Source organism: Semicossyphus pulcher, unplaced genomic scaffold (genome assembly GCF_022749685.1).
Source record: "Semicossyphus pulcher isolate SPU_LCO1_2020_fin unplaced genomic scaffold, fSemPul1.0.p SCAF_3, whole genome shotgun sequence".
Lineage (NCBI taxonomy): Eukaryota > Metazoa > Chordata > Actinopteri > Labriformes > Labridae > Semicossyphus > Semicossyphus pulcher.
The window spans coordinates 7219180-7489068 of record NW_027211704.1 but is presented as its reverse complement, the minus strand read 5'-3'; the positions used below and the strand labels follow the sequence as shown (position 1 = coordinate 7489068).

Below are 269889 nucleotides of genomic sequence, written 5' to 3'. Positions count from 1 at the left end.
AATTGCATGAGGGAGGCACAGGTGTGAGAGCTAACGAGTAACAGGTGATGGAGTTAGCGAGGTCATGGTCCTGATCCTGAATGTTATAATAACTCCATTAATAAGCTTTAGAGACCGAGACCATTTTTGTACGAAGCTGTAATCATGTTTTTTCCTGATGTAAAGGTTGAATCTTTGACTTACTTTCAGAGCCGGCCTCAAGTGGACGTTTGTGGAACTGCAGTTTTGGCGCTTCAGCTTTATCTTTCAGATCAGGATGTTGCTGCACCTACTAAGACCACTTTAACACCTAGGACTACCCTTTACTAAGATGAATGCTTTTTTAACTATTAAATTAATCGTGAACTGATTTAATATTCAACTAAATCATACTCTGATGTTCATCCCAACCAGACTCCTACCAACACGAACCCTGCTGCTTTCTTTGTGTAGACACACTCGCTGATTTGGTGACAGCTCCCAAATCTCCCCCGAGCTCGCTGTTGTTGTAACAAAACACACTTTTTAGAAACAAAGAGGCTGTCAGAAAGACACTCAGACACACCAACGGCAGCTGATGGACACAGCGGCCCTGAGTGTTTCCCTCCTGGGAGCTGTTTCCTCTCTACACCACAAATCAATGTGGATTACAGGAGCTCAGCCCTGACACATGCAGCAGCATGCAGCGCTGATCGCATGACCGTGTGCTCTAACAAGGGACTCTGTGTGTGTTTGTGTGTGTGTTTTGGGAAGGGTGGGCTAAAAAGTGACTGCGGCACTTTCCTGTAGCTAGATGCCGCAATGGACACATAAATAAGTACTGCACCAGTGGCTTTGTAGCACACAAACACAAACACACAGAGGCAGGCAGGAATCCCCTCTTTGCAACACGTGAACACTCTGTAGCTCAGATCAATGAACCCATAACAGGACGTCTGTCAGTGTTACATGGTGGTGTTTTGGGCGACAACAGAAAGGATGAATGTTGCTCTGTTGACATAAAACACAACAATGGCAAACATGCATTTTAAGGCTGCACTTCAAAGTAAAATAAAGGCGATATACCAAATTTGAACACAACCGATACACTGTAGCCCAATCCTAAACTATACTGTAAGTAACTGACTAATGTCACTGTAAGACAGTCGTGTTATATAGTGTCAGGACGACAGGAAGTCAAACCTATTTCAAACCCAAGGGAAAACTAAGAGTCCCGAATCTTTCCATTCCAAGGGATGAGTAGCAGCAGGGTACAAAATGTGTAACATCCAGGCCCTCTGACTGGGTTAGGTTCAACCACAGGCTGTATACAAAGATGGCCGACATGACAGCTCCCTAAAAGTGAAGCCAAACCCCCTCTATCGCCCCCTGCTGACTGGCTGCAGTATAGGTCATAAAGCCTGCCTCCTCCATGTTAACAGATGGGACACGAGTCAAACTATAAAATCAAAATACACGTCAAATACATTTTTCTCAAACATGGTTTCTGTCATTATAGTTAGTTCTTATCATGCTGATTTATGTCCAAGTGTTCATTTTTCTGACAAGTTTACTTTTAATTAGTTATTTGATGCTATAAAAAGGGGGTGTGACCTCATGATTGACAGCTCTGTTGACAAATCGGGCTCCTGCAGCGTTCTGTTCCTGAGTAGCAGAGTAGAGGAGGAAAGGCGAGAGGAGAAGTAACTAACACCAACACTACAGTCAGTGAACTTTCCATAAGTGTGAATATCTGCTTCAGACCAACACAAGAAGCTGTTCTGCTGCAGACTGAGCCCACCTGAGGGCTCCAACACGTCCACAAGGTCGATGTGTGTTTTGGGTAGAGGAACGGACGGGAGGTCAATACTGCGGCTCCACCAGCCGATCTCTACTGCACTCTGGATACAAATGTGCAAGATGGCAGCGTTGGAGACGCGACGGCCATCTTTATATACAGTCATTGGTTTCTGTTGCAAATTTGCCTTCTCGTTAGTGTTCCAGCATTTTAGTTTCCTCGTAAATTGCAAGATTTTTAATCAACAATTTACATCTCCAAACTGAAAAGCGTAAAAGTAAAGCTGCCACTACTTTAAATTATGCACACGATATTAACTATGACAGTAAAAAAATTAGAAGGATAATAAACAGCAGCACTTGCATAACTTCCTCTGGGACACAACACGACTTCACTTTTATTGTTTCACATGGATTTTCTTCCTAAAGTCTCTCTGAACATCGTCATATTTCTGCCCGGGCACCGTAATCCTGCAGATCTGAGGTGATAAAAATGTTGATATTTTCATCTGAGTTATTCAGCCTTCAGTTATTACTGTGTGCTCAGAGAGCAATAAGCTTATCGAGCAGCAGCGAGCGGAGCCGACCGGGCTTAGCAGACTTTTTTGTTTTGCTCTGAGTTTTCCTCTAAGGCTCAAACACGCTGCTGTAACTCACCTCTGAAGGGTTTTATGTCTCGTGTGCAGCCTGAAATCAGGGTCCGCAGACACTTTTCAGGGCAGATAAAAGAAAGGTCAATTTATTTTTGGGATGTTTTAAACAGTTTTTATTTGGCTAAAAGCCAAAAGTGCTTTCTGTAGTGAAGATTCAAATCTGCAGGTTGGTTTAGAGCACTAACGATGCAGATTGTACAGTTAAATCTGAAACCAATCCTTCCTACAGATGATAACAAAGCCTGCACACACTGACGTCTATCAGGCAGCTGTGGTCTCCTCACTGAGCGTGAGGCCTGCAAATGTTGAGTATTAAACTAACTACTTCTTTCACACCTGTCTGAATCAAAGACCAGATAGTTTCGTTTTACCTCGAGTTTGTTTTGTGTTCACACGGCAGCTTTTACCAGCGGACCAAAAGCTTTGATGCGCGAGGAAACTGCTCTCTGATTGGTCGGTGGGAAAACTCCCTGAAGTAAACAGAGAAAGAGCAAACTCCTGTTCATCTATCGATCAGATCCACTCTCCTTTAGTTTCTCACTGAACAGTTTGAATGCTTCCGTGTTCTTGTGCGTTTCCACAAACATTTGTGAAATTGTTTGGTCAGCCCATATTTCTATTTCCTTGTCGCGCCCCCTCGTCTGTCCTCTACTCATCCTGCAGCCTGGCTGCGTGTCTCTATAAATGTCAACATCCGTTAACCACTCACAATGCACAGCGTTTTGTTTTGCTTCCTGTATAAGGTCCTACTGTAGGTCGGAATCGAACTGGACTGTGGTTGGTTTGGAAACAGACCGAGTCCCGTCTTATCTGGATTCTTTTCTTTTCGATCAGGTCTGAATGCACAATAAGATATTACTCCAGATTTAATATTTATTTTTAGTCGAAACTCAAGTTTAATCTTTGAGTAAGAAGTGACAACTTTAAGTGTTCACATTATTCTACTTTTAGGGTTCCATCTGCAATATTACAGGCTCTCCAACTGTTAAAGGAATCATTCATTATTTAAGGAGCCTCTGTCCCTTATTCTCTTTCATAGAGCGAGATGTCCACATTGGTTTTCATTTTCTACTTAGTACTTAAAGCTCCTGTTAGGAACTTTCATTTGTGTTGGTTTTGGTGCCCCCTGTGGACAAAGTGGTACGTCTTATCTCTATGCTGACTTTGTCGTGAACATGCGTAGGTATTATTCTTAAAAGGACCAAAAATTCTCCTGCTGTCTTTTCACTCTCAGTCACATCACTCAGCCGGAAGTTTGATCCATTGAAAATGTAAAAAAAGCCACCTCCTGTCTGCGTGCTGTAAATCTGACCTGGTGGCAGCGATGTCGTCTTCTTCCTGATGTTGTTTCTTTTTAAGGTCAAATAAGGGCATCAGTATAAATGTCACTTTATTTCATAACCAGCTAAAAACTCCTCACGGTGCGTTTAACTCCAGTTCAGAGTCAGGATCTAATTAGCCTAGCTTAGCATAAAGAATGGAAGCAGATGGAAACAGCTAGCCTTACTTGGCTTAAAGTTGGAAATAAAACACTGCTTAAAGTCAGAAATTCATCCCAGAATGAACTTGAAACCAAAGCATAAAAAGGGTGATTAATATAATCAAATGTACACAGAGTTATTTAAAGGGGGAGGTCCACAGGCCCACAGATGCTAGCAGGTTAATCACTTCCTGTGTGGTCCTGTCTCCTCAATTTGGTAACAGTTAAATGCACATGCGTGTGAGAGGAGCAACGAACAGCGCGTCAAACCCCCGGTGTTTCCCCCGATGTGGATATGAATTTGTAATGAAGGGAGAGAGAGAGCAGAGAGAGGGTGATGGAGAGAGGTGACACGAGGGGGGAGGGACAAATGAAATGTGTCCTTCTGCTGAAGAGTTATGGCTGCCAGTCAATGAGCGCAGAGGGGAAAAACGCATTAACACACACACACACACACACACACAAACACACACTGTACACACACATACACGGCTAAGAAACTAATATAAAGGCTTCTCTAAGCGCTGAGTTCCTCCCTCATCGTCTGCTTTTACACAACATGTTCATCAGTCAGTGAAATGTTTCTGCAGAATTATGCTTCGTTTGCATTATCGCTCCCCCGTGGATTCTGTCATCACGGCTGCCGGAGCGTTACCAATTCAGCCGGTGACCTCGCATCTGTTCCATAAAACTCCTCCCCCGGTGGCTGTAAAGACGACCGGCAGCTCATCCGTCTCACTGTGGTCGAATTAGACGTGAACGTAATGATTTCTTCTTCTTCTTCGGCTGCTTCTCACATATGAAGCTTCTGTTGTTTCTGGAAACATCTCTCATGTCTGCTTGCGGTCGTGTACGTTTTAAATCACTCTGTATGCTTCATATTTGCTTTTATTTAAGGAAATCTAACAAAGAAAACATAAAAGCGATGGAAAGGAATCGTCTCCTGCCGTCGCTTCTCCTCCGCCATTGTTGTTGAGAAAAGTTATCGTTAGTCCCGCCCCTTCTTGATTTTGATTGGTCGGTCAGGGAGAAGTAAATGATAAGTTGACTGTATTAATATCGTGCTTTTTTTTAGTCTTGCGACCACTCAAACGTGTCACATTCACCCATTCACACTCACATTCACACACTGATGGCAGAGGCCTAACTGTCATACCCGATGGCTATGTCACCGGGAGCGATTTGGGGTTCAGTGTCTTGCCCAATGACGCTTCAACATGTGACTGTAACAGTCAGGGATTGAACCCCCAACCTTCCGACTGAGAGACGACCCACTCTACCGCTGAGACACAGCTGCTCACTGAGACTCAAGTGACGTTGAGAAGCGCGGCGGTGATCCAAAAGTTTAACTACTTTCAACTGAGAGTGTCGGAGACAAAACACAGCTGATGTTGAAGGCGTTTTTACGCTGAGGACGCTGAACTGCTTTGGGTTTGTGTCGAAAATCGCCGCAGCCAACGCAAAAAACGCCGTTAGTGGACACAGGCCCTTATAGATTGATAGAAATAGAGGGCAGAGTGATGTCGGATAGCCAGATATCTGTGTCTGTTGGCTGCTCCGATGCTCTCTGCTCCCATGATGACAGTCTGCTGAACCACGTTTAAACCAGATGATAGCTACGTTAGATTATTTTAAAACCTGCTCAGATGCCGTCCACTATGATGGACAGTTAGCTGACAGTGCTCGCAGGCTAATCCAGGTGGAAAGGTGGACACACTGATGGAAAAATGTTGGTAATGTTCAAATATATCTTCAGGTAGATTACACACGTCTCTAAAATGTCAAACTTTCACTTGAGAGAAAAAAGAGCTGCAGACAAAAACATCAGATCTTTGTGAAGTGCAATTTTTTCTTGTTAAAATGTGTTCATTTGTTTATATTTGGACTGAAATCTGAACAAAGAAGACAAAACAAGGAAACTGTGAACTTGTAAAGCTACAAAGGTTGTTTGATGATGTTCAAGCACTTTAAATCAAACAAAGTGACGTCTTTAGACATGTAGATGTTTGAGGTCAAAGGGCAGCAAGGCTAATAGAGGAGTCATGTCGACAACTTGCGATGAATTAATCATTTCAGAATAAGAGTTCCGATATATTATCTCAGTTTAAAGATGCTCCTGAGGTCGGAGGCTGAAACAAACAGCTGCCAATTCGACCTGAACGTGATGAGTTTGAGCATCTCTCAGGTTGTACTCTTCATGTATCCTCTCCCTCGCTCCTCTGCTCGTCTCTCTCTCTGTATTTTGTCGCAGGAAAAACATTCATCGCCGGTCATCTATTATTGAAGAGCCTCAGCATTTAATTATAAATGACTGTGTCCCTCTGAGAGTGCTAATGAATCTCTTCTCTCACAGCATACTCCCTGTTGGCTAACTACGTTTCCCTGTCGCTCAAACTGTGAGCCCGCCCATCCGAGGAGGGATAAATGAGTTAAAACAGAGGCCTCTTTTTCATTGATGAAATATTAAACAAACCAGACTAGATCGAAACCTTGTATATGACTGGACTGAGCGCGGCCAGTGAGATAAATTGAGGCCAATCTGTTACACGGATAGAAAGAGGTTGTGTCGATATCCGCTGTAAGAGTCTTGTGAAGATGTATTGAGGAGTGTTGGTGCTGATTCATTTAGAAGGAGCAAAGTACGGTGACCCAGAGAGGCCAAAACAATTGACAAAAGAAGCGAAGTCAATTTGACGACATGAGCACATCATTTAGAAAAACAGGCTGCAGACACGACAACCAAAGACAGCTGAAGAGACAACAAGTAGAGGAAAAGAAAATGAGCTAAAATGTGCAGATTATTTTAGACGTATGGAGCGGGACATCTCTGCAGACTACACGCTTTGAAAGGTTGATGTTACTGTCAATCATTTTTTAATTAGCCAAATCAGTCAATTGAAAACTAATTTCACCAGTTAGCAGCCCGAACCAGGTGTCAATCACTTCTTAATTCAGCTAATCGTCGTTCTCTTAGGAGAGGGGGAGGCTGGACTCAGAGACAGGTAGAAAAAAATCATGTGGTGTGATAAAGAAGATTCACCGTGTTCAGGGAGAAACCAGCAGGAAAGCTGGCTGGCTAAGAGTTGGATCAGACAGACGGAGGCTGTAACAGTGACTGTCGTGGTGATTATAGAGCGGGTTCAGCCTGAACAGCAGCTGTGTCTCAAGTCAGGGGCTGCGTCCTTCGAAGGACGCGGTCTACGGAGGTCATTCGTAGCCTGTGTAGACGCTAAAGCCGAACTGAAATGAGACGCTCTGGTCTACGGAGGATTTCCTGTTTGCACGCCTTGCGTCACCAAACGCGGCTCCTGTCGCCTAGCAACAGGTAGCTAGTGGGCTAACTAGCTATCATAACTAACGTCATGTAAGTTAACCTTTTACTTTAAAAATGAGACACTGGATATAAATGTAGTGATGCCAAATTGTTAATAAAATGCATATCTCCTTGCATGCTTTGTTGCTTTGCTAACATTTTTTAGCTATGGTTTATATGCAACACTTTCACAGGAAGGATCGCCTCTAACAAGCCAGCTGTCAGCTTTTATTATGAAACCTTTGCAGGGAGTGTTCAAGTCATTAAGGTATTAGAATTGTTTTAATTTAAACTTTTTAATTGTTTGAAAACTGTGAGTTTGATTTCACCTCACATCTTTTTCTAAAGTCGAAGCGCTCAGATTAAATTGAAGCTCAGTTCCGGCCGCAGGATGCTGCTCAGATTAAGAATGAATAAGTATGTCTGGAAGGGCACTCGTGTCTTTTCTCATGCTGTTTTACTGCTCTTTCTTTCCTCCCTCCCCCCTCCTCCCCCCTCCTCACCCCCTCAGCCGCCTTGATCTCTCTTTAGTCTCTCTTTCCTTCATCCAGAGAGAATCATTAAAGCTCAGATATGATAGTTGGGAAACATCAGAGGGGAGCTGTAGCCCCTCGTTCTGCTCCCTCACCTCCTCTTTTCAACTTCTCCTCTGCCTTTTCTAATCTCATTAACATTTGACATTTACATTCCCTCTTCATCCTCCTCATCGCTTTGACTCCGCACCGTCCCGTCGCACTCTCTTAAGATTTGTGTGGAGGGCCACGAATCCAACAAAAACCTGGAGAAACTTTTCAATCCAACAGGAAGAGCCGGCTTAATTTACTGCAGCTTTCAAACGGATGTTTTGCTTCTTTTAACAGGCCGAGGGGAGAGTGAAATATCTGAGCTTGGACGGTTCATGAAGATATTTTGCACCGCTTCTAGCTCATTTTATATAACAATGAATCTTAAGTGCATTCTCTGAATAATGTGAGCAAGACAGCACAAATTATGAAAACAATCCAGCCCAGTGAAAGTGTTAGACTGCAGACGGCACAAATGAATCTTTCTGGACTCTCATTCACACATTTTTCTTCCAGCAACACGCTCTTATTTTGAAACTGTCTCCTCCAGCCATCCATTGTGTGTCCCTCCACCAGCTCTTGTTCAGCTCCACCAGCGACGTCCTGAGGGTTTATTAAAGATGTATTTTATTTTTCAACCGTGATTTAAAGATTCTGGTTCGGATTAATCAAAGAGTCCTGCAAAATATTCCGTGTGTCCATCCTCTGAAGAACAAAACACAGAAGAGTTTTCTGATCTTATACCAAGATCAGCAGGATGATGAAAAATGATGATGTCAGAACACACTCATCACAGTTTGTTGAGTATGGGGCTGCGTAGCCGCAGACCGGTCAGGGTGACTGCTGTACACCGCTGAAAGCGCCTATAATGGGCAATGAGCATCAGAACTGGACCACGGAGCAATGGAAGAAGGCGGCCTGGTCTGATGAAACACGTTTTCTTTTACATCGCGTGTTCGGCCGGGTGCGAATGCGTTGCTTACCTGGGGAAGACATGGCACCAGGATGCATTATGGGAAGAAGGCGAGCCGGCGGAGGCAGTGTGATGCTTTGGGCAATGTTCTGCTGGGAAACCTTAGGTCCTGCCGTTCATGTGGATGTTACATGGAAACGATATTCCCTAATGGCAGTGTCCTCTTTCAGCAGGATAATGCGCCCTGCCACTCTGCAAACATGGTTGATGAATGGTTTGAGGAGCACGGCGACGACTTCAAGGTGTTGACTCGGCCTCCAGATTCCCCAGATCTCGATCCAATCGAGCATCTGTGGGATGTGCTGGACAAACAAGTCCGATCCATGGAGGCTCCACCTCGCAACTTACAAAACTTAAAGTAATCATCTCGAAAATGTTCATGTAAAAGTCTGTTAAGTCACTATCTATCGTCAATGAGGTAACACAATAGTGATTGAGCCTATAGCCCTTTACATTTGCAGTATTAGGGACTGGGTGTCCTTAAAATCACAAGCGGCGCCCAGTTAGTGACGCGTTTTCCATCAGCCAGCAGTGGTTGGTCTGCCAGAGAGGGTAGGCGGAGCTAAGCGGCTGCTTTTCTGCTATCTGCAAGTGTTGCGAGTAAACAGTAATCTACTATGGCTGAACAAACAAAGACAAGATGGATGACTACAGATACAACTTCAATAATAAGAGAAAATCCAAAGAAAAAGGAACAAATTCAACACTCAGATGAAGCAAACAGTCTAAAAAGGAAAGCGACCGTCAGCGAGGAAAATCAAGAGTTACAACCGGAGCCAACCGTGGACGTCTGGTAAGAAGTGTCCTCCCGCAATTAATGTATATCACCATTAGGGGGCGCCCAAGAGAAGGAAACTGAAATCTTTGAGATTGTCAGTTTGAAGGACGTCTTGGTGTCAGATACCTCAGCACACCTTCACAGATCGAGTGGAGTCCTTGCCTCGACGGGTCAGGGCTGGTTTGGTGGTGAAAGGGGAACCTTCATAATATTAGGCAGGTGGTTATAATGTTATGGCTGATGGGTAAAGTAAAGGGAAATCATTCTGATTAAAGAACAAGGAGCATGCATGACACACACACTTCTTTGATTTTAAACAGGTTTGATGCAACAGAACTAAAAAGGAAGTCAAGTCATGAAACTGGAGCACATTCAGACACAGAAACTTTCCAGACATCATCCGGGAGAGCACAAATGTACAGGTCCGTTCGTCCGACATTAAGTGGACTTTTTCCTGCAGCTCTCGAGTAAATAATCTGCATGAAGGCGAGGTGAGTCGATGTGTGAACGCAGCAGGTAAAAGTCTGGAACATTCACACAGTGAGTGGGCGGCGTGATGACGCCGCCGAGCGGAGTTTCTCTGCTTCATACCCTTCGCTGCTCGCCTCAGGTGTCTGAATCATGTTTCCTGCTGTTGTGTTTGTGTGTGGAAACATCCTGATGTCGTGATTTAAATCCTGAAACAGCCATCGTCACAGAAAACCTCCTCCTCCTCCTGCGTGCTCGACTTAGGAGGAGCTGAATGTCCTGAAGTCTTTGGGAGCTTGTGTATGAAGGGAGTACAGTGAGAGATGTGGCCTGCATGTGTGAGAGGTGCTGCTTTGGTTCTGATTCAGCCTCTCTCTGTTGGCTTTCGTCCTCTCTTCACTTCCTCCCGTCATTCACACCGTCTCTTAGTTTCACTCTGAAGAACTCTCCCTCTTCTCCCTCATTCTCATTCTGCTTCATCCAGTCAGCTCTCTCTCTCTCTCTCTGTTTCACTGTTTCTCTCTGTCTCTCGCCCTCTCTCTCTCTCTGACAGGTAATCAATGAGCAGGCAGCCGTGGGGGAAGAGGCTTCGGCCGCATGGATTTCCAATGGGACTGTTGACCCCATGGTGGTGGGGGTATCACTGGAGCGTGCCACAGAGTACAAAATGTACCACTCTGAGTGTGCACACACACACTCTGACATCTGCAGTGTGTTAGGCCCGCTGACTGACGTCGAATCCCAGTGTGATATTTAATGTGTTTAAATCTTAGATTCAGTGATCACCTGCACGTTGGTCGTCTTTCTGAAGTCCTAAATATCTTTAAAACCACAAACCTGTTGGTGGTCATCGGGGGAGGTGGTTACAAGAAGCTGGAGCCATATTTATAAAAATAATACTTAAAACTTCTCTAGAGATCGATGAGGTAAAACAACGAGTAAGAGCCAGTTTTGCATTCACAATCTGGACCTTTACATTCACTTTTCCTCTCTGTGTGGCCTTTTGATGGCCATCACACGGTGCACAGGTGGAAGAGGAAATGCAAACAGGTTGCAGGTTCACTGAAATCAACGAAAATTGAGTTGTTTTGTTGGAAATAGTGTCTTCGTTTCCAGCCTCAAAACAAATGACTTCTGACGTGATTTCACAGCGGTTACAATTTTTATTTCGGAATAATATCACGAGAGTTTTGCAAAAGCTGTGCAGCGTTTCTGTCATCTCGATCGTTTGGTGTAATATGCTTGTAAAACTTGTTCTTCCCTTGACATTCCGAATAAAAAGTCAGACTTGTTACAATTCTATTTAGCAGCTTATGTCCAAAGCGACGTACATCTGAGAGTTAATACAACACAAGTAGGGCGGTATCGGAGCTTAAGTACTTGTACTCGTACTCTACGAGGAGTACTGCACCCAAATACCACTTTATGGCTTGACGTTAGCCTTACACAAAAGGAAAAATGTGTGGCAGTGTCATGTTTATTTAAGTTAAACAAAGCTGAGTGTTAAAATGTCAGTAACAGTTGCATCATTATGTCGATTTACTTTGTTACAGTCAGAAAGTGAGGAACATCTGATGAAAATGTTTTTAAAGTCATTATGAGAACTGTAATGATATTAAGTACTCGTATCGGTACTCGATACCGGCAAGTACCCAAATGTAAGTACTTGTACTTGGTCTGAAAACAAGTGGTATCGGTGCATCCCTAACTACAAGCAAAGATCAGGACAGGAGGGAACAAAGTCAGTAAGTGCGATCGGACACTGGTGCAGACAGGCAGACAGGTAGTGCACACGGCGTTGGTTTGTTTGTTTGTTTGTTTGTTTCAATCAGCAGCAGCAGCAACATCAACAAGATCAATATAGTCATCATCATCATGGAAATCCTAATCAACATCAACAACATCCTCAATGTCATCATCATCAATAGCTTCAATATCATTAAGGTCTCGTTCTACCACCTGGGCACTACAGAGGAGAAGAGTCTAGTTAGAGACTTAGAGCCCTGTCGTGATGGGAGTACCAGGCGCCTTTCATTGGTGGAGCGCAGTGGGCGAGAGGGAGTGTAGACCTGGATGAGGGCGTTCAAGTAGGCAGGAGACATTTTTATTGCTGTTTTGTAAGCGAGCAACTGGGTGAATTTGATGCGAGCAGCAACTGGGAGTCAGTGGAGGGATATGAGCACGTGTGCTGTTCTGGGTTGGTTGTTGACCAGTCGCGCTGCTGCATTCTGGATCATCTGCAGAGGTTTGTATGTGCATGCAGGAAGTGATAGGGAAGGGATGCGAACATTGAGACAACCGTCATTTGTGCTCTCTCCAACACAGAACAGGATGCAGCAAAACAAGTAGAGCGTAAACACCAAGGGGAGGAAAGGGTGGAGGCGCTAACCATCGCAAACACATGGGCTGCTGTCACCGTGTCCGAACCGAATTAAACGCAGTAGCTGAATGCTCGAGTGCTTTAGGATAGGGAGCTAGTGTTGCTAACCCAGCTTATGTAATAATGCAGGAAATGACCAGAGCTCACTAATCCTGAGCTTCACCGCCTCTTTACCAACGACAAAGATAAAAGTGGTTTGTGTTATATTCTTGAGACGCATTATGAAGCGAAGGCTGTTCAGTCAGCAGAGTTATGACTGAATGAATCAATGCTACTCTACACACCTCATCAGAATTTTGTTGACGAAGATATTTTAGTTCATCTTTCTGGATGTTGTTTGAAACTCTGCAGGGAAGTCTAATCTTGTAAACAGTCTGAACACATACAGTAAAGTTCTGGAAAGAACAAACAACATACTAATGATACAAACACTCAGAAATGTGGCCCTAATTATGTTTCCTGTTACTGCGCTTCACTTTTATTTGAATATTGTTATAAAAGGGTCTGGCAGGGATTCAGTGAGGCTGTGTCAGTTTCACCTGCTGGACATTGAAACCGACAGAGCTGCAGCAGCTGCAGTCAATTCAGACCAATTAGAGAGCAGAGTGAGGAGAGAGCTGATGTTCCTGCAGCTTCTGGACTTTTCTTCATCTTTTATACTCGCTCTGAAAGGTCAGAGCGCTGTCCATGCAGCTGCTGGTGAGGAAGTGACATTCAGTGACAGGTCTGACTTATTTTTATACAGATGAACTGTGATGTTTGTGTTCATTTGTAGGGATCTTCTGCTTTGGATGCAAAACGTTCATTTACAAGTTTGGAACATGAGAAATTGGCGACTTGACCCCATCGTGATGTCTTCATGTACTCGAAGGGGTAGTGAGAGCAGGATAGGAAACCCCCCCGATGGAGTCTAGACACTGGTGAAGGAATGCGTTAAATGACGTTTTTAATGCTGAACCCGAGTGATAAGACGATTGATGGAACCATTAAGTGATGATAAGCAACATGAATGAACCACGTCGCTTTCATGCTGTGAGATGAAACGGCTGAAGCTTTGCCTGGAGGCGGCTGGAGAGCTCTGGAGGACGGTCAGTATGGATCCACTGAACGCAAGCAACTAGCCCACCTTTCAGTACTGCATGCATTATAATGGAGATCTACACAGGTCTAATTTAAGTCTTCGTTGAGACTGATCCGTCCTTGCAAGCAAGCTGATAACGTCTGTCCATCCATCCATCCATCCATCCATTATCTTCCGCTTATCTGGGGCCGGGTCGCGGTGGCAGCCTACTCAGCAAGGTGACCCAAGCGTCCCTTTCCCCTGCCACATTTTCCAGCTCCTCCTGGGAGATTCCGAGGCGTTCCCAGGCCAGACAGGATATATAATCCCTCCAGCAAGCTCTGGGTCTGCCCCGGGGTCTCCTCCCAATTGGACGTGCTCGGAAAACCCCGGAGGCATCCTTACAAGATGCCCGAACCACCTCAACTGGCTCCTTTCGATGCGAAGGAGAAGCGGCTCTACTCCGAGCTCCCCCCGGATCTCCGAGCTCCTGACCCCATCTCTAAGGCTGAGCCCAGACACCCTCCGAAGGAAACTCATTTCGGCCGCTTGTATCCACGATCTCATTCTTTCGGTCACTAACCAAAGCTTGTGACCATAGGTGAGGGTTTGAACGTAGATCGACTGGTTAATTTGAAAGCTTTGCTTTCAGGCTCAGCTCCCTCTTCACCACCACAGTCCGGTACAACGTCTGCATTACTGCTGATGCTGCACCGATTCGCCTGTCAATCTCACGATCCATTTTACACTCACTCATGAACAAGACCCCGAGATACTTGAACTCCTTCGCTTGAGGCAAAGACTCACTCCCCACCCGGAGGGGGCAATCCACCGGTTTCCGGCAGAGAACCATGGCCTCAGACTTGGAGTCTGATAACGTCTGTATAGTTGCTAAATTGACAAACATTGAAATCACCACAAGGGATGTGAGGCAGTCTTTCCCAAACTCAAGAACAGCTAGGCTCTGTTTAATGTCGAAAAATACTCCGAGGCCCGCCAGAACCTTTAACCACACAACTCTGAACACCTGAGACTAGACGACGTAACTCCCAATATATTTATTTTTCTTAAACAGAAACATTGTTTATAAAATTGGGCCAAAGTGGGCCAATGGCAGTGCAACAACACAATCCATCCACAGACATTTTTTAAACCAACAAAATATGTGCAAATAGTAAGAAAAAAAATTGAATGATTATATTTTATTTATTTAGTGTAAAGGACTTGCTGTGGCACGCCTGCAGTACCTTTGTGGCTCACCGGGGGGCTATAGCCCACGCTTTGGGAATCGCTCAACCTTGGAGTTAGGATTGATAAAATTGCAACTCGAGTTTTGATTTGTTCTAATAGCAGCTTTTCTGTAAGAAATGACTAGTATTAGTAGAATTTGATTTGCTGTTATTGGGCCGTCTGTTTTACACATCCAATAGCACATATGTAATTTTCTTTCAGTAGATAATATTAATGTTTTGGGTTTTCAATGTGGCATAAACTAATCAAAAAGGTGGAGTAGAGCCAGCTTCATTGGGACCATGTAGGGCAGGAACAGTTGTGTGTTGAAGGCTGTAATGACATGATTGTAATTTGTTGTGGCACACAGATTAAACAGGCGTGTTACCGGGCAGATGTGACAGGATGTGGATCAGCTTCCCCTTTGAGACCTAAACAGAAAGAGGTTTACATGAGGTCAACCTTCAGTGCGTGTCAGTCCTCTACATGACGTGTTGCTGTTTCAAGTCTCTGAATGTAAGAAGATGCTCACTCAGCTCCTGTTCAAAGCTTTAATGTGCAGCTCCGGCCCGCAGAGCCTGATGGAGGTCGACGGCTGTCTGATGTCCAACATGTTAACACCTTTGTCATATTTATAAAAGTGTGATGAGGCGGCTCACAGCTCTGCCGCACCGCTGACGGGGTTCTCTGAAATTTTTAGAAGCACAACATCAAAGAAGAGCAGGATTAGCTTTTGTAGAAGCAGCAGAAAGTGAAAAAATGTCTGCAGTTTGTAGGATTCCTCTCTTGTAAAACTCTTGACCAGTCAAAAATGACAAAAACACAACTGAAGGGCAGCTTGACCAAACGTCTCGTCGCTCCTAGAGAAAGCGTCAGGTGCTTATTAACACAATGTTTGCTACAGAGGCTGCAGCCACAAATGAGGACACTGAGGTCATGTCCTCAGCAGTTTGGGTGAGGTATACGTTTCAGCAACCAACTATGCTATCAGTTTTTGGTGGTTAAAAAGAGCTTTTAGCACAGCGTGACTTCAGAGACTGATGTGAATGCAATAATAAGGTGTTCAATTTTGACTGTAAGTTAACTCAAAGTAACTCGTGATGTAGACAAGTTGGATGTTCTTTGATCCCGGATTAAAACTAAAGGAGATTTTTGACATTATGGTTTATTTGCACCTTGCTCCCACCTAAACTTTTGATCAGTTGTCATTATAAACATTTTTATAAGAGAAGCTCAAATACTTGATGGTTCAGACTGGCTTTTCTGAATTTTCAACTATTTGAAAATACTTCAGTTGTCGTATGTGCCACTTTTAGTGCATTTGTGCATTGGGCTGTGACGTGGTATTTGGCTGTGTTTGCAGTATTTGGTTGATTGCAATATTTGGTTGATTGCAGTATTTGGTTATGCTTGCAGTATTTGGTTGATTGCAATATTTGGTTGATTGCAGTATTTGGTTGTGCTTGCAGTATTTGGTTGATTGCAGTATTTGGTTGTGCTTGCAGTATTTGGTTGTGTTTGCAGTAGTTGGTTGATTGCAGTATTTAGTTCTGTTTGCAATATTTGGTTGATTGCAGTATTTGGTTGTGTTTGCAGTATTTGGTTGATTGCAATATTTGGTTGTGTTTGCAGTATTTGGTTGATTGCAATATTTGGTTGATTGCAGTATTTGGTTGTGTTTGCAGTATTTGGTTGATTGCAGTATTTGGTTGTGTTTGCAGTATTTGGTTGATTGCAATATTTGGTTGATTGCAGTATTTGGTTGTGCTTGCAGTATTTGGTTGATTGCAGTATTTGGTTGATTGCAGTATTTGGTTGTGTTTGCAGTATTTGGTTGATTGCAGTATTTGGTTGATTGCAGTATTTGGTTATGCTTGCAGTATTTGGTTGATTGCAATATTTGGTTGTGCTTGCAGTATTTGGTTGATTGCAATATTTGGTTGATTGCAGTATTTGGTTGTGTTTGCAGTATTTGGTTGATTGCAGTATTTGGTTGTGTTTGCAGTATTTGGTTGATTGCAATATTTGGTTGATTGCAGTATTTGGTTGTGTTTGCAACATTGATTGATTGCAGTATTTAGTTGTGTTTGCAATATTTGGTTGCGTTGTGGTATTTAGCTGTGTTGTGGTATTTGGTTGTTTTGTGATGTTCGGTTATGTTGCAGTATTTGGTTGTGTTTGCAATATTTGGTTGTGTTGGCGTTATTTGGTCGTGCTATGGTATTAGGTTGTTGCATGCCATTTGGTTGTGTTGGTGTTTGGTTAAGTTTTGGTATTTGTGTTGCAGTATTTGGTTGTGTTTGCAGTATTTGGTTGTGTTGTGATGTTTGGTTGTGTTATTTGGTTGCTGCCTGATATTTGGTTGATGCATGGTATTTGGTTAAGCTTATGTAATTGTTTTTTGCGGGGTATATCTGTGCGTTCCTGAACTTGTGTTTGTATTTGCAGCGTTTTTTCTAAATACTTCAGATGTGTTGTCAAATTGCTGCAGATGTTTTCTTAATTCCTGTGTTTTGTCTAAATGCATATGTGTCATTACATTACAGTGTGTTGATCTCTCAGGGCCCCCGTAACTAACATCAGTATGCTGTTTGTTATTTTCCACCCACCCATATTGTGGCTTAATGAGCGCTTCCTCCTCCAGGGGGCAGTAGCAGGACTTTTATACTGATGGTGTTTTTTAACCTGACTCACACCCTGGAGGAGAAGTTTGTGTGAATGAGACCATGTAAAGTGGAAACTGAATGATATCCAGTCTGAAAAGCTTACACACACACACACACACACACACACACACACACACACACACACACTCTTGACAAACTTCCTGGTTGCTGCTGGGAGCAGATATGATTTCTCTCAGCCTCTCTCTCTCCCCTCAGCTCCTCCGGCTGGAGATGAGTCTGGTGGGCGTTATCGATCGGAGGAGCATCATCACCCACACTCGGCAACATGTTCACCAAAGGTCAACAAAGGTCACAGAGTCAGCTGTGAACCCTGAATACTTTCGGTTTTTATTGACTTCAACTCTTCTCTGTCACTCTGTGTTTCCACGGGTCAGGTCATGTTCGGATTATAAAATGTTCGACTCGGCAGCATCGCAGTCAGACAGGAAACACTCCTGGCAGCCTTACACACAGTATTGATGGATTAATGATGACGACACACACACTCATTTGACTTTATAACAGGGCTGCAGTACTGCTCCGTCTCTGGGTTAAATTCAGTCTGAAGACATTGAAGACTAAACTTTCTGTATGGCAAGGGAAATTTTTATGCAGTGTTTTCAGCACGGAATAGGAAAGAGTGCAAATATAAAACCTTCACACAACATCAATATAAAGATTCTCTGTCATTGCACCTTGCACATTCGTGTATATATACAGCTTGTTTCTCGTTGTTTCTCGTCTAACTGTTGTTTCACTTTCACGTCCACCATAATGCAACAATAACACAAAGACAAAAGCAATATATGTGTTGCCAATAAACCCGGAGTCTGTATTTTTTTCAGTCAGTCTCGTCTCAATCTCAGGTTTGTTGGAAGTGAGTTCTTGACTCGGAAGTCTCTGTACCTTTAGTATTTTACTTCCGACTTGTCTTGGTCAGGTAGTTTCTCTCACTTGTTCCAGTCTCATGAGTGGACAAGTGGATAAGTCTTGGGGGGGATGTGCAACAGAGCGAGGTGAATGCGTTAGCAAGATGTTGAGCCTAAAGCCAGAGTCACAATGGTGGCTCTCTTTTAACTTGGCTAGATCCAAATGGTGACTCCAAACTCATGCCAGTGGTGCAATGGATCAGAAAAACTTCACCCCTCGCTAGCTGTCACTAATACCTTTACTGCACTCCACTTCAACAATGCTTTAACGCCATGAGTAGCACCGCTGTGAAGTAAGTGTAAGTTGAACATTCGACAGATTGGAGTGACGTCAATCGGATATCCAACCTTAAACTAACTTCTCTACTTAGAGCTGCAGCAGCCCAGACATTAATGTATCTGTGACTGGAGTTTGAGGTTTTGTCGAACCGGTTTACGCAAAGAAAGCCGGGCTGTGGTTTTACTTGCTTCGTTGTACGCTACCTTGTTCTCACAGGTGCGTTGACTCAAACTTGTTGACTCGAATGTTTCGTTTGTCTTGTTAGTATTTTGGCTCTGACCTGTCTTCCTCTGCGCTTGTCTTTGTCTCGCCACATGAATGAGAATGTAAATCTTTTTAGAAGGTCCGATTCAAGCTGCAAACACATTTCAGGATATCCGAGACATCTTGTCAGACACACCTCGACTGTGAATTTAAATGAAACAACTGTCAAAGCGTGGGAGTTTGAGCTCAGACTCTGTATTGATTAAAGTGTTCTTGACTGGAACGCTGCTTTCATCAACATCCTATAAAGTTTAAACACACTGAACAGTTATTTCCTCCGACTGTCACTGTATGAATGCATGTTAGAAGAAGAGGAAAGGCTTATGCAGATGCATGTGCTATTATACAGCTGGAGTTAAATCCCAGAGGCAAAACAGTGAATACATTTTATTTATTTATTTTCATTTTGAAGCCTGTCTTTGATAAGTTCTCCTCGCAGCAGCAATGAACTCTGCTGGAGAATAGAGACGTCTGTTTTAGCTCCGGGGGATGAAGAAGCAGCGTGATCCGGACGCCTTCGGACCCCTGAGACGGTAAAAAGCGAGCGGCTGCAGAAACTGCCGGGCAAAATGTTGTGCGTAAACAAGCAAACAGCATAATCAGGCCAGCTCCCAGGGCCTGTGCACAGCTAAAGTGTTTGAGAGTTTGCAAAGTGTGGAAATATTATTCATGAGTTCTTCCCTGGAAGCAGGTGAGTGTTTCTACGCACACTCGAAACACAGACGCTAAATGCTGTGACACCTGGTAAAATACATACGTAAGCAATGAAGCTTGGAGGCACAATGAATACTGTATGTGGTATAAACATGAGATGAGCTCATGCACCACAGAGTTTCACAGCAGGAGTGTGAAGTGAAATCAAAGGACGTAACTTTTAACTAAGCACTCCGGATGAAGAGCGACTGTGAATGTTTCCCTTCTGTTCAATTCAAAGCTCACTTTCTTGTCAGTAGAAGTACCAAAGTACTTCCTCCCTCTTTAAAAAGTAAGTACACCACTAAACATCTTCTCAGCAGTCGAGCACCTGTCTGCTGATCACAGTAATTTACCTAAAACACTCAGGCTCAGTGGATTTGAGGAGCTGAGGCTGTTTTGAAACATTTTCAAGTGTGCGAGGATGATTGCGGTAAAACAGCATCTGGAGGAAAAGTTATCTGCTTAGTATACGAGCAGACTGGTGAAGGTTTAACCAAAGACTGCGAGATTTCACACTGAATCAGCTCTAAAGCTCTGGAAAAACAAGTCATACTCACAATGCAACATCATCCAAAAATACAAGCATTGCTCCTTCACACGTCCTGAATTCACAAAGCAACATCCTCAGTAATTGAATGTCCCGTTTGTTGATGCCCGGAAAAAGCTAAGAGCAATATTGAATCTGTTGTAGTTCTATTTTTGGTCTCCACAAACTCCAATGTCTTTATTTTTAGCCAGCTCCGCTTTGTTACTCGCTGGTCTCTACCTGTGTGTTGGGGGTAACGCGCTACAAAGTGCTCTCTCTACGACTTTTTGTTGTAACGAGTAGCGTAAGGCGTTAGTTCTGTAAAAGTAATCCGTTATTTAATTACTTTTTCATCAAATGTTATCCGTTACTGGAAAAATAAATGCCGTATTTCTGTTTTCCATTTGTCGCCACCAAAACAGAAACTCCCTATAGCTCTGTTTCTGTTTCTCTCCTCCTTCTTGGCAGGTAGCTGTGTACCAGCAGAAGGTAAACACAGCTGTGTCAGTTCGCATGTGTAGCTAGCTAACTCAGCTAGCGAGATGTCAGAGAAGACGGTGTTTACTTTGTGGAAATATTCACATTAGTTTGAATGTTTGGGTGAAAAGGACGAGAACAACATGATGGTGAAAAGTAAGTTGTGTCTGGAGGATAAGTGCTCGTCAGCTGTGAAGAGCTCGACTTCAAATGTGAAGAAGCCTCTGCGGCTAAACACAGCTCCGCAACACTGGTGGGACTAAGAGCCCCTGTTGTATTGTTGTCATAAAAACAGCTGTGCCTAATACTGAATGCCTCTGCCCGGTTCACTGTCAGATTGTTAGCATAATAAAGAGCTGTAAAGATTATTTTGTTATTAGGCTGCAGAGTTACAGATTATGGGCCGTAAACGAGGCTATGCAATGACGGTAGAGTCGATACATTCATAGGTAGACGTACAGTAGGCTACATGCCGTCTGACAATATAACCCACATGTGTAACGAGTCGCAAAGAGGGTTTAATTTTTGGTAACGCAAAACGTTACTAAAGTTACTTTTAAAAGTAACGTTACCAACACTGCTGTTTGTCTGCTCTCTGGTGCGTTTCACTTTGCGTACAGCTCATTTTAAAGCTTCTCTACAGCCGTTACTGCGACTGAAAAATGCTTTGAGAGCAGTGAGAGTGAACATGTTGGGCACAAAGCTCTGCAAAGCTGAAGAGAGTTTCAGATCGCAGCTGACGGTTCAACAGACTTCATGTAGTGATCTTTTTTTCATGTAATTTGATACATCGCTCTCGTACTGTAATAGCAGCTTTAATTGAAGAGGGAGGAGACATTAGTTGTTTGTTTGGGTCACAGCCCAGTTGCACGTCGCTGGGTCAGATTTTTGGCTGTTTCCTAACATTTAATTAAATTTTCAGCAGTGGTTAAGTCCCGTCACTGTTTATGTGTACGACTCATTACACTGAAGGGCTTCATTTAATTTGTGAATGAGAGGCTGACAAAGATAGATCTAAAGATAGAGAGGAGTTTAAGTGATTGAGGCGTGTTTGGATGAAACCAGCTAAGTGTCGAGGCGTCGCCAGGGGATGTGCGTGAAGCGGGATAAAAATGTGATCTAATTTAAATGTGTTGCCAGTCTTCATTCATTTATATGAAATGCTTATTGAAGTATTTCAACATAAACTGTTTAAAATCATTCAGTATGTGTCCATCTGCAGGCAGCGCAGGCTCACTGTCCTGCACTTTAAGAGCCCAATGTCCCATCATATGCTTGAAGTGGGTGTTCTTCTTTGGCGATTAGATTCCATCGTGATGTCTTCATGTACTCGAAAGAGTGAGGTCGAGGGCAGGACAGGATACCCCCGGATGGAGTCTAGACACTGGCGGTGGTGGTAAAGACAGGAACAGCTTTAAAGTTTGACAGCAGCAGGATGATTGGTGGACAGACGTCGAGGCTAACTCTGGTTGGTTTAGAACGTAAATTAGTAGACGCCCATAATCAGCTGATCACCAGACAGGAAGGACAGAGGGGGAGAGAGAGAGCGTGACATGAATGAACGATGACTTAATGAATAAATGAGTATGAAACAATCTCTCTGCTTGAACTGACGCTGATTGACATTAGACACCAAAACACTGCACACTTAAGACTCTAAATTTAGAACTAACGATTATTTCATCTTGAGTTTTGACCATAGACCGTATATAAGACTGTAGGGTGAATGTAGCCACAGTGACCACCGATTTGAAGTGTTAAGTTTCAGCATTTTGCTCATTACCATCTTGTTGTTTTTAGAGCCAGAAGTGACCATATATGGACGATAGGGGGGACACGCATTATCACACCTCCATCAGAGTAATGGACTGCTCTCATATAGCACTGTGTGATGTGTATCTGCTTCGACAGTGTTGGTGTTAATACAACAGCCACGTTTTTAACGGTGTCTTCGTCATATTGTATACCTAGCTCCTTCAGTTGCCGTGGTTACCAGCTTGCGCACGCATGACAGCCACCTCTTTTTTTTTTTTTTTTTTTTTTTTTAAGATTATTTTTTTGGGCCTTTTGGCTTTATTTTTATAGGACAGCTGAAGATAGACAGGAAATGTTGGGAGTAGAGAGTGGGGGATGACATGCACAAATGATCGGCAGACCGGGAGTCGAACCTGCGATCAGTGCGACGAGGACTGTAGCCTCTGTACATGGGGCGCCTGCTCTACCGACTGAGCTAAACAGCGCCCCATGACAGCCACCTCTGCGGGGAGGGCTTTGGAGGCAGGACTTGGCGCCTACTGCAGCTTTAATCAAGATTGTCATCATGATTTTGGCGTCTCACTATTAGATAAACATGATCGACAGCGATATTGAAGTTTAATATTTGTGCTCCACCCATAGAAAACTGCCACATATCAAATCAAGCGCTCCCTAAACTAACAGCCACTCCTCCAGGGGCGATCGAGGGGAAGTGGGCATGTCATGTCACGAGCGTCTACCTTGCAGCGGCAGTTTAGATTGGAAGAGTAAACAACAGGGACGGTCGGGAGAAACAAAAGTCAAATTTCTGGAACAGAAGACGAAGAGCTGGTCCCCCGAAACGCCTCGACAGCAGTTGTTTGGAGATGTTTCGGGCTTAGGGCAGGTGATGTTAAAAAAAAAGAAAAAATAATATGCAAAGGTCTGTGAGATGTTTAAAACATCTGGTTAGAACATCCTTTTTAATCTGATGCTTTTGGGATGCCTTTCCTCCTGATTATTTGAATATGGCTCTTTGCATGAAGGGGGTAAATGAAGGGGGTAAATGGGGTCTGAGATCAGATCAGATGAGGGCAGCAGCTCCTCTGGTGAGTCTGTTTCTGATCAGTTTGTCTTTTCACTCTGAAACTCTGATCGTCTTTATGTAACCACACAGCTTTGTGTTGTTGCCATGGCGTCGATATCTGACACTCTGCTGCAGCGCCTACATGATTTAGGTGGCACAGTCACATCTGAATCAAACACACACACACACGCACACACGCACACACACAACGACAGAAGAGTGTGTGTCACACTGAGGGAGGAAAGACAGAAAACAGTGTTTAGTCTCTGCTGCTTGTGTGAGCTGCTTTAAATGGTTCCACCTCCACCACATATGCATACATCTATATGTGCAGAGAGAAGAGACATACAGTTAATATGAATATGTATATTTGCTGTATGTAAACATCTCATATTTTTCTTTGTTTCAAACCGTCGTGCTGTTGTTTTGATTAAATTTAAACATGGATTTGGCTTTTAAAGAAGCTTGTTACTTTTTAACCTTGTGTTCACAACCGGCTGCGTCATGAACGTAATTGTTCACATACTTGGCTACGCGCGTTACTGGAGGATACCTCTAGAGGGCACACCAGAGAGCTCAGGCTGTATGCAACTACCGTATGTGCGGGATGTAAACAACAGACATGGTGACACTCGAGGAGGTTAATGTTGTGTTAATTCTGAGATCACGGCAGCTTTTGTGTGTTCACTGGTGAGAACACACCGTCGGCACCGCCCCCACTTTCTCCAACATGTTCCTCCGTGCACGGACGTGACGACGGTCCCGGACTTGTTTCCATTTAGTTTTGCAGGTTTCCACGTCGACTTCTAAAACAGAACGTACTGTCTCCAGCTGCTTTGACGGGCATGTTTGTCTCTGTGCAGCGGCAGTGACACATCGTACAGATGTGGATGATTGCAGACTTGGACTATCAGAACTTTCTGCCATTGTTGTTCCTGCTGCTGTGTTGACCCTGTCAAATCCCCTCTGCCTCTACACGGCCCCTACTGTTCATGTGCACACTGCATCTAGAGTCTGTGTAGAGTTGATTCTTTAGGACATGACGCTCCAAACCAATGACTGTATATGTAGATGGACAACACGTCTCCATCTGCTACCATTGTACATAATTGATGCCAAAACAGCCCCTGTTATAGGCGCTGACATCTTGCGATGGTGATGCCAGAGACTGCGCAGTAGAGATCGGCGAGTGAAGCGGCGGTAGCCACTTCCGCTAACCCAAACACACACTTAACTTACTGAAAAAACAGCAAGGATCCCGCACGCCGGCGTCTTTAACAGCAGAACAGCTTCTCTCTGTTGGTCTGAGGTTTACATTCACAGGTATGGAAACTTCAATGACTGTAGTGATTGTTTTTGTAACGTTTCTAGTTGTGGATCGTCCTCCGCTCTGCTCACCCGGAACTGATCGGCTGCAGGAGCCTAATTTGTCAACAGAGCTGTCAATCATCCTTTTTACAGCATCAAATAACGAATTAAAAATAAACTTGTCCGAAAAATGAACACTTGGACGTAAATCAGCATGATAAGAACTAACTATAATGACAGAAACCATGTTTGACGTGTATTTTGATTTTATAGTTTGACTCATGTCCCATCTGTTAACATGGAGGAGGCGGGCTTTATGACCTATACTGCAGCCAGTCAACAGGGGGCGATAGAGAGGGTTTGGCTTCACTTTTAGGGAGCTGTCATGTCGTCCATCTTTTTATACAGTCTATGCTCCAAACAGACGCCACGGTGCAGCCATTATGCACATGCGAACATGTAATTAAAAGCAAGTATATCTCCGGCCTTACAGGTTGGATTTCTTTTGTTTTTCTTAAAGTCTTAAAGTTTCCCTTAGCGTCTCTATATCTACATCCATTGTCTGAGCTCGGCTGCTACAAACACCAGGTCACATTACACATCACCGTGTCACCATCGTCTCTTTTCAGTCACAGCGGAAAATAAATCAAACACCTTCTGCTGTGGATTAACGTTTCCTAAAGACAAGACAAACAAACAGAGTGAAGAAGAGATTGTCATTTCTGAGATGTCAGTGAGGAGAATCTATGACCGTGCCCTCACAAAGATGACAAACACATTGAGTCAGACTCATCAACAACAATCCAATCTGCAGCTCTGGATCTTGTTTCATTAAAAGATCAGCTTCCATCTGAACATGTCTGCTAATTAATGCACTCTGCTCTCGTTGCCACCAGCCCCCCAAATGTTGGGAGTGTGTAATTAGAAAGTGCCATCTGTGTTGAAGCAGAGATCAGTCCGGAGGTCACTCGCGCATGAATCCAGGGGTTTTACATGATAATCAGCAAACTGCAGACTAATTTATGCTGCACTGGTTCCCATCATGGTGCTGATTAATACCAGTCCTTTCCCATTACTATTCAGTCTGAGTGTGATAGCTCAGGAGATTGTCAGTGCCTGCAACAGGAAGTTAACAACGCGTGACTTAGCGTGTAGCAATTATCACAGGTTCTGATTATGTTTATACAGTACTCAGTGTTACTGAGGTCCATCCGTCAATCCATCCATCCATCCATCCATCCATCCATCCAACAAACTGGTCCAGACGTCCCTCTCTTCAGCTCCTTTCGGGCATTTCCAAGGTGTTCCAAGGCAAGGTAAGATATGTAATCCCTCAAGCATGTTCTGGATCTTCCCGGTGTTTTCTTAAAGTCAGACGTGCCCCGGAATCCTTCAGTGAAGGGCCCCAAGAAGGCATCCTAATCAGATACCCAAACTTCCCAAACCGACTATTTTCACTGCAAGGATCAGCAGCTGTACTTCGTACTCACTCCAGATGTCTAAACCCATCTGACCCTATCTCGTTGGCGAGGCCCAGTCACCTTCAGGGGGAACCTTATTTCAGCAGCTTGTATCTGCAACCTCATTCTTTCTCTACCTCAAGCGCGGGTTGGAACGTAGATCGAGCGGCACATCAAAATCCTTGCCTTCCGTCCCAGCTCCCTCTTTACCACAACGGTTCGACTCCGCACCAAGACGCCTGTCGATCGATCTAGCAGTCCATTTTACCCACATTTATGAACAATACCACTTGACTTGAACTCCTTGGCTGAGGCAGCAACTTATTCGCCATCCACAGGGAGATATCCACCTTTTTCAAGCAGAGAAACATATTCCCAGACTTGGACGTGCTGACTCTCATCCCAACCACTTCACACTCAAACGCAAACGCAAACCGCCCAAGTGCTTGTTGGAGGTCACAGTTTGATAAAGTTAATGGTAACATCATCTGCATAAAGCAGTGATGTAATTCTTAAGTCTTCAAAACCAGACACTCTCCTCCAATTGCTGCATCTGGAGATCGTGACCATGAATCAGCTCTCCCTTTGGTTAAATTAGAGCTTCTTGGCTCATAGTAAAGTGTTCCTCAAGTGTTCTTTCCACAGATCAACAATATCCCCTGCCCTGGTCAGCATGTCTCCTCCCCTGATGAGAACAGCCTCAGCCAAGCCCAGCTTTCCCCATCTGGGTCGTCCAATGGTTTGCCAGAGTTCCCTGGTAGCTGACCAACAGTCCTCCAGAGCTTTCCTGAATTCCTCCCACACCTGGGTTGTTGCTGCCATAACCAGCAAAGACACTGAATTTCTGGCCTCCCAATACCTGTCTGCTGCTTCAGGAGACCCTTCTGCCAACCAAGCCTAAAAGGCCTCCTTCCTTTACTACTTGTGTCCACCTCTTGAGTTCAGACCACACCTCATAACAGCCATCTGTTACTATCTCTGCTCTTCTCTTCAACTGAGTCTTTGCAGATCTGATGATATGACCTCAAAGTCAACCATCTATCTTGGGCTTAGAGCGTTCTGGTTGGCCCTTCAGAGCTTCTTCTTTCCCTGAAGTTTACTCAAAAACATATCCAGTCTTCCTTCATTTCTCTTTGTGGAGGATTTCTCATCTTCATCATCACCAGCCTCTTCTGTCTCATCTTGGTCGTCAGGCAAGGCATATGCTCACCTTCAGCATTACTATGGACAGCATCATCCTCAGGCTCTTGGATCTCTTCAGGTGCAGGATGTTTCACAATTTAAGGGACAAATGAAGAGGAAACGTTTATTCATTGCAGCCTGTCAGAACCCCCATGTTTTCATTGTCCCTGCCTCAGAGTCCTGGCTGGGGCCGCTGAAAATCGCGACAGTGCTCTATGTCCTGTTCACAAACTGGCCTCCATCGGCAAGACAACAATAAAGATGTCTGCAAATTAGAGAGACGAGAGGATTCGGGAGCTTCTGGCTGTGAGGGTTGGCGCCGGAATTGTTCGCCAGTTGCGAGGAACGGAAGCATACTTTTTACATCACGTCCCGCCTCATGAGACCCTCCCCTCCGACAGGGAAAATCTCTCTCTGTGTGTGAAAGAGGCTTTGACAAATAGATTGTGTTGTTTCTTTAATTACATGTAGAATTTGTTTGAAATGTTTTCACTGACATGTTTTGTTTGAGGCATATCTGCGGGATATCTGCACACATGTCTGCTTTCAAGGACGTGGCTATTTCCTGGAAGGCGTATGTGTCCAGCAGAGCAGGAACACACTGTATAAAACCAGTTCATTCATTTTTTGCTCGTACCCACACCCCGAGTGTGAAGCTAGAATTTTAAGGAGGTGCAGTCAGCTGTGGTGGAGGAGGTGGTGTAGTTACAGAGGCTCCTGAGGCTCTGCTGTTCTGTAACCTCCTGATGCTCGAGTTTAAGCCCGGCTCAGACTGAAGCTGACAGCAAAGTGAAGAAGCAAGGAAACATCCTGAACAGATGAACAGTTCTGGAGAGCAACAGACTGAGTGCAGGTTAGCAGTGTGTGTGTGTGTACAGGTGTGTGTGTGTGTAGTGCTTTTACTGTGTGGGCTGTTAACTGTGTGTGTGTGTGTGTGTGTGTGTGTGTGTCACTTGCTGCGTGGGCTGAATGTCAAATGAATGCATCTCATTGACATGTACAAAGTGCTTTTTCTTACTGTTGTGATATATGAACTGTACTACATGGCCATAGTGTGTGTGTGTGTGTGTGTGTGTGTGTGTGTGTGTGTGTGTGTGTGTGGGAGCTGAGGTTGTGCTGCTGTTTGAAGTGAGCAATGGGGTGCAGCGCTGCAGCTGCTGTTTGCATGCTAATGCTGCGGCAGAGCTGGAGGAGACGTGGGAGAGGAGGGGAAAAGGCCAGAGCCCGCCTACACACACACACACACACACACACACACACACAATCACAACCTGCCATTTCACACTTCTCCTGGTGGAGAATCAGAGAACAGGCGGGATGTGTTGATGTGTTGCTGCCTCTCTGCAGAGCATCAGATCAAACCCACCAACACATCCACATTAAATCCAGACAAACCAAAAAACCTCCATCAGCCGACGTTTGACAAATGTTGAGCGTCTGCAGCAGAGCAGAAAACCTGCTCAGCGTTTACAGGTCTGTCTGGATTCTTGCTCCTGATCGGCGACCATTTAAGGGGGTCTGACTGTAGATATTCTTCCTGGGGAAACGGTGGTCTCTGAGCTGAGAGAGGGAGTTTTAATATATAGTCAAAGTAGTGACAATATTTGTTCTTTCTGAACTCCCAGTGAGCGCCAACCGGGATTTCAACGCTAACATTTGGTTGATTCGAGCCATTTTTTACCAGTTACATCAAGGTGGCAGAAAACACATTTGTTCATTATAGCGTTGAAACTGTGACGACTGTGATGATTGTAGCGATGTTTCTTGTAAGTAATTTTGCAGCAGTGGGTACAACACCTCAAAAACACGGCGCTTTATGGGCCGTGCGATGTCAACAAGAAGGTTAAGAGACATCGTAAAGGGAGCAGTTTCAAACATTCTCCGCAGAAGATAAAAGAAGACGGTGCCGGTACTTGTGCTGCGCAGCTCTGACTATGAAGGCAGAGCGACCCCTGGATGCTGACGTAGGTGATTAATACCTCATGATGGATGGTGGTGATGGACTTGAATGACCCACTAAGCAAAAAAAGCCAGGTGTTTTTGACCAGTGGGAAAGCGGCTTTACATTAAATAAACTTGTCTATGACAGGGTGAAATAATTCTTGTAATGCATCGACAGAATTTAATAGAATGTTTTTTGTTGATGCTCATTGTACAAAAACATCTCCTAAAAGAGGGGTGCAGTGGCTAGTGCTGTCGCCTCACAGTTAGAAGGTTCCTGGTTCAAATCCCAGTTGGACAAAGTGGGCCTTTCTGCGTAGAGTTTGCATGTTCTCCTCGTGCATGCGTAGGTTCCCTCTGGGTACTCCGGCTTCCTCCCACAGTCCAAAGACATGCTCGCTAGCTTCATAGGTGTGAATGTGAGCGTGAAAGGTTGTCTGTCTCTGTGTGTCAGCCCTGTGATTGACTGGCGATCAGTCCAGGTGTAACCCTGCCTGCCTCCAGCCACCCGCGACCCTGAACAGGATAGGTGGTATAGATAATGGATGGATGGATCACCTAAAACAAATGTAACATTCCAGTTACACTTATACACACACACATATAATATCAATAATAAAATGTATAATAATAAAGCTGGATAAAAAGGGAGTGCATTCAGGCTGATGTTGAACGTGTTTTATGATATTCTTGCACATTTGAAGTGTGTGTCCTGCTCCTTTCTGATTCACTCTCAGCACAACAGTGTGATTTAAAAGGGTTGATGGAATGAGGAAGAACAGGATGTCGAGGACGGATGAATGGATGTGAGGAAGAGGATGGATGTGGGGGAGGAAGCTGTCCGTTTAGGCAGATATATTGAAGGTCACAGAGCAGGAGACTCAGTGTGTGGGGAGTCCGTCTGTGGAGTTGAGTCACCTGAGCAGATTACAGGCCCCAGACGGTACTTAAATGGAGCGATCGGAGAGGTATGCACAGGATTGAATAAGAGAGGAGGAAGGGAGAGAGACGAGAGGGTGAATGGATGTGGAGAGAGATGAGGTGTGGAGGTAAATGGATGAGGGGGCGGGTAAAGCAGGACGGGATGAGAAATCGGAGGCAAACAGGGAATGCATACCAAGTGAGAGTAGACAGGTGATTATAGGTGTTGTGGAGGCTCCGGCTCTGATTCTGAAAGTGTGTTTAGGTAACAATCTTTATGATCTAAGCTTGGTTTTCTTTGGCCCCACCTGTGGTGGTGGTAAGTGGTAATTGCAGGTGTGTGATCCTCAGAGATTCGAAGAACGTCCAGAAGGTTTTAGATGTTTGTCTTCAAGTGAAAGTCAGATTTGTTCTTTTTCTTTGCATTTTGAATCGTTTCGTATCTTTAATATTTTCTTCGTCCATTCAAAGAAAACAACCATTAACTGGCAATTCAGCAGAGACTGGACCAAAAAGTAAACACGCTTTCGCCTACTCTCCCTCGCACCATCTTCTGCCGGATGATGCTGCTTCTGAGTTTTATCAGCTCATGTCCACTCAACACTAAATGCAAGAGCTTTCATCTACGGAAGCCCTAAGCGGACATGCCTCCATACATTATTCTGTTTACCCAGTTGTTTTCTCAAGATCTTTTCTCTCTTACTTTTCTCGTTATCTCGAGATAACAGCGCTGCACCACCGTAACATCAGATGATCAAAACATGTAACTCCAGAGATGCAAAAGCACAAAACAAACATAGAAACAGGCTTAACTTACTTCATTAGTGTGGGCGATGGCAGCATGGCCTGCTCTGTAATATCGCAGTGACCAGTCTGTTTTCTAGAGCAACAGAAAATTACCAGGAGAAAACCAGCTTTGTTGTTAACAATAAATTAGTCGAGATCTCAAGAAAACAACTGAAATTATTCGTTAAAATGGAGTAAATAAAATGTATGGATGCATGTCCGCTTAGGGCTCCCATATTCATCAGACTTTAAGACATTGAAGTGCTAAAAATCTTGAAGACTGTATTTGTAACTCGCTAAAGGTCCAGTGTTTAACATCAGGGAACGGTGTGTAATTTGTAGAAAGTCTGCAGAAGTGAGTCAGACACAGAGTTTGCCAAGTTGCATCATGATATTTGTACATTTGTACAGTAGCCTAGAATGGACAAACCAAACATTGACTCTAGAGCGGCCTTGAGCAATATTCTTGAAGGTTCTCCTCTACGCTTGGAAAGGGAGGGTGATTGAAAAGAGAGCAAACAAGCTACAGTGGATGGAGCAGCAAAAACGTAACATATATACTACGAGCGATGTTGCTGTCCGTCCAAGGGATGGATTACAATTAATTACTATCTGGTGTTCCCTCTGTGCTTGTTGCATCACTTCCAGTTGGAATCTGTGTGCGGGAGTGATGATTCAGTTGGTTACAGTTTTCATTTCTTAATGCCCAGGCCTTCTAAACATTATCTTGTCCATTTTGCCTTTATTATAGGACAGCTGAAGAGAGACACGAACTATTGGGAGCAGAGAGTGGGGGATGGCATTCAGGAAAGGGCACCATTTCTATGCTTTTAAGCTAACGTTAGCCAACGATAGCATCCTCCGGTTAAGGCCAAATGTTGTTTAGCTGTGATAATGCACGTCAGAGACACGTTACATATGATCAATAAAAAGACAACTGAAGGTTAAAGAACGGTTCTAACAGTGATGAGAACAGCACTGCAGCACATTGTAAATAGGAGACGTTGTAGCGGTTTGGACCTGGAAACAGTTTAATGCTACGTCACCACTTAACACCTGGATGAGGGTCAGTGATAGAGGAGTATACTTACAGCTGTGAATGTATATATGTCTTTTATCACATGTTGGACAGTTGAAGTGAAAGCAGCTCCTCTGACTTGACACCAGGAGCTGCTGATGAAAAGTTAATGGTATCAGCGAGCGGCCCCTCCCCCCCGGGCGGCGGTAATGACAGGGTTGGACTCATGTCAGGGACCACCGACGGAGCTCAAGACCAGGAGGGAAGCCTCCCCCTGCTGCCCAGGGCGGAGACTCCTCTGCCCGGGTATCCATCAGCTGACAGCTGGCTGCAGGAGCCGCAGCCCCGGAGATGATGGGAAAGTCCCCGAGCAGGTGACAGGGATTAATGTTTCGATCTGCAGCGACGTCGCCTCGTAGTGATTCTTCCCTGACCTTTGACCTCGGCTGTCCAAGGCGGTATTTCTTCTTCGTCAAGCCTGGAAACAGCTGAGGTCGGGATTAAACCGCATATGTTTGAATTTATTATGGTGACATTTACATAATTTAAAAGCTGCGTTTATGCAGAGCTAGAATCTGAATCTGTGAAATGAACCTGGAAAGAAACTGTTGGAGCAGAGCTGCAGCAAGGACACTTTTAATCAGGTTGAGTGTTTGTTTTGTAAATCATGACTTATAAAACTCCCACTTCATATGATGATAATAAGATTTAAACAAAACCTAGAAAAAGGCTGTTTAATTTGGGATGTGACAAAGTTCCTTCTGCAGAAAAGCTTAAGATGCTCTTATTTTGAAAGAATCTGGGTGTTTTCCAAACGCATGAAAGGCCCTGGTTTGATTTAAACTGTATTCCACAAACTGGGATGTTTCAGATTTATATAATAATAAAAACAGGACATCCAAAACATTTTTTGTTTGACGGAGAGTGAAGTAAGTTGCTGCGGGACAGACAAGAACAGTTGAAGCCGAGCTCTTGTTGTTGTTATTGATTTCCTCTCGAGACGCGCCGTAGCCGCTGGAGCTGCCGGAGCACGATCCGGTCGGTTGCTCAAAACACGTCCAGCGAGACAAATCAGTGTGAAGCTTTTTGGTTTGCTGCGTTGCTGCTCTGTGATCGTTTATTTTCCCTTAATCTTCTTTAATCCTATAAATTTCTCCTGCTCTGATGGAGTGTGTGCTTCAGTGCTGAGAAGTCTTCCTGTCCTCCTCTCAGGGATGATAATGACACCTGAGCATGTTTGTCCAACAAGTGTCCTCCACTCTTCTTCTGTTTAGTAATGGCGCAGCGTGTCTCTGTTGATCACAGTGTTTCACCACTTTGTTTGTGGCTACAATTACTCCACAGCTAATTGCCGAACTGCTGTAAAACTTTGTAAAGACTTTCATGGTCCTTAGAGGATGAATCTTAATGACCTTTAACCTTAGCACTATCATCAGGTTGATATTTATGATTCAGTAACTATCGGAGGGATTACCATGAAATGTGGCGACTCTGGTCATGTTCCCCTGAGGATGTATCCTAATAACTTAAGTAATTCTCTCACTTTTGCACCAACCACAGGGCAAATTTAAAATCACCTGAACCCATCAGCTACCGTCTGACCTCTCAGAGCAACCACCAATTTTTGATGGCTTCCGGGACTACGAGGGACTTCCAGCCAAGACGTCCTTTTCCGTGCTCTGCATTGTTAACAGTCCGGTGAGCAACATGAGAAGTGAGAGTGAAGCTGGAGTTGACGTCTCAGAGCAGATTGTTAGCTCCTCTAAAATGCAGATATCAATTAAAAGATTAATAAAAACAAAGATGGCCGCCGATAGGTCCTGAGGTTGTGAGTATATGCGCTCTGCTTGTTTTGCTCTCACACAGACCGGTTTTCCTGCATACAGCCGATGTCTGCAGAAACGGTAGAAGACTATACTTCTCAGACTCATTTTTTTAAGATGATTTTTTTGCCTGTTAGGCCTTTATTGACAGAGAGAGGACCGTGGATTGTGTTGGGAACAGAGGAAGAGAGAGTGGGGGATGACGCGCATCGAGGACTGTGGCCTCTGTATTTGGGCCGCCGGTTTAACCATTAAGCTAAACCAGCGCTGTACTTCTTGGAGTTATCACAGAAACCCGAACACTTCCGCCTCTTTCCTGCCTACAGATTGTGTGTTCTTATACAGAGTCTGTAAGGAGAGATTAAATATCACTAAATACTTACAGGTGACAAAACACCTGCAAACATAATGACATCAGCTTCAGGTTACCTTTGGTTTGTGTTTAAGATTATTAATGAGCTAAACAAGGTGAACCTTCTGCATTTCACCATTGTCATTGTTTGCATGAAGCTTAATGCATTTCTGTGCAGCCTGTTTCGTGGATTGTTTAAGCTCCTTCACACAGATGTAAGAGTGAAAGGATGCTCACCGACGACAATCACAACCTACAGCACTGTAGCCAACTCCTGAAAGCTGTGTTGTATCCAGGACAATTTGACCTGGGCCAAAGACTGTACACAGAGCTGGTGTGGGGGTGGCCATGGCAGAGCAAAACTTGAGCTGATAATGCCGAAATGTGTAAATCTTGATGTTTAATGCCTCACATTTCTCTAAGCTATGCACAGATAAATCTTAAATTACATTCTTATTCTTTGTGTTCAAAACCTGGTTGTTGTTTTATACATTTTATAATTCTGCATTAAACTAAAGGTGTCACATTGACCACCCACAACAAGTAAAGCTAATGTAACAAGCAAGAACAGCACTGTTCAGCACTATTTCACTTGCACTTGTCTTGGGGTTCAGAGCTTGCATTTAGCATCACCTGTCAGCAGAGCACAAGTTTAGTTTAAGGAAAAAGAAGAAGAAGAACTCGGGGTAGAGCCACTACTTCTTCGCATCGAAAGGAGCCAGTTAAGGTGATTCAGGCATCTGATTAGGATGTCTCCTGGGCGCCTCCCTTTGGAGGTTTTCTGGGCACGTACAACTGGGAGGAGACCCCGGGGCAGACCCAGAGCTCACTGGAGGGATGTTACATGAAAATGGCTGTAAGAGAACCGTCTCTATGACAGTCTGCCTTCAACACGTATGCTCAGACCTGCAGCCAAACAGGAACAAACAGAGATCAAATCTCTGCGGTAGATTTGAACGTCAGGTCTGGTTTTGCTTCCTTCACATATAGGACTGAATCTGTGTACATCATGTTAGCAGAAAGCTCTGGAGGAAAAAACAGCAAAGTCTTTGTGATAAAAATAATTCAGATTACGTGGTGAGAGGGTAGCCATGGATACAACATCCAGTCACCCTTGTCAGTGCATATATGGAGAGATTTATGTGTTTCCACCTCAAGTAGTTGTCTAAATGCTGTGTGTTGTCAGAACGCTGCAGTGTAGGTGGATCCTGACCCCGGGAAGTCACAGCGTTACATAAGCCTGATGGATTTGAATCACAGCCTCCATTTCATAATTAACGTTAAAGCTGAGAAAGTTTATCTGGAAAAAGTGTGAAGATTTCCTGCAGGACGGCGGATGCATGATCTCAGGATTAACTGGCTGGTTTCGATCTCTTTCCCTCCCACACACAAGACCTTTAAAGTGTTAACATGATGGTTTGAAAGCCTGGAAACCTCACTTTGAAACATGAATGAATAATTCAGTTTTTTTTTTTTACAACCTTTTTCAGAAGTTCGGCCATCGTTTTCATCCTCTGAAAATATTCTACTCGCAGGAAGCGGTCTGAAATCTCCCCCATGCCGGCTGATTCACTTCTCCCTGCATAATGAACACTCAGTGGTTCTTTAGTGAGCGGTAAGCTGAAATTTAGGACACTGAATCATCCTCATAATAACATCATCACTGAGAGAGCGAGAGAGAGAGAGAGGAGAGAGAGAGTGCATGCCAAGGACACCGCTTTTTGTTCCATTCAGGGATTTTTTTAGGGCACGAAATAGTGCAGAAATTTGTCTTTCACAGTCACAAACTCAAATAAAACCATCAGTGAATTTAGTGCAGGGAGAGATACAGGACACGTGTTGTGTTCATTTCTGAGGACAAAGTTTTCTATGACCAAAATGTTTAATAACTTTGCTGATTCTACTTTTTCTGTTCAGTTTTGTTGAAAATCACTGCAGTACAAACATCTGTGTATAAAGATTGCTGACTCGTCTCCTTCTGCTCTCATTGTACAGAATTGAAACCCGCAAGGTGGGCACTGGCATCTTGCACTGGTGACGTCATTTGGAGCCAGAGACTGCGCAGTAGAGATCTGCTGGTGGAGCGGTCGTAGCCACTTCTGCTAACAAAAACATACATTTAACTTACAAAAGATCCGGCACGTCGGCGTATTCAGTCTGTGAAACCACCCTCACTTTCAAATATATCCTGATCGAGACACATCATTTACTAGGGTTTACACTATTTTTGCTAGCACACTGTACATTAGCCTTCTAGCTAACGTTACGTTACCACTCAGAGACTGCGCCCACTCTCTCTTCAGAATCAGAAATAACTGTAACAGGCTGCACGCGAGCACAAAATTGTCCAGTAGGTGGAGTTATGGTCAGTTACACTTTAACTTGACTGCACATAGCACACCCTGTGCATGCCATCATAGTTTTTGCACCATGTTTATATATTTAGAAATGCTGTGTAAGAGCACCCTGCATGCCGAACATTTCCAGGTTCAACAGACAGAAGCCAGAAGATTGATCCTCTGAGGACACTGACCGTTTGAACCAAATTTCATTACAATCCATCCAACAGTTGTCTCCATGTTTCACTGTGAACCAAAGTGCCCGCAGCCACACAGACATAAATAAAAGAGGAAATATAAAGTCCTGTTTCTATAGAATTCAGCCACCTGCTCAGTGCTGCAGAGACTCGGAGCTGCAGGTGGAATCAGTCTTTCGTATCTGTGAAACTGCAGGGCAGAAGCACCAATAACACATCACACAGTGATGTATGACGCTATTACGCTGCAGACAACCAGATCAGTCAGCAGCTGGCTCCGGCCCGTGCCGCACCGAGCTTTAACAATCACAGCTCACAGACCTCAACCATCAACTCTTTGACTTAATGAAATCATTCATACATGTCTAATGATGCTCTGCTGATATTGTTGGTGTTAAAAGATGAGTTCAAGTTAAGTTTCATTTCCTCGATTTAGAGGCAGTTTGATGAAGGAAACGGAGTCATGCATGAGTGGTGGGACTGGTCACATGTACTGGCTGAACGGAAATCCATTCAGTGACAAGTGGTGGAACTAAACGGGTCCGCAGTCTGTCGCAGAGCTTTGTCTCAGGACTTCAATATGAGGCTCAGAGATGCTTTGGCTGCTGGTTTCAGTGTGTGTGTGTGTGTGTGTGTGTGTTTGAGCTCCTGCTGCCTTTGAAGCCATGAACAGATGGAGAGGTGACTTTTTTGCCATGAACCGAGCCTCTCAGGACGCTCTCTCCCAGCCTCTGGAACGCCTCCAGCTACTAAATAAAAGCTCCAGATTGTTTAGGTTGTGGATCAGAGTCCCATCCATTACACATGTTTGGGCTCAAAGTCAGGAGGGATAAGTAAGGACAACTCCCAAACACAGTGACATTGCGGTCTACGTCAGACTGTGAGTCATGCTAACTTTGCTTGTTACTCACCTCTTTTTGCAATCAAAGGACAAAGTGCAGAATGTTTTTAGTAGCATTAGCAGCTGCTCACTTTGAGTGTTTCTCAGGTTCAAATGACAAACTGGTCATCTGAGGATGCTCTCCATCAATGTGTGTTCCTCCTCATTGTCTTTGTTAATGCTCCAACAACTGAAGAGTCAGCTGGAAAACTTTAGAAGGTGTGACCAGTTGTAAAGCAGAAGACTGAGGGGTAAAGTGGCACCAGTACGGTTCCCTGAGGTGCTCCGCAGGCCCTGGTATTAACATTTGTCCTGGGTAATTCAATCACAAGTGGACAGCTCCAAGTACAGATGTTCCTACCCTGATTTAAAATGCATCTCTAGTGATTACTGGATCTCTCTTCCCCTACCTATATGCAAATAACAGTGCGTCAGTCATCGTATACCTTACACCTCGTGTTAAACCTTATCTGCAGCCTAATATTCCTCTACATCTGTCACCCACATCTAGGTGCTTTTTCGCGGCTTCTCTCAACTATACAGGATGGTTCTGCATTAAAAAATATAATGCACTGAATTGGTACAGGGTTCAGTCTGGCCCATATTTTCTACAGTCCAATAAAATGCATGAATTCATACCAAGATAGCCCAAGTTTCACAATCTGCATCTCAGTTCCTGTTTCCAGCGCATGCTTTAATTCTGCCAATCCATTTTTTCCCTTCCTCCTCCTGCAGTTCTCCACCTCTCCACCAGATGTCAATGGACTTTCCCTCCTTTTCCTGTCACACACCTGGTCCCAATTATACCCAGCCCTGCTGTTACCTGACGGTCTCTGCCCTAGCTGTTCACCTGTCTCCAAATCTCAGCCTCAATATAAAACCCGACCATTTCCATTGTTTTGCTGAGCTTCCCTCCTTGTGTTTCTTTGCTTCTTGTGCTCTTGTTACTTGAACTTACCTGTCTGTTCCTTGTTACCTGTTTGCTTGCCTGCCTTCCTGCTAAAACCTGCCAGAGAGCTGTCTAAAGAAAAACACATCTTTGTACCGCAGTGGTCTGCTGTCACCATGTATGTTTGGGTCTTTTCCTCCAGCATGTGAAGCCCTGACACCACGGTATAAGCATAAAACTCACAGATAAAAAAAATTAACATCAGTGTTGTGACACTGGCTGGAAGATGGAGAATCTTAGTTGTCTTTGCTCGTCCAACCAGAGAAACCACTTTTCAACAGGCCATTACGTTTCCATTAAAATGATCACCAACGACTCAATAAAGCTGTCTTTGTGGCCGTCACATTTACAAATTAGTCTCAATGATGAGACAAACCAAACATCAAACCTCTTTCACCCTTTTTTCAGCAGCTTATTAGGGTGGATGTCCTCCTCTTCCTGTCTCTTTATGTCTGTTCTATTTTAAGAAGGGAATTGGAGATCTTTTTAATCTGGCTTTTAATTTGAATTAATTTTATAGCCTCAGTCAAAGTTTTTACAAGAGCTTTATCTCTGGTATTTTAGTGACCCCCTCCAGTGACAATCAAGTGTTTAACCTTAGACTTAGACTTAGACTTAGACTCAACTTTATTGATCCCTTTGGGATGACTCCCTCTGGGAAATTCAGTCTCCAGCAGCTTATACAGTACAATACAATAGGAAAGAATCAGCACACAGAGGGTAAAAAATAAAGATCAAAATATATATATCTATCGATATATATATATATATATATATATATATATATATATATATATATATATATATATATATATATATATATATATAAAAAGTACAAAATTAGATAACAAAATATATAAAATATACACTCTTAGAAAATGTACAAGTAAACAGTGGGTAATAGTTCGATTAAACTAAATTAGGTTATTGCACTGTGGTGAGAGATTATTGCACATTGACAGATTTTTATTGCACATATGACCCTTTGAGAAATAAATAAATATTGTTATTGAATAAAGGAGGATAACTACTATTAACTTTGTGAGGTGAATCAGTGGCTACCGCTTGTGAGAGAGTCTGTCCCTGTTACCTCCTCCCCCTAAGTAACCTTGTAAACATCTCCATGTGGTGTTCTTCCTGTGCTACAAGACATATCAGGGACAACATCAGCAGTCATCTCCACGGCTGGGCCTGTCTGCTTTCAAACTGCAGTGTACCAAGGACAGGCTGAACAACAAGTTTTCAGATTGGCAGGAGCCAATCCCGTTAATGGACGGGGTGATGCTATGCATATCATTATGTGTAACCTATGGCAACCACTTTGGTGATGCACGAGCCAGCTGTGACCGTCATCTTCATTTTTGCAAACTCACTACTGACTACTAACGTTAACGTTACTACTACTACTTACTACATTTCAAGCTAGCTAAGTTTCAAAAAGTTGCAGCTAAATGATGGCAGAGACGTGTTTTGTTTTCAGCTGTAATTTTACAAAAGGAGAAACGTACCGCATAGTGGGCGGGGAATGTGCAGATTCAGGAATTTTTAATGAGGCAGAAGGAGGCGATGCCTTGGGAGGATTTTTATAAGGTTATTAAACGTATTTTGCTTTATATCACACACAAATTATTATTTCAAGCAGAGCATTTTATATGTCTTAAAACATGACTGGCATGACAGGAGCTGGTCTTAAAAAAACTTAAAAGTTTTTACCATTTGAGGCTTTTATTAGAGACTAACCTTACCAACACCTTTACCTTTACCAACTTTTAAATCACGTCTTAAAAGTTATTTATATTCCCTGGCTTTTAACCCAGCATGAGAGTTGTGTGGTGTTGGTCATTCTGTGTTGTTTTATTGTGTTATTACTGTATTTTTATATGTTTTATGTGTTTTTATTTCTTCTTTTTAATTCACTGTGCAGCACTTTGGTAAACTTGCTTTGTAAATAAAGTGGATTGGATTGTTTTCAAGTGGTGCAGTGTTGTTATCTCGATATCATGAGATTAATATGTCGAGATCTCAAGAAAACGACCAGAAATAACTTGCGTTACTCAGTTTTCCTGTGATAATAGTCAATAAAATGTATGAATGCATGTCCACGTAGGGTTTCCGTAGATTTCTATTTCTTAACTTCTAAAGCTTTAATTGTTTTTGCTGATGTATTTTTTTGTCTTTTAGAGTTTTATCCTTTGTTGTCATTTTGTGTTGTGTCTTTTAGTTCCTTTGTGAAGCACTTTAAGCTGCATGAAAGCTGCTATAGAAATAAAGTTAGAAAAAATCGACATCTTTTCATGGGTCAGAAATGGGTGGAGTCAGAGAAGTCGTGACAGACTCTGCAGGATGTATTGACATTAGATACACGGGTGTGTTGTGTCAACAGTGTGCTCAGGATGGGAGGTGAAACACTGCAGTGAATCAGGCAGGTGAGTCCTGACATGGCACATTCCACTGATCTGACCCGCAGCGGGGGGTAGAGCAGGCGGAGGGGACCGACACCGACAAAGAAATGTAACTTATTACAGGTAGCCGAATCTAGACGCACATCAAAGCAGCAGAGAAGCTGAAAACAACATTATGAGGTAATTTTGAATTGAAAGTCTTTTGATTTCATGACTTATAGTTAAACGTAAACAAGGACCGGAAGGAGAGCCTGCTTAATCATCTATTTTACTCTAAATGGCACCATAATCTACAAAATGACACTAATTCTGTGATGAATAAGACCTGAAACTTCCAATTGAGACCATAAACTCATCAGGGTTACGTTTACTGATGAGCATAAGGGTCTCATGCACTTCTATACAATCAAACTTCTTTTTGCAACCTGTAGAGTCGCCCCCTGCTGGTCATTAGAAAGACTGCAGGTTTGAAGTTCGTTAAATTCACAACCTACAATTAAACATGAACAAATGAGAAGCATCTCAATAAAAACTGTGCGCTAACTATTCGCTGTATTTATACACGAGCAGGTTCCCATTATGAACCGCTTGACCTAAAGCATCAATAACAGGGCTGTGCTGCATTGAGCTAACAGTCTGCAGGTTTATAATCAACAAACAAGAAACACTCCACCCACTAATAAGCACTCATTAAGGTGGAGAAGATAAACTCAGCAGTGAAACGACCTGTTGAGGTGATTCAGATGGAAACCTGCAGACCGGCTGGCTCTGCAGGGATCACTCGTGGATATGATCTTATCTTACCGCCAGAGATCCTCCTGAATGATGCTAACGCTAAGGTCAAAGGTAAAAGCTCACAGGTCCAGATACAGAGCTGACTCAACTTTTCCTATGACGACATCCATCCATGAAAAACCTGTGAACACACACTGCAGGTAGATGTTACGTGAGCAGTGTAATTCTAGTGTTTAACAGGTGATTGTAGAGATGGAGGACAAAATGACACCTTTCAGCCCTCTGTCCTAGAATTGACGTTTATACACTTACAGCAAATATGCTTTTGGAGAAATGTAATGTCACCTGAATGATATCACAAATCTCACTGTCGGCTACATGCCCAGTGCCAACCTGGAGACACAGTTAGAGACATGCTGATGAAGAAAGAGGAACATTGAGTCAATAAAGAGTCAGATGTTACCATCAGAAGATGGAGGAGACCAAAAACAGAGCTTAAAGGAGAGGGAATTATATGTTGTATCACACAGAAACACTACACTGTATGAATTATAGTGATCCATATCTGCAGAATGTGTAAATAAGTGGTCCATCACTACAACTCTACATGGTAATAGTATTTTAGTATTGTGTTATACTTTGTTTTGGCTGCCACCGTGTGACCAAAGGATCTACTGATGCAAGTTAAAATATAATTTCTCTGTCAATGTAACTAAAGACGATTTAAAAAGTTATTTTTGTGGAAAGGTGGATTCCACCACTGTAACGTCACCAATTGATTGATTTGTAGGCTACTGTTTTGTGTTTTTGTGACGTCTTGGTTTGTAGAGCCATGAGTGAACATATTTGGATGAGAGGGTGGAGCTAAAGAGGAGCTAGGGTTAACAACGATGAATGACCAGCTAATGCTAGCAACAGGCCGGAGATATACTTGCTTTTTAACCTAGCGTTCGCGTACACAACCGACTGCGTCATGAACGTAATTGTTTGCATTCTTGGCTGTGCACTACGCGTGTTACTGGAGGATACCTCTAGAGGGCACACCAGAGAGCTCAGGCTGTATGCAACTACCGTATGTGCGGGATGTAAACAACACACATGGTGACACTCGAGGAGGTTACTGTTATGTTAATGCTGAGATCACAGCTGAAAAGTGTCCCCACTCCGTTTCTCCAACTCCTCCGTGCACAGACGTGACGGTCCCAGACTTGTTTCCATTTAGTTTTACAGGTTTCCACGTGGACTTCTAAAATGGAACTTACCTGTCTCCAGCTGTTTTGATGGGCATGTTTGTCTCTGTGCAGTGGTAATGACACATCGTACAGATGTGAATTATTGCGGACTTGGTCTATCAGCTTGTCTTCAGAACTTTCTGCCAGTGTTGTTCCTGCTGCTGTGTTGACCCTGTCAGATCCCCTCTGCCTCTACCATGCCCCTACTGTTCATGTGCACACTGCATCTTGCGTACGCGTACCGTTAACTTTTGAGGACGTGCACAGCCTACGCGCCAAACTGACGCAGGTAACGCGTGGCAGCCAGCATGCACACACGAATGCATAGTTGAAAGCAGGTATATCTCCGGCTTTACTCATGTTAATATATCAATAAGGTGTCTAATTTCTTAACTCAAACTCTTTAGACCATCGTTTAGTACAACCAAGCACCGAACAAGACATTGTTCAGGCCGCCATATTAGCAACTTGTTAGTGTCAAGGTAGCCACACTCTCTCCTTAATCTTACATTTAACTCTTAATTGTTTACTGAGGTCATAAATCAAGAGAGAAAGAAACCCATTCTCTTAGTGATTCTAGATTGAGTCGCCCCCTGCTGGCTATTAGAAGGAATGCAGGTTTAAGGCCCTACTGTACTGGCTTCACTTCTTAGCTGCTATGTCTTCTTCTCTTATGGTACACATAACATCTATTGCATGTTTGTCCGTTGTGGGAGAGGGATTCTCTGATATCTAAACCGAGGAACGAATGATGGATGACGCCTTGAGGAATATTTGTTGTATGTGATACTGGGTTGTATATGTAGATAAGCCTGAATAAAAAATGCACAGTTCTGGTATCTGTACACAGCACTGACACACAGAAAGATGTGAATCTGTGGTTGTTGGTGACTGATGGAGACTTGGGGAACAGATATGAGAATCAGTCGCTCTCCTTCATCTTGCAGTCAGGCAGTGTTGGAAGTGAAGCTGTGTACTGTGCTGTTAAATGGCAGCTTTAACCACCTCTCTGCCTCCCTGTCATTAGCATAGCGTAGGAGGCAGAGCTGATTGAGTGGCCAGTTGGCAGTCAGAGAGAAATTTCTTTTCAGATTCTTGGTTCATGTTCAGTGTTTGGATCAGAAAATATTCACGACAAACATGAAGACAGGATCATCAGTGTACCTCTACATTTCTTATTTGTAAGGATGTGATTTCTCCTTTTCATGGCTACATATTAAACAGATGTGGAACGAAGCTCAGAGGCTTTATAGGAGCCGTTTTATAGATTTCCACCAAAATAACTCAATGTTCCGGTTGACAATATTAAACATAACCACTAATCCCATTAACAGGACCAGTGTCTGCTCCCCTGCAAAGGTTTAATACATGTCAAACTTATCTGCCATTCAACAGAGACTCATTGTTATCTGACCCGGCTGAGATTCAATTCAATTCAGCTCAGATTCAATTTGGGACTAAATCAACATTTCCCCCTTTTTTATTTAAAACATTAAACACAAAAAGACCTCCAAAAAGTATTCATTCTTCTAATATGTCTGTTCTAAAACGTAAGAAAACATGGGTTTTTACTGACCCATGTTGGTGAACGTTGTACGCTCGCACCTCCTGGTTGATCAGCAGCATCTGCATTTCCTATTAAGACCCAATGACTGTACATAAAGATGGACGACGCGTCTCCACCTCCTCATGTATGTGGCTGACCGCATCAGGTCAATGTGCGCTTTTGTGGGCAATGTGTTACAAGGACTGTCCTTATGAGGACGATGACAACGTGTTTGAAAGCAGGTGCGCGCTGCTGACGTAGGTGAGGACAGCGGACTAGCAGCGGAGGAGCAGCCCCGCCTACTACCCGAACAAAGTATCCAGGGCCATATAGACAGAGAGTCGCTGTGTAGTCACAAAGTCTGCAAAATAACCTTGATCTTAAGTTGTATTATCAACGAAAGTTGTATATTCATTCACGGTGTGAAAAACCTTTAAAAGGAGATGAGTGAAGGGGAGGCACTGTCATTATGAGGCCGATGACAACGTGTTTAAAAGCAGGTGCACGCTGCTGACGTAGGCGAGGACAGCGGAGGAGCAGCCCCGCCTACTCACTGAACAAAGTATCCAGAGCCGTATAGACAGAGAGTCACTGTGTAGTCACGAAGTCTGCAGCTGTAGGCAACAAAATAACCTTGATATTAAGTTGAATTATCAACGAAAGTTGTATATCCATTCATGGCGTGAAAAACCTTTAAAAGGAGATGAATGAAGTGGAGGCACTGTCCTTATGAGGCCGATGACGACGTGTTTGAAAGCAGGCGTACGCTGCGGACGTAGATGAGGACAGCGGAGGAGCAGCGGAGGAGCAGCCCCGCCTACTCCCTGGACAAAGTATCCAGAGAAGTATAGACAGAGAGTCATGCCATTGCAATGTTGCAACTCTCTCTTTCTATGGCTCTGAAAGTACCGTCAATGACTCACTTACTCACTCACTCAGTTACTCAGTCAGACACAGACCCATGCGTAGGGCTGACCCCAGCGGTCAGCCAAAAATGATGTCAGAATACCACGGGAGCGAGCGCTGCCATCTTGTGTATTAGAATTCAGAATATGTGTGTGGTAGAGATTGGCTGGTGTAGCTGCAGTATTGATGTCCCACCCCTTCCTCTACCCAAAACATGCATTTAACTTCTGGACTTGACGTGTTGGAGCCCTCAGGTGGGCTCAGTCTGCAGCAGAACAGCTTCTTGTTTTTGGTCTGAAGCAGATATTCACGCTTATGGAAAATTTCAATGACTGAAGTGTTAGTGTTAGTTACGCCTCCTCTCGCCTTTCCTCCTCTACTCTGCCACTCAGGAACAGAACGCTGCAGGAGCCTGATATGTCAACAGAGCTGTCAATCATGAGGTCACACCCCCTTTTGACAACATCAAATAACTAATTAAAAGTAAACTTGTCAGAAAAATGAACACTTGGACATAAATCAGCATGATAAGAACTAACTATAATGACAGAAACCATGTTTGACAAAAATGTATTTGATGTGTATTTTGATTTTATAGTTTGACTCATGTCCCATCTGTTAACATGGAGGAGGCGGGCTTTATGACCTATGCTGCAGTAAGTCAGCAGGGGGCGATACAAAATTACTGTGGAGCACCCAAAATTAAAGTAACTAATTCAGGATTGTTCCATGGTTAAAAAATAGTCATATTTTTATTTGTCGTTTATACTTTAAGCATTGATTAACTTTTCATCTGTTTTATTTTTTGGCATAAATGGGCCGCCTTACATTGGTGGCGAGTTCACCGTTAAGTGTCACATAAAGCACAATTAATGTCTAAATAATTTTAGTTTTTATCTAAAAATATAAAAACTTTATAACTACTTTTTTTTTACCTTAAAAGTTGACTTAATCTGGAGAATGAAAACACTTCGACCTTATTGTCAACTTTGTTCTTAAGATGTTATGACTTTTTCTCAATTAAATTTCTTTAATTATTGCGATTAAGATTTTTTCTTCTAATGATTAATCTTCAAATATCAGTACTTGTTTTACAAAATAATACGCTGACATTTCTTTAAGACATAGGCACTTCTTTTCATAATATATTCTAACTTTTTCTTATGTTGACTTAATCTAGAAATGTTTAATTTAAATCACTTTTCTGTGAATGCTGCGACCTTTTCCTGGAAAAGGATAGCATTATTTTTCTAATATGACTTTTTTGTATTATTAAACTTATCAAAGTCTCAGTGGCAGCCCTGGATATATTGACATGTTTAGAACTTTCTTTAGTTTTTTTAATTGTTCAAATATGTAAACTAAAAATAATAATAATACAGTCTAAAATCTTTAATTATTATTGATTTTTTGTGAAATAATACACTATAACTTACTAGAAAATATATAGTAATTCCCCCCTCTTGCAGTGGCAAACTTCCCTTTCCATTGTATCTTAGAAAAATAAGATACTGAAATAATAAATGAGATAATATCTCATCATTAGATTTTCTGCTATGGGCGGAAATGAGCCTCCATACTTCGCTCCAGAACAGATCCAGATGTGGATTTGCTTTCTCTCCTCATATGTTGCTTCCTCTCAAGTTTCCAGGACTGCAGCAGCCTGGATCTTCACCCCGAGGCTGATGTTCTCGATAGCAGGGTTCTGTTTCTGCCTGATTACCTCATTAATTCATAGATCCACCTTAAATACAGGGTAATCCCGGGCTGGTCCCTCCCTCTCTCGCGGTCTCCACCAGCACCAGTTCACCTCCCTCTCTCTCTCAGTTCCCCCAGCTCGCCAGGAAAAAGACGCTGATCCGGACGTTGGGTCTTTTCTGTGGTCCTGTTTGAATGTGTCGGACCCCCACCTCCCCCTCTACCCCCTCCCCAGTCCCACCCACCGCTCTCCAACACAAACACACCACCAGTCCTCATTTACTGGATCTGCGCTTTGTTATCAGAGAGCCTTCCCCTCCTCTGCCTCTTTTATTCCAGGAGAGAGAAAGGGAGTTTATTTCTTCCTTTTTTTGACGGATTGATTTCTGACTGAATCTGGATCTGGTTTCTCCTCCTTCCTCTGCTGCAGGACCAGAGCTTGGTGCATCCACGAATGTAGGCTAATTACTGTCAAAGAAACTGGTTTAAACGCTGGAAGAAAAGGGACGTTGAAGATATTTTTCTCCACCCGGTGTGTCAATCATTTTCCCACCACTGCAGTTGTCAAGTTGGAGCCCTGTTGGGAAATGGACAAACCCCTCTGAAGTCAAGACGCTGCTCTTCCTCACCAACATAACCACAGGACGTGATTTGGACGAGGATCCCCGAGTGGAGGTAACGTCTATTTTCTGGGTTATTCAAACTTTATGCGCCACAAGTCTGAATATTTTCGATTCACTTGTAGCTGATAAACAAGAAGCTAACCGTCGTTTGTCTGCCTGTTTCCATTAAAGTGATTTTAACGTGTTTTAAGGAGTCTATCGTGTCCCCAGTTGTCCGCACTGCTTAGCATCCGGGTAACGTTCACAACTGCTGTTTCTTTACCTTGACACCCACTTATTAGCAACAACAGGCGATTTAAGGATTTTCCACAGGTGTGAACGCAACACTAGTCCGTTCAGGGACATTTTAACCTCTATTTTAACGTATTTTCAGTGAGACGAATCTAGATAATGTAACACAAACTCCCAAGACACGTTTTCTATCCCCTTTTCACGCCCGATAACGTTACGTGCCTTTCCCTCGTCTGCAGTCAACGCTGTCAAGTCTCCATTCAAAAATGTGGACGTTAAACGCCAACTTACATCGCCTCGCGACGGATGAAAACGACCGTTAAAACATACACAGTCGAGTTATACAATCAATTGGGGATACATTCCCGTATAAAACATCGAATAGCATGTCATTTTGATCAAATATCAACTTTTACACTCGGTACGCAGTGCTGTCTAGTTGCTGTCGCCCACTGCTGTGTGTTTTCCAGGCAGGGACCGTGGGTACGTATCAGGTGGTTAAAGTTATGATTTTAGTTAATTAAGAAATTGTACCTGTACTAAAGGTATGCCGAATTAAAGAAGTGCTTCCAGTGATCCGAAATATGCTTTTTCATGTATGAAAAAGCTTGACATTCCGTATCTGACAAGAAAATTATCTTCAATTGTGAGATTGTGTATGGCGCTGTTGTGAGGGGTCTCCCCGGGCGACAGAACGGCACGTATCGACTGTTGCAGAGGCTGAGAGGCAGGACTCAGACCGCCTGCGAGTGTCTGGAAACAGTTTGCTCATAGTCTCTGCCTGCTATGTTTTGTTTTCCGAGTGATATTTCCCCTGGTAACCAAAGGAAACCCCCTTTGTCGTCAGGAAAATTACATGGTGTCATGAAACTTGATTAAAAAACTGTCTTTTTTCCCAGCGAACACTGGTTGCTGCGGTTTGATATTAAAACGCGTGTATTTCTGGTATCTCTGTGGTGTCCTCACACTGTTGTCATGAATGCAGCGCCTTCAGGCTGAGCTTGTTCAGCTTGTTGGAGTGGTTTGCCCACATTTAGCACTCACATTGTAAACAGCACTTCTGCTTTTCAGGCTGTCATAATGATGGTCGGCAGGGAACGAGGGTGGAAAAAAATCTTTAGCGAGCCCGTTTTATTTTAATTAACGGGCGTTCAGCTCGCGATCAACCGTCCTTACGTCATCTGCAGAGATGGGCGGATGAGCACCAGTAGCTGCTCTTGCTTCTTTTTCCTCCTCTCCTCTCATTTCATCCATCTCCTCCTCCTCCTTCTCCTCCTCCTCCCCTCTCTATCTGGGTGTGTCCTGCCTTATTGCGTTAGAAAGGAGGGGGGATCCCGCATCTTGGCTCATGGTGACTCCTCCTCAGCTTGTGACCTCCAAACGAGGGCATTGCTCCTTCTGCCTTCTTTTGCTAGTAAATTCACCCTACAGAGACTTTGTTTGCAAGGGAAACCAGTTGCAAGGAAAACTTTAATGTCCTTTTATAGAAATAGGTTTAATTTTAGGTGATTCTTAGTGGAGCGATGCCAAAGCGATTCTGTTGTTTACTGCATCCTCAGGGAATAATGGCTAGTGTTATAAAATGTGCATGTTTTCATCGTGTTTGCTGCATGTCTGCATGTTTCGCATTTTCAACCATACCCTTTTCATATTTATCTGAATTTAACAGAGAGGGCAGATCATGAGTCTTATTCACAGTGGATCAAATACCTTCACTTTATTATTTATCAGTCTTCAGATTTTCATCTGATATTTAAAGATAGATCAGCACAGAAGTTATTAACAGTGTGGGGGGGTTATGCAGTTAGCTTTGCAGGTCGATATACATGTATCAAAATATGCACCATAATGACTGTCCAGCGTTCCCTCTTAAAATGGTTCAGCTGAGGTGGTCTGACGCCTCCTGATGCATCTTGTCTTGTAATGTTTTTAGCTAATAGACTAAAGTACGTACACTACATATATTGACATTTGCTGTGAGAAATGGTACCTCCGGTCTTTCTCTTTGAAGGTTAACTTGTTATTTTTCATACAATTGTTTTTAATGGAGATCCTAGAGGTGATCTTTGTTTCAGGCAGGGCGGCCTAAATCTGCTAATTAGAGGTCAATTACTTGTTGAATTGATTGACAGATTCATATTTGGCAACTTGCTAATTCCAGTCTCTCCAATGTGAGGATTTGCTACATTTCTCTGTTTTATATCACTGTAACTTCACTATTTTGTGAAATGAGATTTCACAATGAAAAAGTGAATTGGGGAAATATTAATCACATTAAATGATTAAAAAATGAGTTATTAGTTAGTGCAGTTCTAGCTATAAAGTCTAAATTATGCTTCTGCAGAGATAAACATACAGATAAGCACAACTACTACATCTTAATGATACTCAGTGCAGCACTATGTGTCGAGGAAGATGATTGGTTGATCTAACACACTGATGGGAAGTTGGGTGCATACATTTATAGAGCCACAAGTGGTCTAGCAGAGTGCAGTGATGAAAGTGATGCAGTGATTCCTCTTCAGGCCACAAAATATTGATGGCCATCGGATTTATGTTGATAAATCCACATTATTCTTCACTGACGTCATGGTTTGTTTTGTTGTTAGTTTCTCGTACTTTTTTTAGATAAACGTGACACTGCTTCTTTCCCTTAATCTGTACAAGTATAAAGGAAACGCACATTGAACTGAGTCTGAATGACGCCCAGGTCTGTTTGCTTACCTGCAGCCGGGCTTAGCTTAATTCCAGATAAACACACAGTGGTAGAACCCTGATGTTAGCATAATATGAACGTCTACAGTTACACTTAATATGTAATGAGCGGGTTTTCTCCTGAACCAACATAAGACTGGCACAGCATCAGTTTTTGCCAGATAGGTGTTATTTCCACCTCTTGTCTTTAGTTAGCTTTTAATCATAACAAAAAGTTGAAACGGCAAACTGCAAAGACTTATCAAACACATTTCTTTACATGCTGCTGAAATGATCCACATAAATACAATTGAAAAAATGCAGTGTTCCCTCCATTATCCCTCCAGCCTCTACATCGTATACGCTCCTCTCAGTCTCAGGTATGCAGGCCGGTCTACCTGCAGACAGACGAGTGCTCTGTTTGTGTCTGAAGCTGCTGCGAGCTCCTGATGAGCACAGGAAGTGATGGATGCTGACTCAGTGTGTAGCTCCTCCTTATGTCCTGCAGGAGGCTCGGACTCCTCTAGCAGCAACGAGAAGAACAGATTCAGTATTTCTCTGTGATTAATGTCACAGTCCGAGTTTTCTTAAAAAACATCCTGTTTGTCATTTTACTCTGTTACCTGTTGCAGAGGCTTCAGGTGCTCTTACTGAAGGCAGAAAATAGTTGAATTTCAGGTAAACTACTAGAAGGTAATGTTGCAATATAGGAATGCTATTATTAACATGTTTTGTCTCTTATTTTGTTACTCAAACAGTCTGATATGTTTTCCTGTACCGGACAAACTGCTCTCTCCAGTGAGCATCAGCCTTGTGCTGTTTGTTGAAAAAGCAGCGACTTTCCTACATTTCCCAGAAGGCCTTTTGATAAACAGATAAAAATAGCAGATGTTAATGTCTAGTTTTTAATTTTGTGTCTCACTGGTTGTTGTAATGTTCAACCAGCAGCACATTGTGGATGGTACTAGGCTGCAGATGATGCGATGTTAACGCCGCAGTGCATTGTGGTTAACTGAGGCTGTTGTCTTAGAAGTAATGGGTCGGATCGTTAACTGTGGTTTCAAAATGCTAGAACTATAAAATAAACCTTACTATGTGATTCTTAATTTCCTGTTCTGAGATATTAAATGATCTCCACAGGATACTTAATGTACCCCCAGTTTGTAGTTTTTATTATAACAGCAGTTTCTTATTTTTTCTTTCCTCTAAAGGGAAGAAGATACATGTGAAATGTATCGTAGTCCAAGTCCCTTAAGTACACAGCAGAGTATCGTTCAGGGGGTAATCTTAAGCAGTAACACGGACATAAAACAAATGTTATGTATGTAACCACAGTTCTATGAATCCTGAATGACTCTCAGATGTGTATCTAGACAGTATAAAAGCTGTCTTTATGCATTATGTGGTTTTCAGTTGAAGTGGTTTTAAAGTGTCCACACCTCCGACCGACCTGCTACACTGACAATGAAGCTGCAAACAAGTGTCACTGTGATCTCAGAGATCCAGACTGAGAGCCCACATGGAGTCTGATCCGTCTGGGACTTGATTCACAGATCTGATCTTTGTCACCCAGAGAAAAACCAGTTTCCTCTTCTCTGCTGAACTCTGAACTGTTGGGACTGAGTCTCCTGACAGTTTATGACTGCTGAATGATTGTTCTCGTAACACTCGGACACACGGTTATGAATGCTGTCTGTAAAACTGTGAAGTGAAATAGTAGTTTTTTCTTACATGCAGTTATCAGAAACCAGCTGGAATACTTTCAGTGGATTTTGATGTTTTAATAGTTTTATGTCTGCTATAAATACTTGATTTAAACACTCTCAGATATTTTATTGCCCTAACCTTTCGTTTTTGCCCTTTTAGATTTTGCCAGACATTTTTTACACTCTGCCTGATAAAACAATATTTTATTTAAACTGAACTTTCACAGTTGAATTCTAAACTTGAACTTGGAACGTGATAACTGTAGTCTGTTGACACTTTCTGTCACTGACTGCTGCGTTTTTTCAGAAGAATCCCATAAACCCCCGTCCCATATTAAGAACTGGTTTCATGGATGTGATTTGACACGGATATAACTGTCTTTAATTTATGTAGATAATTGCAGCATCATCTGTTTGAGGGGAGGGCACATTTTGATAAAATCTTCTATTTACATGATTTATATTTAATTTTTTATTATAATATTGAATTAAGTTGAAACAAGAAGACATAATTCAGTCAACGTAACATTTCTCTCTGAATATATTTTCATATTAGTTGTATATTTAAAGGTATAATTAGTAGGATTTTCCTAGAAAAATAAAATATAGACTTTTACAAATATAATATAATATAAATCATCACTTATGGGCCTCTATACATGTGTGTTGGTGAGTGTGTGTGCAGACCCTTGTGAGACCCTTCCCTCTGCATCTGTTCTGTTGTTTTGCTTCGAACGGGACGTTTTCAGGAGGGGCGCTGTTGTGGTTCTCTGAGCCAATCACAGCGTATAGGTGAGTGTGGGAGTGGTTCAGATTATCAACTGGGCCCCATTCAGACCGGCGAACATGGCGAAAGAGGGATGCAGAGTTGGCCTTCTTTTGGTTGGACAGCTAGGTGCCTCGAACCGGGCAGGACAAGCTAACCGGCTGTTAGCATGCTAGTGCAAAGGTAACTGTGATGCTGTCTGTGTTAACTTGGCGGGTTGGGCATGTTCTCTTCTGGTGATGAAGAACCCTGGAGGAGGGGTCCAGTTTGAATGTGTTGTGGAAAAATCCTACTTATTATACCTCTAAGTAATTTAAGGAGATAGGGTTGATTTATTGATAAAATACAGTACTATTTTTGATGAAATAGTATATTTTTAAGAGTACTTAATCACATGGCTGCAAAACTCAAGTTAATTTCAGTTTGATCTTTTGGACCGTTACATCAGAGACATTAAAGGGAAACCTCTGTATGACATTATGGAAAAAACCAAGCTGACACATTTATAAATCATGCAACACCTTCATCTGTGTGATGGATTCCATATAGTGACATTTATATGTTTGTGTGTATTATCGTCATAACAGAAGCAGAGTCCAACACTTTCCACTGATTGCTCTGAGTTGATAAAAATGTTCTAGAAGCTTCTTTGGTCTGATCAGGATGAAAGTGAAAGATATGAATAATAACCTCCATCACTGTGTGTCTGCACTGTACCGTCGTCCTGCTCCTGAAGCAGCCCGAGCACAGTATCACACATCAGCTGTAACACCTGTGTGAACAGAGGTTTGTAAAACTCGGTGAAATGTGGATCCCCTCGGCTGAAGGAATCCCTGTCTGTGAGGCCGATCCTGCGGCGCTCACTTTGTCTCTTATGTAAGTCACATCAATAATTAATGTGTCCGTCCTATATTTAAGATATGGAGGCTCTCTGCTCAGCAGGCTCTCTGCGTTTATAGTTATAATAGAGCTTTTGGCCTTTATCATTATTTTATGACCCCGCTGGCAGGAAGACGCAAACCCCACTGTAATAGAGACCTCCCGGAAAATGACCCTGTGTCATTATTAATGAATCTATCAGGGAATTTAACCTTTAATTAACGTGTTGCAGGTGTTTTTAACTCTACATAAGGGGACGGAATTTAACCAGAGTCTTTAATAATGACTCAGTTTGTCTGCAGAGCTTGATCGTTCTGTCACATTCACAACAAGTTTGGACACAATTTCAGTCCCACTCTGCAGATTTAGGCTGTTTTTTCTCTCTTAAATCAATGTAGGATTGATGTAAATATTTGAATTTCATTAATACACATATTAAAGTGTTTATTGATGTTTTTTATTTGTTCTGCCCAGACTCATTTGCACCAGAAAACAGGCGACACATTCAGGCTCCTTTAGCAGCATTGAACCATCGATTAAACCATCTGCAAACACTTTATAGACATTAATGTGGATTCAAACACAATCACTACTCTGCTCAGTTTACAGGGTAGAAGTGACAGTAATGGATCACACGTATGTCTTTCTATAGAGCTCATAGCAGACCTCATCATGGTGCTGTGTAACCCCTCTGTAGACTGCATGGTGCTTTCTGCGTGTTCACTCTGCACCTGCGTTCTGGAAATATCCAAACAGATGACGAGGAGGCGTCAGCAGGATTGAAAGTGTGGACCATCCGAGTGTCCTCCAGACACACACTTACATAACGCCTGTGTGTGTGTGTGTGTGTGGCAGGTGTTTAGTGGGTGTGTTTGTAGGAGTTTGTGTGTGACGGACAGGATGGTTTGAGCAGCAGGAGTGAATCAAAGAGTCTGTCTCCTCCTGCACGAGGGATCTGTGAAGGTGTTAATCGTTGGGGGTTTAGTATTGTTGGGGCAGCTGTGGCTCAGAGGTAGAGTGGGTTGTCTCTAGATCAGAAGGTTGGCGGTTTGATCCCCAGCTCCTACAGACTTCATGTCAGAGGTAGTGTTCAAAAGTTCAAAGTAGTAGTAACCCAAATTGCTCCTGAAGGCATCGGTATGTGAGAGTGTGTGAATTTAATGAGTGAGATAAAAAACACTTTGAACACTTGGGAGACGTGCAGTCCATTTATCGAACCTAATCAGGTCCAGCTTTTATTATTTGTGAGTCACAAAAGTTATAAATAACTATGACTCAGATTGAATCTTCTTAATCGCCTCTGTTGGCTGAGAAATCAGGTTCATTAGTTTCTATCGGGGGGCTTATTAACGGTGACAACCTGTAGCTCCTACCTGAAAATGAGACGAGCACTGAGGCGCTAATTAAATCCGAAGCTGTTCAGGAGTTTAAAAGGTGCTTTAAAGTTCACCTGAGAGATTCTCCTGCTCCGGTCATAGAGTTCAAACACCGGCTGCACAGAGTGCGATAACTGGACAACAGCCAGAAATGTCATTTAAACCGTTATGGAATTAACATAATGTAATTATCTATAACTGATTTAATCTGCTGGCAGTGTGAGGTCAGCAGACAGCTGTTTCCTGTTTTATTCATAGCTCTTAGACTGCTTTTGACTTGTTTGCAAATCAATCAGAGAAAGTGACCTACCTGTGCAGCTGCAAACATACGGTCCACGCCTGGAGACAGACATTGTTCAGGTCGACTATCATATGCAAAACTCTAAAAATGTGTTAAGAAATCTCTTGTGCATGACGGTTAAACACACACACGTTTTCCTTTTTTAAAATTTTTTTTTTTTTTGTATTGTGCAAGATGAGAGCATGAAGAGCATGACAATAAGAGGAATAAGGGAGACGGTGAAGGCGGCGTATCATTTTGTCGTGATTCAGAGGTTAAAGCAGTCTGGTCTTTGCCCTGCTTTAGGCCTGTGTTGTTCTCTTATCATGAATGTAGGTCGACACAAGCAACACGTGCTGTTTTGTTTGCAACATTCAAATGAAATGGAAACTTGCTCGTCTGACACAAACCGGTCAGGTTCTGGGGCGGGAGTGAAGCACAAAAAGTATTTCATTTTGCAGGAGAGGTTAAATTTCAGGAAGCGACGATTCATCTTCAATAACAAACCATTTTTTAAAACCAGCTGTGATGATGAAATTTGACTCTTGAATATTTTATTAGGACGCTCTGTCTTCCTGGTTTCATGCTTCCTCCCATCTGCAATATGTAAGCACGGTACACACATACTGAGATCATACAAATACAGTAAACTTGCAACACAATATAATCTTAACAAGCACTACGGCAGCGGAGAAAGGAGGGAAATAAACCTAAGAGTCAACAGTCTCATTAAGCACAAGGTTAAAAATAAACTCCAGATTACAAACTAGATATACAAAAAGATGATGCAGTGCAGTATCAGTGAGTTAAGGCCTCTATTGTCTTATCTATTCATTGTCTGTTTCCGATGATTTCTCCTCTCTGTGCTCTAACTTTAACTCCTCTCACCCCCTGAAGGTGAAGCTGCTGCTGTGACACGTTCACGCATGTGTTCATCTGTGTGTGTGTGTGTGTTTTAATCCTGATGAAGCCATTGGTGCAAAGAGGTGTTGACGCTTGTTGTGAATGCGATGAGCTCCAGTGAGCAGAGCCGTGAGTGTGTGTGGGGGAATGTTACGTGTGCGTCTCTTTGCTGCTCCGTGGATCGTGACAGTGCTGATGTGCGTCAACAGTTGCTATGAGGATCAATAACTATCAGTTAGTTGAGGTTTTATCAGCTGATATTCATTCTATTCTGTCTGTTATTGATCTGCTGAGCGAACCCTGTAATCCTTTAGTTCCTTATGTGCAGTCCCGCCCACAGAAATGGCTGAGCCGCTGAAAGGTCCATCGAATGTGTCGTTCCCAAATCTGATTAAGATTCATTCGCTGCCTCACTGACCCAGGCTGTAAAGGCACAGGTACAATTAACACATGGTTGTTATCCACAGGGGTTGCAGTGGGTTCAAATTGTGTCGGGGTTAAATTAAGAAAGTCTTTACTTTTATTCACATGAGTCTTCTTCTCATAGATGTGCAGCGGTAGGGGTTGTGTCTTCACTGGTTCTAGCTGTCTCCTGGTTCGTTACAGGCTAGCTATCGTTAGCCCCTTGGCTGTTGCTTGTCTTTGTAGTCTGGCTCGTTTTTATGCTGACTAAAAAATGTGGTCACCAAATACGTGTTGGGGTCATAAGCCCTTGCCTAGGAGCGCTGGTTTTGCTCAGTTGGTAGAACAAGCGCCTAAAGTACAGAGGCAAAGTACTCTGCCACAGGTTCGACTCCAACTTAGTCCTCTTTGCTGCATGTCTTGCCCCACTCTCTCCTCCTGTCCTCCATTCCCTGTCCGTCTACACTGCCCTTTCTAAAGCTGCTTTCCCACTAGTCAAAAAACCCGCTAACACCCGGCTTTTTTGCTTAATGGGGATGGCTACAATCGGCATTCAGACCAGGGTCACATGACTCTGCAGTAGACAAAATTTCGGTGGGAAATAAAGGCAACAGGCCAAAAAATAATCTTTAAAAATACACCCTTGTTGCCACCTTCCTTGTATTCTTCACCTTCCTTTTTGGTGAGTTATGCTTCGGTCCTGGTGTGGTGTGTTGACTTCAACATAGCTAGCCTGGCAGTAGATGTCATGTGTGGCCCGCCTAAGGTCCTGAGATTTTGACGTAACTTCCAAAAATTAAGAAAAGACTCATGCCATCTTTAGGAAAGGGGGTTAACGCTTTGAAACAGGCAACATTTTCATCACTTAATTGACACCAGTTAATCTGAGGGAAGCTTTTAGCTCGCTCCAGCTTCATCTGATGGCATCAAAATGGTGTGAAAGCATGGCTGTTATACCCGAGGCTCCATGCAATAGCTGAGTGAGAGATACGGCTTGTTTACATAATTTCCTTATTCAGTGTGATATATTCAGACTTTTGCTGTTTTTTAAATGTTCACATTGCGATAACAATGAAATTGAGACTTACTGTGCAGCGCCATTTTCCTCTGTGTGGTTTGTGTTAGTGTAACGGGCACCTAACTATTAAAAAATGTTGTTAAATCAGCAACAAATACCCGTTTTCGTTTACCCGTCTGCTGTCATGTTTACATCAGAGAAAGTGACCGCTCACTGTCTGAAAACTGTAATATTAGACTTTATATAAGATATATTACAGCCTGCAGTTAACTCAGGTCCAGCACTGTGCAGCTGTGTAATTTAGACTGCTGTTGGTAGAGATTCTGTAGTCCATTGTGTGCCTGTGTGTGTGTCTCTGTGTGCTTGTGCGTGTGTGTTTAACACTGGCAGCTTACTTGGCATCCCTCTGCAGCATGTTAACAACTGATAAAGATGAGAGAATAGAGAGAGGAATGCTGCAGCAGAGGGAGAGAGAGAGAGAGAGAGAGAGAGTATCACAGAGCTTTTTACAAACAGGCTGCCAGAAGTGAAACACACACAGTTCAGAGCTGCAAGTGAAGCGACTCAGTTAGAGGCTCATTATTTCATCACTGTCTAAACTCACAGCTCTATAAAGGCCGGCAGCGACCTCAATCTGTTCTTGTCTAATCCAAATCTAATTCTGCGTGTTTTTGTTGGGTGGTTTTTAATGTTGGACTTTATTGGTGTTTCCTGTCGGTTTGTGAGATCATTCCTGAGCTTTAAAGGCTGACAGTGTTAGTTTATGAATGATTAAATCAGAGGATGATTGTGTGATAAAGAGTATATAAACTGTTTTACTTTTGGGCTAAGAAGAAAAAAGGTTGTATACAAACAAGAAGGGTTGGGCATTTCTTGGGTTTGATAACAAATAAAGGCTGTTATATGTCGGGGGTGTTGCGTAAGGTATAATGTACAGGGAGCAGGTCGTTATAGCAGCTATAATGACCTGCTCGCTGTACATTATACTGTTTATCACACGGCTACTTATTAAAGCTCCTCTGGGAGTTTTTAGCTGGTTATGAGACTGAAACTAATACCGATGCTTCTATATGAGCTACTAAAGACCATCAGGAAGAAGATTGATTATTGCTATATAGCACACCGCTAAAACAGTTTTTACATTTCCCACATAGAGGTTAACAGTGAGATATACATTTGACCGAAGGCAGGATGAGACTTATTGTCTCATCATGACAGCACGACTTTCACATGTACAGGACAAGATCAGAGAAGAGATAAGACGTAGCGTTTTGTCGTCACCAAGATTGACACAAACTGAAAGTTCCTCACAGGAGCTTTAAAGATATCAGTTATTTAACACAGAATATCGACATGAGAGGGATTTTATTCATTTATTTATCTTCATTATAAGGATTTTGCTTCTTCTATTCCTTTTCTAATATTCTGTTTCATTCTACTTTTTGAACTACTTCCATTGCCTTTTTCAAATTACCCTACTATGTAATGATCCACACAAGGGCCTACTAAATGTGTCCACTAAAGGTGTTTTTTGCGCTGGCAGCACCTGTTTTCTCTTCAAATGCAGTTCAATGTGTTCAGCGCTCAGCGTCCTCAGTGAAAGAAGGCCCTCGACGTCAGCTGTTTTTTTTTTGCTCTCTGTTGCAAATAGTTAAACTTTTGGAACACTGCCACTCGTCAGTGTCACTTCTTCCTCATCGACCAATCAAAATCAAGAAGGGGCGGGACTTCTGATATCAACTCTGCCAACAACAATGGTGGAGGAGAAGCCAATCCTTTCATTTTTTCGAGGGTACAATTTCCAGGAGCTGCTGCTGATGACACAACTCCTTTACATTGTTTTAATGTTTTCTTTGTTCAATGTCATTTAATAAAAACAAATATTAAGCATATAAACAATTTTCAGACAACTTTCGTAACCTAGCAACAGTAAACGCCTGTAAGAAGTGCTCTGAAAATGAGGTCGTGGGCGCTGCCAGCTCAGAAAACGCTGTTAATGGACACAGGGCCTTTAAACTGGGTATTTCCACAGATGGTGAAGTGAGACACGTAAAGGCTGATTCAGGTTTCCTGACTGGCATGTTTTCTTTTCCATGAACTAGTCTTTAAACTCTGCTATAGTCCAAACTGTGTTCGTTTTAGTGTTTACTTATAATCTGTCTTTTTATTTTTGGTGATTATAACTGTCGTAGAGATCTTTCAGTCCTGAAACTTGTCTCAGTTTTGCTGCCGTGTTATCGTCTCTTTTTCTGTTATTTTTTGACACAGTTTTAACAGGCTGACGTTTAATGTACTGGAGTTCTTTCTGCAGATTAACAAAATTGGACGTTGTGAGATTAGATTAGAGCAGCATCCCCAGCAAGGATCTCTTATTTATAGGAGTCTGCTATTTAGAAATAACAAACCATGAACAAAGAACAAAGTATTGTTATAATACATCACTTAGGAAATATCCTGGAAAATCAATACAGGAAGTGACAGAAATGTGTTAACTGGCAAGTTAAATGTTTTCACATTGATGCTTAAATTATATAGAATTCAATTATCACATTATGTCCTGATACAGGCAGAGATAGTTAAAGATTCCGCACTTTAAAATTAATACCACCATGTCGCTTAGCCCTACTGCGTCATCATAAACGTGTCAAACTGCTGACAGTGTGTTTTATACTGAAGAAGGATTGAAAACATGAAAGGCTTTCGAATACGTGAAGAACTCTGCACTCTGGTCCGACAGCAGGACGAGATTCCACTCAGACTCTGGAGTCTCTTCAGTCTGAAGGGTACTTATAGACTATAGGGCGGAGGTGTGTGTGCGTATGTGTGTGTGTGTGTATTAGGCGGTGTATCCCCTCAGAGATATTCAGAAAAAGGCGTCGCTCGGAGGAGGAAGTGAGCAGATGGAGGGCGGATGGAGAGCCAACAGGAAGTGAAGGCTCGATGGTTTCCTCATGTTGGGTTGGCAACAGTCGAGATTTCACTTCCCTGTATAGTTAACAGGTGCTGAGTGTGTGTGTGTGTGTGTGTGTGTGTGTGTGTGTGTGTGTGTGTGTGTGTCATGTTTTAGTCCAGCTCTCTATCCACACCCTAAATCAACAGTGACTTCACCCATATGAAAGGAAATTATGACATCTTTAAGACAAAAAGTATCAGGCTTATTGAACAACAGACAACAGGCAGTGGAGGAACGGCCATTTAACAAGTGGTTGGTAAAACCATCATCTAGTAGCTACATTTCCAGAGAGATGAATCAGATCAGGAGGTGTTTGTCCATTTGCCAGTAACTAATCGGAGCATGTTTTAATGTCAGGAATCACGTAGGTGTTCAAGAATCTGACACAAGAGTGAGCAAATTGACTACAGCAGGGATTGGCTGCAAGCAAATTGATTAAAAATCAGTCACATTTTTGGGTTACAGTTAGGACTGCACAATGTGTAGCATGTGTAAATCAGACCTATTGGATGGAGCCCTAGGTATAAGGCTGTGCTTTCACAACAGGTTGATGTGATCAGATGAAGAACAAGCAGCTTTCAGCTACCCTCAGATTAACTGGTGATCATGCAGAACATGAGATACACATAATCCCCTTTCAGACATACGCTAAAGTCCTGAAAATTTCCCGACCTTGTCCGAAACAGCCGAGCTTTTGCACCTCGACTTTATGCAGACCTTTTCCTTCGAGCCTCCTGGTAACAGTCAGGAACATTCATCGCGAGCGAGTGGGCGGGGTGATGACGTTTATATCATGTGACCGGTGCGATGAGTTTTCTCATATCGTGCAGGCCTTGATGCAGATTTGTTTGACTGAAGCAGTTTCAACACTACTTCATACTGGCTTAATATCGACACCAAACGTATAAGCACTGATATCCATCCCTGGGCATGAACAAGTGGCCATTATGCTAACTGACAGTGAAGCCATAGACCGAAACAGTCATAAGACACAAGTCTAGCGTTAGCCGGTAACGCTACGTCTATCTGGTGTTCGAGGCCATAATTATTTTACATTTACGAGGACATTGCATTCATACATTGCGGTTGAAAAAAAAACACATTTAGATGCATGATACTGATACAATGAGCTTTTTAGTGAACACATGCTCCTCAGTAGAGGAGTGCCCATGCATCACTGCCTGTGTAAGTGCTGATAGTGCAGCAGAAATGATGTCTGATGGTGTCTCTGATGAAATGCGGTCATTAGAGAATATCCGGTTACTTTGAAGTAGTATAGTTTAATTTATGAACAAAAAAACCTATAAAATCCTGTTTAATCTGAACTTAATCTTAAGTAATAGCACACACTACAACTCACAGTCAATTTAATAATATTGTATCATGTTATTACATCTTTATATGTGTTGTTTTTGCAGGGAATAATGGATCATCTTGATATTAGATTCATCATTTGAAATCATTTTTGAAGCAAAAATGTCAAATATTTTCTGCTTTTAGACGATAAAATGTAACGATTTCCTGTAATATGAAGGCGTCACTTTGGTGTCTTAGAGATTGTGATGACCATTTTCTATATTTGACATTCTTTAGATAATTTATTGTCAGCAGGTTAGTCAGTAAAGGTCATCTTTAGTTGCAGCTCTGGTGAAACATGTTGTCTAGTTACACATCAAAGACACACTGATACATCAAGAGACTTTTGACTGTTTGGAAATGTTACATGTTATTCAGGGAGTCCCCGAAACATTGTGACATCATAAGAGTAAACACCATCTGTTTATTGAGGGTAAATGTTGTCGAGGCGGTGCAGCCGGCCACATTTTCCTACATGTCTTTAAAACGTCACTGAACTCGGTCATGAGTGGAGGTGAGTCAGGGTCCGTGTGACTGAATGGTTGTGTGGGGAAACCCTGCTGACGCTCTGTCCTGGTTCCTGTTCAGAGTCCCCGCTGTGGTTTATTTTCTGCCCTCCTGTCAGTGTGATGTGGAGCTGACTGGGAGCGCTGCCAGCACGCGCACTCACACGCACACTCTTACTACCTCTGTCCTGCTCGTGTCCTCCTGTTCGTCGTTTTCTGGCGTGTTTGAGGACCCGGAGGAATGCAGTGTTTGTGTTGCAGAGCTGGGCGTGGTTCCACGTTTGACCGCGGCGACTGAACACAATCAGCACGCAGCCATTCATCACAGCCTGCACACGCACATAAATCGGAAAACACACTCTGCAGTCACAGCCAAGACACGGTGAACTGGGACGAGATGAAAAGTGTTAAAACATGAGACAGAACAGGGACCTGCTCGCTCCTCGTTGTTTGGGAACTTTTCGACAAAGACACTTAACTTACTTTCGGCTGCTCTGCCCGAGTTTCTTGAACTCTACGTGTCGTTTTAACTCAACGACATCTGACTCGGGGGACTAGAGTCAGACCTGGGGGTTTTGTCCCTCTGACCTGTGATTGTGTTTGTCACAGTGCAGTCAGCACTCCTCTGGCCTTGGCTCTGCGAGATCATGTGCTCAATGAAACTGAGAGTGGCTTTTCATTTCAAAGTTCAACAGAAAAAACAAGCAGGAGAGGAAGCACATGAGAGTGTGTGCGTCTATTCAGAATAGTTTCACATACAGTTTTCATGTTTAGAAAGTTTTGTACTTCTGTGTTCTGCATGTTCAAAAGCATGCGGGAGTTTGAGAAGTGGAAACATTTGCTTTATTCAAAATTAAAACACGGAAAATGTTCAGTAAATGACGGCTGTAGCTCAGGTGGTAGGTCAGATTATCAGGTGACGTTGCAGGGTTGAATGTTGGATTCCCACCTCCTATATCTCCATGTTTTAAAGTGTACTTCAGCAAGACACTCGGCCTTAAAAATGCTCCTGGTGTGTGTGTTTGAAGTGAAAGAAATACAAGTCGCCGTGGTTCCAAGCGGAAGATAATGGATGGATGGATGGATGTGGTTCTAAATGTCTGGACATTTATTTCTGTTACTTGAAGCTAGTTGAATTTGAAGCTAGTTTTGGATCCGGAGGTAGAGAGGATGTTGTTACTGCTGTTGTTGCTGCTGCTGCTCAACAACTGGGGTTGTGTGCAGGCTTAGCCAAGCTGCCGCTAACTTCAGCTTATAGCTTGTTTGTTGGTTAGGATTAGTTTTGTTTGGTGTTTGGTTTGGACGATGGAAGAAGGAGAAGAATTCTGTGGATGATTTCAGCTACAAGTAAAAGTCTTGCAAACAATTAAAATAGGTGTGATTCTGGCGTTTTTTATACTGGAAGCGTGTCCTGCTGTATCTTCAGGTCGAGTACGGTTCATGAACAATGACACAGAGGCACACTTCCTCCTCACATCACCACATTCCTCCTCTGAATACGACCTTGTCACACTCCGCTGCTCCCTGATTGGACGGTCAGATACACCCCTCCCACCCGCTGACATGAATGGCAGCTTGTGTTTCAGACTCCATTCTCTGCAGCACTGAACAGTTATTTCTCCATAAAAACCCAGGAATGTGTGGTGTCACATTGTCCGACTGCTTCTTAGGCCAATAAACAGCAGACTGTGAAGCTTTTTTTTCCACTCGGTCACAAGATGCTCCACCAGCAGTCATCTGAGGCTGAGTAATGTGTCGCTTCTGAGGACTGCAAGAGGCTGACGGGTGACTCCTCTGCACAATAGGAGAAAAAATGTCCTCTCAAATGCAATTCGATCAACTTTATTAATCTCATCACGGCTGATTGGTTTGGAGCAGCTTGGACGTAATAAAAGACAATGACATACAGACGACTTATGTTAAGCTAAATATGTAGTAGACCGATAAATAAGAGAGGATGAACGGTCGTTTTACAAGCAGGTAAAATTCACTTGTACAGGTCCAGAAGAAGGTTGCAACCTGAGCTGTTCGTAGAGTTAAACTATGTAATCTGTTGTAACTCAAACATTTACTGTATCTCTACTGCAGTACTAAACCTGCCACTGTCTTTATGCCTCTGTGCTGGATGATAGCAGTGGACGCAGGTGTCGTCCGTCCTTATGTCCGTCCCATTCTTGTAACCGCAATATCTCAGGACTGCCTCGAGAAAATTATTTCAAATTTGGCACAAATGTCCACAAGGAGTCTAGGATATACTGATAAGAGTTTGGTGGTCAAAGGTCAAAGGTCACTGTGATTTTTTAAAAACATTTTTGGCCATATGTCTGTGAAGGTTCTCGGTCAAAGTTGAGTCGGAAAGGAAACTGGGCGCTGCTGAAGCTGTTGAAGATGTTTCCCCCTCAACCTTTGAATTTTTGGCATAACTTAACAAATCATGTGTACTGTAGAATTCAGTTTTAAGGACCTAAAGAGAAGCTATCAGCTGATTCACTGACGCTTTTTTCATAATTTAATTAAATTCTTTTTTAGAATGTGTGCATCACGACAGACCCAGAAGTTGTAATTACACTGACTGGCCACTATGTCAAATCTGCTCTAAAACCTTCAAGATACAGACATCCCGAACACAGGCTTTCTGTTCTGCAACCACTGCGACACGCTGCTCTAAATAATACTTACATCACTGACTGTCCGATGATGATGACTCATTTCGTATCGTTATCAATTTAGCATCATATGACTCGGTTTACTGTTCCTCATTAAAATAGAAACTTTGCCGTGTGATGACGTTGATGTTGTGCCGGCTCGGCAGCTGTCTGCATCACACTGCTGTTATAAACACAAACAGCAGGAGCAGATGGACAGGTGAGCTGACTTTTCTGCTCTACCTGAGCTCAAATTGATTATTAAACAGGACGTCCACGCTCTGCTTAGCTGTAGCATCTGTTTCTGACAGGCTAAAGCTGTATGTGATTAAATATGTGTCTGAGTATGCATAACAATGACGGGCAGATCTTTTGTTATTCTTGACCAGCTCTCTTGTAATTAAATTGTTTTCAGTATGTTGGAGTCGCCCGTTCCAAAGTGATTACAAACCGGAAAACATGCTCACAGCAAAGGAAGTGAGTGTTTATTTGGGTGGGGCGAAAAAAATCTTTGTGTCTGTGAGAAAAGTTTGTTGCTGTTGTAAATCTGACCTCTGAAAGTACCTGACACTCACTATTTAGTTAAATATCCCGTGAGTTCTGCTTTCTCTCCTTTTTGTATAGTGAGATTTTTTATATACTCAGTATCCCACAATGCACTGCAAAAAGTAGCATGCATCAGATTGTAACTAAATAATTTCTACGTACCGTCATGCATCCTTACAGAAAAAAATAGCATTTCCCATTTGCACCACTGCCTCGCGGCTAACTTACCAAAGCCTTAGCTAGGTTTAGCTTTAGCTTTAGTTGACAAGCATCAACGTAAATGTACATATATTGATTTAAAACCAGGTTTCACAATGTGTTCCATAAACTAAATAGACATTTCACTTCACTGTTGAGGAGGAACATTTCAAGATCAGCTCTGAATCCTTTCACGTCCCAAAGCAAGCGGCTGCAAGGAACTTATTTTTATGTTGCTTTTGGCGACCCCTGGGGACAAAAGTGGTGGTGCTTCCTCCGATGAAGACTGCATTTCCCATGAGCACCACTGCCTCGTTTCATAAAGATCATGATCTGCCCAGCGCTTAACTGAGTTTTAGTTTTATTGAAAAGTAGATGCCACTTGTTTTTGTAACGCTACTCTTCTATTCTAAGCTAACTTACCAAAGCCATAGCTAGCTTTAGCTTTAGCTTAACTTAACTAGCATCAAGGTAGATTCATATAGTGATTGAAAACTATGTCTCACAATATATTCCATAAACTAAATATACCTCTTTCTTCACTGTTAAGGAGGAAAAGTTCAGGATCAGTTCAGAATCCTTTCACATCCCACAATTCTCTGCAGCTGTTTAATGACCGACCACAGCTAACTCGTGGTGTCACCCGTTTCCTTTTTAGTTTCTGATTGGTCAAAAATCAAAAATCAACAGGGAGCATTTGCAGAAGCATTTTTCTTTCGTCTCAAAGTAACCCTAGAGACAGCAGAGTTTGCAGTCTTTGGAAACAGGAACTGATAAGAGCTAATTCCGCATATTTCTAGTGTCACCAATTTACCAAAAATATACACACATGCTGACAGGACGAGTTCCCACAGCTGAGCCGAGCTGATCAAGATAACTGGTGTGTCTGTGTCGGAGTCTCGCAGGTCGACTCTCGGTCTGTAAAGCCATTAACCTGAAGGATGTCTGAGTCGACGGTGTGAGGCTGCAGCAGAATCAATCAGTCAGACAGGTGGGCTCTCTCCTGAGACACATCAGCCTGAACCACATGAGCGATGGTCATCATAACGACTGCTGATCTGTGATGCACACCTGACCTCTTCAGCTGACAGTCACATTGATTTTCTTACAGGCTCTCTCATTTATTCCCGTGATCGACATGAAAAATGTTGCTTTGAATATTTTTCTCACTGCATGTGCTCTATATGTCCCACATCTCCGGTGATGCACAAGAGGCAGCACGTCATTCATTGAATCCATTCCCTCTGAAGAATAACTTGCAACCAAATGACTTCAAAGTGTCCTTCAGTCAGCTTTTACTTCCACAAATCCGCCTGATTGTGACTGACGTTTGTCGTGTCATTTCCTTTCTTTCATTTTACCTGGAAAAAGTCCAATAATTTACTTTAGTGTTACCAGAGGAATCCTTTATTTCCTGTGAGGCTGCATGCTTCTGCTTTGATACGAAATGGGAAACCCTGTGCTTCTAAGTTTCGAAGTGATTTCGTTCCTGCTTTTCCTGCTCCTAAGTCATGCACACGGCCGGAGAGTGCAGCATGATAGCTAATCTTTAACTTTCAAATATTTCACTTTTGAACCCTGACTTTATGCAGACTTTTTCCTGCCAGCCTCCTGGTTAAATGTCTGCAAGAAGTCGGGGTGAGAATCAGGAGCTTCTGGCTGTGAGGGCCGACCCTGAAATTGTTCGACCAGTTGTGAGGACCGCAGTGATGCAAAATCCCCCGCTGTGAGGGACATGTGTGAAAGAGCAACTCTGGAAAATTGCAGGGACAGGCTGTCTCGAATTATTCTGGAAATTGTCAGGATTGCGCGTGTGAAATGAGCTTCTGTGACTGCATCCATTCAGTCGCATTATAAGCAACTGCATGCAGCTCTTGTCTCACAAATCTCCTGATCAGCAGGTCGAGGTGCTCCTGCAGCCATGAGTCCTCCAAGAAGCATGCTGGCTTTTGCTCCTTCCCGATATGAAGTATTAATCTCTTTACTGAGATCTTCCCCTGCGTGCATTTTGGGCCATAAGTCGGATAATGAAAGTAGCACCATTGTTACTCACCTTTGGGCTTTAGGGTGTGTCTCCGTTGAAAGAATTTTCCCAACTTGTAAAAACGCTGACGGTTTATTTTTCCAAACACTGCTACGTCATTTATTCACTCACTCTTCAAATAGTGTCTCTCATAGCACGTCTGCCAGATTTATCTAAAGATAAAAATAGTTTATTAAAATGTTACTGGAGACGGTCTTTATTTTTGGCGAGGTTGCATGCTTCCGCTTTAACACGACAGGGGGAGACCCCGGTGCTTTTACATATGTGGTGATGTTCCTTGTTGTCTTACTCTTCAGTCGAGCACATTGCAGGAGAGTGCAACATGATAGCTCGTCCTGAGTTCTAAGATCATTATGAGGAGTCATTTTCCAGAAATTGCTCTGTAGAAAGATCGTTAGCTGTAAATCATGAAGCGTGGGCATTCAGTGTAGAGGCTCAGGATTTCCTCATTGCTTCTCTTTCCAACCCACTTTCTCTTGCAGATATAAAGTGTCACTTTGATAGATTATAATGAGAAAAACCTGAACATACATTATGTATTGCCTGGCTGGGTGTTTTTATGTATTCAGTTTTCCTTTAAGTCTCAGAAAGCTAAAAAACTGGCGTGATAGGCGTTTAATTTAAGACACCCTGCGGTTTGAAGAGTGGTCTGTTTGTTTAATAGCTGAAGAATGCGGATGAAACAATGCTGTCAATAACGTTTAGTGAATATCCTCCTACATGCTGACAGTGCAGCAGTTAAACGTCCAACCTGCAGCCTGTAGTTAGTGGTGACTCCTATGACTCAGGTTCTGCTGTTTCCATGTGTTCAAACAGCTGAGCACTAAGTGACAGATTCAGAGGGAGGGACTGGATGTGAGAGTGATGGCTTTTTGTGAAACATGAAACAAAGCAAAGCAGGAAGGAAAGAGACTACTGATCCCATTTCCCTCTTGATAAGCAGCAGCAACATGGATACATTAAATCAGCGCTGCAGGAAGCTGCTGAATGCTCCCAGTGCTCCCAGTACACTGTTCTAGGGGCTTCTGGTCTTGAGTGTGTTTACAGGAAGTGAAAATGCTAACACGAACACAGGGTAGCTTTTTTGAAGAAGCTGCATGGAGCTTTCGTTTTGTGCTGATTTTGGTGCCCCCAGAGGCCAAAAGTGGAACTGTTTCCCAGATTTTGAACTGCATTTCCCATGAGCACCACTACCTTGTAGCATAAAAAAAAGCATGATCTGGTTTGCTTATACATTTGTCTTCTGTTTTCTATACAAAACATAACTTACCAAAGCCTTAGCTAGCTTTAACTTGAGCGTTAGTTGGCTAAATGTTATTTATGTGTTGATTCTGGCAACACCTGTGGACAAAATAGGTAGTGCTTCCTATAATGAAAACATCATTTCCCATGAGCACCCCTGCCTCGTGCCTTAAAGATCATGATCTGGCCAACTTGCACATTTGTTTTGGAAGTAGGTGAGCTAACTTACCAAAGCCTCAGCTAGCTTTGGATGGCTAGCATCAACGTAAATTTTGCAGTGTAGTTCACAGACTGAATAAACATTTCTTCACTGTTTAGGAGGAAGAGAAAATCCTTTCACATCCAACAACTGCATCTGTTTAATGATCGACCAAAGCTGACCTGTATGTTATCACTGTCCCTTGTTTTTGCTCTTCTTTACTTCCTGCCTCAGTTCGAGCCAGAAGCACAAAATTGAACTTAAAAAAAAACTCTCTATAGAAATCTCTCCTCCTGCTTCTATTTAACCAGTAAATGTTCTTCTCATTACAAACTTTTCCTGGGAAACTATAAACAAAAGCTTTTCTGGTCAGAGTGCTGTAATGGGTCGAGTCTGATTGCTTTGGGAATCGCTTCAGGGGACGAGCGTTAAGAACAAGTAAGAACAACGAAGCTTAAACATGTAGATAACATTAATTAGGCCTTGAACCACAGCACGCTGATGGAAATGTCAGATTTCAGGAAGTATGTAACTCCATGCTCGCTTGCAATGCCCTGAGATTTAAAACGGTGGCAAACAAACTCATAATTGTACAAAGGACATGCTGGCAATGACTCTGAATTCTCCTCCAGGTTGCTGAGTGACCTGTTAGCTGTAGAAAGACTATGTAAATGCAGGCTGAAAAGTACAGCTGCTTCTTTTCAGGAGAGGTTTGAAGAACTGGGAAAGGTGGCCTCATATGAAAAACGTTTCCAGTGAAAGACAGACAAGCAGATCGCTCTCTCTTAGGATAAAAAATGCTGCATTTAAGCCATATCACAGGAGAGGGAGTGATGTTTAACTGAATATCATCACCATCATATATATCATACTCATTTACTGATGCAGCACGTTTGATGTTAATGCATTTGTTTCAGTTTTGTGCAGCAGGTTTTTTTCATGCTGTGCTTTTCTGTCGTTGCATTCGTTTTGGACTTTGCACGTGTTTTTGAATTTGCATCACTTCTAGCTTTGCAGCCTGTTTCTTCTAATGGATATTGTTCGGGCCGTAGCAGCGTGATTGCTCCTGCCTGCCTCCGTAAACACCAGAAATCTTGATTCAGGAAAAAAAGTGTCTGCAGCTGCTCAGAAATGCAAAGTAAAGAGAAACTATTCAGTCTCAGAAACAGGATATTGAGAGGTCATTGCACGGCACCTGACACCATCATGTTCAGAGATTACATGTAGAGGTGTAGCTGTAGTGTTGTGAATAGACCCGATTCTGATACCTGCCTTATTGTAATGTCACACACCTGAGGGACCCAAAGTCTGCAGACAAAGTGACGCCTGTGTTCACACTTTGTCCTCCTCATCTCTCACATGCCGTTCTGATATGGATGGTATGTAAGAGTGATGAACTCCAGGATGTCATCAGAAAGGGGCGTGGCCTATCGCCTTTTGTAGGACGTGTTGTGTGTTATCTTGTCGGGATGTCTGCAGCGCGGCGCTCGCATATTTTTAGCTTTGTCTTCTTCTTCATTTACCTCATGAGGAAAATGTCCCGCTCGGTGTGCCCTGCTTATCACCGAGCTGCAGACAGTCGCTGTTATCTAACGTGTTAGAGACACTCTCCATGACACACACACACACACGCGCGCCTGTAAATCTACTGTGTGATGTTCTTAAAGGGGAACCGGTATTTTCTCCGTGGTTGTCATGACAAGTCATTTCAGGCTCATTTTCCGTCTTCATTTCTGTCCTCAATTCAAAGCTCATGTTTAGAGAAGACGCCCAAAATGTCCCACATCACATTACATTGTTATATAATGACATCAGCTCTATGCAGCTGCACGAAGACAGCGCCATAAGAAGGTCCGTATTTAACAGGAGACGTCGCACCTCAATCAGTACATTCACTTTTGGAGTTTATGTCAACTTGAGGGGCGGTTAACATGAATTTTCCAAGGCAGGGCAAAATCCTTTGCAGTGGTGGCGTGCTAACTGTATCGCTCGTTAGCTTTCAAACAGCAGGTCACAGCTCGTTAATCATTTGGTTGTTTCATTTCCTCTTTAAGCGGTTTGCTAACAGTTAGTGTAAAAACAAGACGAGTCATATGAAAGTCAAACTCAGAATTTCCAGTAAGAATTGATGGCCCGTGAAAACCTTCTGCTCCTGTCTGTCAGAGCAGCAGCATCCGTGTTTGATTGAAGCCTCAGAGGTTTTCTGGTTCGGGGCTCCACCTGTTAGTGAGCAGCTCAGGGGAGGTCAGCTGCTCCGACCCCAGCTGCAGGTACCTTCACCTGAGCCTCATCAAAGCAGCGACGCCCCGCCCTCGCAGCCCTGCGGAGCTCGTTAGCTGTCGGAGATGATTCGGGAGGGTCTCTGCTGCACAGCTGCTGACGCACTTCAAACGAGTTCCCCTTCAAAGAGCATGCGGGTCAGAGAGGAGGAGGAGGAGGAGGAGCATGAATGTATGCATGAACTCATGTTAAACAGTTTGACTCTGAGGGCTCCTTATAGAACAGGTGAAGGGCGGATTAACCTGGAGAGAAGTAGCTTTACACCGCTTCCTTTCTGCAGAGCACTGAATCATCCGTGTAAGTTCATAGTTAATATAATCACATATCAGTTCTTCCACAAACTGGGCAAACTATTTCTCTTTGTGCACAGAGGGCGCATAAAGATGGCCGCTCAATACTGTAGAATAAAACTGATTAAAGTCACAGTGAAACAGCAGTTGGAGCGTCTTCATCTTCTCTAATGTGACGTTTATCTGAATCAAACAGAATATGTATGTGCAGTACAGTTACGAGACGCATTTGATCAAACTCCGATTTGATTGGCTGGCTTGGCACATCAAATATGTTGTCCACCAAAAGCTGCAGAAAGATACGTAGCTGTAACAGACTGATAGCCTCCACCCAAACCTTCATCAGCCTGTTTTTAGAGCTGCAACAGGAGAAGGAGGGAGAAATAAGAAAGTTAGACCTCAGTCACAATTTTCAAAACCAAATCTTTAACTATGATAAACTTCTGAAAGCTACTACGGCTGTTTGGTTTTATTAGGTGGACAGAGTCTCTCCAAATCCCATGTATCAAAAGTCTTTTGGCCACATGGTGATAGCTTGACTCTTCATGTTCCTCGGCCTTTAAAGTAGGGCTGCACAATTAATCGAATATTAATCCAAACCACGGTTTTGTCTTCTCACGTTTAAATAAACATGATCGACGGCGATATTGACATTTAAAATGCTCCGCCCGTAGAAAACTCTGCTGCATATCAAATCAAGCGCTCCCTGAACTAACAGCCACTCCCCCAGGGGGCGATGGAGAGGGTTTGGGCTTCACTTTTTGGGGGAGCCAGCATGTCACGAGCGTCTACCTTACAGCGGCAGTTTAGAGTGGAAGAGTAAACAACAGAGAACGGTGTTTCGGTTTAACGAGTGACCATGTTATCTGGTGACTTTCAGCCAAATGCATCTGTGGTTGGCGTGGTTACAGATACACTGAACCTAAAGAAGCTAATTTTAAGTCTGTGACTGTGAAAGTACAATAACAAAACCCCCCAAAATCAATAAATAATCCTGTTCTCAATATTGATCAAAATAATCGTGATTATCATTTTGACCATAATCCTGCAGCCCTTCTTCAAAGTGCACCGATGTCTCTCCAGCAGTGTTTACAGTTGAACATAACCACACACTCACACACCACACCCACCATACATTCGGCCTACCTCAGACCAGGTCTAACAGGTCGACTCCATCAGCTTTCACAGTATAATACCCTCATGTTTACGGAGGATCAGGTGTGTTGGGAAGGGATCGACTGTTCCCAGGTCTCATAAAGTTGGTGCTGTTTGTTGGTGTAAAGTTGAGCAGCATTTACAGTAAACAGGCTCCTTCAGTCTTGAGGTCAGAGCAGAAAACACCTGAGACCTGCCGACTCAGCTGCTCATCAGTAAAAGCAGACCGAAACTCTGTTTGTGCTGCAGACGCTTTTCACTCATCAATTTGTTTTTGTCTTCTGTACGCTCAGACTTCATCTCCACGTCTTTCCTCGTCAGTTTAGATGTATTCTGTTGGTGAAGTTAGTTCAGCAGTTTAGTTTCGACTGTCATTTTCACTTGACACGGCAGCTTTATAAGTTTAATGCCAGTGAGAGAAACATGTTGATTGATTAAAGAGGTGAGGAGGTTTTCTGTAAGTTGACCACAACAACCTGTGAAGCTGAAACGTCTCATCCAGACCTGAAATCATTTTTGTGATTGCTGTTCGTCTCCTACAGAGCTCTGACCGGCTTAAATACTTCTCCTGCCGTCAATGAGAATTATCTTAGAGCGTCTAACTGGATCTGTTTTTTACAGTGGTCTTAAGCTTATCTCGAGTTGTACCACTGTAATGTCAGATGATCATGACTCATATCTCCAGAGCACAAAACAAACATAGAAACAGGCTTAACTTACCTCATTAGTGTGGCAGATGCCAGCACGGCATGTCCTGCTCTGTTCTATCACAGTGACCAGCCTGTTGTTCTGTTTTCTACATCGACAGAAAATGATCCCGTTATCACGAGAAACCCGGCGTTGTTATCTCGAGATAACGAGATACATCAGTCGAGATCTCAAGAAAACAACCAGAGATGACTCATTATCGCGCTATCGAGTAAAAAAAATGTATGGATGCATGTCTGCTTAGGGCTTCCGTAGTTTTTCATCCCGCTTTGCCACTCCTTTTGAATATAGTTATTTTAAAATCTGTGAAACATTTTAATCCACTAAGTCCACTAAGTGCTAAAGATGCATTGTGGGATATTTCTGCAGTTGTAGCGTCCAGTGATTACTGTGTACCATACTGTTACATTTCCATGGTGCAGCGAGTCCATAACAGAAGTGTTCGGACGTACAAATCTCACAAAGTTTTAGCCGGCTAACCAGCGTGTTCATGTGGCTGAAAATTATTAACGTTGGGGCAACATCATCAAATCTGTCTGCTGATAAAGGCCACAAATAAAAGTCCTTCCATCTTGTTCTATAATTATTCTATCACAGGTAAGACCCACCTAAACCCCTCAATAATATCAGGTAAAAGAGATGAACGTATTCTGCAGGATTTGGCGAGCGCATCAGACCGTGCACTGACTCCCTCCCTGCTGCGTGAGAAAGCCTAATGGACGACATTGTTTCATGAAAAGCAGAGACATTAAAGCGACAGAGCTCTAAATCCTGCAGCCCGCTGTGTGGTTTGATTTCTGCAGCCTGTTGTCCTTCATCTGCTGCAACAATGGAGCCTTTTATGTGACTGCTCTGCGCACGTTCACACCTGGGGACGGATCGGTACCACCAGTGTCTGATGTCCACACACACACACACACAGGCTGCAGGTCTGTCTCAGTGTACGTACAGTCGGTGATGAAGAGGCCGAGCTTCAGGCTGTAAACAGGATTATTGGATCTCTGGACGCTCTCCAGATGATGCTGCGTTGTTTGCTTCAGATCCGTCTCCGCTGTGGTGCCGCCTTCTTTCATGAAGGACGCGTCCTCTGAGCTAACGTCTCCCGAGCCCCTCTGAGTTCATCAGCAGTGTTTCGCATCACCTCTTTGTCTCTCTGCCGTCAGCCTCGTGCTTCATGTAATAACAGGAAATCAATCAGGCAGCATCACACGACTTGATTGTGTAGTTTCATGTGCATTTCACTGCTATTATTGATAGATACAAAAATTGATGCTACAGAGGCTTCAGGGGTAAAAAGGTTTGCTCGGCTCAGTTATTGACCAAAGAGCTCTTTAAATGGCTGAAAGGATGAGGATAAACCTTCAGCAGGAGGAAGTGAGTTTAAGAATTTCCAGTCAGTTATTGAAAACGCTCTGAGTCCAAAGATTATGGCCTGGTAGTTCAGGCCAATAGCATGCAAACTTTTAGGACTCAGTATAATCCCAATCTGACTCAGACAGAGCTCTTCATTAATTCTCTGCGTAGGCGAATGTGTTCACACTTGTTTTTTGGCTCATTTCACGTCAGAAGCTTCCAACTTTAACCTGCTAAGAAGCAGAAAACCGGCATGTGAGAACATAAAAACTGTGGGCGCAAACCAATGAATGTATGAAAAGATAGACGGCAGGTCTCCACCTCCTCTCGTCGTACAAAAGCGGGCGCTGCCATCTTGCACATGTGGATCCAGAGTGTGTGCAGTAGAGATCGGCTGGTGGAGCCGCAGTATTGACGTCCCGCCCTTCCTCTACCCAAAACACACCTTGACCTTGTGGACGTGTTGGAGCCCTCAGGTGGGCTCAGTCTGCAGCAGAACAGCTTCTTGTGTCTCAAGCAGATATTCACGCTTATGGAAAGTTCAATGGCTGCTGTGTTAGTGTTAGTTACGTCTCCTCTCGCCGTTCCTCCTCCAGTCTGCTACTCGGATTTGTCAACAGAGCTGTCAATCATGAGGTCACACCCCTTTTTTATAGCATCAAATAACTAATGAAAAGTAAACTTGGACATCAATCAGCTAGGGATACACGATATTATCGGCACGTTATTGGTATCTGCGGATAATGGCTTGAAAATGATATATCGGCATTGGCAGAGATCACGTCCACAGACGTCTTGGTCTCAATATGAATTATGAGTTAACACGGTCTCATACTGTCATTCTGCTCGCTCCGTTTAAAGTGATTTTTATTCTGGTTTATTTTTTCTCACGCTGTGCCTCCCCTGAAGTCCTCTGGCACCCCCCAGAGGCCTCGCGCCTCGCGTTTTGAAAACCGCTGGTCTGTGGTTTATATAAATCTCTTTACTCTGCTTCCTGATTGGTTGAAAGATCAGTTCAGGAGTTCGTGTCTAATCAAAGTTCAGTCGGTGACATGATCAACGTCTCATCACACACTCTCACTGAAGGACCTGATATTGACTGTGTGTGTTGTTGTAATAAAGGTGAGATAACACACAGCTGTTTACATACACTGAGGTTGTAAACACATGTGAGGAGCTGTTTGCATTTTCAGCAGAACAAATACAAGCTGATATTTGTACATATGGATGTTAAAGCACAGACGTGTTTGAGCTCAGATTAATCTTACTACAACAAACAACTTTGGATGAACATTCGTGCAGTAATTTGAGCTACAAGAAGGGTTTCAGGTTTGCAAACAAAGAGCAAGACTGCAAATGACACTTCACCACCTCTCTTATTAAACTGATGCGATCTGCAGCAGCACACACTGCACACAACGTGAACTCACTCCACACTCCAGAGTCTTTAGCTTCATGTAGGAATCTCATTCCTGGGATTCCTGCCACACTGGCTGGATGAGTGGACAGTTTGGACAACCTGAGGCCCTCACTGTCTGTTATACTGCAGTGTGTGTGTGTGTGTGTGTGTGTGTGTGTGTGGGATGACTTGACTGTTTTGCTGAATCGCCTCCCGTCTTTAGTTTCACTTCTCGGCAGAAAAGCGTTAAACTACCTGCAAACTAGGTGGCCAAGAAATGTACTTTCCAGAGGATGTTTGCAGCAAAGACTGTATAAAAAGACGGAGGACATGACAGCTCCCCAAAAATGAAGCCAGAACCTCTCTATCGCCCCCTGCTGACTGGCTGCAGTATAGCTCATAAAGCCCGCCTCCTCCATGTTAACAGATGGGACATGAGTCAAACTATAAAATCAAAATACACATCAAATACATTTTTGTCAAACATGGTTTTCTGTCATTATAGATAGTTCTTATCATGCTGATTTACGTCCAAGTGTTCATTTTTCTGACAAGTTTACTATTCATTAGTTATTTGATGCTATAAAAAGGGGGTGGGACCAAATGATTGACAGCTCTGTTGACAAATCCGGCTCCTGCAGCGTTCTGTTCCCGAGTAGCAGAGTAGAGGAGGAAAGGCGAGAGGAGACGTAACTAACACTAACACTACAGCTATTGAACTTTCCATAAGTGTGAATATCTGCTTCAGACCAACACAAGAAGCTGTTCTGCTGCAGACTGAGCCCACCTGAGGGCTCCAACACGTCAAGGCCACAAGGTCAATGTGTGTTTTGGGTAGAGGAAGGGGCGGGAGGTCAATACTGCAGCTCCACCAGCCGATCTCTACTGCACACACTCTGAATCCACATGTGGAAGACGGCAGCGCCCGCTTCTGGAGAGGTTTCAGCTTCATTTCTGAAGAAGACAACGAGAGGAAGTAAAGACGTGTCGTCCATCTTTATATACAGTCATTGATATGTTAAACAAAACTGGTTGCAGGCTGAACATCTGTTCATAACAGAAAAATGCACTCCAACCCAGTGTCCACCCATTTATGTAACATCGCCAATATCAGTGCTGTTAACAGTTAACCCCTCCTACATGCTGTCAGAACATCCAGGATTGATTAGTGCAATGCACTTTCCTCTGACCAGCCCATGATGCCAACAAAGAGCTCTTTATTCTGTTCAAAACATCCCAACAAGATGGAAGTTTGACCATGTTTTATAAGTCGTATTTGCATCGTCTCATCCCAGTTTCATACAAGTGTGTAGTTGGTTTGGTTTTGGTTCCTGCTAGTTTTACCAGCAAGGTAGAAATGACACTTCTAAGTGGGAATGCTGTTTCTCTCTCTCTCTTTTCCTTATTTCTTTCTCTCTTTCAGCTTCATTTTCCTCACTTTCAACTTTCCACTCTCTCTTTCTCTCTCTTCCTCACCTTCAGCTTCTCTTCTTTACTCCCTTATTTCAGTGAGTCATGTTATGCAAACATTCTGGGCAAGTTTGCCCCTTTTCTATGCCTCGTGGCAAAAAGCACCTCGTTCACATGGTAGCGCTAACAGCAGGTGGTGGGAGCTGTGGGGCAGTAGGGCTGTCAGGCTCAGAGTTTCCAGTGATCATGACAACAATTCCACCTTTAGTGTAAAAAGAAAAATGTATTTGTCTGTAAAAACAATCTGTTAATAATATTTTGTCATTATTATTATAATCAGGAGACCAATCACTCCGCGGCTATGCGAGGCCCTACCTCGGCACACGGGCGCACTTTGTCCACATGTCCGGAGCCTTTACGCAGAAAGGGGATTGTTATATGGACGAGCTGCTGTTTTGCGCTCGTTTAAAAAACATAAAGCTGCATTACAGAGAGTAATAGTAGTAAACACCTGTCGAGTCTGGACTTCACAGTAAGCTGTTCAAAGATCTGCCCCCTCCTCTCCCGTCTTCTCATCGATCTGTGCATGCAGTTGAGGTCCGTCAGTTTGCGCGCAGCACCGCACAGCAGAGAGTGGAGCCGCAGACAGCTTCTCTCCACAATCAGACACAGCAACAGCAAACTGCACGGATCTGCAAAACTTTATGGGCGGACCTTGAGACGAGTGAATTACCCCCACCATCTGTTCTGGTCTAAAGAACAAACATAACAAACAGGCAAACTTCTCGTGCAGACCGATATCGTCCCTATGTAACCACGCCCTTACTGGGCCGTTCCTTTCAGAGAGAGTGCCGCAATGCACGCTGGGTGTTGTAGGAATGTAGAATGTTTGTACATCTTTCTCCACAGCTAAGGCCAATTTAAAATATTATTGCTTCTATTGATCGCAGAGAACACCAGCTTTGACTGACAGCTTTTTCCAGGGGTGAATTCTTCCTTTAATACCAAAATATCCCCCGTGGTAGGCGCTGCCATCTTGCTATGGTGATTTCATCTGGAGCCAGAGATGCACAGTAGAGATCGGCGGGTGGAGCAGCAGTAGCCCCTGCACTAACCAAAAGACAAAGAAACGTAACTAAAACATTCACTACAGTCATTGAAGTTTCCATACCTGTGAACGTTAACCTCAGACCAAGACAGAGAAGCTGTTCTGCTGTTAAACACGCCGGTGTGTGTTTTTGGGTTAGCGAGGTGGCTACCGCTGCTTCACTCGCCAATCTCTACTGCGCAGACTCTGGCTCCGTACGACGTCACCATCGCAAGATGGCAGCGCCTATCGCAGGGGCTATTTTGGCATCAATTACGTACAATGGGAGCAGATGGAGACGCGTTGTACATCTATATATACAGTCATTGGTGTGAACAAATGTCAGACAAACAGTGCTGAGTGTGCTCTTACTGCCCTGTGAGGTTTAAAGGGTTAAAAAAAGGCAGGTTAAAAAGAACAGAGACAAACAGGAAACTGGCAGCGAGTCCACATCTGCACTGTTTCCTGTGATGAGTCATGCAACTAGTGTGTGTGTGTGTCTGTGTATGTGTGTGTGAAGAATTGAAAGATGATCCTTGATAACATTCTGTACAGTGTCACCATCATTCACACAAACTAAACTGACAGAAAGAGCTGTGTGCGTGTGTTTGAGTGTGTGTGTGTGTGTGTGTGTGTGTGTGTGTGTGTGTGTGTGTGTGTGTGTGTGTGTGTGTGTGTGTGTGTGTGTGTGTGTGTGTGTGTGTGTGTGTGTGTGTGTGTGTGTGTGTGAGTGGCTGGTGTGTGTGCGTGCCTCCGCCTCGTCTCTCTGCAGTGTGGGGATTTCCTTTTTCCACTCTGGTCACATGACTGCAGATATGGGTGTGGTCTCCTGCATTCCTGGCCTCTCTCTCTCTCTCTCTCTCTCTCTCTCTCTCTTTCTCGCTCGCTCGCTCTCTTGTTGCTCTGTCTGCCGTGCTGCGACACTCTCTCTCTCTCTTACACATACACACTCACACAAATTGTAGTCTAGACCAAACACACACATGCGCGGCTCGGTGTCGGCTGTTTGACGTGCCCTGCATGTAAAATGTCTGTGTGAAGCCAGTGTGACATGATTCAATGGGATTGTGTGTGCTTAAGTGTGTGTGTGTGTGTGTGTGTATCTCTATATAGAAATAAAGATGTGTATGTGTGTCTGTGTGTGTGTGTGTATCTCTTTATATAAATAAAGATGTGTGTGTGTGGGTGTGTGTGTGTGTGTGTGTGTGTGTGTGTGTGTTTGCGTGAGTGTGTGATCTGTTGCTGGCTGCAACAAGGAGAAAGTTCCTCTCTCTGTGGAGGGTGTGGCCTGCAGGGAGTTTGCATAGTGGGATTGTGTTTGTGTGTGCATGTGTAAGAGAGTGTATGTGTGTGTGTGTGTGTGTGTGTGTGTGTGTGTGTGTAGGAGGGCGGCGCAGGCTGCTGGTTTAGTATGCAGAGCAGGTGTGTCTGCAGAGGCAGAGAGCAGAGAGGAGGAAGAGGAAGGAGGAGAGCAGCAGCTGAATAGAGGGATGGTCTGAGTGAATACAATGAAGAAGAATCAAACCTTTTCATGAACTGAAACTGGAGCTGTGTGTGTGTGTGTGTGTGTGTGTGTGTGTTTAGATTTGTGCAGCCTCATAACAGAAATAGAAAACATGTCGGTGCAGCAGCTGTACTCATATTTTTATTTTTAAATGTAAGAGACCACAGAGAGTGTTTAGAGTGATCGGTTCTGCTAGTTGCAGCCCTTCAGCTAAATAAACAAGCCACAATGATCTAGATCATTTTATAACTTTCTTATCTTGTAAGATTATTTATTTTTGCCCCCAAATTGCTCCTGAAGGCAGAGGCGGAGTATGTATGTGCATAGGTCATTGCCATCAGTGTGTGAATGTGAGTGTGAATGGGTGAATGTGACATGGCGCTTTGAGAGGACTAGAAATGTGCTAATTAAGTACAATCCATTAACCATTACCTTCTCTCTTTGCATGGGGCGCCAGCTCCACCCACTCAGTGCCCCGGTCTATATCTTTTTCACCAAAATATTTGAACTCTTCATCCACTTAATAGCTTTTTTCCAGTGCTTTTAACCATATTCCACAGCCTCATTATAAAATGGAACTGACTGAATCATCAAACAAATAATAAAGTGACAAAGTGGCAACCCACAGGGCTGAAAAAGTTAAGCCATTCCTGAAGTGTCAAAAACTGCAGTTCGTCAAGTGGCCACTTGAGGCTGGTTCCAAAAGCGAGTCAATCCCCATTAGGTCCCATGTTAAACTTTACAGCAGATTTAAACATGTTTACAGCCTGGTACAAAAAACTATTTTGGTCTCTATAGCTTATTTATCCATTCATGACAACTGCTCTATTAAAAGTTATACATAATTAGGGGCGTGGCCTCTTTGAGTGACAGGTGGATGATGCGACATATTAGTTATATTATTTATAGGTTAGCACTCATTTGCAGGTATCAATGTCTGTGCTCACCGTACCTGACTTTTGTTGTCATAGTGATTTTTTTATGTGGTCGTTCACGGGAGTCGGGATTGTTGTTTGCTTTCCCTGCAGAGGTGACGGCACATTTTTTCATAATCCTGCAGAGATGTTGTCGACTTCTCTTCACATGTTGGCGTTTTATCCATATTCATGTGATTTACTTGAAGAGCATTGACCTCTCAGAGCCACCATAGATAACTAAATAGATTTTTGGCATCTTAAACAAAAGCAAATATTTTCAATTAAATTCCCAGCATGTAAACTCTGCTGTGTTCATTTACATTCCTCATAACAACAACATGGTGGATGTGATGTCAGCATGTGAGTCAGTCCGCTTCTTTGTTCTGTTTAGTTTAACCCAAGGAAATCTTGACAAGTGCGCCGTTTTCTCTGCCAAAACACACATGCGGTTCTGGCTGAGCTGGATTATATCTGGAGAAGTGTTTACATGTGAAAAGATGTGCGAACGTTTGAATGTTTTCAGGTGTTTTTGCAGAAGATTCCACTGAAACGTCAAAACAATAGAAATATATCTCTTCCTCCTCGTCTCTCTGCTCCTCGGCGGCTTTATGAAAATCATTTATATTAAAATATGGAAAAAGCAGTGACACAATCATAAACACGGGAGTCTCTTTATGATGAGAGCGCAGCATGAGGCAGGATGCTCGTGGGCTCTGTTGTGTAACATATTATGAAATGTTCAAACGACACAAATAATTTCTGCATAAATTAACAATTCTTTCAAGACACAAAGGGAGGAAGCGTTACAGGCCGTCCCCCCTGCTGCTTCACCTACACACATGCATTAGCTTCTTCTGCCTCGCATTCACACACACACACACACACACACACACACACACACAGGCTTATTGTATCTCACACACACACTCGTGTATATAAGCTGAGCGGCTGGCAACATGGAGGCTGCAGCATAATTTCATCTGGACTCAATAACGAACTGATAAGATGGACAGAGAACAGACACACAGTCTCTCTCTCTCTCGCTCTCTCTCTTACACTTACACACACACACACACACACACACACACACACACACACACACACACACACACACACAGCCGAAAACAAAACGTGTCTCTGCCATCGTTTAGTGGCAACTTGAAGCTTAGCGAGCTTGAAATGTAGTAATTAGTAGTAGTAACGTTAACGTTAGTCAGTCGTGAGTTTGCAAAACATTACGTTGACGGTTACAGCTGGCTCGCATATCACTGAAGTGGTTGCCGTAGGTACATTATGATATGCATAGCATCACCCCATCGATTAACGGGAGTGGATCTTTAGATTTGTGAAATCCCTGCCAATCTGAAAACGTGTTGTTCAGCCTGTCCTTGGTACACTGCAGTTTAAAAGCAGACGGGCCCAGCCATGGAGATGACTGCTGATGTTGTCCCTGATGTCTTGTAGCACATGAAGAACACCACATGGAGATGTTTACAAGGTTAAACACTTGATTTTCACTGGAGGGGCTCTTTAACCCAATGAAATCTCATTGAGGCTTTTTTCTGTGTAGAAAAGTGAAAACATTACAGCTCTGCTTCACTAATAAACCACAGATGACTTCCTAATTGCTCAACTAGCCTGTTTCAAACTGGTGTCTACTTAATCAGGCTCTAGCATTACAATGTGAAGGCCAGTTCAGATCAGTGATTTGCAACGAGACTGGATGCAACTGCCAAAAGAATCCCTTGACTTATGATTGTAAGCGTTCTAAAACTGGGCCGTTCACATCAACAGCTGACTACTAATACTATAACTTTAATTAATACTATAATGTTAGTATTAGGCCTAGGTTACATGAATTAACTAGCTGGATTTCTGTTATCGTTATAAAAGAAATGGATGACATTGGCAGTGACATGCTCGCAATGTTAGCTGTAACATTGATAAATAACGTTAAAGACAGAGTTTGGAAAGAAGAGCTGCCTTTGGCTACTGCAGAGACAGGGTGCCTACGCTGTTTATGCTGTTTCCTGATTGGCTGAAGTGAAATAGCTACATCATTCCGTTCAGAAACTGCATTTGGGGATTTGACAAGCCAAATCTTTTGCAACTCCAGGCTAAGGCTTCAAACACTCTGCGACTAACCAGCTCACACCGCTGCAATTTTCTCTGCAACATTCTTAAACTGTTTAGTTGCGAATCATTGATCTGGGCTTAAGACTTGTAAAATGTTTAAATCCATTGCCCTAGCCGATCAAATGTCTGTAAACAGGAAGCAAACTACCAGTACTGTGGTAACGTAATTGTGTAATACTTACTTAACTTACCGTAATACTATTCCTTGTTGGCAGTTAGAACCAGAAACAGTTTTTTAAAGTTCTCTTGATTTAGAACAGAGCTGGTTTGACAGGAGACACAGCAGCTGGTTTGTTGCTGTGATCATAGTTTACAGATCGACTCATCATCACTCCCGTGCTGTACCTGCCCAGTCTGACTCACCTGTCTCAAGTTTCCACTCATTTCTTTTGTGTCCTCATTTTTCGGAAAATTCACAAGTTTGAGGACGATTTCACTTCCTTGTTCAGACATTTACTTTGTTGACTTGTACATGTTGGTTAATCTAAGGTGTCAGGCCTGGAGAGGACGATTGATGTCCCAACTAAAGACCCTCATTAATAAGAGGACCGGCTGAATGCATTCAATTTGACACCAAAACAGCGTGGTGACATGTTTACATAGACTTGGGCGCTGCTACGCTACATACATTTCAATATTTTCCGATGTGTTTTTTTTTTGGCCTTTTATGCCTTTTTTTAGAGACAAGACAGAGGAAAGTGAGAATTGAGGATGACACGTGGCTAGGGTCCGAGGGTGGGAGTCGACCTTGGGGCCTACGCATCGAGAATGTATTTTGTACTGGACCACCAACTTGACCATTAACCTAAACCAACGCCCCCCCCGATATAAGTCAAATTCCATTTTAAATGGCGGCATCTTTGGACAATGTTACCCGATGGTGCCAATCCATCAATGTTTCTGTTAAAACACACACTCCAGTATCTTTTATGTTCTCATGGTCATTTTATTTAACCACCAAGGAGGATAAAAATCAAGCCTTCATCTTTAGCATCACCCAGATTACCAAACGGCAGATAGATAGTTCAGATAGTCACCTTCAGCTTCCTCTTCCTCACTTTAAGCTTCATCTTCCACACCTTCTACTTCATCTTCCTCACTTTGAGCTTCATCTTCCACACCTTCTGCTTCCTCTTCCTCACTTTAAGCTTCATTTTCCTCACATTCAGCCTAATCTTCCTCATCTTTTTAATCTTTTCAGCAGCTTTTTAGCCGCTTATTTCACATTTCTGTGTTTTTAGCAGTGTTTTGCAATTTCATTTCAGCCTTCAGCGCTCAGCATTCCCACGCTTTTACTGCAAGGAAATGCAATTTTTCCTAGTTGGATGCAGTAGCCTTCTTAAGCCCCACCCACAAAGAGTCTGATTGGCTGGTTTACAACTCCGGAAGCATACAGCAGAATCTCTGAATCAGTGGAAAGAGACTGCAGGTGTTCAGGTGTTCAGCCACCCTGACTCTGACAGGAAAAGGAACGTAGGATTAAAAATGGAAAATAAAAGCATGAAAACAGGAAGCAGCGTCGTCAGCGGGAGTTGACCAGCTGTCAGAGCTCGTCTGTACACAACGCTTGTCTCTGTGCGTATCATTCTCTCCTCTAAACACGTCTAATGCTACCTGTCAGGCAGAGTGAACAGTGTGTGTCTGTAATCTCTGCGTGTGTGTGTGTGTGTGTGTGTGTGTGTGTGTGAGAGAGAAAGAACATGTGCTATATATTAGCTTTCGTTGATCACACACTTGCTCTTTAAAACCACAAAGTCAGTCACATGAGGGGCAGGAGAAGGTGAGTGTGTGTGTTAGCAGGTGTGTCATTAAAGTCTATAGATAGGAATGCTCACCTTTGGACCTCAGTGGGTGTGGTGGTGAAGCTAACAAGCAAAAAAAGGTGTGTGTGTGTGTTATGTGAGAAACTACACCCAAAATCACTCAAAAGTTGTGTCATTTTTACTTTAATAATTGTTTGACACCTTGTTTGACTCTTCTCACACACCACTGTCGGGCTGTATCATAAAACATTCAGTGAATACTATACTGGTACTGATATTGTAGTAAAGTCCTTCACACCATGTACTCTGTAACCCTCTGTAACCCTTGAGTACTCTGCAAATGACCTTGTTCACCTACAGTGTAAACACCATAAACTGAAGAGGGTTGTTTGTTAAAACTTTAAGACTGTAAATTAATTTAAATGTGGTTTAAAATCTGATTCTATCTATTTGATTTATTTTTAGTTATTTTCTTCCTGTAGTTGGTTTGCTCTTGTTCAAATCTGAGGAGTGTGTAAACTTGGTGAATGACCCGCTCGGTTCGGTTTCACACAGAGAAGCCAGAGAGCCTTGTGAAAACTCAGATGTGGCTTTGGCGATACGGTTTATACCATATCTACCATATTGGAACATGGCAATGTTCAGAGTGAAACAAGGAAAAGGACAAGGATATTGTGAGTGTGTTGAGTGTCGCGGGAACGGCAAGCTCAGTGTGATGTGAGCTGAAAAGGGTGAGGGAAATGGAGAGCAGTAGTAGTGCAACAGCCTGAGGGCTGCTGTGATGCTCTCTGCTCAGGTGATTACTGTCAGTGAAGGTGATAGATTGTTTCTATGAAGTTTCTTTGAAACCTTCTTCGGGTTGTCTGAGACATTAGTGTTGTGACGTTCGCGAACTGTCCAATTCTTTTGAACGGCTCTTGGGTGCGAACGACGGGAACCGAGTCGTAGGTGAGAGATGTTCTTTTTATAGTTGTTTCACCGCCCACCTTAGATCCCCCCCCCCCCCCCCCCCGTTTATGCCGAATTACCACAGGCAGCTTTTTTCAACTGCAACTCAGCTATACAAGGTCACGTGCAGCGGAATCATGTCACCACAACAAAGTGCCGACAGTGAGCAAATTATAAGCCTCCACCAAGTTTGTGGTTTTTTTGTTTGCAGTCAAACAGAGTTGTGTCATAAATTATTGGCAGATCAATGACGTTGATTAATTGTTCCTATATTACTCTGCTGTTTCCTTTTTAAATAAAAAAAAAATATGTGTGTGTTGACACGGAAGAATAAAGTGCAGACACGTTCGTGAGTCTGACCACTCTCTACCTCTTCGTGTTGTGATGTTCGAGAACAATCGGAAAGGAACGGAGCCATAAAATCCGTCTCCCTTCAAAGAGCCGTGACGTTGTGCATTTCATTTTCCCTTGTGAATGGAAGGGGAAGGTTTTCACAATACAAGTGACGAAGAAAGGCATTACAGCGTCAGTGAGAGGTAACAAACATGTAGGCTGCTATGAGTCAATCAAAGGAAGTGGTGCAAGGGTGGTATTTCAATCATGTAACAACGGGGGCTCTGAGCCAATAACCGTCAACCAACAGTGATGGACAACGGCATTTACAATTAGCCCAACACTTAGCCGTGATGCAATTGAGCTTAAAGGGACAGCAAACTCTGCAACTGCTCATTACTGGGGTAATTATCCAAGAAGTACATCAGCATCTTTGGAGAACTGACTTTGAGGAAATCCAGTCCTCACGTCTATAAGACCTCCTGGAGTAGAACTTTGTATTAAGTGTTTTTTGATGTGTATTAATCGTCTAAAGCCACATTGATGGAGTGTTATTGCGAAGCACCACAGGGCAGTTATACTGGGCTCTTACAAACCATCAGCAGCACTCAGCTGTCTGAACACCGTCTCCACATGACCACCAACGAGAACCAGGGCTGGAGTCGAAGCTGACCTGTGGAGAGGGATGTCTTTTAATGTCACTTATGAAAGAAATCATGCCCTCTCTCACTTAACGTGACAACTCAACGCCCATAAACCAGATGCCTTTCAGAAGGTCCACCAGCTCGTATCAAGATAGGAAATAATTCCACATAAAGAAAACAAACCACAGTTTAAAATAAAAGTAATTTATAAAAGCAACTTCACATTAATCATTATTATTTATGATGTTTATCCTCGTTAGTTCCATTAATGGTGAGAGCAGATTCAGCTGTTTAATGTGAATCCTTCATGCAGAATTATGTACCTATTTGATCTGCTCTAATGAAATACTTGTGTGTTTCCTCTTGTTAGCGCCCGTATAATTAAGTAATCTCATAATCTGTAATTAACACGTTCCATCACCGTGACATCACCGACACTTTGTGTAATAATGAACAACAAACATGCGTGAGCTGCTGAGGTCTGCAGGCGCTGCGTTTCACTTCTCTGTCGTCTCGTTGGTTCAATGACTCGACTTCTGGTCAACGAACAGACGGATAATTACTGAACACAGAGAGAGGACGTTTGTCCCGCTCTAGTCATGATGACACACACACACACATGCACACAAACATACTCAGATAAAACGGTCTGAAACCTGGTAAATGGTCAATTTTTAATACTTAAAGTCGAGCTGTATCGACTGTATGAGTTCGAGAGTATCTAGCTTCCATATCGTGACGTATGTCCGAGTGAAACAGGACGTGCAGGCGGGACATATCATTAGAGGGATTTGATTTGATCGTTGAGAAGTGGGCGTAGACAGACGTTCCCCACAGCGCAGTAGCTAGCTAACTTACCGAGCGTTCTTGGTGCTCTGCGGCTAAATGTTGCAGATTGATTGGTTGAAATTGGTTGGTTCTAGCTTACGTAAGCACACGGGATATTTTTTTCTTACAGGAAGAAAAGATGATCAGATTTTGATGTAAGAATACGAAGAAATGGATTTTCTGTATTTTTTTTGGCCTATATTGTGAAATAGATGCACAATATTACCGGGGATGTGATCTAAAAGGATTAAAATGACATTTTTCAGTTCACCTCGACTTTAAGCAACAGGAGGAGTTGTGTTAAACATGCAGAACAGCAGATAAACATAGAAACTGAGAGTTAAAACAAATTTGCACTCTTTAATATCTGCTTAATCATCACACTTTATATCATTATGGCAGTATTGAACAATGCAATCGCAGAATTCCTCATATCTTGCAGGCCAACTTGCTTTTGTCTAATTATTTTCAAAATATTGTGATCATTTTGGGAATAATGCTGTCTGAAATTAAAAAAACATCAAGTACCCCCTGCAGTTCTCCTAATTACCCCTCGTGGCTACTATACCTAATTGAAAAACACTGGATTAGACGCTGGGTTACAGTTTCAGTCGGTTTCCACCTTAAAGTTCCTCCTCTCAATCATCCAAACAACACGAGACAACAGGAGACGCAGGGCCCCAAAACTCACCTGGTTATCTTTGTTTCTTAGGACAAACAGAAACGTGTCTGAGTCTCATCTTTTCCCTGAGTTTGTATCTTGTTTATTGAATGTATTTAATGAATAGTTAATGAGCCCTGACTTTTCTTCCTGTCTTCGTTCCTGAGGGGTCGTCAGAGTCTCACAGAGGCTCAGAGGTACAAACTGGTGCCGGGGAACGCACCAGCAGACCCCTGCTGAGTTCACAGAGACGGTCTCTGGTGTTCTGGTGCTCTCGGTGAAGTCTCACTCGGAGCTGCGCTGAATTAATCGTGCTTCTCAGAAATGCAACAAATTTGCATTTGCAGTTTTTATCTGAAAAAGTTTCATACAGTTTTATTCGTCTTTAAACTCCGCCGTGTCCCGTACTGTGTTCTGTTTAATGTTAACTTCATGTGCCGACTTCAGTTTTGTAGATCTCTCTGACGTAGCCTGCAGTTTTTGCATCGTTTAACCTTTATTGCTATCTCTCCTCTATTGTCTCTTTGTTTTCCCTCTGTAAACAGTCTGATGTCATATTTACCAGACTTCTTTCGGCGGATTGATGTGATTGCAGTTAGTCCTCCAGAATCTGCGATTAGAGCTGTGTCCCTAGCAACGGTCTGTTCTCTGTCTGAAATCGAGAAATAACAGACCTCAGAAGGCCGTCATTAACTAATCAGAATCAAGTATTTAACACAGCCGATATAAATATAATCAAAAACTTAACATGGATAGATTGTGTGGGATGGTATAGCAGAGCACCTCGTAAAGTGTAGAGCTGCTAGTCGATTATTCTCTACGTGGATTCAAAGTACTGACTGTTTTAATCACCAATTAATTGTTGAAGTCAATTTTCAGGCCAAATTTGTTCGATTGATTGATATCTTCATTCAGACATGATAATAAAATAGAAGTAGATAAATAATTAGAACAGGAATGCAAAATAAAATGTAAACTTAAACAACAATATCAACTGCCATATTCGACACAAAGCAAACAGCAAAGGAAAAGGAGTTTACACTTATTTCTTTCTGCCTCGTATCTACTTTAAACATCTAACATAAATATCCTCCCAGTGTCAATAGTAGAGAAAAATAAATGCATAACAAAAAAGGTCTTAAATGTGATCATTTGCTGCTTATATTAGAGTGAATAAAGAGTCTGATTTCTTAATACTGGTCAAGCGATTTGAAGACGTCCCTTTGGTCTCTGGGAAATAAAGATGAGACGTTCTTTAGATGAAGCACTTAATCGATTTATCATAAAATTAATCGTCCATTATAAAGCAGTGAAAGCCCCCTCTGACGATCACACACAGCATGAACATCCCTTCAGGTCTGAATGAAGCACTACATTACACTGAGCCGCCCCCAGTTTGAGAACCAGTGACCTCTGTCAGCGACCGCAAACCCTGACTCCAGCTCCTAACAGCTCCTAACAGGCTCTGTGTGTGTGTGAGAGAGTGTGTGTGAGTGTGTGTGTGAGTGTGAGAGAGAGAGTGTGTGTGAGTGTGTGTGTGTGTGTGAGAGAGAGTGTGTGTGTGTGAGTGTGTGTGAGTGTGTGTGTGTGAGTGACCATGACAGAACACTAAACAGTGAAAAATGGAGGACAGCCTTTGATGTGCACTTACATAATCGGTGTTGATGGGCTGGAATGCCACACTTTGGCCACACACTTTCACACTCGGAAACACACACACACAGACCACAGAGACACACACACACACACACACACACACACACACACACATTCACACATACAGTGATTTAGTTCTCGCTTTCACTGTTGTATCGTCAGAGCTGCAGTTCGTTCTGTCCTGGTTCTGCATCAGCATCCATTTTCCTTTACGCTTTTATTTTGAAAACCCTTTTGATCTTGGTTTTTATATCTTATCTTTTTCTGATATGTGCACACTTTAATTAGCAATAATGACTGATTCCAGTAATGAATTTAAAGGCCAAAGTTCCTGTTTGTATCCTGCATTGGACCTGTGTGTTCAGCTGGCTGTGTTTCTGTGCACACAAAGAGAGCAGAGGGAGGATTTATAGATTTATTCCAGGGGTTGCTGAACGGTCAGGCAGCTGTAACTCTGGCGAACAAGAGGTTGTTAATGTGCTGCTTTGTTGATCTCTCATTTCCATGTTACAATCGAAGATATATTATTTTCTTTCATGGTTTATTTTATCACTGACAGTTTTTTGTCATTGTTTTTGTCTAGTATAAGTACTTCTTATTCTGATTCTGAAGGGTTATTTATCTTTTAAACTTGAATTTAATACATTGGAGTTGATGTACTGATGTCATTTTCAGTGATGCACTCTAGTCGGATGTTGCAAAGGAGGAGAAAAGACAAGATGATACATAATATACCTTTAATTGTCAATTTTCACTATTTATTTCTGTCATTTGTTGAAATGTTTTTGGGGGTTTTATTTTAAAGGCAGGTTTTCAACTTACCTGCCACCAAACCGAATAAGTCAAAAAATGTCAGAAGGAAAGTGTTTACGATACGTTTGGAAAAGCATCATCATCCTCTCTCTGAACCATTTAGCAACCGGCTGGAGGGTGAACGAGCTCTTGGAAAAGAAGGCACTGCATAACGCGAAACAAAAGAGTCGACCGTCACTCTCGCTGGGGATGCTACAGACAGTTCATGGAGAGCAGATATTTACCAACCTATTATGAGCCTCTGAGGTGCAGCGCTGACCGATAATCAGTTTATATCATAATGAGTTCGGTGGTTCAGCTTACATCTTTGATAATCCGGGATCAGAAACGCTCCTCTAATTGGCCCAATTTACCTCTGTGCTTTGAACAAGAAGGACTCCAACAGTCCTAGACTGCTTCCTGTTTGAACCTGCATAACAACCTGCTTCTTGTTTCTGTTTCCTCTGCAGCATGTTTACACCCCAGAGGAGCATCCACGTCCGGGTCAGGAGTTAACCTCAGCGCTCACCTCCTCCGCCTGCCTCCTGTGAGAACTACACTACCCACAATTCCCGTGAACTGACAACCCAGTCTGACATTTAGATCACTTTAGCAAAAGCATACTCAGAGGAACAAAAACTACAACTGAAACTACTAAAGCACTGCTGTGAATAGGACCGACATGGCCAACAACACGGCGGATCACCCTCCGGGGAATTCGGTTGCTGAGGGCAACCATGACGGGGACTTTGGGATGACCGTGATGGACCTGAGGGGACTGATGGAGCTGCGGAGCGCCGAGGCCGTCAACAAGATACAGGACTCATACACAGACGTGCAGGGCATCTGCCGCCGCCTGAAAACATCCCCCATAGAAGGTAAGACACGTCCAGCACCTCAGACTGAATCAACATGTTTCGTTATTGGTTTATAAAGAGTTAAAGATGCAGTAAATATAAAGGAAAGACACATTTAGTTTAAGACTTAGTTTAATTTTGTTGCCAAAGAACACAGAAAGATCAAAACGGAAGCATGAAGGCTTTTTACAAAGGTCAGACTGTCATCATTTCTACTCTTTTGTTTAATGATGTTATCCTGCTGTTGCTCATAAGCAACGTCCTGTTGTTGTGTCACAGTGAGCAGTGATGAGTTCAACATTATAACCCCAAAACACAGGCTGTAATAGCAGCATAATAACTTTAATTATTAACCTCCTCCTTGTAGAGTCATGATGTTCTTGGATCTCTAAATAATGATCTGTAGCCTGTCATGATTCGCACACCAGGGGTTCGAAAGCATTTATGAAGCTGGAATCACACACAAAAAGTCTTCCCAGACCCAAACTTAAAAATCCAACGATTATGTATATCGCTTATCCTGTTCAGGGTCACGGGGGGGCTGGAGCCTATCCCAGCTGTCATTGAGCAAGAGGTGGAGTTACAACAGGACTGGTCACCTGTCAATCACAGGGCTGACACACAGAGACAGACAATCTACCACGCTCACATCCGCAGCGCGCACCTGCTTTCAAACACGTTGTCCTCAGCCTCATAAGGACAGTCCTTGTAACACATGTCCTTGTAATACCCACAAAAGCACACATTGACTTGATGCGGTCAGCCACATGCTAGGTTTAGACCTAGTCTTGTTTTTTTACAATTTGGTTATAACTCAGCCCAAACTCTTTATGCTATTTAGAGAGGAAGAACATGGCCAAGGTGGCAAAACTTCCTTTTAACAGGCAGAAACCTCGAGCAGAACCAGGCTCATGTTGAACAGCTATCTGTGGGAAGTGGGATAGAGAGAGATACAGGATAGAGACAAACAGAGCAACAGCAACAACATGTTATAAACATGCTTGTTAGGTTAATTGGAGACTCTAAACCAAAAAAAAATCTGTCTGTGTAACTTTGTGTTAAAAAATCGAATTGGAGTTGAATTGACTTAAGTCTGACAGTCCAAACACACACACACACACACACACACACACACACACCAGGAGGTGACAGAGTGAGACACAAAGAGACGAACAACATTTCTGGTAAAACACAGTTGAGTTGATATTTAGTGTTGACTGATGATCAGTTTGGATTTCCATCAGAGATTCATGCGAGGCCAGAAAATGGCCGACCGGCTGCTGTTTGTTGTTTCTGTCTGCCTCCCTCATCTTTTGATCCTTCTCGGAGTGTGTGTGTGTGTGTGTTTATGATGTGTGTGTGTGTGTGTGAGTGTTTGCTGCCATCAGTCCATTCCAGGATTGAAATTAGTTCCAGCCCGCTCCCCTAATGGCTCCATAGATCATTGCTCTGTTCCATTTAGTAATCAGAGGACAGCTGTAGTCGCGTCCTCCACGCAAGAAATTACTCACTTTAATGAAGAAACTGTAATTATATTTTCACTGCAGAGAGGGAGGAGGGAGGAGGGAGGGGATGTGGGGGGAGGGAATGTGGGGGAGGGAAGCCCTGATGTAAGATTGAGGGCAGACACACACACACACACACAGTGATTGACTGTTACAGTGAACTAGTGTGATGCAGTAAAGTGTGTCAGCCCAGGTTCTGTTCTCTTCGGTAACACCCTGTCCTCCTCTACAGCTGCTGACATATTGCAAAATGCTGAAATAATCACCTTTCAAGTCTGTGCTGGTATCAGAGCAGGTTTAAGACTGATTTTGTTTCGTTTTGGTCCCTTGAAGTCATCTTTAAAGAGCTCGATATTTAATGTTCAACAGCTGGTTGAAGCATCCTGTCATTGAGGCGGATCTCAGAACTTGGATTTCTTAAATTGCAGTATAAGTTGTTTTTTTTTACCGACAGTCCAAAGAGATCTTTAGGAAATTACACATCAACCACTGGGGACAGCAAACACAGCTTTAGAGCAGCATCTCTGTCGGGAATGCAACAGAAGAAGAAGAAGTGATGAATCTATTTACAGTGCATCCAAACAATGCACCGATAAGGAATAGGGACGGGTCATGCATTTTGAATATTCGAACAGTCGATATAAATTGAAGATTTCATGTGAATATTATAGTGACCAGTAGAAGTCAGTAATAACCTGGTAAAAAGCACTGCATATACTTTAGCTGCTCCACAATCAGAGCCAGCCGACGGTTTACAAGAACCATTCTGACTTAAAGCAAAATCACCAAGATGCTGTGACAGGTATATTTATTTAAACATAAACATGTCTTTTAAAAAAAACCACACCTATACCTGTCCGTTCTGGGGGGTGAGAATCTCGCTCTCTCCAGCCGGGCTGGGATTAGAATTCTCCGCCATCATTACCACACGGTTGATGTACATTCAAAGATGTTCCGTAACCAAGAGAGTGCGTGTAGGACATACAAGAACATGCGGGAGCTCACGGCAGGGCTAGCTTGCTAGCTTTAGCTTGTGGAGGACGCCGCAGATGTGCCCGGGTCGGCACGAGTGCAGGCAGGGAGGCTGGTAGACCATCCAATCACTTCATTCAGGCTGAATTAGATTATTGGACAGACTTACTATAGTCCTGCATTTTTTTTTGTCACAGCGTTTCATTTGAGATTGCTGTCAAATACAAATACACAAAAAAATGCCTCCAAAACAAATTGCATACCTTTCTTTAACAACGTTTCTGAACAGCAGGTAAAGGACGTTTGAATCAGGTGCAGAAAAGGCCGACTCCAGTTGGACTTGGTTTTGGGAAAGTAAAAACTAGTATAAGGAAAAGTTCTCAGAGGATATAAAGACATTAAATGGCTGTTGAGGACAAAATGGAGACCATAAATAGGAAATGAATGAAAATGTTGAGGATTACATATTTTAAAAAGGTGTTCTCATTATAACCAGGAGAAGTCGGTATGTCTTTGTGACAGAAGGGGAACCTGCATGACACCTGAGTCCCACACAGATGTACCTGTTTCTCACCTTCACCTGCTCCCTCACATTGATCTGGTTTCTGCTGCTTGCGTAAACACAGTTTGTGAGGTGAAGCATCCTCCTCTCATCCTGAAGCACAACAGAATAAAGTTGTTCTACTTAATAACAGCCAGTTGAACGTTATCTAACCTGTTCAGCTCAGACTCTGCCGCGTCGTGTTAACAGACTTCACACAGTTTATATTTAACTGTGTCTCTGTATCAGCTCTGTGTGCCGGCTGTGATAATGAGATGTTTATTCTCCAGCTGCTTCACTTTCAGTCGGAAAAATCAGCTTCTGATTGGACACAGAGCTGACAGTCACCTACCCCGAGTCTAACCTGACCACACACACACACACACGCACACACACACACACACACGTCACTCAGCTGCAGCTCTGCATCCCGCCGGTAAATGTGTATTGATGAATCAGTCTGCTGCCTCTTTGAAAGTCATCGATCGTCAACATTTTACAAAATCTGAGTGTGTTTCATGTTGAGAGGACGCGCTGCCTCCTGGCACGAGACGATCAGACAGATGTAAACTTTATTTAAACAAAGAGTGTCACAAAGAGACACATACGGAGCTAAAAATACAGGATTATTTTAGGAAAAATGCAAATGAATGTCAGCGTGAAGGAGACAGGTGTTGATTTATGTTAGATGATCTGTTCTATTCTTCATGTGAGGAGTCAGTTTCTTCAGACGAACATCCAGCACTGAGGGTTTAAACTGGCAGATAAAAATGGATTCAAACTGTCACTGACTGAATCATCAGATGTTCAGTTTAAATGCAGATTTATGCAAAAACACTGCTGGAGTTTTTGTGCCGTTTCTCTCATGTGCAGATGATTTTTCCTCTGATCAGGAGCTGATTGGACAAGAGCAGGACAGAAGTGCATTTTTCTGTGTTGGATGTGACCGACAAGTCTGTAAATTGGGCCACAACTAAAAATTATTCTCTTTATCTTAATTATTCTGATGACACGATTAATAGTTCATTCTTCTGCAGTTACCAGGGGATAATGAAACATGTAAACTAGTCCTGATGATATGAGAAAATAGGATATGAAGTGCGATACATCCAACCATCCATGGGTTTTGGGTCATGGGGAGCTCGGGCCAATCTCTGCTGTCATTGGCTGAGAAGCAGGATTATACCCTGGACTGATCAGCAGTCAATCACAGAGCTGACACACAGAGACAGACAACCTTTCATGCTCACATTCAGAACTACGGGAAATTTAGAGTGACCCTAACAAGCATGTCTTTGGACTGTGGGAGGGAGCCCACGCATGCACGGGGAGAACATGCAAACTCCACACAGAAAGGCCCACTAGTGTCCGAACCGGGGTTCGAACCAGCAACCTTTCAATTTCAATAACGATGATAATGCGATTTACTGTGCAACCGTAAAGTCTACCCACATAGTTTTTGTTTTTTGGCAATGAAAATAAAATTGACTCGATTTCACTAAGAGGAGAAGAAACCATAAATAGACTTGTAGACACTTACAGACCTAGGATGAGTCATTCGCTGGTCTACGGAGGATTTCCTGTTTTCCTGCGTTACCAGACGTGACATCTGTTGCCTAGCAACAGGTAGCTAGCAGGCTAACTAGCTATCATAACTAACGTTGCGTAACTTAACCTCTTATTTTAAATTTATATTTAAACTTTAAAGTTTCCACTTTAATTATTTTTAACATCTCTACCTCTAGCTATTCGATTTTTACATTTAGAGTGTTTTCCTCGACTGTTTAAAAGACCACCGTCTGGTTTGAATTGGCACACAATCAATCTTGGGATACGTTGGGCCATTAAGCTGTGAGGTAATCGACCTTCAAATATGTCCTTCCAAGGATCCAACCCCTGAATTGGGACACAGCTATAGTCAGCATTGCTTACTAGCATGCTAGTTAGTAGCATGTTAGCTCTTTATTAGTCACTATAAAGTACTCATTAATGCCCTTTCGTTTCATGACTTTATTCTACATCTACTTGGCCTTCAAATTAAGAGTTTTCCCTCAATGGCAATTTAATTTCTGCTTCATGAACATAAGTGAGGAACGTTGTTTACATGAATTATGATCTGAATATGCCACCAATTGTGTGCTGAAAAAAATAAACCCTCAATGACGTTTTTATCGGACAAAAATGAATGAAATATTCAGCTGAAATTAATGAAATTAAAATGAGACCCAACCCTACTAAAGACCTTTTAAATGTTGTTTTGTCAAGAAGCGAATCATCAGTCAGGTTAATCTGAGCCTGCCCACTCTCTCAGTATTCATGTGTGAAGGTTCAGAGGTTCCTCGGCCTGCTGCTGGCGTGTCAGATCTTGGAGAGCTCCGTGGTGTGAGAAGTCAGCCACCAATCTGAGATTGCACTCGAGCTGCGTGACCCGAGTCTCATTCACTGTAACACACACACACACACACACACACATATACACACACACACACACACAGCCTCAGGTCATCCATGCCTCTGCCAGTTGAAGCAGAATGCTCCTCTGAGCAATCAGCGAGAGGGATAAAGACACCAAGACATGCAACGCTCTTCATGTCTTTCTTTTTTCTTTCTGTGTGTCAGATTTTTTCTATCCGTCACATCTCTTAGACTAAACTACGATTATAAACTACAATAAAATCTTAATCTGCTCTACTTCACCCTCTGAAAGTCTTCTCTGGACTTTCTGAAAGGCCAGGAAAAGCTGAGTAACTCAAATCCATCCCTCCATCCATCTACTAAATTTGCAAACAGATGAATGTTTCATTCTTAGCTCTCTGGCAATGCAATGCTAATATATGAAAGGCAAAGCAGGACTTGGTGTATGCATGACTTTTGTGCATAATTATTGATGCATGAGGCCTTTAAAGGAAACATGATGTGGAGCAAAAGGAACATTTAGTAATACACATCTGAAAGCTGTGGTTATATTGTGTTATGGGCTTCTTTTTTATTTGCCAGAGGGTGTTTGAAGCCCTGTCGTGGCATCGTTGTGCAGCAGAGGATGCGAGTGTTTCTATTAAAAGGCAGGTTTATGTCCTGTAGTCAGCAGTCTGAGGATACCGAAGATTGAACAACAGTTTTTAATCTCACCTCTCTGCCGGCCTGTATATTGAATCCTTCTATTAGATCCAGTGTTCTTTCATCAGCTGAGATGCTTCTTCTCTGTTCCTACATCCACAACAAGAAGAGTTTATCAGAATTGTGACCAGACACGACTGGCAGGGAGAGCGATTACACAGACGCCGTAGACGCCTCTTCTCTCAGCCCTCTCCAACAAGGAAACAGTGCATTGAGCTCTCTCTTTGGGATTGAATCCGTCCTCTCAACAGCAGGTTTCTTTTTATCTGGAGCATTATCTGTCTTTGGTTCTCTGCAGTGGATTCTTTCAAAAGAGAATTGGATACAGTGTTCAACACAGCGTCAAGTCCTATCAAAGTTGCTTTGTAATACATGAAGCAAAAAACAAGTAGCTTCCTTTGGGCCTTCAGAGCAAGAACACTAGCTTTTCCTTTAACCTCATCTTCCAAACCCCATCACTCTGATGATTATCCTGAGGAAAACAACTCTTGATCTCGCTATAAGTCATTTTTACAACTTTAAAGCTTACTTATATTTACTATAAGGGCTATTTAGGTGTTACTATGTCCCTTAAACAAAATGATCCGTGTATTTACAGACCCCTCTTTCCCAATGTAGGTAGAATAGACTGTATTTAGTGGATGTCCTCTTGGTTCAAAATGAAAGTGAAAGTGACGATAAAGCTGTTGTTTGCTTACAAAACTGTAACAAAAGCACGCTCTGCCAATGAAAGGCACCTGGTGCTCCCATCACAACAGGGCCCTAAGTCACTAACTAGACTCCTCTCCTCTGTCGTCTTCCCGGTGGTGGAATGTGTTACCAAACTCCATTCGGTCCACAGAGTCCCTTTCACCTTTAAGAAGAAGCTAAAGAGCCAGCTGTTTCTTGAACACCTCTGCACTTTAAAGACCGTGCATTTGATGATGTTTTTGTTTGTTGGCACTTCCTGACTTTGTTCCCTCCTGTCTTGATCGTTGCTTGTGTTGTGTTAACTCTCAGATGTACGTTGCTTTGGACAAAAGCTAAATGAAACATTGTAAAGCAGATTATGCTTTAGGGCAGTGGTTCTCAGCTGGTCTCACCTCAGGACCCACCACCGCTTTAAGGTGTGGGCACCTGTGATTGACAAGTTGCTACCATAAAACCCATCAACCAGTCTAAGCAAAGTGTCCCCTCGTCCTAATAGAATCACTTCTGGTTGCAAAAAACCAAGATGGCGACCTCTAAAGTGCCAAAGTCAAGGCTTCACAAAGGTAGTCCACAAACTAATGACTGACTGACTGGTCAACTTCTTCTATAAAGTCGATGATAATCTTGAGACCTGTGTGCATCACTTAACAGTTGTGTTTGCATCGTTTGGCCAATATGGCTTCCAAGCTTCACCTCCTGGAGACGTGTTTTTCTGCTCCGATCATCAGCTCTCGGAAAACCGATCTCTGTTGATTTCAAGCCTCTATTTACTGAAAACACAGCGAGATTTATCGGGCGATGATGGCGGCAGCAGAGCTTGAATGTAAATGACATTAATTTATACGTTAAAGTCACGCACGGCAGCTTTTGGATGATGTCTTCAGTTAATGTAATGATGTCCCAAGATGCACCTCTTCTCCCTCGAGATGTTAGCAGGAAATGACAAATCCCCTCGCTGCACACCATGAACATTCAGATATCTAATTGTGTCTGTGTGTGCGTGTGTGTGTGTGCAGATTCATATGCGTGACCTGAGTGTCACCACATACCATCGCATGATACTGTGCCACATAACTTCATGCATTTTTAAGCAGAGTGAAAGGCCTCTTTCATCCCAGAAGGACTGAAGGAACAATCTGAAGGATGCCGTGTGACACAAACAGACTCGAACAGAGCAGAGAGTGTGTTTAAAGGAGCAGTGACGGGAATAATTCTGCTCGGTTTAATGTGTGTAGCAGATCAGATTAAAGACAGTTACCGTGGACATGGGTAAAAATATACTGGTATAATAACAAGTGTCAAATTGTTACTTTAAAACTACTCAGATCCCTTTTAAATTGTATTAAATTTAAACAAAGTTCTTGATCAGCTGTTTTTGTCAAGACCTCTTCAGCAAGACGGGGTATCATCTTTGGGCTCCAGATCTGATATCTAACAGTGACTCTGGTTCTGTCTGTGCAAACGTTTTTATATAAGACAATTTAGTGTACAGGTCTTTCTGTAATTTCTAGCAAGAATGACTTTTTCTTTAGTGCGTACAGCCCCGGCCAAACTTGCCTTGCCTTATTTTTGCCTTGACACCAGTTTTTAAATTTCATTAACGGGAGTTATGAAGATAATCGCCTGTGTCCACTAACTGTGTGCTTCTCGCCAGCGCTTACTGTTGCTAGGTTACAAAAGTTGTCTGACTGCACTTCCGCTTCCCTTGGTAGTGATAGTTAAGTCTGTTTGAAATCGCTCTGTATGCTAAATATTTGCTTTTTATTCATGGAAATTTTACAAAGAAAACCTAAAAACAGTGAAAGGAGTCTGTCCTGGCGTTAGCAGCAGCTCTACACCTGGAAAATGAAAGGGTTAGCATCTCTGATGTTGGTGACAAAGTTGATTTCGGTAGTCCCGCCCACTGTTGATTTGGATTGTTCTGTGAGGGAGACGTGACATTGCCGATCGCGGCGGTGTTCCCAAACTATTTACAACCGAGAGCGCTGTGAACACAGCAATACAAACTAAGGATGCACGATATTGGATTTTTTGCCGCTATCCGATATGCCGATATTTTACAACTCATTTAGTCGATTACCGATACTGATATTTTTTCCCTGCACACCTAATTGCAGAGATCATCAACTCTCTTCTGTATTGGAATTAGCATACAGTATAATGGTGATACTCTTATCACATTGGTACAACGGTCGGGGTGACGGGTCTTGAGATGGTTAATCAAGTTTGTAGTGTTGAAAGACTTTGCCTTGGCTCCTCCGCAGCTTGACAATGACATGACAGCATCCACGCAAAACAACTGATAGACACGCTTTATTTATTTAACACACTTTACTGCAGCAGCGGGAGACGGAGAGACGCCCTGTGGCTACAAATTAGGCTGAAGAAACGCTGGGAGAGTCGAGGGTAGATTATTCAAGGAAAATTCAAGGACGTAAGAGTTTAGAGAGTGAAATGGTGCTTTACAGATTGGTACAACTTGTCACCCTGATACCAGTTTCTGATACCTGTATGAGGGTAATTTAATTAGTTTAAAGAGAGAAAACGTTTTGAATAAAAGTAATGGTTTTATTTCTCTCATTTTCCTCGGAAGACTAAGACTGACGCTTGATGCACCTCAGTAGATGATGATGCTCTTGTGGGAATTTAAATTGGTCAGACACTAAAGCTAAAGCTGAAAATTAAGTCCCACGTCTCCGTCTCTTCTCTTTGTCACATACTGTTGGTCCAGTTTAGGATCAAAGTGAAAGGATGGTAGAAAAGATGGAGGCTGGTGGATGAGTCACAGAGAGGATAAAGCAAACAGGAAGCACTTCTGACAACATGGAGGACAGAGAGGAAGAAACAGGCCTGTGTGTTTGTAGTGGACTCTAATGTCCACTCTCATTGTTCAGAGGGAGAATGAGAGACAGTGAGACAGCGTGTCGGCTGATGAAGCTGGAACTGGATCAGATAATTTGGTGGACCAATAAAGTCCGTTTCTCCGGGAAGCTGAGGCTCATAAACATGTGTGACGGCCAAGCGCTGCTGTTACTGGAACATCATTGCACATCTTTAATCTGCGTCTCCACAGGGACGCTCACCAATACAACGGGCCGACGCCAGGCTCCAGATGAAACCCGCCGTCACAATCACGCGACACACCGGGATAAATCAGACTTGTATCGATCAAACGGGCTGTAAAAGTGATCTGTGGTTCTGTTTCTCTTTATTTTAGAGAGATAGGAGCTTTCAGCATCAATCACCGGCATCAAAGTGATCAAACCAAACTTAGAATGAAGCCACAGAGTGATGAAACATTTCTCATGACAGCAGGTGTATTTTTAAAGTCAGTGTTTGTGCAGCTCTTCTGCTTTAAACCGACTCCGTCAGGCGTGTTAGAAAGCTGCTTTAAACGCTGTATACTTAATCTTTATTTTGGAAAGTTCTCTGACATTGTTTCCTCTAAATTCAAATCAATTCATCTAAATTCATGTCACATCAGATCGAATCACCTGAGGTCTGTTAACCCTCTCTTATCTTCCCCACACGTCCTCTCACTTCATCTCCTCTCATCGTATCTCATCTCTCAGCGTCTCAATCTTACATCTCTTATCTCATGTCAGTCATCTTAATCATTTAATTAATTCCACATTTGAAGTCATACAATTAAGGTAACATGACATGAGCAATGGGGAAATGAGAACCTCTGTGTGTCTATAATGCTCTCAAAGTAGACAAAGTACTTTTTTTGTTGGTACATATAACGGATAATCATCTACTTTTCATGGCCGATCGATAAGATAATTTAGATTATTTTATATTTAAAAAAGAGGGTCTGTAGTTTTTTAAAAGGGTAAGAAATACGCATAAGCTGCAAAATGTTTTAAAAGTGTTCCTATAAGTTTCTCTCCAATAAAATACAAGCCTAGTTTATTTTTGAGTCGGGCAGGAAGTCAGACACAGGAACAGCAGAGAGAAACCTGTCAATTTTCAAACTAAAACAACCTGAGAAGACTTTGGGTTTCATCTAACAATAATAACATGGAGTTTATGTAGCACTTATTGAAACCTCAGACTTCTTCTCTGGTCCAGAACCGATACTGAACAGTAACTCTGGTTCTGACTGTGCCTGTACTTTTATATTTGACAAATGAGTTTTTATATCTTTCTGTCATGAGAAAATATTCATGCAAAGTTTGTCATGTGCTGTTATAGTTCAGAAAGATCCTAATGGTTGCGAATTTGTGACTGATTGAACTCACCAGAATTTGGTGAGAACATTTATGAAGTTCAAACATTTTCAAATCGTGAGGATGACTTTTTCTTTGATGCATACAGCCCCGGGAAAACTTGCAACTGTTCGCTTCCGCGTATATATTTGCATTTATCCAATATGTAATTGTATTGCCTCACAAATATATATTTTTGCCTTGACACCAGTGTTAATTTCGTTAACGAAAATTAAGACGTTAAGCGCCTGTGTCCACTAACTGTGTTTTTTTGCACTGGCAATGCCCACGACCTCAATGTCAGAGCGCTTCTCACCAGCGCTTACTGTTGCTAGGTTACGAAAGTTGTCTTACGGCACTTCCGCTTCCCTTGGTAGTAACTGTTAAGTCTGTTTTAAGTTGCTCTGTATGCTATAGGCTTAACAATGTAAAGGAATCCTGTCCTGCATTAGCTGCAGCTCTACACCTGGAAAATTTACCCAAGAAAAAACTGAAGGATTAGCTTCTCCTCCGCCATTATTGTTGACAAAGTTGATATGATAAGTCCAGCCCCCTCTTGATTTTGATTGTGTTACAAAAGTGTGTTACCTAGCATAAAAGCCCGACAATAAAATACACAACGATGGAGGAAGAAAACAGGAAGACATGCAGAATAAAAGAGGAAGACCGTAAAACAAAAGTTGACTAAAAGAGACAAACAAATTAAATAATTAATTAATTAATTAATAAACACTATCGAGTCTTTAAAAATGATTTAAAAAAAGATGCTGATGAAGCAAGTCGGAGTTCTTCAGGCAGGGTGTTTTCACAGCCGAGGAGCCCAAACAGCAGACGTCTCCTTTAGTCTTTAAGTGTGAATGTTACACAACATCAACTTTAGACACTGATCCTGTGGTAAAAGCAATATTCACACTCATAAGACCAAATCAACAGGAGTTAAGGACAGTAATATAATCCTGCAGGCAAAAGGCTCCCCTTCTGAGACACTCACTGTGGGGTTTAAAGATATGTAGAGAGGATGCAGCTTTAAACAAGAAGTTATCACATAAGTGCAATTAGACAACATGCACGCCGATACCATAGACTGTATAAAAAGGAGGACATAACGGCTCCCTAAAAGTGAAGCCAAACCCTCTCTATCGCCCCCTGCTGACTGGCTGCAGTATATCTCATAAAGCCCACCTCCTCCATGTTAACAGATGGGACATGAGTCAAACTATAAAATCAAAATACATGTCAAATACATTTTTCTCAAACATGGTTTCTGTCATTATAGTTAGTTCTTATCATGCTGTTTTATGTCCAAGTTTTCGTTATTTGATGCTATAAAAAGGGGGTGTGGCCTCATGATTGACAGCGCTGTTGACAAATCAGCGTTCAGCATTCTATTCCCGAGCAGCAGAGTAGAGGAGGGCCGGCGAGAGGAGACGTAACTAACACCAACACTACTGTCATTGAACTTTCCATAAGCGTGAATATCTGCTTCAGACCGACACATGAAGCTGTTCTGCTGCAGACTGAGCCCACCTGAGGGCTCCAACACGTCAAGGACACAAGGTCAATGTGTGTTTTGGGTAGAGGAAGGGGCAGGACGTCAATACTGCGGCTCCACCAGCCGATCTCTACTGCACACACTCGCGATACAAATGTGCAAGATGGCAGCGCCCCCTCCAGGGGTATTTTAGCTTCATTTTTGTAACGAGAAAAGGTGGAGATGCGTCGTCCATCTTTATATACATATCATTGGCCGATACCAATACATGAGATATAACTTAGATAGGCTATTTCAACCGAAAATGTATCAGGCATTGATGTATGAAGTGCCTCCTTACTCAGTATTTTAACTAATTAATCGTCCAAAGAAAAGAGAGACAGATGGAGAGAAGTTAAGAGGAGGAGGAGGAGAACTCTTCGTCCCATGTGTCCAGAGAGAATCATCAGAGAAGAAGAGGAGGCCATTATTAAAGCATGAACACAGAAACATGCCTGAGCTCATGTCCTGCTTCATGAGGAATCCTGGCAGTGCAGCCTGTTGAAATTCAGATCACGTTCCACTGCACATCTACCAATTCCACCCAGAATCCACAGCAGCCATGTTGCTGCCCTCGCAGCCGCGCAGAGGAAGTCACGGATTTCACAGAAAAATACCCAGATTTAATAAAAGAAGAAGATCAGTGAGTCTGGCTTTCACTCAGAATCATCCTTGTGCACACAGGAGCTGCTGCAAATAAACACAGTTTGCTGAAGTTACGGTTAATGAGGTCCTGTGGTGACGAGCTCAGCTCCGAAAATCCTCCGGAATTAGAAAGTGAAGATAAACACGAGCTCCTGATTACGCTTCATTAATTAACAAAGAATAAAAAATAAACTGCAGAAATCAGCTTCTCTCCCAGATTTAATAAAACACAAGTATAAGGAGCTTTAAAGACGAAGCATCCGGCTCGACTGAGACATCTTTTATTGTCTTTATGTGGAGAATGAATGAGTTAGAGACGAGTCACTGCTGGAACATGACAGTCAAACCTCTGGAATCAGGAAATCACAGATATTATTCTGTCTGCAGTTTACAGAGGAGTGTAACACATCTTTCTGCAGAGGGAGAGAAAAGACTCGTCAATCAGCTGAAGAAATCTGGTGATGGATATTAGGGATGGGCATTTTAAGCATAACTACTACTCACAGACATGGATCATTTCTCTTGTGTCATACTGAGCTTAGTTGTTGTAGACTTGTGATATGCTAGTCTTACCTGGCACAGTTTGCACTTGACCTAATTTTCATCCATTTTTTCGTCGAGTTTCACTCAGAACTCTTAAGTCTCTGCATTTTTCTCTGGTTCCAAATTTACCGGCACCTGGCACTCGCGCTTTCTTTTTCTTTTGTTATTTGATGGAGGCCAGCAAACAGCTTTCACATTTGTTGCAGCCACTGTCTGGTAGTGCCGCATTACAACCAGACGCCGGTTAAAACAATGGAACAAATATATATATATTTTTAAACATTATTTTTTGGACTTTTTGCCTTTAATTGATAGGACAGACTTAGACTTAGACTTAGACTCAACTTTATTGATCCCTTTGGGATGACTCCCTCTGGGAAATTCAGTCTCCAGCAGCTTATACAGTACAATACAATAGGAAAGAATCAGCACACAGAGGGTAAAAAATAAAGATCAAAATATATATATCTATCGATATATATATATATATATATAAAAAAAAAGTACAAAATTAGATAACAAAATATATAAAATATACACTCTTAGAAAATGTACAAGTAAACAGTGGGTAATAGTTCAATTAAACTAAATTAGGTTATTGCACTGTGGTATTAGGTTATTGCACTGTGGTGAGAGATTATTGCACATTGACAGATTTTTATTGCACATATGACCCTTTGAGAAATAAATAAATATTACTATTGAATAGAAGAAGTTAACTACTATTAACTTTGTGAGCTGAATTAGTGGCTACCGCTTGTGAGAGAGTCTGTCCCTGTTACCTCCTCCCCCTAAGTGAGGAGTTGTACAGCCTGATGGCATGAGGGACAAAGGAGTAGAGCTAAATAACTGAAGAGCTACTGGAGAGGCAGCCGTCTCCCACAGCGCTCAACAACTAATACAGCTGAAGATAGACAGGAAATGTTGGGAGAAGAGAGCGGGGGATGACATGCACCAAATGATCGGCAGACCGGGAGTCGAACCTGCGATTTGTGCGATGAGGTCTGTAACCTCTGTATGTGGAGCGCCTGCTCTACCAACTGAGCTAAACCAGTGCCCCAAACAAATATATTTTTAAGATGAGATAATATTCGCATTAACTCTTCGATTGTTTTATAAATGAAAGACTATTCGAATAATCGAAATTCATGACCCATCCCTACTAGGTACTAAGATACATTTCTAGGCTAGGATAGTGCCTTACAGTGCATGTTGCATTTCATGTATATACCTTTTTTAAATTTCACTTTCATTGTATATTTGCTTATTTTTATTGAGGTGTACACAAGCACGGCATTTATTTTATTCACAGTTTGCAGTAAAACACTTAAAAATGTAAAGTAAATTAACAAGACTAGGTCAAAACTTACGTAGTATGCGTCTGACCGCATTAGATCAATGTGCGCGTTTGTGGGCAATGTGTTACAAGAGCCTTTTTTACACTGCTGTTCCACCTCAGCACTGTAACAAAGCTCATCTCATGTCATTCTACATTGGACCACGCAACGCCTGCGTAAAGCCGCCCCCAGTGTGTGTTTTTAAATAGTGGAAGAAAGACACGCGTTTACACAGACGCCGTTATGCCTCTGTCACACCTCTGATGCCGGCTCAGAGGCGGAACGACTTCGCCCAACCATTCCGCCTCTGTGCGTTCTAAATAGAAGACGTAACGTAACAGAGGAGTAATAATCCCGCCTTGAACTGGCAGTGTAAAAAGGGCTAAGAACTTTCCTTATGAGGCCGATGTGTGTTTGAAAGCCAGTGCGCGCTGCAGACGTAGGTGAGAACAGCGGGTGGGCAGTGAAGGAGCAGCCCCGCCTACTCCCCGAACAAAGTATCCAGAGCCGTATCGACAGAGTCGCGTCAGTGGAGGTCCAATATTAATCCTTATATTTAAATGAATTTATCCATCTTTAACACTTCACTTCCAAATCATTGTATAACGAAGGTGTTTGGTGTTTTCCTGTGACGCAGCAGATCCTCGGTCTCATCAGGTGGAGTTTCAGCTTTTTGGCTCTGGTGGAGCAGCAGATTGTGTGTACAGCGGGGTTGTTGGGAGGGTTCAGGTCAGCTCAGGCTGCTATAGATTCAGCACTAACATGGACAACACACACAAGTGGTATGCTGAATCATTTTGGCCTCTAAATAAATTATATAAATAAGACAAAAATGTCTTCTTTTTTTGTTTAACTGAACACAAGCGGGAGAGAAATGGAGCAGGTGAGGAGGGGTCGGTATAATGTTTGTGAACGTCTACTGAATGATTCAAACAGGGAGAGGATGAACTGTTTAGAATTCACTCCTAATTATAGAATTTATTTTTCCAATTTCTGTTGCTGCCCCTGAACACACCATTCGTCTGACCTTTGAGTCTGTTTCTGAGTCTCCCGACAGAAAGAGGAAATAATGAATACAAAGTGCATCATTTCTCTGGTGGAACGTTTGTGTTGGTGATTCTCCCAAACAAACACGATGGAAGGAAACACTGCAGCAACTAAAGTGGGTCATGTTGCAAAACTACTGTTTATAGAAACGTGTAAAATCTTGACGTTTCATAACTACAGAGCATCTTCTGCCCTCACAGTGTGGGAGCTCAGCTATGCTGCGAGCTAATCCTACGTCTGGTCATGTTTGGAGACGAGACATGTTCAGGTTTTACTGCAAACGACTGCAGCAAAAGTGTTTTCAATGAAAAGATTAGATCTGAGGAAACGGATAAGAATGAATTAACAGAAACACAGCCTTTCTCTAACATGTTTTGTGGGTTGCTTGATATGTTGACATAAGCACAGTAGTTTTTTGGATGATAAATGTGTAATATAGTTGTTTATCTTTAGCCCCTATCTAATCAAACTTATATTCTGCAGCATCTTTTCTGCAGAATTGCTGCAGGTGCTTTAAGTAATAATCTTAAAGATTTTCATTTAAATAAATGTCTGTTAAGTCACTATCTATCGCTGAATGAGGTAACACAATGGTGATCGAGCCTATGGCCCACTGATGAAAGCCTTTGCATTTGCAGTATTACGGACTGGGTGAACTTTAGTGGAAAACATCAGTGGCGCCCAGTTAGTGACGCGTTTTCCATCAGCCAGCAGTGGTTGGTCTGCCAGAGAGGGTAGGCGGAGCTAAGCGGCTGCTTTTCAGCTCTCTGCAAGTGTTGCGAGTAAACAGTAATCTACTATGGCTGAACAAACAAAGAAAAGATGGATGACTACAGATACAACTTCAACAATAAGTGAAAATCCAAAGAAAAAGAAACAAACTCGACGCTCAGATGAAGGCAAACAGTCTGAAAAGGAAAGCGACCGTCAGCGAGGAAAATCAAGAGTTACAACTGGAGCCAACCGCGGACGTCACACATGCAACACTGTCCGGATATGTGGGAAGTGCGCTCCTGCAATTACCGTTTATCACCATAGGTGCCGCCAAAGAGAACAAAACTGAGATCTTTGAACTTTAACACTTCAATAAAATACAACAATACCATACAAAAATAACACCAGAGAAAATAAACGGTATTGGGAGATAATAAAAAACATGGTAGAATAGAGTGAACAGTGTATCACAGGTGTAAAATACACCAATTCCCATAAGTCCAAGATGTTCTGGGGCTAAACTTCGAATCTGAAAGGTAGAGGCAAGCCATTTTCACACATGCACTCCTGACAATTTCCAGAAAATTCTGGCAAACAATTTGGTGTCGGCCCTCACTGCCAAGCTCCTGAATCTCTTCCTCTCTCCAGTCTGCAGATATCTTTGCTGTCTTCTTGTAAACGGTCCTTCTTCTTCAACCTCGGGTGTTTTAATCACCATGTTATGTGTCACTCTTGTGGTTTCACACCGGTCACATGATATAAACGTCATCACCCCGCCCACGCGCTCTCGGTGAATGTTCCTGACTGTTACCTGCTGCGTTCACACATTGGCTCATCCCGACTTCTTGTGGACATAGATTTTATTTGTTTAAATCATCGCAGCTGTGGTGCATTCTTGAAAAAAGGCTGAAATAAAAGATTTCCTTCAGTTACACATCAGTGAAACAGAGGTCATGACTTTAACACCGTCTCTCTCCATTCAGCACGAACATCCATTTGAACCAGTAATAAAAGGGGGACAAAGTTACATCATGTATCTTTACAGTTGCAGCTGCTGCGATGTGATGATGTTATGATGTTATGATATCTTGAGACACAAGATAAAAGAATTTAGTTTGTCTCAGGGGCTGAAATGATTCATGGGTTCATAAGAAGAGCAGCGACTGTAAAGATGTCTACAAAGAGAAATGTTTTGGATTACAACATTTACAGTTTCAGCAGAGGTTAATGAATCCAGTGATTGTCCTTTTTATATACGTTTCTTCTAATACGTTTTTTAGTTTTTGGAGAGGTCTTTCATCCTGTATTTGTCAGTAAGTTTATTGTGTTATCTTTTAGTTTTGGTCTGTCAAACGTGATCGACAAAAGCATCTCTGACTTCTTTATCTGCACACCTGAAACTCATTTGTGTCGTGTATTGTGTTGAGATTTGTTAAAGAAAGCGGGATGAGATTTTTAGTTAAAAACCACCGCTTAAGCATGAACAGGACAAAATCAGCAAAAGATAAGAGGTACGGCCTCGTCCACAGGGGGCGCCAAAATCAACACAAACCGTTCCTCAGTTCCTCACAGGAGCTCTAACACCCTAAACAAGACTTCTAGTCCAGTATTACATGTCTGTGAAGGTTCTCAGTCATCCAGGTCGTGGTAATTCTAAGCTTAATCCAAAAGGCAACTGGACCGAGCTAAAAATATAGACTTATATTTCTTGCTCTGTCCACCAATCAAGTTAGAACCGAAGAAGCCTTTTAGATGAGATGTGAATCGTCTTTAAGAACTTCAACCAAGTCCAGTTGCCTTTTGGATTAAGCTTAGAATCCAATATTACTTGGACTTGGACTTTCTCAACTCCAAACATCAATTGTTTTGTAAAGCGGGGGCGGCTGTGGCTCAGTGGTAGAGTCGGTCGTCTTTCAATCAGAAGGTCGGAGGTTCGATCCCCAGCTCCGTCAGGCTACATGTCCTTGGGCAAGACACCGAACCCCAAATTGCTCCCGGTGGCATAGCCAACGGGCATGAATGTGCTATCTGATTGACAGTTGGGCACTTTACGTAGCAGCCTCTGCCATCAGTGTGTGAATGGGTGAATGTGATATGTAGTGTAAAAGCAGCTTTGAGTGGTCGCAAAGACTAGAAAAGCGCTATATAAGTAAAGTCCATTTACCATTTACCAAAGCAAAGACACACTCCCAGCTCTTTCCTGCTTTTAGCAAAGGTTTTCTGTATTGATGTGAATGTTAATGTCTTGTGTTCTTCCGCAGGTCTGTCCGGTAACCCCGTTGATTTGGAAAAACGTCACACGGCGTTCGGCCAGAATTTCATCCCCCCTAAGAAGGCCAAGACGTTCCTGCAGCTGGTGTGGGAGGCTCTGCAGGACGTCACGCTTATTATCCTGGAAATCGCCGCCATCATCTCACTGGGACTGTCCTTTTACCATCCACCAGGGGGTGACAGTGAAGGTCGGTACAGTCAATGTCTCTCTAGTTTTCAATGGCAAAATGAATGCGAGCAGGGCTGTAGATGCCGCCTGAAGACACTGAGGTCAAGTTCTCTGTATTTTTTTATGTTGTGTGTAAAGCTTTTAGCCGCTTTTTCTTCATTCATTCTTTAATCGTGTGATTTATTTTATCTCATTTATTCAAATATAGCGTATTTATTTATTGTTTGGCCAATCAGAAATATGATTTGACCTCAGTATTTATAAAGATCCTGGTTACGGCCCTGTACGAAGGTGTTCAAAAAAGAAAGAAATGATAAAACAGGTGTAATGCTTATTCTACAAATGGTAAAGATAGTGATAACCTTTACGTTTAATGTACAAAACAGAAGGAAAAACTTTATAATATCATCGGACATATTTATTTGGTTAAAGATATTTAAATTCCACCTGTCCCCATCTTCTCGCAGCTTGTGGCCAGGTCGCAGGAGGCGTCGAGGACGAGGGAGAGTCCCAGGCTGGCTGGATCGAGGGCGCCGCCATTTTGTTCTCTGTCATCATCGTGGTCCTGGTGACGGCCTTCAATGATTGGTCCAAGGAGAAGCAGTTCCGCGGGCTGCAGAGTCGCATCGAGCAGGAACAGAAGTTCACCGTCATCCGCAAAGGCCAGGTCATCCAGATCCCCGTGGCCGAGATCGTGGTGGGAGACATCGCTCAGATCAAATATGGTACGAGATCAGACTTTAAGACAGAGTCTGATGTTCATTCTGACTGTTTCTACATTCATGAACTTTTATGAAATACGTTTTTACATGTTTTAGTTTTACAAAACATCTCAGGCTTATTTACTCTAGTTCAGGTTGAGAAAAAAACTCACTACCATCTCTTTATAAAGCCTGCTTTGTAAACAGGGAAACAGTCTTGTTGAAACAGGAAAGGTCCTTCCCCAAACTCTGGAAGCAAACTATGGTTGAAATTATCATTGTATACCAGATCATCAAGATTTCCTTTAAGAGGAAGTCAAGGTCATTGACCGAAAAGGGAAATGTGGCCATACAGTGTAGACCTGAAGGGAAATCTTCACATACACAGAAAGTTGTTATATAATGAACATTTAAATACAAGCTAAAGAGTTACCTCTACAAAATGCATTTTATATGTGCTGCCTCCTTTGTTTGTATGCATGTTTGTATGTACACTAACACATACAAACATGCGTCTTAGTGTTAATTGTTATTATGAAGGGAGGACTGAAACAAAGAGCAACAATCTGTTTACACTGAAGCTGTTCTGAAAAATAAATAAAATGCGCTCTCTGTGCCTCTGTGCCTGCAGGAGACCTACTGCCTGCTGACGGGATCCTCATCCAAGGCAACGACCTCAAAATCGACGAGAGCTCCCTTACTGGAGAATCCGATCAGGTCCGCAAGTCTCTGGAGAAGGACCCCATGCTGCTGTCCGGTGAGCGAGAGATTCCGATATGTTAGACCCTTAAACAAAAAACGAATGTTCTGTCTGGAACGAAAATCCGATCTTTTTAAAGATTATTTTTTTGGCCATTTGTCTTTATTGTATAGGACAGTGGATTGAGTTGGAAATACAGAAAGAGAGAGTGGAAATGACATGCAGCAAAGGGCCAAGGTTAGGAGTTGAACCCGCATGCCACTGTGGGCTGTGCCTTGATACATGGGGCACTTGCTTTAAACGTTGAGCTAAAGTGGCACACCCGAAATCCAGTCTTGTAATAAATTAGTTAGCATTATATCCATGTCCCAACAGACCAGATAAATGATAAATCAGTCAGTGTAGTTTGTATAGCACCTTTCATATAGGTAAGTACAACTCAGAATGACACGTCAAAGGCCTTAATAGGACAGTAGGAATATAAAACAGTAAACGAGTTAGAGACTAATGCACATGAAAAACAAAGATATCAAAGCATCTAAAGGTATAATCACCGTCAGTACATTTCATGTAGGTGTAAAATCAGTAAGTGCCTCATTGCACAACAAGGGCAAATCAGTTTGGGTCTGTTGGAGTTACATTTTATTCCCGTCGATGTTCATGGTTCTAAAAGGCATTTAAAGTCCCTTTTATTTGACTGTGCCAAAGATGTATTATGATGAACATTTCAATCTCTAGTATAGTTTCAAAATTATATTGCCAAGTGAAAGGGTCAAAATTCAGCATACATGAAAAGCATCTTTGGGACTATGAGGCAACATCATGCTAAGATACAGTAAAATTTTAACATTTTGGCATTGGATACAACCTTTTTAAGTTTTCCATTCTAATATCTTTATTGTAAATCAAAGAGCTGCCCCCTAATATGTGGTATGTTGTTTGGAAAGCATGAACAGAAAGCAGGGGTCTCCCAGCAAAAGCATGACAAGTGACCAGAGCCTCCCAAACTATTAACATGTATTTCTGGTTTATCTTACTTGTTTTGTGACTCAGATTCAGTTAAACTGAATCAGCATGTGTGTCATCAGCATAGAAAGGTATGCCATGTCTACAGCGAGAGGTGACATACTGTAAAATTAAAAAGTAGGGGCACTGAGATTGATCCTTGGGGAATGCCATAGTTCCATAAAACTGCTGCAAGGAGAAAATCCCTATCTCAGTGCTTCAATAAAGGCAGAGTAAAACTCCCTGTAGCTTTGAAAAAGTAGTATGTAGGAAGGATTTCTTACTCACTGATCCAGTTGAAAGTGTGCCAAAAGACCAAGAGCTCCACATTTAACTTGTTTTACTTCAGTTTTTAAATCTCTCCCTCTTCTTGCTTCTCTCCTCTTCTGCCTTCTTGCCTCCTCTATCACCAATGGTCTTTTTCTTTACTCTTAACTGTTGAACTCCACCATTTCTACTGGTGCAATGAAAGCAACACTTATAGGGAAAAAATGAAATGCACATGGTTTCATTTAGGGATGCACGATATTATCGGCACGTTATCAGTGTCGGCCGATATTGGCTTAAAAATTAATCAGCCAACACGACGATATCCGCAGATATAATCAACCGATAAAATAATGGGCTACTGCATACTTGATTAAATGCCCGACCTCGGCGCAATGTCCCCGGCGCGAAGAAGACCTGCGCGGCTCAGCGTGATGACGTCACGTGTGTCTACCTGCAGCATGAGAGAGTTTTTCAAAGTGTCCGAAATAGATAGCAAAACTGCTATTTGCAATGACTGCTCAGCTTCGGTGATGCGAAGAGGAGCCAAGGCAAAGTCTTTCAACACTAGATTAACACACTTGATTAACCATCTCAAGACCCGTCACCCCGACCGTTGTAACAAATGTGATAAGAGTATCACCATTATACTGTACGCTAATTCCAATACAGAAGAGAGTTGATGATCTCTGCAATTAGGTGTGCGGGGGAAAAAAATATCGGTATTGGTATCGGCAATCGGCTAAATGAGTTGTAAAATATCGGCATATCGGATATCGGCAAAAAATCCAAAATCGAGAATCCCTAGTTTCATTAATCTATAGCCATTTCGTTGGGCAATCAAAGTTTACCTCATAATGATAACTTAAAGCAAAAAATCGTATCTGTTGTCACTTGAAAAACCAAGTTCCAGGTGTGACTCCAAACTTGAATCTTTCCTCAGGGACCCACGTCATGGAGGGATCAGGCAGGATGGTGGTGTCAGCCGTCGGCCTCAACTCTCAGACTGGCATCATCTTCACTCTGCTGGGTGCCAGTGAGAACGACGAGGAGAAGAAGGTCAAGAAAAGTAAGACCCGAGCCAAAGACTGTCACACTCATCTCAAGAAACCCAGATCATGTTGAAGTGTTGAAGGTCATATGAGGACAATAAGTGTGTGAAGTGTTTTTGGGAGGAAGGTTTGGCTAGAAAGATGGCTACCCTCGTGTCAGCTACTGAATATTTCTACTCTACTGTATTAACAGTGCAGAATGGAAATATTTGCACATTTTGCACATATCAGCTGGTGTTGATTTGAAGTTTCCCCTGTTGTACTAGCCACCTCTGTCAGGAGGTGGAGTTCATCAAGTCTGAGCTGATTACAGCGGAGCTGTTTGAAGGGTTTAAATATAAACGTTATGAGTGCCTTAATCTGATCACAAAAGCATCATCAGTGAATAAATGAGACCACGGCTGAGTTCAGCAGTAGTGATCAAATCAGCTAAACTCCACTGTCCTGAGATTTAAGCAAGTTCACAAGTAAACTCCTAATTGACTGTTCATGAAACCTTTCCCCTAAGCAGTGATTATCCAGGTACAAGTTTGCGACCAAAACGAGGCACGGCATGTTTCGTGTTAGGATTTCTCCGTATATAGGTATACATGTATTTGGAGTAAGATACAGTAGATCATTCAGTCTGCTGCAACTAGCTAACTACCTACAGCGACTGAACATGGCATAAATATCTCTCTCTAAACAATGTCTTTCATGGATCATTAACTGGTTCATTTTTACTAGGGACCTGCTGGGTTCAGCTACAGTCTGATGTGTATCATAAAAGGATGCTGAAATATATTCTATATATTTGCGACAAGTAAATACAAATTTCTGAGCCTGTAACAGGGTTCTGATTTTTTAAGAATAAGTTAAATTCTAAACCATAGACTGAGACAGATAACTCAGATGAGTAAAAGAGATTCTTCCAAAATGTTCAGCCTTATCTCCATCTGTCCATCGGAGGTATAAGGTATGAAGAAATGCCTGCACTTGTTACCAAAGCTGGTGCTGCTCACGTGCAATGAATCCTGGTGCATGTTGGCTCTATCAGCACTTTCCGCGAGCATTCTCAGTCAGTATAGCATCGACTGAGAAATTAAGTGCTTTAATTAACTACATTTACCATCAACACTAATTTGACATCCACAAATACGTAATTCCCTTAACTTTACCTAAAACTACTTCTATCGGAAATTCGGGAGCAATTGTTTCAAACATTACTGATAATTGTAACGATTAATCTTCCACTGTTGTGAACTAAATAACCAGTAGATGGGAAGCTTGTCAAATGTAGCAATTGTTATATATGATTGGAAGTATTACACTCTTACGACAGCCTTAAAATGGACAAAATAATCAATGCATCATCCTGAATAAACTACATTGTGGTCTCACTTATTCATGGTATTTTTTAGCCACTCTACTTGGGCATTGAGTTGAAAAATGATGCGATGTTGGATAAAATGCCAAACGTACTTTCCTCTGTTTGCTTCTTGAAGTGGAACCCTTCAAAAGCCAATGTCCAGATGATCCTCGTACTATCACAGAGCAGTTTGATGTAAACCAACAGGCTTGTGCAGTCGGTCTCTATTGCTTTTGATTTGCTTGTGATCATGCTAACCCCCTTTTACCCATGTCTTATTTTCTTTAGTTTGTTTTTGTCTCATTGTTTGTTTTATTGGCTAAAGTTTGAGTTTGTCAGGCATTCATTGTGAACTGGCTGAATGTACCAGCTCAGCGGAGAGAGACGCTCAGGTTTGCATTCGAACTCAAGTCAATTATTTTAAACTCATATTGAATTCCTAATGAGAGCCACAAGACAAGATTTCAGATAACAATAAAATAAAACTCTAAATAGGTAAAAGCAGCAGAAGCTTTTATATTAGACAAGCATCTCATACACGTGTCTGTACTCATTGACATAATGGATTCCCTTGCCCCTAAAGTAACCTCAATCGAAACTAAATCTAACCATAATATTAAAAACAAGTGGAGTGGAGATTAAACACAAGTCCCCACCTATCACGTCTAAAATCCTAAGGGTCCTCACAACAATAGAAAAACAAGAACATCATGAAACGCTGTTTTTTTTGTCTCTTGTGTGTCGACAACAAAAGACACAAAGCAGCCTTCACTGTCACACATGGCTGCATCAACCAAATGTACACACACTAATGCATACAAACATGCTAATTCGTACACACACGCACAAACACACACTTGCAATGCGTACGTGTGGAGTCACACCTATTGGTTATCTTATGAGAATAAGAGCCAGTAAGTGCAAACACACACACACACACACACACACACACACTTTCAGCGGTTCTGTCATCAATCACAAACCACCATCTGAATAACAAATAGACGTGTGTTTGTTCACGCTGGCTTTGACCTTGACGCAACCTAATTTCACAATACAAGCAGATAGTTCCATATAAGGGCAACAGGAAGTTAATGTCCATGACAAGAAAAATGCACCTGCTACCGATACGTACGTGTATCTGATCATTCATGCATGAAAGCTGACATGGGTCAATAAACATTAAGATCCTTACATACAGCACATGTGCATGCAGTTTTTGAGCTTTTAGCATTGTGCGGTATTTTTTACTGTGTTTAAGTTAAAATAATGATTACAAGGTCGACCAGTCAGAAATTAATAACAGTCCATATAAGCATGATTTTTTTTAAATTTGGTCTAAATTTTGGCCTAATGAAAAGCCTAACGCAAAAGTTATGACAATTTATGGTCTGGAAGTTGTGAATGGCGTTTTAAAATGTAATGGTAATCCTTCCAGTAATTGTTGAAATATTTTACACCAATCCAGCTAATATATACATCTCTAGAAAAAAGGTTTTGATTAAACTGTCATTGCTCAGCTGAAGCACCAGGACAGTGATGTGCAGAAAAATATTAATAGTATTCATGTGCATGTAGATTAATAATGAGGATGAATGAACAGACAAATAGAAATATGGTTGTACCTCGCTTAAACAACATCATGTCAGATGTGTATTTATGATGTTCCTCTAAATTGGAAAAAAAATACATACTCAATATTCCCTTTTTAAAAGCAGAACACACTGTACATACAGTATGTACCAATTACAGATGCAGAAAATATAAACATGTATGTGGGTGTGGTAAAAAAAAAAGACATACAAAAGGCTCTACAAACATAGAAAATTACCTGAATAACCTTATTATCGGTGTGAGCGTTTTGGCTAAATAAAAAAATGGAAAGAAGAAAGCAATGTTTCCAGACCATGGTATGACCAACAATGACTTATAGTGGTTGTTAGTCTTCAAAATTATTATTGGTTGTTGTCAGGAGATCATATGTAAGTCGCAGAAGATAACTCCCCAATATTTGATCGTGAAGTGACCAAGGAATGTTTTATACAAATGAAAATTGAGATTTTTCGCCTCTCTAGTTGGATAATTATGTAATTTTAGATTAACAAAAAAATATCTAAAACAAACAGGTAACTCTGTTTGTCGTGTCCACCATTTTATTTTATTTTCACGAGTCGAATTCAACAAACTTTTATTGGCTTCTTCTTTGGCCCATGACACATCCTTCCACCGCGTTTCATTAAAATCAGTTTTTCCATAATTCCTGCTGACATACTTGATCTCCATAGAAACAGCAAGCTAGTATATATGAAATTGATTTACCCGGAGCATTATAGTGTCGCAAGCCAATACTTTTTTAATACATTTTTGTTTGACATTTAAAAGATTTCTTAATTGAGAGAAACTGATTATAGATCTGCTGTCAAACTTTGTAGCTATTGGTTCTCCGCAGCAGGAAGTCTTGTGTCTCTCTCCTCTGATTGGTCCATTCCTGCCCACAACACACACACGACACACACACACCTGTGGGTTTCTATCAGTTTGAACTTTGTGTTCTCCCTCAGTTTGATTTGATCTTATTTTTCCTTTGAGCCATCTTATCAGCATTCCGCCCTCTCTCTCTGTCCGAACAGGTAAAAAACAAGGACCCCCCGAAAATCGCAACAAAGGTAACCCCTCCATTCATCCATCTGTCCCTCTCTGTCCCTCCATCCTCCCTGTTACTCACCCCCTCCTCACCCTTCACCCAGCGGCAGGAGGGGGGTGTCCAGTCCATCTCTCTCTCTTTGCTGTATAAAGGGGGACGTTCTCTCGCCTTGCTTTACCTGTGACAGGGTGCAACTCTCAACCTTCAGGTCTTTGACAGCCAATCAGAGCATCTTCGGTGATGGTAACGGCCATGGGGTGACTATGGGATTATATTTGTCCCCTTGAGAGCATCTTGGGGCATTTTGAGCATCGGAAAAGAGTTTTTGAAACAACATAAATCATATTTTGTATAAAAATTCTCTTAAAGAATAACTTTATGTGAGATAAGAAAGCTATATTAATGCGCTCAACAAATGTATGCTTGCTGCTATCCAAATTGGGACATAAAAATGGCCGCTTTTTCTCAGTCTTTTACTCTATAACTTGAGGAGTTGAGGTGCATTTGCTGGTGTGAAGTAATGTCTGTTCACATATATCTGCATATGAATGCAAATCTGTATTCAAGGATTAAGATTTTTGGTGTTGGAAGTGTTCTGGTTACCATTACTAGTCCGAGTTTTACAGCAGGCTTCGGTTTGATGCAGGAAAATGGAGACCAAATGAGGCGGGAAAAAACATCAGCCGTAACACAATCCAGAAACGTATCAGCTGCCATCTAACGATGATTTTAGCTTTTTAAGAATCTCTGAAAGGTATCTGACAAAATCAGTGCAGAAAACAATCTGTTAGCAGATCTCTCAACTCCACCTCCGTTTGTGTCTTAAGTTACAAGTCAAACTGAAAATAATGACTGGCGCACAAAGAGGGAAGTCTTAGTCAGGATATCCTCTAACGCTGACCTGAAAAGTGGTACACTGGCAGCCTTTGTCTGTACTCAATGACATAATGGATTCCCTTGCCCCTAACTGTAACCTCAATCAAAACCTAAATCTAACTATAATCCTAAAAACAAGGAATGAGGATGAGACGAAATGTCCTCACTTTGCCGAAAAGTCCACACCTGTCCCGTCTAAAATATTTAAAGGTCCTCGCAATGATGGAAAAACAAGAACATCACACTCATCACATTCTGGTTTCCTTTTGTATTTAGATTAGTGTCGCCCAATTGCAGTTCAGCATGCTTTGATTATATGAAGGAAAACAGTACATGTGGAGAGCCAGAAAAGAGACAGAACACATCGCAAAATGTCACACACCTATACCGTCTAAAATATTAAAGGGTCCTCACAGTGATAGAAAAACTAGTACGTCACAAAGCACTGTTTTGTGTCTCTTGTGTTTTCGAGAAAATCACACTCGTTTCCATTTATAGTCTGAAGAAGTATCATCCAATTGTGTTTCAGCATACTTTGGTTAAGCATGAAATCAGTCCACGTGGCGAGCAAAAGCAGCGGAACACATCAGCCTTTTAACTCCACTTGATTTCTTGCATTCTTAAGTTACTAGTCGAACTGTAAACAATGAGGAGCATAACTATAAAGTAGTCCTGGCCCTGACATACTTCCATAGCTTGTCTGAAAAACCACTGGCTACACCAGAAGTCTCGGAAATTTGCCATCGCTCCCACAGGCTATTTCGTCGTTAGACTATAGCCATAGGTTTTCGAGGTTGAGTGTAACATGATCATATAACTCAGTCTAAGCTGCCTTATGTCAATCTTTACCTCGTCTCAACATTACCATAACACTATTTTACATGTATTAGATTATCGAGAAGTAATGCCTCGCCAGTGGCCCATTAGCTCCTAATGCTAACCCAGCTGACGTGACAGCCGCAATCACTGCAGATAATGCAAACAACTGTACATATAAGGGCAGCTGTGGCCAAAAGCTGCGTTTTCTCCACTGTTTGTGTGTTTACTTGTAAATTTCCACCAGGAGCATGATGGGAAATAATCTCAACAACAACAGGAAGTTGTATTCTTAAAAAAAAATTACCCTTAATCTTTGCTAAATCTTATAGTCTGTGCCTAAAATACTTTTAGATGTGATAGGGCATCTTCCACAAAATAAGATTGTGTTTGTTTGAATCAAATGAATCTTTAATGATTCAAAACTTCTCTACAAATTTAAATTCATGCACTAAGAAAAACTCTGATTGCCCTCCAAATGTCCTGTTACACTCTGACAAATATAACTCCCGCTGCGAGGGTCACTCCGACACACTAGTCCGACCTTTAAGGTTAACCTTCAGGGGTGTCCCTGTGGTGAAATCAAACACTCCCTCAGTGGCTTTAAATATTTAATTTGATGACTGTGTGTTTATGTTGATGACATCATCGCTCCAACCAGCCAACCGTCGTCAGTGTCCCGTGTGATCCAACACATGTCCAACTTCCTCTGCAAGCTGTCTCGGCGCACATACACACAAATGCTGTCACACACGCAAACGCACACGGCTCCCCTTCTCACGACCCCCCATGGTTCGAGCATCTGCTGCAGACAGAATGCTTCTTGATGTACACAGAAACACACACACACACTTCTTGCTCTTGGACGCTCATCACACTTTTGCACACAGAGATAATTCACAGAGCTGAAGTCACGGATGACCTCCTGTCATAACACAAAGAGAACAAAATCTGCTGAAACACCTTCCAGGAGTTTTAACTTTAGAGTTCTCACTCTCAAGTCTGCATTATTGGCCTCTGTAAGACCTTCAGCTTTAATTTATCATTCAGTTTTAGCGTTGTCATCGATGTGCCAACTTTTTCAGTCCCGTAATGATACTGATACCTGGGCTTTAGGGATCTGCCAAGATCCGTATGGATCTGATTCAAGTATTTGAATTTAATTAACTTTATGAACTCTGCAATAGAAACGGTACGCCAGTGCCAGTGGTATTTTCATTTTAGAACATTTAAAACAGATCACTACCCTTTGTGTTTTGGTTTAACTTTATAGAACATTTGTAGTCCGAGTTGTACCGACCAATCATGTATCAACGGGCTGTGTCGTATGCAGGAAAAACAGTCCGTGTGGAGAGCAAAAGCGGGCGGATCGTCAGCAGTCATCCAATAGTGATTTAGATATCTGCAAGTTAAGCTAACAATCTTTGACTTGAGACAAATTCCCTTGACTCTGCGTCACAAAAGCCGTTCAGCGTTTAGATTTCCTGACTTCCTTGAATGCATCAAAAAGGATGGATACGACCTCCGTTCAACAAACTCCTCATTTTAAAGTAGTTATCTTCTCCTCTTGAGGACAGACCTGACAAAGCTTCATTTTGACCTGTTACTAATCTGCATCATGATGTTGTTATTTCAGCAAACTTAAGAGCCGTTAATTAAAGTTAATCACAAGTTTCTTTTTCGGTTCATCCAGCTGAAGTAAGCCAGAGTGCAGCCTCTGTGTAACTTACTATTTACAGTGAAACTGAGACTCGGCACAAACAGATGAACGGGCGCTCCTCCGGGGGATGGAATGAACCAAGAGATGATGCCGTTTATTTTGCAGACATATCTGGAGGGGAGAATTTCACTTTGATTTGAACACACGGTCGCTTCTCAAGTTGCGAACTGGACTGTAAACGATGCAGCGCACAGGAAAGGAAGTCTTGGCTGGATGTCCTTATCGCTAAACGCTGGCTACACCGAGTTTCCTGAAAAGTTTACTATCACTCCGATGGGTTAAGAGATTGCACCGTATGAAACCGATGTAATGACATCATGGACAAAGGTACAACATAATGAAGCGAAAGATTGAAACTTTGGCTTTCTGTAGTGAAAATAATGAATCCAAACCACACTCTCAACCTATGCATTGTGCCACCATTAAACACAATATGACATAGATTAATTAGGATGTGATGACGTCTTCAGCAAATGTCTTGGCGCCCCGATAGATGGAAGTCTAGGCTTTCAGCTACAAAATAATAAGGGCTCAAGCTATCGTCGTTTTTATTTTAGATCGATTTAAACATAATAAATAAGCTAATAAGTGAATCAGCTGTATGCCTCACTGTGTTGCAGAGACTGGGATCATTCCTGTTGTCTCAGGCAGCATCAGGCTTCACTTAAACTCTGCAATTCTTGCAGATGTTTCACAATAAAAGCCTCCGAGGAAGGATTTGTCCTGCTATGAGGCATTCAATGTGAAGTGACTGTGTAGGACGTGTTACATTTTTAAAATTCTATATGTCCAGTTTCTTGTCACACACGTCAACACATTTATTATACCCTGATGATAAATGTGACTCTCTGTTGACACTGTAAAGAAACACCCACTGATCCAAACAGTGCAGTGCTGTGTTTTGGCTGAAGCGAGCTGTCGGTGTGTGTGGGAGTTGCACCCTTGCAGTATTAGTGGGCTGTGGGCTGTCGTCTGTTCTGTTTGTGTATCTTCAGTTTCTTTTCTTTTTTTCGCCTTTGACTCCTCTCATTTCTCTCACTGTTGCCTCCTTGCAGGGTGTTGCTCAGGACTTCATGTCGTCTTGTAATCACTGTTTGACTCTCTCCCTCTTCTCTGTTATTTTTATGTCTTGCTGAAGTCTCCTGCAGCCTCCACAGCTCTGCAGCCTCCTCTTCCTCCTCTGTTCCTCTCTGTTGTTGTTCTGCATCGCTGTCGTTTTTCAGTTCTTTGGGGTGATCCTTTGAGTTCGTCTTCTGTTTGTTGACTTGCTTTCTTTTTTGATTGTCAGACACCCCCCTCCCTCTGCCCGCCGTGCGCTCTCCCATGGTTCAATGCTGCGCCTGTTTACAGTTCTGTGATTGGTCAGTGGGTCTCAGTCCTGTTCATGTGAAGCTGTGTCAGTTAGTTCTATGTTGTGGCTTGTCTTCAGAGTGGACCATGTGCATAAAGCTCCACAGCTTCCTGGTTTGACACCCACATTCAGAGCGTCTAAATGTCATGTTGAGTCATGAAATAATGACTTCCCTTTTAGAGAAATATTCTGTGTGGGAGCTTTTAAAGAGCCTGAAGAAACTCAGAGTGAGGCAGAGACGATGACGCTGAAGGAGTTTAAGGATAATAATGTCAGAAAAACACATTTCTACATGTTAAAGAGACACTTCTTGCTTCTCTGCTACCATAGCAAGTAGTCTTTGAAGGTCCCAAAGCTCGCTGTGGATGTTTTCTGCAGAATATGACTCGTCAGGTGGGAGGACATGTGCGTCATCTGAGCACATCTCTCTTTTAGAGTGATTGAGCTCCATGCAGGAACCACTTAGTATTTTCAGATTTTCTTTTATGTGTGTTTGAACAAGTGTGCAAACATCCCTGGCTGTAAACCCCCCCTTTTAACTAAATGGATACCACCTGTTCAAAAGGAGGTGTAGAGATGTGCAGAAATGTAACCCAAGAGTGTCAAATTGCTGCTTAAAGTCCTGGTGTCTGAAATCAAGTCTCAAAAGTCTATTTGTTCTGTCTTAGAGGTGTTCATTAAATGATATGCTTCAGTATTGAGGCCATTGTTAGTTTTGATGTTGTACTGAGCTGCATTAAATGGCCCCCTCGTGGAAAATTACGGAGGACTTAAGAATATTTAATGCAGTCCAGTACAACACCTTAACCGTGACCTTAGTGCTGAAACATTTATTTTGGAAACAGCTCTATGACCGTAAGTAGAAAAATCAAGCCTTTTTTAATCACTATTTTATTATTATACAATGTACAATGAAAGTAGGAAGCGCTTCACCTTAGATGGCATTAAGGCATCCACATCAACAAGTAGGGGTGGGACAAAATATCAGTACGGCAAAATATTGTCGTCTGATTCAGGCGATACAATTGTCGTCAGACTGGCGCCAAATACGGAGACTGTCATTTACAAATAAACAGATTGGCTGTAGAAGAAGTTAATCAGATATCGTGATGTATCATTTGTCTTGCAATATCAATTATAGAGGAATCGCTGTATCGTGATATTAACGTGGGCCACATATCGCGTATCGTATCATGAGTTACCTTGCGATTCCCACCCCTAGTAACAAGCAAACATGCATTTAAGTAACATTGTATATTGCACAGTAAATATATGTAATGTTTATTGCACTAGAAAAATATATTGAGTAAAGCTTATGCCAGAGTATTTTAGATTATATTGACGGTCGTCTCAAGTTTTCTTCCCCACTCGTGTAAATGTTGAGGACAAAAATGATGCTGTGCATTCGACCACTTTTATTTTGACTCAAGTGATGAAACATATCATTTCATTCATGTATCACAGTGTCAAAAACCTGAACATTAAATGCATCCAGATGCACATCCAGTCGAGGCAGATGGCTGTTCAACATGAGTCTGGTTCTGCTCGAGGTTTCGGCCACTGCAGCCAAATGTTGCTGCTCACGGTGGATTCATGTTGGGTCTCTCTCTAAATAACATAAAAAAGAGAGCGGTCTAGACCTGTTCTTTTTGTAAAGTGTCTTGAGATAACTTTAGTTTCGCCACAGTATAATTTTGTATATATATTTATATTGGATTATATTGCATAAGATTACACTGCTTGGGCATTGCAAGGCACCTTCCAAAAACAATGTAAGTCAAAGAGCGTAACATAAGACATGAAAACACAATGTAAAGACACAGAATGAAGTATAATAAGACAATATCAAAGGCCACATGTAGATAGCATTAAAAGGATTTTTAAGTGGTGTCCAAGTCTGCTTCAGAACCTTAGTTAAAACCTCCTCACACATTGGCTGAATAATAACAAACATACATCTACACATACAATATAAACTGCACACCTTAATACCATAAAACCAGCAGCAGACGGCGAGCCTTTAAGCCTCACAGCGTTGTCTTCAGGCTGTGAACATATCGCATGTGCAAAACAACACAACACACTTCTTCTTCTACGACTGTCTTATCTTTATATGTGAATCCAAAGACACGCCTCATCCTTGTATTTTCTCCTCAGTAAACCTTCTGCAGAAATGGTTCTTGCATGAGGTCCAATGTTTTCATTATTACAAATTCAACTTACTGCTAATTGCATGTTAAATTTGTTAAAATTATTTTACTGCTTCCAGTTTAGGTTGATGTAGTACTTGATACCTCAGCAGGTAATAAAAACAGGACAATAGGAGCAGATAATCTCAAACATTTGCCTCTTTGCTTTAGATTTAGGATTAAACAGGCAGAATTTTATATTATTATCCCGAAGTTTCTTTTTTAATCTGAAACTTCTTATTGCTCATCCAGGAATCTAAAGCTGCTTTATGTCCATGATCTGTCGGTATTGTTGGTTACAGAAGTGATGTTGGCATTGCAGTGACTCTCCAATAGGGCTTTAGGGACTACGTTTTAGGTTTAAAGTCTAATTTAAGCCCCAATCAGAACATTTCCAGTGTCAAACGTTAACAACCTGACAAGCAATTAACAGGACTCTGAGATAAATCCTCCAGTTTCAGTCGGTGTTGTTTGCTCAGGTGTTCACGAGGACAAACAGCATACAAACTCAGTGTGTCAGATTAGTTTTGTCTCCGCTCATCACCTGCTCACATTTCTTTGGTATGGAAATATGACAAACAGCCGTGGAAGCTGGATTCAGTGTAAGCTCGAGCAGATCAAACAGCTCCACGTAGAGTGTTACAGTCCAAACAGGATCCCAGCTGATGAAGTGAAATGCAAATACACAGTTTGTTTATGCAAATGAGGAGCAGAGCCGGCAAAACCAGACGCCATGTCAGGCTTCAGAACTCCAAACTCTGAGCTCTGATGTGATTTAAAGAAAGTGTGTGTGTGTGTGTGTGTATTGAGTGTGTGTGTGCGCGTGTGTATGTGTGTGTGTGTGTCAGGGTTATATCCTCTCTGTTGTTTCTGCTGTTCTCTGTTCTGTCTGCTGCTCTGCTACCAGCTCGTCTGTGACTCTCTGAAAGCTACCTGGACCTTTTCATGAATGTTCTGTGATCATTAAATGATGAAATGCTGCTTTGTGCATTCAGCTAACGGGTCACCGTGTTAATGATAAACATCAGAGGTCTGTTTTCTGAGCTCTGAGAAACTCATCCGGTCGTTTTCAGCTCTGCCTCCTGACTGCATCTCTAACGATTCCTCTGCTTCTCTACCCTTCATCCCCAAACCTCCCCTGAACCCTGCCCCCTGCCCCCTCCTTTCTTTTTGTTTATTTATGTATTATTATTTATTGATTAAATTCATTCACCTTTTGTCAACCTGCCGAAACCTGCCTTTTCTTATCCCCCCTTTTAAAACCGTCCTCTCTTCCATCCTTATTCTTGGAAATCCAATCTTTCCCATCCCATTCTTCGCTCTTTCCTATCTCTCCCTCCTTCTCCTCCTTTTACCCCCCGAACACCACCTTATTCCCCCCTTCCACCTTCCAGCCAAAACCCAGGACGGCATCGCCCTAGAGATCCAGCCGCTGAAGAGCGAGGACGCCGCAGAGTCGGAGGAGAAGGAGGAGAAAGAGGAGGCCAAGCCGGTGAAGAAGGTTAACGTGACCAAGAAGGAGAAGTCGGTGCTGCAGGGCAAACTGACCAGACTGGCTGTGCAGATCGGGAAGGCCGGTGAGAAGCAGCACGCACACGCACACACACTTGAACACATCATATCAGTTTGATCTCTGTGTTTGAAGGACAGTTTTAGGTCCTTTAGCCTAGCTTAGCACAAAGACTTGAAACAGGGGGAAAGTGCTAGCCTAGCATGCATCAACAGAGAAAAAATTCACTTTCCAACAAAAGAGCACATCTGAAAAATGCTTAATAAAGGCGTTAATAGGTGTAATAGACGATATCAAAGCAACCATGTAGTCATATTATAATTAAGGGGAGTCAAACACATTGGTCTTAAAACAGACATTAAACAGTAAGCAGCTCTGTGAGGATGTAACAGCAGCATCAAAGACTGTCTATAACAAAGATGAGCCACTACAGGCCAAGCCAATAATAATAAAAGGCAAACACTCCGAAGTACACTCCTTACTCCTAAGTAGCCGTGGTCTAATCTTTTCAAAATGTAAGCATTTTTAAGCAAATAAATTCAACTTTTTATTTTGGTTTTGGTTGTCACTCTTTTTACATTTAATTTAGCTGGTTGGAAAACGACATGTAGTGCGAACGGGTCAGCACCAACAAAGACGAGATTCAAAGAGTTCTCCAGATTTGTCCGTCTAAAAAATAACATTTTAGTGTCAGCAGACCGTGTATGTCTACACTGATCGAGCTGGTACCTCTGAATCACACAGCAGACTCTTATTTCACTGGTTGATGATAAATTAAAACAAACAGATAAATGTACATGATAACCTGTAGACACAGAGTGCAGGAGAATGTTTGGGTTGCTTAGCAACAGTCCAGTCCAGCAAAAGTCCAGTCTCAGTTAAGATGTGGAACTAGTTGAGTTGGCGGAGCAAAAAATAATCTGTTGTTGATTGTTCCTGTTTACTACTATTTGACGCTTGTGTACAGGTTGTATAAAAGCAATATCACATGAGAGGTTGTGATGTTGTACTGAATATCAGCACCGCTGTGATTATCTGAGCGGTGCTGATATTCAGTACAACATCACTCCCTCTCATGTGATGTTGCTTAAATCTGGCTTGTAAAATATATATGCCAAATATTAACTTCTTGTAACTTTATTTATGTAACACATTAAAAAACACCGGGAGTCGACCCAAAGTGCTTTACAGTAGATGAAGACGGTTTAGAATCTGCCTCAGTGCAGGTCGCCATGATTAAAGGAGTAGTACATTATAAAGCAGTAATACATAACGTAATAAAATGGCAAAACAATTACAACAACTATAATCACAGCATCTGAATAAAGGTTATGAAATGGGAAGTAAGAAGCAATTACTAAGAAGCTAGGTCCTTGCTGCATTGGTCTCATTGTTGCCATGGCGCCGGTGGAGCGGCAGCCTGTTACTTGCAGGTTGGACTCCGACCTTACGCCCTTTGGTACCTGTCAACCCCGCTCTCTCGTCCTCATAATTCCTGTCTCTCTCTCTTGTTTGTTCTGTCCAATTAAGGCAAAAACCCAACCAAAATAAGTATTTCACTTCTCCCATATAAGTGATTAGTCTCTGGGTCTGGTGCCATTATGTATATGTAGTATGGGTGGGGCAGTGGTTTAACTCAAATGACACGGATACAGGAAGTGACTCACAAAGTCATTCATCTCTGTAATACTGCGGACGTTATATTCCCGTAATGACGTGTTTGGTTGAATCGTCCTTTGATACAAAAACCTTTAAAATGAACAGCTTGTGCTCATTTCTTATTCAAGGTGACTCATTTATCCTGATTACATTTAATGTCTCTACCTCGAACACGCTGGTCTGGCCAAGTTGCATCTCCGTCTTGCCTTTACTGTCCTCTAATTCCAGCCGAGCTCAGTGTAGTAAACAGATTTGGAGTAGTTTGAAGGTGGATTTGGGGGTCAGAATGCACTCACTGTTATTGGATCGATGTTTTATTGGGAAACACGATTCATCCCGGAACTGAAGGTATTTTCTGTGTCATTTCAATTGACCTTAATACACTGAGGGGCTTTCAGGACAGACGTGCTTCGGTAATAAACCGACGGAAATAGAATTTGGGCTAAAACACTTTGACGGGAGAGATGAAGCAGAAAAAGACAAGCGGAGGATTTTGCTGTTCCACCTGCGCTCCTGCACACCTGGGTCTGAGTTTACGATCAGGATGTTGTCCGACTAATTTCCAGTTGATATTTTTTACTTTGATTTGCAGCCTTACCTAAGTTTCACTTCAATTCCACTTTCTGTTTAATAAACCTGTTATTTCCAGATGTTGCGTTCAGGCGACAAATGTTGAACTGTAAAAGCATCAACAAACATAAAGTCTGCAACCTTTTTGCAATTGGTATCAAACCAGTGACTTTGTGATCACATGTTCGTGTCTAAGGCCTGGCCCACGCTAACATATGTTTAAACTCTTAACACATGAGGACAAATAAAGACAGATTGAACAATTTTGTTCAGTAGTGTTCGGAGAGCAACGATATGACCCAAACAGCACGACACACAATGACAGATTCATTCACCGACTCTCACAACTGGAAATCTCTTCAGGATCTCTCTGGGTGAAGTCATGGCATGAAGGCGTGAACATGGGCTGTACATGTTACAGCGTGAGTTGTGCTTCCTTCTTCAGTCAGCTTGCTTCCCAATCGGTTATCATTACTTTCCACGTGACAATCCACAGAGTGCATGCTCGGCTGTCATCGGGGTTCCCCCCACACAAAAGGTTATCAGATTGTTTAATATTTACCATTTTTAAATTGGAGCAGCCCAGATGTTCTTCCGAGCAGATAGGGGGAAGTAAAGTCACTCTGAGCATCCCTCGCACCACAGGAACATCTGGAGAGATCATCTTTAGAACCATCAAACAATCGGGACTTTGCTCACTTTTGTCTAAAGGGGGAATCAGGGCCAAAAACAGCGTGATTATCTTGTAGTGTGTACCCGCTTTTGTTCACATCATTTTATAATACAAAAAACAAGCAAAATAACATTTTTAAATCCTTATTTTTTGTTCTCTGAATTCAATGAGCTCCTCAGCAAACTGTATTTCAAAGTATTTCAAAATCAGATTGCCCCTGAATGCACCCCTAAACTCCATAAACGTATCGCACTTATAATAAACCTTTAGTTTGGTCATCAAACTTCATTCTGTAATAAAACCTTTAACCTCTTCATACAAAACTGACTTTATTCAAACAGGAAGTGTGTCTGTGTTTAAACTCAGCTCGCTCTGCTCGTTCTAACCAGGTCTGATCATGTCGGCTTTGACCGTCATCATCCTCATCCTCTACTTTGTGATCGACACGTTCGCGGTGCAGGGTCTCTCATGGGTGGCCGAGTGCACCCCCATCTACATCCAGTACTTCGTCAAGTTCTTCATCATCGGCGTGACGGTGCTCGTGGTCGCCGTCCCTGAGGGCCTGCCGCTCGCCGTCACCATCTCTCTGGCCTACTCTGTCAAGGTAAGCGGGACGGGAAAAGAAGGTTTGCCATTTATCAGACCTTTTGATACCTTAAAGGGAGAGATCATGGTGGTTTAACCTTTAAACTTTCTCTGTTTTAGAAAATGATGAAGGACAACAACTTGGTGCGTCACCTGGACGCCTGTGAAACCATGGGAAACGCCACGGCTATCTGCTCTGACAAGACGGGAACGCTGACGATGAACCGCATGACGGTGGTGCAGGCGTACATCGGAGACACGCACTACAAAGCCGTCCCCGAGCCGGACGCCATCAAACCAGAGACTCTGGAAATTATGGTCAACAGCATCTCCATCAACTCGGCGTACACCACCAAGATCCTGGTGAGACCTTTACTGCACAGATGCATCTAAATACAACACAGGCACAAATGTACCTAAAGACTAGTCTGAAACAGCCCCTGAAGATGCATAAGTGCAGAAAGTGCAGAAGTGTTCTTGGTCCTCCCTGTAACCATCACCTCTGAACCTTTTGTCTCCTCTCAGCCTCCGGAGAAAGAAGGCGGCCTTCCTCGCCATGTGGGCAACAAGACGGAGTGCGCTCTGCTGGGCCTGGTGTTGGACCTGAAGAGGGACTACCAGCCGATCAGAGAGGAGGTCCCCGAAGAAAAACTCTACAAGGTTTACACCTTCAACTCCTCCCGCAAGTCCATGAGCACGGTGCTGAAGAATGCTGACGGAGGCTTCAGGATGTACAGCAAAGGAGCGTCGGAGATCGTCCTGAGAAAGTAAGAAAAGAGGTAAATTATACCAGAAATAATCTGTCTGTGGGAAGACATAATGATCTCCCTCCTTCTCCCCTCTTCTTCCAGATGCTCTCGTATCTTGGACGCTCAGGGTCAGCCTCGCATCTTCAAGACGAAGGACCGTGACGAGATGGTGCGTAAGGTGATCGAGCCGATGGCCTGCGAAGGGCTGAGGACAATCTGCGTGGCGTACAGGGATTTCCCCGCCGAGGCCGGAGAGCCGAACTGGGACAACGAGAACGACATCCTGAACGAGCTCACCTGCATCGTCGTGGTCGGCATCGAGGACCCCGTCAGACCTGAGGTACGGAGGAAAGTTAACCTGACGCACTTTGACATTTATGGAATTCAATTAAAAGAGAACAGCGACGACACGGAGCTGAAACATGACCTGATGTAACAGGCTGCTCATGGTCATATAGGGAAACATGATGACAGACATCAACAGTATCTCATCCTGTGCAGGTGTGCAGAGTCTTGATGCTCCGATGTGCTAAGTGAAGCCTGTAATGAAGCTCGGGAAGCGTCAGTGCTGCGTGCTGCTTTAATGTCACAGCACAAAGATCACAGACAGGATGGAAATAACCGCAGAGCAGCAGGAGAGCGTCAGCAGCTCAGACGTTATTTCTAAACAACCAGATGTGATGTGATGCAAACAAGATGCATTACAAGACCTATGTTGCAGCTTGGAGGCATGACGTTTGTTAGTTAACGGTCAGTTCGTTGACGCACTGTTGCAACTGTATCGATCATCATCATGTCAGGATAAACCACAGTTCAATTGACAGCGATGACACACGTCGACTAGCCAGTAGAGTGTCATCAATCAGCTCTAAACCTGTGTCTTTACTGTGTCCAGTGTGTTGACCCTTCCTTAAGCTTCCACTCAGATTTACCAGCTAAAGTCTGTATTTTTAGGTTTTTTAAGGTGTAGGTTCTTAGTTCCAAAAGAAAAACGTTACCAGAAGCAGTTTTTCAGCTTTAGCCACTCCTTCAGTCATAGTAGATTTTATCAGCTGATGCAAAGTAGATCAACAGAAACTTGTTTTGTGATAGTCTACAACAGCGGGTCCCAAACTTTTTATGCACCTTGTACTCCCTGACCGTGTTGACGGACTCAGAATAAAAATAAAAAAATCTTTTTATTGGACATTAATTTTTTTTTTTTTCCAGTGGCCCTAATCCTCTTCCGTATTGATGGACCCCCAATACTGAAAAAAAAAAAAATGCATCATAGCCTATTTATAGGCGTGTTAAAGCCATCAAGTTAAATTCTGCACAAATAATCAGGATATTCAAAATATTCAACAGATCACAACAATGTGCAGGTATTTAGCCCCACAGGATACTGGGGTTAGCTGAACGCAGGAAAGCCTCTGGCTGTGGATGTAATGCTCGGTAACTTCAGTAAGATGTACGTTAAGTACCTTAAGTTGGAGCAGACAAAATATATACGATAAACAGAGCAGACAAAACTCAGTTTACTCCATTTCCTGCACTTCTGTTATTGTGTGTTTTTGCTCTATTGACATCTTAAAAACACTACTCACGCCTAACTCCTGTCACTAAGTAAGTATTTGACAGTTGCTCTTCTGCGGCAGTCTGTAACCCTTTCATTTTCTGGAAAATGTTTATCAGAATGAGAATGTAACCCGTTGACTCCTTCACTCAGGTCAAGGCTCCTCTCTGCATGAATCAAAGCTCTGAAGTGTGATTGTATTTGTAAGCAAACACAGAACTCCTGTTGCTTTCTGTTAAATGCCAGCTGAGCCGCCTGCTGAGGAGGGTGAGGAGCCGGCAGCTTTGTGTTGACAACTGACCATTATGTCCACATGTACCCCTCACAGAGGTCTGACTCTAGATCAGTTTTATCAAGCGTCACTTTAGCAAAATATAGCTCTCACAATAGCTCCTCTTCCTTTAGGCTACAGTCTTCAAAATACTTTTTAAACTGATGAAGAGATCAAAGAAAGAAGTTTCTCCGACAAATTCTCAGATTTCAAGTGTTGGAAAACAACGTTTCTCTGTATTTCTGACCCCCTTCCAGGTACCTGAGGCGATCTCTAAGTGCCAGCGTGCAGGCATCACGGTACGCATGGTTACCGGAGACAACATCAACACCGCCCGCGCCATCGCAACCAAGTGTGGCATCCTGCTGCCCAATGAGGACTTCCTGTGTCTGGAGGGCAAAGAGTTCAACCAGCAGATCAGAAACGACAAAGGAGAGGTGAGACGAGGACGGGGCTGATTCTTACACCGCAGCCAGAAAGTGTGTCAATAAAGTTTTTACTAAATGATGAGTTCAAGTTCAAAGCAGCATCAAGTCCTCTTCATGCACACGCTAGCAGCAAACCTCCACATCCAGCAGACACAGAGCAACGTGGCCTTCCCATCAGTAAGATTGGAGTCCAACAGGTTGTTAATGCAGCTGTTTGGAAGTTAGTTTAATGTAGGTGGGGGAGTTATAAACTATTAACTCAACACATTTAATGCTGTTAAGTATATATTTAAGAATATATTTTCCTCTACTGAGCAGGTGAAAGCTTCTATTTACCTGCTGATTTTAAAAAACTTAAAAGAACTGAAATAGAAGAGCAAGAGTTGTTATTTTATGCTGCAATCATGAAAGTAAGAAACAAAACTACATCCGGGCGGCAGTTTAGCTCAGCGGTTCGACTCGAGAGGCTACAGTCCAGGGTTCGACTCCTGCCCTCGGCCCTTTGCCGCGTCATCCCTTCAACCTCTCTTCTCCTGTTTCCGACACTATTGTGACAGTTGTTATGGCTAGCAAGCTGCGTATTGCTTCTCCTGTTAATTTTAGAAGCACTCGCCTCCGCCTTTAAATCAATACGAGCGTGAGAGATGCCAGTCTGTCCGTGTAAACCCCGCCCCTGCATGCTCGGAGTGTGTGAGTGTGGAGAGGCGGGGGCGGAGGGCAGACTTTAGTTTTTTATAGATGTTAGCAAAAGAATTGAAGACAACAAGAACAATTGCATTTTTATGCACAGAGAGCGGTGATCGTCATTACGTGCTGCTTCAGAAAACACAGCTGGCAGCAACACGCCTCTACAGGAAAGCGTGCAAATACATGTACAGAGGCTCAGTCCTCGGCCCTTTCTGCATGTCACTCCCACTTTCTCCTCCCATATGTCTAACTCTATCCACTTTCCTATCAAATAAAGGCTAAACTACTTTTCCCATTTTCAGGTGGAACAAGAGCGCCTGGACAAAGTTTGGCCCAAACTTCGCGTTCTGGCTCGTTCATCGCCGACAGACAAACACACTCTGGTCAAAGGTGGGTTCAATCTATCAGAGATCCAATATTATACATGATTGGTTTGGTGTGTCTTTAAGCCACATGTAAATTAGTGATGTTCCCAGAGTCCTTTGTTCAACCGCTTAATAATCCTCTTAGAAGAGATTTTTTTAAGTGTTTGATGCACTCAGCAGTGTTTCTTGGGGTGGTCAATGTGTTAAGATCATTCACATTTAGCATACAGCACACTGATGTTGTAATCCTTGAAACATATGACCTTACATTTGCAGGTAGGACAGCGTTCTTGATGTTACACACTGATTTCTCCACAGAGGCTGAACATATGTTAACCTCTAAAAATGCATTTAAAACATCCACCTCCTTTCCTTTGTTTGCACTTTGAAGTATGATGATAGCCCTAACTTATTTCTTCCAATGTTAGTTTACATCAGGATAGAATAGGACCCAGGGAATATAGGTGTGACCCCTGCTGGTGGAACTCGGCCTGTAAACTACAGGAAATAGTCATTTGTGTTTTTAAAGACAGAAGCAGAGACCTCATTTGTCTGACCTGAAATGTTGACACACTCATTAAAAAGTAGCATTGTTGTTTGTTTTTGTCTCGCTTTGTTGATCAGGAATCATCGACAGCACGGTGGGAGAAACCCGACAGGTGGTGGCAGTGACGGGAGATGGTACCAACGACGGCCCCGCCCTCAAGAAGGCTGACGTCGGCTTTGCTATGGTACCTGCTTCTTCTTCTTCTTTCATCTGATGCTTCAGTTTTCTCTGCATCATCACCCAAAGAACAAAACCCTTTGAGCTGATTATGTCTCTAATGCAGCCGTGAAATAAGTCTATTCTATAAATGCGATGCCAATGCCGTGGCGTCATTAAGAAGCTGTGAAATGGAATAATAGATGGATGCATGTGGAGGGTGGATGCTGCGGCTCATCAGCACAGTGAGGTCACACTCTGTCGCCATGTTACTGCTCTTATTCTCCAAAAACCAACAAATAGACGGACAGCAGTGAGACTGATGCTTCTCTTTCTATTTTTGGCTCATGTTTATTTTATATTAAATAATATCAGATTATATTCTGGTCACAGACAGTTAAACACAGATTATAGTATCTTGGACTCTGATCGCAGTCTTTTAATGACCATATCGTAACGTATTGGCAAGGCAAGTTTATTTATACTAAACACTTTAGCAACAAGACAAAGTCAAAGTGCTTCACACAAGACAACAAAAGCATGAAAAAGAAACACTTTATAAAACAGGACAAACAGAAGCTAAAATATCATAAGAGTTATAAGATATAAGAGTAAACGTTACAGTGCAGTGATATGTAATTAAAATAGTTATTAAAGTAAATGTATTAAAATAATTTAATAAAAGGCAGCTGTCGTTGAGTTAAAAGAACTGAGTGTTTCTGGGAGTTTGTTCAAGATACAGGGAGCGTAAAAACAGAACCTTTTTTATCCTGTTTAGTAAAATTGAATCTAAAGCTGCTCTACAGCTGGTCCAAAAACCCTCTAACACCCGGCTTTTTTGCTTAATGAAAACAGCTACAATCAAATGACTTAGTGATGTTGTGCTCTCTATCAGCACTCATGGAATGCCTCTTGTCCAATCAGATTACTTAAACTGTTCTATAATTTTTATAATGCTTGTGTCCAAGGCTTTTGGATTTATATTTTTCCCCATTTTCAATCATTAGTTTGTTTTACGTGAACTTCTGTACACAGGGGAAATCTATTACAAACATCTAAAACAGACTAATAAAACCATTTAGTGTTGTTTAATCCATCACAGTGAACCTTTTATCTGCATTATTTATGTCACAATGAAGATGTCAGTATTGATAATGTACTTTAAGTGAAAATCGATCCGGAAAGTCAAGTTTCGTTCAATGAAGTAGACGAAGATGAAACCATTGGCTGCCTGGAAACAAAAGAACATATATTTAACTTTCCAAAAACAACACGTCATCAGTTGTGAACGAGAACAGAGCTGACATCAGACGTGTGACCTCTTCACTCCCCATGAGGAGGAACTGGACAGAGGTCAGACTGTGATCGTAATAACTTCAGACTGGACATAACTTTCGGTTAAAAACTCAAACAGGGTTCATGTGTAGCTGGAAGCGAACTCGACCTCCTGTTTACATCACCCGAGCTGTTGTGCCAAGTGTCAAAATGTGTTAATGAAAAAAAAAGAACAAGTGTAATGACAAAATGTTCAGCATTGTTGAAACTCAAAACGTCTCAGTGTTGTTTTTTTTTTGAACGCTCAGATATTTACTGCGTGACGTATATAACCCTACCGTGCCACATTATGACATATCTTAGAGCCAACACAGTCAACATGCCCAGCTGAAAGAAGAAGCGACTGTAAACAGGAGCTGTGTGATTTCTGATTAGCCAGAAACAGCATGAAGCTCGCCTTACTGAGCTGCAACTAAGAATTATTATTATTATCGATCAATTTATGGATTATTTTAGTCAATGAAATGTCAGGAAATGATGAAAAAGTCCATCCCAGCTCCTCAAAGTCACAGATGATGCTGTAAAATATTTTTTCAGTCTAAAACCTAAAGATACTCAGTTTAATATGATAATAAACAGAGAAAAAGCAGGAAATTAATAAGAATTTTCCACCATTTAAGCTTTAAAAATGACTATAAGCTATCGTTCTGTGGATCAAATAATCTATCTATAATCTAAGCTTGAAAAAGACCCAACAGAGCTACAGTCAGATTTTAACCCAAAGCTGCCGAGTAAAAGAGATGCAACAGGATGTCAGACGAGCTGGTGTGTTTCATGACTTTTTTTTTTGTGGGAAATTAAAAACAAGAAAACGACCAACTTTTTTGCTCCTAGGACTTCTATTTTTGTTGCCGTGGTAACGACACAGGTATTGAGTATCATTTATTTTCACTAGTATCATATCGAAGTTTGAAATTCTGGTATCGTGATGACCCTAGGTGCAGCTCTATCGCCTGAAAAATTGAGAGGCGTCTGGCTGCAGAACCTGCACTCTCAGGTCAGTTCTGTAGCAGCCTCTACGGTCAGGCCACCTCCACTGTCAGGCCCAGAAATGGATGCAATAAATCACCAAATAAAATTGTGTAGATACCTCCGATTTCTGCGTTTTAGTCATTTATATATTTCAATCGTTCTACTATTACGCTGGCTATCTTATTTACACTCGCTATTAATGTATTCTGTAAAAACGGGAGATAAAGGGGAGAGAACGGGAGAAGAAAATTTAATCACTGGTCGGTTTAAGTTAAAAATGTAGGTGGTCCCACAGCACAAGGTAAGAAAACAGCACAGACAGTAAGAGCCAAATATTAAATGAAAGATGGTTAAAAGTAAGAATTTAAGATGTACATGCACAAGGTTACAAGGTAACATTTTAAAAGCAAGAAAGCCAATAGTGCAGCTGTAAGCTCCAACTGCAGACTAAATAAGCTTAATTTTTTTGTAAAAATGTTTCATCATTTTGTCCCGTTTATCTCCCGTTTTTATAGAATACATCAATAGCGAGTGTAAATAAGAAGCGTAATAGTAGAACGATTGAAATATATAAATTACTAAAAAGTTAAAACCGGAAGAATCCACACAATTTTATTTTTGTAATTTATTGCATCCATTTCCGGGCCTGACAGCGGAGGTGGCCTGACAGTGGAGGTGGCCTGACAGTGGAGGAGGCCTGACAGTGGAGGTGGCCTGACAGTGGAGGTGGCCTGACAGTGGAGGCTGCAACAGAACCGACCTGAGAGTGCAGGTCTGCAGACTGTCTTGGAAAAATCCTGCTAAAATCGAGACAGATTGAGACTTGAAGCAGCTCTGCACACTCGTTCAGATCCAACTGATGATTATTTGTTTTTGCACAAAGAGTCAAACTTCACAAACGATCAGCTGATTTTCTGTAGCTGATACTGATCAATTGAAGCCACAGTGACAGCACTGTGGCTGAGCTGAGTCACATCAGCTGCCTCCTCCTCTGTGACCTTTATTCACTGAGCAAAGTCATGTGAGCGCCGGGGTCTCCTGCAGGCGGCCGAGCAGCTGCTGAGCTGTCAGACCGAACTCAGACAGCCGCTCACATTAAACCAGTGACCTCCTCCCCGTCCTAATGTGGCCCATTTGGAACATTTCAGTTTGCACCAGAGTGTCCCAGTTCAATTATCACCTGTTCAGCTGTGAAACAGGGAGAGACCAACGTCTGTCTGTCCCTGCAGAGGTTTTAAACCACAGCTTCTTTATGGATACTGTTTTATTTTTAACACCACGTCAGCTGATCGAGTCAAAACATTTCTCACATAAACTTTTAGCTGCATTACTCTGTAAACCAGAGTTGTCAAACTCAACTCACCAGGGGACAACAGGCCAGTTTATTCCCTCCAAGAAACTCCAGTGTGTTTTTGTCAGGAGTATATTTCAAATCTGATCCGTCTCCTTCTGCTTCTTGTCAGGGAATCGCCGGGACAGACGTGGCCAAAGAGGCGTCTGATATCATCCTGACCGATGACAACTTCACCAGCATCGTCAAAGCCGTCATGTGGGGAAGGAATGTATACGATAGTATATCGAAGTTCCTGCAGTTTCAGCTGACCGTCAACGTGGTGGCCGTGATCGTGGCGTTCACAGGCGCCTGCATCACACAGGTAAGCTGAAGGCTCCACTCTGGCTCTGATGTTACATCTGTTCAGACATCAGGACTTATCTTCTCGTCTTCTCTTCTTTAGATCATTTTTTAGGGATTATTTTCTCTTGAGTTGTTACTTTGAGTTTCCTAGGCCTGTCCCACACTAAGAGATATTTAAAATTTTAACTAATGTGTGAGAGAGCCCACACATGACGACAAACGACGACAGATTTGTTCCTGTAGTTTGTGGAGAGCAGCGATATGACCCAAACAGCACACCACACACTAACAGATTAATTCACCAACAACCAGAGTCCGACTCTCAACACTGGAAATCTCACTAAATCTCTCAAGGTCAAACGAGACTTTAGAGTAAACAAACATGGCGGACGACAGGCTGGAAGATTTGGCGATGATTGGGTGAAAACAAGAAATCACTTGCAGCCCCATGCTTCACTTGCAGGCCCATGCCTTTAAGCTTCTGCGTCAATTTTTCTTTACTTGCATGAAGGGCAAAGAGGGTAAAAGAAGAGCTCTGTGGCTTCAGACTGCCTGAAAGTGACATACTGTGAGACCCGGTGTTCCCTACTGGTTTTCAAAGCCACTGGTACCCCTTCGATCACTGTGTTTAAAACAGCAGGAGCTGTAGTCTGCCTCTGTCACCACATTCGCAAATGTAATTCTGGCGATGTTAGTGTGCTTTCACACCTGAAGTCTGTTTGTTTGATCCGAATCAAAGACCAAATTGTTACAAAGTTGCATTTTGCCTCGAGTTTGGTTTGTGTTCACACCGCAGCTTTTACCAGCGGACCAAAAGCTTTGATGCCAGAGGAAACTGCTCTCTGATTGGTCAGAATTTCCACATGGGCAGACTCCCTGAAGTAAACAAAGAGGGAGAGCACGCTCCTCAATCACACTCGATGTGATCGTGGACTTTTATGTTTTGTTGTCTGAGGTGTTTTTTTACCTTGAACTGGCATTGTTCCACAGATCGATCAGTTCCTCTGTCCTTCAGTTTTTCACTGAACAGTTTGAATACCTCCGTGTTCTGTGAAATTGTTTGGTCAGCTCATATTTCTATTTCCTCGTCGCTCCCCCACGTCTGACACATACACAGTGTTCTGGTTTGCTTCCTATATTAGGTCCTACTTTAAGACCGTTTATGTTCACACCTGAATCGAACAGGACCGTGGTTCATTTGGAAACGGACCGAGACCCGTCTTTCAGAGTGAAGTCCAAAAGTCTGGACCAAAGCTGTCAGGTGTGAAAGCACCCTTAATGTCGCATCTCATATAAACTGGGGCGAAGCACACATGACTTCACTCTGCATTATACATTATACAAACTAACTTCTTGACAGTGACGATCTAACTCGTTTAAATACACACAGTATGTGTTAATGACACCTCCGGTCACAAGATTTAAGGCAGACATGAGAGGACGCTCATGTACACCCTGATCATTTTTTAATGTCACAGCGCCGATCGTTTATCAGACTAGTCATAATAATTGTACCCCGCACAGGAAATCTGATGTTTTTAATAACATTTGATCTTCCCTCTTCTGGAAGTTTTGCATTAAAGATTTGACTTTAAAGGACAGAAACTCAGTCTGTCGTCATACAGTCCATCCATCCATTATCTATACCGCTTATCCTGTTCAGGGTCGCGGGGGGCTGGAGCCTATCCCAGCTGTCATTGGGCGAAGGGCGGGGTACACCCTGGACTGGTCGCCAGTCAATCACAGGGCCGACGCACAGAGACAGATAATCTTTCGCACTCACACCCACACCTATCGGCAAATTAGAGTCACCAATTAACCTTACAAGCATGTCTTTGGACTGTGGGAGGAAGCCGGAGACCCCGGAGCATGCACGAGGAGAACATGCAAACTCCACACAGAAAGCGCTAACCACTGCACCACCGTGCAGCCCCCCTTCATACATTCGAGATATTTTAAACATGAGATTTTCCTCCACAGACTTTTGACTTTAATTTCACCAGGATTAAATGTTTCATTTCCTTTGCCATCAGTTATCTGATTGAGGATGCACACGTTTTAATGAGAATTGGAAAATATGAGAGCTTAAGAACAAAGAATAATGACAGACAGAGTTGTATGAAATGTGTCTGTTGAAATGCAGCCTGCTCAGCTCATTGTAAATGAGTAATTTGACCCTCTTCCTCTGTGGACTTTGATCATTTAAGTTGAACTGAAGCATTTTTCCAGATCATTTTCTCACATTTTGTTGCATCCGTACGTTTCTGTTTTTGATCAAATCTCCACAAAAAGGAGGGAAATGTTTTTCTGTATTTTAACGTGCCCGTCTGAGCGCCGTGTGGAGGCGAGGGAGCCGTGTCACATTTTTTGTTTCCTAATGTGCCTCTAATCAGGAAACTGAACTCCTGACACAATATAAAACGGGAACAAGCGTCTGTGTATTAATTGAAAGGCTCACAGCTGGCAGGACAGATAACTAACTCGTCTGCAGAGCGCAGAGCTCAAAGTAGGCTAAGATACAGCCTGAAACCATGGCACCATCACAGTCCTGAAATATAACAGGGACTCAGCAGGTCTGCGGTCTCTGTGTTTGTACGACTGATCCTCGTCGCTGGGTTCCTGTTAGAGCGCGGACACGCCGGCACAGATCATTAAAGACTGTACTCTGATTGATGTGGTTATTGTTTACAGAGGAAGGCGTAGGTTTGCTGTCACATGTGGAGGGGGTCCTGTGAAGTGTGAATGCTGCATTTAAAACACAACGATATCATTGTTTCTGTGCTTAATGGCAGAAGACAAATGGAAATGTGATGTAAATCCCTTTATTGTTATAGCAGTAAGCTGTCGTCTCAGGGAGTAACTCTGCATGTGACCCACTTACCTCACTGTGACCTCATGTGGAGACGTTTGGAGGAATTAAATATATTCTCATTTTAAACATCTTTTTATGCCTCCGTGCTGGAAAGAGTGATGATTAGAGGCATTGTGTGTTTGGGTTTCATCGCAGACTGTATATAAGACGTGGATTTAACCTTACTTTTTGTACGCTCTTGACGCCATCTTGAACTTTCCTGCACAACTGTACAGCTCTTCCATAACGGACATATTATCATATCATATACATTATATATCATTGTACATGATTATTTTACCTTATTCACTTAGTTCTATTTTTCCATGTTCATTACTTTGCACTAAACCACCAAGACAAATTCCTTGTATGTGTAAACATACTGCAAAAAACCTGATTCTGATTCAATGCAGAAGCTCCTTGAACCTGCTTTCTTTCTCATGGCCAGCAGGGGGCGACTCCACTGGTTGCAGATCAATCGATGATCCTTCTGTACTTTTCAGTTGATATATTTCCTCAGAAAACATTTTCCTGATGAGGTTCTGGTCTCAATTGCTACTTTAGAGTCTTCTTCAATACAGCATGATGTTCATTTAGGGAATTATGGTCCCATTTAGAGTAAGGGCCTTTCTGAAATCGGACCCTTCCCACTCACACCCCATCACGCTCACAGCTGAATAGAGAACCCTTTGTTTAGGTGAAGGGATTAAATACAGCCCCAAGCTTTGAGACAAACTCCCCTCACCATGGTTACATGTCATCCTGAGCTTCCTTTCTGACATCTCTTATCTGTAAATATGTTTTTTACACTTTAAACTTTTCACTTATTAAAAACACTTATTAAGTCCTGAATATAACATTTACTTTAAGACGCTGACGTCAGTATGTTATTATATATGGTATGTTATATATATTAACACAGCGTTGCACCTGAGTCAGCATTGGTGCAGACTCGCTGGTCGAGGGTTTAAAAACCCACTCCCACTCCACACTCAATGTGATGGATCCTCCATGCGAGCGTGCTAACAGAGTGTAGTATGTGGGAGTGGTTTGAGAAAGGCCCAAAAACAGAAGATAAAGCAGGGGATGATTTAGGGCGTGGCTACCTTCTGATTGACGAGCAGGATAGAGGCGTAGGATCCACCCTCTTCTCACTTCTGGTTTCAAAACAAAAGATGGAAACAACCTCGAAGCTTAAAAATGGCCGACAAACCAAAGGGTGAAGTCCCTTTGGGTACGTCCACTTCCTTCTTATACTTCCTGAATAAATATCAAACGAGGGACTTTGATCTTATTTGGCACTTTTCTACTGATTGGAATTTATAGGTAAAAGGTCACTGTAACCCATTAGCTTTTTTTGTCCGCTGTCCAATAATTCCTGCGCTTATTGTGACTCAATTAATATAATTATTGTGACAAATGTTTAATTTAGAAATATCATATAAAAATATGTTTGAGTCTCTGTGTTGGCCTGGCTCGGGTCTAAAGGCGTAAACCTCGAGGGGCTTCAGACGTTGCATGTCATGAGGGGAATCTCCCAAAGTGTGTTTGACATACACTGAGGGATTGAGGCGTTTTTGCAGTTGAAAATTATTTAATATGAGAAGAAAAAATGGCCCTTCATGTATCTCAAAGGGATGTTACACAAAACATACAGAGGCCAGGAGGAAAACAAGAGAAAGTAGAGGGAAATAACAGAAAGAACACGATGTAGACGTGATGCTGGTTTTTGTATAAGTGCGAAAACAACAACTTTGTTTTCCTCCTCCTGCAGGACTCTCCTCTGAAGGCCGTGCAGATGCTCTGGGTCAACCTCATCATGGACACTCTGGCGTCTCTCGCTCTGGCCACCGAGCCGCCCACCGAGTCTCTTCTGCTGCGTAGACCGTATGGCCGCAACAAGCCCCTAATCTCGAGAACCATGATGAAGAACATCCTGGGCCACGCCGTGTACCAGCTCGTCATCATCTTCACGCTGCTCTTCGCTGGTAAGCCTAACTACTGGAGAGAAAAGTTAAATCTGCCTGTTACATCCAAAAAACAGACCATCAGATTTGTTTTTGTTGATCTTTCCTTCATTCTTCCTCAGGCGAGTCATTTTTCGACATCGATAACGGCCGTAACGCCCCCCTGCACTCGCCGCCGTCGGAGCACTACACCATTGTGTTCAACGTGTTCGTCATGATGCAGCTCTTCAATGAAATCAACGCCAGGAAGATCCACGGAGAGAGGAACGTGTTCGAGGGCATCTACAGGAACCCCATATTCTGCAGCGTCGTACTGGGGACCTTCGCCCTGCAGGTAACTCCATCATCATAAACAAATGCTTCGATGCCTACTGTAGATTAATGAGGAGTATGTCGACGTAAAACCATCGAACCAATAACCTCAAAGACCGGCCTACATGAAGCATGCCTTCTCTCAGGTATTGTTCACATTTTGATTGGTTTATTTGTCCAAAATCATGATTCACATCCACCAAGAAAAAAAGTAACCATCAAAAGAACTGCAGCGACACATCGCCTTAAATAAAGACAGACCATCGTTAGATCAGAATCTATTAAAGGAAAAAGCTGCTGCCAGTCAAAGCTGGTGTTCTCTGTAATCGATAGAAGGAGTTATATTTGAAATTGGCGCCATAGCTGTGGAGAAAGTTGTACAAACATCTCGTGGTTTCGCCCATTCTACATTCCTACAACACCCAGCGTGCATTGCGCCCCTCCCTCTGAAAGGAACCACCACAGCGAGAGATGCTGGAGTGAAAAGCTACCGTTTCCCAGACATTGATCGCTGCAGAGCGGTACAGAATCCGACATACCACGAGAATATACCGGTGGATCTTCTAAAGAAATCTTTGGGTCTGCAGTCTACATTTGAAACATGATGTTTTTGAACTTCCAGGGCCCGTTGGAGAAGTGGATAGCGCCCTCCAAAGGCAGAAAAAAAAATTGTCTAACATAATTGCATTAGCTCCACTTAGATGCTTTTTAATTTGAGGCTCACTCTCTCTGGTTTCTCCAAATGTGCCTTCCTCACCCTTAACGACATTGATCTCGCGAGGAGCGAGGTTTGTTCAGAACAAGTGAAGTAATTAAGTTGTTGCGAGTTTCACTCGGCAGAGTTGGTTCATCGCCTGCTTTGACAGAAACTTCTCCATGCTCTGCTGAAGTAGAAAACATTTCTTCAGGCTCCACTGAAAACAAAAGTTTTGAAAACATAGTTTCAAATATACTTTACTCAAACAGGCGTCAACTCTGCATTAACTGGGGACTACGTTCAGCAGCCAATTAATTGTTCTTGTGAGTGTTTCTAGCAGCAGGACTGAGTCAAAATGTGTGTATCCAGTAATGGAGGAACATGTCACTGATGCACCCACAGATTTTAATAGAGCTCTTTGGTACAGAGGAATAAGATATATCTGGCTGGATACACAGATAAAGCTTGTTTTTGTGTTCAAATCATTGTGGGATATGAAAAAAGTCACCAGACTAAATCACGAGTGTTTCTTTTCCTCCTCAGATCATCATCGTTCAGTTCGGAGGGAAGCCGTTCTCCTGCACGGCTCTGACCATCGACCAGTGGCTGTGGTGCGTGTTCATCGGCGTGGGAGAGCTGCTGTGGGGACAGGTGAGACAGAAGCAGAGTCGTTTGGTTCTGAACAAACGGCATCAGAGCGGAAAGTAAAAAGAACAATCTGAGGAGAAGACGAGGAGGAGGAAACATGAGGTTTGTGGTCTGTTTACCAGCGCAAAGGGAAAACAAACCAAGCGTGTCAGTCCCTCTGTGGAGGCACACACACACACACACACACACACACACTATCACATGATCCTGTTACACACTCTTACACACGCACAGGGGCTTAGAAAACACACATTATGAAGAGAAAAGTTAAGTCGTAGGAAGCCTGGTGGGTTCAGTTGGAGGGCAGAGAACAGAGAGGTGACAGAAACAGGCTGATGGGAGGTCTCTTATTTATCTTGGAGGTCTTTTGTTTCCAACAGAAAAAGTGACAGACGGATAAAAGTCTGAAGAGCAGCCGCAGCTGGAGGATCAGTGCGTCGCCGCTCTCTAGTTTAATTGAACAATGAACAAACCAATCTGATCTCTGTTTGTTTAATGAGAAAATAAAGAAGGTGAATGTAATAATAGTAACGGCTTTATTGTCATTACACAAAACAGGACTGCACAATGAAATGTGTTTGTAGCCTCCTCTAAACAGGAGTTAAAATCTTTAGATTAGAGAAGAAAACAAGAGTAAATAGAAATAAGTTAATTTAAGGAAGAAAGAAAAAGAAATTATGTTCAAAAACAAGATTATTTTCTTAAAGTGTTTTTCTTTTGGTTTTCAGGAGTTTTCTGAAATTATATTTGAGATTGAATCTGTTAGAAAGGATTGACATGATGTCTAACCAAGAATAATAGATGGATAGATATATGGATGTATGGATAGATAGAGATGGAGATGATGCAGAGTTGGATAGAGAGATGGATCGAGCAACGGATAGAGATGGATGGAGTGACCGATTGAGAGATAGAGATGGATAGAGAGACATTAAGATGGGTAGAGAGATGGATAGAGATGGATCGAGCAGCAGATAGAGAGAAAGAGATGGATCGAGCAGCAGATAGAGAGAAAGAGATGGATCGAGCAGCAGATAGAGAGAAAGAGATGGATGGAGCAGCAGATAGAGAGAAAGAGATGGATATAGGGACATAGAGAGATGGACAGAAATAGAGAAGATATAGATATAATAGAAAGATAGGGATGGATTGCAGAGGTTTAATTTCATCCAGACAGGATGGATTAAGAGTTGAGAGTGATATAGAGATGGATGGAGATAGAGAGAGAGAGATATATACACGTTATAAAAGATATAAAACTATATGTAAAACCTTTTTCTGACCTGCCTAAGTGCTAAAAGCTAAAATTATACACCTGTAAAATGAAGTGTAACAGAAAAGTAACAAATGACCCAGTCCCATAAAGTGCCACAACATTTATAGTGTTTGAGAGCGCTAGGCGGCCATGCTGCTGGCTTGTTGCCTCTTTTATCCACTCTGTAATGAAATGTATGTAAATAATGTAATGTTTACATGTTGGATGCTTATTTACAGTTAAACAGAATTTGAGCCTGTCCCTGCTTATTTGTGTCTTTAGGAAAATAGTTTTTAATCTCAGTGTGACTTTCTGGTTAAGTCTAAGTAAAATAAAAATAAAGCTTCAGTAAAGGATTGTGAATTATAGCCTGTTGATGAAGAATTAACAAGTTATGGAAAGCAGCCGAGCTTTTATCAGTTTTTATTAAAAACATTTGTCAAACTTCCCTGAAACATCAGTAAAACTGTCTTGATGCTCTTAAGGGGCCCTCCGGTTTATTGCACTTCTATAAAGTGAATCAAAAGGGACAGATTAAAACAATATTAAAGCATGGACTCAAATATACCGTTCGTTCAGCATAATGAAAGGATGTTAAAGCTCTGCCTCATCTTTTAAACCTCCAGTTTGTAAAGCAGCCTTTTCTCCGCAGCCGTAGAAAACATCCAATGACTTTATTTTCCTGACGTTCTCAGCTGATCTCGGCCATCCCCACCCACCACCTGAAGTTCCTGAAGGAGGCGGGTCACGGCACCACAAAGGAGGAGATCCACGAGGAGGAGCTGACGGAGGGAGCCGACGAGATCGATCACGCTGAGATGGAGCTGAGGAGAGGCCAGATCCTGTGGTTCAGAGGTCTGAACCGCATCCAGACGCAGGTACGACCACCGAGCCGAACAGCGACACCCGGAGTCTTTATACCTTTATTAACAACTTCACCTTTTGTTTGAAGGTTTTCTGATATCAAGGAGGCTGAGAAGATCACGATTTCTTTGATTTGCTTGTGAATTGTTTGTTTTAAACTTTGAAGCTTTTCAGGTGGATTTCGGATCACTGTCGTCTGCAGAACAAACTTTGAATCATTTCATCTGCACCCTCCTCCTCACCTTCATCCTCCCAGAATGAGTTAAAAACTTTCCCAGCAGAGATTTAAAAGGGACTTAGTTCACTACAAACGTGTCTGAAAGTTTATAAGAAGTGCACTTTGTTTTAGACAAATCTAATTCAAAGAGGAGTTAGCAGAAGAGTTAGTAACTATGCTTTAGATAATAAGAACGTGTATCATGTAACATATTTTTAAAGGTATTATTACAAACCAGATATAATGGTTTGCCAATTTTTTCTAACAGTAATATAGGTGACTGTCCAAAACCAAAATAATCGCAGAGAGGCTAAGTAGGAGAGACTAACCTGCCAGGCGCGCTGGTTGTCAATGACTCACTGATCCAATTGTTGCGTTTGTAGTTTTAACAAAGTGTCCAGAGACGATCATCCATTTCACAGCAGTGACAGCGATACAGCGATTGCTAGACAATGAAAACGTTTGGAGTCAGCAAAAGTAAGACATTGCAAGGTAGGCGCTGATGACATGGCATGCCAGCGCCCCAAAAGTGATGCCGAACCCTCTCCATCGCCCCCTGGTGGAGTGGCTGCTAGTTTAGAAAGCGCTTGATTTCATATGCTTCAGAGTTTTCATTTTAAACGTCAATATCTCCGTCCGTCAATTGTTTAATTGAGGGAATCGGAAATCGTGATGAGGATTAATATTCAATTAATTGCCCTAATCGTGATTAATAATTGTGATATTACTGATGAAAAAAGCCCCAGTGACGATCTTTAAACAGAATAGTAATTTCTAATCTTTATTAAAACCTTTTCTTCAGGTCGTCTTTTTGTCTTTTACAAGAGAGACCTGAGTTCTGAAAGTACAATAAACAGAGTTCAAACAGAAACCTGCTGATGTCCTTTGGAAGCAGTTTGTGCAGGAGTATAACAAAGAGGGAAACAAAAAGTCCTTTGCTGAAGTATGTATCAGCCGTCCGCGAAGTCAAAGCAAGAACTTGTTGTTGATTACTTGAGTAGGACGAGTTCTCCGCTTCAGACGGATACATCAGATACCTGTAGCAGTTTGGCCCCGAGGTAAAGCAGAGTGCATCCTTTATGCAGAAAGATTGATGATTTATTTAGTTTTCTGCTGAAAGATAAAGAAGAATTGATGTTCACTGTGCAGTTTCTACTTTAGCTTCTACAGCCTGAGCAGCGGCAGCACAGCCCCCCAGTGAGCTGCAGATCCCCCTCACAGCAAAGAGGAAAACTGAGTCGAGATGGGGTTTATGAATATCTCTGAGCAGCGATGAAATAAGTATAAAATATGTTGAAACAGTCTTTCAGAAGAAGTAGAATATCTGTGGTTTAGGTTTAATACAGAGGGAAATAAACCCGGGGATGTCGACTATATAAAATAAACTCCTCTGCAAGGTTAAAATGTCGTCCATGTTCAGCCACATGTTCCTGTAAGAGAGAAATAGACCACAGAGGAGTGTGTGGAGGTTAAACTGGAGACATTTACACACACACACACACACACACACACACACACACACACACACACACACACACACACACACGCGCACACACACACACAGACGAGTTAATTTCACACTCTGCTGCAGAGCGGCAGCACAGAACGACTTTATTAAAACACAGAAATTAAAGACGGCATCCAGCGTGGGACAAAAAGCTTCTTGGATATTTTTACACTTCAGTCAGTGAGTGTCGGAGGTAAACTGCAGCACCTTCACAGCGCCGCCTTCCCCTGTGACTCATCTCACAGTCTGGGACTTTATTCTCTCTGTGTGTGCGCGCGTGTGTGTGTGTGTGCGTGTTACCCTCCTCCTACAGCATAGATCAGCACTCACTGAGCATTAGCATGTCCACAGGCAGTCCCCGCTCAGTCCCTGTGGGGTTCATTAGCCTCGATGCTAACACCCACCTACAGTAACAGCAGCCAAGGCTCTGCTCCCACACACACACACAAACACACCGTCAGTCAGAGAGGTCAGGTGTTTTCCTCTCAGCAGTGGACTAACTTGTTGTTATTGTGGCTGTAGGGGAAACTCTTCTGAATTAATAATGACTGATATCTTTCTCCTGCTGTGTCCTCCGAGTTTCTCTGTTGGACCTCTGCTGAAGTTTCCTCACACACTCTCTGAAAAGTCTCAAATATCTGAGTTTGCTAATGTTTTAATATTGTTCTAAAGTCATCCTGTACAGAAGCATTATGTACTTTTAATTTAAAGGGACTGTAATCTGTATTTTTATAATGTTTGAAAACCAGATAGCTCATTGGGAATAACCTACATCACCTGAATCTGTAGCTCCCCTCGATTTTAAAGAGCTTCACAGTGACTTTAAGAGCTTTCATTATTATCATCGTATCAGCAGCAGGAGAAAAACTGCCTGCTGTAAGAACTCGCCGCTTAAAAATATGGATGCAATATATGGATTTGTGTTGTTGTCCATGATGCAGATATTTTCCAACTCAGTAAGTAAAGGGGCTGTGTAGCAGCAGCATACATGAATTGACATTTTAATGGCATTTAATGGCACCAATACCAATGTGGTGCTCATATAATCTTTAGATTCTTCGTTAAATCCACTGCAGACTCCCTGCTCAGCAACAAACAGCAGACAGAAAAAGATAGAAGCTAGCTGCTGAATCAAGTGGAGCTTCAGAAGAGTCAGATATTTACCCCAGGAGTTTGTGGAGACCAAAAACAGAGAGCAAAGAGAGCAAATATGGACTTAAATTTATCAGGTTTTTCAAGCACGACTAAACGACATAACTATTAGCTACATAAATGTCTAAGTCATAAGAGTTAACACGCTGATGATTGACCCCATGGCCCACTGATGAAGGCTCCTGTTCTTGGGAGTGTTGAGTCGACATTCCCCGACTAAATCACAGATAGTGAAGTAACATCCATCAGAGGTCGGCCAGAGAGCGTAGGCCAAGTTGTGTCCTGTTTTAGGCTCTCAGCTGGGTTGCGAGTAAATATCGTATCGGTCCGAATATAAGACATATATCTGAAAAAGTTGAATCGTCCTATATTTGGGGTCTAGACTTTTACGTGTAAAGCGAGTGTACCCCTCATGACTGAGGCCAGCTGTCACTCACAGCTACAGAGCCAGGGGGATGAAAGACGGAGAGACACGGTGATCGTCCGGAATAAAGTGGCTCAAAAGTCAGCCAAGTTAACCAACAGCTGAGGTGGAGTTATGATGCTTATTTTCACATTCAAGCAGCCAAGAAATACGGTGTCACAGAGTGTAATGTCTGACGATGGAGAGCCAAAAATGATGGTCTCAAAAATGCTAACAGTCTTGGCTAACAGATGCTAACAGAGAAAATCGTATGTGGTCCTCAAAGCGACCGCTTCAGGAGAGTGTGTGAATGTTTTACTGACAAACAGAACAAAGGTCTGCCCGATACCAGAGCTTTCGTCCAGCTGTTTAAATAGACCTCACTTTGATGGTTAATGATATATTGACATTTTAAAGCATTTTATTTCATTTTAATGACAATTTATTCTAAAAGATTTGGTCTCTAAAAAGTATTTTTCAAAAAATTAGTTCTGAATGGGGGGTCGTCTTATATTCGCACCAATATGGTGGTTAATATGGCCAAACCAAGAAAGAAAAGATGGATGATAGCAGATGATCAAACTACAAAAACAAGTACAGATCCACAAAAACACACCTACAATGTTTATCACCACAGATGCTCCAAAAATAAACAAAACAGATCTTTAAAAATTGCTACGTTTAAAGTTAATATGTCAGTGTTGTGTTTAAGTTATTTCTGCCGCCCCCAAGTGGCCAAAAATTGTTATTGCGGCTTTAAAAGGTTCAAAGCTACTCCAGCTGCTGATGAAGGTCATGTGATGTGTTCAGAAACGGCTAAATACGCGAGCAGGTGCAGGCTTTGTTTAAGTTGAGGTAGAAATAACCTTCCGCAGAGCGTCATTAAACAGGAAGTGATGCGAGGAGGAGCAGAAACAAACCTCTGGCCCTCTTCTGTGTCTCCACATTCAGACTCGCTGTAGAGCAGAGAGGGAGCTCTCTCCTCTCTCTCTTCACGTCTGTGTATCTGTAATATCAGTCTGTCGTCCTCCCGGGACGGGGGGAGGAGAGGGATGGAGGGGGAGGCAACGAAAGGCTGCAAGCTAATTAGGTTCTTATCTCTCCACGCTCCTCTTCCTGTCCTCCTCCTCTCTAATCCTGGTGGGCAGCGTTGTGCCGCTCAACGCCTCGCCAGTCAAACACAGTGGGGGAATAATTGGTACAAGCAGCACCTCGCTGACGAAACTTTATCAGTCATTCCAAGTGACACATTTTCTGCTCTTCCTCCTGTCCCCCACTCTTCTCCGAGTGCTTTCAGCCTGATTCAAAAGCTCTTTATTCATCGCTCCGTTTCCTTCTTCATCCCTCCGTTCTATCAGAGCTGCTTTACGATGTTCACATTTTGTCTCTGAATTAAACGACAGCTTTCACTTTCTTTATGCTTTTTACTCTTAAACTTCTCCTCACTCTTAAACTCTCCCCCATCCACTCCTTCTTTTCTATGTTTAGCTCTTTTCTACGTCTCTGCACCCTCTTTCCATCGACAGGATGATGTATGTTTCTGCTGCAGAGCAGATCAATATGGTCTACTTTATCCTTCTGAAAGATGTGTTATGTAAAAGAATGGGAGTAAGTTTGGGTAGAAATGTGTCTTTAAGCTCTTTGTTTCATCTCAAACTGTTCTCAAAAAGCTGCAGACACCTTCAGAGCAGGTGGAGAGGACGTCAGTCTGTCTCTGCTTCAAGTCGCTAAAAGTGTCTTTGCATCAGAGTTTATGGTTACCTGAAATTTCTTTACGACCAACAAACAACCGACTGACGGTTTTAAGTTTGGTTCATCATCATCTTTTTTGAAGAGGAACAGCTGAGGGCGTCACTTCCTGTCATCATACATCCATTGTTTCCGTGTGAGCCCAAACACTCAGCAGCCTCCTAACAAACGTCACCACTGCCCCGTTTTTATCACTTATAAAAGCAGCAGTTTTAACACATCCTCTCTCCAGATCGACACATCCCAGCTGCTGTCCCTGAACTATCTCTTCTGTCTGTCTGGTTTGTGCTGCACTTTAGGTATTAAATTACTGATCTTCAAAATCCAAGCTGTCTGACTTTACCACTAAAGTCTCTCTAACCTCTGAGAAGTGTCTCCTCCCTTCCTGTTTCCTCTCCTGTCTCCTTGCTCTGTCTCTATCTCTGCTGATCTAACGCTGTGTTGTGGCTGTCCTTCCTTCAGATGGATGTGGTCTATACCTTCCAGACAGGCCAGGCGCCGGTGCCCGGTGCCCTGCGCCGCCAGCCGTCTGTCGTCAGCCAGCACAATGACGCAACTGCCGCCAAAACTCTCTCTAGCCCCACCCACGTAGGGCTTAGCTCCTCCTCCTCTCTCACCAACTCGGCCGGGGCTCCGCCCCCTGCTGCTGCTGCTTCCTCCTCCACTGCAGGCAGTGAGTCGGTGATCTGAGGCCAGCTAACATCACGCTTCACCCAGCTGGACTCTTTGTTTCTGTGTTTTAAATGCATGAAACACTCAGCGCTGCATGACCCACCTTCACTCTGCTTGTGTTCTCAGCAGGTGTCTGCACGGCCTGAGCTCATCGGAAATATCTGAATCATTAACACAGAAGTTTCTCTAAATAACTCAGTTATAAAACATTTCAAAAGCTAACAATAAGCTGTAGCTATTGTGACTGATTCGTCCAACCTGTTTGACAGTGGTGTTAAAGAAGGTGTCGTTAGCATGTGTTAGCTGAACGGACAAACAACAAAAAGAACAGCCACTTAACAGTTTAGATGTCAACCAGGATCATAATCTGTGATAAAGAAATCTTTTTGTTTTGTTTTTCGTTGGTAGTTTTAGGGAGGAGACTTTAAGTAGTATTTTTTCTAACAGGAGGATAAACACAGCAGGCCAAGCTTTGAGCACCTGCGACCACATGATGCTAGCATTATTTAAAGCTAATCTGATGACTTAATACCATCAAATATTTCACATTATTTTATCTAAAATAGCTAATCTTAATCGTGTCTGCTAAAATGCTAAAAAGATAAATGCACTTGGATGGATATCAAGAATCATGTCTGTAGGTAAAGAATGCAGTCAGGATGTGGTTAGCATAGCTTAGCATTATGACTTAAAGCATTGGGAAACAGCTAACGCCTAAAAGTACAAAGCTCATAAATAATCTTTTCCTCTTTTATGCAGATGCATAAACCCCATCTGTGTTTTTAAGAAATTAATGCATTTTTTAAAGGGTTACACCTTCTGTTCGAGCAAACAGGCTTATGGCTGAATGCCACCGACAGGTTATAGACGCCAGAAAGTATTGAGCTATATACTGAGACAGTTTTCATTTCAAAATAAAAGTCTACAATATGACCAGCTTTCTTCTTTAACAGCTCTTCAAATGCTCAATCGTGCAGACATCATGTTTCCTTCCCTGTTTCTACAGCCTTCCTCCATCTTCACCCTCCTCATCTGTAGCTTTTCCTCCATCTTAATCCCTTTCTCTTCCTTTTTTTAATACCTTTCATCACTTCCATCCGGCCTGCTGCTGCTCCTCTCCTCCTGCATGTTGTGGAGATTTAGACTCTTAACACACATCTATTAACCCTTGTGTGACTTGCTGCCTGACGAGTCGATGACAGATCACAACTGTTGGGCAACCAGGAGATAAAGAAGCTGTGAATCGCTCGGATTCGTGACTTAGAGGAGAGAAAAAAAACCCTGTTCTAGTTTCTTTGTTTCTCTTTCTCTGAGGCGACAGCCTGGGCAGCAAGATAATTTTACGGGTTAATCCTGAGCAGGGTTAAATCTGTCAGGCTCAGCAAGTCTCTCATGGTTTAAAAGCCAAGAGCTTTTTGACTTGTGAGCTTTGTGTGTGTGTGTGTGTGTGTGTGTGTGTGTGTGTGTGTGTGTGATGGTTACATGCATGCTCTAAGCTGCAGTGCTCAGCCTGTAGCTCTCCTGTGGTTCAGTAATAGAGAGCTTTGAACTGCAGGGTTATTAATTATGATGAAGAGTGTCTGCTGGTGCGTATAAATCAGTGTGATCAGCTGCAGCCTCTGTGGATTCATGACAGAGGAAATGACTTAAGGCAGAGAGGAGAGAGCAGCTAGAGGACAAAGTGACTGCGCTCTGAATGTGATTATAAATACTTAACAGCGTGCATGTGTTTGTTGTTTTCCCACGTGTGTGTGTGTGTTGTGTGCATGTGTTGTTTACTGGGGCAGGGTATCGTTTGAACATTTTCTCTACCAGCGCCGGCACCATGAAGGATGAACAGTTACGTTGTAAGAGGGCCCCAGAATCACAGGGTCCCTACAGGTCACATTTCCCACCCAGGTCAACTGTTTTTTGGTATTTATAAGTAAATATTTATAAATGTAAAGGATTTTATGCAAATTAGTTTCAGGTCTGTGTCCACTAACAGCATTTTTTTGTGCTGGCAGCGCCCACGACCTCAATTTCTCGCCGCCGCTTACTGTTGCTAGGTTACAAAAGTTGTCTGGCGGCACTTCCGCTTCCCTTGGTAGTGACCGTTGAGTCTGTTTTTAATCGCTCTGTATGCTTAATATTTGCTTTTATTCAAGGACATTTTACAAAGACACATAAAAACAATGTAAAGGAATCGTCTCTGGCGTTAGCAGCAGCTCTACACTTGGAAATTGTTCCCTCGAAAAAACGAAAGGATTAGCTTCTCCTCCACCACTGTCGTTGACAAAATAGATATCTATCGATCGAAGTCCCGCCCCTTTTTGATTTTTGATTGGTCGGTGAAGGAGAAGTGACATTGACGAGCGCGGCGGTGTTCCAAAAGTTTAACTATTTGAGTGCTGTGAGCACAGCGACAAAAAACAGTCGAGTGCGTTTTTGCCCAGGACTCTGAGACCATAAAACCTTGAACTGTATTGGTGTTGGTGTTGTAGGCACTACCAGTGCAAAAAACGCCATTAGTGGACACAGGCGTTTATGAATTTACACTTACGTTTACTATCAACAAAGCTGAGTTTGACTTTAACAGACAATCTTGTGAGCAAGCAGTACAAGAACATTTTAAGCAAGATTATGAAACCAACATTAAAGCTCATTTTATTCTGAACTAGATGGAGCTATGAAATCTTTGAAATATACCCGACAGTTAAACTACAGGATTTCTTTAGGTAACACTTTTTGTTAGGTGGCTAAGCAGCGGCAGTAGCATAGCTTAGCTTCCTTGTCATAACAGCTGATCACCACTGTAGGTGATACACTCACTATTTAAAAGAACCTCATACAGCTCTGGAAAAAAATAAGAGACCACTCCAAATTTAAATCAGCATCTCTCTCTACACGTCATGGTCAGCCCAATCCAGATCTGAACCCTGTTGTAAACCTCCTGAATGTGATCAAGAGGAAGATGGACGGTCACAAGCCGTCGAACAAAACCGGGCTGCTTCAAGAGCGGCCTAACGTCACCTAACAGCACTGTGACAGACTGGTGGAGAATTAAAAATCAGGTTATTCCACCAAACATTGACCTCTGAACTCTTCGTGAGTTAAAACATTTGTATTCTGTTGTTTAAACATGAACATCAACTTTTTTTTGTTTGCTCTGTTTTTCTTAACCAGTCGTCATTTTCTGCAAATAAAAGACCTCAATGAGAATGTTATTTTTTAGTAGGGAGAATTATTGAATACTATAAAACAAAAGTTTGTTTTACGCAGACACAAACCTATAAATAGTCTCTTATTTTTCCCCCGAGCTGTATGACCCCACTTAAAGAAAAAATCGAAATATCTAAAGACATCTGAATTCGACAGCGAACAAATGTAGTTTAGAAATTAGTAAACTTACATTCTGTGTTCACACTTTGTGGGAAATTATTTCCCATTTCAACCCTGGGCTCAAAGCCAAGTCCATAAATAAATGTTTTTCCTCGTTTGTTGTTGAAGAACTCAACATCCCTGACCAAAACGCCATCCATCACACTTTGATGAACTTGAATGCTTTACTGGAAGCCAGGCCTCATCTCCAAACATCAGTGTTTGACCACACTAATGCGTTTGTGGTTGAATGAGAACAAATCCCAGCAGACAGGGTCCAAAATGTGGTGGAAAACCTTGATCGAGAAGAGTGGAGGCTGTTAAAGCTGCAGAAGAGAAACAATAGTGGCTGATTAAGGTTCTGGAATCACATCTTTAAAGAGGGGGTATGATGCTGTTTCACATTTTAAGATATATAATGTATATACAATGTTGGATGTCCAGACTAAACGTGGGTGAAGTTTCAAATCTGTAGGTAAAAGTATGTTGGAGTAATCCGCAGGCTTCTCAGCTCAGTCTGCGGACTGCTGCGAACGCCAGGTTTCACGCAGGTTTTTCTGCTTTGTGACGTCACAAAGTGCAGCCTCAGCAGGCTTCGGAGAGCTGGCCAATCAGAAGAAAGTGGGCTCGTAGGGGCGGGGTTTCTTGAAGGGACAGGGCTGACTAAGTTGTTTCAGGCAGAGGCTGCATGAGGGCCTGCACAGAGAAAAATGAGGAGTCTTTTTTTGACTGTAAATGATGCCAAGCTACTCCACAGGTATCAGAGTGAAATATGAAAATTGGCATAATACCCCACCTTTAAAATAAATGGTCAGATGTTGAAAAACTTGGGATATAAGTCAATCAGTGTATCTGCCTGTGTATGTGTGTGTGCGTGTGGGTGTATGTTTGTGTGGGTGTATGGCTCAAGTCACTTCAGGGACATAAATCAGACTTATGACCAGTTCATGTGGGATGGTTTTGTGTAAAAGCGGTGTCCCCAGTTGGTAAAATGTTGATTTTGGGGTCTGTTTTGAAGGGGTGGATGAGGTAAGGGCTCAGGTAAGGGTTTGGTATAGGCAAGTAGTTAAGGTAATAAAAGCAAGTCTATTAAATACCCCAAAAACGACTCGGTAAACATGTTTGTTTGCATGTGTGTGTTGTTCCTGTTGTGGTTTGACGTCCCTCCACATTCAGTCATCTGCTGGTTGATTTTCAGTTGCAGTTTATCTTCCTGCATTCAAATATCATTTTGACCATTTCAGACCTCTTGTTCTGATGTTTTGTGGACCTTTTATTTGACAAGTTTTCTCATCCAGCCGACCTTTTTCACTTGATATTGTTGTGTTTTGTGGTTTTGCACCTCCCCACCCAGATTCAGCCGCACGACCACCATGTGTCCCATCAGCCCCTGCTGCCTGCCTGATCATTTTCATAGATATATATAGAATCTGAAGCTGTTGATGTGTTCGTCCTCTGATGTTTCTTTCTGTCTCTGTTTCAGATTAAGGTGGTGAATGCGTTCCGTAGCTCCCTGTATGCGGGGCTGGAGAGCCCAGAGTCCCGTAGCTCGATTCATAGCTTCATGGCCCATCCCGAGTTCGTCCCGCTGTCCGAGGAGGAGGCTCGCATCCCCCCCATCGAGGAGACTGGAGATGAGATCGACTCCCTCCCTGAGGCCTCCTCCGGGGCAGCAGGGGGAGGAGGAGAGCCGCCCAGCGCCTTCCCCAACAGCTGCGAGTCATCCATCTGAGCTCCTCCCTCCTCCTCCTCCTCTTCCTCCCTCCTCCCTATCAGCATCATCTGTCATCCCACCAACTGAACTGTCGCACCAAGGAGGGAAGTCATCACTCTGCTCATCCCGTCATCCTGCACGCACATGCTTCAAATCGTCTTCACCCTCCTCAGTCATCGCTGTTGCGTTTGCACACGTTGTGCGTTTCATACTGACTGTGGCATCGTTCTGCCTGTAAGTTTGTCCCTCCACCACCACCTTACATGTATACAGCAGAGGGTGGAGTCCAGAGTCTCCACTGTGGAACGCCTGTCCTCGTCCATTCATGTATATTTTTTACTCCTTTTTAAAAGCTTTTAAATATGTTGGGTTCGATCTTTTTTTTGCGGGACTTGCAGCAGCATGTCGTGTTCTGTGTTCGCTTTCATTCCTGCATAACGCTTCTCAAAAAACGGCACCGAACTTTTCAAAGAGTGCAGTGATTCTCATGTACATACGCTTTCGCTCCTCTACACAGCTAACAGCCGGGTTTGTGAGATTTTTAGGCAAATGCAAACATGTAACCTTTTATTTTTTGTTTTTTTAAACCTCCTACAATTGTTAATCTATGGTTGATTCAAACTCCTGAGAATGTCTTGTGAGTGTGACACTACAGTCTGCAAGGTTAAAAAGATGTTCTTCCCTTTATCGTGTCTGTACGTGTCGCTTTTTTTTAGCTGCTGTGTTGCATGTGGAAGGACAGAATGTTTACTACACATAAATATCTAACATGTCCGGAGAGGGCTCACTCTCTGCTCATCGGGACCTCATCTCATCCAGTCGGGGTTCTGGTTCTCTCTGCCCCTCCCCCCCCGTACGTCCACAGTGTCGATAGGAAACAGGAGTGTGCTTCATGTTTCCCCCTCTAGTAGGATGCATGTTATGTTTCATTCGTGTTGAGTCGCATGAAAATTTAGGAATGAATATTTGGGATTCTGTTTAGACAACCATATGTTAGTTCGTCTGCAGCAGCGTCTGTTCAGAGCTCTGTTAACTTCCTGTCTGGAGGACTAAACTTCCTGTTAGCACAAGACAAGATCAGACTCATCAGTACTCGACTCATGTTGGCCAAACTGCCGATGGAAAGAGTTGAGGGTCTACATTAGGCTTGCCTGGTGGTCACTGTAACTAGTGTGACCAGGTATTTGGGCAAACGTCATCTGTTTTAAAGCATGTTATCTATACTTGGTTACACTGCCATTAAAAACTGAGAGTGTCATTTCATAGAGCACACATCACCAATTGAGAGGAATGAGAATGGACTCAGAGCCATTGACCAACAAGACAATGCTGGAGGATCTTATGTGCCACGAATCGGCCCACCTGTAGGCTGGTAGGATCTGCGTACTGCCCGTTTGGTCCTGAATATCTTTGGTTCCTTGGGAATCTGGACCATCCCACCTCCCACAGGGCGAGGTTCGGCCACATTTGCCTTTTATTGCTGTTGTCGTGCTAGAGGTAGCATTTAAAAGAAAAGAGTCAAACCCAATAACCATACGCTGATTAATGCCTTCATTGCCAAAAGGAAGAAAGCATGCAGGCTTGCCTCTCCACTGGACCCAGCCAGTGTTAGGACCAGCCTGCTTTGGTCCTGTTATCCTTTTAACCGCAGTAGATTGATTGGTTTCAATTCATTCAGGTTAATAACACACGGCAGACAGAAACGTAACCAAAACCCTTCAGATGGTCATCATTCATTGTGCATCATGGTCCCAAACGCCTACTTTCATGTGTTGTTTGCTTCTCTGGCCTCTCCCTTGTGGAAGGTGCAAAGGTAAGCTCTTCAACCAATCAAAAATGACCACATCTGACCGTGACACTGTGAGGTGAGATCCCCCTCGAATCACTGCCCCACTGTTCTGATCTCGCTGACGACCAAATTTACATCCAGCGGACCCTCACAGCTATACAGAAAGTGTCATTTGGCCTTTGCTCGTTTACTGTCTCAATTAATCTTCCAGGTTTGTCCCTGAACACTACTGCCATAAGATGAGATGTTCCACTCCTTTGTCTCCACAAAATGAAAGCCCTTCAAGATGGAACACATTATTCCCAATTGATCCATCCATGTTTTGTTGCTCATGTAGATTGCAGTGATGTCAGGTGAAGCAAGGTAGCCCCAGCTTACTTTATCTTCTCCCCAGACATCCTCAAGCCTGGTGGATCCTGGCGTGTCACCAGACCAGATAGTGTGTACAAACCCTGCAGCTTGTTCTTGGTTAGAGAGTGCGCTTCCTCCTAGTTGGACATTTCCAACAGGAAGGCAACCCGATGTTAAAAGAGGATTGAGCTTAGCATTGATGAGTCTCCATTGGGTCACAGTGCAGGATGTTCAGTTCAACAGACACAAAGTTAATGGCTCTCCGAACAGTTTATTGACCGTCTCTCTGTGTTTAAGACAAATCTTAGTACAAGTTCTGATTATTTTGTTTGTCAGATAGTAAACGAGCCGTCAGTGGCGTCCCGCAGCCGGCAGCAGAGAAGGTGTTTGATCATCATCCCTCTCCGCTCTGCTGTGTTTGATTAACAGACGTAAGGCAGGCAGCCACGCCGAGGTTTATGGGAGACTGATGATGTCACCAGTCGGCCTGTAGAGTTAAATCCACTGTGTGTCAGTGCTGCCGCTCAGTACTTCCTGCCTGCAGTTGTCCGCAGATTACTGTCTTAAAAGAAGAAGGAATCATCTTCCAATCAGAGGCAGCGATGCGTCTAATCCCCTCTTAGTCTGACTAGCAGCCATCAACCTATCTTTGAACTAGGACACGTTATTGAAGTAATGTGCTACTACTGCCATATTTCCAACTTTCTGTCACGACTAGGTTTCTCCTCTCCCCTCTGATGAGCTTTTTCTATGTAACTCAGAGCCATATTTTATAGGTTGTCTGTATTGTTTTTTATCTCATTGTTATCGAGGTTTCCTTTGGACTTTCTCACCCTTGACCCCACCCGACCCTTCCACCCTCTCCTCCCCCGGCCCTTTACTCCAAACACGACCAAAAAGCAAGGAGAAAATCTTCAGTCGTCACTGCCGAACCAAGTTTAAAGGACCTCTACAATGTTTACATGAAAAGCAAGTGGGTGGCAGTTCGCCTGCGCTTCTCTCATCCGACCACTTCCCTTTCATTCCCTTGCTTTCCTGAATCTTAGAGTTACTATTTAACTAAATGGGGAATCTTTCTTGCATGGTTTTCATATAAAATTCAATGTTTTGCTCATTTTTTACAATTCTTCTGTATTTTTATATTAAGTACTTTTTAATATTTTGGAGATATATGAATATATATGTATAGGCTGAAGAGTTTGGTGACAGTACAGTACATGAATGAGATGAATCTAACGTGGACTCTGTCTTTTTACAGCTCTCTAAATATTTATGCCACGTGTGTCGTCTTGGTCACCTGATGTTAGGGCTCAGAAACCTGCAGTGACTTGTTTACTTCCTGTCGGCCGTTCAATTGGAATCCCAACAATTTTATTCCCATCAGCCCCCTTTTACATGAGTATAATCACTTTATCTAAGATGTTGTGATACACTACACGCTATGTGATTTTGCAGTTATCCAACTCCATTAGAGTTCAGCAAATGCAACGTGAATACAGCTAACTGTATCAAACATTAAATGGGAGTGTATAATTATTTATCCAACCTCTGGGTTTCTTTGTTTCTGTACTTTATAGCTACTACGACTGATTTCTTTGAATGAGTGAATTGATACTGTTTTCTAACTGACTGGTGTCGGAGCTGATGACTTTAAGAGGATCAAAGCCGTGTCCGGCTGCAGGCTCCGCCTCCTTTTAGAAGGGGCGTGTCCAGACCAAGATAAGACCCTTCAGGCGGACCAAAATTCTGAAACTAACCTGAGGACCAAAGCAGAACCGGCCCAAGTCACAAAATAAACCAGCCTTGGGGTCCTTAAAGCAGACCCGTTACAACCCAAACCCGGTGTGCATTATGTCTGATGGACAGTAAGACCCAGTCGAATTAGTCCAACGACGAATGGATGTAGCAATTTGATAATTACAGGTAGCCACACCCTAAAGCATATCCTGCTTTACCATCAAATTAACTCAAGATGGTCCCAAAGTTATAAAATGCTGTATGCTGAAGAAGATGTAGGGTGGAGTCGCCCCCTACTGTCCATTTGAAATAATGCAGGTTTAAGGCACTTGGCCTCACCTTCAGACCAGAGGCTACATCCAATTCTTTTATACAGTCCATACCTCTTTTAATTTGCACACTGGGGTGCCAGAGGGGGCCTCGAGGGCTGTTTGACGGTAACTCGGGCCCAAAAGAGGCTTGGGCCGGCCCTGGACCAAACATTATGGTTTCATTCCCACTTTTTGATTTGGCCATGATAATTGGACACTGAAGGAGGCGGGGCCAGTGAACGGACACAGCTTGCCGTAGACGTCATCGCCATTTTATACAACAACCAACTTCAGAAACATTTCCAGGGAAGAGAGCAGGACTGTTAAAGCGCTCGTGACATCACTTCCTCTTCCTGCCGTGTGTCTGTTGGTGAAACGATGACACGTTTCCTCTTTGTTTCGTTGAATGAATCTGACAGAACACCTGTGCTCCTCCAGTCAGTACAATGTAAATATTGTCATATAAGTGAATGAAGTGTACCTGCTGTCTGTATCCGTGACAGGAAGTGGGAGAGGGGGCAATCAGCCAATCATCATCCAGCGAAGCTTTAAGAATGTTCTGCCAAAGTCGTTTTTCTCTTTTCTTTTCTTCTTCTGCACAAGTTTGATTAGTAACTTTGCTGTCACATGCCCCCTTCCCTCCCTCCTGCTTGGATAAGATTGTCCCTCTGCTCTTGCCATAGCCTTGTTGTTGCTGTGGTGGTCATCTGTTGGACTGGTTGGACTGGTTGCCCTCACGTCTCATGCCAGGCGCGCAGTACAGCCCCGCCATCAGAGACGCTCCAGAACTGTTTGTGCTTCTGGTTTCACAAATAAAAATCCGGACGAGACTCAGCAGTGGACTGAAAATCTTCACCTGGTTTTAGGTTCCTTTATTTGGAGTTTAGAGGATCTCAGTTTGCCACAGTTTTCCAGTAGGACTTCTGTATGGAGAAGGAACTCGCTTCTTATCCAGTCATTGTTCCGTTTTGACTGCTTCCTCTTCAGAGCACTGCCTTTCTCAGAACAGCTTCCTGTTGTCGGATTTTTAAGGAATCCTTTGGAGAACCTTTACATCCACTTCAAGATTCTAAAAAATGGTTCAGACGAACTGGAATATCACAGTTGGAAAAGTCATAACCACTTAACATATATATCTATATATTTATATATTATCTTTATATATTTATATCTAGCATGCATATATGTGTATATGCATACTAGATATAAGTATATAGACAAATATATGGTTTCTCAGTTGAACTTCATTGCAAAAAAGACTGAAAAAGATTTGTTTTCTGTAATTACTATGATACACAGTAATAGGCGTTGGTGTTATTTTTGTATAAACATAATATCATCTATGTGGCATGCATGACATATATACAAAATTTGGTGGTTTAAAGCAATATGTCCAACCTGGTGCGATTGGTTCTGTCGTGTTCTGTGTAGCCTAAAGCCACTCTGTGCGAAAAGAGATATAAAAAAAAAGAGAAACTGCATTTGGATAAAACTAACTGTTCAGTATATGTGTTCAATGTTCTGTGTTCTGCATGTTTTAGTATGGAATGAAACATCCCCAAATGTTGACTTGTTTTCCGAATGAATCTCAAACACACGCCCCGAACACATGCAATATAACCTGCACACACACACACGCGCACACACACACACTTACATGTATTTGCACTGTGAGGTGAAACACACTGAGGAAATTAAAACTGTGTGACTTCTGATGGATGGATTGATGAAAGATGACGATTTTTTTTTTTAGTTCCATCGTCTCATTTTGCCAGAAACTAAACTGATACGTTCGCTCATCCACCTCTCTTCTGTTTTCATCCACACAACATTTACAAACACTTAGATTTTCAGATGTTCCCTGAACTCATCATCACCCACTCATCTGTGCAGTGAGAGGAGGAGGGAGACGATGACAGTAAACAGGCCTGAAACGTTCAGCATGTGGTTCAGGTAGGCTTCTGCTCTGCAGGTGTCATCATCTCACCCATCACATCATTGATCCCTTCGATCCATTATCCTCCTGCTTCTCTCTGCTGCAGGTTCGGGAGGAAAATTAGGATAATGGAGGTTGTCGCTTGCCTTTTTTGAGTGTCTGTGTTCATGTCAAAGTCCAAGATATTGGTGGAGTATGTTGGCTGATAAAACTATGTTTGCCCACTAGGATTATTTCCAAGGTGACATCTTCAAATCCCTCCATCTGTCCAAATCCTAAAGATATTAAGCTCACCTTCTTATATGAAAAAAAGCAGCATAAATTTGTGTTTGTGAAGTGAAAATCAGGTAATTTTGAGGTTTAATTGGGAGAAAATAGTTGCAGATTAATACATCAACACAGAAATATTGAGCTCTAACAAAATGACATGAGTATTGATCAGGCTCTTAGTTCACGTCACTATTAGTCTCACATTTTAAACACAACAAGACGAAGGAATACTTAAACCAAAATGTCTCCATATAATTTTTCTTTTCCTACACCTGAACAATAAACAACATACAACATGTAAACCAGCGAGTTTTGAGTTGTTGGAAGGTGTTTCTTTTGATGGAGGCAGGCTAGGAGTTTCCCCCTTCCTCCAGTGTTTGTGCTAAGCTAGGCTAAAATACGTTATCCTAATCTAAAGTGGACACAAAGAGATAGCAGCAGGTTTAAAGGTATACTAAAGTCATGAACAGAAGTCGCTCTTAACAGCAACAAAAATAGTTGGATTTCACTTTTTAATTTAGTTATTTTATCTATTTTCTGTAATGTATTCCCATCATGTGGTGGTTTGAATGTTATTACAAAGCCAGGATTACTATTCTGCTGAGGTCATACTACATCCTTTATATATTAAATTAATAATAAATTATGTGATGTGTGTAATCAAAAGAATCTGTGTACTTGGACACAAATACCTGCAAAACTAATAACATTCCATCAGCCTCTACTGCAACCTTTGTGTTAAGGGCTAATTAGCAAATGCTTTAGCAAAGGCTAAATTAAGATGTTGACATGGTGAATAAGCAGATGTTAACAGGCTTAACTAAGAGGGACAACATTGTGAATTTGTGTATGTTAGCATGTTACCAGCCTTAACTAAGATGCTGAACATAAATTAGCCAACATTAGCATATTTACAGGCTATACTAAGACTGTGAAGGTGATAAATTTGCGAGTGTCAGTGTATCAACAGGCTAACTGAAATGGTAAACATGGAAAATTAGCATGTCAACTGGTTAACTCAGATGGTTCCCACGAGAAATTAGCTAATGTTAGCCTACTTACAGGCTAAACCATGGAGGTGAAGATGATAAGTTTGTGTTAACTTGTTAACAGGCTAACTAAGTTGAACACGGGAAATTAGCTAATCTTAGCATGTAAACAGCCTATATTAAAATGCTGACCACGGTAAATTAGCTAATGTAAGCATGTTAACAGACTTGACGAAGACAGTTAACGTGGTGAATTTAAATTGTTAGCATGTTCACAGGTTTAACGTGGTAGATTAGCGAATGTTAAGGATAAATTTAGATGATGAAAATGGTATATTAGTAAATGTTAGCATTTAAACAGCCTGTACACTAAATGTTGAACATGGTAAATTTGCTACTGTTAGCATGTTAACAGGTTTAACTAAGACAGTTAACATGGTGAATTAGTAAATGCAAGCAGATTAGCGAATGTTAGCGTGTCAACCGGCTAAATTCAGATGGTTAACATGGTAAATTAGCAAATGTTAGCATGTAAACCGCTTTAATTTAGATGGTAAACAAAAAATAGCAAATGTTAGCATACTTGCAGGCTAAACTAAGATGATGGTTATAATTATTCCTGCTTGACATCAACATGTTAGCATTGTCATCTTGAGCATGTTGACGTTAGTATTTAGCTCTGTGTCTGTCACAAAGGAGCTAGCTTGGCTGCTGGCTCACAGTTTTGTTTATGAGAGGAGGATAAATTTCCTTCACGTTGCTTAAACACAGAGGACACGACCTCAGCGTCTTCAGTCGTATCTTTTGGCCTCGTTGGCAGATTCCTAGCCTCAGAAGTGATTTGTTTGTGAGCCAAAATAAAACTTCCTGTGCTTCCCTGTGTGTGTGTATAAGTGTGTATGTCTGTGTGTGTGAGTGTGTGTGTTGGCTCTGTGAAGGTGTGTTTCCTCAGTGTGTGCGTCACTTCTCCCTGGTTCACTCTCATCCTGTCTGTTTCTGTCAAACATCCTCCTCCTGTTTGCTTCAATCTATGCAACAGAATCCTCCAGTTTGACTCCAGACGTTCATTTGGTTTCTGTCTTTCTCTCCCTCTCGCTCTCACTCCGTCTGCTCGTCTCTGTCTTTACCTCCCTCTTTTCTTTTTCAGTTCTTTCTACGAACAGAACCACGACACCTGTACATTGATGTATGTATGTGTGTGTTCGTACGACAGGACAGCGCACACACTCATGTTGTTTTCTTTACTCTTTTGTAAGATATGATCGTGTGGAATGCCTTTGGTCTTAGTGTCATGTCGTTTGAACTTAAGCTGAACAAAAGATGATAATCAAGCAACTGAGTAAAAGTTGTTACATGAGTATATATATATAATATATAAATATATATAAATATATACAAATCTATATACATAAAATAAAGCCATTGGAATTTGAAATAAATCAGTGTCCATTTGTGTCCTTTTATTAAAAGATTATTTTCATGCACATTTTTCAGTTTATTTTGGCGACTGGTAAAACTTTGTTTGTTAATGTGGAAGCCAATATTTGACTACATTAATAAAAGAGTCATTTTTTGAGAGCAGTTTCAACACACTGTATACTTATTTTAAAGACGGTGTATTAGGGCCATTGTATAAAAAATAATAAGGAGTGGTGTATGGGGGTTGAATTAAATTAAATCGCAGAATTAAAATCGTAAATTTCAAATCATATATTTTCCAGGATTGCTAAGACATAAATAAGGTGGAAAACTCAGATTTTTCACAATTAAAGTTGTAAATTTAAAAGAAGAAAACTCAAATAGTCTCTGGGCGTTATGAAGTCATAAATCAGCATGGAAAAAAATCTGAATTTCAAAATTAAAGCCCTAAATCTGACAAAAATATTAACTATTAAATTATAAATTAGCTGAAGGGAAAAACTCAAAATTACCAAAATTAAACCTTTTAAATAAAAAAACAAACAGATATTTACAAGACAATAACTCTTATATTTTCTAAGATTATTGAGTCATAAATAAGTGAAAAAAACTCACTTTCCACACTTACAGTATTCAAATATTCTCTGATGTTATAAAATCATAAATAAGTTTGACAAAGTTCAGAATTTCTAAATTAAAGCCCTGAATCAACATGACAAAAATAATGTATTTTAAATTATGAATTAACTGAAGGGGAAAAAAATAAATTGTCTTTGATTAAAGCCACAAATGTATTCACAAAATATAGGTTTGGTTGTCAAGGAACCAAATTTGACATTTAACCTCGGAGAATATTCAGATAACTTGTTTCATAAATCATTTCAATCTAAAAAAAAACGAAAAAACTTAATTTTCACAGAGTATATTCCTCCTCCCATCCCCGAGCTAATTTAAAAGATTTACATCTTCAGTAGGAACCAAAGGAGCTGAGAGCCACAAACAGGAAGTCAGAAATCATGCACGGACTGATGTAACACATTTTAGTTTTTGGAATATACGTGTAATCCGATGACAACAAGAAAAATAATAAATAAAACCAGACAAATCCTTTGATACAAAGCTTTTTAATTCCCTCATTGTATCCACTTTTAAAAGGATATGACTTTGTCCTCTTATTTTTTTTGTCCTTATTAAAGTAGACTTACTAAACTGAACTCCAAATGTTTTAAAGTTTGCCTAAATTATTTGTAAATCTAATTAAGTTATTGTCGTAGTTATGACCATCATTGTTGTCGTCTTTATTGTATCTTTTGTTATAAATCATAAATCAAAGTTAAAAGAGAGGAGGATAAAGGATTATAAGCAGCACAGAGTTTAAAAAAACAGACATCACATTTATACGGCGGCCATCTTTGATCACTGCTTTACCACAGAATATTCCTGTCTGACAGTAAAGGATTTTTGTTCCCACACCTGAGGATGATAATGACGTTGACCTGAGAGTCCAACCTCTCAGTGTTTATCACAGGACAGAGATACTGCAGACATTAGATGCTCTGACAGACCATGATGCATTGCTGCAGATTAATCTATCCAACTGCATTTATAGTAGTTAAAATCAGTGAACCATGTCTAAAGAAGTAAAAGTGAAACACTGATGGAGATCATTTTACTGCAGAATATGTACTTTTACTTTACATACATTATGGTCTCAAAGCCTTGTAGGCGACTTGTTAGTCACAGCTAGCCACGCCCTAAAGCCCTAAAGCCCTAAAGTCCTAAAGCCCTAAATGCTTTATCATCTATTTTACTCTAAATAGGACCGTAATTTACAAAATGAACATCCAGCTGTGTCAAAGAACTTGAAAGAAGGGACTGAGACCTCAAACTCCTCAGGGAAATGTTTACTGAGGTAAAAATCTAATGAGAAGTCGGCTTATTTTCTCATAGACTTCTATAGAGTCTGACATTATATTTCAACCAGTGGGGTCGCCCCCTGCTGGCCATTAGAAAGACTGCACATTTTAGACATTGACTTCACTGTTGAAATCAAGTGGTTACTTAAACTTCTTGATCGAGTGTCGTATTTATCTTATTAATGACGAGAATGATCTGAACACTGCTGGTGAGGCTTCAAGACACCTGTAGCTGTAATGAACACTGCCTCCACTAGGGAGCGCTCTCAACCAGACTCACTGTAATTGTATTCTATGTTATCAGTGAAATGCAGTGTTTTCAGACTCCTCCTAAATCTGCAGCCCCAGCTGTTGTGAAACAAGACTTCCTCTTCTTCAGCAGCACTCTGCTGCTCAGTGCAGCGCTGCCCCCATGTGGAGACGGGCTGCGTTACACCTGAAGCACCGCCTGCTGCAGAACAAGATAAGACAATTCTTTATTCGTCCCACAACAGGGAAATATTTACAGTGTTACAGCAGCAAAGTGGATAGTGCAACATTACAATAAGGGCATATAAAAATAAGTATGCTGAAAAATATGTTCAGAGCTAATAAGATAATACGCAACAGACCAGCAAGTGTACAAACAACAGATACAAATCACAGCTGATTATTCTGACTCACATTCTCGCGCTGATGGCTACAACTTTAGGAGTAATTTGGGGTTTAGTGGCAAGGACACAACAGGTGGACTGCAGGAGCTGGGGATCGAACTGCCAACTTTCTGATTAGAAGGCAACCCACTCTACCACTGGGCCGCAGTCGCACTAAAATATATATAGGTGAGAATTAAAAAGGGAAGAAAATCACTGCTTCAGCTGACATATTTATCACCTTGACAAGGGACTTAATCAGCTGTGTTCATGTGTTTCTGCTCTGCTTTTGCTTAAATCTGAACATAAAAGCTTTTCTGACAACTTAATATTATTTCAAGCAGTATGTGTCACATCTCTCAGGTGTAGAAAAGACACCAGTGCATCCTCGATAAACGCTCCTTTGGCAAGACGCTTCGCTCTCTCTTTGATAGGAATTTAAGGAACTGAGACAAACATCAGATTGCGGCCTAAGATCGATTTTGGAATGATAGGCGAGAGTACGGTCGAGACAAGGAGGCCCAAAATAGAGAAAAAAATGTGTTTAATGAGTTAAAATACTCTGTATCCTCACTCATATGCTTCTCCAGAGAGCCTCCATACTCCTCTCTTACATACTCTCTCTCCTTCAGATGCATTTTAAGCAATGAGCCATCCTTCACGATGGCGCCGTGTGATTGATTTTTGGATCACATGCGGAAGGACAAAGGAGAGAGGAGACAAGGAGGCAACAAAAAGTAAGAAATAAGAGCAGCCTAGAAACCTTTCTGAACTCTGTGAGGTCAGATTAGTCTGGACCCTCCCCACCAGTGTAACAGGGTCATGTGTGTTCGTTTATCTTTGTAGCTGTCACAAGTGTTTATCAGAATAAACGGTGGTCAACCATAAAGAGATCCCGGCGTCACAACATCTTTCTGCTTTTGATCTGAACGCACGTCGCTTCTCAAGTTGCTAATAGGAATGTAAACAAAGCAGCGCAGTGAAAAGGAAGTCTTGGGTGGAAGTCGTTTATCTCTAAACTTAGGAGTAAATCTGACGCTCATTTAATCAACAGATCTCAGTCTTACACAGCGGATTAATAGCATCTCACATGCTCCTAGTGGATTAAATGTGAAACTGTCGCCGTTGTGCTCGTCTCACGCACACGCACACGCACACAGTTGAAAGTTCTTGAACTTTTTTCTACGCAGTAGTAACCACAAAAATCACAATGGATGAGAGACTGATCCTTGCTGTATGTGAGGTCCCATGGATATAACCACTCTGTAGACATAAACAGGAGGGCTTTTGCATGGCAGATCATCAGCGTAAGACTGGATGCATCAGGTAACGTTAGTTCAAGCCAGGCTATACGTCACGTTAGTTGGTAATGGTTTAGTTACTACTATGCTAATGTAGCTAGTTGTTATAGCCTATAGAGAAAGTGCAGTTGTACCGGCAGGGATACAGTAGTGCACAGAAGCGTTTCCATGGTTACCACACATAGAGCGCCGGGCATTTACTCGCGGATCGTTGTGTGCCTGTCTATTCACATGAGGAGCGCAGTGAGGCCCTGAGATCCAAGCAGGTACGCAGGCGGAGTGTCGCCCCCCGTCGGAAACCGGACCTTTACCCTTGCGTCACAAAGTGCTGCTCCTGTCGCCTAGCAACGCGTAGTTAGCTGGCTAACTAGCTATCATAGCTAACATCTCGTAACTTAAAGTAATAATCTCAAAGATTTTCATTTCAATAAATGTCTGTTAAGTCAATATCTATCGCTGAATGAGGTTACACAATGGTGATTGAGCCTATGGCGCACTGATGAAAGCCTTTGCATTTGCAGTATATAGTATTATTACAGGCTGGGTGTCTGTGGTGACATTCAAGGAAAAAATCACAAGCGGCGCCCAGTTAGTGACGCGTTTTCCATCACCCAGCAGTGGTTGGTCTGCCAGAGAGGGTAGGCGGAGCTAAGCAGCTGCTTTTCCTTTCTCTGCAAGTGTTGCGAGTAAACAGTAATCTACTATGGCTGAACAAACAAAGAAAAGATCGACGAATACAGATACAACTTCAAAAATAAGTGAAAATCCAAAGAAAAAGAAACGAACTCGACGCTCAGATGAAGTAAACAGTCTAAAAAGGGAAGCGACCGTCAGCCAGGAAAATCAAGAGTTACAACTGGAGCCAATCGTAGATGTCTGGTTAAATTTGGAAGTGTGCTTCCACCTTTACCGTTTACCATCAAAGGTGCCGCCGAAGACAATGAAACTCAAACTCATCTTTGATCTATTTTTTTAAAGATAATTTGTTTCAAGGCCCCTTTGGTTATTTTAAACATTTGTATCTCTAGCTATTTGACTGAGTTGAAACCAAAAACTTTCACATATAAAGTGTATTCCTCGGCCGCTTCAGTCCGCCATCTCGTTTGAATTGGTGCGTAATGAAGCTCAGGATACGTTGGGCCATGAAGGATGCACCCCACTGGATCCTTCGTGGCTTGGGAAAAGTAGGATTAGTCGGCTGCATCTGAAGGAGCCTTTGAATTAAGACAGCCTTTGACGCGCAATCGGCCTTCAAATACGTCCTTCGCTGAACGCGGCTCCTGAAGACACAGCTAGTGACGTGACAGCAGATTCAGGCTTATCCACGTCAGCGACAGCCATCTTGGTTATCATTGTATTAAAGTGAGGCATATTAGATAAACAGTTTAGATTGGACTGAACTCAATCAGGCTGTCTGGAAATCTGCCAAAGCAAATAAAACATGAGCTTGCAGATTTGCCCCCCTTATTTTTAAGAATATTTCGATTCATTTATAGCTTTTAATTATTGATTTTGCAAACAGAAGTGAAGGATTTGTAAACACAGGCACAGTCTGAACGGCCTTTGTGAAGTCTTTACTTCCACCTGCTGATTCCTTCTCTTTTTCTTTCTTTTCATCCTCACCTTTCTCTTTCCTTTTGTCTCTGATCGTCTTCACTCCGCCGTCATTCTCTCCCTAATGAACTAAATCGCTTCTCCTCGCCCACGAGCCTCTGACTTCAGCCTGCATTTCTCACCGGGGGAAACTCGCCCCGGAAGGTGTTGTCAGGATGACTGCGTCTCTCTCTGTGACTGTGCGGACACCGTGGAGACCGGAGACTGCAGCTGATTTGTGTTCATTAGCGTCGTAATGTCAGAGCAGCTCCAGGCGACAAGCATCTTAACTACAGAGAGGGAGTTTAGAAAAGTTTAAACCTGAAGTGATGGACAGTTTGCTGACGCTCCGTTTATCCTCACTGACTCATCTCTGTGTGTGTCTGCACTCTAAATATCTACACAACCATTCAAAGCCATTTTTATACGTTTTCCTTTGTCAGACGGCTGAATCGCTCCGAAACGAAGCGGGCGGATTAGACCAGAAAATCGAGAAATGATAATCCCTCAATTGAATCTCATCCTCCTTTTCAAAACACCTGATTATGTAAAGTGAGTGTGTGTGAGGTGCAGGAGACAGTTTGGGATTGTGTTAACGCAAATAACCCAAGAAATGTTTGATATTTTCAACCTGCAGACGCAGAGTCAGAGAGATGATGGTGCTGACGTTTGTTTCATTAGCAAATCAAAGTTTGAATTTGTTCTGACTCTAAAGCCTGTGGGAGGTCTGATAAACCGTGTGTGTGTGTGTGTGTGTCGGGGGCTTTATAAAAGGTCTGAAAGGTTGAACCTGGAGTCATTTAAAGTGTCTGATCATTAGAGGAGCTGCTGTGTGACACCATCGGGGACTCTGTGAGTACCTTTAGATGAGTTTTTATTTCATTTTAATTTAAATAAGTAGTTTTTATTCTAGTGTGATTTTATTTACACTTCTGTTATGTTTTCTTTTATTGCGCTAAAAGTTATTTCTGTAAATGTTTATGTTCGACATGTTCGCCTGTGTTGAACAAACACTTTTATGATTCTCAGGCAATTTAAAGGACAAATTTTACTGTTGAATTTAGGGAAAAAATACTTTATATGTCCATAAAATGTAATTTTCAAATATAATATCAGCAATTCATGGCTTAAAATATTTATTAACCTTTATAAAATATTAATATATTAAAATATTAAAAGTCAGATTTCACTCTCTTGTGCAATCAAAATTTTAAAATGACCACGCACTATTATCTTAACAGTCATCATCTCGTGTAATATAAGGTTTTCATTACTTCCTATTTTCACTGCTAATACGACTGTCAATGTACTATTACTTAACTTACCAAGCTTTATTTAGTTAATATCTTACTGTACTATTGTTCTATCAGGCACTGTCTCTTGGTATTTAACCTGTACACTTTATATTGTACATTTCACTTACACTACCAGTCAAAATTTGGACACACTTTCCCATTCACTTGTATGAGAAAGTGTGTCCAAACTTTTGCCTGGTAGTGTATATCTGAGTTATTTTGTGTTTCTAATTTCTTTGTACTGTAACTTTGGAGCAACCTGGCTCAAGAATTTGCTTCAGGATTCATAAAGCGAAATAGGATTAGAAATAGACTTGAAGGCTGGATGGAGGCAAACACAGAGGTGCTAATGAGATATTTACATTGCTGCTCTGACATCGTCATTGGTCTCTGAAACAATTACCTGTAACATCTCTCGCTGTCTGCTCATCAATTAGGAGAAATCCGCATGTATGTTCAGTCATGGCTCGAGCTGCAGGTGCCAAGAAAGGACCTGTTTTATGTTTCTGTGCTCCACAAACTAATTTACACCAGGCAATTTTCAAGATAAAAATATTGATACAGCTGAGACAAATGTAGCAAAGGTTAAATTGCTAATGTTATTGCCTTAAATCTTAGGTAAGGGTTAATGTGTAGTGAGCAGGTTGTTATCACAGAATGGAACCCCGACAGCATGAGCAGGACCCCGACACGAAGTGGTGATTAGAGCCGCGTCCCTGGCAAGGTTTTTTTTTCTTAACAACAGACTGATATCGAGAAATAACAGACCTCGGAATGTCGTAATTAACCAATCAGAATCAAGTGTTCAACACAGCTGTGTAATAAATGTACTTGTTTTATCTTCTTTGTTGTGAATTTCTCCTTCCTTTTTTTTTACCTTGTAATCTGATTCTTAAAACTGTTCTTCCTGCTGAACAGTTGTTCAAACATGCATTTATACCTTCAGTTTATTATCCAACAAAAAGGGGCGTGGTCACGACTGTTTGCGAAATATTACTTGTTTCGACTCGTCTTTGGTTGAACTGTTCAGAAGCAGTGGACATGCAGTTTCAAACCATTGATTTAGGGCTACAACTAGATATTTCTTCAGGGGTCAAGTGCCCTACATTGATCTAAACTATTGAACTATTGATCTAATTTACTGAATAGTTGAAATAAATCCAGAAACTAAACGTTTTTTGATGCTTGTCGTTCTTTTTCTCTTTCACTTGATGTGATGTTTTCTGCTGTTTTGTTCCAGAAGATGCAGACGTCACACAGACCTGTTCAGTTGCTCGCTGTCATGCTTCTTATCGTCTCTACGTCTGGACAGTGTGAAGAGAACAAGAGGTGAGAAACAGCTTTAACTCAAGAAATGGGTACATTAACTGTAGTTTAGAGGAATCTATTCTTCAGGGATCTGAAAAAGAAAATAGCCTTCTAGTAAAGAAAAATCAAATAGACTCAGAGTTAAAAAAATAAAACTTCCTGCTCCAAACTGAACCCTAAGATCAGCTTGAATCACTGAATCTGCTGCAAAAAGACTCATTTGAGTAATAATAAAGTTTGGGCCATGGCAACAACAATCCTGACTCCTACAAGAAAATCAGTGTGTGCAGAACTTGGAGAAAAAAGCTTGAGACAGTCTTCTTAAATGGTTTGTTGTATATTTAATTGCTCAGCAAGCCATGTTTTTTTGTCCGATATTTGAGTGAAAAATTCTCCAGAAGGCATCAAAACCATAAACACAAACATGATATAAAGTTCAGCAACTCAATTAGCCGATTTGACCCCTAACACACGACCTGTCACTGAAAGCGACCCCTAATTTTTACCTTTAAAATAATTTGAATTTGAATTAAGTTACTGTATTTAAAATGTAACCACAGTCCAGATGTTATGATTGGAGAAGAGACCCAAACGGTTTTGATACCAGGCTGTAAACATGTTTAATTCTGCTGTAAATATGGGACCTTATGGGGATTGGCTCACTTCTGGAGCCAGCCTCAAGTGGCCACTCAAGGAACTGCAGTTTTGGGGACTTTTACAATCAGTTAGTAATCAGATTCACATTTTGTTTTTGGCTTTTTCTGTCTGTTCTTTATGTTTATTTTCAAACTAACTCTTCTTTCCCAATAAGTGTATGAAATAAGTTGGTTTAACACAACATCCTTCCTGCCTGTCCCTGCAGTCGCCGAGCTGTGACTGAACACCAGCTGATGCACGACCGCAGCCAAAACATCCAGAGTCTAAAGAGACTCATCTGGCTGTCCAGCGCCATCAAGGGTCTTCACACCGCCCAGACTCGGTCAGTCGCTTTAGACCCCACAAAGTCCCTGAACCTGGCTCTGAATCCTACGCTGGTCCCTGCAGCTGAGAGCCCCCAGCCCAGCCGGGTCCAGAGCCTCCTGAGAGACTTCTTTAACAATCCCTACCTGACTCAGCTGCCAGACAGAGAGCCCTGACGCAACACTGATGCACAAACATGAAGCTACTGTACAGATACTTAAAATATATTGATTTATTATTTGAAGGATAAAACTCATAAAAACACAACAACAAAATCATCCACAGTGCCAAGACATCCGTTCAGCTGCAGATGTGTTAGAAAGCAGATTAAAAATGTAGTAATGAAGCGATTCAGCTGCCTGAAGGTGGTTCAGCAGAGGCACAGAAACAATCTTTGTCTTTATATCACACTACTGAGGACTGGACCACACAACCAAACAACAAAATGTTCTCAAGCATCAGGATTCATTTATAATTTGTTAAGAAACACTGAAACATTTGTTGAAATGTGTGTGCTGAAATTACTGTCATTGTGTTTTGGCAAATTGTATTTTGATGCTTTGGAAACATTGTTCTTGAATTTTCATGCCAATAAAGCAATTTGAATTGAACTGAAGTACAACTCAATTGAAACCTATGACTAATATAAGAATGTAGACTAATATATGTTATCCCACCAGATGCTTCGACTATGTTTAGCACAGTTTGAGCAAAGACAACCTGCTCGCTGATCCATCTGTTTATGTTCCTTTACATCAGCCTGATATCTGCAGAGGAATGGCTTCAAATGCTAACACGGTAGTGAATTAATGAAAAAATGTGACTCTGCATACTTCTCAGATACCAAAGCCAAAACAGGCTGTGCTTGCAATTAAGTTTTTAATGCCAGTATCTCAGGTTATTTATCTTATTCTATCAAGATAACAAAGCTTGTTTATCGAGCAATTAAAGGTGAATTTATTTATTTATCTAGAGAAAGAAAAGCAACATTCCTTGAAACAACAAGATCATTTCAAAGCAGGATTTCTGCCTGTGTTAAGACTTTAATAGAAGTACAGTCTGATGTGTTAATCATTTCTCATTGAATTAATATATAAATGTCTATCAGACTTTTCATTTGTTTCACTTTTCTTTTTTTTTTATTACAAAAGACTGTATTGACTGACTGTTGGTTCGTGCTACAGGTAATGTAGGTAATACAGTATTTGTCCTGTGGAGAGCAGAATATGCACCAAAGAGTCTAAGCTTCGAAACATCAGAGAAGAAGAAGGAAGACGAGGATGTTTTCCTGCCTGTGAGACCAAACTCAGGGCGGCAAGGACACCGTAACCGTGACAGCATCGCGATATTTCCGGGATAGCTAACGTTAACTAGCTTGCTGTGACAGCCACCGTGACACCGGTCGTGGTGATCCATCTACAGCTGTAAACGTCCCTCCGGTATTAAAGTCATAAGAGGGAACTCTGAAACAAACCACCCACAAAGAGGTCCTGTCTGTCGGCTTGAAGCGTCCCCACCGCCCCTCGGACTGTCCGCGGCGCTCGTCCTTTAATCGGCCAGGTCAGTCACCGTTACATCCGTCAGTTCAGCAACAAGCTAGCTGTCTTTGGGTTAGCTAGTGTGCTCAAGCTAGCCGCAGTCCTTACGGGAGGTGTCTATAGGATAGTCTTGTTTTTTCAATATCTCAAATGTGAAGTGATATATTCAGCAATGTTTGTATGAAGAAGTGATTTAAAGCCATCAGCAGGCTATTGACTTTAAATTATTAAAGTGACACAGGTCTTCCGTAGCAACTTGCTGAGCGGACGTTACAACCAGCCCCGCTAATGCTAATCTTCGGCATCAGCAATACTGACATTTATTTAGCTAGCAGAGAGTAGCTATGCTAGGGAGAATTAGGAAACCGCTGAAGCAGATTGTTTGTTTGTTGTCAGTAGCGCATGTGTTGCTGACAGTCACAAGAGTCAGTTTAGTAACGCAGAATTTTCATACTGTCTTTGATCTGAACAGCGATAACAGTGAGGTCATTAAACCCCGTTAAAAGCCTGTCTGCAGTTATGCTTAGTATTCACAGTGAAATATGTCATATATGTTAAGTAGTGTGAGCAGTCATTTGGTGGCAGGTTACTCTTGATGTATTCAGCCCTGCTAACACTAACGTTTGAGACAGGTCAGGGCGGTTTCTGGCCATTCTGGTCCCTGAGGCATCAAGTGGTTTGAGGGGACTGACTTCACCATTTGATTACTGATCATGTCATGTCTGAGACATCAACCACTCTCTGCTGGCAGCGAGAATTTGTTCTTTGCTCTCACTGTTTTATGTTATTGGGAACTGAATAGCCTTGGGTTTTGAAGTGGATGACTGAATGAGAAACAAATCAATAGAATCATTGATTACTGTATTTGTGGTACGTGTCGTTTTCTATATGGGTACAATCTATCCTCTGACTTAAAATGAGCTATTAATCATCTATAACCTATGAAGTGATCTATATGTAATTACTACTAGTTGGTTTTTTGTCTTGTTTTCTCTCCCTTTATATTCATCTGTCTTCTCTTTGTCTTATTTTTTATTTTTTGTGATTGATTCATTTAGAAAATAAAAAGTAGGTGCAGCAGCCTTAGTTCATGCTGATCAATATATATCCTTTTTCCAATAGTATCAGGCCGATATGGGCATGTCACAGATATCTGTAATGGAGCATATTTTCTGATGTACCGCTATAAAAAACTTTTTTTCCCCAAAAGATATACTGCAGAAAACAGTCGTTGGAGTGATTAAGAAATTATGTCATTATGTTGTTAAGCAGACCCCCATTCCAAATACATAGTTCACAATTCTATTCTAAAAGTATAAAAATGTTTAATATTCCTTATAAAAGTTATTTGTTACAGAACAACCCACCTTCAGTCTGTAGTAGTCGCCACATCTGTAAACTGTGACATCAGTAAACTGTGACATCAGTCTCAAAAGTCCTCTATAGCTCAGTCTCTGTTAAAATGTTCCCCTGGCTGCTATATTTATGATGATATTTTCACAGTACTGCATAGTTATGTTTTCTTCTTTTTTCCATGGTGCTGCCCAGTCCACCCAGCCCCATTGTGGATCTTTAGCCCCTCCGGCAGGACAGTGGCAGAGCCAGAGCCAGACCCATCGGGGACCAGACCAGCAGGCAGCAGGGCTCCATGAGCGCGACGGGGCAGCAGCAAGGGGGGGGCCTGCGTTCTCGCCGAAGCCTTGGCCGGGACAAGGACCCCGGGCAGGGCATGGGCATGGAGGCGGCCTGCTGGCTGGCCCCCGGGGTGCTGCGCAGGCTCATCGAGCTGCCCTCACCCCCCCTGTCCCGACACCAGCTCAAGAGACTGGAGGAGCACAGGTATCAGTGATTCCTGCTCTATTGCAGATAGTCAGGAGATATTTAATTTTATGTACATTTAGCTTATCTAGTTGTGTGATTTAGCAGTGTCATGTTTGGGATGTGCATGCAGTAGTGCCCAGAGGTTAAACTGTCTCATGTGGACGGGTTCAGTGTGTGCTGATAAGCCTCATTTGTGGTTCTCTTCTATGAAAGGGGTTTTTGTGCCATTTTCACACTTTGTCAGACAAAAGCTATTGAGCTGTTTTGATTATTTTTACTGTTTCTATGGTTCTGCACAGTTTGAAGGAAAACATGATTGTACAACGTGTTTTCACAAACCTAACAAATTAACTGTCATAATTCTGACATTATCATCTGTATTTCTGACCTTCTGTTAATCGTCCCTGCAGGTACAGCAGTGCTGGACGCTCCTTGCTGGAGCCTCTGATGCAGCGTTACTGGGAGTGGTTGGTGGGACGAGTCCCCTCCTGGATCGCCCCAAACCTCATCACCATCATCGGCCTCGCCACCAACGTCTTCACCACCCTCGTGCTCGTCTACTACTGCCCCACTGCCACCGAACAGGTGAGACACCATTCAGAACGTTTCACTGCTCAGTCTTTATGTTTAGATATATTCAAGGAAACACAAACACTGTTTTTATTTACTAACTAACTCCAGTTGTTTATTTTTTTTAATTATTATTTTTACATGTGTTATGCTAGTCAGCTGTCAGCTGTCTCTCTTCAGCTGTCCTATCTAATAAAGGCAAAAGCCAAAAAATAATCTTTAAAATAAATAAATAACTTGAGAGCAGCAGAGAAGTGACTAATATATAGGAGGTGTTTGCATTTACAAGAAGAAAAACAGGGAGGCTTTTATGCACACTTTGACACGGAGCCGATTCTGCTCAGCTTTATGTTTGTGGCCTCTAATGTAGACTGACCGTGCTCCATTAATGTGTTCCAGGCTCCTCTCTGGGCGTACCTGCTGTGTGCGGTGGGTCTGTTTATCTACCAGTCACTGGACGCCATCGACGGGAAGCAGGCCAGACGCACCAATAGCAGCTCTCCGCTGGGCGAGCTGTTCGATCACGGCTGTGACTCCCTCTCCACTGGTCAGTCACTCCCTGTTTGATCTGTTTCCCTGTGTGTCTGTTTTAAATTGATGCTAACTCTGCTTGTGTCCATGTGTTTTTCTCTGCAGTGTTTGTGGTGTTGGGAACCAGTATAGCTGTGCAGATGGGAACCAACCCGGACTGGATGTTCTTCTGCTGCTTCGCCGGGATGTTCATGTTCTACTGCGCCCACTGGCAAACATACGTGTCAGGAACGCTGCGCTTCGGCATGTGAGTCAGACACTCATCCAAGGAGTTACATCTGAGTTCTTTTCAGGTCTGAGTGTAATTATTAGTCACCACTGTCAGTATCCAAAACATGTTTCAAAACAAAATCAAAACGATGCTATTTGAATCAATGACTGTATATATAGATGGACGACGCGTCTCCATCCGCTCTCATTGTAAGGAATTAATGCCAAAATAGCCCCCTTGATAGGCGCTGCCATCTTGCGATGGTGACGTCATTTGGAGCCAGAGTCCGCGCAGTAGAAATCGGCGAGTGGAGCCGCCATAGCCACTTCTGCCACACACACTTAAGTTACCGAAAAAAACAGCAAGGATCCTGCTCACCGGCGTGTTTATCAGCAGAACAGCTTCTTGTGTTGGTCGAGGTTAACGTTCACAGATCTGGGAACTTGACTGTAGTGATTGTTTTACTTACGTCTCCTCCACTCTGCTAATCCGGAACAGATCGGCTGCAGGAGCCGTATTTGTCAACAGAGCTGTCAATCATCGTTTGGACAGCATCCAATAACTAATTAAAAATAAACATGTCAGAAAAATTAACACTTGGACGTAAATCAGCATGATAAGAACTAATTATAATGTCAGAAACCATGTTTGAGAAAAAATTATTTGACGTGTATTTTGATTTTATAGTTTGATTCATGTCCCATCTGTTAACATGGAGGAGGCGGGCTTTATGAGCTATACTGCAGCCAGTCAGCAGGGGGCGACAGAGAGGGTTTGGCTTCACTTTTACGGAGCTGTCATGTCGTCCATCTTTTTATACAGTCTGTGGTTTGAATTTATAATCTTGGAGATTTCCAGTTAATTAAATGTTTTTTAAGGTCACTATCGTTTGCCAAATGAGTCAACATGAAGGTGATTGAGCCTGTGGCACACTGATGAAAGCCGTTTATTTGAAGTATTTTTTGGTATTCCAAACTGGGTCTTTAGTCATCTTTACCAGAACATCACAAACAGCATCCATCACCCAGGAGTGCTCGGTCTGCCAGAGAGCGTAGGAGGAAGCAGTGTACTGTTTTCTCTGGTTCTCTGGAGTGAACAGTCTCATGACTGAACACACAAAGATCGATGACTACAGGCCACGAAACTTCAAAAACAAGCACAAATACAAAGAAAAAGAAAGAAATTCTATGTTAAGATTTAGACGATGTAGTCAGAACCATCACATGCAGAGGTCTTAAAACACATGCAGTTACCACTTATTGCCACAGGGGGCGCCAAAGAAAAACTAAACTGGGATCTTGATACTTGATGCTTGACTTTAAACTGAAACTCACTTTGTTCATATTGTATACAGTGTAGATTTAAGTTTGTTTAGATGTGGTTAAAGTAAATGTGGATGTATTCTGTGTGTAGATTTGACATAACAGAGCTGCAGATCTGTCTAGCAGGATTACAGATGCTCACAGCCACTGTGGGTCCCTGCCTGTGGAACATGATGGTAAACCTCCTGGCTGCTGCTGCTGCTGCATGGCTCTCTGCTGTCTCCTTCCACAATGAGCGGACAATGAACTTAGATTCAGTCAGTTCTGATTAAAGGTGCAGTCAGTAAATGGAGCTGAAATTAATTGTCAATCTGAACGATCTGAAGTTGATCAGACTGACAAATATCCATGTCACTGAGTGCAGCTTTAATGCAGCTACTGTCCTCTTTAATCTCCAAATAAAGACTTGCATAGCACAGAAGTAAAACCACATCCTCCCATCAGCTCTGTGCGTTGTGGAAGAAGGCTGCAGGACTGTGTGCTGGCAGACGTCACTAATCCTCACTGTAAACTCTGCTTTCTCCTCCCACTCAGCATTGATGTGACTGAGGTGCAAATCTTCATAATAATCATGTATTTGCTGGCCGCCGTGGGAGGATCTGCTTTTTGGCAGTCAATGGTAATTGTGATTGGTTCTAATTCCTACAGATTGACGTTAATTTGACTTGTTTGTGTCATAATTATGTAATGATGTTTGTAGTGGTGCTCTAACAGGTTTGTTTACTGTAATTAACACGGAGAACGTCACTCTGAACGTGGCTCTAACATTACTCATGATGCTTTCGTTGTGGATGTTCAGCTGAATACACTCACAAGTTACAAAAATAGCTGGAAAATTACAGTTTCTTCTGATGTTTTTGCTGTTTTATCTTTTCTGAATTTAAGTGTTTTAATGTCCTGATTTTTAGATTCCGATCCTAAATATCCAGATGAAAATGGTTCCGGCCGTCTGCACATTTTTAGGAGCCATCTTCTCCTGCACCAATTACTTCAGAGTTATTTTTACAGGAGGCGTGGGCAAAAACGGATCCACAATAGCAGTAAGTCTGGAAACTTCAACACTTCTCCTGATAAGACAAGATAACCTTTCATATCAAAAAGTCAGTGGCACAGGGCTGGTGTCTGCTTTTAGATAAGGAAGACTAAAGCCACTTTCACACATGCACTGCACTCCTGAAAATTTCCAGACATTGTGTCAGGGTGGGCTGCATGTGTGAACGCAAACGGTCAAATTTTTCACCCAGACTTTCTGCAGAAGCAGGATCATTTACAAGACGACACCTGTGAACATGTCAGGCGTGTCCGGTTTAGCCAGCGTTTAGTGATAACGACTTCCAGCCAGGACTTCCTTTTCCGTGCGCTGCATTGCTTAAAGTCCAGTTAGCAGCTTGTTCATATCAAAGTGAAGTTGTCCCCTCCGGATATGTCTGCAAAATAAACGCTGTCATCTCTTGGTTCATTCCATCCCTCGGAGGAGCGCCCATTCATCTGTTTGTGCTGAGTCTCAGTTTCAGTGTAAAGAGTAAGTTACACAGAGGCTGCACTCTGGCTTACTTCAGCGGGATGAACCGAAAAACAAACAGATTTTCTTGTGATTGACTTTAATTAACGTCTCTTAAGTTTGCTGAAATAACAACATCATGATGCAGATTAGTAACAAGTCAACATGAAGCTTTGTCAGGTCTGTCCTCAAGAGGAGAAGAAATCTACTTTAAGATGAAAACGGAGGTCGGATCCATCATTTCTGATGCATTCGAGGAAGTCGGGAAATCTAAACGTTGATCGGCTTTTGTGACACAGCGTCAAGGGAATTTATCTCAAGTTGAATTTTTGATCTAACAGATTGTTAGCTGAACTTGCAGATATCTAAATTGTTGATGGATGACTGCTGATGGGAGCTGGGATGGCATTACGGAGGATTACATTCCGCCTGCTTTTGTTCTCCACACGGACTGTTTTGCCTGCTGATACGTGATTGGTCAATACTACTCGGACTACAAACGTACTACAAACAGAAACCAGAACACTTCTTTTTTGTAGATTCTGTGAATAGAGATTACAACAACAGCAAAGATGTCTGCAAATTGGCGAGAGGAAGAGATTCAGGAGCTGTGAAGCTGTGAACGAAATTGTTCGGCAGTTGCAGTCCTGCCTCATGAGACCCCACCCTCCCTGTCCAACAGGAAATCTCCCGATGTGAGGGACACTTGTGAAAGGGCAACTCTGGAAAATTTCAGGGGCAGCCTGTCTTGAAATTTTCTGGAAATTGTCAGGAGTGCGTGCGTGAAAAGGGGTTAACACATACAGTAGAAGACGCACACAACCTGCAGTATCCAGATCTATCTAACTGTAACTCCTCAGCCGAGGACTGTTTATCTTCCACCATGCAGATTAAAAGAAAACATTTGAACATTGTTAGAAACGGTAGATCACATGCAAGAAACACAACTGAGACACACAGGTGCATTAGTAAAACTTAATAAGAAACATGTTCCCTCTTGTTGGTGTCAGAAGTGCTGCAGAGGGCTGAACCAATCGGTTGATTCTGTCAGTATGTTTCTGCTCATTTTAACCGTCTGTGTCTTTGATTTTGTGTCTGTCCTCAGGGAACCAGCGTCCTCTCTCCTGTCTTACATATTGGTTCAGTTATAATTTTGGCGATGATGATATACAAGAAGTCTGCTGTCCAGCTCTTCGAGAAACATCCGTGTCTTTATATCCTGGCGTTTGGCTTCGTCTCGGCCAAAATCACCAATAAATTAGTTGTAAGTCAAACTCACTTTTTTAAAGGGAAGGTCAAAGTTATGCTGAACAAATGCAATGCAAACGTCATGTATTTTAGAGTGCTCAGATAAATGAGAATCAGTTACTGACATTTTTGAGTATCATCTCAGGAAACGAGGAAATCAGGAAACTGCTAAATAAGCTCTGTCAAAACTGTCTGATTTAGTTCCTGCATAGAAAAACTAAATGTGTTTTTCTGTCTGTCTGTCTTCTTCAGGTAGCACATATGACAAAAAGTGAGATGCATCTCCATGATTTAGCCTTCCTGGGGCCAGGACTTCTGTTCCTGGATCAGTATTTCAATAGTTTTATTGATGAGTACGTGGTGCTATGGATTGCATTGGTAAGTTCACACATGATACTAGCTTATGATAAATGTACTCAGTGATGGTATACATTGTTTATATAAGGGATAGACCGATTATTGGCCGGGCCGATTATCGGCACCGATATTCGGGATTTTGACGCATATCGGCATCGCCCTTTTTTTTTTTTTTTTTTTTTTTTTCTTCAATTCGACGGCCGATAAGAGATCAATTCAAAACTGGGTTATTTTGGCTCTGATGCATATGCTTAAAGACATTTAAACAAAGTTAAGTGTTGGAGTTTGTATTATTCAAAATTTTGAAGCCAATATTTTCACTTTCACTGCAAATGAATATCGGCTTCAAATATCGGTTATCGGCCTCCTTGACTACTAATAATCGGTATCGGTATCGGCCCTGAAAAAAACATATCGGTCTATCTCTAGTTTATATATAAATGACAGTTAAGGTTTCTTAAAGGGACAGAGCTGACTGAGTTGTTTCAGGCAGAGGCTGTATGAGGGCCTGCACAGAGCAGTTTTTCTAACTGTAAATCATGCTAAGCTGCTCCACAGGTATCACACAGTGAAATATGAAGCTTGAAATTAGCATAATGTCCCCCTTTAACATTTAAAAAAAATGTTTTTAAAAGGCTCTTAACCCTGAATTATTTGTATTTTATATATTTTATTTAATATTTTATACTTCATTATAATGGTTTTATTGTATTTTTTATATTTGTTGTGCACCCAGTAACATTGTAAAAATGCTATACTAGATATTTTAAGTTTATTATAATTATTAAAATAATACTAAAATAGTCAGTGTGTAAAATATGAACACATTTTTTTTCAAAATTATGAAGTCAAAAGAATCATAAATTGTTCTTTTTAGACTTTTAGATAAAAGTAAAACTTAAGACTTCTTTAGTTTTTACCAAACTTTTTATCAGGTTTTCCATTTATTGTTTTTTAATAGGGACTGGGCATGATTTTTGATTAATCATTTATAAAAAAAAATGAAAAGTTAATGCGACTATTATCTCATCTATAAAATATATGTTTTACCCAGTTTTTACCGGCGCCTGGTTGTGAAGCGGTTCTACTGCCAGACAGTGGCTGTAGCACTTGTGAAAGCTGTTTGCTAACCTCCATTAAATGACAAAAGAGGTTAATAATGGTCGAATAGTTCGCAGTGAAAATGCCCGTCCCTTGTGTTTAAACAGTGTGTTTTCCTGCCTGTAAAGACTGACGTCTCTCTCTCTCTCCTGCAGATCATTTCCTTCTTTGACTTGGTGCGTTACTGTGTCAGTGTTTGCAACCAGATTGCCTGCCATCTTCACATCTTCGTTTTCAAAATCAAGCCTTGTTCGGTGCTCAGCTCCGCTCCTCACTGAGGACACGCCGGCCGTTACTGACTCTGTCCCTCCCCGATAGTCGCACTCATCTTCTCCTCCCGCTGTTTTCCACGTAGAGATGCAGGGGACGACGACGTGGTGTAAAAGTATGTGCTTCTGCCAACTGAATGTGAGGACAAATAATATATACTAAGATACTGGAGTATTACTGTCATTGTTTCTTTTTCACCTGTGCAGAGTTGAACTTGTACCAGTTTCTTCTTCTGCCTGAGTTCTTCTGACAAACTCATGGTTACACAGCAGACGATTCAGGAGAGTACAGGTGCTACTCAGTCTGTCGCAGAGAGAAACTTACGTGTGTTTTAACTATTAATGTGCAAAGAAAATGTATAGGAATCAAACTCTTTGCTTTCATGATTATAATTTTTGTAATATTTGCATAACTTTACCTTTTTGCTATTGTAAATACCAAAACTGTTACGGTGTCTGTGCTTCTCTATAAGTTAAAAATCCTGCTTTCACACATTTATAACTCGTTTCCTTCATGTTTATGATTTTAAAAGCAGCTTTATCTCCTGCACATTTCACAAAACTGGCAGCAGAATGTCGTTTTTTGGGGGAAACTTGAGGCCGACTTTGTTACATTTACTTTAAACATATCGAAATGTTCCCGAAAAAAAGCTGCAAAATATTCACTGCCAGTGCTTTTTGTTTCGTTCGTCCACTTTATTTATGTCGTTAAAACCACACGTGGTATTTTTGGCACGTCTCGGTTGGGATTTTGTGTCTTTTTATTGTCATATGTTATTTGCTCATATTTTCACCATGAAATTGACACGAGTGACAGGGTTTTGCTTCCTCCACACTTAATTTCTTTTAACGCACAAGGAGGAATAACAGCAACACATGTACCTAAAATAATTAACCATGGTCCACTTACTTGTACTTACAGCCATGCAGATGTGGATGGTAGTTTTCAGAGCTAGTAAGCATTTGAGGTCAAGAGTAAACTTTCCCAACACTTACAGTTCATGGGAATGAAGCTCAAGATGATTTTAAGTGAAGCAGCTTTGAATCTTTAGAAGTCTGCAGCTGTTGTCGAGTTACTGATCATCCGCTGGATTCTGATCTGTGGCTTCTTGTCCCTCGTCTCCAACTAGAAATATTTTTATTTTTCAATAAGGCAACAAATCCCATGAAAACACCTAAACCGAGAATATGTGGGATTATCTTAATAGAACACAGGAATGACTCCTTAAACCCAGAAATGAGTCTCGAAGTAACGAGTTAGCTGTTGGATTAGCAATCTAGCAAGCTAACAAGGCTTAAATAAGATCTAACGGGTTGTAGGGGAGATTACATACCAACACATCAACACAGACAAGTTTAAGGCTTAATAAAGTATGTTAAACCTTGGATGCAATTTGCTTATATGCTAACGTTAGCTTTGTACTTTTGGTGACTACATTAATGCTTCATAAATCATAAAAGGTACGTTTATTTATGATTATCTCGCTAAACACAACTTGTAAGAATCCTTGTCGTATTGTCTGCAGGATTCCAAAATCCAATGGAATTGACTGGAGATTTATATCTTCAAAAAAAGCATTAAAAAAAATTAAGTTCATTTTCAAAGTAAAGTAAAATTGAACGTTTACTTTTTGGGACAATTTCAGCGGCAGAGTTATTCTCAAATCAGGCTCTAGTGTGTTTGTAGCTGCAGGAGGGTTTGTGTGTTATCGAGCCAAAATATACGACAAATTGTGTCCATGTTTGTGGTAATTAAGGAACAATTGGTGCAGAGGAAGAAGATATATCTGACAATACTCCATCGTAGAATCAGTGCATCTTTTGTTTTGGTCTTTTCATTGGATTTGTTGACGTTAACGAGGGTTATTTATTTGAACGATTCACCCCTTCCTACTTACCAGATCCCCGTTTGAAACTTAAACTAATGTAATTTTGTTGACATTTTGTTTCCCCTTTAAACACACCTGCTGAGGCCGAACAGGTGCATATGGACTGAATGTGCAGGAGATGACGTCACATGGTGACATCACAGATTTTACGATGGTTACTGACGAGCTCCTGACAGTTACAATAAAAAGATGTTTATTTGAAGAGGCTGCTGCTCATCTGATACTGTCACACACACACACGCCGCGACTGAGTGTGTGTTTTCATGTCGAGAACTTGTTTGTCTTTAACTACAGAGTTTAGTTTCTGTCCCATTTTGTGCCTGTTTATATTTAGTCTTTCGGTACCAAGCAGTGATCTGAAAGCTGCGGTTTGTCTGATTCGTAGAGACAAAGCCTCATTCACACACCAGTGTTAAAGGGTCATTTCACCAAAATCACATCTTCTGTCCTCAAATGCCTTCCAGTATCTTTAAGATGGATTATTATAAAAAAATGTTATAAAATTTGTAGAATAAAGATCAAATATTCAGACATTAAAAAGGTGTACTTCATTAAATAGTCTGCAGCAAAGAAGTCACACAGTATTTACAGTAGTTGGAATATATAATAACAATATAAGATTTTTTTAGAACAATATTCTAAACATTAAACACATTGAGAACAGAGTCAGTCCTTTATAAGATTTCCCTGCTGTTAGAAGGAAAATAATCAAATGTTTTAATGATAAACACACTTACCTGTTCATTTATTATTATTTATTTGTGACAAAATTGTTAAAATATAATCAAATTAAAGTCCATTTAAATGTTTGAAAAGAAGTTGCACTTGTGAGAATGTTGTAATATATTTTGATGGTAGTCTTAACTTGAAAAGACCACAAATGTTTCTGAAAAGGCTGCAAACGGGAGAACATGTTTATATATCATACATGGGGTAAAAAAGCGTAAAACTTTTGATTAAAAAAACATCCTAATTTTACAAAAATAGTTGGAATATTTGTGAATAAAGTTGAGGAAAAAGTCCAAATAAAAGGTGAAAGTGTATAAAGTTGGGATATATAATTATAATATGTTGAGAATGAAACTGTAATACTGTAAAACTCTCCATAATATGAGAATAAAGCAGTATTTTATTTTTTATTGTTTTGTGTTAAGAAATAATTACATTAGCATAAACGTTTCATTGTACAAAAGTTTCTGTTCCGCACTATAAATTACACTCACCTACCTTGTATTTTGCTTTAATATTAATATTTTGCTTTGATCTTAATACACTGGCACATAAAATGAAATAACTGGGTTTAGTGGGAAAATAATTCTTGTAATTTGTGTGAACTGACCCTTTAAGGAACTCAGCAATTAAAGGTCCATTTCTCTTTCAATGTTTCAGTTTGACATATGTCATCGGTTTAAGTGATCAGGCACATTAAATACAGTGTTGACCGCAGACAGTTATTCGTATAAATGTCACATTAAGAGTATTTATCCTTTATTTTCTACAGTAAATATCTTGGCACAGTCGTGTCTGTGCACACGGGGAGTTACAGGAGAAGATGGTAAAAGAACTGATGCCCTAATCTGCATGTGAACTATTCTGCTGTACAGTTTGTACTATAGTAGGAGATTCTTTGTTTAACATAATAACTCTGTGAGATACATGAACAGCTCATTATGTCAGGTTGACTCGCTCATTGTTCTTAGTAAAAGTTTGCCTTAAATCGATTTGTTTTCTATTGTTTTGTACAGAGCTGAGCATGTTGTCACTGTGTGTGTCTCTACTGTCGAAAGCTTGTGTAAAAGTTTGTCTTCTGTCGGCCAGACTGCCAAGCTCTCAGGTATATCACCGGTGTGCAGGTCAGACAGTGTGTTCCTAAGATGAGTACAGTGAAAAAGATCACCTGGAAATCTCTCTCCTTCACCTATAAATGCAAATAAATTTCATACTCACACCTGGATTCAGGTTTCTACTTGTGTTTTACTGGAAACGGTAAAAAAGAAAAGAAAAAGTTCCAAACAATTTCAAACATTTTTAAATTGTTTCATCAACATTAGACTGTTAGGAAAAGTCCTCCAGTAAATGAAATACTCACTTTGTGGCAGAGATTTTAAAGGATTGACACTATTCTCATATCAATCTGTGAAAGATAGGGCTACAGCTAGCAGCTTGTTAGCTTAGCCTAGCCAAAAACGTGAAACAGAGGGAAACTGCTAGCCTGGCTCTGTCAAAACAATAACATAATTCACCTTCCAGCAGCTGTTATTAGCATTTTATATATTGTTTTCTTTCTTTTTTTCAAATAAAACAAAGAGTTAATATCTTAATTTACTGTTACAGACAAGTTTGTTTATTGTGACTATTTTTGGACCGAAGCGGTGATTTCCTCGGGTCATTGATGGTCGCCTTGCAACAGCTCAGAGCCGAGAATTACACTATTATTAAACCCCTAGAGAAATGAAAAAATGTGAGTTTTTGTTCTTTGGATTTTGCACATGCTCAACAGAAGAGCTCTAATGTGTTGAAGAAGTGGTTGTCCGTTTCTAACTGTTTACAGTCTTGGTGCTAAGCTAAACTTTTTTAAGACAAATATTGGCTTTTTTTTTCTAACTCTCCGTCAGAAAGTAAATATGTATATTCTAAATGTTGGTCTTAAACTTTGACCCAATTCCATCATCATCAAACATGAGTGTAAAAGACATTAAAACAGTTTTGAGAATAGCCTAATGAAAACTAGAGAAAGGCTTTGTAAACGTGTCAAAAAAGGAAGCTCAAAGCTCCTGTGAGGAGTTTTTCGCTGGTAATGAAACAGACTGAAATTAATTCTGATTACTCGATATGACCTACAAAAGCCAACAGAACATTAGCGACAAGATTGATTATGTCTACATAGTTATTTTTAATGCCTGAAACCGCTGGGGGGTAGGTGTCAGAGGAAGCAGTTAACTGCACGTTTCCCTTTTTTTACATTTTCCACGGCTAAAATTGAATGTGAGATATACACATGACTGTTAAAGAAAGCAGGATAAACATTTTTTGTTAAATAACACCACTTGCGCATGTACAGGACAAAATCAACAAAGAGATAAGGCGGCTTTGTCCACAGGGGGCGCCAAAATCAACCCCAACCAGAAAGTTCCTCACAGGAGCTTTAACATTCAGTATTTCATTAAGAACAAAACAAAGTCAAAACTTCTTCCTTTATGTTTGAGGATTTTAAATACCTAATTTCAACTGGTGTTCACCAACAGTTTCAGTTGAAATACCTCGTACTAGTACGCCAGGCTCGCCTGCGAGGTAAGTCTCAGGACAAAGTTGTCCCTCCTTTTTGTCTTGTTATTGACAGGCGCATGCGTGCCCGACTCCTGTCAGAGCCGCGGAGCAGCTACAACTCCGCTATGCTGAGTTTCAAACTTTACTTTTAAATGGCAGTACAGCAAACTACCACAGCAGCCAATTGAGGATTATTGACATTTAATGGAGGTTTTGTTCACCAGAGTCCGGTAGTGAAAGTCTGGATTAAAGGACTTTTATTATTACAGAAGATTGTGATCGCTGTAAGACTCCAATAACGTGAGTGTCATTACGTTCAGTTAAAAACAGTTTTTTTGTTTGTCAGGCTGGTTCACGTGACGTCTCTTCCTCAAGCGAGCAGCTGTTAGATCCAACTGATAAAAACGATTAAACATACCCTTAGCCTTGGTTGGCGAGTGCTATTGTGGGTAGCGCACGTTAGCTAGCTTACTGTTGGTTGTAATCCTTTTGTTTTTCATTTTTGTAACAGTATTGATCCTTATTCTCTAACAAATCGATGTTACTGTATGACAGCATTATGTGTGTGTAAGTATATTCTGTGTGGACTGTTATGTGTAAGATTCGTGTTGAAAAAGCTTAAATCGTCCGATATTTGAATGGAGTTTGGTGTGGGTTTCTTGTCCGCCAGAATAGCAGCGAAACGGCTTATTTTATGTTTTCTGTTTCACTTCCTCACTAAGAACAGCTGGGCTTTGCAAAAAAGCTCTTTGTACAGTACCATAAAATTCTTATCTTTTAAATTAACAGTCTAAAGTCCGAATTGCAGCTGTTGTTGGAGGAGCGTCTAAGTTAATTTTAAGATTTATGTTTTACCTCCCAGGTAATCATATAATCAAATCACAAATTAATAGAGCACGGTTAGCCTAATATTTACAATTAAATACAGTACATTTACCCAGGAAACTTGGTTGATTATGATTGTCAAACCCTTTACTTCCTGTATTCGGGTTTATTTTTATTCGACAATTTTTATTTTTATTTAATAGGAAAATTATTTAGCTTTTCTTTCTGCATGAAGTTCCCATTCTAGCTGGATTTAAACTGCCATTATTCAAATTCAGGGTCATTTTATCCCTGATTAGTTCAGTAAAACCAATACACTAATCATATTAGAGAGAAAAAATGCTGTTTCCTGCTTCACTTACTTGAGCTCTCTCCTAAAGGAATATTTAGTTACCCAACAAATAAAAACAATACGGTGACTGTTGTTTTCTAATCCCAGATTTTATCACAAGGGCATTCATTTCATTTTTCATATTTGCTAAAAAGTAATGGCTATTGAAAATAAAATTTTATTCTGCATTTATCCAATATGGACATGTACTTTTTTCCAGACCATCCCCAAGCCTGGAAAACACTTTATTAAAATGTGAATCTACTTCCATGAACAAAGGAATGAACACACTACTGGCTGTAGTGTATTAACTCTGACCTGAGGTTCTACCTTGTTTTTTTATCCGCTAATTATCAATCTCCATTTTTTTAATTGTAGTATTTAAGTCTCTTTAAGTCAATGTGAACTTCTTGCAGCAGAAGAAAGCTTTCATTTATGTTTTCCTCTACATAAATAAAGACACTTGGTGCACAAATTAGTGCATAAAAATGCAGCATAATACAGGAAAAAAAGGGTTTAAACACTCTAAATTTCCTCCAAACCTCCACCCCAATACTATGTGCCCACACCAATTAAATAGTGTTTGATGTCTGCTGTGTGCTGTTACTCAAGATGTGTTAACGTGTGTGTTAATGTTCTTTAGCCATCAACACACACACACAGAGCGAGGGGACCATGTGGTGGTTCCAGCAGGGTCTGTGCTTCCTGCCCGTCGCTCTGGTCATTTGGACGGCGGCGTCCTTCATCTTCGCTTACATCACAGCGGTGGTGCTGAGACATGTGGATCCTCTGGTGCCTTACATCAGGTTGGCACACACACACACACACACACCTCTCTTACAAGTTAATATAAGCAAAATTGTAATGATGCGTATACCTTCAATTGTATTGTATTAACCTGAATTATTTTTCCTTCTTTTTATCGGATACTGATGCCAGTTTATCGTCCACGAGTTTCAGTATTGACACTATAACAAACCTTTTAGGATTTTTACATTTTGGTTCATAAAATATTTTGGAAACCAAAACTTTTTTTTTTTAATTCAACAGTAAAAAAAACACGGCTTCTTGTTAATGAACATTGTTGTGTGTTGCAGCGACACGGGGACGATGCCACCAGAGAGGTGTGTGTTTGGCATCATGCTGGACGTGTCAGCATTTTTAGGTAACACAAACAAACTGTATGTGAAGCCGTTCTTAAGAGTGTATTAATAAAAACACAAATAAAAAAAATATAATTTGAAGATGTCAACCTGGGTTTTGTAGTTTATAAATATATATATATATATTAAATCTTCAAGATAACCTTTAGATTCATCAAACGGATATATTTGATTAAACCATAATTTTTACGTCAGTTTACCCTGATTTTACTGTTGTATGTATATAGTGAATCATAGTTATTGTTTATAATTTAATTTCTTTGAACACCTTAAAGATCTATTTATAGTTAGCTGTTAAGTTATTGTTTTAAATACATTCTGAATTTTGGCTGATTTTTGAACTATGATCATTTTAAGAAATGATTGCTGTTTGTCTGTGTGCATGCGTGTGTGTGCAGGTATCGCCACAGTGTACGTGCGTTACAAGCAGGTGGAGGCTCTGATAGGTGAGGACGAGCTCAGACTAAAAAGACTGAACCGCATCGGGCTGCTGCTCGGCTGGATCAGCTCCTTCGGGATGTGCGTGGTCGCTAACTTCCAGGTGAGTCCTGCTGGTTTGATCAGTTCACCTGTACAAAGTCTGAAGTGTTGAACATGTTAGCAGTGAATGTGTGTGTGTGTGTCAGAGCAGAAGACCACCCTGTTCTCCATGCACCTGGTGGGGGCGGTGCTGACCTTCGGGGTAGGGGCTCTCTACATCTTTGTCCAGACGCTGCTCTCGCTCTACATGCAGCCTCACGTCCACAGTAAGACCACCTACAAGGCCCGGCTCGGGATCGGAGTTTGGACCCTGTGCAGCATCATCAGCAGTATCCTCTAACGTGAATACAGCAGGACACGCAGAGTCCAGCTGTGATGGAACAGGGTTTATTCTACAGTCAGTAAGAGAAGAGCTGTAGCGAGACCATAATAATTCAGTGAGGAAAAACTAGTCCTGAATGTTTGTTCAGCCTGCTGTAAACAAAGTCAGTGGGAAGAAGGATGTCGACACCCAAGTGCCCTTGAGAGATTGCTCTTTTCCGGAAAAGGAACCTAAAGATGTAATCTAGAATATCTCAATTTTGTTCTTTTTGGCGGCACCTATGGTGATAAACGGTAATTGCGGGAGCACACTTCCCAGATATCCAAACAGTGTTGCATGTGTGACGTCCACGGTTGGCTTCGGTTGTAACTCTTGATTTTCCTGGCTGACGGTCGCTTTCCTTTTTTAGACTGTTTGCTTCATCTGAGCGTCGAGTTTGTTTCTTTTTCTTTGGATTTTCACTTCTTGTTGAAGTTGTATCTGTAGTCATCCATCTTTTCTTTGTTTGTTCAGCCATAGTAGATTACTGTTTACTCCCAAAACTTGCAGAGACCGGAAAAGCTGCCGCTTAGCTCCGCCTACCCTCTCTGGCAGACCAACCACTGCTTGCTGATGGAAAACGCGTCACTAACTGGGCGCCGCTTGTGATTTTTTCCGCGAGTCGCCACAGACACCCAGTCTGTAATACTGCAAATGCAAAGGCTTTCAACAGTGGGCTCAATCACCATTGTGTTACCTCATTCGGCGACAGATAGTGACTTAACAGACATTTATTTACATGAAAATCTTCAAGATTATTACTTTAACAACCTTTAACCTCTGACTCTTCTATAACCTTAACTATTGAAAAACCTTTTGGCTTTGTTTTTAGATTCTGCTTTTTGTTTTACAAGCAACAACATTTTGCATGAAAGTTTTATATTTTAGCACATGTATTTATATTTTGTTTTAGGAAACAAAAGGCAGAACTCAGCATAGAAGCTGTATGGTGTGTTCATGATGTGTTCAAGGACTGTTCATTTACTGATCCATTGGTGCATTCCAGTGAAAAAGGTCCATGGCAGAAAATAATCCAACAAATTTGCATTGACAAAGCCCTCGCGTTACAGCACTCAAAACCTGTATGCCCTTCCAGGATCGCACACCTGACCTGACAGTGCTCTTCCTTACCATTTATGCCTGTAGCTGTAGCATCACAGCAACACCCACACTACCAACAAGAGATTACAATGAAACACTGCAATTTGGCGCTTACACTTGTATGTTTTGTATTTATACCGTATAAGAGCAGAGAGCTGTGATCCTTAACCGCGCCTTCTCCTCAGTGTTCATATCATCAGTCATCATGTACAGCAGTCTGAGGGGAGTGGACGTCCCTCACAAGCTGCACTGGATTCCTGGAGAGACGGTCAGCAGTCCACAAATATGAACATACTTCTATTTCTCTGAAATTGGTGGATGGTTAAAAAACGCAGCATCTGCATCATTGAGGTTTGTTTCTTGTCTCTCTCAGGGCTACACGGCTCACATGATCAGCACCGTGTCTGAATGGTCTCTGGCCTTCTCCTTCATCATGTTCTTCCTCACCTACATCAGAGACTTTCAGGTACTTTGAATCACCTTTTTACCCACACAGTTTATTATTATTATTATCCTTTAGACAAACAGAAAAGCGGTTCACATATCCTAACTTTTTATGTTGTCTCTTTTTAATGAAGAAAATTGACCTGCGAGCTGAAGCAGTTCTGCAGAGCAGCCACCTGTACGACCTGCCGCACGGCCACAAACGTGAAGCCTCCGAGTCGTCTCCACTGCTGGGCGGGGGGACGTGATGAGCAGCAGAACAACTCATTTTACTCTGATCTAACATTTTTAAATAATTTTAAAGGCTTTTTTTTATAAAGACTCTCTTATTGCTGGTGTGGTGGCTCTTAAAGGGGCAGTACACCCAAACGTGCTCTCTCTATCCAGTCACATAGTTTGGTCTTTATTTGTACAAGATTGCAGATATGACTCCTTGACAACACAATGTAAGTGAATGGAATTTTGTGTAATCCACAGAGCAAACAACGCTGTGAATGAGACAGAAATCTGAAAACCTGGATAAGTAAAACCAAAACTGGAAGGAAGAAGAGATTTTATATATTTTTGTTTCAGATAACTGACCCTTTAAATCGATGCAGTTTGATGCTTCGCACTTTGACCTCAAACTGCATCAGAGTCCCTCTATGTGACTTCCACGCCTTCAGTATTGCACTGATATCATTTGTATTACAGACTACATATTAAACACTTCACACTGTTTACTGTCAGTTATCAAATATACCGACTCCTCCTTCTCATGTCTTTGAAGCCCAGCGGGGGGGCGAAGGTTAGACAGTGACTAAACTGTTATTGTAAATGATTATGTTGGAGAGCTGAGGTTTCAATCTATGCAAAGCAAAACAAGACTTTAATAATTTCACTAAACTTCTGACATGTAGATTATTCATGTTTTGACTAATAAAGAGGTTTGTTGTCACTGTGGTCGAACTTTGTCTTCTTTAGGTTTTTATTTACCGTTTTAAATCTATTCTTACTGGAGAGAATTTTCTTATTTTACTTGAGATATAATCTCGAAGTTCTCAGTTTCGTTCTATTTGGCGGCACCTTATGGCGATGAAAGGCAAATGCGGGCGCATACGTCCCAGATAACCAGACGTCCACGGTTGTCACGATTATTGAAGATAACCCGGAAGTTATTACAGAAGAATGCACCAACAGATGGATGAAGATTTCTAAGCAAGCCCGGAGATGTTTCCTGTTGAAGTTCTATCACGAATATACAAAACACTATTGTTCTACATTTGATCACTACTTTGTTACCTTTCACCACTTCCCTTCCTCACTTCCTTGTTTCTCCTTTCCTCATCAGTGAATCTCTATTTGCGCTCCTTGTCACTCATCGTTAGCCAGATTGAGTTCACCTGATCACTCATTTAAAGACTGCTCTCCCTTGCACTCACTCTTTCACCTTAACATGGAGCAGTCGTTCAGATTGATATGAGACATCCTGTGTGTTGTGTTCCCCTTTATTTAGAAGAAATAAACCACATGACCCTCCTCCGTAGCTACATACTGTAATGGATATTTGTGCAATAGGAAAAGGTCATTTTAGAGAACAATTTATAAACTGGTGGACAGGAAAGTTTGTTTTTCCCTCTTGGATAGCTGTTCTCCGAAAACTCCCGAGGCTGTTGTCAACCAGCGGTGAGTAAAACGACCTCTTCAACACATCACAGCAGTAAAAGTCCCACACAGATGGAAGCGAATACATGACAAGTTTTAATCTCATAAAACTCTGACATTTCTATTCACAGCGTCCACTTTACAAGATGAACTCTTTTTGTTCAAGCGCCCGAAACTGGTTTGTGAATTCAGGGATTTTTCAGGGCACTGAGACAAAATAAAGGAGAGCGTCTGTTAAACACTGCAGATCTGACGGGCGTTAACTTTGGCAAACTGATTCAATATAATTCTCTTTACAGACCCTGATTATAAACCAAACGTCTCCTCCACTGCTTCCTCCTTCGTGTCTGATAATCACCAAAGAATAATAATATTACAACACATTATTATTATTAAAATTAATGGCTTGAACCTATATACATACAATCATAACAATAAATAAAGACACTGAAATTAGAGAAGCAGCTTTGTCATTAAAATTAAAAGAACATGTGAAGCTGACGAACTTGAAGGAAAACAAAGAAATATTTCCTGATGTGTTAAGAGGAGTAAACGGTTGTTAAAGGATCAGTTCACCCAATAAATACATATTCTCCCTGAAGAATCAGGTAATTTTGACATCTTCTGTCCACGTTTTGAGATAATATTTCTGCCATAAAAATGCGACAGAGGTGAAATTAAATTAATTTCACAACGAGCATCTCATTTAGAAACCGATTCCTGTGACTCTAAATAATCCACGGAGCACACTGGAGATAACTAAGTTCTATAATTTGGGTGAACTGGCCCTTCAAGAACCAGGTGAGGAGCAGAAGATGAAGCAGCAGGTGTGTCCTAATCCTTCAGGGGGGTAACAAATGTCCAGGAAGTCCCGACACCAAAATAAATCAAAAGAGAGTTCCCAGAATGCACTGCAAAAAAGAGTGCTTAATATATACTGTAAGCCTTGGAAACAAAGTCTGATGTGGGTCCTTATTTAGCTGAACGTATTAATAATTTAGTTTGATTATAAGTCGATTAAATGCATCAAAAATAGGCGTCTTACCATCAGCAGCAGGTACGCTTTTATTTGTGTTCATGTTAACTGTTTTGGGGTTATGTTCTAGCCCCCCATGAGAAAAAAAGAAGACATCTCTAATACAACCAAGGAACCGGAGTCAGTGAACACAACACCAGTGGTTCTGAATCCCTGGACAAATCAAACGTGTGGGTTGTGATCTGCTCTGGAAGAGGATAAACCGCGTTTCTCTACTTTCTGAAAGAGCGACACATCCATATATTTCTTTCATTTAATTGCTGCAATCCGTTGAAGCTATGGCACGAGCACAGAACATCCAGAGCATCGGAGAGCTGCAGAGTTTAAAGCCTGATGATGATCTGATGAAGTGAAAAAGCTCCTGACTTTCTTTAAAACCTGCAGGAGATGTCCTTTTTCATGTCATGTGTGAGGTGGTTTTCAGTTCTCTGAGGACACTGGAAGGAGAATCACCAGATGTGATTATAAGGCATCAGTGGGCGGGGCCACAGGAAGGCCGACGAGCTCCGAAAACGCCTCAGCAGGAAGTCGAACATTCAGTCAGACCTCAGTCCTGTCCTCCGTCACGGTGCTGCAGCTTCTGGTTAAAAGGCCGATCCGTCACAGATTATGTTCTGGCCTCGGCCCGGGAACAGCTCCATCTGCCAGTACCGAGGGTCAGCGTACACTGCAGAGGTCAGAAGGTAAAAGTTCTACAGTTACATTCAGAACAGCTTACTCGTGAATCACGTATTGGTTTTATAACGACACACTCTCTCCAGTTAATGACACTGAGCCATTTGGTACACTGTCTGCTTTGTTTAAAGTCTGAAAGAAGCACTTGTTGTTGTAAATATTCTGTTACTGTTAATTGAGTTTGTGGTTTCAGCTGATTGTAAAAGTCAGATGACTGAATCGTGATCAGCCGAGAGTGCTCAGTGGTTGTGATGTGTGTGCGTGTACTGTAAACTGTATGTCGGCATTGTGCTGATCGGTAAACATACTGACGATCACAGCAGCTTTAGAGTCAATGGCTGTGTTCGAAATGCCATACTATACTAGCAGTGCGTACGTGTTGACCAAAATGTGCAGTGTGCCAAAAACACCCGGATGTCGTACTGATTCAGAAAAAATCTCCAGTATGTATCGGACCAGTCTACCCCGCCTACTGTATCTCACAATGCAAAGCACTGTTGTTTACTTCCGCTTTCCAAAACCGGAAACTGGCGCCTGCCGTTTCATACTGCAAAATAAATTTGAACAGCTCCGTACTACACGGTAACGTCAGACACGGTACGTAGTATCTGATTTCGAACACAGCAAGTCACAGGTTTTAAACACCTCGCCACGTTATGTTTCTCCAATTATATTGCACGTGGGTAAAATGCATCAAATAATAAAGTTCTGGAAAAAACATAAGAGACCACTCCAAATCTCTCTCTACATGTCATGGCCAGCCCAATCCAGATCCGAACCCCATTAAAAACCATCGAACAAAGAGCGGCCTAACGTCACCCTACAGCGCTGTGACAGACTGGTGGAGAGCATGCGCCAAGATGCATGAAAGCTGTAATTAAAAAACAGGTTATTCCACCAAACATTGACCTCTGAACTCTTGAGTTAAAACATTAGTATTCTGTTGTTTAGACATGAACATGAACTTGTTTTCTTCGCTTTATTTGAGCTCTGAAAAACAACTTTTTTTGAACTGGTCGTCATTTTCTGTAAATAAAAGACCTCAATGAGAATATTTTGTTTGGAAGTAGGAGAAATGTTGTTTACAATGAAACCAAAATTTTAAACAAACACAGACCTAAAAGTAGAAGAACCAGAGAAAAGCAGATTTTTGCAGTGGTCTCTTAATTGTAGCTGTATAAAGATACCCGTAACTGTGTTCTGTTATCTATGAGGAATGTCCTAAAGAGAAATGTACACAGACAAGATAAAATAAAGAATCTCCATATAAAAACAAATTCGTACAAACAAGATTATAACAAAATTCTTTATGATTATTTCATATTTTATGCAGAAAAATAATTTGTCTTATTATTTAAAAGGTCTTGTTTGCTTAGAAATTCTCAAATATAAACACGACATAACATTTATGAATCTATTTATGTCATTGGGTTGTGGGACTAAATATATTTATACATCAGTTGTTGGGGAAAAAATGTATTTTTTATTAAACAAAAGTCTCTTCCAGAAGTAAGAACAGAGCCCATGAGATCTTATTTTGCCCTAACAGCTGTAGGCCAAAGTATATTTTTCAGTCTAAAATTATCTTTTTGTTTCATTAAAAGTTTGTGGATAGGAAGAGTGCTGCAGGTGTTACCCATGTCTCCAGGTGCCAGCCACAGGTTGAAGGAGCTGCAGTGTTTCTGACAGCGCTGAACAGGCAGAACTCGAACTGTCGGCAGCCCCTCGCCCACCACCAGCCAGCCAAACACCCCCACACCCTGAAAAACACAGACAACAATAACAGAGGAGGGAACAGAGGGTTCTTCATCAGCCAACGACTTAGCAACCATTTAGGCAAAAGGAATCGTGTTTATGGTTCATTATAAGCTGGTTGTTTTATTTTTGTTTTGTCCGTCACTCCTGTCATCAAACCTATCTCTGTATTACTGTTTACTGATATGTGATCTCACCTTGCTCTGCGAGTTTGTGCTGTGTGTGACCAGGCAGCGCTGCACGATGGTTCCAGCACTGTCCAGCAGGGGGCAGAGCTCAGCCTTCGGGAAGAGCCACCTCAACACCTTCTCCCTGGTCCCAGAGCTGAACCGCCTACACAGACAACACCACACAGCACATGCAACCATGCACAATCACTAAATACCACCCACAAGTGTCCACTCAGTGCAGGGAATGAGGATTTAGGGATGATCTGAATTATCTGTAAGTTATCTGCAAAACCTGAAGAGTCCAAATTCAATAGAGTTTTCTGTTTCTTTGCTCATTTAGAGAGAAAAGCAGTGTGAAGGCTGATCCCCTACTTCCTGTTTGTGCTTCACAATAAATGCATTTTAACATGAAAGCAGTGACAGGCCTTTCTTGTTTAACCAGAAGTGTTGACAAGGAGTCTTTGTGTTTTTCTTAAAGCAGATGAAGACAAAAGGATGGGTGAAACTTCACAGGTCCAAAATATTACATCTCATACTGAGTATCAGATAAATGCAGATCCATTTAGGTATCAGAAATATTGAAAAACTTTGAACATGTGTACCAGAGCAGGGTGAAGTTGGCAGGTCCTTGTGGGAGGCCGAGGTTGAGGTTGTGCAGACCGTCGTCCTCCTCCAGCAGGATGGACATGGAGCCTGAATGAGCCAAGTAGAGCTCCTCGAGCTGCTGCCGCTGGATGCTGAGAGCCTCCCCACCCTGCAGAGACCAGTATGAACCAACACAAACCAGTTAGAACAAAACCATCCCATTTGTTAGCAATGATTTATGTTTGAAAAGGGGATATTTATCAAGTTACTCAGAATCATGACAGTTTTGATTCTGCTTACAAAGTTTACACCCATACAGCTCAAACGGGATGGTATTTCATATTGCCATCCCTGTTTGTGTTGACCTCTGACCTTCAGCAGGACCAGCTGTGGCCCTCGTCGCACAGTCACCGTCCCTCTGAGGCTCTCTGGGACTTCGTGCACCGAGGAGATCTCTGCACAGCCCGAACAGTTGACCAGATTCTGCCTTAGAGAGCCCGCACTCCACCACTCATGGAAACCTGCAGAGAATGCACACACAAACATCCACAGAGGCACACATTAACATCTTACAATAATCTAGTTGTTCATCATGCATTTCTTTCACTGTGGAAACATGCATCATTTTCATTTCTTTTTCCACCGTTTACAAGAACATTTTCTTGACCATTGAATGAAAACTTGGCCTGTGCACTAAAGTAAAAGACCATAAATTGGCCAGTGCTCTCTCGCTGTGCTCTTTTGTACATGTCTGTTTTCATATGAGAAATATGAAACTGAAAGAGAGGCCGAGTGATCGTCTTCTTCTGACCTTGCAGGTTGTACTTCTTGGCGATGGGCAGAGACAGCAGGCGGACGTGGCTGAGGGGGGACGACCAGTTGTAACAGCCCAGGTGGACCAGGCCCAGCTGTGGGGCGCTCTGGGGGTAAGTGAAGGCCAACACCACCACCAGCAGGAAGCCCACTGCCACTACAAACTGCAGAGACAATCAGGACATTATTACCAACACTGGGAGCTTCCTCTGGACACACATGAATACAACTTTACACTCAAACAGCCTAAGGAAATATAATATTCTGTATTAATCTTTTAATCAACCATTTAGATCTCTGTCAGTTGGTTGGTTGCTCTTATTTTCCCTTATGTCCATATTAGAATGGCAGAATCACTACTTTACATGATTTTGATCCAAACATGGCGCACCAGCAGTCTGAGTTGGATCAATCAAGATATCTTTCAAAGTATTTTTGGCTGAAAACTCTTGAAATGTATCCCTGCTGATCTGCAGAGGGCAAACGGTTATACAAAGACAGGATTTCCACTGTGTAAACACAGCAAAAACTCTGCACCAAAGCTTTACAGACGACCTTGAGAGAGAAAGGGCTTCTACTATCTGTCAAACACAACATAAGACATGATTTTTTTGTACATTTAAACCAAAAAGGCCTTCAAATAATGTTTTCAGCAGTGTAACATTTTCTGACCTTTATGGTGGCTCTCATGATGGGGAACTGCGGCGGCTCTCTCCTGGGCTCGTTGGTCTCCAGCACCTGCTTGATGAACCTCTCGATCTCTCTCTCCGACATGCCGTAGCGGTAGCCCGACTGGCGGAGGATGTCGATGCTCTCGGACAGTTTGTCGTAGATACACGGCTCGCTCATCGTCGTTCCCATGACGGCAGCGACGGCAACGGCTTCTCGCTTAAACACGTCCGACTTCAGCTGCTCTGGGCTCCAGGAGCATGATGACACCTAGGAAGTCACCTAAAATGTTAACCGTTATGACTGTAAAAAAACACAGCTAGATATCATAAATTACATGTTTAAAAGGAGTTATCATTTGAATTCTTATATTTAAAATTCAAACATGGTCGTAGTTCTCTGAGTCTCAGTGTGTGCTGTTCTCTCTCGCCTGGAGAATGGACCTTATAGAAGAGCCGCTTATACCAACAGATTTGTTCTCAAGTCTAGTGAGTGATCAGACCTGTTAGACAAGTCATGCACAGATGTCCCTCTAAACAGTTTAACTGAAGAATTATCATGCCTGCATCTGAGGTACTTAAGTAAGTATAAGGATGATGCAAATCAGGTTTCTCTTAAGTTTATGCACGCTCCCGTCATCTTGACTATTTGGTGTAATATGGCCATAAAACGTCTGAGCTGTCTTAAGTCAGGCTTTTTCTGTCTTGTCATTCATTTAGACTTGTTTAAACTTGGATTATTTTAGTTTTAGCTAATGAAAATAGTGAAGAGCAGGAAAGTGGATAGATAGTAAACATGGAGAGGACACTGAGGCGAACCAAGGATATCTATTAGGTTCCCTGTTTTCTAACCAGGGTTGTTGTTGCATTCAGCAGAGTCTTCTCTCTTTCAAAACCCACTGCAGACACAACTAGAGCTGTGGCCAAAAGCTGCTTCCGTTTCTGCTCCATTGTTTGTTTTTCTTCTTGGTAACTAGTGGCAGGATGGAAAATAATCTCAAAGGAATCTATATATAGTCTTACAAGTAGTAACGTGTGTCACTAAAAACCTGCTGTAAGAAAACGCTGATCACTATAATCTACAAATCATGCTAAATGTGCTGATAAAACAGCGTGTGCATGCTTTCAATTCCGATATAACGTGTGTGGAGGGATCAATCAGATGTATAGATGCAGAGTTGTAGCGTGAGCATGATGGCTTGGAGGACATGAACTTGGAGGCAGAACAGCGATCACTGCTCGCTAATGACCCCAAAACAGAGACTGTGATTATTGATCACTGTGCTGACTTTGATAAGTTTCAGTCACTGTACAGAGTCTTTGAGTAGCACAGTACAAAATGTCCCTACTGTATAATGTAGTATAATAGGGTGCAAAGAAAGATTTTAATATGTTTTGAAAAATGTTTTTGTATCTATAAATGTAATAAAGAAACAAATGGCAAAAATGTGGTGGTCGTTATGTTAAAACTACAGGTTTGCATGAGGTCGGACAAAATATCGCTACCGCAATATATCGTTGTCCCAACTGGTGTGATACAATAATCTTATCGCTGGTGCCTAAAATCAATATTTTAATTCAAAAAAATAAATAAGGCACTCCAAATGGATATCCCTGACAGTTGGAGTCATCGCATCACTGTTTTATCTCAATACGTGTCAAAATCCGTGAAACTGACCTCAATTGCAGTGAATAAATAAATTGATTATGCACTTTACCTTTCTAATGTCCTTTTGTATTCTTCAGTCAATCAGATATCAGGACATAACGTTTAAGCAATCTGTAATAAAGTGTTTGTTTAATTTTAGAGGTTTAGTGTATCTAATTACAATAACAATTGTCTAATATTGTATACCGTGATATTTTCTGGGGCATTGTTGTGCCGTGAAACTCTCAAACTGTTGCAATTCTACTACAGTTAGTCTGGAGAGTTGTACATTTGTATCCGAGTCTAAGGACACAAGCTCTGTAGGAATCAAAGGTTGTGGGGTTTACTGTGGGTCTAAATCGTAAACTGCAGATAAAAATGGCAAAAGTACACATATAGTTAAAATAACCTTAGCAGCACAACCTTTGGCAATGTCTGTGCACACAGCAGAGGAGACAGTAGAGACAAACAGCAAAACCTCTAAGCGTCCACATACAGACAATAACAAACTTCCAGGTGCCTACATATAAAATAATCAATGGTCTCTGTAAAGGAAAAATTTTATGACCTCGTCGTGTTTCGTTGAGTAAAAAACAAAATAAACGTCATCAGTCCAGCTGCTGCAGGCACGACGGTTTAAACCCGTGAGCCACATTTAAGTTTAAGTCAATGTCATTAACGTTACAAACTCCGGCGCGAATACAGTGAGGTGGCATGATTTAACTGCTGTTATTTCAATGTGATTTAACATTTATAAAAGGCAAAAACCTGCAGACATAGCACTGCAGCAGCGCCGTGATCAACTCACAGCTGACATGATAGCTTGCTGCTTGCTAACGTTAGCCTTGATAAACACATTCATTTTACGTCGCTTAAAGGAAACAATAGAAAACTACTAACCTCACCTTAAAGTGGGATTCAGGGCCGTAGTTGTACACCCTCCATTCCGATTTAACGCGTTAAATACGTGTATAATTAAAATGCATTTCCTTGCTAGATAATGGGCATGGCTTCCATAAACAGACCGGATACAGTCTTCTTCTCCTAGTAGTGGTGGTTAATGAATTGCTGCATTACCGCCACCAACCGGTATGGAATGTAAATGGCATCAAATTATATTTATTATTACAACAGAATGGTAAATAAGCATATGAAATTAAATTCCAGAATATCAAATGGTTTGTTAGCATGTTGTAATATAATTTCCCTGTCCCTTCCTCCTAATTAACACCTTACTCTGGCCAAACCGACAAACAAAGTCCACTTGCGCATTTTTTGGCCAAAGAATTTGAGGATGAACATATAACAAATGGACAGTTGGTTCAGAGGATTGGCAAGTTAACTATAGAATGAAAATGTTGATGAACAAAATAGAAAGTCAATGTGATTCGTTTTGACCAAGACCTTCACACTGTGTCTCTGAGTCAGTTGAAGATGGTGTGTACAATAAGAAATTTAGGCATCCAGTAGCTTACAAGACATATCACACGTCTGTCACCCGACCCCCTTAAGTCCTAAGAAAATAATAAAAATTAAGACTAATTAAAATAAAAATGTAAAAATAAAATAAAAATACACTGTTTTATAATACATATACTGTTGTGAGAAAGGGAAACTTAAGGTAAACTTGAAATAAATTAAAGGTTTTAAGGTAAAAGCTAGATAGGCCTAAGTGAGGAGTGCATTCCCAAATCATTAGCACCAGCCTATACGACATTAATGTGTTATGCACCAGAAGAACACCCTTATGGGTCTTTTTATTTCCATTTTAAAGCATCAAATGGCATTCTTTTACAATTGTCATCACTGGAATAGCTACCAAAAAGGACATCACGTTTTCTCCAATTGAAGTGCACCTGAGAGGGCACTTTGGTCACCAAGGCAAGGTCAATGAGTCAAGCAACTAGAAATATATACAATGTTATATAATGGAAAATGTATGTAAAACGGTTAACAGTCTCTTTGGATTACTGATTATTGTTTGGTGATTGAGCCAAGCCAAAGGACAACTGTTAATCAATTATAACCATCGAGTGAATAATCTGTCTTGCTCCTGATAAACGGAACAAAAACAGCGCATGTACACCAGTGAGATTGTAGCATGTCCAAAGGAAGTCCCGTTCCGTGTTTCCGCTTCTTGTGCAACGCTGAAACAGCAACAAAACGAGCTGCGTCAAGCTACAATGAGTAACAGGAACAAGCTGAAGAAAGAATGGGAAACAGAGAATAAAGTAAAGTATTTGAAATTATGATGTATCATATTAAGCATACAATTTACATTTTATATTTTCCACCATTTCTTTTCAAATAAAAACTTCTCTATTATTTTATTTTAGGGAGAGATCTTTCACGTTCATCATTAAAGCGTTTTATTTTGAAAGTCATTCCCGGAAGTCTTGTCAGCACGCCTAACTTTACACTGGCTGAATGTGTTATAACTGGATGCAACTGAGAGGCGGCAACGTTTCTCAAACTCAACCGAACTTCGCTCACATTTAAACATTATTCTAAATCCGTGAATCACTTTGTTCACTTTCTTCTTCGGTAACCAGCAGTTTAGACTGGTGCAAACCGGTATACGCTGGTGTTTTGGTTGCAGTCAGCGTGTTGTTGTTATTGGAGGTCAGCGGGTCTCCAGGTGAAACAAGCACGCCGTCAAGATGCTTTCCCCGGGCAGGACCATCTCCTCCCGGCTGCTCAGGCCGGTCTCTTGGATCCCTCTCCGGCTGGGCTCTGACCAGAGAGCCGCCAGCACGCTGCAGAAAGGTAACAGCAGTCGTGTGAAGTTAGCATGGTTATTTAATTTGGCGTAGAGCCGCTAGCATGAAGCTAATCCCGAAAGTGACGCAGTTCAGTATGGGGACGGGAAACTTCATAACTGTTTTGAATTTACTGGATGCAACTATGGACATTAACAAGAGTGTGACGACTTTTAAACTGAAAGATACATTAGTACAATAAAAATATCAGAAAAACAAAATGTCTTCATTTACCACATAACTTGATTGATATAAAGTTAATCTTCAACAATTCTTCATTAATAAGGTAAAGTGTCTTACATTATTGCAGTGTTAGTTCTTTGTATTTTTATTTATTTATTACCTTAATTAAATTACCTAATTCATCAATTTATGTGTTACACTTTTATTTTAATAATGTGTGTTTTTACCTGTATTTTTTTTTTACTTATATCAGCGATATTGTTTGGATTTGGGGGTTTTGTTTGTCAAAAAAAAAACAAGACAGTTAAACACATAAACTCAAGAGAGATGTTTGAGATTTGAGAGTGGCTGCAAAATAATGCGTTTCTTAGACACAAAGTACATAATTACAGTTAGTAAACAGTAAATTATTTATTTTCTGTGTGCACATTAAAGGTGCTATATGTATTCTTTAGAAAATTGTAGTTATTAATGATACTGGTGGTCATTTAGTGAACTGCAGTTCGCATAATGTTGCTAGCATCAAGCATCCATTGCATCAGCCAATACAGTGCTTGACATACTAGCCTTAATTTGATTTACTAGCATTACATTAGCTACGGTATGTACTTATCTCTGCTAAATTGAACTTTTTTTTTATCATAATGCGTAATTTAGATAATGGATTGCATAATCCGTAAATTAATTTTGCAAGCTAGCTAACTTAAATATTCACTTATAATATATAATAATATGTATAATATTTTGCAAGCGATTATGTTGGCGGTGGTAGGGAGAGGTCCTCTGATTACCCTAGTGAGTCTTGTTGCAAACTGTCGTCTATGTAGGGAAGCTGAAGAGAGGCAAGGCACTCAGGAGCTTGCAGAAACTATTGAATTTACTGTCCCCAGTCCTTCACAAAAAAATTCATTTTATTTCAAATACTTCCTTTTGAAATAAATACATCAGACCCTGAAGAAGGCTGTGTTTGCTGCTATGTTTGGGTTCTTTCTCGGCTTCTTTTTCCGAACTTTTGAGCACTCCAGACTCTCTTTTAATTCTGCAATTTGCTTATGTATATTGTTATATGTTTTTAAACTTAAATATCTAAATTGGCTGAAGAAAAAACTCAGCAGTGGTGCAACACACAGTGTAGATTGTAGTTTGCAGTGCAGATTCATATACAAGAATGTGCTTTGTGTTTGTTATATAGAATAATCACAACAAAATATAAATAGGAGGAAAATAATACTACACTTTGCACACATGTTTTGACTACGACATGATACCTGATAATACAGTGTTCAGTTTTCAGAAATTTCCACACTCGACTATAGACCCAGTTCATGAATGACTCAGCTAAAATCCTGACCTGCCTGTGACCACTGACTCATACAGATGTGATTCAGCAAAACCAGTTGACTTTCTCTGACAGTCTGCCTGTTGTTGTTTTGTGCTGCAGAGTTGATAAAGAAGCAGGAACTGGACAAAGATGAGCCCCGCCCACTTTACATGGACTTCCAGGCCACCACGCCCATGGTAACATATTTAACAATATTGTAATAGTTATATAAATAGCAAACTGATGTTTAAGTCAGAGAGAGAGAGTTACTCAAAGTTTAACAGAATGTTTGTGTGTGTAGGACCCCCGGGTGCTGGACGCCATGCTGCCCTACCAGGTGAACTACTACGGTAACCCTCACTCCAGAACACATGCCTACGGCTGGGAGAGCGAGACTGCTATGGAGACGGCCAGGAAGGTAGAGACGTTAACAATGTGTAGTGAGTCATTATTTAAATAAATCTGATATTATGTGAGAGACACTGATTCTGTGTTGTCTCTCTCTCTGAGCAGCAGGTGGCTGATCTGATTGGAGCAGATCCCAGAGAGATCATCTTCACCAGCGGAGCCACCGAGTCCAACAACATGGCCATCAAGGTAACCTCCTCCGTTCTACCCTTCCAACCTTCTCTTCATCTCCTCTCACTACTACCTCCTCTAGTTCTGAATCATTTAGAACATAAAGAATAAAGGGAGAACACAATTAGGATCTCAGCACAATTAAAATACACTCACATGTCTCAGGAAATATGTGCTTCAAGGGCCTTTGGGAGGTAGTTGCTACTTGATAGTATAGCTGGTATCATTACTAGCCTGGTCTTCTAGCACTACTCAGGCACAGGTCTTCTCTCCAGTTTCTCTGTTTACTTTAATGCAATCTACTTCCCCTCTGGTATTTTGTCCACTATTGCACTGCACACCTTTTTGTTTCTTAAGAAGTTTCTGTAGAGAAGAAATAAAGTGTGCAGAGTGCCGGCATGCCAGCCAGCTTGTTTGCTTAGCTCTAAAGATAACGAGTTCACAGTTAATCTCTATTTACAGATTCTACATAAAAATGTAGACTCTGTTTCACACAGGACCTGACTTTGGTATGAGAATTTTTCTGGTTTCTGTTTGTAGTACGTTTGTAGTCTGAGTAGTATTGACCAATCGCGTATCAACAGGCTGCGCGTATGCAGGAAAAACAGAACCTAATCCACCGTACTGACATCCCGGCTCCCATCAACATCATCTGATGATAATTTAGCTTCTTTTTCATCTCTATCAACGGAAATCTGTAGCAAGTTCAGCTAACACTCTGTTCTAGATCAAAAATTCAACTTAAGCGACAAACCTGATCAGCATTTAGATTTCCCGACTTCCTTGAATGCATCAGAAATGATCGATCCGACTTCTGTTCAACAAACTTCCCCTCTTCCCCTCAAACAACCTCTTGAGGACAGACCTGACAAAGCTTCATGTTGACTTGTTACTAATCTGCATCATGATGTTTTTATTTCAGCAAACTTAAGAGCCGTTAATTAAAGTCAATCACAAGAAAATCTGTTTCTTCTTCAGTTCATACCGCTGAAGTAAGCCAGAGTGCAGCCTCTGTGTAACTTACTATTTACAGTGAAACTGAGACTCGGCATAGACAGATGAACGGGCGCTCCTCTGGGGGATGTATTATTTTGCCGACATATCTGGAGGGGAGAATTTCACTTCACTTTTGATTTGAACACACGGTCGCTTCTCAAGTAAGCTAATTAGACTGTAAACAATGCAGCGCACGGAAAAGGAAGTCTTGGCTGGAAGTCCTTATCGCTAAACACTGGCTACACCGGACATACCGATAGTTTTCCATTGTTCCCAGAGGACAATGGCTAAGAAAGGACAGATATATCATCGTCTAGCCTTTGGGTTCAAAGATTGGTTCACAGTTGATTAAAAATGCGTCCCAAAATTGAACTCAGCACTCTGCTATGATTGATGTGAGGTGATCCACTAATTGCAGCAAATCAAAACAGAAATGAATTGATTCAACAAGCATTTTTTACTTTTTTGAGCACTGTTTTGACGTAACATACCTTGAGATCATGGGTGAGTGATAACAGTCAGAAGGTAAGAAATAACATTGAGTTAGGACCCAGTTTGTTATGTCAGTAATGACCCTGCCTGTCCCTCCTCCTGCAGGGCGTGGCCAGGTTCTACAAGGCCAAGAAGCGTCATGTGATCACCACGCAGACTGAACATAAATGTGTCCTGGACTCCTGTCGAGTTCTGGAGTCCGAAGGATTTGACATCACCTACCTGCCGGTCCAGCAGAACGGACTGCTCGACCTGGAGGTACACCTACATGAAGTGAACATATAGAGTATGTACAGCAAACATACATAAGTCATTGTATCTATTAAATATTCTGTGTGTTTCTGTGTGTTCAGCTGTTGGAGGCCTCCATCCGCCCCGACACATCCCTGTTGTCTGTGATGACCGTCAACAACGAGATTGGAGTCGCACAGCCCATCAAAGAGATCGGTAAACATGGCAATACAAAGGTTTTTTATGGGCAGAAATCAGGATTCTAAACTTTCCACATTTACAGGCTTTCATGCATGTTTCAGTCATTTAGAATAAAACTGATCACATCGAGCCTTCACTTGAGTCCTGATCTTTATGTTTTCACTGGGAGCCTCTGTTCCATGAGTGTTTAGATCTAAACTGTCACAACTTCTTCCTCTCCGCAGGTAAGATTTGTCGTTCCAAAGGAGTCTACCTCCACACTGATGCTGCTCAGGCTGTCGGAAAGGTTCCCATAAACGTCACTGACTGGAGGGTTGATCTGATGTCCATCAGCGGTCACAAGATCTACGGACCCAAAGGTTAGCCTCAGCATTACTTAACATTACAATAACTTTGAAATAACATGTGAGTGAGAGATTACAGCAGAAATATCAACATTTCCAGCACTGTTTAGTAGTATATGTTTCCTCTATTTCAGTATCTTTAAAATATGCATGGTATTTATTTTGTTTTGTAAAATCCAGCTTAATGCCAGCATGTATTAACTAAACAGTAGGGGATCAAGTTATGATCCCTGTGGTGCTCCAAAGTAATCCTTACTTGGTTACATCGCTGTTATGTGTGTACAGGTGTAGGAGCTTTGTATGTGCGGCGTCGGCCCCGGGTGCGTTTGGAGCCTCTGCAGAACGGGGGCGGACAAGAGAGGGGGCTGCGCTCCGGCACTGTCCCCACCCCGCTGGCTGTTGGGTTGGGGGCTGCCTGCAACATTGCCCAGCAAGAGATGGAGGTAAAACAAATGCACCCATATATACAGAGACTACACAAATGCACTTAAACATCCAGGGACTTAATAGATGAATGTATTATTTTGTGTATTTTCTGCAGTATGATCATCACAGAGTGTCCATGCTGGCTAATCGCCTGGTCCACAAGATCATGTCAGCGATTCCTGACGTCATCATGAACGGAGATCCAGAACAACGCTACCCTGGTACACACGTACACACTCAAACAAAACAATGACACCTAGTATTTAAAGAAGTGAAAGTCCTTGAACTTAATGTTGGAGGTTTAACAATTTTAAAATCTGGCTACTGTAGATGAGAAAGATCGCTTTATCATCTGTCTGTGTGTGTGCGTTTCAGGCTGTGTCAACCTGTCCTTTGCCTACGTGGAAGGAGAGAGTCTGTTGATGGCGCTGAAGGATGTCGCTCTGTCATCTGGAAGGTCAGACATGTTAAAAATGTGACATAAAAACAGGCTTGGATTAGGTGCTTCTGGAGATAGACAGGAAATGTAGGGAGTAGAGAGTAGGGGATGACATGCACCAAATGATAAGACCGGGAGTCGAACCTGCGATCAGTGCGTCGCGGACTGCAGCCTCTGCATATGGGGCACCTGCTCTACCAACTCAGCTAAACCAGCATCCTGTAACTGCCATGTTTTAATAAGTACAACACCATTTCCATTTATTTGGATGCACATGCATGTGTGCTGGTGGCATAATAACATTCCTGTATTCGCAAATGATTTAGGAAGTAAGCAAAGAAAACAGGCAAAATGACTTTTTGTTTTCTGTTTGATTTCACATGGTAGTTTTATCTTGTATGTACAACATAAATGAATATGTTTGTGCTTGCAGTGCTTGTACGTCAGCATCTCTGGAGCCATCATATGTTCTCAGAGCGATTGGAGCAGATGAAGACCTGGCTCACTCTTCCATCAGGTAAGAACCCTTTTCCAGGTCATAAACGTACTTACTTAATGTATATTGTTATTTATTATTATTTTGATGAGGCAACGTTTCTTCAGGAAAATATTATAATCTTGTTCATTGTTGTTATTCTTTAGTGATTGGAAATAGGATTATAATTAAAGTTGTCATGTTTATGCAAAAGCATTCTTTAAACTAGTCAAAAACTCATCAGACTAAACTGTCCATCTGAACATCAGCTGCTCTCTGCAGCCTTTCTGTTCTCTAGTCTGGCCCCAGGTGAATCACATGTGAATGTAAACTCCTGTTTGTGTGTGTTAGGTTTGGTATTGGCAGATTCACCACAGAAGATGAGGTGGACTACACAGCAGCGAAATGCATCCAGCAGGTCAGCCGACTCAGAGAGATGAGGTGAGGTCACATGCTGTATATTTCTCTCTTCCTGCCTGTTGATTGGTTAATGTGAATAAGTTCATTTTTTTCCAACACTGGATGATGGCAATACTATTTATCATGTAATCTAAATGGCAATAGTGTCATGTCTCACACCCAGTAACCTGTCTCTCTCTTTTTCTGTCTGTCTCAGTCCTCTGTGGGAGATGGTTCAGGATGGCATCGACCTGAAGAGCATCAAGTGGACACAGCACTAGACTCCTCCCACTTCCTGTATACTTCCTGGCTGGCAACGACGACGACGATTACGATGACGACGATGATTCCCGGAGAATCCTGGGAATGGACCAGCTTTTTCCTTCCTGTACACAAACACGCACAAACTTCCTGTCCGACTTGAAGTCCGTTTGTAGATGTCCTTCTGTGTCTCTGTAGAAGCTCCTCCCGTTGCTTTCTCAGGAGATGTTGCTCAGAGAGTTGGCCAAAATATTGCAACCTCTGCTTTTTTGTATTTTATCTGTTGCACATGAGTCGGCGTCTGCTGGCTGACAAGATGCTGGTGTGTTTGCCCGAAAGGTTGTCAGAGGCTGTGACGTGTTGGCCCTGAATCACAAAGTCAGGTCATGTTCATCCGGCTCCCTTGTTAGCAACTTCAGCTACATCTGGGTTTACTAATCCAGCTCTGAGAGTGTTCCCATTAAAAGCGGAGTTCTTTGCTGCAGCTAGTCACATGTTACATCATCGGAACTGTTATGTACTGGATATGATATGAGATGCAGCTGAAATCTGAGTGTAAATTGTATTACTGAAGCAGCAAAAAGTTATTTACAGCAAGTTGAAATATATCAAATATGAACCCACAACTTTATTACGATTAAAAGGAATTGTATGAGTAAGAGTCATATATATTTAAAGTAAGGGTAAGGGTGCAAAGGGTGTTTTTGGACCAAACAGTTCCAGGGACTTCCTGAACAGAACTGCTCACTGGGACCTTCCCCGGTAAATTACATACCGTTAACAGCTTTTTCTATGTATGCAATCACACCGCCAGTATGGCTGATGTGAATGAGCCCGCCAGCGGTTTATACAGCAACATCCAAATATAACAACAAGATGGAGGACGCCTTGGTTGGAGTTGTGAGATTTTAATGGGTTGGAAAGGAGATGTTTGAATTTAGGCGTCACTGCTGGTCCATTTGTCTTGTTTGGTCCAAGGCTGCAGTCACAAGCTGTTAGACAGGTTTTTAAAGATGGAGTTGCTGCATTGGCTCATGTGTTTGACCAATCAGCATTCACTTATGTCTGGATGAGGGGTGGGAATCACAGGGCAACTCACAATACGATACCATATGTCAGTACACAATAACGATAATATCACAATACAGCGATAATTGACATTTTGGAAGAGAGTCATATAATGATGCATCACAATTAGGGATGCACGATGTTGGATTTTTTGCCGATATTTTCCAACCCTTTTTGACAATTTCAATACCAATATATTGGGCACATGTTTTTTTAACACCTCATTGCAGAGAACATCAAGTCTCCCCTGTAGTGGATAGATCACTGGCAGGTGCAGAAATAACATAATACAGTGCTTTTTAAAATGTACACATTCACTGGGCAATAAAAGAAAACAACTTAAACTTAGGTTCTGTACAAAATGCCATATTAATTTGTATGTAACCTTTTTTGGGGGGGGGGGGATCATCGAGCTTTTAGGCATAATATAAGTGTTGTTTTATCGGTGGAAAATATAGGCAGAAAAATGACATATCTGCCAATGCCGATATGTCATCTGCCATTATCTGCAGATACCGAGAACCTGCCGATAATATCGTACATCTCTAATCACAATATCTGATTAACTTCTTCTTCGGCCAATTAATTTCACTTGACGTTACCCTCATTCATGTCACAAGTGCCACCACAAGTATTGGGAAAGAACTTACTCTGGAGTAGGAGATAAAAAAAAGTCCCTCTAAGTTCATCGCTGATACTGAGCTATCACAAATTTCCCCTGGTTCAAAGACACACCATGATCAAATAAATGTGCTCATCGTGTTTTTATTTTACATAAAAAACTGTAGTTTTAACCTTGATATGATCCTTTGAAGTGAACTTGCAGCTCAGCCCTGATCTAACCGAGTTAAAAGTGAGCTCATTTAGTGATACCAGGGTGCCTCAGTAAAACACAAAGGTAGTTGCCTAAACTGCAGCTCTTGATTTCTGATTCGGGCTCTTCTAAAAGTGTTAAGCCACAAAGATATGCAGTGAGGTGGAACATAATGGGAAGACTGGGCAGTGACTTCAGCGAGATGTGGGACGGCAACTGAAGGCAGCAGATGTAATATTTTGGATTTGATGATTCACCAGTAATTCTTTGAGTCAGACCTTTTCACCCGCTGAATCACAAATTCTCTCTTGCTCTGTTTATAGGTGATGCACAGCTTTCTCTGTCTCACGCTAGATGTTGTTCTTCCCACATCAGTGTTCAGTATTCATTAATCAGTCAGTGTCATGTCAGTGTATCAGCAGCAGTTCTCAGTGAAAATCCAGACAGTCACAGTGTTAGCCACCGCATTTTGATTATTTTGTTCAAGCCTGGAACACTCTACAAGACTTGAGCCTTGATTCAACCACAAAAGCTAATTTTAAAGATTGTGGAGACTAAAAAAAAAAAGCTAAATAAATTAGGTTGAGCAATTTGGGTTTCTTTCCTCACAGGCAGAGAGGATTTGTAAAGTCTTGTATTCTGTTCCTGGATGTAGTCAACTGAGCCTAAATCTGTCATATTTATTTAACTCTTGCATCTACTGTCTTCTACTGTTACTCTCATTATACACATTATTATCCAATAAAGTTCTGCTTCATGGTTATGCAATAAATATTTGTTATGATTTTTTTTATATGAATGTTTATTTTATTGGAATAGGGATAACCTTTCATATCCAAATGCTACATGCCACAGTATTTATAGCCTTAGCTAGTTTATAATGCTGGTCAACAGTTGTATACAAATACACACACCTTAACTTACAGACCAAACCAAACCACACTTAAAAAACACTATTTTAAGAAAACATAAGTTTCATAAATGTTAAAGAATACAATTTAACTATAAAAATCCAATAAAAACCTATGCAAGAAATGCAGTTAGAGGGAAAGAGACCTCCCAGTTTTAATTTATACAATTTATACAATAAGTGATTGCAATCATTCATTATTAGTGTGATAAGTATAGTATATCAAATTACATTAAACAGAACACACAGATTAGATTAGATTAGATTAGATTAGATTAGGTGTTCTATGAGGTCAAATGTCCTCAGATAAACCTGGTTGGGGGTTCCTGGAGGGACAAAATCAAGGTTATAATCTGCTCTCTCACAGCCTCTGTGCTTCTGGTGAGAGTTTACACCAGATTTATTAAGTGAAACCTTTAATATTATCCAGTTTCTTAATATTTATATTTATATACTCATTTTTATTTTCTATGTCCATGAAATGTGTTACGCTGTTCATCTGGTAGGGGGCGTTGTTACTCTGACGTCAGGGAAAATCTCAGTATCGCGTGATCACGTCTGGTATCGCGGTGTTTACTGCCGACATTTCGTGCCGTTGCAACCTGCAGAGAGAAGGGGAGAGAAGAAGAGCTTCGTTCATGAGTTAAACCTCACAGTGTTTGTTGAAATTTCTCGGTAAGAACCCAGCAGCGGCAGGCCGCTCAGTGACGCACTTACACCGGGAGCAAAGCGAGACAGGAGCCGCTAAAAGTGCGCATCCTGCTCGTTTCTCCGCTTCAACACACACACACACACAAAGCAGGGCTCACAACCAGCTAGGTGGCTAATGAATCGTTAGCCTGCTCACATAGCTAGGCTAAGCTACATTCATTGTTTTTGGTGGGGTCTAGCTAGTTAGCTGGGACTGTTTGGACCTCACTTTAGAGGCGCAATGTTGCATGTCTAATAACATAATTGATACAACGGCTTCTTGTTTAAAACGGTCAGGCAGGCCGTTTTAAAATTGTGACTTGTAACATACGTTGCTTAGCTGCCAGCTACTCCTAGATAACTATACAACAAAACGTTTGCATGTACTTCTCATTTTGGGCTAATCTCATAACTGTATAAACTGATCAGGAGGAGGTGTGTTAGGTCTAGTCCTAGAGTGTTTTTATGTTTGGCTCAGTTTTTGTCAGTTACACCGCGGTTGCTGCCCACTGCAGACCATAACGGAAAGCCACGCCCCGGACCAGGACGTCACACGCTCAAACATCATTAACTGCTGATATTCAGTAATAAGCAGGTAGAAGGTGGTTCAAGATGAGCAGTTGCCATGGAGACAGGTCTTGGATTTCAGGTTGTGTTTTTGGAATTACCGAATAAGCCCTTTTTAGTAATATAATCTGCAAAACGGGTGTTTAAAATTTAAACACAAGCCTTGTTATGAAAATGATCCTAACAGTACCCTAATTTAACTATCACAAAACCATTACAGACAGAGCTGCACTGTTGCAAAAGGGAGTTGTTTGAAGATAATAAATCAAGTTATGCATTTCAAAACATTGGAGGCTGGTTTCATTATGACCACAAGAGTCCTTCTGATTGATGTAATGTATTAAAATATGCAGACGAATCAGTACTTGTGTAATATGTCAGCCTACAAAAAAGTACAGCTTATAGTGACATTTTTATTTTTATCTTTTAGTAGGTTTGGCCCAGTACATCCCTTGCAGTAGTTAAAAACAAACTACTTTGGTAGTATTGTTGTATGAGCTGTACAATAAAAATCTGTGTTGCAAAGGAAAATAGTGAACTAGTTAGTTGATTCTGCTTTTGTCCTCTGCTGGTCAGTGGAGGTCTGTACGTCAGTGGAGAAGGAGATGAAATATGGTTTGGGTCACACAGTTAGTTAAAGGTTATAGTTAAAGGTTTAACATTGTACGGGAAAGACTGGTCATGTCAGATCCTGTCTCATTGCTGTGTTTTGAGATTTAACCTCCAGGTTGGCTGTGAAGAGATTCTCTCATCTTTGTTCTAAAGTTGTATTTCTGTTATAAGGTCCATGGGTGGTCTTCTCTTTGTGTTCAGTTCCTTCTTTTTGCTGTGTTTTGAGGTTGACAAAAACTTGTGGCCAGTTATGAATTCCAGCTTTAAATCAAGGCAATGATTTGCTCTTTAATGCTGAATTTTGCTGAATACTTGCTATGCAAAAGGTTGCTTTCTGGTTTTCTGCCTGTTTTGAGATGGATATTTTGTGTCTCCTTTCAGCTGGATTTTGTGTTCTTGTTTTTTGTGAGTGCAAATTGCAGCTTCCGTTGAACCTTTTACCTACACTTTGGATACTCTGGTTGTCTTGGACAAATTATTTACTGTCGATGTTCTTTCTTCTTGTTTCACCCTCTTGCTGTTTATGATGTTTCATGCAGGTTGTCACTGAGAAGAAACGAGTGGCAGATGTCCTGGTTGAAAGTCCTGAAAAATGTCTTTCTTGAATAGGCATGAGGTGACTGCCAATCATATGGCCGTGTTGGTGGGATTTGTTGTGCTGAAGTTCAGCACTGGAATTATTAATGATTATATTTATGCTACTAATGTTTTTTGCTTTGGAGAGCTGTAGGTAGCAGCCTCACGCCCAACACTCAAGACTTTAAAAAGTAATGTATTGTTACTTTTTAGGAGCTGCAGAGTGACTGAAATGTGTTAACAGAGTTAGGTGAGTTTATGATATAGTTTTAGAGCCTGACCAATATATCAGCCAGCCGATATTATTAGACAGATATGGGCCTATCGGGGTATGTTTTTTTTAAATGCTGCTTTTTTACATTATAAATAATAACGTAAACAATGCTTGGGACGCGGGAGTTTGTTTGGCTTAGCGCGCGCTGATTCCATACATACTATACATTTAGCACTGTCTGCAGAACATGTTGCAGAGAAAGACCGATTAGCAGCGGGGGGTCTGCACAAGAATTGGTACATAATGTAAAGTATTCTTTAATAAAGTACATCATTTAAGAAATCAGCCTTCTGATTACCTGTACATAGTCACGTAGTTGCAGAATTGCTGCACAATCCATCTTAACGGGGTCTATTTTTATTCCTGCTCAAAAATGCACCATGACACCCTCAATATTGGTTATTATCCCCGTTTCAGTGAATTTTCCCCTCTAAAATTGGTATCATTCTTCGTCTCGACAACCCATGTCGGTCAGGCTCTAGTTCAGGCTCTAACAGTCTTGTATCAGGGTTTGTTGGAGAAAGCTGAATGTGTCCGAGGATCCAGAGGTATTCGTGAATCAGAGGATTGTGGAAACAGCGAGCATTGCTCCACCACCTGTTGCTAAGTAGGACATGTGCTTATCAGTGTTAGCTAAAATGTTTCTCTACGCCTCACTTCTGTTTGCTTCCTCTTCTGATCAGCTGCTATCTTTGGTGCTGTGCTGGCAATCAGTTGCTGATGTTGCTCTGGTTTTCCTAATGCTAATGTTGCTCTGGTTGATGTAATGCTAATGTTGTGCTGGTTGACATGATGCGAATGCTGCTCTTGTTTTCATCTGAAATTGCTTTTGTTAAAATGTTGACGACGTTGCTCTTTTTGCTCTGGTTGATAAGTTACTGCTGTTGCTCTTGTAAACATGCTAATGTTTTGTTGACAATGTAATGCAGATCTACTGGTTGACATTTTGCTTGTTTGCTTGTGCTCAACAGTTGCTGAAGTTTTGCCTTCTGATTTGGTGCTGCCTGAGAATTCAGGCAGCTGCAGGACTGTACCTGACACCTTTGTGTTGTTGCTGGTTGCCAAATTGCCCCTGGGTTTCTTCTTGGTTTTTGCAGGGTGTTGTTGGTTCGTTGCTTGTTGGTTACTGGCTGTTTGTAGCTCAGCATGACCTATTTTCAGTTTACTATTTTACTTGTTTTGAGGAAAGTTTGAGTGTAGTTTAGAATTTGGTGCAAGTTTCCAACTTTGGTCATGAAAGTCTCTAGTGGTTGTTAAGATTCTTAAGTTTAGTCTTGTTTTTCTGCATTGAGGGTAAACACAACCTTTTAGTAGTTCTGCAGAATCATACATAACCCAATGCATTTTGAATATGCTACACTTTGAATCTGAATAAGAGCCATTTAATGACATCATGAAGTATAAGCTGCTGACTGCTGAAAACACCAACACATGTCGGGCACGTGAAGCAAATGTTAATCTCACTATAAGTCTGTTTGACTTTGAGGTTGAATTCCATCCATGAATTTCCATGTTTTCTGACCCTTTCACCAGGTCTCAGTGTCCTGCAGAACTCCTCTGTCTGTTTAACAGGGAAACTATACACACAGCTTAGTTGCTTTGGTGAGTTGCAAGTTGCATGAGCTTCATTAAGGATTTATTTGATTTCTCTGTACTGCATGGTAGACAATGGCAATGGTTACTTTAAAGAATTTCTACATGCAGGGGCTGATACGCTGGTGAGATTTAGTCTTCAGAAATCTTCAGTCAAATTGGGTTGTGTGACATGGTGTCATTCAAAATCTCATGTTTCAAGTTACAAAAAAACAGGGTTTTTGCTTTTGAATTGGTTTCAGATACTGTTGGGAAGGGATCACAGTATAAAACACAAACACTAGGTAAAATGTCCTCAACCTCAAACTAAAACATGAGCTGAGCAAATTCGAAAAACAGTGTGAATTGTCTATAAATCTTTTAGACTTCTCTTGGGGGATTAAGAATATGTGACCTGCCTCTAATGCATGCCTGCTTTTATAAATTGAAAACTGGTACACTTAGCTAGCTAGCAAAATCTTGGTCAGCCTTCAAAATGAATGAAAAATGTGAAACACATATTACAATGCTGTGTGTGTTTATGGTTGTGTGGATGTGCGTGTGTGCATATACAGCAGGTGACAGATTAAAGGAAAAACCTGAATGCTTGACCCGAACACTGTGGAGATCTGGTAGCTCTGTCAAGCTATTTTGCTGGCATTGTTTGGATTCAATTGCCCCCTTAGCAGAAGGGTCACTGAAAACCTATATCAAGTTGTTCTGAATGATCTCATTTATCTTTTGATGAAAAATTTAATTTCTATTAAGATGGGTATGGTCTCTCTAGGATGACAATGCCCTTCATGCTTCAAAGTCATCATATTTCAACCCAGTAGAACCCCTATGGCAGATTTTTTGACCAGCGTCTTAGGCAGCGCTATCCACAACAATCATAAGCACCAAATGGAGTTGTGGTTGGTTTTTCCTTTAATTTGCCACCCGCTTCTATATACATACAGTTGGTTTAAAATAGAGCCATTTCTTTATTCCTTGTCTTGTATTTCCTTTGCAGCATTTGAAAAAAATAACGGTGGAGCTGTATTAATCCTTAAGATGGCTTCTGTCGGTGTCGAACATAAAATCCGACTTTCAGCATGATCTCATAATTTTCCAAAAACTGAACAAGATGATCAGAGTTGTTTAAAAGCTGCAGATGGTTAATAAGTGTTTCAGTCTTAGATTTTCCAAATTTCCTGCAATGTTTTTAACCCCTTTCCCTAAACTCATTCAAAACACCACTGGTTTCCAAATGTCAGGACCCCAAAAAAGGCGCACAAAGTTTTAAAAGTTGTTTCTGGTTATTCTTAAGGAATTGTTGGGTCAGTCTTTATTTCCCTCTGAAATCAAATCTGATTGCCTGAGAAAACATCTGGAAACCACTGGTCGCCCTCTTTCTGCTCTTCATCTGATGGAAGTGTTGCTTTCTCCCCAGGTTGTAGGGCTGTTGTTTAACAGTCAGTATGGCGGTAGTCATCAGGCTGCAGGGTCTGCCCATAGTGGCCGGCACCATGGACATCAGACACTTCTTCTCTGGCCTTACCATCCCTGACGGGGGAGTGCACATTGTGGGCGGTGAGCATGGCGAGGCCTTCATCGTCTTTGCCACTGATGAGGATGCTCGGCTGGGGATGATGCGTACAGGCGGGTCCATTAAGGGTTCCAAAGTTTCGCTGTTGCTTAGCAGTAAGACTGAAATGCAGAACATGATTGAACTCAGCCGACGAAGATTTGAGGCTGGGGCAGGTGCTGTCGAGACATCTGCACCTGCAGCAGGAAATGCTAACCGTCAAGCTGCCGCCCCCATACCCACAGTACAGCAAGGGGCAGGGGGGAGAAGTGGTGGTCATGGAAATCAGGGTTTCAGTAACACCCCTGCCTCAGTTACAGCAGCAAGTTCATCTCACGAGCCACCAAGCAACAAGGCAGTGACTAGTGTGGTGCCTTGCTTCCCCAACAGCTACAGCTCAGCCCCCACAATCACCACAGCTCTGGCATCACTCAATGCAGGACCTCCCCCCATCCCTCCACTTCCTAGCATGCCTTCCATGCCCCCCATGCCTACACTGCCTAACATTCCTGTTCCTCCTCCAGTGTCCTCCCTTCCCCCTGTCCCCACTGTTTCCCCCTTGTCCCAGGGACCTCCAGTGCCTCCTATGTCCCATCTCCAACACATGTCTTCCATGCCTCCCTTCAACCCCTCCTTACCTCCACCAGCAGGACTAGGCTCTGGCCTTCCTCTTGGTACCCCCAACCCTATGCTATTCAACCCCCTCAACCCCCTGGCATCTCTTGGCCTCCAGGCCCATATGAAGGCTGCTGCTGCTGCCGCAGCTGGTGGAGCAGGAGCAGCCAATCCTGATGAGTTGTTTGTCCTTCTGCAGAACCTCCCATTCTCCTGCTCAGAGGTTGAGGTCAGGGCTTTTTTCCGGGGTCTCGGGGTGGATGGGGTTCGCCTTATGAGGGATGGGCAGGGACGGCCTACTGGCAGGGCCATGGTCAAGTTCTTCTCACCCCAGGAAAGCTTTGAAGCTGTAAAGCGCGGAGGTGGCATGATGGGCCAAAGGTTTATCGAGATCACCCCAAGCTCAGAGCGGCAATGGGCCAGCCTCAATGACAGTGTGACAGGCCTTGCCATTCACAACAGCAGCAAATCCAATAATGATCAACTAGACCAGCAGCATCGTCGTGGTATTGCTGGGTCAGGGGCAGGTGGCAGGGATCAGCAAGGAAGGTCAAGATCTCCCCACCGGCAAGAGTTCTGTGTCTACCTGAAGGGCCTTCCCTATGAGGCAGACAAGAAACAGATAAAAGAGTTCTTCAACAATTTGGCCATGATAGAGGACAGCATCTACATTGCTTACGGGCCCAATGGACGAGCCACAGGAGAGGGCTTCCTTGAGTTCAAAACGGAACAGGACTACAAGACTGCTCTGGGTGCACACATGCAGTACATGGGCACTCGCTTCATCCAGGTCCATCCAATAAGCCGGAAGGGAATGCTTGAAAAGATTGACACAATTCGCAAACGTGAAGCAGCACAGGGTGATGGCAAGAATCAGGATGGCTTAAAGTCTCCCAGAAATTGTGCCCACATCACGAACATACCCTACAATGTATCCAAGAAGGATGTCCGTGCCTTCTTGGAGGGTGTGGGGCTTTACGAAGACACCCTAAAAGTTCTGACAGATAGCCATGGCAATGGGTTAGGTCAGGCTATCTTCCAGCTACGGACAGAGGAAGACGCCCGCAAAGCTGAAAGACTGCACCGCCAAAAACTCAATGGCCGAGATGCCTTTGTCCACCTTGTGACCTTTGAGCAGATGAAAGAAATTGAGAGGAATCCTCCTCCCCAGAACAAGAGGGGTCAACGCAACCAGAACCAGATGAACCAAAATCAGAACCAGCACCAGCAGGCCCAGCCAAGTCCCCAGCAACCACAGATCAACCCATTCGCAGGGATTAGTGGGGAGGAGTTTAACTTTCTCAGAAACACCATGGGAAATCTCAACAGTGCCCCCTTTGTGACTCCATTCTCAGCCCCAGGAAATGGACTTGCAGGCCCCCCTCCTCTTCCTCCTCTGGCAGGAGGGTTGGGGGATGTAAATCTGGGAGTGGCTCCTCCACTTGTTGCTGGTCTTCCTGGAGCTCCAATATTGGAACCACCAGGCTTTCGGCCTGGAGTAGCAGGAGGAGCTCCATTTGGCCAGGATGGACTGAGAGGATTGGTGCCCTTTGACAATCCGAACAGAAAAGGAGGTGGAGGAGGACAGAACCGAGGGGGAGGGGCTAACAACAACCAAGGACGTCCAGGAGGTGGGGCTACTGGTGGACAGCCGGTGTTCACTCCGGGAGCTGATGGTCTCCGTAACCAGCCGACCCCTGGAGGATCTAACAATCCCAATGGTCAACGCGGTGCCTCTGGCCCAACAATTGTAAAGCTGCAGAACATGCCGTTCACTGTAACAGTTGACGAGATTATGGACTTCTTTTATGGTTACCAGGTCCTGCCAGGCTCAGTATGCCTACAGTTCAGTGAGAAAGGCCTGCCAACTGGTGAGGCAATGGTGGCCTTCCAGAACCACGAGGAGGCCACTGCTGCTGTAATGGACCTCAATGACCGACCTATTGGAGCACGCAAGGTCAAGATAAGCCTGGGTTAAAGCCCCGCCCAAGAAAGACCAACTGTACATAAAAGACATTAGCGTACCTGGATCAAACCCTCCAGGAGAAACAAAGCCGGCAATTAACCAAACCTGAATCTGGACTTAAACTCAACTGCAAGCGGCTCAATTTAACACTTCATTCACGTCATGATCACTGACTGTCGGTCAGTTCTTAAACTCCTCCCCTTGTGTATATTATTTGTAGGTAAGCCCTGCCCCCATATGCTGTCCAGTAGGAAAACTTTGACTCTTTTCTGCAGCTTCTCCACTAACTCTGATAGCACAAACTGATGATGATGACGATGATGATGATGATGATGATGATGACGATGATGATGGTGATAGGCTGGATTTTGGTTCTTTCTTACCATGTTTCCAATGCAGCTTTTTGTCAAGACATGCCCAGAGTTGAACACTGAACATCTGTTTTGTTGCTGTGTTTACATGATGATGATGACAAACATTGCTGCTGTATGCGCTTAATATGCTGTGCTGCTGTGGTTTCAAATGTTTTCTACAACAGTGAATTGTTTTTGCAATGTTCTTGCGCTAATTTCTTCCCATTCTTTGTTGCTTTGGTAAAATTAAGGTAAAAAGCTACGTGTCCATGATCAATTGTTTATGCTCTGTTGCTCTGGTGTACATGCCTTGTTGCTGTGGTGTGAAATGCTGTAGAAAAAAATATTTTCTACCACAGTGAAATGTTGCTCTGTCCCTGCGGTTAAGTCTTTACATTTTCTGGTACTAAGGTAAACTTGTGATGAAAGCTTTATTTCCATGATCAAATGATAATGCTCTGTTGCTATGTTAGAAATGATACTGACATCAAGTTGCTCATATCAACACACTGTTGCTTTAGTAAACTATTAATGCTATTCTGTGTTGCAGAAGTGCTTTGTTGCTCTGTAGAGGATGTTGGATGGACAGATTGCTGACTCATGTTTTATTTTGAAAATAATGTCTTTCGGCCGTTGAATCTTTTTCCTGTCACATTTTTCAATCTTGCTGTGTTCTAACAATGCCACCCCCCACCCTCTCCCTCTTCGCAGCACATGCTAAATACGTGTTTGGACTGTAGAGCGCTGAGATAAAGTCTATAGTGTTTTTAGTTTGGTAGTTTTTTTGTTGTATGTATGTTTGATAATGTTTTGGATGTTTCCACCTTGAAGCTCATTTTCTTTGTTTCTACTGTCAGTGTGAAAAACTTGTATGATCGATTAACCATACATGATGTGGAGTCTCCTTTGCTTTGGCTAATAAAAGGACATTCCTGATGCTCACCTACAATCAGCTCTCTCTGACTGTCTCCTCTACACTGATGATGGAAATGTATCTGATTCATGGGTTTATTTGAGTTACTAAGACATGTTGGCATCATTGCAATACAAACTTTGATCCGGTTAAAGGGTCCAGGTTGTGCCTCAAGTAACTAGTGCTTCTTTATTGGAGACGTAGCCACAGATTTTATCAGGTGAAGCTACCATATTTGCCTAGTTTTTAACTTTATCTTTAGTTTTGATGAATGCAGTGGCTGACACCTGTTCTGTAGGCTCACATACCTGGATTAAAGATTTCTTGATTTCCATGATTAATTTTAACTGAGCGATCACAATAGATTTTTGTTGTGTTAAGCCGGTGAACGCTCTCATATTTTACAGCCCAGCTGAGCAGATTTCACCTGTCCTGTCTCCTAGATCCCTTGCGTTGAAAATTGTAATTTTTTCCCTTCAATCTCTCTGAAATTTTATATATTACATTGCGATTATTTTGCACCCACTTATACTGTGTTTATAGCTAGTGGTTGTATCTATTTCTAAAGCTTGGGCTTCCTCCAGATGTCGGATCAGACTGAATGATGCAAAAAGAATTGAGTAGAAGCAAAAGTACTGCAAGTGGACATAAACGTAGTTCACTGTGATCTTAGTGCCAACATTTATGAATTCAGCTTTGTGTCAAATATCCCGAGGCAGGGATTTAAAGATCAGGTTTATGTATATAAAAATGAATAGTTAGACTAAAAAGACCTCAGAGTTAATTTTAAGGAATTCATGTGGAAGTCTTTTCTCCTGAACTTTTGAACATGTAGATTAAAGAAAAACAGATAAAGGAAAAGATGGAGGTCTGCATAGATTAACATAATTTAAATATAACAAAATCTATCAAGATAAAGTTAAAAAGTTTTGAATTTGATTGGAAATAAAGCTACAATAAAGTTACTTAGTACAATACTGTAGTATTGAAGCTAACAAGCGGAGAGCGTCAGTGGATGTGGTACTTTCTGAAGAGAGACTTTGTGCTGCTTTCAGGAAGTGGTTGCCCACCAAACAGGTACACAGATAACTATGTTCATCTGGTTGTGCATGCAGATTTGAAGTGCATGTGAAGAAAATGGACGAACAGGCCTCAATAAATGATGTTTATCACTGTATAGATGAATGGTTGTTGGTGGAGAAGATTCTGTCTGTGTTGTGGAGCTGGAGTGTGGAGAAAATATATTGACATAAACAACCCCTGGCTTCTGCAAAGGATGTGAGTCTGAATAGTGAGTCTGTGTGGGTGGATGACTGTGGGACAGATGTGTGTCAATCATTCACCTGCTCAGGTTGCCCAACGTGCGACTGATCAATAGACAGAAGGCAGGATGTCAGGTGAGTGACGGACATAAAAGTGCTTCATTTAAAACAAGACAAATGATAACGTATCAACGTTAGCCAAATCAAGTATCTTGCAATTATCTTAAATGATACAGAACATATACATTTCATTTACATAAATGATTAATAAAAAGTGAGGTGGTAGCTTGTCGAAGGTTAGTGATGCATGCTGTGCTGTAGAAAGTACATGGTAGTCATTGGAAGGTGACCTGAAGATGCTAGCATTAATGTTCTAATTGGTGACCAGTAAACTGAAGATGGTAGCCTAAAGATTATGCCATGAATTCTATTAAGAATAACTACCAGAAATACCTCTGATACAGATCCACTACCACTTTTAATCCTCCTAAAATCAAGTTGTTTCAATCATAGACTGTTTATAACACACAAAACATTTTATGGTCTCAATTGCTAGTTTAAAGTCTTCTTCAGTACAGCATGTATATAAAGTAAATTATGGTCCCATTTACAGCAAAATAAAGGATATAGCAGGATATACTTAGTGTATATTATGGCATGTAGATGGTGGCATTAAGAAAGAAGACTGTGGCCTAAAGATGGTTACATTTTACTTGGTAGATGCTGGCCTGGAGTTGGTATTATGTATAGGCCTATATTAGAATGTGGCCTGTTATTGGTTGCCTGAAAGTAGCGTTGTGTAGTTTTCAGAGGGTTGATAGGGACTTGGTGGCCTGTAGATGGTAAATGTTAGCCTCTCTATGGAAAATTTGAATGCTAAGATCATAAAAAATTGGCCCTCAGATGTAAGCATTCAAAGATGGCTTGTGGTCGGATGGTAGCTTTGTTCATAGGGGGCAATGCAGGTTTACAGTTGCAGTGAAGATACAACCCTCTGATACTTTTTATTTGTTTGTATAAAAAAATGTCCTATCAAATTTTTAGACGTAATAGATTCATAAAACTTTTTTGACATTTTTTCTAACCAAGGCTTTAGTTAAGGGCCTGAGATGTACATCATCTCAGTCCAGACCTGGAGTTTCAGTTCCAACTAAAGACTTCTGTTCCTCCTTCGGAACTAAACTGTTGCAGTTAGAGAAATTAGATTATTTGAAGTGATACAGCAATATTTATTTATTTTTTCACAAGAGAAATATAGAACAAGACCGTAAGTTAGAATTTAATAACATCCAATTTTCTCTATAAGTGGTCTAAGGTTATCATCATTTCATCTTATTGAACTTATTTTCTCTGATGCTATTGCATCCAATATATTGTGTGTAAACTTGTTCCAGCTCTTTGTTGAAGCTGTATTTAATTATTAAGACCAAATAGTGTTGAAATTGTAGAAAGAGGTTTCTAAAATTCAGTCTAACAGATTTGGGATTTGCACAAAGTTGATATATGATGGAGACAGTTCCGAGTTGAGCAGGAATAAAAAGTCTATCCAAAGATGCGAGCAGTTTTTCTCTCATGGATGTTTCATGTAAGAATGAGGATGATATGACAAATTCAAATATGGCTGAGGCAAAGGTGTGTGTGTGTGTGTGTGTGTGTGTGTGTGTGTGTGTGTGTGTGTGTGTGTGTGTGTGTGTGTCTCCTTTGTGATTTACATCATTTAACAGAGGTATAATGAGTCATTACATTTTGTGCTCTTTCCTTTCTCGAGACTGTATTTTTCAGTGTTGCTGTCTGTGCTGTTGTTTCTCATTTGTGCTGTGACGCTCTGCTGCTTTCTCTGACGACACTGAGGTTCTGCTGCAAAGGACGAATAAAGTGAAACGGTTTTTTCTCTGTGAGGAAGTTGGCTTGTGTTCTGCTTGTTTCTTTCTGCTCTCAGGTCTCAATTAAACTTTTGAAACGTCCCTGTTTCCTTTCTGATTACCCCAGTATACCTCATCATAAGGCCTATCACACACCTTGATTACTTTTGCCTAAGCAACAATACTTCCGGCTTAACTCTTTTCCCTTCAACATAAAAGCACAGAAATGTACCTTTTCAATAATTTGTTTTACATCGAGTGTGATAGTTGATTCTTGAATTTAAAAAACATTACTATGACATGTCACCGTCTTCTTCAGTGGAAGCTGATTGAACAAATGGCATTATATGGTATGCAGATTAAGACGAGGCTTGTTCAAAGGAGCTATACATACAGTATATGTTGTTAAATATAAAGGCTGCTCTTAATAGGCTGAAAATCAACCAAGTGGTGGAATTTGTAAATTAAAAGAGTACAGTTAATCTTGATCTTGTTGATGCATTTATAGAATGTGCAAACATTTCTGGTCTGGATTTTATCATGGTACTACCTTTCAATGCTGCTTTGATTTTATAACTGCATGAATCATTTGCCAGAAACTTGCTTCATAGGGATTAATAACGTCAATTCCTGTTTATAGGAATAGTTTTGAAATCATTTGTTGTTGACGCGGCTTTTATTCTGAAGGAGTCCGGTCGGAAGTCTTGCTTTTGTTGCTGCTATGTACAGAATGTAGTACGTCACGCTGACGGTCCGGTCCCAGAGGGCGTGACTGACAGTCATTTAGTCCAATCAGGGTGAGGTTTTCTAGCTGCTTGTCCAATCAGGGCACATCCTGCCTTACTGCCGCTCCCTGTTAGCTAAAGCTGCTGAAAGGAGATCAACGGGCGAATTCTGTCTCTGCTACGGTTAAAAAACAAACACTCTAGCTTCGGTAAGTCTTTGTAAAGAGTTTAACAGAGTTGTCAGGTAACGGTTAGTGTGCTTTTAGGTATATTTAATCTCACTGATAAAGTGTCGTGTCCTGTTCCGTACTGTGTGAATAGTTGCCCTCCGCATTGGTAGTTTCTGTGGTAGATTAAATTTAACGGCTCTAATAAGGTGATTTACACAGTTTGTATTGACACAATTATGTGTGTGTGCGTGTGTGTGTTTGTTTGTTGGTTTGTCTGTACGGATAAAGAGATGACTGGTATCTACTGTGCTGGTTTTTACAAGCTGTTAAAGTACATTCACTCTTACGCTGGTGTTGCCTTCAGGTGGTGCTCGCTCAGTTCATTCAATCAGAGGAGTAAACTGTTACAGGTCAGCCAGCTAACAGTCTCTGTATTTACTGATGCCAATAAACAGTTGGCTTTGGACAGAAAGTTATTGTGTTTTGGATTGAGGTGTGCCAATAAAGCTGTCCTTGTTCGGGTATAAAACCATTTAATCCACAACTAAAATGCTGGTAAAGTTCTGAACTGTAATTTCTTTTCAGATATTTAGAAAACATGCTAAATTACTTTCCTCCCCTGGCTGTAATAACAACAAAAAATATTATCTAATTATCAGTGTGTAACCGTTTAAGTATCCCAAATCCTCTTATTAACAATTAAATGTATTTTGACTGATATAGTGTGGTTCTACTGGAACAAAATCCTAATTGCATTATTCACCATCACCTCAGGCTTTGACATATTTCAGTCTTATTTAACTTGTTTTACATTTAGGCAGAAGAAAGAGTGGCTGACCACATGTCAGTTTATTCAGTATCTGTCTGAGGACTGTCCACCTCTTTTGCATGTGGAAAAGATAAAAACACTCATAAAATATTATCTTAACTGACTGTAACAAAGAGCTTCCATCTATTTGTCTTTAACTCCAACTGATGTTTCTGAAGACTCAGCTGTTACAGAACTTGTTTTAGTGGGTGATTTGTGTTGGTTGCAGTTCCTGGATGTGGTTTAATCCGAGCCAAGCTAAAAGCTCTGCATTTGTCGTTTGATTTCTGTGACTGGAAAAGTCAATATCTGTCAGCATGCAGGCTAAGAAAAAGTTCATTTTTCAATGTGTGTTTGATGCTCTCTGTTCCCACTACTTTTTGCATTAATAAGCCATAAATACGTCATTCCGGTCTGTCCTTTGGAAAGATACTGTACGCAACATTTGCTCTCAAAGGCTGTGCCATCAGTTTGAATGTTTGTAGGAATGTAGCATAAAGCAATTTAATTGTTTGGAAGACTGTAAAGATGCTAAATAAATGCAGTACATTTACCATCTAACCAGTATAATGTAGCTTTTAGAAGATGTAAGTTTTTATCAAAGTTTCCTGTGAGCACCCATAAGCAGATACTGCTATGAACAGACAAAACATTATATCATATTTGTGTCTGTCTTGATAAGACCATTAAAAAATTGACAGTAAAAATGAACACAATGATGATAATAATAATAATAATAATAATACACAATTAACACTAAAAATGTCCTCATAACTGTACAACTACATACTGGTGTGTTATACCATTTAGTGTCTCTTAACAACTTATAAATGATAAAAAAGGGACGCTGGTGTAAAGACGGAATCATTTATTGTATCGACGAAACACAGAAGTCAATTTATCTCTTGTATAGAAACTGCTAAAGCGGTTTACCTTCAGTTATTTAAAACAGTCAAAGAAGATAAAACGGAAGCAGTGACTGCATGTTGTGTTTCTGTTCCCTCGAGGTCTTTTAACGTATCTCAACAAACACAAGTATTCAGTTTATCACCGATTCCTGATTTTTGAACTCTTTTCTAACCAATGAACACGGTTGTTTATCGCTCAAACGCACCAGAAGCTTTTAATTTGAACATTATATAATTTGAACTGAATCCTGATCTGTAGTTTTCTCTCTGTCCCCCCTCAGATGGCGGACTGTGTCTCTAAGGTGGAGCTGTGCATCTCCTGCACTCACCTGCTGGACAAAGATGTCGGATCAAAGTCTGATCCTCTGTGCGTGCTGCTGCAGAAGACGGGAGGAGACAGCTGGGCAGAGGTGACATTTCATCCTCCCCCTGGAGTCTTTTTATCGTTATTTTTAATTTGATGTAAGTTAAACGTCCCTCCTCTCTGTGTGTACCTCGGCTAGATGGGTCGTACCGAGCGCTTGAACAACAACTCCAGTCCATCCTTCAGTCAGCGCCTCAGAATCGATTATCACTTTGAGGAGGTTCAGAACTTGAAGTTTGGGGTTTACGATATCGACAACAAGAGCACTGACCTGGGCGATGATGACTACCTAGGAGGGGTGGAGCTAACGCTGGGACAGGTACGCAGAGCACCAACTCAGACCAGACTTGTTAAAAACATTTTTTTTTCATTGTCTCTAGTTCAGTTGAAACACAAGTTTAAACACCTCCCAGTGTGTGAACTCTTCAGGCTGCCAAATTACTGCCTTTTATTTTGACAATCTGTTCATATCATGGAGCCCTTCAGTGTTTGAAAGCGTATTAGCTCCCTCATGTGGTCAGATGGGGCTGAAAAGGCAGTCAGACTGATGCTGCAGGCTGGAAGCTGATGCCAGTGGTGGATAATGATTCATCATTTCACATTATGTTTTATCAACAAGTAGCAACAAAGATTGTAATCTGAACACTCTCTGAGTTATATGGAATTTTATTATACAGTGCTTTTAGCTAAAGTGCTTTACAATGGCGGCTGTCTCTGATACAGGATGTGAGTCATGGGTTGAGATGATCACTGACCTCGTCTGTGTGTGTTTCAGATAGTCTCCAGTAAAACTATAACCAGACCTCTGCAGCTGAAGAAAGGCAAACCTGCAGGGAAAGGAGCCATCACTGTAAGTACACAGTCTGTGTGTGTGTGTGGAAATATCCTCAGTTGAACTTAGTATCACATTGACTTTTTTTTTTTGTATCATCAGATAATTATAATTAAGCTTATTTATGTAACGTTGTTGTGACTTGAAGGCAAACATGCTTGTGTGTTTGTGTGTGTAGGTCTCAGCAGAGGAGATAAAGGACAACAGAGCCATTCAGTTGGAGCTGGAGGCTAAAAAGCTCGACAAGAAGGTAACTCCACCCCTCCTCCTTCTCCACTCCACTTCTCATCCTACTTAGCTTTGTTTTCATCTACTTGTTTTTATGCGGCCATTTTGGATTTATTAAACTTGTTAATCCTTTAATTAGAGAACTGATTTTGTTTAAATTATAGCTGCATCCATGGGTATTTCAACACTTACATTATAACAAGGTTAGGTTTCTGGAGTTCAAGTGAAGAGTGAATGAAGATGGCAGCATGTTGTCTTTTCTCTGTTCAGGATACGTTCGGAAAGTCTGATCCGTTCCTGGAGATTTCCAAAAAAGGAGATGATGGAAAGTGGCAGCTGGTCCACAGAACAGAGGTACAGACACACACACACACAGATAGAGGCTGGAGCCTAGTTGAAACCCGTCTTCCCCCAGAGTAGACTAAAGCCCCTTTCACACATGCACTGCTGACATTTTCCCGAAAATTTCAGCACCGTCTGCCCCCGAAATTTTCTTGAGTTGCCCTTTCACACATGTCCCTCACTTTGGGAGATTTTCCCTGTCGGACGAGGAGGGGGCGGGGGCAAGAATGTCTTCTTCCTGACATTTTACTAGGAGGCCTGCAGGAGAAAGTCGGGGTCAAAAATTCGGTCGCTTGTGTTCACACATGCAGCCCACCAGGACAATGTCGGGAAATGTTCAGGAGTGCAGTGCATGTGTGAAAGGGACTTATAGTCCCATCAGGTCTTGTAAAGCAATGTCGCCACCTGCTGGTTACGCTCATAACTGCAACTCTGCTCACATGGCTCACAAACTGAGAGAAAGTGATGCAAAACTCACTTCATGTGCACCAAAGGATCAATTTGCTATAATATTAATTAACATGAAGTTTTGTGGTTTTAAATCTACTTTATTTGTTTGTGAGATTAAAACATGTTAGCAAAGTAGCTTATGCATGTTTACTGTTTTTTGTGGATTTGACTTGACACAACACAAATAAAAAAGAGCATGTTTGTGGGCTGGGATATAAGTATGTGACAATGTGTTAAGATTAAATAAAAAAACAATCCTCCATGCATATTTTTGCATATCAAGTTTTGATTTCCATACTTTATTTTTGCTTGATTTGCCATGAATATTAATGCAGACAAGAAATAATTAGTTTCAAGGTCAAAAACCATAATGGATATAATGTAGAATACATATTCACAGCATGATGCCGTTGTGAGATAGTACTGATGGTGATGATAATGATGTTGCTTTGTGTGTGTGTGCAGGTGGTGAAGAACAACCTGAATCCCACCTGGAAGAAGTTCACTGTTCCTCTGCAGACGTTCTGCGGCAGCGACCTCGACAGACCGCTGAAGGTTCGACCAATCAGAATCCACCTCCATTCAAAACAGCCAATAACACTGCTTCATGTCATATAACGCACGTCTCCTCCCTCTGCAGGTGGACTGCTCTGATCATGACAGCGATGGATCTCATGATCTGATTGGCTCTTTCACCACTAAAGTCTCGGAGCTGCAGAAAGCTGCACACGGTTCACCGGTGAGCTTCATCGCTGAAAATGAAACGCTTGACATCTTTTTATCAGCGGGTCGTGGGCTCGTTTGACTTCTGGAGTGTTTTCCAGGTGGAGTTCGACTGCGTCCATCCCGAGAAACAGAAGAAGAAGAAGAGCTACAAGAACTCTGGAGTCGTCTCGGTGAAGAGCTGCCAGGTGAGAGGCCACATTACCTTATTCTTTGTAATTTCATTGATCATGTACCTTTTAATATACTAATAGATGCACTGATGGTTTGTACACTTACACTGCCTTCCTGTGTGTTTGTTTGTGCAGATGATGACTCAGTACTCCTTCCTGGACTTTGTGATGGGCGGCTGCCAGATCAACTTCACAGTATGTCAACATCAATAGACACAGCCACATTTTATGAGCTTTACTTTAATCCAATAAAAACACAGTTTATAAACAGGTTGATTTGAGTAACTAGTATTAAATAACAAGTGTTTGAATGTTTGTAGGTGGGGATCGACTTTACCGGCTCTAATGGGGATCCTCGCTCGCCCAACTCTCTCCACTACATGAGTCCAGACGGACTGAACCAGTACCTGTCTGCTCTTTGGTCTGTGGGTCAGGTGGTCCAGGACTATGACACGTAAGTATACACACACACACACACACACCCTACACCTGATGATCTCCCCCTTCACAAATAGACACCATATTCTTAAACCACGACCACAAACCACATCTCTGGCACCTACACCATAAACTCCTCAACCTACGTCCTACACTCAAACCCTAGTTTCTACACACAAATGCCACATTTTGTACCCTAAAAAACAACTCTTTACACCCCAAACCCCGCATCTTCAAACCTGAATTTACATCCTCAAACTTATTTTCAACACCATAAAACCCAAATACATCCTTAATCATTTTCTCGACTTAATAAACCTTTTACCACATGTTACCAGATAGACCTTACATTTTAACCCAAATCCTTACATCCTTCACCATTAATCCTGAACTCTTCATTCAACATTTCTAATGTTTGTGTTTCCTGTTTCAGTGATAAACTCTTCCCAGCATTCGGCTTCGGTGCCAAACTTCCTCCAGATTACCAGGTCAGTTTCCTAAACACTCAATAACAACACAGTACTCTATAGATTCTATTGTTCTCTCATGTGTGACATCATTTGTCGTGAGAGGGGGTATTATGCCGTTGCACATTTTAAGACATATATATACAACTTTGGATGTTCAGACTATACTTGGGTGAAGTTTCAAATCTGTAGGTAAAAGTATGTTGGAGTAATCCCCAGGCTTCTCAGCTCAGTCTGCAGGCTGCTGTGAACGCCAGGTTTCACACAGTTTTTTCTACACGCTGCACTTTGTGACGTCACAGCAGGCTTTGGAGAGCTGGCCAATCAGAAGAAAGCGGACTTGTAGGGGCGGGGTTTCTTAAAGGGACAGAGTTGACTGAGTGGTTTCATGCAGAGGCTGCATGAGGGCCTGCACAGAGAACCAGTGTGAGAAACATGACTGTAAATTATGCTAAGCTACTCCACAGGTATCACAGAGGGAAATATGCTTGAAATTAGCATAACCCCCCCCCCTTGCCTCAGCAGCCATTAGGGTTTAAGCTTGTAGATTTTCAGGTGTATTTAACTGTTGTGTTGTTGATCTTACAGGCTGCAAACCATGAGTTCGCCCTCAACTTCAACCCAACCAACCCATACTGCCAAGGTACAAACACACACACACACACACACACACACACACACACACACACACACACACTCGTATGTTGCTATTTAGCCTAGAAGTTAGGGATCACGCCCTGCTACACAAATATGCATTCATTTACTTAAATTTTCTATCCCTGCACTTTTTCCATAATGAACGCAGATGACAATCATTCAAGTTAAATGAGCATGATAACAACAAGTTAAGGTCGGATTATATTTACGGTTGTGCCTCAGCATTAATCAGGCTCAGAGAGGGTTTTTTTTCTCTGTATTTTTAATTTTATTGAATGTATTATTAAAAAAATTACATGTATTATAAAAAAATCACAAGAAAATCAAAATTTTTATGGACAAACTGGGACAGATTTTTGGCCTTAACTTTGGGGAAATCCCACGATTTTCACTTCCCTACATTTAACTCAGCCAGTTATCTCTGGATATTTTCAGCTGTTCAACATTTAAAGAATATTTTAATCTACTTTAAACTTCTTTCCTTCTTTGTCTCTCAGGTGTTCAGGGGATCATTGAAGCCTACAGGATGGTGATGCCACAGCTGAAGCTCTCCGGACCCACAAACTTCTCTCCCATCATCAATCACGTCGCTTCCATCGCTGCTGCAGCTGCACAGACCAACAGCGCCTCTGTGAGAACACACACAAAAAAACACAAAAACAGACACACAAAATAAATCAAAAACACACTCACATTTAAACCTCCGTCGATGTCTCTCTGCAGCAATACTTCGTCCTCCTCATCCTCACTGACGGTGAGATCACTGACTTAGACCAGACCCGGGACGCCATCGTCAGGGCGTCGCGGCTGCCGCTGTCAATCATCATCGTGGGGGTGGGGCCGGCTGACTTTAAGGCCATGGAGCTCCTGGACGGAGACGACGGCGTGCTGAGGTCGACTGTGGGCGAAGCTGTCGCCAGAGACATCGTCCAGTTCGTCCCGTTCAGGCAGTTCAAAGATGTAAGACTAAGTGTTTGTTTAAGGCAATATGTCTGCAACAACTGGAGATGTTTTAATTACATCATGTTATCTTGGATATTTTTATTTGAGAGAACGACGCCATCTTTGTTGACTTCCGGACAACCTCCCCTCGCTCTATATTATGTCCCTACTGTAAGATATTGTTGTGTGACCTCTCCTGTCTAATGAAGGCCTACTTATGATGTTCAAAAATTGTCAATATACACATAGAAACTCCCACCGCAGCCTCAGTTACAGTGTCATTCTTTAGGAAACACTAATGGATATAAACAGAAACTTGACCGATAAGAGGAGGAGGAGAAGTCAAACCTGTTTCAGTGTTCGTATCAGGACCTTACTGTTGCTTTAAGACTGGCGTGAAATACTTTGAACTCTGAGTGCACCACATAAACACTCTCATCTCTCTCTCTCTCTGCAGGCTCCCCAGGCGGCTCTGGCTCAGTCTGTCCTCGCTGAGGTTCCCAACCAGCTGGTGTCTTATTTCAAAATGAGAGGCCTTGAGCCCCCTAAACCTCAAGCTGCCCCCAAATCCTAAAACCACTCCTTCAAAGCCTGACACCCCACCCATGCACTCCCCAGACCAAACCAGAATGCTGAAGCCCCCCCCCCCCGCATCTCATTCCAGGATCATACCACCAAAAAACATCGACCACTCCTCTGTGACCAACCTGTTGACTTTCAGCCAATCACAACGCAGCACTGAGCTGTCAGCCAATCAGGATGCCATGTGCAACACTCCCAAGTTTTTTATAATCACTTTTTTTTTCTATTTGTGCCTTTCAATCAGTAGAATGATAATGATATGATGTAGTATAGATGATTGATTATTGATTCCTTCTGCTACTTCCATGCTAGCTATGCAAATAACATGTTTACTAACATGTGAAACAATCACAGAGCCACACACACACATCGACGAAGCTGAATCTAGGTCTAAAATGTAGACGGTTTTCTGAACAGTTTTATCACAGCAGCATCTAGTGGACGTTAGAGGAACTGCAGCTGCAGGTATCTCACCCTCGATGTTGTTTTGGCGACTTTTTGCGCCATGGACCAGCTCTGTGTGTGTGGCTCTAAATTAGCTCTATTCAGGTATTGATACTTTGCACTTTGCTTTTGCTCTAAATGCTGGAAAACTGTATTATGAATGATAGTATTTACTCTAAATCATAGCTTTAATACTATAGCCTTATTATGGACATCGCTGTAGCCTTACTCTAAAATGTAGCCTGCATTAGCTCAGCACACTACTTCAGCTGCTTCCACCTTAATGTTTCCAGATGGTTCTTTCATGACTCTTAGTGGTTTGTTGAGGCCGCCATCTTGGCTCCCAGTGAAGAACTAGTTTCTACCCTCAAGGTCAGAGATATGAGAAGGTTCATTGTTCATCACTTGTACAAAAAAGACAAACAGATGCAAAGTAAACCTCATACAGACTCCTGCTGCCATGCCAAAGCATACTTTGCTTTCAGGCAGCAGAGGCATCTCATTAACTTCCTGCAGGAAGCAAAAACTTAACAGCAACTTCAGAACGACAGAAATGAACGACAAAATATCTAAATTGAAAAGGATTTAAACATTTAAAAAGGAGCAATAATTAAAGAGTCATGAAGTGATGTCTAAAGAGGACCAGGTGGTTTGAAGAGTTAGAGATAATCTCTCAAATTAAAGTTTCTCATTGAATAAACTCTCCGCCAAAAATACTCTTCAGTCATCAGCCTTGAGTGTTCGCTCTCAGAGCAAACATGGCCGCCTTAGTCATAGTGTGAAGCAGCACTCAAGTAGAAGCAAATACTGTCAGGGCCCAAATTATTCTTTTTCATGGTTGTAGGTAAGAAATACTTAAATGTCTGAAAACTAAAAACCAAGTGCCCTTTAGTAGAGTGCATTTAACAATTAAACTAAGTTTGAATTGAATGCAGATTTAATCATGTTGAACTTTACTGACCAGAACACAACATCCTATATGGCTTAATATTATCACACTGAGTCTGTCTAAACATCTGCCGTTTCTTTACCAAAGATTTATCTCTGATTTACTACTTGATTCCCGCTTGGGATACTGGAAAGACCTAAACATCCGCAAACACTCAAGAATTTGTCAAAACTCATGTTTACAATAGCAAAGCCACAGTTTGTTAACATACACTGCTGATTAATGAGTTACTGCCAACGCTTTAGGGCTTGTGTCCACTACAACCTCAATTTCAGAGCACTTCTCACCGGGCGCTTACTGTTGCTAGGTTACGAAATGTTTCTAGCGCCACTTCCGCTTCCCTTGGTAGTGACCGCTAGGTCTGCTTTAAATTGCTGGAAATTCACGGAAATTTAGAAAGAAAACATGAAAACAATGTAAAGGAATCATGTCCTGGTAGCAGCAGCTCTACACTTGGAAATTGTACCCTCGAAAAAAACCCGAAAGAATTAGTTTCTCCTCCGCCATTGTTATTGACAAAGTTGATATAGTAAGCCCCGCCCCTTCTTGATTTTAATTGGTCCGTGAGGGAGAAGCGTGGTGGTGTTCCAAAAGTTCAACTATTTCTATTTTCAACTGACAGCACTGTGAGCGCAGTGACAAAAAACAGCTGACACTGAGGGAGTTTTTGTGTTGAAAATGTTTGTTTAGAAAATAGTGGACACAGGCCCTTATTTGTTACCACTTTAAATCACCTGTAAAAAATGACCTTGATCTTACTCTGGACATTTATAGAAATGTGTCAAATTTGAATGGTCATGTTTTGTTTTGTTCTTTTTTTTTGTTGTTTGTTTTTTTCAGGGTCCATTTTATGAAAGTGAGATATCCCTTTAGATATAGAAAGATAGAGGAAACTGTTTCCGGGACTCAAACTCCAGGTTGGGAACCATTTGTCCATCCCAGATTGGTATGTCACAGATCTGAAAGGTCTCACACACAGACCTGCAGCTTTTTGCCAAAAAATTATTAAAGTTATTCTAAAACCTTTTTACGATCTTCCAGGAAAAAATCAACTACAATATTGTTTCCAAAGTTTGATCATGCAAACAGTGATTTAGTTATAAGAAAAAACAACAACGTATGCACTTGAAAGCTTCAGGAAAAGCTAATTAAACGGACCATGAGTTATTATTACTGTGTCTGATTTCATATCATGTTTTCTTGATGCCAAACTGCAGCAGATTCTGTACATTGAAGTTTGTCCCTGTCAGGCTGCCATAATATCCTCTTTTTCTGTCTTCATTGTTTTATATCAGTGTTCAAGTTGAAGGGAATCTTTTCAGTTTTCATTTTAAACTGTTAAATTTGTTGAAATGATCATCATGAAAATCTGAGTTCAATTAAAGCAGCTCTATTGTCACTTTAAGCCTGGCTGCAGAGTCACATGATGCTGTAATGCCATGAAGTAAAGGAAAAACAGATTTCTGAAAGCTCAAAGCATCAAAACAAGAGAACGCGGTGATGTACTACATCTCCCATAATGCTTTGCTCTGCAGTGCAGCTCACTGTGATCCATCTTCTTCACTTCTTCACAACTAATAACTAACCAGTATAACATAACAACTAACCAAAAACATCTCTGTATAATCGATGCCTGTTAGAATAAAGTAATAAAACAGTTTGGGAAAGAAAAAGGTTTCTTAACATGGTTTCTTGCTTCAGTAGAGAAGGCTGCTGTTTTATTTTTGACCTGCATTTTATTATAATACTTCTGACTCTTTTCTGTTGTCTGAACATCTGAATCACTTCTTATGTAAAACTAAAAAAAGACATTGAACAGTGTTACGTAACAAAGAAATAACAGGCTGTCAAGTATAAATTCTGTTCTATAACGCCATGGTTACCAGATTCATAAGTGTGTTGCCACTTTACAGTTAATACATTGTTGTATGAATAATCTACAAAACATTTGCATTAGACCCTCTTTAGACCCCAAAGTATGTCAAAAAAAATAGGGCCCAAGTAAAATGGTAAGCGACGCACACGCACCCAGCCATCCACACGATGTAAAAGAAAACGTGATTCATCACACCAGGCCACTTTCTTCCACTGACAGGAGCCATTGTTACGAGATGATCAATGTTATTCACTCGAGCTGTCAGTGGTCATAATGTTATGGCCGATCAGTGTAAGTTTAAGATCCAAACATATGATCTAGAAATGTTTATTTTGTTTTATTGAAGTGAATGAACTGAGTCTTTATTTCAGCACTGTATTTGCTGTGTGTGTGCCTTATGTGTGTGTGTTCTGGAGGAGGAAACTAGTTGTGCAACTCTTTTTGCTTTCTCAAACATAGGAGAGGACCTGCCCTAACAGACGCACACTGTACACACACGTTAACAAGCCATCACGTACAGTTATGCACACGCACACAGGTACCTCCCATCACCTTGTTGAACAGAAAACACACACGGCAGTTAGTTTCCAGCTGCTGAAGAGAGAAGACAGAAGAGACGAGGTCAGAGAGACACCATGTAGACAGTCAGACAGGTGAGCAGGTCCACAGGTGTTCCAGGTATCAGGATCATCATGTCCATTAGCGTGAATCTGAGGAGGATCTCCAACCTGCCGGGACGGTCGGACAGGAAGGTCGAGCTCTGCTTCAGAGGTCAGTAACACACAAACACATCTGGACGGAGAAAAAACTTCTCCTTAGATTAACTTTAAATATGTGACAACTTCGTCTTTTACTTTTGGTTCTTCTCTAATTTCCCAGGTTTTTCTTGGTTCAGCAGTTGCAAAAACATGTGGTGTTTATTCTTCACAATAATGAGCTTTAACTTTGTGACAGTTTGGCAGCAGAAAAATACAAATACCACTTTATTATACTCCTTATGTAGCCCAGTTTTAAAAATATACTTAAATAAAAGTACAGTAGTATTAACAGCAAGGTGTCTTTAAAGTATCCAAAGTAAAAGCACTCATTATATAGAAAGTAAGCTGATGTAAACAGTGAGGAGGATTTCTGTAGTAACATTTTGTTGGTCAATGTGAAGCTCATTTAATCCACATTACATCCTGTTTGGTAGTTTAACCTGTCAGTAATAAATCATTCCCTCTCATGAAACATCATGTGTTCTTTAAAGATGAATTTTCCAAAGGGAAAATATATTCCTGACATGTTAGGACCCTTAGATTTGTTTAGGCCTGTGTGCTGTGTCCACCAACTAACAATCAAAATCAAGAAGGGGCGGGACTTCAGATATCAACTTTGTCAACAACAATGGTGGAGCAGAAGCCAATCCTTTTGTTTTTTCGAGGGTACAATTTCCAGGTGTAGAGCTGCTGCTGATGCCAGGACATGATTCCTTTACATTGTTTTTACCATTTCGTTGTTAAATTTCCTGAAATAAAAGCAAATATTAAGCATACAGAGCGGTTTAAAACAGACGTTACAAACATAACGGTCGCTACCGAGGGAACCGGAAGTACTGCCAGTCAGACAACTTTCGTAACCTAGCAACAGAAAGCGCTGGTGAGAAGCGCTCTAAAATTGAGATCGTGGGCGCTGCCAGCACAAAAAACTGACACAGGCCCGTGTTGCACTGTAAGTTATTGTTATGTAATTGTTGAGTACTATATCCTCTTTTAATCATTTTTACATTCCTTTTAAAACTATCTCATTTTCTTAGTATAACTTTATTTACTCAGTAGCCTATTTTAACTACATTTTAATATTTCAATCTTCCCTTGGATGTCTCTTGTATTTGTGTACTTACCTTACCTTACCTTACAAAGTCATCAGCTGATATGCACTTGATTTGATTCAAACATGGCCTTCCTACCATAACTTAAGCAGCAGAACTGAGTACTTATTCTGACACTGCAAAGGTGGGTTAAGTCTACAGTGTGTGGTGTGTTGTTCTGATAGGGAATATTTTAACCTGACAGTATATGAATGCACACTTAAGTCCTTAGTGCTTAAGTGCAGAGACATCTGGTTGAAACGCTGATGTGATGCCAATGCTTGACACTGTGCATTGGTGGTCCCTGGTCTACTGACTCTCTTGTTCAATGAGTTCTGACACATTTAAACAAATAATATTATTAACATTTTTGTGGGGGGTTTTATCCCTTGAGGTCTGTCATCAAGGTGTTAATATCCTCCGTGTTTTAAATTGTGTTTGTTGTCACTTTGACCTATGTTTAAGTTCAGTTTCATTAGCGTGTTAGCTGCTAATACTGTGTCTGTCTGTCTGTCTTTCTGTCTGTCCTCCAGGTTTCACCCATAAAACCAGAGCCCTGAAGTGTGAGAACGTGGCCATCTTCAACGAGGTCAGTGAACTAGATAATGTCTGTCCACTGTGGACACAATCAGACCAATCAGAACACAGTGCAGAGCAATGATGTCATCATTATAACAAGTCAGAAGCTGCTGTCATAAGACTGTAAAAGAAAGAAATCCCAAACTTCTCTCCTTTAACACAAAGTAAAAAACCTCTCAGCAGATCAGTCAGCTTCTGTTTGAAGTTTATAGACGGTCAGCTCGGGTTGACTCTGAACTGTGATATTTCTGCTGTGTGTGTGTGTGTGTGTGTGTGTGTTACAGCAGGTAGCTGTTTGTCTGCTTCAGATTGAAACTATTTTAATGGTGCTGATAGGAAACTGTACCACTCCTACTGTAAACTTAGGCAGACACCGCCACTCCTTCAACACACTCACAGCTACACCTGACGTGATTCTGTTTATTCTGTGGAGACTGTCGAGCTCATAAACGAAACTAAACTCAGGAAAACCACTTTGTTATTTTTAAGGTTTATAATATTTAATAAAGTCTAAACAACCAGGGTCCCCAGAGGATGAATCTGGCTGACTTTAGGGATTTTAATAACTACTAACGAGAAGAGGAAGTTGGCGCAGACCGTGACTAGAGGTGTTCCAATACCATTTTTTTTGCTTCCCAATACCAATTTGGATACCTAGACTGGAGTATTGGCAAATACCAACAGAAACTTAGATACTAGTGTAAAAAAATGTGTACTAATCAAGTATTATTGGTGAAACTCATTGCTGACATTTTGCTATAGCTTTGACGATTAAACTCAACTACTGCCCTTTTAATGTTATCGTCACATGATATTTCCCTCAAACCAGTTGATTTTATGGGAATCTAAGGGCTTTAGAAATGATGGTATCGGAGTAGTGCAGTGACTGTTGCACTGGGGGATACTGATACCACATTTTAGGTTGTAACAAAGGCCAGCTCTGACACTGGTGTTGGTATCAGAAGAACTGTAGTTGTGACCAGGACATGGCTGTACTGTTTGCTGCTGTTTCCTGACTCTAGATATGTATAAGTCCTGATAGGACAGCAGGTTGGATCCAATCACACGTATTAAATTGAAAAACTGATTTTACCTGTAAAACTCAACATTCCCTTACAAAGATAGCTGCTTTTATGCTGCATTCCTACAACTTTGTCATGACATTGCACTTTGAAATGTGACTTGCTCTTACATTTGTCACAAGTCTGAGGTTGCTGCTTTGGAGATACAAATAACACTCACAGAGCTTAATGTTATCCTTCTGTGTAGAGGATTGTGGGTCATGCCGGCTAACATACTGAAAAATGCAACAAAGTGAACTGGGACACCATGTGGTATTTTTGGCATACTGAATTATTTTTTGTCATCAATTATTAATTGTGTATGTGAGGAAGGAGAAAGACCATCTTAGTCAAAAAGGCAAACATGGTAAGATATCATACAACAGTTTTTTATACCCTCCATATCCATTGTTTTTTTTTCTCAAAATAGACCACTGCATCCCCACCCCCTGATTCCTGACATGAGCCAAGGCAGCGTTCATGTATTAAAACAAAAAAGACACAACAAGAAACAGACAAAAACAACATGTAATGGGACAAACTAAAACTGCTCTGAACTCTAAATGACATATTAGCTTTGGCACCTTGTCTTTGTTCTATCTTAGCATGCTAATAGGCAAAACTAAGATGTTGAACATGGCAAACACTTTACCTGTGAAATGTTAATGTTAGCATTGTGTTGTAAGCATGTTAGCATACCAATGTTAGCAGTAATTCTACTTTCTATTGTTGAAACATTTGTTGACAGAAGCCTCGTCCCGCTTCACTACATCACCGCATGAGTGTTTAAATACACGCTGCTGACAGGTCACATGACAAAACTACAGTCACCACAGCAGACCTGTTTACCTGTGTGCAGCTAATGAGGCAGGCTGCTGTTTGTTCTTCAGGTGTGACCAGGTGTGTGTGCGTGCGTGCGTGTGTGGAAGAGTTTCAGGCCAGAATCTCTTCCTTCTTTCTTTCCAGTTCTTCTGTCTAGTAACAGCTTTGTCTGATATTCACATTAATATGGCAGCTGTATCTCAGGTGGTAGAGTGTAGTGGCCATTAATCACAGTGTTGATGGTTCAATTCCGGGCGCTGGATTGTCTGTGAGCTTTGTGTGTTTACTTCGATCTCAGGTGAACTCAAGATTTAAAAAAGTCAAATGTTAAGAATGATCTTCTGACCTGAACTGTTTGTCTATTTTGAGTTTTTCTTTTCTTTTTTATTTATTTAAATCCATAACTTAAGCAATTTTACCTGTTTGTGTGCGTGTGTGTGTGTGTGTGTGTGTGTGTGTGTGTGTGTGTGTGTGTGTGTGTGTGTGTGTGCTCACAGCATTTCCGTTGGCCTCACTACGGCAAAGTGATCAGAGAAGAAGTTTTTACCATCAGTGTTTACAACTGCAGTAAAGTTTTCTCCAACAGGTAACACACACGCACATATATGTGTCTAAAAACATAAACAAACATATCGTTTTCTTTCTATGATTTCATACTGAAAATGTGTGTTTTTGTGTGTATGTGTGCAGACTGCTGGGTAAGCTCGTCGTCAGTCTGCAGCATGTTGTTACTGCAGGGAGGTTGTTGCTTCGGGAACCTCTAACTGATGCCAACTACAGCCTGACTGATGTAAGGACACACACACACACACACACACACACACACACACACACATCCCTACTCTGTTGAATCAGAGATTACAGGTGTTAGATGACGTTGTGTTCTTTTCATAGATCTTTATAGAGTTGGACATTCGGTATCATCCGGTTGAGGGAACAGCAGGAAGCTGGGAGGGACTCGACTTCCTGAAAGTGGAAGACAAGGACGAGTAAGAGCACTTCCTGAAATGTGAACACTACAATGTAAAAACTATGGCTGTAGAGCCTGTTGGGGTTTTTGTCCGTTTGGGGCTACTGTACAAACATGCAGATGCAATTTGTCGGTCTCTGCAGCAGGAAGAGAGAAATCTAACTGAACAAATGATCACCTTTCCTTGTGTAATTTTGCTTCTCCTCCTTCCTCCTCAGGTCGGCTCTGGTAATCAGGAATGAAGGATTTGATGAACCTGACAGGTGAGTTGTCCATAACACATAATTATTCTCTTAGCCAGAGCAATAGTGGATATTCACATTCATGTATTTATGAAAGGATATTACGGCCAAAATGTTTCTTTTTGTAGTCCTTGCAATAAAATTCTCCAGCTCAGATGCTTTTGACTTTTCCCTTCAGTTCTGCCAAATTTGAAAATATATGATTTTTATTCTTGGGGGCGCTGTCCTATATACCGAGGCTCAGTCCTCGGTGCGGCGGCCTCGGGCCTTTGCCTCGTGTCATCCCCACTCTCTCTTTCCCTGTTTCTGTCACCAACCACTGTCCTCTCTCTCTCATTAAAGGAAAAAGATAAATGCAAAAAAAGTAGTTTTTTATTCATAGTTCAAAGGAGAACTCCAATGATTTGGGAATTTTAAGGTAGACAAAAAAAGCGTTATTGAAACCAGTAAGATTGAGATGAATTGCCCCTCCAGTCTTTTTTCTGTGTTGTCTGCGGTTGCACTTGTTGGCCACCTTTTTTTCTTCCTTTCAATGACAAACTGATCCAACTATTTTCAGTTTATTTAAAAACATATTGACATTAAAAATGACTCTAAAAATGGCTGACTAAATTTGATTGTTGATGCTGATCGATACCAACTGCTTTACTGGCGTTTTTATGAAAAGCACTGTGAAAAGATAGGCCTTTTAAACCAGCAGCTTTTTCCCCCAAAGTTTATCAACTCCAGCCCTCTATTGACGGAGCAATAAAAACAACAGAGAAAGAGTATTTCGGAGAAAGTGTTCATCTCTCTCTCTCTCTCTCTCTCTCTCTCTCTCTCTCTCTCCTGTCAGTCAGCCGACTGTCTCTCGCCCAGGTCAGCTGGAGAGAGAGGTTCGGCGTCTGGGGCGGAGCCTGGTCCGAACTTCATCGGGGGAAGAAGATGAAGATGATGACGATGATTTTGATGATGATGACGACATGATGGACCTGGAGGCCTCCAACATCATTTTCACTCCTCTGCTCAGGTCTGGTTACTTTACTTTACTGTCTGTCTGTTTGACTGAGTTCTGTGAGCTCACATGAGTATGTGTTTCTCTGTGTGTGTGTGTGTGTGTGTGTGTGTGTGTGTGTGTGTGTGTGTGTGTGTGTGTAGTCGTTGCAGGCCGATGTCCAGAAATGTAGCAGCAGCGACGCCCAGAGTCAAGAGCTTCCAGGTGAGATCGTCCATTCATCTTTTTTAATGCATCTCAGAGGGAAAGTTAGCAGACAAATCTCCAACCCATTCAGAAGAAACCATTACACCTGGTGAGTGTGTGTGTGTGTTTCTGTGTGTGTGTGCACACAGGTGAATGTGAACATCCTGGAGGCTCAGAAGTTGGTTGGTGTGAACATCAATCCTGCAGTTTTCATCAGAGCGGGGAAGCAGAAAAAACACACGGCGACACAGAAATCCACCAACTGCCCTTTTTACAATGAGGTTTGTGTAACACAGCACAGTAACACACAGTACAATACAACAGAATCCAGTACAGTTCAGTACAGGACATCGGATTACAGGAGAATAACGTACAGCACAGGGAAATGCTGGAAAGCTGTTCACCTCTTTCTTCTTCACTTTTAGAACTTCCAGTTTGAGTTTCAGGAGGACCCACAGATCCTCTTTGATAAAGTCATAGAGATAAAGGTCAGTTACACTTTTTTTTGCTTTTGTTTCCTCTGCTATTACCATGGTAACAGACCTGTGTGTGGCCAAAATGAACACCTGTCATGTCCCCTCCTCTCAGGTGTTCCACAGACGGACTCTGGCGTTCCTGATGACCCACATAGGAACGTTTAAGATCGACATCGCCACCGTGTACAACCAGCCAGGTACCAGTACTGCTCACACTGCAGCACACAGTACTTTCTGACCTCTGACCTCTGACCTCTCTGCATTTCCAGACCACCGCTTCTACCAGAAGTGGGCTCCCCTCGTGGATCCGGCAGACACCAGGTCCGGGATCAAGGGTTACGTCAAGGCCAGCCTCAATGTGCTGATGAAGGGAGACGCTCTGAGCATGCCCAGTCTGCCACCATCCTCTTCGTCCGGAGCCAATGAGGACGTAGAGAAGTTAGTCGTAAATAAAAATCATATAAACACAACACCTAGCAAAGGACTAAAATCTCTACACCTTTTTCGAACAGCTTTTAAAGTTGAATGTAGAGTCAAAAACGACCCCAAGATACTAGAACTCATTTACAATATTAAGCTCCCCTCTCTCAGGAACTTCAATATTATCAACTTCCTGGTATGACTGGCTTGGGGTCCTGATGTGTTTTTCTTGCAGGAACCTGCTGCTTCCACGTGGTATCCCCTCTGAGCGTCCGTGGGCTCGATTCCGTGTCCGGATCTATAAGGCCGAGGGTCTGCCCACCATGGACGCAGGGCTAATGGCCAAAGTGTCAAAGGTCACCGACCGGACTGTCTTCATTGATCCCTACGTGAAAGTGACCTTCGCTGGACAACAGGTACTCAGACATGTATTACCTTGTATATGAGTCTTCAGGTGGTCACAGCCCGCACCAAGAGAGGAACTTAAAAACTTCACCTGTGTTTCTACCATAGACTGTATCCATATTAAGTTTGGTATCATGGTTGCTGCCATCTTGGATTTTTGTAGCAAGAAGTTGCCAGAATCTACTTTTATTGTGCATTTGTGTGTGTGTTTGTTGTGCAGGGGGAGACGCTGGTCGCCAGCGCCACCAGCTGTCCAGTCTGGAACGAGGAGATCTCCTTCATTGAGCAGTTTCCTCCTATGGCTCAGCGAATCAGAATCCAGATCCTTGATGACGCAAAGATGGGAGACATCGCTCTGGCAACACACTACCTGGACCTACGGCAGATATCTGACCCCACAAGGAACGGTACGACCCATAGTTAATCCTTCAATAGAAACCAGCCTTTACTTGTTTGTGCCGTTTACTTTTATACCAGCTATTATAATGATAATTCATGGTAAGAATGAAACATCTGTCTGTCTGCAGGGTTTAACCCCACCTTTGGTCCATGTTGGGTCAACCTGTACGGGTCTCCTCAGAACTCCACCCTTGGAGACGTCCATCAGGTAAATCAGACCAAATCAAACCATTTAAATCAACAATTCAACATTTTAGAGTTTGAGAGATTGAAACAAATCTCATGCCTTTACCCTGAACATAAGGATAGATTCAGCAGATGGTAAGACTGTTTTGTGCGAATTTAGGAAACAGACTGAATCTAAAGTTTGGTATGCTCCACCCGTAGCATTGGTCGGAACCTTGCCCTTTGGTGCCCTTTTCAATTCTCAATGTTGGAATTTCTTCAGGATTAAAACAGACTACACAAAATAGATCCAGACTGGTCTGACTATCGTTTCTCCAGGCTTTGAACCAGGGTCTTGGTGAAGGAATCTTCTACCGCGGTCGAATCCTCCTCGCTCTCTGTGTGGAGGTTTACTCCTCCCCCTCTGCTGTCATCACAGATCCAGTCTCCGCCGCCCTTGGAAAGGTACCTCCTACTTCCTGTTTTTATAGAATTGAGTAAGAAAGACAACACATCAGTTTATCAGCAGCTATAATATTTACAAGTTTGACTGGAGTCAGAATGCTATAACCAACCATAGTATCTAATAATTGGCAACTTTCACATCACCTCCTTGAATCTTATATGACCTCACTGATTTTTGTGTGCATTATTTTTGTGTGTCCTTGAAGATGAAAGGAGCCATGGGGAAGCTGGGACTAAGGAAGAAGAGGGGCAGCAAGAAGGAGAAGAAGGAAGGTCAGAAATTAAACGCTCAAGCAGATGATGTAGTTTGTTGTCATGTTGAGAGGAACATCCACAAGAACCAGTTTGCTGTTTTAGTCCAAAGACATTTCTGAAAATATGGTTATTAATTTCGTCCCTGAGTGTCAAGTACAGACTTAGGATATTTTTTTCCACGGCTAAGGGAGGGAAACTTGGTTGTTGGTTGGAGAACTTCACATGTATTGTGGGTTATTCAACATATTTGTCCTTGTTGCTGTAGCATCTGTGGCTGGCTCACCGGTCGATGACTCAGGGGAGGCGGGAGTAGAGGTACCAGAGGCTGTTACCGTTGAGGTCGAGGAGATCCACCCACTCCCTGAGGTCAGTGCAATCACCATTAACATCATTATTAAGAATCTCCGAATAAGTAACAATTCATTTATACCAGTATTTTCGATCACAGAATATGTTTGGTTTTAGTTCTTTAAGTCTTCGTTTTTTCTTTATGTTCTTCACAGTGTGATCGTTAGGAATCATGAGCCATTATTTATGCTGGCTCGGGCACAAAACTTAAGTTTTATCAGCATTAAATCGTTTGAAACTGTAATGTATAATTGAACATCATCTGCATAGAGATGAAACATCCAATATTTTCCCAAGTAGAAGGATAAACTTGCCTGATCATCAACTCGTTAACACTTCAATTTAATCTGCAGCCAACTCAGAAGTCTTGTTTGTTGTCCACAGGGTTACCTGGGAGAGAGGGAGGATTTTCTGCTGTATGCATCTCTGTTTGAAGTCACCATGATGGATCCATGCGTAGGAACCAGACCAGTAACCTTTGAACTTTCCATTGGTAAGCAGTGTATTTTATGTCCTAGGTATGACACACATTTCTCAGCACTGGAGGACCAAATGTCGGCAGCCAAACATGGCTGCCAATTGGGGATGGGTCGATTTCGGGTGTGTGGACAAGGGCTAATTTGATTTGAACAGTTGTAGTTATTGGAATTTATCATTTTTTGGAAGACACTTTGTGAAAGTTTAATTCAGGCATCAAACATCAGCTGCTCTCTCTCCTGCAGGGAATTATGGGAAAGCAGTAAAGGTTAGGAAATCCAAGAAGAGCCAGAGCAAGGAGGACCTGAGGCAGAGCAGGGAGGAGCTGAGGATGAGCAAGGAGGAGCTGAGGATGAGCAAGGAGGAGCTGAGGCAGAGCAGGGAGTCATTGAGGTTGAGCAAGGAAAATCTAAATGAGGAGGCCCAGAGTCTGCTGGAGACTGACGAGGAGCTTGACAAAGAGGAGGAGCTGAGTCCTGAAGCTGCGAACAGATCTTTGTCTGCTCCCGTGAAACCTGAGCCCACCGAGTACGACAGGTAAGTAATGATTGCCCACACACAGATAACTACAACACCGTGCATCCTATTAACGTCATTTCTAAGGGGTGGGGGATTTGCTCAGTTGGTAGAACAGGTGCCCAATATAGGCAAGATCATCAACCCATCAGCCCCTGGTTCAATTCAGAACCTTTGCCATTTGGTGCATGTTGTCCCAATCACTCTCCATTTTTCATGTCTCTCTTCGGCTGTAATATCAGTAAAGGCAAAGGCCAAATAAGACATCTTTAACATTGTGTCTTAGAATGCTGCCAAATAAGATAGACTTCATCTCCCCAGCCCAACCCTCTAGCTACTTCTGGGTCTTCCCAGAACCTCGCCAGGTCAGATGCGATAATTAACCTCTCCAGTGTGTACTGGGACTTCCCCAGAAACAACTTGTCATGGTAACCTTTCTTGAATTGGTCTTAATCTTGCATCCTGCCCGCCGCCAGTTTGCCTTAAGAGACCCTAACAGCAGCTATTTCCCTAATCAACAAAGTTTCCAAGGAGTAACCGCTGCAACATCACTGAACAAATTCTACCCACTTGCTGTCTATTTCAATGTCTATCTCTCAGGTCGTTCCAGTGTATTCCTCTTCAGCCCCCTTCCTTGAAACCGAAGCCTTGTCTGTTTGTCTGGAGTCAGTTTGAAGATCACAGCTTTCGTCTGTATCAGGCTAACTGGATCAGCAAGATGGCCGACAGGCTGGTAAGGATCAAAAGGGAATTTATGCTCCATTTATTGATAAATATAACTATCCAGGGAGGAGTCTCTGACTGTTTCTACACATATATGTAGGTATGTCTGTATTTCGATTTTCTGGACAAATGACTTCAAACTTGTCTGTGTGAGGGTGCTGTGTCAGTTGTAAGGTCGGTCAGATAAGCAGTTCTAGAGATTCCTGCAAGCAGCACTCCCGGGGGCCTGCTCGACACATGCGTTATTTGAATAAGAAAAGTATTTGATACCAAAAGAGAACATCTAGAGCATCTTTGCCCCTCCAATATGACTGGTGCATGTACCGTTGTAAATGCTAGGGCACACACAAATCTGCAAACCTTGACATCATCAATACGGCAGCCGCACACAATCAGGTGTCTATATACCTCAACAACAGTTTATCCTCATGAAGTCACACTTGGTAGGTGGGTGTATTGCTGTGGACCTGAGGGGGAGCAGGGGTCAAGTGTGAAGTCAGGTGGATGAGCAGATCTCTGCAGAGCACTGCAAGCAGCAACACCAGGGGCCAAGCAATTGGTGCGTGTTAGGATGGGGCACGTAATCTGTACAGCCACATCATGACTAGGCATTGCACTAGTAGAGAAGAATGACATAATGTGTTTTATGCAATGCTACAACCTGTAATCATATCTCTGTCTCTTCTCTTTAGGAGATTGGTCTTGATGAGGTGGAACGTCTCTTGAGGAGGCCAAGGAGTAACTTCAAAGAGCGTTTGTTGGAGGTGTTGTTGGAGCTTGTGGCCTCCTGCAAGTAAGTCTCCTGCTTCTGTACCTTTAGCAAATAGATGTGATTTCATTTGTCCCCATGCCTGTCCCTTTGTCTGTCCTCCCATGTGTGCTGCTGTCTGTCTGTCTGCAGACAGTTTAGTGCTTTCTCAGACAGGAGGTCTCAGTCACGTCCCAACAACCTGGACAGATGCAGAAGGGAGTTTATCAAGAAGACATTTGTGAGTCTGTTGTCACTTTTCCCTCTGTCTACTTGTCCGCCTCTCAGGCTGTCACGATCTACCTGCCTATTTGTAACCAGCCTCTCTGTTTGTCTGTCTTCCTGTATGTCTCTCCAGGTTTTGGTGGCCAGACAGGCAGTGAGGGCCAGGCGGAAGATCACCAGGCGGCTGGCCAAACAGCGGTTGTTGGATAGCAAAAAACTCCTTAAAAAACTTCGCCTACTGGCCAAAGAGGTCCGAGGTCATAGAGTGGGGTACCACAAATAAGTCAAAGATTGCATTTTGTCTGAGGTTTGAAACCAACTACCCAAAACTGCTCTCTCTCCAGCCCCAGACTACTATCCCGGACGTGTTTCTTTGGTTACTTAGTGACAGAAAGCGATTGGCTTACGTCAGGATCCCTGCCTACTCCATCTTCTTCTCCCTGGTTGAAGAGCAAAGAGGACGGGACTGTGGGCGACTCACAACTCTCTACATGAAGGTAACAAATCTACCACTAACATTGGTCTTAAAATGTATTGATGGCGCTTTCCATTAAGGATATATCCTCTTCTGCCTCTAGAAGAATGTTGCCCCTACTCTCACCAATGAAGCCTTTCCCTCTAATTTAGCCATCTCGCTTTTTGCCTCTCCAGTCACCAGGAGCTTCAGCAAGTGAGATCTTTGCAAAGCTGGAGGTCTACCTGTGGCTCGGTCTTGCAAAGTACAGTAAAGAGGTCACCAACTGCTTGCCGGAGGAGTTTCTGCCAGTCTATGAGGAGGAGGAAGAAGAGCAGAAGCGGCTGGTCCATGCAGGGAAGAGGAAGCTTCCTGTTAGTCTGTCCTGCCAAGGTGAATCAGCTGACCTCATCCTGCAAGTGGTGCTGCAGAAGCACAAGATAAATAATTGGGAAGTCTTGAAGTGACAGGAGAAAAGGTTATCCTTCAAAATAAAAGTCCAGTGATAAGCTTTATTTGGACTTGTCTAGCTAACAGATCTTTCTCTCTTTGCAGACAGCAGGTACTTCCAGCTACGATGTCATTTGTACCAGGGGCGTGGCCTGATGGCTGCTGATGATAACGGCCTATCAGATCCCTTTGCCAAGGTTGTCTTCTCTACTCAGTGTCACGTCACCAGGGTAGGTACAGCATGTCACTGGTTAGACAGTTACAATTGTTTATTTCTTGAATTAGAATATATGCATTTCATTTGATTTCATGCTCTAAGTGTGCTCTGTTTTTATACATATTCTGTGGTATGTGTGTGCGTGGTCAGGTCATGTCTGGCACCCTCTCTCCAGCCTGGTGTGAGTGTTTGTTATTTGACAGAGTTCTGCTGGAGGGAACAAGGGAGGACCTCCTACAAGACCCTCCCCTTGTGATTATCAACATCTACGACCAAGATGCCGTGGTAACACTGACGTTCATGTTCTTCTTATCCTCCACATTATGAGAGGCAGTGATGTCATTTGCTTGTTTGTGTGTGTTTGTGTACAGGGGAGTCCGAAGCCTCTGGGTCGAACCTTTGCAGAGCCAGAGTTTAAAACTGTGGAGCAGTACTACCAGAAGCCCCACCTGCGTTTCTATGACATTAGCATGGGAAGGGTGCCTGCTGGGGAGCTGTTGGCTGCCTTCGAGCTTATTGAGCTAGACTACTCTAGGTTTGGAGAGGTGACACCTTTCAATCAATCAATCAATCACTAACTCTTTAAATATCACCATGTCTCTCTGTTTGTACCTCGATTTTAATATAGTTCCTACGATTAACGACTAAGGAAAGTGCTGTTTATAACAACTCCACCATTCTATGCAGTAATAATAAAACTGTTTGTAGCTGAGGTAGAAACCCTAACAAGGAACTCGACAAGTACAAGATTCCACCTGAGTACTTTAAGGATCCAGCCTGGTAACAGTTCACTCCTGGCTGCCTCCTCGTCCCCCTCAACTCAAGGATACAGCTAGAACTATATGGGGCCAAACACCGAACCTTGGGGAGCACCGCATACAATATAAACTATTTGTGAACAGAATTTCCCAAAAGACATAAAGTTTACCCACTAAATCATAACTAATCTAGTCTAGATATTCAAATATATTCTGATATCTTGAAATTATTTTGAGGAGGGATGCGTCTATGATCATTTTAATGTGTAAAAAGTAATTTCTCCACTATATTACAAGTTGGAAATTGGACCAAAGACATAAATATTGGTTTCTTGTGAGTAGAGTCAAAAAAGATACCACATATATTAATGATAATGTGATATAAGCAGCATGTACAGACAGAAGAGTATGGGGCCCAAGACTAAACCATGGGGAACACCACGAGAAAAAAAAGTATCTATGAATTGATACTGGAATATGAAAATTCTTTCATCCCTTACAGCCCTGTCTCCCAAGGAGTGTGGAACCCCAGGAACTGACCTACCTAGAGGAGCAGAGATATTACATCATCCCAGAAGGAGTCCGACCTGTTCTGAGGACTTTCAGGATCGAGGTAATTTTGCAGATGTGTTATAGTGTTCTTGGGACATTGGGCTGTATGATGGGTCAAGTTACTGAGTCCTACCTGTGCATTCATGTGTGTATTCAGGTTCTGTTCTGGGGTCTGCGGGAGCTGAAGCGGGTTCAGCTGTTTGAAGTGGAGCGCCCAATGGTGAAGGTGGAGTGCGCGGGACAACAGCTGGAGTCTGAAGAGATTGAGAGCTACAAGACTCATCCCAACTTCAAAGAGCTGGTCCTCTACATGGACGTGGTCAGTTATAAGTGGTGGTTACAGACATAAGTTATCACTACTACGGTCAAAAGATCTGGTTCAAAGAGACACCTGGTGTATCCATTGTATGCATATCGAGAAGAGACACTGCCTATGTCAAATACCTGTCTTCCTGCTTCTTCCTTTGTTTGGTCCAATCAGGAGCTCCCAGAGCAGGCGTACCTTCACCCTCCTCTAACATTGTTTGTGGTGGAGCATCGAGCATTCGGTCGGCTCGCTCTGGTTGGGACGCACGTGGTCCAGAGCCTCATGGCCTATGCCCCTGCTGAGCTCGGGGGGGAGCCTGAGGAGGAAGAGGATGAGCCAAAACCACAACCAATAGGTAATATCGTGAACGGAAGTGTTGAAGGCAGTTTTCACAGTACTAGTGTTTACCGGAAAGTTGATATGTGGAGTTTTTTGTGAATCTGAAGCTTCTTAATTTTTTTGTAGTTTGCTTCTCTGCTAACTTTTCTTCTAAAGTGTTAACTGACACTGTTTCTCTGTGCGTCTTTCCAGCAAGGCAGAATTCGAAGAAGATCAACCCTCTGTCGACAGTGAAGAATATAGGACTCAGCGGCCTGTCAATTACACAGTCAAAGATTCCCATCAACCCCATCAAACTGGTTAATGTACGTATGTTAATGTTGTTGCTTTCCCATCTTTTGTACATAAATTATTAAATTAAAGAATGCATTGAATTTGTTGCTCTCTCAGGCCCCTCTGAAGAAGCTCTTGGACAAGGGGGAGGAGCTGGAGGAGGAGCCACCTGAGCAGGAGGAGTTGGATTGGTGGTCCAAATACTACGCTTCACTGCAGGAGTTGGAGAGAAAAGTGAGACAGATATGTACCTGTCTGTGCGAATAAATATTTACCACCTTCAAATAGTAATTTAAAAAAAGAAATGCATGAAAAAATGAATAATGATTAAGCTAGAAGAGATGAAAAGACGATTAAAGCGTCTATCCACAGATTTGACAGAGATGTGCTGCTTAAAAAAAATTGGAGACAAGAGATTGTTTTCTTCTGTCGTCGTCAAGGGAGCAAAATTAAGTAAAGCTCGACCAAAGTTAAAATGGACTTTCTTTACAGTGCTGGTTGCATATTTCACCTGAAGGGTGAGAACATCTACAGTGAATCATAAATCAGTTCTTGACTCAACATGTCTGATGTTTGTAATGTCTGTAGGCTGCTGAGGAGGAGGAGATGGCAGAGGCAGAAGCAGAGAAAGGTATTTAACTGCTACTGGTTTATTTCAGTCATGACATTGCATATTTTTTCCATATTTGTCTACTAAATGTGTTATTTTAAGAGCCTGCCATCAACTGTTGAAGAGAAATTAAGATATATGCATAAAAAACCAAGTTAAAGATTTGTGTTGGTTAATGATGCGAGTGTTTTCTTTTCGGTCAGAGGGACGTAAGCTGTCCATGACAAACATCGAAGAGGAGGAGGAGGAAGTCGTGGTGGTGGAGATTGAGCCTCCCAAACGCAAGACGATTGCCACACTAAAGGTGTGAGTCAGAGTGATTGACAGTTTAAGGTCCAGTATGTCAGTTCAGGCTGCACAGACATCAGTATTAAAGGAACATTAAGTCTCATCTGTAATGTGTAAATGTAATGTCTGGTTACTCTGTAGCTCTACAGACCTTTATAGCCTCTATAAGCCTATAGTTTTATTTTAACAGCACATTTCTTGTTTTTTAATCTCACCACTCTCATCAACCTGGTTTCCAACAGCAACAAGCTGCTGTATTCAGCAAACAAGCTCTGATAAACCCACTGTACCCTGTACCTGTCCTATAAAATGAACAGCAGACAGACAGTCAGGACAGTGAGAGATTTAGCCCCTAAATAGACAGATATTTTGTTCTGTTGTTGCTGGAGACATGTCGTGTAATATCGAGAAGGCCTGCCGTTTATCAGTATCTCAGTCCATAGAGGCTCCATTATTGTGCTCCTATTTCAGCTTGACAACTGCATTAGACGAGCCCGTGGGGCTAATAGGCTAATTGTTAGCTTTATTACAGCATTGACGGGAACTTTCTGACTTGAGATTCGACTCTTTCATGCCACACAAATCTTTCAAGTGGGTGAAGTAGACGGATTCAAAAGTCTGGACACATGCAAACCATTAGATTTACAATGGTACCCCACCAGACAGGATTAGATTGATAGGTCTGCCTCTGGTCATGGATACTAAATACCAAATGGCCCATAAAGACCTTTGTTTGAGGCAACAAAGATAAATGTTTAATATTTCTACCTCTGTTTGTGTTTGTGTGGGAATCCAGCTGTACGGAGGTGATCTGGAGTCAGAGTTCAGTCAGTTTCAGGACTGGCTGCGGATCTTCCCGCTGTATAAAGGCAGAGCAAGTGGGGAGGATGACGACGACGATCAAGAGGAGAGGCTGATGGGAAAATACAAGGTACTGTGGATGGAGGGCTGTCAGTCTGTCTGTCTTTTCCTCAACAGAGAAATGTTGATGAATGTCTTATTCCGTTCCATCCATCCTCAGGGCTCCTTCCTGGTTTATCCGCTGGATTCAGGAGATGAAGACGACTCCACCTGTCGGATCACTAATGGAATCCCCAAAAACTCACCGATTAAGGTCTTGGTCCGAGTCTACATTGTTAAGGTACCTGTCTCTCTTTCCATCCACAGCCGGTTCTCATCTCTTTCTCACCTGAACAGTCCAAAACACTGACTGAACATAGCTGTTAAATTTAAGGATGCTAGGACATCTGAGAAATGAAAGATGACAACAAACCTTTCCATTCAAGAAACAACCAAAATTCTTCCCTTTACAGCAGCGTTATGGATCCACTGACTTAAAACAAATATGAACTGAGTTGGTACAAAGTTTGTATTCTACTGGGAGTTATACTGTGAGTACTATTGTATCTGTGTGTCCTTCAGGCCACTACTCTGACTCCAACAGACCCAAATGGTAAAGCTGACCCATATCTGGTGGTGAACGTTGGAGAGCAGTGTCAAGACACCCAAGATCGATACATCCCCAAGCAGCTTAACCCCACGTTTGGAGAGTGAGTACCCGTCTGTCTACCTGTACTGACGCTCATTCTCTGACTGTTTGTCTGACTGTCGGCTATCTGACACTGTCTTTCAGGGTGTTTGAATTTAACGTGTCTTTCCCGCTGGAGACGGATTTGATTATCAAAGTGATGGACCACGATATGCTGGGGTCCGATGACGTCATTGGAGAGACACGGGTCGACCTGGAGAACCGGTTCTACAGCCGCCACAGAGCATGCTGTGGTCTGGCGCTTTACTATGACATGTTAGTACAACTGCTACATCACTTTATTATCAGGATGTCATCTTGTCTTCTTGGAGCCAGAAGCGACCAAACTTAAATGACTGGGTGAATACGAATTTTGACATCTCTATGCAAGTGGACCGGTCCTTATGGTAGCACCTTGTCAACAGGTAGCCACACCTTAAATCTGGCCCAGCTTTATCATCTATTTTACCGTTAATTGGACCATCATTTACAAAATGACCCATCCACTCATTCATCCATCATTTATACTGCTAATCCTGTTCAGGGTCACGGGAAGGCTGGAGCCTATCCCAGCTGTCATTGGGTGAGAGGCAGCTGGACTGATCGTCTGTCAATCACAGGGCTGACACACAGAGACAGAAAACCTTTCACGCTCACACTCACACCTACAGGCAATTTTAGAGGTTCAGCAATGAACCTAAGGAGCATACTTCACACAGACAGGCCCCCTACGTCCGAACCAGGATTGGAAATAGGAACCTTCTAGCTGTGAGACAACAGCGCTAACCACCGCACCACCTTGCAGCCCTACAAAATGACCCACATGCATTATTAAAGACTTGAAACTAGAAATTGAGACCAAAAACGCCCTAGGGAAATGTTTACTGAGGTAATAAATTAAGTCAGAAGTATGGCCGTCTCCGTTACCCTAAAATGTGACTTCTTTTGCAACCAGTCAACTTGCCTCCTGCTGGGTGAAAGAATGCAGGATTAAGGTACTTCCCTTCACTTCTGAAAGCAAGGGGCTGAATCCAGTTCTTATACAGTCTCTGATTATGACAGTAAGGCACCAAAATGACAAACATTAACTATGACATTTTAGTATTATAACTAGGAACTAGGACTGTGACATTATTGGACCAGTAAGAGGACATGTTTGGACCAAAACTGCAATACATGAGCATGAGTACAATCAAACAATATTATTAAAACTACAGTACATAACAAATACATTAGAAACAGAACTACAACATGTAACAACCAGTGTTATGACATTAGAAAACAACAAGACACATCGACAACATAATTGTGAAAACAAGTAAAGGCACTGCTGTATGTTTTAATTGTTTACCTGTTCATTTTTGTGTGTCTCTCTCAAGTGACGGTTACAATAAATGGCGAGATGCAAAGAAGCCGTCGGCCACCTTGGCTGAGCTCTGCAGGAAGAACGCCATCATGTCACCAGAGTACAGAACATCTGAGGTGAAAGTCCTCAACAAAATCTTCAAGATCCCAGCTGACGCAGTACCTGAAGGTAGGACGCACGGACAAGTAGACTTAGCCTGATATACAGTAACTCAGGCAGAAAGACAGGCAGACTGTACGAATTAAAGGGTTTATACAACTGAATGGGATTAACAATAGATAACTGTATCATCTGCATAAAAAAAAGCAAGTGATAAATTCTTACAAAGGTTATTTACATATACTCTACCAGCTCTGTCGAAGAAGAACCAGAGGACTGTAGAGGAGGAGGCAGAGATGGAGGAGCATGCAGCCCTGAGCGTGCTGCAGCGCTGGGGGGAGATGAAGGAGTTCATCCCTGGAGCCGTCCCTCTGGTCCCAGAGCACGTGGAGATCCGGTCCCTGCTGAACCAGGACAATCCTGGACTGCCTCAGGTAATAATAACACCAACAATTACCACAGTAAAAACAGTCACAAAAACAGGAAGTTCCACACTGCTACTGGTCTTCAGCAGTGTGTGTGTGTATGTGTGTACGTGTGTTCCAGGGTTACCTTCACATGTGGGTGGACATGTTTCCTACTGATGTCCCAGCTCCGCCCCCTGTTGACATCAAGCCCCGCAAACCTGAACAGTAAGTCAACATATTGTTGAGTAGAGAGCAGTACAGTATAGTAGAGTAGAAAAAGAAGAGGAGTTACAATAAGTAACCTTTATTGTTTCCATGACAACAGGTACGAGCTGCGTGTGATCATCTGGAACACAGATGAGGTGTTTCTGGACGATGTCAACCCATTCACTGGTGACCCGTCTTCAGACATCTACGTTAAGGGGTTAGATTCACACACACACACGCACACACACACACACACACACACATATGACAAGTATTTCAAGTGTCTTCTTGTATCGCGCTCTGAGTGTGTGTGTGTGTGCACTTGGTTACCTAGCTAACACTGGACTTTGGCGTTGTTACGCATTCACCAACAGGGGACTACCAAGCCAACAAGGGACATTTTTGAGGTCCCACACTCTAAATCATGCTAAAATAACTTCCAAACCACTCTGCTTAATTTTATTAACTTATGTCAAGAGGGGATCTGCAGGTGTGTAAGTGTTTAAGTCCATACTCCATACTGCCCCTGCAGGCAGGATCAGGGATTTAAAAAACCCACTTTCACACGTCATTTTTCACACCCCTCCATAGTGTGAACAACTTGAATGACAGTCTTTTAGTCTACACAGGGGCTGTTATACAGTCCGTTTAGTAAAAAAATATCTTCTGAAACATGATTGGTTATAATGCTTTTGTAATAGAATATAACACATACAACACACAGAGACAGACATATCTATGCAGGATACAAAAATGGAAGAGAAGTAGAACATTAAGACATTGCTTTGCTATCAATACTCTGTGTTTTGCTCTTGCGGTTGTCTGTGTAGATGGATAAGGGGTCTGGAAGGAGAAAAACAGGAGACTGATGTCCACTTCAACTCTTTGACTGGAGAAGGAAACTTCAACTGGAGATTTGTTTTCCGCTTTGATTACCTTCCTACTGAGGTACACACAAACATACACAAAGATATTCAGTTCACAAATATATTAAACAGACAAAATACTTGCTGTAGTTTTTGATTGATTAATGATTTATCAGTTACCAAACCGGTAAATTGATATGAATGTTCTGTCTTTCAACAAATCAATTGAAAAGTCAATTGTTTCAATACCTGGTGTCACGTCCAAGATCATGTTTCATTGTACACAGCATATATAAACATTTAATCCAAATGCGCTGATACTATTCCTATTACCCAGAACATACTTCATAAAAGTATAGCAGGAAGATACTTATTGATAAACTGGGGTCCACAAGCAGACGTCTTGTTTTCTTCTACATAATTTTGTAAACTGTGCCTGTTAGTGGAAATACATTTCCTCATCTGGTCCTGTAGAAAGAGGTGGTGTACAAGAAGAAAGAGTCCATCTTCTCTCTGGAGGAGTCGGAGTTTCGACAGCCGGCTATTCTGACACTGCAGGTCTGGGACTACGATCGCATCTCAGCCAACGACTTCCTGGGTGAGACAAACTGAAAAAAACTGTTGTGACAGTTTTTTTTAAAATTTTCTCTTTTTAATAAATAAGCAGGAAAGTAAGAATGCCAATTATTTTCTTGCTACTAATGTAAACACGTCCTCCATATTTATGTCATGATTTGTCCTGAATCTACAGGACCAAAACAAGTCTATCATATTGCAAAGCAGACACTAACCAGAGGCTACTAACGTCTTCTTCTTCATCAGCATTGTTTTCTTCTCTCTCTTTCAGGGGCCATAGAGTTGCGTCTCAACGACATGGTGCGAGCGGCAAAGTCCCCCGGTAAGTGTAAGATTGATATGGCAAAGGATCGGGCCAGCCCTCGGTTCTCCATCTTTCGTGCTAAGAAGATGAAGGGCTGGTGGCCGTTAACCCGCCTGAAGACAGCTGAGGACTTCGAGAAGGAGGAGAAGGAGAGGGAGGAGGCCAAGAAGAAGGGACGGAAGAAGAAAAAGAAAAAGAAGGACAAGAGGGGCAGTATGAAGAAGGAGGACCTTGAGTACACAGACAGCAGCGGCAACACTTACCTGCTAATGGTACTGAAAAAAACGAATTACTGCTGTGGAAACATACATTATCATGCCATTATTTAATGTGTACCATGTGTTTTAACAGGCCTTTGTAATGAACTGGCCTTTATTTGTCCATGCGGGTCATTGTTTTAATAACACTTTCTATGAGGGAATTAACAGTACTAATGTTAATGCAAATGCAAATATTAATTTCTGAATACTTGTATTGACACTGAAACTGTGCATGTGAAGGGAAAGGTGGAGGCGGAGCTTCAACTGGTGGCACTGGAACAAGCAGAGGCCAACCCTGTGGGCCGGGCCCGCAAGGAGCCAGAGCCCCTGGACAAACCGAAGTATGATCAAACACACCACACACTAACACAAACGCCTTTTAAGTCCATTTTAAAAGAACACCCAGGTGACCATATTTAACACTAAACTTGTGTTAATTACTGGTTAAGTGGAAACTATAACAATCTATGGTTTAAAATTAAAAAATGTGTCTGATAGTTATAGAGGAGTAAAGGTTGGAAGAGTTGGTTATTTTTTTCCCCTCTCTCTTTCCTTTTGACACAAGGTTTATATCTGGGTTTTTTATAACAACTAAAATTGTCTATATAACTTTGGTATGTTATAGTTGTTAAAAGTGGACAAGGGTTAGAAATAAATAACTCTTTACTTCATTCTACTCCTTTACAAACATGAACTTTTTACTTTGTGTAGCAGTAGAATTTTTTTTAACATATTTTTAACTAGATTAGATTAGATTAGATTAGATGTACTTTATTGTCCCCGAGGGCAAATTTCCCTTGGGCAAAAGTGCAAAAAATACAGCTCAGTGCAACTTCATAAAACTTAAAACAACACCACAGCCATACAGACAAATTAAGTACAGCATAAAAATACAGTAAAGCGTGACAGATTCAAGATTCAATACATAAGGATCTTAAGTATGCAGAAATGTAAAAACATTGTAAAAAGTCTAAAAGGCTTCAAATTACAGCCCGAGTCAGCAGAGCAGCACCACCGGCTTGTTTTTATTGTTTAGTTAATAATCTATTGTATTTAAATAACATGTTCGATCAATCTGGACATAAAAAAATCTTATAATTTACACATATCCACAGTCCTCATTTTGTGCATAAATACTGTCAATATATTATCTGAAGTTAAAATGGGGCTTTAGTAGTTGGAATTGCCTTCAGCTGTTGAATAATAATGGGTACATTTCTTTATTACACTGGAATCAGATCGGTACTTGGTATTTGTAAGGAAAAAATAGTACTGGAACATCTCTTCTAACTTCATCTTAAAAACACTGTTTAACTTTAAACGATAACAAATTCATACGTCATAAACCTCATTACTGATCGTGTTAACTGACTGTTCTTTTAGGATGGACATTAAAAATTGTACAGTTATTCTTTAAGGCCTTGTTACATCAGAAAGTGATATACTAGAGTGACATAGAGACAATTAATCCTCTCGTCTTTGTAGTCGTCCCACCACCAGCTTCAACTGGTTCATCAACCCGCTGAAGACCTTCATCTTCCTCATCTGGAAGAAGTTCAAGAAGTACATCATCGCCTTCGTCATCCTCGCCATCCTCACGCTCTTCCTCGCCCTCATCGTCTACACGCTGCCGGAGCAGATCTCCAACCTCATGGTCAATGGATGAAGAAACCTGTGGGGGGTCTTTATCTCTCCTGCTGGATTTTCATTGACTCTGATCCTGAACTGATCCAACTGAAGTCATATTTAGCCTGATTAGTGTTGACAAATCACTTAAAGTCATGATTATAACACTGACTGCACTACATTACCCAGCATCCACTTTAACAGAAACACACCTGGGTCATGGGAGCAATAATCAGTGATCTGGTCAGATTTGTCCGTTACTAGAGGAAATTTCTGAAGACATATTACCGTAGGTCACATATTTATATATTGTGTAAATCAAAGATGGTTTGGCTGAAAATGTCTGACAGATAAATCATCACCTCTCTAAATATAAATGTACACTCATGTAATTTAAGAATCTAATTTTATTGATTAAATATATTTGTGTAGAAACTTAAAAAAAAAAAAAAAAAGTCTATTTTAGTTTTTTTGCACTGAAGTTGGAATTCTTATTTGTCTAAGTTTGATCCTTTTTTTTTAACTGAATGTTTAATCAGAAATGAATAAATATTTATATCTGTCTCATGACACTGAGCCCACTGAAAACAAACTTGTAGTAAGTAACAATCAGTATAAATTTTGCTAATAAACACAAAGAGATGAGTCATGATAAAGCGCTAAAAACACCTAAAAGATTAAAAAAAAAACCCCTCAAAAGATGTTATATAGATTTAATCCCAAAATGCAGCGTCCCAAAAAAGTCCCAAAAAATCTGAAGGGCCCAGTTGTTTAAAGAGCTTAATCTGAATCAGTATGGTCTGGAAATCCCATCATTTGTTATCCAGGATCATCTCACATTTGTCCTGTTTTTTCAAACAAAACTGGATCAATGTGATCCACATACAGATTTTTTAAGATGACCAAACCTGGATCACCAGTGCTCTAACTGGGACTACGTACAACATACTTTGTCTACCGGGGGCATCAAAATCCACACAAAATAAAAGTTGCATTAATTTTGATATTGATGCTTTTTGGTGGATTATTTTACGTGGACATTATCCTTAATACTTTTACAACCAAACAACAAATCTACTATGTCACTGTAGTGATTCAGCAATTCAAGTGTAAAATATATCTATATAAAAAAAATGTCAAAGGTACAAACTACATTTTAACAATGTTGTATTGTTTGACACATTTAAAAGTTTTTTTTTTTTTTTACATCTTCTTCCTGACTCCTTCCCTTTGCTTGGATCAGGATCATCCTGATCTTATGGATCAAAGTTATCCCAATCCTACTCAAAAGTTTTGAACAACACAAACTTGAGATGTTACCCAGATAAAATTGGATTAACTCTAATCCAATTATGTAATCCTTTTTTTTTTTTTTTGAACAACCCATTTTCAAGATTTAATCCAGTCTATCAACTATAATCTGATCAGGTTACTTTTCAACAGGTCCAAGATGATTTAGCTGTTTCAAAATTGTTAAAAGTTTGCTCTACAGGAGAGATGTTTAAGTCTAAAGGCATCATCTTCTGGAGAGCAAGAACTGCTATTTTCTCATGATAAGATCTTTAAATATGCTGATGAAAAAGAAAGGCTTGACTTGTGTGTGTCAGACTTCATCCTCGTCTTCAGGCTGATTAACAGGAACTTAGAAATGGTTTGTTTACACACGCTCGCTCTGATTGTTTCCTCTGAGACTCTGATGATGTTGGCTTGTTGCGTTCGAGACTAGAGAGGAAATGATGTCAGAAGTACAGTATGGTTTGGTTTGTGCAAAAAAGCAACCATACGTCAACGGCTGTCAGACAAAAACTCTGAATTACTTAAACAAATATTCAATTGATTGCTATAAAATTTTGACCTTCATGACCCTCAGTGGATGAATCCTGATGATAGTGGTGATCCCCTGGGTTCACCTCTAGCACTGAGTTCAGTTTCTTATAAGTGGATTTGAGTTAAATGTTTAATGAAATATTGAAGAATTTACTGAAATTTGTGTCAGAGATTCATTTTCCCCCAAGGATAAACAGCAAAAACTTTGATAACCTCAGAACCTTAACTCTCGATTTAGCAGCATGATGAGGTGAAACTTTAAATTCTTCCAATATTTCATTTTGCAGCCTCAGCTATACTTTGTGCTTATGGCTAATTAGAAAAAGCTAGCATGCAAAGAAGTAAGAAGGTGAACGTTTTACATGTTAGCATTTAGCTTGGAGAAAAGCCTCACAGTTATGTTACCATTACTGTAGACTATAAGGCTTTAAAAACATTTTTAAGGAAAGTGGTATCACAGTTTTTAACATTTTTGGAAGGCATAAGAAAAAAATGTAAATTATGAAAAAATATTTTGATTTATTTTTCTAGTATAAAACGTCTAATGTTGAGGATAAAGTTGAAATTACAGGAGGATTTTTCATTGTTGATGATGTTTTAATTAATCACAAAATACAGGAAAAGGGAAAAATGAGAAGTTATTCTTAAAATGTTAAGTTTATTCGACATGTTACTGTATTTTCAATATGAATTAAATCAGTAGAAAGATAAATATATCATATATTTTCCTCCCCTAATTTATTTTTGCATATACTTGGCACTAATAAAAGTTTGACTTTATTCACGAAATGCAAAAAAACAAAATTTTCTTCCTCTCATTTTTATTTCTTCTGCCTTCATGGCCCTCACACTGCTCCGTTCTCTCCTCCATACACTTTCCTTGTATTTGACATGAATTAAACATACTCTGGTGTAATGGGGTTTACCCTGTGCTCGGTCAGCAGTGCGCGCGCCCGCGATACACAGCCCCGCCGCTGTGCAGCGTGAACGCGCCTCTCCATGCGGGATGAA

At 41.8% G+C, this 269889-nt stretch overlaps 9 protein-coding genes across 17 annotated transcripts; 8 read left to right on the top strand and 1 right to left on the bottom strand.

Moving 5' to 3' along the window:
* The first annotated feature begins 47116 nt into the window (after window positions 1-47116).
* LOC138605564 (plasma membrane calcium-transporting ATPase 1-like) lies at window positions 47117-168125 on the top strand. Of its 6 annotated transcripts, none has more exons than XM_069677914.1 (22): window positions 47117-47662; window positions 91889-92296; window positions 111390-111587; window positions 112036-112293; window positions 112901-113026; window positions 115185-115310; window positions 119272-119307; window positions 127632-127814; window positions 131039-131253; window positions 131355-131597; window positions 131760-132001; window positions 132086-132323; window positions 134067-134246; window positions 135227-135314; window positions 135914-136020; window positions 139763-139954; window positions 144561-144774; window positions 144876-145087; window positions 146306-146413; window positions 148361-148543; window positions 154020-154109; window positions 159073-168125. In XM_069677914.1, exons 2-22 carry the CDS (start codon window positions 92101-92103, stop codon window positions 159319-159321), a joined length of 3684 nt encoding a protein of 1227 aa, XP_069534015.1. In that variant the 5' UTR covers window positions 47117-47662; window positions 91889-92100; the 3' UTR covers window positions 159322-168125. The 6 variants fall into 6 exon arrangements, with proteins under 6 accessions (XP_069534015.1, XP_069534011.1, XP_069534009.1 ...); XM_069677910.1 differs by having other exon boundaries at window positions 154020-154230; window positions 159073-159161; XM_069677908.1 differs by lacking the exon at window positions 154020-154109.
* A 6241-nt stretch (window positions 168126-174366) lies between these two features.
* On the top strand, window positions 174367-177620 carry pth4 (parathyroid hormone 4). Its single transcript, XM_069679019.1, has 3 exons — window positions 174367-174399; window positions 176083-176171; window positions 177013-177620. Exons 2-3 carry the CDS (start codon window positions 176086-176088, stop codon window positions 177284-177286), a joined length of 360 nt encoding a protein of 119 aa, XP_069535120.1. The 5' UTR covers window positions 174367-174399; window positions 176083-176085; the 3' UTR covers window positions 177287-177620.
* Window positions 177621-178498: 878 nt separating this feature from the next.
* On the top strand, window positions 178499-189184 carry cept1b (choline/ethanolamine phosphotransferase 1b). The gene is made up of 10 exons (XM_069678686.1): window positions 178499-178670; window positions 180197-180487; window positions 180880-181054; window positions 181439-181586; window positions 181676-181817; window positions 183638-183722; window positions 184012-184143; window positions 185710-185868; window positions 186105-186230; window positions 187466-189184. The coding sequence occupies exons 2-10, from the start codon at window positions 180297-180299 to the stop codon at window positions 187586-187588; spliced, it is 1281 nt and encodes a 426-aa protein (XP_069534787.1). The 5' UTR covers window positions 178499-178670; window positions 180197-180296; the 3' UTR covers window positions 187589-189184.
* A 3651-nt stretch (window positions 189185-192835) lies between these two features.
* dram2b (DNA-damage regulated autophagy modulator 2b) lies at window positions 192836-198382 on the top strand. Its single transcript, XM_069678482.1, has 8 exons — window positions 192836-193035; window positions 194535-194697; window positions 194989-195056; window positions 195453-195595; window positions 195686-195863; window positions 197182-197264; window positions 197370-197462; window positions 197575-198382. Exons 2-8 carry the CDS (start codon window positions 194567-194569, stop codon window positions 197686-197688), a joined length of 810 nt encoding a protein of 269 aa, XP_069534583.1. The 5' UTR covers window positions 192836-193035; window positions 194535-194566; the 3' UTR covers window positions 197689-198382.
* A 777-nt stretch (window positions 198383-199159) lies between these two features.
* On the bottom strand, window positions 199160-207456 carry cunh6orf89 (chromosome unknown C6orf89 homolog). 2 transcript variants are annotated; one of them, XM_069678347.1, is made up of 8 exons: window positions 207335-207456; window positions 204791-205057; window positions 204117-204282; window positions 203678-203826; window positions 203323-203474; window positions 202748-202883; window positions 202432-202555; window positions 199160-200787 (listed from the first exon to the last, which is right to left on the bottom strand). In XM_069678347.1, the coding sequence occupies exons 2-8, from the start codon at window positions 204977-204979 to the stop codon at window positions 200705-200707; spliced, it is 999 nt and encodes a 332-aa protein (XP_069534448.1). In that variant the 5' UTR covers window positions 204980-205057; window positions 207335-207456; the 3' UTR covers window positions 199160-200704. The 2 variants fall into 2 exon arrangements, with proteins under 2 accessions (XP_069534448.1, XP_069534447.1); XM_069678346.1 differs by having other exon boundaries at window positions 207340-207456.
* A 1415-nt stretch (window positions 207457-208871) lies between these two features.
* On the top strand, window positions 208872-218194 carry nfs1 (NFS1 cysteine desulfurase). The gene is made up of 13 exons (XM_069678903.1): window positions 208872-209200; window positions 210818-210894; window positions 210999-211115; window positions 211211-211294; window positions 212870-213022; window positions 213118-213211; window positions 213421-213555; window positions 213826-213983; window positions 214082-214187; window positions 214342-214423; window positions 214839-214922; window positions 215232-215321; window positions 215497-218194. The coding sequence occupies exons 1-13, from the start codon at window positions 209095-209097 to the stop codon at window positions 215558-215560; spliced, it is 1350 nt and encodes a 449-aa protein (XP_069535004.1). The 5' UTR covers window positions 208872-209094; the 3' UTR covers window positions 215561-218194.
* Window positions 218195-218917: 723 nt separating this feature from the next.
* Window positions 218918-243025, top strand: cpne1 (copine I). 2 transcript variants are annotated; one of them, XM_069679067.1, is made up of 16 exons: window positions 218918-219007; window positions 234054-234182; window positions 234276-234455; window positions 234912-234986; window positions 235147-235218; window positions 235467-235550; window positions 236454-236543; window positions 236629-236727; window positions 236813-236899; window positions 237020-237079; window positions 237205-237338; window positions 237756-237810; window positions 238378-238432; window positions 238944-239077; window positions 239170-239406; window positions 239846-243025. In XM_069679067.1, the coding sequence occupies exons 2-16, from the start codon at window positions 234054-234056 to the stop codon at window positions 239960-239962; spliced, it is 1608 nt and encodes a 535-aa protein (XP_069535168.1). In that variant the 5' UTR covers window positions 218918-219007; the 3' UTR covers window positions 239963-243025. The 2 variants fall into 2 exon arrangements, with proteins under 2 accessions (XP_069535168.1, XP_069535167.1); XM_069679066.1 differs by lacking the exon at window positions 218918-219007 and adding an exon at window positions 232020-232095.
* Window positions 218919-228073, top strand: rbm12 (RNA binding motif protein 12). 2 transcript variants are annotated; one of them, XM_069679065.1, is made up of 3 exons: window positions 218948-219007; window positions 222585-222653; window positions 224056-228073. In XM_069679065.1, exon 3 carries the CDS (start codon window positions 224084-224086, stop codon window positions 226781-226783), a length of 2700 nt encoding a protein of 899 aa, XP_069535166.1. In that variant the 5' UTR covers window positions 218948-219007; window positions 222585-222653; window positions 224056-224083; the 3' UTR covers window positions 226784-228073. The 2 variants fall into 2 exon arrangements, with proteins under 2 accessions (XP_069535165.1, XP_069535166.1); XM_069679064.1 differs by lacking the exon at window positions 222585-222653 and having other exon boundaries at window positions 218919-219007.
* Window positions 243026-243931: 906 nt separating the features above from the next.
* fer1l4 (fer-1 like family member 4) lies at window positions 243932-267266 on the top strand. The gene is made up of 49 exons (XM_069677905.1): window positions 243932-244010; window positions 245622-245677; window positions 248048-248136; window positions 248241-248340; window positions 248445-248539; window positions 248739-248783; window positions 249598-249771; window positions 249900-249960; window positions 250092-250223; window positions 250368-250430; window positions 250531-250615; window positions 250688-250856; window positions 251074-251254; window positions 251464-251650; window positions 251771-251850; window positions 252147-252272; window positions 252479-252545; window positions 252793-252893; window positions 253260-253368; window positions 253598-253889; window positions 254469-254601; window positions 255284-255384; window positions 255493-255580; window positions 255698-255814; window positions 255909-256061; window positions 256216-256411; window positions 256574-256698; window positions 256836-256970; window positions 257057-257230; window positions 257946-258056; window positions 258153-258314; window positions 258477-258657; window positions 258834-258946; window positions 259032-259148; window positions 259503-259545; window positions 259728-259828; window positions 260609-260743; window positions 260834-260953; window positions 261235-261362; window positions 261446-261616; window positions 262720-262874; window positions 263058-263239; window positions 263352-263437; window positions 263538-263636; window positions 264250-264367; window positions 264760-264883; window positions 265133-265437; window positions 265666-265766; window positions 266911-267266. Exons 1-49 carry the CDS (start codon window positions 243932-243934, stop codon window positions 267089-267091), a joined length of 6246 nt encoding a protein of 2081 aa, XP_069534006.1. The 3' UTR covers window positions 267092-267266.
* The last annotated feature ends 2623 nt before the right edge of the window (window positions 267267-269889 follow it).

What these genes read in the sequence shown, in the direction of transcription:
- LOC138605564 (XM_069677914.1), top strand. Translation starts at nt 92,101, where the DNA reads ATGGCCAACAACACGGCGGATCACCCTCCGGGGAATTCGGTTGCTGAG. An exon ending in GAAAACATCCCCCATAGAAG is followed by an intron (nt 92,297 to 111,389) that starts GTAAGACACGTC and finishes GTTCTTCCGCAG; the next exon opens with GTCTGTCCGGTAACCCCGTT. An exon ending in TCGTCAGCCAGCACAATGAC is followed by an intron (nt 154,110 to 159,072) that starts GCAACTGCCGCC and finishes TCTCTGTTTCAG; the next exon opens with ATTAAGGTGGTGAATGCGTT.
- pth4 (XM_069679019.1), top strand. Translation starts at nt 176,086, where the DNA reads ATGCAGACGTCACACAGACCTGTTCAGTTGCTCGCTGTCATGCTTCTT. An exon ending in CAGTGTGAAGAGAACAAGAG is followed by an intron (nt 176,172 to 177,012) that starts GTGAGAAACAGC and finishes CTGTCCCTGCAG; the next exon opens with TCGCCGAGCTGTGACTGAAC.
- cept1b (XM_069678686.1), top strand. Translation starts at nt 180,297, where the DNA reads ATGAGCGCGACGGGGCAGCAGCAAGGGGGGGGCCTGCGTTCTCGCCGA. An exon ending in GCCCCACTGCCACCGAACAG is followed by an intron (nt 181,055 to 181,438) that starts GTGAGACACCAT and finishes AATGTGTTCCAG; the next exon opens with GCTCCTCTCTGGGCGTACCT. An exon ending in GGAACGCTGCGCTTCGGCAT is followed by an intron (nt 181,818 to 183,637) that starts GTGAGTCAGACA and finishes CCTCCCACTCAG; the next exon opens with CATTGATGTGACTGAGGTGC.
- dram2b (XM_069678482.1), top strand. Translation starts at nt 194,567, where the DNA reads ATGTGGTGGTTCCAGCAGGGTCTGTGCTTCCTGCCCGTCGCTCTGGTC. An exon ending in GCGTGGTCGCTAACTTCCAG is followed by an intron (nt 195,596 to 195,685) that starts GTGAGTCCTGCT and finishes GTGTCAGAGCAG; the next exon opens with AAGACCACCCTGTTCTCCAT. An exon ending in CCTACATCAGAGACTTTCAG is followed by an intron (nt 197,463 to 197,574) that starts GTACTTTGAATC and finishes TTTTTAATGAAG; the next exon opens with AAAATTGACCTGCGAGCTGA.
- cunh6orf89 (XM_069678347.1), bottom strand. Translation starts at nt 204,979, where the DNA reads ATGGGAACGACGATGAGCGAGCCGTGTATCTACGACAAACTGTCCGAG. An exon ending in TCATGAGAGCCACCATAAAG is followed by an intron (nt 204,283 to 204,790) that starts GTCAGAAAATGT and finishes TTGTCTCTGCAG; the next exon opens with TTTGTAGTGGCAGTGGGCTT. An exon ending in GCCAACTTCACCCTGCTCTG is followed by an intron (nt 202,884 to 203,322) that starts GTACACATGTTC and finishes TTGTCTGTGTAG; the next exon opens with GCGGTTCAGCTCTGGGACCA.
- nfs1 (XM_069678903.1), top strand. Translation starts at nt 209,095, where the DNA reads ATGCTTTCCCCGGGCAGGACCATCTCCTCCCGGCTGCTCAGGCCGGTC. An exon ending in ACAGCCCATCAAAGAGATCG is followed by an intron (nt 213,212 to 213,420) that starts GTAAACATGGCA and finishes TCCTCTCCGCAG; the next exon opens with GTAAGATTTGTCGTTCCAAA. An exon ending in AGCCGACTCAGAGAGATGAG is followed by an intron (nt 215,322 to 215,496) that starts GTGAGGTCACAT and finishes TGTCTGTCTCAG; the next exon opens with TCCTCTGTGGGAGATGGTTC.
- rbm12 (XM_069679064.1), top strand. Translation starts at nt 224,084, where the DNA reads ATGGCGGTAGTCATCAGGCTGCAGGGTCTGCCCATAGTGGCCGGCACC.
- cpne1 (XM_069679067.1), top strand. Translation starts at nt 234,054, where the DNA reads ATGGCGGACTGTGTCTCTAAGGTGGAGCTGTGCATCTCCTGCACTCAC. An exon ending in GAGGAGACAGCTGGGCAGAG is followed by an intron (nt 234,183 to 234,275) that starts GTGACATTTCAT and finishes TACCTCGGCTAG; the next exon opens with ATGGGTCGTACCGAGCGCTT. An exon ending in CGTTCAGGCAGTTCAAAGAT is followed by an intron (nt 239,407 to 239,845) that starts GTAAGACTAAGT and finishes CTCTCTCTGCAG; the next exon opens with GCTCCCCAGGCGGCTCTGGC.
- fer1l4 (XM_069677905.1), top strand. Translation starts at nt 243,932, where the DNA reads ATGTCCATTAGCGTGAATCTGAGGAGGATCTCCAACCTGCCGGGACGG. An exon ending in GGTCGAGCTCTGCTTCAGAG is followed by an intron (nt 244,011 to 245,621) that starts GTCAGTAACACA and finishes TCTGTCCTCCAG; the next exon opens with GTTTCACCCATAAAACCAGA. An exon ending in AGATCCACCCACTCCCTGAG is followed by an intron (nt 252,894 to 253,259) that starts GTCAGTGCAATC and finishes TGTTGTCCACAG; the next exon opens with GGTTACCTGGGAGAGAGGGA.